Below are 288358 nucleotides of genomic sequence, written 5' to 3'. Positions count from 1 at the left end.
AGTGCTTAGTCGAAGGCAGACCAATTCTGAACCTTCACTTTTGATTCTCTGGCCGGCTTTCTGGGATTTAGGCTTGTATACAGCTAAGAGCCTTAAGGTAGAGACCATGTGTGGCTGTAGAGTGTCATGGACAACCATGGGGTTAAATAAATAATACTCTAGCTCTTGAGTTGTTATCTCTTCAAGAAAAAACTCTTATAACAAAAATGAGGAGTCGTTGTGGCACCTTGGAGACTAACAAATGTATTTGGGCATAAGCTTTTGTGGGCTATAACCCACTTCGTTAGATGTATGGAGTGAAAAATGTGCTGTATATTTATACCTGCCTACTTTTTTTCCACTTCATGCATCTGATGAAGTGGGTTTTAGCCCACTTATGCCCAAATAAATTTGTCAGTCTCTAAGCTGCCACAAGGACTCCTCGTTGTTTTTGCTAATACAGACTATAACGGCTTCCCCTCTGAAACTTCTTAAATAGTTCCTCCCCCCACACCCAACAATAGCAAGAGGCTACCATAATGATTCATCATAATTCTTCCAAATCAGCATAGGTGCTGCTAAGGAATTGAAATTAGAGATGGAAAACGTTAATTAATCGAACCATCTGCCTGGCAGGGCAGGCCTGTTCTCTACAGGACACTTTCACATGTTTTCTCTAATCTAGTTTTAAAAGCCCTAAATAGATGGGCCTATCTCTGCTTCCCTTGGGAGACTGTTTCACAGCACAATAGGGCTCTCTGCCAAGATGGTTTTCCTGAGATTGTTTAAATATTCCCTTTCTTAATCTCACCCCAATAGCAGTAGTTTCTCCATCTTTGGCCACCCCAAACAATTTGTCTCCATCCCCAGCCTTTGTATGCTTGTCACCCACTATCACGTCCCTACTTACTCAAGCTTTTAATACTTCTCTCTTTTAATCTTCTACTACCGTAGTGCTTGAAGGCCCCAACCAAGATCAGAGCCCCATTGTGCTTGGTGCTGTGTGAGTACGCACACCCCCACACAGCCTGCCCAGAGGAGCTTCCCAGACCAGACGAAGGGTGGGAGGGGAAGTGCAGGCATAGAGGGGGAGTAATTTGCCCAAAGCCACACAGCAGGGAAGTAAGTCTCAGTCTGGTGCGTTATCTATTGCACCACACTCTGTCTGCAATCTTTCCTCAGAAACCACTCTCCTAATTGTCATGTTTCTCTTTCCTGAACTCCCTCCACTTTGCCACTACCTTTTCTGTACTGAGGGACTCAGACTTGGGTCCAAGATTCCCACAGCTAATCAAAGATCAAAGTTCTCAAGACTAGACAATTAAGCAATCGTGTTAAAACAATGTTTCAAAAAGAAATTGGGGAAGCAGCACACGTACGGGCTAGTTACACTCAGTCTGATAGTCCGTGTCAATTGCCATGTGCATCTTCAGACTGTCAAGTTTCATCTGCTGCCTCACAGGGGATATGGGGATGAATTCACATGCAGCAGCATCTCTTGTGTTGGCATGGAAGTGCTTGCAGCAAATACCAAGGTGTCTCAGTGTAATAAATGTGCATGGTTTATCTAGGAAAACTGTTACACCTCAAGCTGGAATGTAGAATTTTCTTCTGTGTGTCCATTCATTTTACACCTTTGGATACAGTTCTGGCTTTGCATCTGAGGCTAAATTCTGCCCTCAGTGATACCTGTGCAACTCCATTGACTTGCCTTCAATGAGGATAAACAGCTATAACTGAGGACAGAATTTATTTCTTACCAGTTTAAGCCCTTAGCTTTTGTGAATGGACTCCATAAAGTTCACAATCCACAGATAATCCACAGACCACGGTATGCATCTGATGAAGTGAGCTGTAGCTCACGAAAGCTCATGCTCAAATAAATTGGTTAGTCTCTAAGGTGCCACAAGTACTCCTTTTCTTTTTCCTGAAGACAGTGGTGCTCTGGCTTTCTGATTGTTACCAAAATCAGTAGAGTTCTTCCCACTGATGCCTAGAAGATTCCCTGGAATTTTGGAATGTATTGGACCCAGTCTTCAAAAGTTACCATGTTACAGAAATGGCATGGAGCTGAATGTTAGGCCTCAGTTTGCTCGGCCAATGATAGTTCCTGTCCCAAATTTCTTGCAGCAGATCATGTGACTGATATAGTGTAAGTACAAAATAGACCCACAGCCAGGAGCCCAGAGGATACATTATGAGTCCTGCAAAATGAACAGAAAACTTTTAGGAAGACCAGTAAAGTAGATCAAGATGTCTCCAAAGAGATTTGTGTTCAGACTGTAGCCACAAATTTGTCCTATACTGAGATACCATGTTTAAGTTTCTTGGCCTTTTAGCACAAAGAATCTTCTTATGCCTTTACTGTTTGCTTGAAAACTTCCTGGCTTTAGTGTCGTGGTAATAAAGCAGCTCTTTCAGTTTGTTTGAATAAGAAGGTGTGTAGAATAAACAGAACACTGTTTACTTATCTACCTGTTAGAAGTCTTAAGAATAATGGCTAGCAAGTGATGGCAACACAGACTGTAATACATTTACCCATGTGACCCCTTTAGAAGTGTACCTTGGACAGTATTCCCCAAAGGCAGTGAAGTAGGCACATTCTTTCTGAAAGTTTAGAAGTGAAGGCTGTATGTCATCTAAAGATCATCAGCATCAGCCTTTATATATAACGTACTGTGACTACTGTTTATAGATCAGTTTTTCTCCCTTCCTAAAAAGATGATTGTCAGGGACTATATCTCACTGGCCGCTAGCCATAAAAAAAACTAATCCTCCTATGCTCAGTAAATATTGTCATGACATTTCCTGTTTCAAGAAACTAACACAAAAGATTGTAAATTTTTGACTTGACTGAGCACAATGAATGTTTCTTGTAGGTCAGAAGGTGGCTTATCATACAGAAAAACTGGTGGTAGGAAATGCTAAATTTTCCCCCCTGAAGACTTATCTACACTAGAAGTTTTGTCCGTATAACTGCAGTGATATAGCTATACTGGCAAACCCTACTGGTGTAGACACAGCTTCTGCCGGCAAAAATGTGCTTTTGCTGATGTAATTTACCAGAGTTCCCAAATAAAATAAGCTAGATCAGCAAAGGCACTTTTTTTGCTGGTATAACTGAGTGCACTAAGGCTTTTGCACCTAAAAACACCTAATAGACATTATTATATTGGTAAAAGTTTCTAGTGTCAACGTGGCCTGAGTAACTGGGACACTTCCTGAAGTTTTTGCTTTCCTCATTCCAGTTTCTAAAACTGATTATTAGAGTTGGTCAGAAAATGAATTTTATGGTCCATGGGAAATTCTGATATCTTGACTCCTCCCCCCACACCTCAGCTGAAATAGAAATTCTGAAAAATTTCAATTTGAGACCATTAAATCATCTCATCAAAATGTTCTGATTGTCAAAATGACACATTTTAACTTTATTTCAATTCATTTTGTTTCGACATGTGAATTGAAAAGAGAGTCAAAATGACATGGTTTACCTCGGGTGGCCAACCTGTGGTTCCGGAGCCACGTGCGGCTCTTCAGACGTTAATATTCGGCTCCTTGTCTAGGCACCGACTCTGGGGCTGGAGCTACAGGTGCCAACTTTCCAATGTGCCGGGGGGGGGGTGCTCACTGCTCAACCCCTGCCTCTGCCACAGGCCCTGCCCCCACTCATCCCCCTGCCCCCTCCCCTGAGCCTGCAGTGCCCTCTTCCCATCCACCCCCCAGCCTCCTGCACACCACAAAACCGCCAATCAGCGGGGCTGCTGGTGCATGGGAGGTGCTGGGAGAGGGGGAGCTGATGGGGGGGAGGGGCTCCTTACATATTACTGTGGCTCTTTGGCAATGTACATTGGTAAATTCTGGCTCCTTCTCAGGCTCAGGTTGGCCACCCCTGGTTTACTTTATCAAAATGAAACATTTTTACCTTATTGAAACGAGCGAGCTGAAACTATTCATTTCTACTTTTTGTCATCAAAAGCTTTGTCTAAATCTACACATTACCATGAAACACTTAGATAAAGCTGAAATTTTTGTTGGAACACTGTTCTGTTGAAAACTTGTCATCCAGCTCTCCTGGTAATATGGATGTATTTCTCATAGTCTTCATGTGAATTTATGGGTGGTGCTAAGACTGGCAACCACAAACATTTAGGGCTCAATCCTGTCCTTCAATGAAGACAAACCGTTACCTTAAACAGGCAGTTGAGGATATCTCCAGAATGGCAGAATTCTTCTATGGCATAAAATTGATGTAGACAGTCTACCTCAGTCTCTTCTGCTCTCCCCCTAGTGCTGCGGGTATATGGGGTTCAGCTCTGGGTTCAGCTATCCTGGACTGGTAGAACAGCCCATTTGAAGCTGTTCTTACCAACATAAATTGGAGCAAGGCTGGTCTAATTTATGCCAGGATCAAACGGGGATCCAGCTGGCCCTGTGCCTGGTGCCTGCGCTCCCTGTCTGGACATGGAGGCAGTGGCTCCGCGCCCGGGTGGCGCTCAGCGGAGCTGAAGCTCTGGACTACTGTTTCCCAGGCCGGGCCGGCTGCGGAGTGATGCCCAGCTGCTGGAGGATGCGCTCGGCGGGCTGAGCGGGGCTACTGCGGCCATCATGGCCAACATGCGGCGGATCAGCGGGGGGCTGGAGAGGATTCTGGAGGATAAAGTGACTGTGGAGGAGCTGAACCAAATGCTGATGTGTCAGGGGAGGGGGCCTGGGCTAATAGTTTCTGTGCAACACCAAAAGAGTTTTGAGTCAAAGTAGCTGTGGGATCACCCCACAGAGAACCACGACCACAGCCTTCTGCTTCCAAGAGATGTGTTGGGGCCCTGTATGAGAGAGGGGGACCCAAGCTGCTCAAGGACACGCTGGCTTGTTGCCAGCTGGAGACGCTGACTTCATGAGGACACTAGGAACGCTTTTGGGTGCTGGGTGGCAGTTCTGCCCCATGATGCTTGGAGATTTTCCAGTCACTCTTTGTTCTCACAGATAATAAACATGAGACGTGATCCCTGACCAAAAATCCAAAACAAAACACCACACTATCTCGACTCCACCCCCCTCTTCAGGTTCACTTTGGCTGAGCTCATTGCTCCTGAAAACTGAGCCCTAAATATCCACCGAACAAATGCAGCATGTGAAGCAGTGCAAGCTTCCCTCACACATGAACTTTCCTGATCTAAGGGGATCTTCTTTAGAGGAAAGTCAATAGTTCAGTCTTTATGGCCCTGTCACTCCTTACCCTTTGTGCTGGGGTTGCTAATTGGTGCCAAAGGTGATGAGTTTTTGTGATGTGGGTACCTATCCAAAGGCAATGTAACTGACATTACCAAACTCATTTCATGCAGGCTACCAAACAGTCATGAGATGGTAACAACTTGTAGTCACTATCAAACTAGGCTGGATTTGTACCCATTACATTGAAGTGAAAAGCTCTGTTTGGCACTACCAATCAATCCCTCAGCCATCATCTGGGCCTAACTTTGTTTTTTAGTTCCCATCTTTCTGACATTCTGCATCAGATGAGTTCTTAAAACTTTGCTTGGATGTGTTCTGGAGCTAGCTCCAGTTACCATAATTTTCAAAAAAAAGTTTACACTGAAACACACAAGATGAAGTGGAACACATGCTAGTGCTAACTGTAGCATGCCACAATACTTAGTGGTAAAACTCTGTGCTCCTTCCCTTCGCATATAAATGCCAGAGCTGAAGATTGTTTACTGCTTTAAACGCTCAGTGCTCCCCAAATGCAGCCAACACCCTTCCGAACAAAGTGAAGCAAATTGGAACAGAGGATTAAAACCTCTAAAGAACATACATGCAATGGAGAAAGAGATGATTTTGCCAGCTGTTTTAAAACTGGCTCCTGCATACCTATAAATGTGAAACTTGATCAGTAATTCAGTCTGATGCAAATAGTGCTTTGGTTTGCCATCCCCTGGTATTGCTTGAAAACAGTTTTTTTTTATGGTTTTTGCTTTGTTCTGTTCTGGCTGAGAGATTTGTCCGCGTTGTGATTATATAGCTGTGGTGTTCCCCTCTGGTGTTATCTGGTCTGGTGATCAGCCTTACATATGCTTAGGAAATGCTCTTGAGCAACAAGATCCAACATTCCCTCAAAACTTGCCACCTCCTTACCCCTCACCCATTTTCCTAACAAATCTTTCATTTTGTTTACATATTCCCCATTACTCATACCAATATACCTCTTAGGATTCCTTTAATTCTATATGTTTCAGGGGTAATCTGAAAACTTCACAAAACCATATCTTTAAATTTACAATCGTCTAAAGCACCTTCACTAGGCATTCCGTTGAATACATTTCAAGCTTTATCAGTTAATTTTGCAATCAGGGTAGGAAAATTCTTATCAGGGATTTCATGTATTACACACAGCCTGTCGAAGGTAGTCCGATATTCAGCAATATCATCCTCCTCACTGTATGCAGGACATAAGTGTTCCCACTTGTGGATTTTTGGAGTGATGGGAGTTGGTGGGGTCAGGGGGTTCTGATTCTGCTTCTCTAGCAGGTCCAGTTGGTGTTTTTGCTTTCCCTCTTTTTTCCATGGCCCTTCTGTGTGCAGTTTCCTCTTCTTTGAGCCTCATTTCTGCCTGCCACATTTGGAACTCACGGTCCTTTGCCTTCTCTTCCACTTCCAGTCCAGCCAACTCTAGTTTTGTAGCTGCCTCACTGGTAGTCATTTTTCTGCTTTTCTGTTCCTACTTCCCTTTCCTGAAATAAGCAAACAGAAAATAACAAAACTGTGACCTCCTCCTGTCTGTTCTTAGCCACTGCACTTAACTCACTTAAAATCACAAATATCAGTGCTTACAGGGTGAACTTCACTGGAGTAGCAAGCTGTACATACACCCTTGCTCACAGCGACGTTCCCTTCTGCTGTTATCTGCACCGTGATCTGCTAGGCCTCTCCAATCCTTGACTCTGGGAGACAGTCTTATGCTGCTCTGCTGTGAGAACCCCCACTCCTGGGCCGTTCATGCACAGCCTCTGGCATGTAAGCTGCTTCCAGCTACTTGCAATAGTGAATGACACTAGCCAATATCTCCGGTCCCAGAAATAACCCTAGGAACCTCCGTTTTGCAGCGTCCAGTTATGCCAACTGGATGCTGCAAGCTTATCTAAGTTTGTCAATTTAACAAAGAAATTGATATGTACCAGGCTTGTTCTCCCAAGTGGAGTTTGACACACTGCAAACCAAATGCACTGCTTCAGGTAGAATAAACAAACAGATTTGAGTGGTTATAAGTCAAAGCATAACCAGTCAGATTTGGTCAATTGAAATAAAAGCAAAACGCATTCTAAGCTGATCTTAACACTTTCAACGTCCTTACAAACTTAACAAGGAGTCCGGTGGTACCTTAAAGACTAACAGATTTATTTTGGCATAAGCTTTCATGAGTAAAAACCCACTTCTTCAGATGCATGGAGTGAAAATTACAGATGCAGGCATTATATACTGACACATGAAAAGAAGGGAGTTACCTCACACGTGGAGAACCAGTGCTGACAGGGCCAATTCGCTCAGGGTAGATGTAGTCCACTCCCAACAATAGATGAGGAGGTGTCAATTCCAGGAGAGGCAAAGCTGCTTTTGTAGTGAGCCAGCCACTCCCAGTCCCTATTCAAGCCCAAATTAATGGTGATGGTCACATAAACACCACCATATACCGGAAACCTACTGAACGCTATTCTTACCTACATGCATGCAGCTTCCATCCAGGACACATCACATGATCCATTGTCTACAGCCAAGCCCTAAGATACAACCGAATTTGCTCCAATCCTTCAGACAGAGACAAACACCTACAAGATCTTTATCAAGCATTCTTAAAACTACAGTACCCACCTGGGGAAGTGAGGAAACAGATTGACAGAGCGAGACGGGTACCTAGAAGTCACCTACTACAGGACAGTCCCAACAAGGAAAACAACAGAACACCACTGGCCATCACATACAGCCCCCAGCTAAAACCTCTCCAGCACATTACCAATGATCTACAACCTATCCTGGAAAAGGATCCCTCACTCTCACAGACCTTGGGAGGCAGGCCAGTCCTTGCTTACAGACAGCCCCTCAACCTGAAACAAATACCAGCAACTACACACCACACCACAGAAACACTAACCCAGGAACCAATCCCTGTAGCAAACCTCATTGTCTACTCTGTCCCCATATCTACTCTAGTGACACCATCAGAGGACCCAACCACATCAGCCACACCAGCAGGAGCTCATTCACCTGCACATCTACTAATGTGATATATGCCATCATGTGCCAGCAATGCCCCTCTGCCATGTACCTTGGCCAAACTGGACTGTCCCTACGTAAAAGAATAAATGGACACAAATTGGACAACAGGAATGGTAACATAAAAAAGCCAGTAGGAGAACACTTCGATCTTCCTGGACATTCTATAACAGATTTAAGAGTAGCTGTCGTTGAACAAAAAAACTTCAGAAACAGACTTCAAAGAGAAACTGCAGAACTAAAATTCATTTGCAAAACCATCTCCATTAATTTGGCTTGAATAGGGACTGGGAGTGGCTGGCTCTCTGCAAAAGCAGCTTTGCCTCTCCTGGAATTGACACCGCCTCATCGATTATTGGGAGTGGACTACATCCACCCTGATAGAATTGGCCCTGTCAACACTGGTTCTCCACTTGTGAGATAACTCCCTTCTCTTCATATGTCAGTATATAATGCCTGCATCTTTAATTTTCACTCCATGCATCTGAAGAAGTGGGTTCTTAAACCACGAAACCTTAGGCCCAAATAAATCTGTTAGTCTTTAAGGTGCCACTGGACTCCTTGTTGTTTTTTGTGGATACACACTAACATGGCTACCCCCCTGATACTTACAAACTGAGATGCTTTTCACCACAGGCTGGCTCTTCAGCCAGGATCTCCCCTTTGATCAGTGGGTCAGTTACTTGGTGGTGGTGGTGTCTGTAGATGTAGATGGAAGAGCAAGAGCATGGTAACATGTCTCTCCCTTTTATCATGTCCTTTCTTTCCTCTTGGCTTTGCCCCCTCCCCCCCCACATTCAGAGTCAGGTGAGCATTGCCTTATCACAGTCCCAAACTGCCCAAAGGAAGAGGGTGGCTCCCTCAAGGGTCTAACAGATTCTTTTGTTGCTGCTTAAGCCAGTGTCCATTGTTCCTGTGAGGCTGGGCTGGATTTGTCCCAACCAATTTATTTGAGCATGAGCTTTCGTGAGCTACAGCTCACTTCATCGGATGCATGCCGTGGAAACTGCAGCAGACTTTATATATACACAGAGAATATGAAACAATACCTCCTCCCACCCCACTGTCCTGCTGGTAATAGCTTATCTAAAGTGATCATCAGGTTGGGCCATTTCCAGCACAAATCCAGGTTTTCTCACCCTCCACCCCCGCACACAAATTCACTCTCCTGCTGGTGATAGCCCATCCAAAGTGACAACTCTTTACACAATGTGCATGATAATCAAGTTGGGCCATTTCCTGCACAAATCCAGGTTTTCTCACATCCTCCCCACCCCCATACACACACAAACTCACTCTCCTGCTGGTAATAGCTCATCCAAACTGACCACTCTCCAAGTTTAAATCCAAGTTAAACCAGAACATCAGGGGGGGGGGGGGGTAGGAAAAAACAAGAGGAAATAGGCTACCTTGCATAATGACTTAGCCCACTCCCAGTCTCTATTTAAGCCTAAATTAATAGTATCCAATTTGCAAATGAATTCCAATTCAGCAGTTTCTCGCTGGAGTCTGGATTTGAAGTTTTTTTGTTTTAAGATAGCGACCTTCATGTCTGTGATTGCGTGACCAGAGAGATTGAAGTGTTCTCCAACTGGTTTATGAATGTTATAATTCTTGACATCTGATTTGTGTCCATTTATTCTTTTACATAGAGACTGTCCAGTTTGGCCAGTGTACGTGGCAGAGGGGCATTGCTGGCACATGATGGCATATATCACATTGGTGGATGTGCAGGTGAACAAGCCTCTGATAGCGTGGCTGATGTTATTAGGCCCTGTGATGGTGTCCCCTGAATAGATATGTGGGCACAGTTGGCAACGGGCTTTGTTGCAAGGATAAGTTCCTGGGTTAGTGGTTCTGTTGTGTGGTATGTGGTTGTTGGTGAGTATTTGCTTCAGGTTGCGGGGCTGTCTGTAGGCAAGGACTGGCCTGTCTCCCAAGATTTGTGAGAGTGTTGGGTCATCCTTTAGGATAGGTTGTAGATCCTTAATAATGCGTTGGAGGGGTTTTAGTTGGGGGCTGAAGGTGACCGCTAGTGGCGTTCTGTTATTTTCTTTGTTAGGCCTGTCCTGTAGTAGGTAACTTCTGGGAACTCTTCTGGCTCTATCAATCTGTTTCTTTACTTCTGCAGGTGGGTATTGTAGTTGTAAGAAAGCTTGACAGAGATCTTGTAGGTGTTTGTCTCTGTCTGAGGGGTTGGAGCAAATGCGGTTGTATCGCAGAGCTTGGCTGTAGACGATGGATCGTGTGGTGTGGTCAGGGTGAAAGCTGGAGGCATGCAGGTAGGAATAGCGGTCAGTAGGTTTCCGGTATAGGGTGGTGTTTATGTGACCATTGTTTATTAGCACTGTAGTGTCCAGGAAGTGGATCTCTTGTGTGGACTGGACCAGGCTGAGGTTGGTGGTGGGATGGAAATTGTTGAAATCATGGTGGAATTCCTCAAGGGCTTCTTTTCCATGGGTCCAGATGATGAAGATGTCATCAATATAGCGCAAGTAGAGTAGGGGCTTTAGGGGACGAGAGCTGAGGAAGCGTTGTTCTAAATCAGCCATAAAAATGTTGGCATAGTGTGGGGCCATGCGGGTACCCATAGCAGTGCCGCTGATCTGAAGGTATACATTGTCCCCAAATGTGAAATAGTTATGGGTAAGGACAAAGTCACAAAGTTCAGCCACCAGAGCTGCTGCCAGATTTTCACTTATTTGCCACACTCCTTAATACTGTTGTCTATTAAATATAGCAGGTCAGATTCTCAGCTGGTGTCACTCCCTTGGTTTTGATGGATTGACAGTGATTTATGCCATCTGAGAATATAGGCCATTCGTATGGAGTGTTTCAGATTATGACTACAGGTGTTCAATACTCTTCCAGCTCTGGGAAGTACCGACTCAAAGGGCTTGCTGTTGGTTGAAGCACCTGACTGGTCACAAAGGACACGTCATGCTCCCCTTACTCATCCGAGTAGCTCCAGTGAATTCAATGAGCCGCTCATATGTCAGCTGAGCACAGTTTGGCCCTAATTACTTGCTAAATGCACCAAGAGCGCTCCACCCCTGGTTTTATTAATCAAAAGGGAAAAAAGACAGGATGAGTTGGTGACTGAAGGGGCTGGTAATAATGGAGAACAGAATTTAGGTTACCTGTCCAGACCTAGCTCTGGTCAGTAATGCCAGAAAGTCATGAAGCCGGCTCTGTGGCCTAGGTGAAATGAGTGTGTGTGTCAGTCCAAGTGGCAGTGGAAAAATGGCCACATCACAGCAACCACCATCGCAGTTCGGTTAATTGCCAAAGGGAGAGGAGAAGCAATCTCAGATGAAAGACTAAGAATTTAGTGGCTATGGAGCGGGGATAATTTAGATTGATAGTTACCGGAGGCAAGCAGGTAGTATAGGGCGCTGATCCTTATTGGGGGTTTTAGATACTAGTGGAATATAAATAATGACCTCTAGAGGTGTCATTTCCCCCCACCTGCCATAGGCAGGAATCATGCACGTTGCGGGGGGGGAGGGGGGGGGAGGGGAGATTGCACTGTTGTCCTGTGGATAAATAGAACACTTCAGCTTCCTGATGTCTCAGTCTCTTTCTTTTCACATAAACCATGTATATCCCATTGTTGTATGTGAGAATTTGACATAGTGCAAGGAGAAAGAGAAAAAAAGTCACAAACAATTCTTCAGGTATTTGGACTGATAACTTTAGACAGATGTTATGGCTATGGGTTAAGTGTAAAACAAACAAATATGCTAAGCAGTGAAAACCTGAGGAAATCTACAAACTACCAAGGCTTTCAGAAGTGATAGTAGTAGTGAGATGTAGAAGGGAAAAATAGCATACGATGATATGGGAGAATGTAGCATACATGGATTTTAGGGAAAGCTGGATATACTGCATATTTGTGCAGTCAATATTTGGGAAGGTGTAGCCACATCATGCTTAAGCTCTGATTTGTTAACTAAGCACAGGTGAACCCAGTCCATACATAGAGGACAGACAGCCAAGGCAAATGCATGTTTAGCTTGTGAGCTCTTTGATGAAGGGGTTGCTTCATATATGTATATATAAAATCTGTATTGCACTTAGCAAAGTGGAGACCCAATCCTCCAGGTGGTACTGCACTATGACAAATAAATCATAAATACTAAAAGGTTGTACTCCTACATTCCTTTTCCCTATGAGTCACTACTGAACCAGTGCACTTTGTGGCTTTGGGCTGTTTGCTTTGTGAGTTGCCTTTCAGCTGAGCCATAAACCAAATGGCCCAACCAATGACTATAGCACTGAAGAATGAGATGTGTGGGGAGTGCTGTCTTGGCTGAATTTCAGTGTAGAGGTTACTTTCTTTTTTCATAGAGTTTAAGGCTAGAAGGGCCCACCAGATCGTCTAGTCTGACCTTCTGTATATCACAGGCCACCAGCACTACAGAACAGCTGCACACTAAACCAAACAACCACAGTGACACAACAGTATTAATAGTCTAGTCTCTCCTGTGGACTGTATGTGCCACAGGGAGAGAACTGGAGGGACTGAGGTGCACCAGTGCCAGAGGCCTCTGCAAGGAGAGGGCAATTATTAAGTGAGATATACCCCGATAATTCTGCCAAGGGACCTGTACCCACATGCTGCAGAGGAAAGAGAAACCCCTCCCCTAAGGTCCCTGCCAATCTGACCTAGGGGGAAATTCTTTCCTGACCCCAGGTATGACAATCAGTTAGACCCTGAGTGTGGGAGCAAGAACCAGCCAGCGAAGCCCCTGAGAGTGAGTGTTCAGTGCTACCTTATAGCATCGGCCCACCCTGTCTAGTGTCTCATCTACAGCCATGGTCCTCTGATGCTTCAGAGGAAGGAGACAAACAAAACACACCAAATATATTTTGGGGAGAGGAGTGGGGGAATCCTTCCCTGGTCCCTGCAGCATATATTTTTGGGAACATAAGACATAAAAAGAAGTGAGACCCACGGCTGCTGAGCCCTGACCCCTAGCCTGGGAAGCAACCTCCTCATACAATCTCACTCAAATGTGTTCAGCTCTCTCTCTCAGAACTAATTAAGTTGATTGCCCTGACCTCCTACTGGGAGGCTGTTCCAGAACCTCACCACTCTGATGATTAGAAACCTTCTTCTAATTTCCTTCCTGAATTTGTTCATGGCCAGTTTATACCCATCTGTTCTTGTGCCAACATTGTCCTTTATCTTAAATAGCTCTTCATGCTCCCAAGTGTTTACCCCCTGATGTATTTATAGAGAGCAATCATGTCCTCTCTGTCTTCCTCCTGCTAGGCTACACAAGCAATTCTCTTCCAATCTCCTCTTATAAGATAGGCCCTCCATTCCCCATATCATCTCAGCAGCTCTTCTCTGCGTATATTCAGGTTTCAATTCACCTTCCTCGAACATGGGTGGCCAGAATTGTACACAGTATTCCAGATGAGGTCTCACAAGTGCCTTGTGCAATGACATTAATACTTCTCTATCTCTACTATAAATGCCTCACCTGATACATTCTAGAATCACATTTGCCTTTTTCACAGCTGCCTTGTAGCTTATAGTCATCCTGTGACTGACCCAAGCACCCAGGTCTCTTACCTCCTCTCTTGCTTCCAATTCATGATTTCCCCCACCTGTAGCAGAAATTCTTATTATTAGACTCTAAGTGCATGGCTTTCACTTTGTACTATTGAATTTCATCCCATTTCTGTTGCTCCAGCCTTCAAGGTCACCCAGATCTTTCTGTATAATATTCCAATCGTCCTCCGTATTGACAATGCCTCCTAGCTTTGTATCATTGGCAAATTTCATTAGTGCACACCTACTTTTTGTGCCAAGGTCATTAATAAAAATGTTGAATAAAATTGATCCCAAGACTTATCCTTGAGGAACTCCACAAGTAACTTCCCTCCAGTCTGACAGTTCACCTTTCAGCACAACCCATTTTCTTTTCCCCTTTAGCAAGTTCCTTATCTACCTTATAATTCTTGTACTAAAGCCCACAGTCTTTAATTTAACTCATAATTTCCCAAGTGGTACTGTGTCAAATGCTTTACTGAAGTCCAAGTACATTGGATCTACTGTATTGCATTTTTGCTTATCTAAAAAAAAAACACCCACCAATTATTTTCTCAAAGAAGGGAATCAGATTAGTCTGGCATGATCTACCTCTGGTAAACCTATGTTGCATTATACCCCCCTTACTGTTTACCTCCATGAATTTAATTATTCTTTCCTTCATAATTTGTTCTACAACCTTGTATATTACTGAGGTTGGACTAACAGGTCTGTAATAGCCTGTATCACTTATTTTCCCTTTCTTAAATATAGGTACGCTATTAACTATTCTCCAGTCATATGGTACTATCCCCGAATAGAGAGATTTATTAAAAATCCTTGCTGCCGGACTAACCAGCTCATGTGCCAATTCTTTCAGGATTCTAGAATGACAATTATACAGTCCCTCCAGTCAGAGCTCATTAAGCTCTAAGTTTTTCTTCCACCTCACATGTGGTAATTTCCATTTCTCTACACTAATTTCCATTAGCCTTCCTGCTTTCATGCCCACATTCCATATTATCATCCTTATTGAAAACAGAGGCAAAGTCGTAATTTATTTTCTGGGACATACCTAGTTTATCTTTTAATCTCCTTCCCATCCCTGCTCCATAGAAGCCCAACCTCATCCTTCCTTATTCTCTTTTTATTTATATAACTTTCAAAAACCCTTTTATTATTTACTTTAATTTCTTTGGCAAGAACTTATTCATCTTGGCTTTTAGCAGTTCTCATTTTATTCTGACATTTTCTAATCTCCAGCGTGTAGCTTTCTTTTCTGATCAATCCATTCTTCCATTCCCTGTAGACTGCATACTCCTAACAATCTTTTTGAGGTGCTCATTCATCCAGTTGGGTCTAGAGCCTTTCCCTACAACTTTCCCCCTTTTTGGATGCAAACTGCAGGTAGATTTGATAGAGATGATTTGAAGAAATTCCAAGCCTCCTCCACATTTAAGTCTGTGAGTTCTTCAGTCCAGTCGACTTCTTTAACCAATTCCCTTTATTTTCTAGGCTGCCCTTTTGAAATAAATATAGTTGATGACCTGGTTTTGATTATCCTGCAATTTAATCTAAACTAGATCACAGAATCACAGGGCTGGAAGGGACCACAGGAGGTCATCTAGTCCAACCACCCCCTGCTCAAAGCAGGACCATTCCCCAATTTTTGCCCCAGATCCGTAAATGGCCCCCTCAGGGATTGAACTCACAAGCCTGAGTTTAGCAGGCCAATGCTCAAACCACTGAGCTATCCCTCCTCCCCCAACTCATGATCACTCTACCCAAGGTTATTTCTTATGACCAGCTGTTCTATGATGTCCTCACTATTTATAAAAACAAAATCTAAAATTGCATAATCTCTTGTTGGTTCAGTGACAGTTGGATGAAGAAAACTGTTGTCTATCATATCCAAGAATGACTGGCCCTACCCATATTAGTAGCATTCATTCTCCAATCTATATCTGGGAAGCTAGTCTTCCATTATTGTACAATTCCCAATAATATTTATCTCTCTAATAATAGTAAAGAGATCTCTATCTATAGCCGAGTCTGACTCTTCAGGCCTGTAGCAGACCACTAACACTATCCCAACAGAACCCCTTTTACAATCCTTCCACAAAGTGATTTTGACCCAAACAGATTCTGTACAGTGCTAACCTATCAGCTTTACCATTATTTCTCTCTCTCCTAAACAGTAAATACCTTCAATACCTGTATTTCAAACATGAATGCTATTCCATCATGTTTCTGTAATCCCTATAATGTCTAGTTTGAGCTCCTACACTGGTAGTTCCAGTTCCTCCCTTCTGTGGCCCAGACCAGGCCCGCTGACAGCAATTCTGGGCCCCAGGGCAGAACAGTCAGTGGGTCCCCACGCACACACAAGCCGTGCCCACGCGGACGTGGTCCGCCTAGCATTCGGGCGGTGCTGTGCCTGCACTGGCTGGTGCCCAGCGAGCTGCCAGCTGCGCTGCTGGGTGCCCTCTTCCGGCATGGCCAGGGCTTCCACATGCCCATCCAGTCGGGTTGCCAACTCTCTAATTGGGCAAACCCAGAGACCCTTGCCCTGCCCCCTTCCCTGCCCCTTCCTTGAGGCCATGCCCATATCCCGCCCCTTCTCTGGGGCCCTGCCCCCTGCTCACTCCATCCCCCTCTCTCTGTTGCTCGCTCTCCACCAGCCTCACTCACTTTCACCAGGCTGGGGCAGGGGTTTGGGATGTGTGAGGGGGTGCAGGGTGCAGGCTCTGGGAGGGAGTTTGGGTGCGGGAGGGCGTGCGGGCTCTAGGCTGGGGCAGGGGTGCAGGAGGTCAGGGGGTTGGCGCTTACCTCAGGCGGCTCCTGAAAGCGACCAGCCCCCCTCTGGCAGTGACTCCTAGGCGGGGGTCCCAGGAGGTCTCTGTGCACTGCTGCCTGCAGGCACTGCCCTGCAGCTCCCACTGGCCACAGTTCCCAGCCAATGGGAGCTGTGGAGTCGGTGCTGGGGGCAGGGGCAGTGTGCAGAGATGCCGTTCTGGCTGCTTCCAGGAGCGGCACGGAGTGAGGGCGGGCAGGAAGGCGGCCTTATCTCTGTTGCGCGGCCTGGCTGTGTCCGTCATCTCTTCTGCAGGCACTGCCTTCCCTTTCCCTCCTCACCAGCCCATTTCCTACCTGTTTCTGCTCCTTGTTTCCCACCACAGCCAACCTATCACTCAACTTGATTTCGCCACCACTAGCTGGTCTCTTCCTCTACCTTGTCCTCATGGAGGAGAGACTGTTATGGAGGAGAGGAAATCGAGTGCCTCTAGGAGAGCCAAACTAAATTCTTCCTGTATTTTTTAAATGTTTACATTAATTTTTGAATAACCACAACATTTATGACCCATTGTAAATACTATATTTCAACACTGTACATTTTTGAAAATATATAACAATTTTTCAGGCATTTTGTTATTAAACAGGCAGGAATGACCAAGGCTGTTAATTCAAATTGGTCTTGTTACAGCAACTCTAAGTATTTCCTTAATCCGATTTAGGTGTCTCTCCATGCCAAGAGGCTTCATGTTCCAGAACTGTAGGTAAATAAATTACAAGCCTGCCTTTGAAGCCTGTATCTTAATTATACAAGTCTAGGTGTAATCTTGCATGTAATTGAAGGTGACCATATCTTATCCAAGTCAGTTGATTATACTTTAGTTTTATATAATGATGTGCTGCCAATGTTTTAACAAAGCCTGAGAGAAAAAAATCTCCTTAAATCCATGATAACCCCTCCTGGGGGCATCTCTGACAGGAACAGACTGACAGGGGAATCTGTTTATAGAGTCGTCTAATCGGGGAATCTATGAGATCCGTTTATTTTCTTTCTGATTTAAATATAACTGCTTTCTTATAATCATTACCCAGGAAGGGTGCACCCACTTTGTTCAGCCAGATTTTGCTGAAGAAGTATACTCTGTTCTCAAAAACATATATGGAATCTATTGACAGTACAGCATGGTGATCACCTGGTACAGTCTGAAGAAGGAAGTTAAGGTGAGGGTCTTTATAAAGGGGTTCACAGGCATCCTCTCCTAGGACACTTTAAAATGATTTCATTTGGTGCAATCTGGAGCATTCTTAATGCAAAACATTTGCTCTTCAGAGCTTTGTTTTTGTTTTTTGGTTGTTTTTTTTTTATGTCATCGCTAGCAATATCTGGAGAGGGGGCTGAATGTCATTTAAGAAAGATGGAAATTTCCAGGCCTTCCCCTTAAAATGCAAGCAGAATTTTGAAAAAGCAATCCCTGCAACAACCTAGTGTTCCCTTCTGCAGGTCAGGTACGTTGTATTTATACTGCTGTTTGTATTGTGGTAGCATGCAAAGTCCTAAATCAAGATCAGGGACCCATTGTAGGAAGCTTTGTACAAATGCTTAGGAAGACACAGTTCCTGCCTTGAAACTCTTGGAATGTACGGCTCTGATCCTGCACAGAATTGTGTGAGGGCACCGGGCTATGGCCCTACTGATCAAAATGCTGGATCTGGGTTTAATCAGACAAGATGCATCAAGCGAGCGTAACAAACGCTGTGAGGAGTGAGTGGACGAGGGCACTGCTACTAAAAATACATGACAGCATAATCAGATTATCTGGAACAAAAGATTTGCTCAAGCAGGATAATGCAGTTAACAATAGAACTGTTTTCAAATCTAGTGTGACTCGTGCATTTCAGTTCTTCATACAAACGTAATATGTGTATTTTGGAACTATGAGGGTTTGGAGTTTCTGTCATATTGGATGTTATAGATGTAATTTTCCTTCAGTAGGTGAATAGTTGTAGTTGTAACCCTTCTGCCCGTCAGAGTTGGCAGGAACAAGGGCCGGGTTCAGTATCTAGGGGTTCCATTCCAATAACAAAATGCAAAACCGGCTCGAGCCCCCACCCAGTGACCTGGGACAAATATATACCACCCCTGCTGGGCGCCTCTAAGAGGCAATACTTCCCCTCTCGCAAGCACAGAGTCTGAGTATAGCAAAAGCCTTTTAATAACAGAGAGAAACAAGGTGGCATTATGTTGGGGAAACACCACCAACAGGATTCATGAGACAACCCATCAGCAAAAACCCACCCCAAGCAAATTGGGCCATGTCCTTTCCCTTTGGTTCTTGAGTCCAGCAACCCAAAAGTCACCCAAAGTCCAACAACCCAAAAGTCTCTGTCCCTGGTCAGTGCAGCCCCAGAGTTTGAAAGTTTATCTGCAGAGTTTTACCTCCCAACCTGGGTGGAAATGGGTGTGTGGGGGGGTAAAGGGCACCTTATGTGGTCCGAAGCCAACTGCCCCACCTCTCCGTGGGGCTCCACTCCGCTCTGCTCCACCAGCCGTCCCACGAATCACTCTGCTCTGCCAGCCGCTCCGCTCCACTCCACCAGCCATCCCGTGAGCCTCTCCGCCAGCCGCTCCGCTCTACTCCACCAGCTGTCCCATGAGCTGCTCCAGCCGTCCCACAAACTGCTGCGCTCTGCCAGCTGTCCTGCGAACAGCTCCAGCTGTCCCACAAACTGCTCCGCAATATGTCTTCAGGCCCCCCACTACTTAACACAACACTCAGTGATTTCAGCTCTCAGTAATTTTAGTTCTTTAGTGATTTCAGCTTGTAGTAGGGGAGCCCCAGTGCTGGTACACCATTGACCTAAAGTGAATTCAGCTCAGTCTAGTTGTAACTAGACTCCTAGTGGAATCAAAACCAGCTCTGATATTCCACAGTGGAGAAGAAGGTGCAATTGGCATGTAGTGCCCTCACCAGGAACCCATACCACCAAGCATTAATACCTGCCCACTGCCTCTTTCAATTCACTGGGTTTTGGAACCCATTACCCTTGCCTAACGAGTGCTGCTTAGTTGATGGTGAGTCCCTCCATCATAACAAAAGGCCAAGTACAGTTCCACTGTCCTTGATTCACATAATCAGGATAATAACCGTTTATTCCTCCTGCCCCAATAACAAAGAAACTGGAGCTCCTACAGCAGCCAAAGTGACCACGTAGGCAGGGTGGGTGTGCCTATGCAAATGAGATCAGCCCCTGAAGTTCTTTTCCACAACCCACCACAACTCGCTACCAGATGTCAGGGCAGAGCTCATCCTGACTCTGCTTACATAGTTGACCGCCACCTTTGTAGTGTTTTTATCTGAGCAAAATCTTATGAAGAAAGTGCTCCCAAATCCATAAGATGAATTCCCTTTATAGTCTTGGGTTCACGTAATGACTCACTTTATATTTTGTTACACTTAACTAAAGAAATGATTTCATTAGTAGTTACTTAACATTTATATTACGGAAGCACATAGAGGCCATCAAAATGAGGCCATAAGTGCTAGGTGCTGTACAAATATATAGTAAACAACAATCCCTGTCCCAAATTGCTTACCGTCTAAAAGATGATACATAACAGACGGATGAGCCAAATAAGAAGCTCAGGGTGGGGAAGAGAAGGCAACAATCACCAAAAACAGGATGTGCACAATTCTTAGCCAGTCAGGAGCAATAATCACAACTCATGAGAAATAAGTGTCCCCTTTACATAATTGTTAGGGTCCATATTGACCAATTTCCATCATGGGCCTGTACTTTACTTACATACAGGAGACTGCTCTGGCCATTGAACATGTCATCTCACATATGACTCATGTCATCTTAGGCTGATGACTAAAAACCTGGGGTATCTATACATTGCTGCCTCTAAACCTTACCGGTGGGGTCCCCTTGCTTGCTCCTCACTTCCATTTGTATCTGGTTACATTACCTTGCAACGTTGTGTTTACACTGACTTCCTCACTTCATATATATGAGGTATATTAACTGAAAAATTCTAAAAACACCACAGAAAAGATAAACTCAACTCAAGATTCAGCATAAGATTCAGTAGAAAAAAGCGGGCAAAGAATGAAAGCCTGAATTACTCTAAGAGTGATCTCTGAAAAAAGGCTTTGATGAATAATTCACCTTTGTAGAGGAAAAATTCACTTTGCTCTTCGAGGAACTGGATACCCTACAGAAAAGGGAGATTGTTATTGCTCTGGAATAAATGCGATCATGAGAAAATAGACTGTCACTTCACTTTTCTTAGCCAAATTTTGGCAGTTCCAGGCTTCTTTTGAATACAGAAAAACACAAAGTAGGAAGACAACCATAGGATATTGGGCTGTTGGGGGTATTAATGTAATCGTTGTCTGACTATGGAGAAAATGAAAACGATGATTAAACCATGTGATCCAATCATTTACAAAAACAAGGTCTCTATGCTCAGCCCTGGTATGAGGAGCAAAACCTTAGGAAGATGCCATGATTGCTTAGCACAACATCATGGCCATGTGGTTGGTTGCATTTTGGTTTGGAGTTGGGGATGGTCTTGTGAAGGAATGTGGGAGGCCTCTCTCCTAAGTGCTATGATTCCCCATCCCCTCCCAAAAACCATGGCAGAGCAAAGGGCTTAAAGTTAATGCTGCTTTCCTCCGCTTTATAATTCATGACCCTCTCAACAGAGGAGTTGTTTGGTAGCTCACTTCTGCACCATGCAATCCCTCATAGGAAGGGGATTATACAAAGCAGGAACGATTGCTTTTTGAAGCTCTAGGTAACATGGTAACAGGCATACGGATGTTCTCTGTTCTATGAGGTTAACACACTGCCATGAATGCAATATGTGAACTGGATCACATTTTACAATGTATTATACAAGATTATTATAATACAGGCAGTATATTTAGCTACATAAATGTTACATCTTTGCTTTCTGAATATTACTCTTTTAAATCTCTAAGAACTACTGCATTCAAAGAAAGGTGGCAATTTTGGGCCCGATTCACTGTTGCCCTGCACATTGCAGAGTCGTGTGAACATAACATGCTGCCAAAATCAGAACGGTACCTTTTTGCATCCACTCTGCGCTTATGCAAATGATTGCAGACAAGGTCCAAAGCAAATGATGACTCAGTCCTCTGGGCCAGATCCTTGGCTAGTGTAGATTTAAGTCAATGGAGCCACGTTGAGGATTTTGCCATTAGCATTTAGTTCAGAGAAGACTGTCACAGAGGGGAGACGCACACTGTGTACTCTCTTATGGAGAATTTACTTTTGTTCCTTCTTGTTTTGTTTTTCTTTTAAACCTAAAAGTCATTCAGACTGAAAATATCTGTGTGGTCACTCTTTATATATGGAAAACATAACAGTTTAGCATTTTGAGTAGTGAGGACAAATCTGGAATAATGTTCTTGAACTACCTTGTAATGTGGATTTGAAAGTTAATTTATCAGTGCACGAGGATGTGAGTTGACAGAAGATTAGGTTGTATTTAACATAACACATTCCGTTTGTTCATGCTGACTTCTTATGGAGTGTATGATGTAGAGGTTACTACACAGGATTGAGAGGTAGGTGGGGCCTGGTTTCTACTATGTGTTGATTCGCTGAATTAACTTTGTGACCTTGGGCAAGAAATTTGATTGTAATGTGCTTCAGTCAAAGTTAGTTACAAAACACTGATGTTTTCCAAACACACTTCAGCACTCTAAGCATTTCTTGGGACAGTAAAGCAAAACAGAGAAGGTTGTTTTCTTTATTTAAAAACAGTAATTTGTTGGTTAGCCCATGTTGTAATTGTGGAATCAGGGTGTGGAGCTTGTACCCATGCGTGGGCAGCAGAGCTATTTGAAGCATTAGTAAATTGTTGCATGGGTGAAGGAGGGCTGTTACACAGTGACTGCACACCCTGGTGTTTTTGTGTATTTATCCAGATCTCTCACTGGGTTAATGCACTAACAGACTCTGGTACTTTCACACTTGAGCCCACATTTCTTTATAGCACTGTAATAAATCCACAAATGCTACAAAGACCAAAAAGTGCCATGAAGCATAAAAACAGCTATAAAACTATCAAAATCCCATCAGTGGCCAAGCCTGGGTAGGATTTAGGGAACTTGAAGTACAAGTGTCATGTTGAGCAGGTCAGATTTGAGGGATGTGTCATATGCCCCAGGCAAACAAAATAATGTTGATATTGACCCTCTACGCGGTCTGAGGGAAGGCAGCTGTTCTGCAGCTCTGAGTTATATCTGACAATCTTTCCTATGCCAGATGTTCGTAATATTCAGACTACGTGTATCAGTTTGGATCTTTGCAAGGACAGGGCAATTTAATGGTAGTTAATCCCTCCAGAGGGAGGGTGGTCATAGAAAAACAGATCTTTCCCCCCTGAAATCTAAGCTGATTGGTACTTTTCAGAAACCCAAGGCCACTGGTTGCCTGTTTATTACAAGCATAGATAAGTTAGTGAAACACAACGCTGCATTGATGCTGATGCTCTGTGATGGTAGTGTCATCATGTCTCTCATAATTAAGGCTACGTTTTAGTCACTGGTATTTTTAGTAAAAGTCATGGACAGGTCATGGGCAGTAAACAAAAATTCACGGCCCATGACCTGTCCATGACTTCTACTATATACCCCTATATAATAAATCGGGGGGGAAGGTGCGGCCTGGGGGTGCTGCAGGTGCTCAGGGGTGGGGGGCGGCCCGGGGCCACCACGGTTGATGGGTAGGGGGGCGGCCCAAGGGGTGTCACGGATGCTGGGGGGAGGGGGGTGTGACGGCACGTATCTCAGGATCCCTGCTCGTGCTGCGGGGAGGGTTAGTGTGGCTGGCTGGCAGGCTCCCTACCTGGCTCCGCGCCTCCCCACTTGTCTGGGGTGTCACCCAGAAACATAGCATAAGTTTGAAATACAGACAATATAGAGCCAATACTTATAACTTTAAATTAAAAAATGATATATGCATACAGATAGCATAATCATAACCAGCAAACCATAACCTTGTCTTAGACATCTTATTTGACCCCCTTTATACAAGATTTGGTGCTACTACAGGACTTTGGTTGCAACAATGTTCTATACGGTCCCAGATTATGTCAATAACGTCAAACCCTCAAAGAATTCTAATAGATTGTTGGGGCATGATTTCCCTTTACAAAAGCCATGCTGACTCTTCCCCAACATATTGTGTTCATCTGTATGTCTGATAATTCTGTTCTTTATGATAGTTTCAACCAATTTGCTTGTTACTGAAGTCAAGCTTAGCAGCCTGGATATTGGCAGGTTTGCCTCTGGAGCCTTTAAAAAAAAATCTCTGTTACATTAGTTATACTCCAGTCATCTGGTACTGTGATAGGTTACAGTCTGTATTTAGTAGTTCTTCAATTTCATCTTTGAGTTTTCAGAACCCTTTGGTGAATACCATCTGGTCCTGGTGACTTATTACTCTTTAATTTATCAATTTGTTTCAAAATCTCCTCTATCAACACCTCAATCTGGGACAGTTCCTTCAGTTTTCTCACCTATGATTGATTCGGGTGTTGGAATTTTCTTCACGTTCTCTGCAGTGAAGACCAATGCAAAGAATTCATTTAGCTTCTTCACAATGGTGTTGTCTTCCCTGAATGCTCCTTTAGGACCTTGATCATCCAGTGAGCCTGCTGATTGTTTGGCAAACTTCCTGCTTCTTGCTTTTGTTGTTAGTTTTTGTCTCTTTTGCTAGTTGTTCTTCAGATTCTTTTTTGGCCTGCCTAACTATACTTTTACCCTTGACTTGCCAGAGTTTATGCTTCTTCCTGTTTTCCTACGTATGATTTGATTTCCAATTTTTAAAGGGTGCCTTTTTGCCTCTGTGTTTTGCACTCTGTTATCTAGCCTTTTTCGACCCTCTTACTATTTTTTTATTTGCAGTATCCATTTAATTTGAGCCTCTATTATGGTGTTTTTTAAAAGTTTCCATGCAGCTTGCAGGCATTTCACTCTTGTGATTGTTCCTTTTAATTTCCATGTAACTAGTTTCCTCCAGTTTATTTTATTTTCACAAGGGTTCTTAACTTTTGTTCTGTAGCTCCATACAGAGCCACTTGTAACTGTTTTTCTTCAGATTCAACCCCAAATCCTCTGCACAAGTTCCTATGGGGCTTCATAGGCGGTGACAGTCCCTAAAGAGTTTTATAGAAGACATGATGGAAATTATTAAATATCATGTATATAGTATCATAAATTAACTGGGTGCTTCACAGATTAAAGTATGCAATATAGTTGTAGCTGAGTTGGTCCTAGGATATTAGAGAGACAAGGTGGGTGAGGAAATGTCTTTCATTGCAGCAACTTCTGTTGGTGAGAGACAAGCTTTTGAGCCAAACAGAGTTCTTCTTCAGGTCTGGGAAAACTACTCCCAGCGTCACAGCAAAATGCAAGATGGAACAGATTGTTTAGCATAACACATTAGCACATTCAAAGTTGAGTGGGCCGTTAACACCTCTGCTGTCATGGAACAAAAAGAGGAGGTTAGTGGGCTACAGATTGTTGTAATAATCCATAAATCCAGTGTCTCTGGTCAGTCCATGATTTTGTGTGTCTAGCAGAGTAATGAATTTAAGCTTGGAGGCTCGTCTTTTGAAAGTGTTGTGCAGGTTTTCTTTGAGCATAAGGACTGATAGGCCACACATTGAGTGTGATCGCTTTGTTAAAAGTGTTCACCTACAGGTGATAGGCTGTTTTTGTCTTTTATCATTTTCCTCTGTGTGTTCATTTGAGAGCATAGTGAGTGTCTGGTTTCACCCACATAGTTGTTGTTCTGGCATTTAGTGCACTGGATGAGGTACTCCACATGCTGTAATAAACATGTATAGGAGCCATGAATCTTGAAAGGTGTGTTGTGGGGGGCGTTGATCATTGTAGCAGTGGAGATATGTCTGCAAGTCTTGCATCTGTAGTTGTCACCTGCCGTCCCACACTGGAATCCATACAGGGTATCATCAAACAACTACAAGCCGTACTTCATGGGGACCCCATCCTGAAAGAAATCTTTCCTGAACCCCCATTTCTGGCTTTCAAACAACCCCCCAACCTCTCCAATTTCATCATCAGTAGCAAGATACCCACAGACCAGGACACACCAACTCAAAGTGACACCAACACCCAGCCAGAACAATAGCTTGCTCGGTTGTAAATTTTAAAAGATGTACCCTTCTCCCCTGGAGGGAGTGTCAAAGCCTATTAACAAGAATTCCTCTCTTCTTACAAGTGTGGTGAATTTTCCTCCTCCGCGATCAATCCAGACTAAAGAGTAGGAAACTGGGAACCAGCTCATGCAAGACTTCCAGATGCAGAAATGTCATTAAAGCCAGTGGGAGCTCAACAAGCCAAATGTTTGCAGAACTCCCCAAGGTTTGCTTAGAGATGATCATTCACAGTGGTTAGGTAGAATTGCATTTAGATCCAAAGGGGTTCATAGATTCCAAGGCCAGAAGGGACCATTGTGATCATCTAGTCTGACTTCCTGTGTAACACAGGCCCTAGAATTTCCCCAATATAATGTGTAGAACTTCTCTTTTAGAAAAAACAGCCAATCTTGATTTAAAATGGTCAGTGATGGAGGATCCACTATGACCCTTGGTAAATTGTTTTAATGGTTAATTACTCTCACCATTAAAAATTTCTGCCTTATTTCCAGTCTGAATTTGTCTAGCTTAAACTTTCAGCCACTGGATCATGTAATACCTTTCTGTGCTAGATTGAAGAGCCCATTATTAAATATTAGTTCCCCATGTAGGTACTTATAGACTGAAATCAAGTCACCCCTTAACCTTCTCTTTGTTAAGCTAAATAGATCAAGCTTCTTGAGTCCATCACTATGAGGTATGTTTTCTAAGGTCTGGAGATGCAGTGCTTCAGACAACAAATTTTGCTGCCAAATGAATGAGATTGCAGTATAAACACAGGTTACTTCATACAGCCCAGACGAAATGGCTTCTATTTGGCTGATTGGGGTTTTTTTCAGCTGGAGTAAAGAGTTATTTTCTCTGTAACCTTGCACAGTTCAGAAAGCAAACAAGTCTTAATACACAAGTGTGTATTTCTGTGACCAAGGTGAAGGAAGGAAGCCGTGGTTTTTGGTATCAATTCTAACCCTACACATTGCTGTGAAAAAGCTTGTACCATAACAGGAGGAGAGAGGATGCAGAAGTGAGCAGCATACCAACCAGCCTACACTAGCATGGAAGGATTTTTTTTAAAAAGTCTCTACATTCAGTAAAACAAAAAGCAATGCACTATACATTTCCTGCAGTCCCGAAACACAATATGGGGAAACCTTCAGAGTCCATCTGAAAAGTCTTGTATTATCTAACTAACTAATTAACTAACTAAATATCCAAATCAAGTGTGAGGAAAGCTGAAGCCAAAAAATAATAATTATTTCTTCACATTTATTTTTTTAAAAAGCCTGTCTGTAGGTCTAAATGCTTTTACAAATGTGCAAACCTACACACAACCATGGATAAAACTCCTTTCTATAAGGATAGCCCGCACAGCAGTTCCATTTTACAGCACCCACAAGTGGGATAGGCACTTCACTGGCAATCCTGAGAAGACAGGTCCCAAACCTACAATCAGATCTGACGACAGGAATTCCTGTGCTAGTGTAGAGCCCCACTCACCTCTATGGATAGGAGGGCCTGCCTATGTGGATCCATTTGCAGGTCTGGGCCCTAAACAATGAACATAATAGATGAGAGAGGCTATTCCACATATCAGGGAGGAGAGGGTATGAGGAAGGGAAGGATACCTTGCACAGATATGTGATTACTGTATGTCTAGGTGTTTGTTTGTTTTTTAAATTTATTTTAAATTGTTAAAAAGTGGACTTTTTTTGCAGGCAAAGTGACAGAAGTGAGATTTTAGCAGTGATTTGAAAAAGGTGGGGCTGGAGGTGTGTTAAATAGATTTTGGATGGGCAAATGTAAGAGGCAATATGGAAGAAGGTAAGGAGATTAAAGAGATTTTGGAGGGGGCATCATTAGCAGAGTGGCAAGGGTGAGAGAGGATGTGGAAGGAGATGAAAGCCGGGTCTCTATAGTGTAGGGCCTTGAAAGCAAGGACACATGTTATGCCCAGTACACAAACAGATTAGTAAAGTGATTCAAAGAGGGGAAGGAGGAAGTGACGTGACTCAGATGAGAGCCGTAATTTTGGCAATAGCACTTTGGACATCCTGAAGGAGAACAGGGTTAGCATCACAGAGATCAGAGAAGATGAGACTGCAGTAGTCAATGCAGGTCAGGATTGTCACATGGGTGTGGACCTGTGATTTGGCCATTGGGATAGATAGAAAAGGTGGAAAATATTTATATAATATAGGCACTTCCTCATGAAGTGGTCACCGCTTGAATAGGTGGTTAGGAAGATGGGATCATCCCTGGCTTCTCCCACAAGTTGTATGCTTGAGTGATGAGGACATGTTGTTGGCAGCAGATGAAACTAACAGAAAATGTAATTAACAGATTCAGTTTGGTCATAATCACACACTACCACAAAATTGCCTAACAAAACAACAGTCATATTCATCTGACCATTATATCCCACAACCCACCACTCCCCCAGAACCTGGGACTACAGATCAATCTTGTAACATAGAAACATAAAATTGTAGACTGGAAGAGACCTCAAGAGGTCATCTAGTCCAGTACCCTGCACTCATGACAGGACTAAGTATTATCTAGACCATCCCTGGCTGCTGTTTGTCTAACGTGCTCTTAAAAAACTCCAGTGATGGAGATTCCACAACCTCCCTAGGCAATTTATTCCAGTGCTTAACCACCCTGACTGGAAGTTTTTCCTAATGTCCAACCTAAACCTCCCTGCTGCAGTTTAAGCCCATTGCTTCTTGTCCTATCCTCAGAGATTAACAAGAACAATTTATCTCTCTCCTTGTAACAACCTTTTATGTACTTGTGACATAAATATAAACGGAAGGGTAACAACCTTCCTGTATACAGTACTATAAAATCCCTCCTGGCCAGAGGCACAATATCCTTTTACCTGTAAAGGGTTAAGAAGCTCAGGTAACCTGGCTGGCACCTGACCAAAAGGACCAATAAGGGGACAAGATACTTTCAAATCTAGGGTGGGGGGGAAAGGCTTTGGTCTGTCTGTTCTGTGTACTTGCCGGAGAGAGAGAGCAAGAAAGCAAACAATCCAACTCCATTGGAATTAGTAAGTACTAGCAAGGAAATGTGTTAGTTTACTTTTGTTTTGGCTTGTGATTTTCTCTGTGCTGAGAGGAAGGTTATTCCTGTTTTTTTTTTTATAACTTTACAGTTTTTACCCAGAGGGAAATCCTCTGTGTTTTAAATCTGATTGCCCTGTGAGATTAGCTTCCCTTCTAATTTTACAGAGGTTTTTCTATTACCTTTTTTCTTTCTAATAAAGTTCTGTTTCTTTTAAAAGCCTGACTGATTTCTCTATTGTCCTAAGACCCAGGGGTTTGGGTCTGTGATCACTTTGTAACCAATTGGTTAGGATATTATTCTCTAGCCTCCCCAGGAAAGGGGGTGTAAGGGCTTGGGGGATATTTTGGGGGAATAGGAACTGTAAGTGGTCCTTTCCCTGATTCTTTGTTAAATCACTTGGTGGTGGCAGCGTACCCTCCAAGGGCAAAGAGTTTGTGCCTTGGGAAGTTTTACCTAAGCTGGTAAAAATAAGCTTAGGGGGTCTTTCATACAGGTCCCCACATCTGTACCCTAGAGTTCAGAGTGGGGTGGGAACCCTGACAACTTGAAAACTGTTATCATGTCCCTCTGTCTTCTCTTTTTTCCAGAGTAAACAAACCCAAGTTTTTACAATCTTCCCTCATAGGTCATGTTTTCTAGACCTTTAAATCATTTTTGTTGCTCTTCTCTGGACTTTCTCCAATTTGTCCAACTCTTTCCTGAAATGTGGTGTCCAGAACTGGACACAATACTCCAGCTGAGACCTACTAAGCACAGAGTAGAGCGGAAGAATTACTTCTCGTATCTTGTTTACAACACTCCTGCTAATATAGCCCAGAATGATTTTTGTTTTTTGCAAGAGTATTACACTGTTGACTCATATTTAGCTTGTGATCTGCTATGACCTCCAGATCTCTTTCCACAGTACTCCTTCCTGGGCAGTCATTTCCCATTTGTATGTGTGCAACTGATTGTTCCTTCCTAAGTGGAGTACTTTGCATTTGTCCTTATTGAAATTTCATCCTATTTACTTCAGACCATTTCTTCAGTTTGTCCAGATGATTTTGAATTTTAATCCTATTCTCCAAAGCACTTCCAGCTTGGTATTGTCCACAAACTTTATAAGTGTACTCTTTATGCCATTATCTAAATCACTGATGAAGATACTACACAGAACCAGACCCAGAACTGATCCGTGAGGCCCCACTTGATATGCCCTTCCAGTTTGACTGTGAACCATTAATAACAACTCTCTGGGAATGGTTTTCCAACCAGTTATGCACCTAGCTCCATCTAGGGTGTATTTCTGAGCATGCTGCGATGAACTAGAGAAACTGCCCACCAGCACGGCAGGGTTTAAAGAGAGCCTTTGAGCCTAGCTAGCCTTGCCCCATTATACCTGCAGCCAGTGCTCGGCCGGGAGGGGGAGAAAAGGAGAGAGCCTGGCTTAATTGGGAGTTAACTGGCAGAGGCAGGAGCTCGCTCCCTGTCTACCTGAGGGGAAGTGTCACTAGCCTGACAGCTGAAGCAGCCACCAGGCAGTAAGGACTTTTTCCCTGGGCAAGGGAGGCTGTGGAGGAGACCGAGGAGCCTCTGGCAACTCAGGGAACTGGGTAACTGAAGCCCAGAGATATTGTGGGGTTCAGCCTCACCAAACCTATGGCTGCCCTGGCCGAAGGAGCCTGGGACAATGGCTGGACGCCGCCAAAGGTCCACAAGCAGGTGCTACTGGAGGCAAGGCACCCCAGTTACTTGAACTATAGGAGCCATGCCGCAAACTAAAGGGACAGTGGCAGGAAGTAGCGCAGGGCAGTGGTAGGGCCCTCTGTTCAGGGATTGACTCAGACAGGGCCCTGGGATGGGACCCGGTGGAGAGGGAGGGCCCAGGGCCCCCTACCTCACCGCCTAGAAGAGTGATGCACCTCGACCAGGTAAACAAGGGTCCAGAGGTCAGAAGTGCCCACCATTAGGCTGCCTGGGCCTCCAAGCACCCTGTTACACATGCCTTGAAGGTAAATAAATTCAGGCTTTTATGGATCAGAGAGAAATATGAACACATGGTAAAGACCCTGTTAATTTAGCTAAGGCACCTCTCTTAAACCAGAGGACTGTTAACTCAATCACCTATGCTGATTGCAGTTGTAGCAATTTCCAGTGATGGAGAAATTGTTCAAGTTGTTAATAATCCTCACTTGTAAAAATGTGCATCTTATTTCTAGTTTGCATCGTCTAGCTTCAACTCCAGCCATTGGATCTTGTTATACCTTTAACTGCTAGACTGAAGTTCCCATTATCAAAATTTGTTCCCTAAGAAGGTACTCTAGACTGTGATCAAGTCACCCCTTAACCTTTTCTTTGTTACACTAAATAGATTGAACTCTTTGAGTCTGTCACTATAAGGCTTGTTTTCTAATCCTTTGATCAGTCTTGTGGCTCTTCTCGGAATCTTCTTGAAGTGTGGACACCAGAACTGGACATAGTATTCCAGCATCGGTTGCACCAGTGCCAAATACACAGATAAAATAATGTCTCTAGTCCTACTCCAGATTCCCTTGTTTATGCATCCAAAAATCGCATTAGCCTTTTTGGCCACAGTATTGCACTAGGAGCTCCTGTTCAGCAAATTATCCACCATGATTCCCCAAATCTCTTTGAGTCACTGCTTCCCGGGATAGAGTCCCCCATCCTATAAGTATGACCTACATTGTTTGTTCCCAGATACATACATTTCCATTTGGCTGTATTAAAATGATGTTTGTTTGAAAGAATGTGACTTTCCCCCCTCTCATCTTGGATGACAGGTTACTCTGAAACCTGTCATCTTGGATTGTTATCTGTCAGGTCTGAAGGTGTTAACTTCTTTTCTTTATCAGGAACAAACATCACTTGTGGGTAATTACTGCAAGTCTCTAGACACATTAACAACACCCGGCAGAAGTTGCACCTCCTGGGGACAATTGCATATACTGGTTTTGACTGGGTTCAAGAGGCCCAGCAAACAAAGAACTCAGAATTGTATGAAGTGGCCAACCTGACATGGAGGAGGTATCACTCTCCTTGGATCCAAGAACTGACATGAGGCTGCAACCAAAAGGGACAGACCCTGCAGGAAGGGTTTGAAGGACTTCAAAACCTACAAGGGTCTCCATGTGGAAGACGGATGACACGTTATAGGACAGGCATACGTATAAGCTGTTTGTTGTTTTCAAGGTATGCTTTCTCCGTAATGCTTTTGTTCTAAATAAATACATTGCTTTATGAAAGCTGGCTGGGTACTGGTAAACTCTGTCATAGCCCCTGGAAGATAGCAGGATGGCATTTGCTAAACTAACCTCAGACTTACTAAGGTGATCACAGTGAATTTCAGGAAGAAATTGCAGCCTAAATCCCCAATCTGGAGGGCAAGGAATATGAGTTCCTGCCTTGACTAAGGATGTGTAGCGATACCCTTTGTTAGAAGGGCCCAGGGCATCTAGGAGGGTGTGTGTGTGTCGTAGTTCCTGAGCATGCTCAATAGCTATCTCTGAAGCTGTACCGAGGATTTCCGTTAAGGACAAGCGGTCTCGTAGGTTCCACACTCCCACAATCTGAGAGCTGAGCCAATCAGAGCTCAGGGCAGAAAGGGTTATAAATAGAAGAGTTGGAGACAAGTCTGGCCTGAGGACTCGGGGCTCGTCTTCATTTGAAACGCTGCAGAGGCACAGCTGCGCTGCTGTAGAGCTTCGGAGTAGGCACTGCCTACACCGATGTTGGCGCAGGTAATCTGCTTCCCAAAGAGGTGGTAGCTAGGTCGACGGAAGAATTCGTCTGTCGACCTAGCACTGTCTAAACGGGGGGAGGTTAGGTAAGTGGATTTTTCAGACCTCTGAGCGACACAGCTGAGTTAACCTAACTTTTTAGTGTAGACCAGGCCTCCGTGGCGGAACAATGCAGGACTAAGATATGTTTGCTGTGAGATCTGCATCCCAGAGCCTGTGCCACTTTGGATCTAAGCCACAGACTCCCTATTTTGCTGGAAGCTGAGGAGATGCCAGTTATTGACTCTGGGACTGGAATTACTGCTGACTGGGAGGATCTTTGGATTGCTTTTGCTGAGGACATTATGAGGAATTTGGAGGAGAATCGTGAAGCAGCTGTTCTCCTCTGGCTTCTTGATGCCATGCTGCAGACTGAACTCCTCTCTGGGGAAAAAATGGAGGAGAATGTGTGCATGTGTGAAAAGGTTGGAGGGGAGTATGTGTGTACTAATGCATATCTAAGCCCTTTGTTTTCAGTTTTTATTGAATTTCCCTGAAAATTTCCCAAGTTTTGAAAAACCCAGTATTCAGGTTTTACTGATTTGTTTTTTAACCTGAATTTTGTAATTCCCCAGACCCGTCCCCCTGCTCTGGAAGGACAGATGGTGGCTGCCTTCTGGAGGGTCTCCCACCCTGCAGAGTCCCTGCCGGGTGGCACAGCACACCTGCACAGAAGATAACTGCTGGCTGGACTGGGGAGCTGGGTTTTGGCAGCTGAGACTGCCCAATCGCTGCAGTGACAGGATCTCTTACCCCCTTCCCCCTGCCCCAGGAGTACAGGGCACTCACCCTCCTCCCTCTCCAGCTGGGAGGAGTGAGACAGGTTGGGGAGCCATGTTCTGCAGCCAAGTTCACCCAGCTGCTACAGTGACCGGCCCGCATGAAGCGGAAGGCAACCATCACCACCTCCCTGCCCACTGGCCCCAATGAGTACTGGCACCCCTCACCTCCCCACCTGTTGGCCCCTGTGGGTACTGGGCACCTCACCTCCTGGTCCCAATGAGTACTGGGCACCCCTCACCCCCACCACCTGCTAGCCCTTTGTTTTTTACCCAATTTTCACCCTTTTAAAAACTTTTTAAATAAACGCTGCTTCTGACGCTGTATGGAATCTGGGGGCACTTTAGGATATTATGAATATCAATATTGTGAAATTACAATGAGTTGTGCCAGATACACTGTGTAAGGTAAGGTATCTGCAAAAATGTTATAATTTGCTAAGTATGATAATCTTGTTTATGTGTTTGTATCACCTTTGTATGGTAAATTATAAGTATGGTATGTCTGTAGTTCCAAACTTGTGCTGTGCATCTGGGTGACACCTCTAGACAGATTGGCATTAGCACCGTCTAGCCTGCTTGATGGCCCATCAAGGGACATCAGCTATACAACTGCCCCTTTGAGAGAAGGCAAGGGATACAACTTATGATTCAGCAAGGCATGCAGGGGCATGCCTATGGACAGAACTCTAAGGCTTCCAGGCCATGTGCTGGGCAGCTTATGTTTGGAACAAAGGAAATACAAGCTCCATGGCAAAAGACTATAAAAGGCAGATTCATCTTCTCCATTTTATCTTCAGTCCTGCTTCTTGTCTTCATTCCTGCTTTGCTGTAGCTCACGAAAGCTTATGCTCAAATAAATTGGTTAGTCTCTAAGGTGCCACAAATACTCCTTTTCTTTTATCTCTGTAGTCACCTTTCTACAAATGAAGCTCTGAACAAAGGTCTGAATGACCCATCCAAGCTGTGGATGTATTCCAGAGGGACTCACCCATACTGCTAAGAACCTGATACAGGGACTTTGAATCTTTGTAAGGGTATGTCTTCCCTACCCGCTTGATCGATGGGCAGTGATCGATCCAGTGGGGATCGATTATCGCATCTAGTCTAGACGCGATAAATCGACCCCAAGCGCACTCCCATTGACTCCTGTACTCTAGTGCCATGAGAGGTGCAGGCGGAGTCGACAGGGCAGCAGCAGCAGTCAACTCACCGCGATGAAGACACGACGATAAGTAGATGTAAGTACGTCGACTTCAGCTACGTTATTCACGTAGCTAAAATTGCGTAACTTAGATTGACCCACCCCCCGCCCTCCCGCAGTGTAGACCAGGGCTTTGTATGTATCTGAGTGCTTTACCATTTAACAACTTTCTTCTTGTTCTTTCTTTTTCCTTTATAATAAACCTTTACTTTTAGACATTTAGACATGGCTGGCAACTTGGTATTTTGGGTAAGATCCAAACCTATACTGAGCTGGTAATGTGGCTGACCCTTTGGGGTCAGAAGAACCTTCTGTATATGGGAGCAGAGTGTTTTTTTTTTTTTAAATAACTTCTCACTGAACTGGACCTAGGTGCTGATTGGGAGCCAGAGAACTGGAATGCAATAAAGGGAGTTGTGTGATTTCCTTTTTTGCTTCTTAATAACCAGTGTGGGAGATCAGGAACATAGTTTGTGACTGGTTGGGGAGTTTAATTTCAGTGTTACCCACCAGTCTTGGGAGTATCTTCTCTCCCTTTTGCAGCCTGCCCTGACCTTGGCATTTCCAGTAAGGGCTGCCCTAGGCACCCCAGGTCACGCTGATAAATTTCTGGGAAATTTTAAACAAAACGAACACCAAAAACAAAGGGCCTTACGTATATCTTGCACTGAAACTTATGTAATGGCAACAAAATGGAGACGTCTGTGTAAGAACACCAGCAGAGTTACTGCATAATAGTTGTTTAAGAAAAAGGTTTCATAAGTATTTTAAATTCTCAATCTACTTGCAGATTTTTATGGATTAAATGTAATGCCTTAAGAAATTGTATCTTTATCCGTGTCAGCGGTTTTATTCTGTGTAATACTTTTAAACAATCCTGAAAAGACTGAGCTCTGATCTGTGCTTCAGTGGAAACGTAGGCTGACGTGCAGGAATAAAGGATTATATTAGTTATAACACCTCAGTACCCCCCTAGCCCATTACACATACTTGAAAAGAATATTGAAAAATTGGAAAGGATACAGAAAAAATTACAAGAATCTGAGCTCTACAAAAAAATGTCTTATAGTGAGAGATTTAAGAAGGTCAGTCTGGTTATTTTATCCATCTTCTCTTTGATAAGCTAAATAGGGTAAGTGACTTGATCATGGTCTACAAGTGTCTATGTAGGGATAATAAGATTTTGTATAATAGAGGGCTCTTTAATCGAGCAGACAAAGGCATAACAAAATCAAGTTGCTGGAAGCTGAAACTAGACAAATTCAGACTACAAATGTGGTGCACTTTTTTAACAGTGGCAGTAATTAATCACTGGAACAGATTACCAAGGAAAGTGATGAATTCTCCAACACTTGAAGTCTTTAAATATAGATTGGCTGTCTCTCTAAAAAATATGCTTTAGCTCAACAAGAAACTATGGGGCTGGTGCAGGAATCACTTTGCAATTCCTACAGACTCTGTTATGTAAGAGGTCAGATTATCATTGTAATGCTGGGAGACCAGGTGCCAGCTCATGCAAAGGCCTCAGGCCTCACTGATCATTAACAAATGCATAGCTGAAAAGCAGACTGGCTTACCTGTGGCTTAGTATAGTTAAAAATAGATATTAGTCTTATAAGAATCTGTTCAGTGTTTAGACTTTATGGAATGCTTGTAGGATGCTGCATGTATTAGTCCTACTTATACTATTTGTATCCCATACTACAAGGTAATTTTAAGTGTTGGCTTTATAACTGAAACTCTGTAACTCACCAAACAGGAAAAAAACCTCACCTAATGCAAAACGCTGGATCCCTGTATTAGGTGTCATCTCCTGTCCTTCAGAGGGACTGTTTGATCGAAACAGACCATTGTGGAACAAAGACTTTGTTGATTGGTCCCCACACCCACCCATGGAGAGGTTATGTACAGAAGTGCTTGGACTCTAGGAAGGTGGAGATAAAAATTGCTGACCAGAAGGAATTGTGGGCTTTTTATGATGTTTCGACTCTAAACAGCAAAGATTCCTAAACATAAGCAAGAGTCCCCACAACTAACCTGGGTTTGCCCTAATGGACGTACAGAGTTGGCATATTTCAGGAGCTCTATCACCATCTAATAACTAAAACTGCTTTTGTGCGTGAATGTTCATCTGTTTCAACTTTGTAAATAACTTATTTCTTTTTCCTACTTAACAAACCTTTAGTTAGTTTATTACAGGATTGGCTACAAGCATTGTCTTTGGTGTGAGATTTAAGGTGCGAATTGACCTGGGGTAAGTGACTGGTCCTTTGGGACTGGGAGTAACCTGAATATTTTGCGATCTTTGGTGTAAAGTGACTATTTATCACAGAGTAAAGCTTGCCTGGGTGGCAAGATAGATCAGAATGCTCAAGGGGACTGTCTGTGACTCCAAGTTAAGGCTATATAGTGCCTGAGGAATTTACACACTACTTGGTTGGTGTAATCTAATTATAGAATTTACAACCAGTTTGCAGTTTGTGCCCAGCTTCTTAACAGTCCATCCTGAGGTTGGTATTCTAGCTCATGCGCTACTCCAGTCAGTGTGACAGTCATAATTATCCCTTATGGCTTTAAAATACACTGATATGAATCTATACCCCCTTGCAGAGAGGATCTTATAACTTCCAGGTTTTCAACCATTTCCTTCTTATTATTCTTCCACTATATACAAAAGTTTCACACATTCAACCACTTGTGGCTTCCTCTAACTTTTTTCAAGAAGTTGTACTGCTGAACTAGGCTTTTTTTTAAAATCCAGAATTAAAATCCCATTAGAACAGTGCTTCATAATTCTGATGAACTGTTTATTCCAAAGGTTGCTTGTTTGCTCTTAACCCTGAATTGATAGTGTATAGCATATTCTTGAAAGCTGTGAGCCATCCAGGTCATATCTATATGGGGATTTTTCTGTGATTAAACTATGTATACATGACTCTATTTAAAAGTTGCAAAGTTTGTCTGACCGATGTGAATGGGCCTATCGTGAATGTATTTAATACTGCACCTTTAATTTCCAAGAGACTGCTGCCTGCAGTGTCAGGTGTTATTTTGTGTAATGGAGGAATGCAGCTCCTTCCAGAGGAAACAAACACTGCTCTTCGCTGAGACTTTAGTTTTGTCCTTTCTTGCTGATTTCTTTAAACTAAAATAAATTATTCAGGATGAAAGCATAGGGTTATTCTGTGTGTATTGAAAAGAGAGGCTAAACTTCACTGGAAACTCTCAGCTGGAAAAACCTTTAAATAGTTTCCTAATAAAGTAAAACCTACATATAAAAGCAGGTTGAACAACACACTAGAAAATACATTGTAGAGAATGATCCAGGATTGTGTTTGTGTCTGTTTATTAATTTTTTGCATTTTGTCTAAATGCTAAATTGTGAGCTCTCTGGAATATAGGGTCTCTCTTTGTGGTCTTTATACAATATCTAATATAATTCCTGATCAGGTGCTACCCTAATGGAAATAAATAAGTTTAAAGGGGATAGACTAGATGATCTAATATAAAGGGATGAAGTGTAATAACTTAGAATTAATAAAATCTTGTAAAGGAAAGCATGCAGATCCTATTCTCACAGAAAGAAAAGGAGTACTTGTGGCACCTTAGAGACTAACCAATTTATTTGAGCATGAGCTTTCGTGAGCTACAGCTCACTTCATCGGATGCATACCGTGGAAACTGCAGCAGACTTTATATACACACAGAGAATATGAAACAATACCTCCTCCCACCCCACTGTCCTGCTGGTAATAGCTTATCTAAAGTGATCATCAGGTTGGGCCATTTCCAGCACAAATCCAGGTTTTCTCACCCTCCACCCCCCCCCCCACAAATTCACTCTCCTGCTGGTGATAGCCCATCCAAAGTGACAACTCTTTACACAATGTGCATGATAATCAAGTTGGGCCATTTCCTGCACAAATCCAGGTTCTCTCACCCCCTCACCCCCCTCCCAAAAACCACACACACAAACTCACTATCCTGCTGGTAATAGCTCATCCAAAGTGACCACTCTCCCTACAATGTGCATGATAATCAAGGTAGGCCATTTCCAGCACAAATCCAGGTTTTCTCACACACCCCCCATCCCCATACACACACAAACTCACTCTCCTGCTGGTAATAGCTCATCCAAACATTGTGTAAAGAGTTGTCACTTTGGATGGGCTATCACCAGCAGGAGAGTGAATTTGTGTGGGGGGGTGGAGGGTGAGAAAACCTGGATTTGTGCTGGAAATGGCCCAACCTGATGATCACTTTAGATAAGCTATTACCAGCAGGACAGTGGGGTGGGAGGAGGTATTGTTTCATATTCTCTGTGTGTATATAAAGTCTGCTGCAGTTTCCACGGTATGCATCCGATGAAGTGAGCTGTAGCTCACGAAAGCTCATGCTCAAATAAATTGGTTAGTCTCTAAGGTGCCACAAGTACTTCTTTTCTTTTTGCGAATCCAGACTAACACGGCTGTTACTCTGAAACCTATTCCCACAGAGATTCCTACTGTCTGTGTTTTATAATCATGGGGGGGTGGGGGAAGACAACTCCAAACCTGAAAACAACCTTACTGTTCAGAGTTAGGACCTGACCCTGCACCCCTTACTCTTATTAACAGTCACGTTGTCTTCAGTAGGACAACTTGTGTACATAAGGGCTGCAGGTTCAGTTCTTTGGATCCTTCCTCTGCTGTGTTATTGTGTGTGTGGACTTTGTCAGTGAATCATTACTTTCTGGGAACAGCAGTGCCATGCATTCAGTAACTGGCTCTGCTTCTTGCAACTCGTAAAGTTACTTGGAATTATCCTGTGGCTTATACTAATGGGATGGCTCGCCTAGCTATGGCCTCCCTTAAGAAAGTGTGGAAAAACTGTGGCAGCTTGAAATGTACCAAGGTGCAATTGGTGAAAACTCCAGTTTTCTCCATAGTGATTTATGGATGCGAATCATGGGGAAGTTAATGCTGCTGAGAAGAAGAAACTTGACGCTTTTGAAATGTGGTGCTGGGGAAGACTCTTGCGTATCTCCTGGATGGGAAAAAACGATGAAAGCTTGTGTTAAAAATATTATTGGTGAGATGAAGACTCTGATTTGGAAATCAACAGACGCAAACTTACGTACTTTGGTAACATTAGGTGTAGAGATGGAAATAACCTTGGGAAAGTTATTACGGAAGGAGTGGTGGAAGGTTATTGTAATAGGGGATGACCAGCAAGGATATGGCTGGCTGGTGTGCTGCAGATTACTAGAAGGTCAGCTGCTGAATGGTCAAATTTAGCAGTGGATCATGAAGGCATCAGGAAATCCTGCTATAATGTCACTGCTATCCAGACATGAACAAATGGATTTGCTTATACTAGTAAAGAATACTGTGACATTATACACCCACAGGTACATGCCAAGTAGCACGGAGGGACTCTCCAAACAGAAGCTGAATCATTATGCAATCCGAATAAAACAATAGGATAATATTTTTTTCAAATTATTCAAAAGTACAGGAGCATTCTAAGGATAAAGAGGCCATTTCCCAAGTTGTAAGCCACTTTAGCCACTTAAATCTTTATAGCCACTTTAAACTTCACTTAGAAGCCAGAAGACAGTCACTGTGTCAGGAATAGTCAATAGGCAGACTGCGGGCCAAATCCAGACTGTCAGACATTTTTGAATGGACCCTGAAATCTTTTTATTTACTACTTATTATCATCATCATTATTGTTGTTGTTTTTTAATTATTTTCTCTGGAGTCTAGACCTTGACAAAAAATAACTGTTCTTCCCCTGCGTGTAGATTCTGGAGCATTTGGTGTCACATTCCCACTGAGAAACACATCTTTATGTACCAACTTTAGTTCCAAATGGATTTAAGATGTAGCCTGAATAACTTTGCACCTGTCTAAAGTTTAGATGAAGAAGGTTTGATGGTAGCAGGGTCTACACAGCAGAGAAAAGGTTGTGATATCCTCGCCAGATTTCAACCAATAAAAAACTTCCCAATCGCAGCCGCTGCCTAATCATTTAGCAGCAGCACTGGATGTAACCATACCTACTGACTGGAAATATAGACCTCAAACGTCAGCCACGCACCCTCGGTTAAAAAGACACATATAATCCTCACCATATCTACCTGTTACATTCCCTAATCTGCTGACATTACCTCAGGGTTAGTTGGATTGGGCACCAGCCAAGTTGTCCTTATCCAGGTCCAGATCTCTGCAAGACATTAGGTAAGACATTCAAATACCAAATGAAATGGAAACATAGAGCTGGCTGCTATCACTGTGTTGAAGACACTTCAGTTCAGCTCATTAACTCTTCCACTAGCTCCCATACGTGCACTGACCAGAAGGGGTCTATGAAAACAACATGTGAGCACTCTTGTAAAAGAAGAATAGTTGCCCAGAACCAAACACTTGGGTCTTTTCCGTCCCCTGCTGCAGGAACTGACCCCCATATTTTTTAGGGGTGTGTGTATGTGGAGGAAAGAAATGGGAGGAGAGAAGTGCACATGGGTCTGGCACATGCTAAGGCATCTGGGGTTGGTGGTATCAGTGCTGCTGCTACTCTGGTGGGTTGCTGGCCCGGCACCAAGGCTGTCAAGAAGGGAGTCTTTGCTGCATGGCCAGCCTGGTGCTTTCAAGAGGGGCACACTTCATCCAGGTTAGTTAGCGTGGTGCTGAGGAGGGTGCTTCCTGCCAGGTTGGCTGGCCTGGCCTGGCCCAGAGTTTGTTGAAGGGGCATGGTCTACTCGAGTCAGCTGGCCTGGGGCAGTGTCTGTGAAAAGGGGGGTGCTCTCCAAAGTTGGCTGGCCTGGCACAGGGTCTCTGGATGGGCACAAACACCCCTAGGTCAACCAGCCCATCCTAGAGTTTGTGGAAGGGTGTGCGCTACCCTGGGTCAGGTAGCATGGTACAGTGTCTGCTGGAGGGCAGCGCTCCCTGTGTTGGTCTGCCTGGTGCAGCATCTGTAGGAAGGGGACACGCTCCTGCTGGGTTGGCCAGGGATGGTGTCTGTGAGTAGCGAGTGTGCTCCCACTGGGTCAGGCTGCCAAATATTTCCTGATGAAGACTCAAGGGCTGATAAATGTACATGGGTGCAGGGTGGAATGAGTTAGCTGCACAGGAGAGGTGTTGCGTGGGGGGAACAAGTTAGCTGGAGGAGAGGTGTGTGTGTGTGGCGGGGGGGTTTGAACCAGCTAGGGCGAGGAAAGGGGAAGGTTATGTGTGCTGGGAATGAGCCAGTGGGTAGAGGTGTGTGGGGATCAGCCAGCTGAGGAGAGGGGCATGTGGTTGAAGGAAGGGGGAAATGAGCCAGCTAGGATGATGGGTGTGGGGGGGTACGAGCAAGTTGAGAAGGAAGGGGTCAGTTGGGGGGGAGGGAAGGGGCATGTGTGTGGGGAATGAGTGGAGGGAGGGGTGTGTGTATATGAGTGAGGAATGAGCCAACTGGAGGGGAGGAGAGGGGCATGCATGTGGGGAATATGAGCCAACTGGAGGGGAGGGGAGAGGAGGTGTGTGTGTGGGGGGGAATGGGCCAGCTTGGAGGAGAAAAGGGGAGGGATGTGTGGGGGGAACAAGCCAGCAGGAGGAGGGATGTGTATGGGGGAATGAGCCAATTAGAGGGGAGGGGCATGCATATGGGAAATATGGGGGGGGGGGGGGAATGAGACAGCTGGGGGACAAAAGGGGCGGGCTGTGAGAGGGAATAAGCCAGCAGGAAGAAGGGAGTGTGCCTGGGAACAAACCAGCCGAAAGGAAAGGAAAGGAAAGGAAAGGGTGGTGTGGTGTGGTGTGGTGTGTCTGTGGAGAAGAGCCAGCAGGGGTGTGTTAGGGTGAGACAGTGGGGGAGTGACATGTACGTGGGGAACAAGCCAGCTAAGAGGGGGATGAGCCAGCTGGAGGCAGGGCTGTGGGGGGACGACAAGCCAGCAGCAGAGAGGGGTGTGCATGTGGGGGAATGAACCAGATGGGGGGGCAGGTGTGTGTGTGTGGGAAACAAGCTAGCTGAGGGATGAGCCAGCTGAGGGGAGGGACAGGTCAAGGGGGATAAGCCAGCCCAGGGGAGGGAACTGGTGTGTGTGGGGGGGAGGGGGAATGAGCCAGTGGAGGGGGGGGATGAGCCAGCTGAGGGGAAGGGATGTGTGTATGGGGGGGGGAACGAGCCAGCCAGGAGGAGGGATAGGTGGAGGGGATGAGCCAGCTGCGGGGGGGTAGGTGTGTATGAGTTTGGGCTGGAGCCAGTCAGCTACAGGGAGGTTTGTAATTGTAAGTGTGTGTGTGGGGTGACTGAGTCCGTGGGGGAGGGGGGTGAGCTGGGGGGGGAAGGATGTATGTGGGGGAGGATGAGCGAACTGGGGGGGATGTGTGTATGTGGGGGGCTATGAGCTAGTTGAGAGGAGGGAAGTGTCTCCGTTTGTGAATGAGCCAGCTGGGGGGAGGGATGTGGGGGTGAGCCAGCAGGAGGCAGGGAGGGAGGATGTGTGTGGGAGGATGAGCGAGCTGGGGGGTGGGGGGGAAGGGTGTGTGTGGGGGGGGAACAAGACAGCTGCGGGGGGTGGTGGTGGAGGGGAGATGAGCCAGCTGAGGGGGGTGTGTGTAGGAGTTTGGGAGGGAACCAGCAGAGGGGGGGGGGGTGTGTGTGCGTGTGTGAAGAGAGGGGATGGTGGTGAAGGATATGTGGTAGGGTTGCCAACACTGACTGAAACTATTCCCAGAGATTTTCTCCCCCAACATGAGGTAATGTCATTTTCTTAAGATATCCCGGATGGCTTTCAACCCTAATATGGGGGGTGTGTGTGTGTGTGTGTGTGTGTGAGCAGGGGAACGAGACAGCTGGCGCCAGGGGACGGGCGTGTGTGTAACTGGGTTACTGGTCCCTTTCGGCCCTCCTTGAATCCCCAGTCACGACCCCCCCGCCGTTTGGGGAGGGGGCAGCAGCGGAGCGCCCCTCCCCTCCCGCTCTGTGCGCGCAAGAGTGGCGGGAAGGGCGGTCTGGCTGCCGCGCCTGAGGAAGGAAGGAGCCCCGCGGCCTTAACCTGTGCAGGCGGCTCCGATTGGCTACACGTCCCGCGGGGGCGCGCGGGCAATGGGGCAGACAGCCAATCAGGGGCTGACTGCGCCGTGGAGCCCCCTCCCTCCCTCCTCCCGCCCCCAGGAGCGCGGTCGGGGGGCGCGGCTCGGGAGCAGGTGCCCGACCCCGCCCGGGGGAGGAGGGGAGTGTGAGGGCGGCTGCCGTGCCGGCGCCATGGAGGAGGTGCTGCCCTCAGGCTTGCTGGAGATCTGCGTGCTGGCGGGAGCCCCCAGGGAGAGGGTGGAGGACGCGTACCAGGTAACTCCCGGCCTGGCTTGCCCGCCGGCCCCGCAGAGCGGGCTGGGCTGGGCTGGCAGCGACGGGCTGGGGAACCCTCTCGCCCTGCGCGCCGCCCCAGCCTCGCAGCCGGGCTGCCCCGGGGAAGCCGAGTTGACAGCGCCGGCTGGCCGGGCAGACCGGCGTGTCTAGTCTAGCGGTGCGAACCGGCTTCCTTGGCCACGCAGCGGACGAGAGAAGTCATCGGGCCGCCTGCTTTGCTGACTTCCTCTCCTGCCTCGGTTGAGACCGTGTGACCCCAGAGTGAACCTCCCAAAGCGTCAGCACCATTAATCATGCGTTAGCAAGGGAGAAATCCGACTCTCTTTTCTTGGCGGTTAACGGGGTTTGAGCTATAGCTTGTCCTTGCGAAATACAAGGTTTTACTAGCGTGATGGGTAGGAGAGATGTAGGGAGGGTGCTCTGCCCGAGTTTGGCTGTTACTGACTCGTTGAGGTTGCACTGGTCTGCTTTGGTGCAATGGAGTAACTTCAGCACGCTGCTTCAGAAAGGCTTTGTCCATCAGCGCCCCATCACAACTTGATGGGAGCCTACAAAGTGACGTGGGGAATCCAGACATGCCCCTGTCAGTGTTTGCGATGTAGAATCATAGGACTGGAAGGGACCTTGAGAGGTCCTCTCGTCTAGTTCCCCTGCACTCAAGGCAGGACTAAGTATTAGCTAAACCAGGGGTGGGCAAACTTTTTGGCCCGAGGGCCACATCTGGGAATAGAAATTGTATGGCAGGCCATGAATACTCACAAAATTGGGGTTGGGGTTTGGGAGAGGGTTTGGGCTCTGGTTGGGGGTGTGGGATCCAGGGTGGGGCCAGAAATGAGGAGTTCGGGGGCTCTGGGCTGGGGCCAAGGGGTTCAGAGGGCAGGAGGGGGTCAGGGCTGGAGCAGGTGGTTGGGGTGCAGGAAAGGGTGCTAGAGTACTAGCCCAGATTGGAAGACCCTGGGTTCAATTATTTAAACCCCCCCAGACTTTCCTATATGACCTTGGCAAGTTACTTGGTTGATCTGTGCCTCAGTTTTCCCCATTTGTAAAATGGAGTTTGGGAAGTATTGTGTAATATTTGTTGAGGATAAATACACAAAATTTGAGAGATGCTTCGATACTGTGGTAAAAGGAGTCATGTAAGTGTGACTGATGGCAATATCTTGGACAAACCTGACTGACTTGAGTTTAATATGTTTGGGGTCCAGTGTATTAAAATGCAGTTGCTTATCTGTTGTTGTGAGATTATATGTAATTCCTGTAGGACGATGGGGTATGTTAATGTAATTCCTCTGGTTATCAGCCCTTTGAAGACCCCCCCTGTAGAGGTTTGCATATACTGCTTCAAACTGGATTCTCCAGGGACCATCAGACAAAGAAAAAGATTTTTGAATTTTAAACAGGCTAAGGGCTTTCTGTTCTGATCCAGCAAATGGACAGAACCTCCAGTCCACGGAGGGCCCCAGTCCTTGGGGGAGAGTTGGAAGGACTGACACTGACCAGAACACTTATGATCTCTGGTAAGCTTATTAGCATGCATGGAGGGTTTTTAAATTGTTTTTAATATATTTTTTCTGTAGTGCTTTTTACCTTAAGAATAAAATATGTTTGCTTAGGAAGAACTGTGTGGTAGCTAATAACTAAGGGCAGTTACACTGTGTCTGAGAGGAGAAGCAAGTAGGTCTATTTATGTAGACTAACTTTTTTGCTGAGGATAACACACTGAAGAGAGAGAACTGTTCAGGCTGGAGATACCTGTGTCTCTCTCCCTTCTGACCATGGTCTCCACCCAAGAAAGGCAACAGGTCAGAGCTGGAAGCCTGAGAATGGGTACCAATGCTGACCCAGTAAGGGAAAACGTAGATGCAGTTGCCCTGAACTGTCCTGGTAAGTACTTAAGATAGAAGACATTTGTAGAGCAGTCAGTTACCCTGTGGCTGATACAGGAGCATCTGACTCCAGAGGGCGCTAGATCCAGGTTTCTTCAGTAGTGCGGTTACGGCAACATGAAGCTGGGGTTTGTTGCATGGATTAGATAAAACTTCTAGGATGTTATCAAGTTACTCTATTTATTATATTTTTGAAAAACCCTTGATGGTCTGCCAGAGGGCATCAAATGTCATTGTTGATAGGAGTAGTCACTTTCAAATGGTGGCGCTCACGTTTGGTTGTTAAAGATCTAAGCCTGTTTCTTCTAATGACAAAACATGATCAAAAGGGAAGAGAGAAAAGAATAGCAAAAGATAGGGGAATGTAGTGTCTCTCTCTGATGCTTACAGTTCTGTTGCTGGAAGACAATGTGGCATAACCCGGTTCTTCATTCTTGAGTTGTCACGGAGTCCCTGGGCGATGCTCTGGAACTGCTCCCCATGAAGCCAGTCAGGACTCTGGGGAGTCTCCTCTCTCTGAGCAGCCTGTCTTCAGGACACACAGCTTCCACCTTCCTGGGTCTGACCTCAGAGCATTCAGCCTCCTCTGCCCCTCCGTGCACTTCCCCCAGCGAGTCCGCTCAGGCAGGGCTCCTGGGGAAGCCAGAGGGTCTTGCACCCCAACTCCGCAGTCAGACGTGACTCTCAGCCAGCCAGTAAAACAGAGGTTTATTAGATGACAGGAACATGGTCTAAAACAGAGCTTGCAGATGCAGAGAACAGAACCCCTCAGCTGGGTCCATTTTGGGGGGCAGTGAGCCAGACAACCACGTCTGCCCTTCACTCCATGTCCCAGCCAGCCCCAAACTGAAACTTCCTCCAGCCCCTCCTCCCCTGGGCTTTGTTCCTTTCCCAGGCCAGGAGGTCACCTGATTCCTTTGTTCTCCAATACTTTAGCTCTCACCTTGCAGGGGGGAAGGGCCCAGGCCATCAGTGGCCAGGAAACAGGGTGTCGGCCATTCTCTGTGTCCAGACCCCTGCACACACCTGCCCTCTAGGGCTCTGCAATGATCATACACCCTTACCCCACCACCTAGGTACTTAAGAACTGCATAGGGGAAACTGAGGCACCCCCACAGTATTCAGAGGAAACATTAAGAACAGTCCCACTTCGTCACAGGAGCCTAGTTTTACTCCACTGGCCCTGAAAAATATTGTATTAGATTGTTCTTATTTTCCTTTTGCTTGTCTGTGACTAGAATACCTTTCACTTCAGATCAGGCTGCTAGTTATCACTTTTAGCTTGTGAAAAGGAATGCAGCAAAGTAGTTCAAAGATAGATTTCCCTCGGCTGGCTAAACTGACTCTCTCTAGACAGAAAGAGAAAGATAGATAGAAAAAGGTGGAAGAGGAAATGGACACACTCAGGAGTGAGTAATAGGAAATGTAGCTTCATGTCTTAGAGTTATGCAGGGTACAGCTGTGTAGATAGTATTGTTAACCGATTCCTTTTCCCCATCTGGTCAGGTCAGATCATCTTCTCTAGTTTAAATATGAATTATTTTGGGGATGTTCTATAGCTTGTGTTATGCAGGAGGTCAGACTAGATAGATGATCACAATGATTCTGTCTGACTTTTGTGGTTGGCTAAAAGAGCCCGAACTGTGGGATGGCAAATCCTGATGTCCTGGCATGTTGTGGTGTTGGTGACCACGATGGTTACTGCTTTGTGTTGCATGTAAGCAAGTTGCCAAGTACTCCTCAGAAAAACAGTACGTAAAAGGTGACAATGTTGTCTGATCAAAACTGATCAATCAAAACAACTGTCTAATGATCTTTTGCTAGGCAGGCGTTTAGTAGTGGATGTGTTTTACATAAACAAAAAAAGTCTACTAGAAGCAAGGGGAAGTTAAGGATTTCATAAGCGCAATCCTAGAGATATGATCGTGGAAGTCAAAATGATAGAAGTGTTCCTGGTCTATGTAACCCCTCAAAAGCTGGTTTGGAAAATCCCTTTTGTTTCATAGACATTGTTTACATCATTTCTTCAACTTTATTCTGTGCTTTCTTTCAATAGCAATTTCATGTCACATATTTGTGGGTTCAAATGACCTCTTTGCTGCTACTCACTCACTCTGAATGATATAAGATTTTAGCCAGCAGTAGAGTTCAGTACAAGAGCTTGAAGATTGTAGTAGGGGCCTTTCATTGCATTTTTGTAGATTTGACATGAAGAGCTTTTTTTATGGTTGAAATGGTAAGTGGATGAACCAGTTTTCCTTAGGGCTGATCTACACTACTGTACATAGTTTTACCATATCTGAACACGGTTGTGAAGAATCCATTTATTTCATAGAGTGTATTGACTGTGACTTTGCACAGTCTAGGATAAATTGCATCCAGCATTATATCAGCTAATTGTGATTAAACCTATAGGCCTTTAACTAATTTGAGTCTTCAAATGATATTAAAACATGGAAAAATTTGTAATATTGATTCTTGAGACTTGCCAAATGAATCCATGGACTGCATGGGAGGCTGTTAGAACGCTGGAGCTCATCAGTGATGCTGCTGAGAAATAAAGGACCAGCCCAGTTAAAAACTCAGCTATGACTTTAATTTCTTCCTCTTCAAGCCAGGGGGGGAACCCATTTAAAAAAAAAAAAAAAAGAACTCTGAAGAATTAGGAGAAGCACAGTATTTGCAATAACATGAGAAAGTAAGTCCTGTTACTTGACTTTGTTAAAGATATGACTCTTGACTTTTATATCTGTTTTTTGCTCCCCCCCCCCATGATGACACTGCATCAGTCCTTAAAACTGTGTACAGTTAAACTACAGTAAAACTACTCTAATAATGATTATTTATTAATTATTAGCAATGGTGTCTGGCAACTGAAATGAGGTAAAATGAAAACAATAAGGGAGAAATTCTGGTCCCTGTCACAGTATTATCATCATACAAATTCTGTGGCCAGGCCCCCTGGTTTCTGCAGCACAGTGTTTTGGCAGATTGGAAATTCTGGGTGAGCTCCATGTAAATGTTTAAGAATGGAAGGTTTTACTGAACTAAATACAAAATTACATAATTTATTTTCTGTTCTCTGTTTATTAGTGAGGGGCTGGCTGTGGCTCCATAGTTAAAGCTGAGTTGAGTCTTTTGTACTTAAAGCAGGGATTTAATCTCTGTTGTTTTAGCTATTAGTCTTCCCTCTCCTCTCCGTGTATCTAAATTGTCAGCAATTCTTGCCACTTCTCCCTTTTTGTTTAAAAAACAAACCTTTCCTTTGTCTCAATTTCTACATATTTTGATCTTCTCCTGCCTTGCTTTCTGGCTGCCTGCCTGCATCATTCTCCTGTCCATACAAAGTGAGATGCTAAATTAATATCTCCCTTACTTGTTGATTAGGCTTCTTCATCCCTTACCATTTACCCACCATATAAAGTTTAAATTGCCTGTCTCCCTCAAAACTCCACTCTGCACCAATTTCAGCCTCTGCACATCTGCCTTTACGCCCTTTTCATTTCTTTGTCTCACTCCTATCTTCTTGCCTTCTCTGTGCTGTCTTCTCTGCATGGAAGGACTTCTCTGTCCCAGTTGGCATGTTCTAATCCTCTTCAACTCCTCTTCTCTTCTCTCCCCCCCCCCGCCCCCCCCCCCCCCCGAGGCACTTCTTCCATGGCCTCCACAAATACTCTCCATGAAACATTCTTTATTCTAACGTTAGATGAGAAGAGAATGAGATCCGGAAAACAAAACAAATATATCTAAGATTACACTCTCCTCTGGATCCTCCAGTGCATCTTATCCTGTCTTCTCATTTTCTTCCCCTGGAATGGTAAGATGTTTGGAGCAGGGTCTGTCTTTATGTCTGTCCCCTATACATGACCTAGCACATTACTGGGGGGAGGGGGAGTTGTCATCTTTTCCATCACTGATTTCTAGGATATTATTGGATAACAGTGGAAGAGCATGATAAATATATAGAAGGTGAAAGTTGACATTCCCTCCCAATCACTGAACTGCATGGTTAAACTATATGACTTTGGCTAGAAAACAACGTCAGCTGACTTTGATCCTGACAGTCCGGTCACTGTGTCAGAACTGACCATGCAGTAACGAGAGGTTGGATTTAATGCTGCTGCTGAAGACAGTTACATAAATGAACTGCCACCCCCACAAGATGTCACAGCCCTCAGTACAAGTGAATTATTAGTTGACTGATAAGTGAATTTGGTAATTCTCTTGTAGAGGGTTTAATATAAATTAAGATTGCTGCCACCAAAGTAACTTCTTTTTTTTTCTTATATAACAGTTTCAGGGCTAAGGGATAATTCCTTGATTTCCCTCTAAAACGCTTAGTAGCATGTTTTGATAGTGATCAAATTAGAAATGTCTTGTTTCTCGATTACTTCATTAGACATTAGAAAACTGCCAATTAAGAGAAAAATGAAGCTTCAGACTCTTACCATGTCAGTAATACATCAGTCACCACCCCAATTTATTACATTAATATATTTTTAAGTTAATTGCCATCCTCTGGATCTCCCAGTGGATATGTATCTAGCCTTTGTTTTAGATTGTAAAGTGCTTGTGGCAGAGACCATATCTTTAATTGTTTTGTAGAAGCGTGATTTTTTTCACTCTTAATTTCTTTGACATATACTACTGCAGTACACTTAGCAGAAGATACAGAAAAATTAGAAGGAATATATAATTTCAAAGATATTTTTTGTATGTACACTCCAGTCTGGAGGAACTTGCTGGTTTGACCCAACCATTACACAGAGTTCATAGAGCAGCAGGGTTGGAAGGGACCTCAGGAGGTCATCTAGTCCAACCCCCTGCTCAAAGAGTTAAGTCATTTAAAACTTTTTCTTAATTCCAAAACTTTTGATATAAAAAGGCCTGTTTTTAAATGAAGCAATGATTTATTGTTAAGCTGTTCAGAATAGTGGAAAAATGTACAGGAGAGAAAGGGTAGCATTGTGTCTTTGGGAATATTTTTCGTATACATACTATATTATGTTTGAAGTTGAAAGTAAATAGCCATAGGTCTGATTCATCCTTCCCTTAGCCTTGAAGCAAAAATTTGAAGATTGAGACACACATATTCAGTCACAGTGAGGTCTAGCTTCCCAGTTTCCACATACCCTTAGGACGCACAAAATTTTCTCTTGCAATTTTGAGGCTGTAGAATTAATCTGTTCCTGCAGCCAAAGAGTTAGAGATGGAACTATTCAGATTTGGCCCCACCACTCAGTCACGAGCATGTAAGGGAGCACCCCCTTGCCCATCTTCTGGAATCTTCCAGGGTAAGTTGTTACAGAAAGAGAGAGCAAGAGTTTGTAGAGCTACAAGTTTTTTTTTTTTAACCAAGCTACTTACCAGAAAGCATTGCAATTTGCCGCATAATCTTATAGGGGCTGGCCACGTACCTATATAAGTCAGAGGGAAAACTCTTAGTAAGGTCCGTAGGTACAATATTACACCCTTAGTGCTTAAAATGCCTCTTACCATGTGCGTGTGATAGTGTTGGTAGCATGTAGTTTTTAACCGTGGTATAAAATTAAGTGGTAATGTTAAAGTGTGGGCTCTCTTGAGAGCTAGTATAAAAGAAATGTAATTTTTATGAAACCAAGGATACACTTGAGGGGATGTGGACATATTTTCCTTTCTGTTCTTGTTTATTGCTGAGAAAACTTAGAGACTAACCAATTTAGTCTCTAAGGTGCCACAAGGACTCCTTTTCTTTTTGCGAATACAGACTAACACGGCTGCTACTCTGAAATCTGAGAAAACTGTAAGACAAATAGAATTATTTGGGTCTACTCTTAACACATGAAAGGAGGAAAAAGTATCTTTTTGGTATGTGCTGATGTTAGTTTTGGAAGCGTTGCTTGCCAAAGAGAAATCATTGATATAGTAAGGCTTGAATCATGAATAGGTTAAGATAAGGGACCTAATGCTGTGACTGTTGAAGACAAGTGGAGTCTTTCCATTGACTTCAATGGGCTTAGGATGAGGTTGTGGAAGGGAAAATGAAGAAACTGGAAAGAAGAAAATAATATTCTTGTCACATTTACAATCACTAGGGCAGAATGGAAAATATGGCTAAATACATTAAAAAGAACAATAAATGTCTATTTATTTTGTTTTTAGCTTGCGCAGAAAGAAGAGAAAAACTTTCCTCCACTTGATCCAGAAGTTCTGTCAGTTTTTGTGCCTCCGTTTATCAGCAAAGAGGAGATTCAAGCGACAAATATAAATAGTAGTAACTTCAATAAAACAAAACGACGTTCTTTCCGAAAAAAGAAAGAGAGACCTAAGCTTGAAAATTTGAAAAATCCAAATGGGGAACAGAAAGCATCTGATACTGAGGATATTAGTGTTCCAAAAGATATTGATCTTATTGGCTTGCCACAACTATGCTTTCCAGGTATGATGTGATTTTCATTTAACTGTTAGTTAAGAGATGTTTATAAACACTTTATCTATTTGGTGGCCTATAATAATACCTCTTCCCTTATTGCTGCTGTTTATGGATATTGACAGGTTAACTTTTTTTATTTGTATTATCATAGTACCACGAAACCCCACTCATGGAGTAGGACTCCATTGTGCCAGGGCCTGTACAAGTACAGAACAGAGAGACGCTCCCTGCCCAAGAGAGCTTATAATCAAATTTTTCTACTTTCCTATATATTATGGTATTTTTAAGGCTGTCATCTCGTCTCTCCTCTTCTCTGCCTTTAGGTTGAAGAAAATATCCTTTTAAATATGAATGAATACCCTTTCCCATTCCAATACTATATATATTAGGATGTCCCTAAAATAGAGACCATTTCCCAAAAGGCTCTTTTTTAAAAAAAAAGAAAAAAACAAAACATAGGCAGAAGTCCATCAGCTCGACTTTGTGATATGTTTTTGGCATGTCACAAATACAAAATGAGCTGTGTAGTGTTTTCACTTGTCCAGTGAAATTTGTGTATGGCTTAAGATGTTGTATAACAATTTCAGATCAAGTGAATTATGTATGTAGGTGTGCTGTAATCTCTTTAAAATGAAGCATTACAGTGGAAGTAAAGTAACAAGTCTCATAATACTTGCTGTAACTATAGCAATGCAAGCTGCGTGATTAAAACAAACTATTTTTCAGTAATGTGTTTTGAAAAGTACTTGTCTTATTTGCAGGAGGACTTTACATAACTTCTGAATCAAAAGAGGATCACATTCATTTTCTGGTCTTCACAGATGTCTGTGGTAACAGAACCTATGGTGTTGTTGCACAGTATTACCAACCTATTCAAGTATGTTTTTTAATTTACAGTTTTAATAAAACTTAAATATTAAGTAATACATTTTAATAATACGTACTTAATTGGATGCCTCACATAAGTTATTGGATATTTGTATATTTTGATACCAATCTGGAACAACTCTTTAAGAGTAGTACTCCCCACTTAATACAATATTGTGCCCATATACTCAAGCGCAGTTCCCATAGAATTCAGTGGAAATGGTGCTGGAGTATCTGAGAGCAAAATTTGGCCTTAAGAATATTTTTAGGTACATTAATGTTTGTGAGTAATATACTCAGTGTTTTTGGTAGATGTTCATAGTGCAAATAACTTGCTTTTAGCAGGTGGATCTAATCTTTACAAACTGAGATTTTTTTAAAGGAGTCTAAGGGAGTTAGATGCCCAAATCTCAATGGGAGTTGGGTGTCTAACTTGCTTAGGTTCCCTCAAAAATACCAACCATAATTTCATGAGTAACATCACAATATTAATATGTAGCTTTCTTATAGGATGGTTATATCTCTTCAAATGGGCAAGCCCACAGGGAATCTGTGCGGACTACTAAAGCTTTTGGCTGGTTCGTACCCTTTGCTATTTGTGTCATATCCAGATATCCATATTTTAATGCCCTTAAGGACTGTCTTTCTTGGTAAGTATTACTGTTCTATCATTTATGCCTCTGCTGCAAATACATTTACAGTCAGTCCTTTATGTATGAATTGTCAAATTTTGACCATGTAGTGGGAATGTTTGAGTGACAATAAAACTGGAGTTTGTTAAAAGTGATTATGGCATGAGGCAGGGAAAAAACAAAATTAAAACAAAAGCCCCCTGGACAGTAACAAAATAGAAATGCAGTTTCAAAGAAATTCCAATGTTCTTTGCGATTTTTATTTGGCTATGCAAAATTAATATCTGCAAGGGACTGATTTCTAATACAGATTTATCTAGATTCTCCCTGAAAGATCTCAAACTCTACAGGTCTCTCTATTTGGGGGAAATTTTAAAACACTTCACTGTGAACAGAATAAGTTTCACAAAGAGGATAAGTAAACTTGTCTGTAATTGGTGAGGCACACTGTGGAATAAGGTGACCTAGCCACTCCATGTGAAGGAATACATGATTACTTGGATTCTGATAGTCCAGAGGCAAATTAGGAGGATTTAGTTCGCAAATTACACTGTTTTGAAGGCCTAACAGTGAGACTAATAAGCTACTTTCTAAAACTTCTTAAAATACTTCAACTTTAGCGGCGGGCCAAGAGATGGGGTGTAACTTGGGAAACTGTTTTGTTAACTACTGTAGCCTCAATTTATTGTGTGGGCTACCATCTCAAGTTTTCATATTTTCATCTTCAACCTGTTTAATATGTATATGCTTGTGTCTGAAGTGGATTGTAAGCTCCTTAGGGCAGGTACTCTCTTTACATTTGTACAGTGCTGAATAACTTGCAGTTGTAGGCCTGCTGTAATAATCTAAACGAAAAAACGAGTTTCTGCTGTTTTCAACGAATGCTAAGTCTCAAATTCCAAGAACCTATTCATGAATTTGCTGAATAGTTCTTATCTCTCTTTTCTCTCCCCCCCTCGCCCCCCCCCCAAAAAAAAAGGTTGTGGAGGAATCCCTTACAAGCTTTAGGCTAGTGATTAGAAAACTCACCCAGGTTGTGGGTCACCAGGTTCAGTTAACCCCTCTGCCTTATGTGGAGAATGGGTCTGAACTTGGGTCTTCCACATTGCAAGCCAGTGCCCTAACCACTGGGGTATGTGGGATATTGTGGAACAGGGCTCTCTCAGTCGCTCCTCGTGAAGCTGTTCCATTTATAAATAAATAGTCACTGAAGGGGGGACTTGAACCTGTATCTTCCACACTCTGGGTGAGTACCCTAACCAAACCACCAGGCTAAATAGTCACTCGCTCACTTTCCCTGGCCCAATGATTATTCATTGTCCATCATAATGCTAATTTATAGGTTTCAGAGTAGCAGCTGTTAGTCTATTAGCAAAAAGAAAAGGAGTACTTGTGGCACCTTAGAGACTAACCAATTTGAGCATAAGCTTCCCTGAGCTACAGCTCACTTCATCGGATGCATTCAGTATTTGCCACTGAATGCATCCGATGAAGTGAGCTGTAGCTCAGGGAAGCTTATGCTCAAATAAATTGGTTAGTCTCTAAGGTGCCACAAGTACTCCTTTTCTTTTTGCTAATTTATAGTCATTCATAAAGACCGAACATTAGAATGGCCATACTGGATCAGACCAATAATCCATCCAGCCCAGTATCCTGTCTTCAGAGGAAAGGAACAGATAATCATCAAGTGATCCATCCCTGTCTCCCATTCCCAGCTTCTGAGAGACAGAGGCTAGGGATGCATCAGAGCATGGTTTACTGTTGCTTCAGAATGGACAGAGCAGAGACTGGCTTCTCTAGTGGACAAACGCCCATTATGATAAAACAAAACCTTTCAGAGACCTTGGATACAGTCAACAAAAGGCTATCACCGGCCCATCTGTGCAATGTAGCAGAAGTAAAGAAAGTTTCACCCAGCTCTAAATATGATCATGTCAGTTTCCTCATGAAACACTAGTTAGTAGGTAAGTTTAGATCTTGCATTCTCCTGGCTTTTAGCTCGCTGCATTATCCACAAGGAAAGAGAATATTTTGATGTAGGGAAAGCATTCACCTCTGTCCATTTTATCTGCTTTGAAACTGAAAGCTTAATTCTTTGTGGCAGGTTGAAGCAAAGAGCTGGGGAGCATGCTCAGTGTAGGTGGAATATTAGCAATCTCTAACTTCAGCCTTCAGTTTGATTTTTTTTTTTTTTTTTTTAAGCAGTTGGGTACTCAGATTTGGCTATGTTAAGTCTCATGCAGCAGCCTCTACTACCCGTGATTTCCCTAATTCCTATCGCAGAGCGCGGTTTGGCTGATGGATCCATGTAGCTGCAGATCCATCAGCCAGGCTCTTCCCATTCCCCAAGAATGCTAGACCAGTAAAAATCCCCACAAAGCATCGGTTTCAGTATACAAAGAGTGCAGACTCTCTCTTTTGGGCCTTCTGTTGTTATAGAGCAGTGATACTCAGACTGAGGCTCGGGAGCTGCAAGTGGCTCTTTAATGGGTCCCCTGTGGCTCTTTGCAGCATGTGATATTAAAATACTGTGTGATTTAATTATTAACCAATCAGGATGCTTATTACTATGTTCTTAACCAATTGTAGTTGATAAAAATAATAACACTTGGTCAGTCATTTTGCTGTGAGAATAATATATAAATAAAAATAGTAAATGAAACCATGAAACTCACGCTACGGTGGCTCTTTTGGGCAATGCTGGTCACTAATTTGGTTTCTGAACCACTTAGATCTCAGTATCATTGTTATGGAGGAACAGTATTATCCTCTATCTTAAGTCCGCTAACAATTTTTTCCAACTTATTCATTTTTTTTTTTTTTTAGAATAGCTCTAACACACTGACTTGAACAGGACTTTGAAAGTTGGAATGAAGATAGTTCTGGGGACAGGAAGGTGTCTTTTGCTGCTACTTATTCCGCTCTGCAGCTTCAGGGGGGCAAAAGATTCTAGTTCTCCCAGAACACTCCTGTGCACAGTTCCCATGCTCCAGCACCTCCAGGGAACAGGATTTGGCCCAAAGTGGGATTGATATTTTTATTCATTCATGATACCTCTAAGGTATTTTTATCTTTTTTTGGCATTCAGCTCAAGTTCCTAACATAAGTCAAAGAGAAGCCAGTAGTAGAAATTACAACTTGTTCTTGTCCCAGCTAATTTATTTTAATCTGAGACATGTTCATATTTTGTAATTGGATACATTAAATCCTGGTGTGTACCTTGCGTCACATTACTGATTTGCAAATTTCCATCAGAACAATCAAGATCTTTATATTCTATATGATTAATCTTAATGTTACAAATACTTGTTACATTACAAATGGGCAGTGCTGGTGATTCCAGTGCCAGAACAAACTGAAAGGGAGACTGGGAGTGTGTGATTCTGTCTCCAATGCAAACAATTGAGAGTCTGGACCGTTACAAAACATTGTTGCTGTTGGATTAATCTACAGGAGTATAGCTCTTTTCAAAAAGTTAAGGGTTTCTGGAGTATTGAACAGGTATTTCCATTCCAGTGTGTTTTGTATGCTATCCATGTCCTGACACACATCAGTAATAATACTTTTCATCAGTAGATCTCAAGGGCTTTACAAAGATCAGTATCCTCTCCATTTTACAGTTAATAAAACTGAGGCACAGAGAGATGAAATGACTGGCCTAGGGTCACGTATAAGCAGGAATAGAACCCAGATCTCGTGAGGTCTAGTCTACTACGCTCGTCCCTAGGCCTCAAGTTCTACTACTCTCCAGCTAAACTGAAAAACATCTTTTAGTTGGTGGCAACAACCCATTTCTGGGTGAATCCCCATCTTGGATGGATGAACGTTCTCTCTCTCTCTCACTCAACATGTCTCTAAGTCTGTTCTACAGAAGGTTATGAGCTATTTGTGAGCCAACCCAAAGATGCTGTTAGAAGGCCTTCCTTTCTGAAAAATTTCTAAAGTAAATCATGCTTAGTTAATAGTGTTAGAGAACCTGTACACTCCTTTGTAATCTCTTTGCTTGAAGTATATTTTTTGTTCCCACAGCTCATTTCCGTCGGCCAGGCTTTTTTCCAAGGCATCACTATCAGATACTATAATAGTATATTAATAGGCGCAGTTCTGTTTAAAGTTGTCTGTCCCTTTCCTTTCGTACATTTTCCCTTCTTGATGCAAATGTCAGGATTGAACCAGACTAATTGTGACATACGATTTATTGGACATGGTAAGGTACTGTTTATGCCTCAGACCACTCACCGGCCTTCTCACTGTGCTGGTAATGTCTGTTGCAGATACTAGTGAAAGACGCAAGGAGCTCCGTCTGTTCAGTTTAACAAAGAGATAGTTAAGTGGTGACTTGATCATAGTCTATAAGTAGCTGTATCCTTCTCTTCCCTCATGGATCACCTGGAAGCTGACAAGTGCTCATGTCCTGCTTGTGAGTCTGATATTCTTAAGGATCATGAAAATCCTGGGGAGGTCCTAGCAGCGGTGTTGGGTAGGTGGGAATATTCAGTCCACCTATCTGCAGCAGCTCTCTGCTTATAGAAAGGATGACAGTTGGCTGTGCAAAAAGAAAAGGAGGACTTGTGGCACCTTAGAGACTAACCAATTTATTTGAGCATGAGCTTTCGTGAGCTACAGCTCACTTCATCGGATGCATACTGTGGAGACTGCAGAAAACATTATATACACAGAGACCATGAAACAAAACCTCCTCCCACCCCACTCTCCTGCTGGTAATCAGGATTTGTGCTGGAAATGGCCCAACTTGATGATCACTTTAGATAAGCTATTACCAGCAGGAGAGTGGGGTGGGAGGAGGTTTTGTTTCATGGTCTCTGTGTATATAATGTCTTCTGCAGTCTCCACAGTATGCATCCGATGAAGTGAGCTGTAGCTCACGAAAGCTCATGCTCAAATAATTTGGTTAGTCTCTAAGGTGCCACAAGTACTCCTTTTCTTTTTGCAAATACAGACTAACACAGCTGTTACTCTGAAACCTGTCAGTTGGCTGTGCCTCCATCTGAATAAGCACTATATAACTCTGGTAGGGTACCTTGGTAGCTTCCAGGAACAACTCTCTTGCCTAAACGATGCAATAGGCAAGTTGGATCCGTGAGCAGCTTTACTTAAAAGTAATATAGCAAAATGCAATGACAGTGCAACAGAATAAAATAGGTACCTACCGTAGCAACGGTGTCAAGGTAATAGTAGGTGGCAGCTAATGGTGGCGACTTATAAACGTGAAAGTAAACTTAACCGCTACTCACTGCAACAGACTTATGTTAAAAAAAACTCCAAAACCCATTAAACGTACACAAGAACACTCACCATCAGCACCTTCAGGGTGCGTGCTCCCTTGTAGTTTTAAAACCCCAGACACTTTTTGTGATTGTGGGTGTGATGAACAGGAGTTCAAAGGTGGCACTAGTTATCTCTGAATTAGCAGAGGCAGTCCAGATAATAGGAGTGAGACACTTTTATATAGAGCAGGTTAAAATTGATACAGTGGTAGTTGGTGGTAATCCCAGTTATAAAACGACAGCCATCAACTATAAACGGGCAATTGCATTTTCGTACAAGCTCCCTGGTCGTCTCCTTGATTAGTCTGTGATGAGATGCTGTCTCTAGCATGAGGACTTTCATACCACACCACCCAAACTGACAAGGTCTCCCCAGATACAGAGGATAGTCTCCTGGTTATTCACACAATTCCACAACAGCTCAGGTTCTGCAGTACAGCCAGCAATTCTGGATGCAGCTTTCAGTAGCTGGCTGCTGAGAAAGAGTAAATGAGATAGAGCTCGCTGCTAGCAAGCCTGCGGGTGCAGTGTGTCCTTAATACCAGTCATGTGGTTTCAGCAGGGATTTCTGGGCAACTGAGTCTCCCAAATCTCTTCATCTAAATACAGGCAACTGCTACTAGTTCCTATTCCGCTGGATGCCTAAACCTGATAAGGTAGCACAGCTGGCTCCCCTCCCTTCTCATGAAATTCTGGACACACTTTTTCAGGCCATGATCCTTTAACGTGGCTTGTGTAGTCGTGGCAGAGCGCTGGAAGAGAGCTCTCCCAGTGCTCTCAAATAAAAAAAAAAAAAAAACCACCCCAACAAAAAAACCTCCACGAGGGGTGCAGCTCCCAGCGCTTGTGCACTGTCTACACTGGTGCTTTACAGCGCTGAAACTTGCTGCGCTCAAGGGCGTGTTTTTTCACATCCCTGAGCGAGAAAGTTGCAGCGCTGTGAAGTGCCAGTGTAGACAAGCCCTTAGTCTTTCCTGGCCGAAGGGATGGGGCCAGAAAGTGGGGTTGGAGGTTGAGGTCAGGAGAAGAGATGGGAAAATCATGGGGGAAAAAATTGGATCACTGTTGCTTTGATAGGGAAGAGTTGTCATCATCTGAAAGGAGGGGCCAAACTAGGAGTGAATTTTGAAGCTATTGGCCAGATAATCTATATAGATTTCTGTTCAGGAGAGAACATTGGTCTAACTTTTCAAAAGTGACTAGTAATTTTGGGTAATTTAATTTTTAAGTGGCAGACTTGAGATGCCTTGAAGAGGTATGAGTTTCAGAAAACATTGAACCCCCACCTTCTGGAAGTCAGGCCTCTCTGGTGTTTCAAGTTGGACAACCAAAAATGTACCCAAAATTACTAGTCACTTTTGAAAAATTAGATGGCTGTATGAGACTCCTCAATGGCTGGCTCAGTGCTAAGAAAGGTAAAGTCCGATTATATCTTGTGTTCAGGAAATTTCCTTTGTCCCAATACTGGATCTTTCCTAGGTATCGTACCAAATATTTCAGAGAAATTTTAGACTGTCATTACATAACCTTGTAGTTTGTCAGAAAGGACTTCCAGCACTGAAAGTAGAACCTCTCTGTGATGTGACTCCTTCAGTTATTGGCTGGAATAAACTCTTACCTATTTGTCTATGTCTCCTAGTGGCTGATCAGGATCCACATTCTCTGATTGTGGGGCACAGTTGGTGGTCTCCAGTTCATTATTGTGCTCTGTGGAGCTCTGTCTGTTTCCTAGGCAGTGTGCAAACATAGGGAAAGAAATGATCACTTCCACATGGAGCTTAAATCCCAAGTTAGACACAATCACAACAACTATTGCATTGAAAATATGATAATGTTGTGGTATGAATTGGAGCTGACAACAGTGTCTGAACTTATTTTCACAGGCAAAACACAATAGCATATTTACGTACAAAAAATGAACCAAAGCATTTTTAAAAAAAAATCTGATGTAATTTAAAATTGACAATTTATATGAGCACAAAAGTCAGGAAATTCAAAGTTCTAACTTCTTATAGTTAATGTTTTGCTACAATGCATGCACGTTGAAGCACACATTTTAATGGTCATTTATTGCACTATTGTACATTTGTGCACTGATTTAGGAAATTAAACTTCTGAGTTTGATGTGCATTTAATTGCTCAGTTGTAATGCTGCAGTAGTAACGCTTTTTTTGGATTGTGTATTTTTAATTTATAACTGAATAGTGCGTGTAAGCCTGTAAAAACGGGCTAATTTCCAATAAGCTTCAGCCTTCTCTGGTTTTGAAGTGGCGAAGAAGTTCAACTCCTAAAATAGAAACATTTTGACAGACTTGCACACATGAAGAATAAATAAACTTGTGTGTGAAAGATATGAAGGAGCAGCTTCATACACAGCAACATTGTTAAAATCAGTTAGAGCCTCTAAATTATCTAATAAACCAGAGGTTAAATAGTTGCAATAATACTTTTATCCATCCCAACAATTTTTTTTTTTAGTTTTAAGGTATCAAGGAAGAGTTTATTTTTTAGCCTCTTTACATGTTACATTTTAAAAAAAATATTTGACATACTTTAATTTCAGCTTACTGGTACATCTGACACCTCGCAGGGATTTAGACGTTGATGATCGTATAAAAGAATTTGCAGCAAAATTATCTTTAATACCCAGTCCTCCACCAGGAACACTCCACTTGGTAATTAGTGAAGCTCAATTTCATAATTATTTTAACATTACCTACTATATAATACTAAGTGTGCTGTTTGTGTAAAATGGGGCATATTCTGTAACACCGGTTTTAATGCCAGTGTGATGCCACTGAAGTCAGTACCTGTGCTCCTGGGGCACAGACTGCTCTTACCCTGTTTTCTAATGGACACATGGTACACAGCAGATAGGGTAGTGAGGAGAGGAAGGGTTTTTGAGTGTTTAGAGTGCTAGTCTAGTACTTGGGAGATGTGGCAGAGCAGGGAATTGAAACAACAGATGTTTTGTGTGACCTTGGGCAAATCACTTAGCTTCAATTTCCCCATCTGCAAAATGAGGACAGTACTTCCCTATGTTACAGGGGTGTTGGAAGAATAAATACATTAAAGAGTGTGAGGCTCTCTGATACTACAGTAACGGGGTCCATATATAGATGCACTGTAAAAAGGGGTGTATTCTCACTATGTGCACCTGGGAGCTTCAAGAGGCTGCTTTTGGAATGGTTCAGCTCTCCACAGTTCCTTCTGTGGGTTGTCTAAATGGCATGATTCAGCTCTTAATTATTAACCTTATTTATATCAAATCAATTATTATAAGCTGGTCTACACTTTAAGTTGTAATCAGCAAGCAGTGAAATTACAAATTATGTTTTGGTAAAGTTTCTCAGTTAGAATTGGAGAAAAAATATTAGATAATAAAGCAGGTGGATCCAGACAGATTGCTCTGATAAAGGCAGAGGTAGCCTAGAAAGACAGAATGCATTTAGACTAAACTTACAATAGACATAATTGACAAGAGTCCATTAAAGATGATTATGATTATATCAAAATACTTTTTATAATTTTGTGTAAAAAGGTATTTCATTTCCTCAATTTTAATATCTGTTTCAGTATCTAAAATCTCTTACTAGACTGAAAGGAAACACAAAGTGCTTTATAAATCTTTACGGAGATTGTTATTATTGAGTTTAATACTTCCAGTACTGCAATTATCTTTTGTACATAAAGCAAAATGTTAGGTTCTGTGCTTTTATTTATTTATATAATTTTCTGTCAGATAACCGTAATATTTTATTAGAATTGGGATTTAAAATTTCATGTTCTTTGGGACCATTTCTTCATTTAAAAATTAATTGAAAAACATGTGTTACTACAGATATTTAATATGAAACCACTACAGGTAGTCTTTCCATCACGGGAGGATCCAGACAGCCCAATTATTGACTTGGATCTTCATCTTCCATTACTGTGTTTCAAACCAGAACAGGTGCTACAGGTAAAAACAAAACAAAAAACTTTAAAGAGGATTCTGTAAAGTGTCACCATTTTTTTTTTGCTTGTGTTACCTTGATTCTTTTCTTGTTGTTCCCAGAAAAAAATCTGCAAGATGGAGTTCGGGTTGAGAATACATATCAGTAATTTAGGGTTAAATACATTAGAGATGTAATTATCCCCAAATCGTGCACTTGTAAACACAGGAAATTCAGAGCTAAGGTTAAAGTTAAAATAAATCCGAATACATTAAAATACATGGAAATGCACATTTAGGGCACTCAAACAATTTAACTCTATGTAGTAACACCATGCAATAAATGTTTCTGATTAAGGCATTTTTGTGTTTTGGGGTCCAGATTAGATTAAACTGATTTTAAAGATACATTAGCTTGATTGTTCTTTTTCCTTCATGGTCTAACACCAGGTGCTAAATTTCTTAAAGGACCAATTGTTAAAACTCCTAACTAACAGATTTACTTGTAAACTCTCATAAAATTCATTCCATACTAAAACAGTAAGTGCTATAATTTTGAGGAGTATACACTGTTTTTATCATATATAGCAGAGAATTCAGTCTGTTTTACATGCAAAACTCAGCCAGCCATAACAATGGAGCCGCAACAGGTGCCACCATTATATTTGTCGAATGTAATTAATGAAGAAAGGCAAGACAATGTCCTGCCAGCAGCCCTTCTTATTTTCTTAATACATCACCATTGTCCCCCTCAGCTGATTCCTCTTTTGAACTGAAGGGCTGATTGGATCCTTGTTTCATCTGTGTCTTTGGTTTGTTCCTAGTGTGCATCTCAGTTGTGAAAATAGGTAGTGTTGGCTTATTTTTTTTAGCCGTGCCCACTATGTCGTGTATTTGTCTTCATGCATTTGATGCACAGCCAGCCTTCCCATTTGAAAATGTTGTGCATGATCACCTCCTTCTAGAGCCCATACAAGCTTAACAATTTGTGGCCCTTTACTCTAAAACTTATGTGGTACATTTGTGTGTTTCAACAGTGTCTGGTTTTGCTTCTTATCCCTTTAATTTGAGTGCTATAAAGGCCTCTTACATTGTAGTCTTGTGGCTAGAGCCAGTGGACTGATAGACAGGACTCCTGAGGAGAAATCTTGGTTCCACTGAAGTAATGGCATATAACTTTCATTGACTTCAGTGGAGCCAGTATTTCAGTTTTTATTCCTAGCACTCTGGCTGTGTAAGAATCCTTTAACTTGTCTTTGTCTCAGTTTATCAATGTGTAAAATATATATTACTGTAACACTGATCCCCTGAAGGCGAACCTTAAATTGTAAAGTGCTTGGAGATGCTTTTTATAGAACTTGCTCTATGTAACAAGTGTTATTACTAATATTAATCATTTTCATCATTGTTTCCAGATTATAACTTGCATCTTAACTGAGCAGAGGATTGTTTTCTTCTCTACTGACTGGGCCCTGCTAACACTCATAGCTGAATGCTTCATGTTGTACCTTCATCCTATTCAATGGCAACACACTTTTGTACCTATTCTATCTCGTCAGATGCTGGATTTTGTAATGGCCCCAACATCTTTTCTTATGGGATGTCACATTGATCATTTTGAAGAAGTTAGCCAGGTTTGTCATAGAACATTCCCACTCTTGCTGTTGCTTTTCCCTAGGTCTGTTTAGTAAGTCACCTCCCTTGCCTCAATTCAGTCCCTCTTTAAAACAAATTTTTGCCAGATTTCCTACAAAATTTTTTTTAACTTCAGCAGAACCATCATTTAGTTATTGAGTGGATTAAAAAAAATTTTTTTGTTTGTATTCTTATAACTCTAGTCTGTCTTCTCCTTCCCCAGCATGGTCTATGATCGTTGTTTGTTATGTGATGTCAGATTTGGGTCCCAATCCTGCAAATGTATGCTCAGATGTAATTTAGGCACATGAGTAGTCCCATTGAAGCCAGTGGGAATTTTCCTGTCGATAACGTTTTGCACGTATGTATGTGATTGCAGTATCAGGCCCTCACACTGTCAGTTTTTCAGGGAGGGCACATATCTTTGCTTGTTTCTCTGCAGCACCAAGCACAGCTTTGAAAATGCTTAATATTTTTCTGCAGTACATGGGCCTCAAATTCCTAATTCTTTGTCATGATGGATTTCCAGATTTACATTTTTAACACTTGTGGCACCTTAGAGACTAACCAATTTATTTGAGCATAAGCTTTCGTGAGCTACAGCTCGCTTCATTGGATGCAGCTGTAGCTCACGAAAGCTTATGCTTAAATAAATTGGTTAGTCTCTAAGGTGCCACAAGTCCTCCTTTTCTTTTTGCGAATACAGACTAACACGGCTGTTACTCTGAAACCTGCCATTTTTAACACTTTGACTTTAGCAATATAAAAGTGCGTTTTTAGAATGGGATTTCAGAATTGGATTCATAGTTTTCTTCTTCTCTTTGAATTTTAATACTATTTTAACAAGTGTTTTGTAGGTTGATATATAAAGAGCATTGTCAGTGACAAATCTTCAGTTGCTCAAAGTGACACTGTCAGATAGTTTGGGCCCAAAATTTAGCGTTTTACATTTGTTGGAGGGTGTGTGACTGTCTGTCTGGCCACGCTACGAGGCTTTTAGTGACACACTGCATGCTGTAGCACAGCCATAACTGCTGTTCATTAGCAGGAGAGTGCTCTCCTGCCAACCAAAAACTTCCACCCCCCACAAGTGGCAGTGGCTTTGTTGGCAGGAGAGTGCTCCTGCCGACAAAGCACTGTTCACACCGGCGCTTTTTGTCGGTAAAACTTTTGTCATTTGGGGGTGCGTGGAGTGTGGGGTTTCTTTGTTTTTGTTTTTTTTAACGCCCCTGAATGACACAAGTTTTGCCGATTAAGTGCCAGTGTAGACAAAGCCTGAGAGAGAGTTCCTTTGCAGCGTTGGAAACCCAAACACAACAGCATTGTACTAGTAGATATGAGATTAATGAATATGACTAGAAACCAAATTAATCGGTCTAGTCTTGTCCAGGATCAGTAAAATGCAAAACCAAACATTTTAACCTGTGAAAGTAAATTGTAGTAAAAAATATTTTCAGTCTACATAATGTAGGTTGGTGCAACGAACACAGGTACAATTAAAAAATATTCTTATCTCAGTGTCACTTTGAAGTTTTTTTTTATGTACACTGCATTATAATCTGAATTATGTAGTCCTTGACCTTGCAAATAGATTTATTAATTCAGAACTTTACACACATTCATTTATTTCTCCAGTTATTTTCAGTATGAAAACTGAATAAGGACTATTCTGAGGTGATTTTAAAAAAAAAAAGGTACTTGTATCTTGTCTCACAGATCCTGTTGTGTCCCTTCCTGGCCACCCACTAGGGTTTATTTGAGGGGAGTCCAAAATTCTGCTGCTGTGGATTCCCAGGGGGTGGTAAGCTTCTGGAGTCTGAACAGAATCCAGCCACAGACCCAATCTCAAGATCCCTATGCTCACGCACAGGGCAGAGACTTAGTATTTGTCCCTATATGCCTTCCACATGAGTGGTACGCATGTGCCACAGTCTGGGACTTTTTACATCCTAAAGGCAATGTCCCTCACTAGCTCACCATTCCCTTGGGAGTCCTAGGGGGGGCAGCGGATTATCTGTGTTCCATCAGGCAGGCAAGCAGGGTTTATCACCCCCTTGCCTATCCTGCCCATGCAGTAGCCTCCCTCATCTTATTCTGGTGCAAGATGTCACTTTCCCCTAGTTCCCTACGTGAGTCCCTTTATAGTGTCCTGCTGGGGTCACCTTCTTCTTGTTCTGCCTTTTGGTAATTTTTCATTACTCCCAAATCCCCCTTCCTTCAAGAGAAGTTACATGCAGTCTCACAATAACACATAAACAAATGCATTTTTAATACAATGGACCCCCAAAGGTGTTTAACTTAATTCAGAAAGGTTTGTCCCTGATAGCTGGAAATTTCCTTCATGTTACAGCTTGTACATATATGTTGATGTGTGGAGGATTTATGGACTTATTCATTAATACTACATGGAGAGAATATTAGATCTCCAAATCTGTGTATTTTTTCTTTGAAGTCCTAATAAATTAATGTGAGATTCATTTATATTGAAAATAATTGTGTAGTTGTCTCAGTCCTCCAAAAGACCAAGTTAAAACAGAACCATCCCTTTTTGGTTATAAATTACAATACATTCCTAACAAGTTAAGAGCGATCACTGTGCTGGAGTAACTCATTTTATATTTAAGTGTCTGCAGGCTACATCAAGAGGAAATAAATATTTTATCAACATTATTTATATTTAATCATTAACACGTTTGTTTTTACAAAGGAAGCTGAAGATTTAATTCTAATCAACATTGATAATGGAGACATTACACATTCAAAATCATCTGTAGATGAGGCTGTAATTCCAGATGTCCCTTCACAAGCAGCAGAAACATTTATAAAAAGGTAAAAAGAAACCTGAGTGGTTCATGCCCTAAGTAGGATAAGTCCCATGGAAAACTCTTTATAACAGATTTTGTTTACTTCACATAAATAAGAACACCAGACTGGGCAAGGGCAAATTGGACTTTTTGTACAGGTAGCTTTATACAGTTACAGTGCATATATCATAAACACAACCACAGTATCCTTTCTTTATTATCTGATCAATGTAATGCTCCTTTCCTTACGGTTACTAATGTTGGTATTCCATAATCGTGATCCATCTATACTGGAAGAAGAATAGGAGACACTGGGTATGGTTTAATTAGGCCACAAATTTATCACTACCCAGTACATAAAAGCTCGCAATGTAGGTAACTCCATAATTCTTTAAATATCTACCTGGGGGCTTTCATCAAACCCTTTCTACCCCTCTCCCCCCACCTTTTCCATTTTGGTCCCTAGCCAACCTGCTGCTGGGACCTTAACATCCTCTTCCCCCACACCCCATCAAATGAGGGTTAAGGTGGGCTATAAAGAATGTGGCGGAGGGGGGTTTGGCTCCCTACTGAGCTGGTCATAGGCATCCTGAACCTGTCCTATTCTGTTCCTTTAACAAACACTTCTTCCTGGTGCAGGGAGGGCTTGTCCTTTATCAAGTCCCTGCCCTTCCGGTTCCTGGGGATGAGTCGGTGTTGCCTTGCTGACCTGTTCTGCTTCTGCACCTCTCTATACCCCCCCCCTCCCCCCGGTATGCCCCTTCCCCTGGCAAGCCAGATAATGGCCACCCCACTTAAGGTGTAATGCCATCATTGCTGACTTATTAGAAGTCAAATATTGCCCATACCACACAAGAATGTTTCCAGGGAGTATGTACAGTGGAGATGTCCAAAGTTCCATGTTTTATTACGAGTAGGCTTCACAAGAAATGTTACTGGCTTTATAGCAACACTTGCAATTAAAATCGTGTAATTTATTTAGTTGAAAGTAGGGTAAGATGCAAGTTTCTCTTTATTTTTAAAAAACAAACAACCCCTTGTTTTTAAGGGATAACTCATTAATTTTTTCTTTTCTAGAGTTGAGAGCCTTCAGTTGCATTATGATCTAGAACTCTGTCACCTCAGCTCCAGTACAGACTTCATTGAACTACAAATGCGCAGGAGGGCTTGGCAGCAAAAACTGAATACTAAAGTTCAGCAGATTACTTTGCAGTTAATTGTCAACATCTTCAGGTGGGTGATGATATTGGTTGTATGCCATAAAACCCTAGTACCAGTTAATATCCACACCTACTCTATCTCTGAGAATATTATGTTGCTATTTTTTTTTAAGATACTGTGAAAAATCTCTAGATCTGTTGAAGGACACTGATAAGAATTTTTTTGCTAGCTTAGTACAGTGGCCAGTGGTAAAATTTCAGCAGTTCACATATTTGGGTATAGTTTTGTTGTTATCTATAACTTCAGATAAAGAGTTCATGGTATTTTGTTATATCCTGAGGAAATTAAAATTCTTGTTTTAAACTCCCTGTCACTTCATGTGAAAACACCAGGAAGAGAGATGTAGCCCAAATGCCTCAGATTTGAGAGTAGATTATGGTTCAGTATAAATAGCACTAATAGTCACAGAAGTCACAGTGCCTTCTAGACCTGCAGACTCTGCAAGGGTCGTAAGGAAGAATAAAAATATGCTTAGGGAAAAGGGATTGTATAGACATAGCCAGTGGGCACAATGCAGAACTGATTGTTCTTATTGTTTGTGACCCTTTAGCTCTGTATGTCTCTGCCATTGTGCACGTGAGTTCAGATGCGGTGATTGATCTTTGCAGCCCCTTGACACATAACAGACAATACGAAGTGTCATGAGTCTGCTCTCCCAACCATGTGAAATTTAAAGCGTAAGAACACAAACAGGAAATGAAAGGTTATTAAAGTGCTTTGTAGTGTGGTTACAGATGGCATGAGCCATATTGATGGCAATCAAAGTACTAATACGTTTGTTTCATTTTCTCATAAGCAGATGAAAGAACGTAGTCAACTTGGCTTTGATTTTTCTTGTTGGTTTCAGTCACTTTCATAAATCTTTGCCCCAGAAATCTATTGTAATTTGCCTTTAAATTTCTGGAAAATCTCAAATTTCCCTTTAGTTCTCTCAATCTTACTTTATTAATGCAAGGTTGTGTAGGTTTGAGCAGAAACAGATTGTTTCAGAATTAGTAAAATGTACTTGTCAGGTCCTCTCCCAGATTTTCTGAGAATCTTAATCACTTGGACCAGAGGCACATTCTTCTTTTCCTCTCAGGTATTTGCCCAACTGCTCCAGCTCTACTGGTTCTGAGACCCTAACCCAATACACTAATATTCATATAGTACCTCAGCATGCTCAGAACATTTACTGAACATCCCATTCATGTGGGACGTCCATAGGTTTGTGTGTGTTTGGAGAGGTGTCACTTCTAGTGCCCAGGTCCTACAAGAAAATAGAGGACAGAACGGAGAAAGAACACAGATTCTGTAAATCTAGATTTACCAGTGGGAGAGCTCCATGGTTTACAGGTGGATTTATCATGATATTTTAGCTTAATACAAAGGAATAAAAATACTGAAGGTTTGATGATTCTGGAGGCTCCAGTGAGGGAGTTCGTTAAATTTAAATGATATATTTGTGATGGTTGCTAATGTAGCACATTGCGAGATAAATGGAACAGTACACTAATGAGGGGAGTGTCACCATATAGCTCCGTCCCAGTAATAAATGTAAATTGACGTGTTAAGACTATTTGAGCTCACCCCTACGGCATTTGTTCAATTCCAGGTAGCTGGCTTATTGGTACTTGATTGCCACTTAGTAGATACTGACATAGTCTGGAGAAGGAAAAAATGGTTTTTCTAATGAGTCTGAGGAATCTGATATGCTGCCAGTGTGAGATTTGCTGAGCTTTTACTATTGATTGTTATACACTCAAAATAAATATTAGGTGAAATATACTTTGCTATCTGACAAGTTTAACTCTTAAAATTACATTAAATACTTGGCTACAAAAATGCTTTGTCTCTAAATAGATAACAGATTTTAATTCTAGATCATATTAGCATTCTTCAAATGGGGTTGCCATCTTTCTTCCTTTTTTCCTTCAAACTTTCTCTTTTTTGTTCTTTTTTCCAGCGGTGTCTCTTCTGTCTTCTAATGCTCTATCTACCAGAGTCCAGGAATGAAGGAAAGTAAATCTTTGTTGATGAAATTTCTGTTTCCAGCTCAAACTGTCTGTTTTTATTCTCAATAAAGTGTCTTGTATTTCTGTATGCAGAGGTTTTATCCTTTAAAAAAAAAAACAAAAACCCACACCCCTAAATAATGTAGGTTTATATCCTTTTATTAACCACCATTTTTCTAAATTCATATGAATATTTAAGCTGCAATAATACGGTTAAGATAATACCATCAATCAGTGATTTTATGGCTCAATCGGAGGCAGTATGGTCCATTGGACCATACGCAGAACTGGGCAGTTGAGTCTTGGATTTTAATCGAGCTCTGCCAGTGATTAGGTGTGTGACATCAAGCAAGTCACTTCTTCCATCTGTGAAACGGGCTGATATCATCTACCCATCCCTTAGAAAGTACCTTGAGATCTATGACTGAACAGACCTAGGCATTTTTAGTCCTTATGAAAAATCATAAAGAGCAGCAAACATACTGATAACTCTTGCAAGATTCTGCAAAAACTTCTAGACAAAATTGCCACACACCATTTGCCATGTTTGTCTGCTTCTCCCACAACCACTATGTTTATACATAGTGACAGGTTTCAGAGTAACAGCCGTGTTAGTCTGTCTTTGCAAAAAGAAAAAGAGTACTTGTGGCACCTTAGAGACTAACCAATTTATTTATCGGATGCATCCGATGAAGTGAGCTGTAGCTCACGAAAGCTCATGCTCAAATAAATTGGTTAGTCTCTAAGGTGCCACAAGTACTCCTTTACTTTATACATAGTGAGTGGAATTTACAGTTGTGCAGAGGGCCAAACCAAAATCTAGGCACCATTTTAAACCATATTTTAATCATACTTGAGTCTTGAGACTTGTGGTACATAGGTCTTGTACTGGCTCTCTGCACAGGAGTGAACGTCATCTTTGGGTATGTTGTCCCAAATTTGGTTCACCATACCATTACCATCTTCATTCAAATCCTTCCTGAAAATTCAGTTCATCCTTGATACTCAATATGAATCAGTAATTATTATATAATAACAAAACAGATCCCTTATTTCAGCCACCATGATATGCATATGTCTAGGGTAAGTAACCTCATGTTTTTTACCCATAGCCCTTGGTTCAGAGAGCAGCCTTCTCGCAGTCAATCTCTCCTTCCTGTTTCTAGAGTAACTTGCTTTTTTGGCCTCTTTCTGGAGCACATAAGTTGCTATTAACTCCTGGTTTGCAAGGGAAAGAGAAGAGCCTGTACTTTCTGCCATAATATATATGCTAAAATATAGATGCTTGCTTTTTTTGTTTAACCAGTTCTCCCTTTTTTCCTGTCTCCTCTTTTCTGAATTAAATTTCTTTTGCTTAACATGGTTATCAGTAAAGCTGGTTTTATGGCTAGACTTAGTGGACATTGCAGCTGGGTGTGCACACAAAACATTACAAATGATCAAATACCTTGCAATGTAATGGCACCAAATAAGGCCCTGATCCTGCAGTTAGATCTGCACAGGCAGATCTTTTTGTCAGTATGGTGCCCCAAAGTGGGGTTCTTGATGGCTTCATGGGTCTGTCCACACACACACAGTTGCAGGATTGGGGCCTAAATTATTACATTAATAAGCAGATGGTACTGCATGGTAATTCAGATATTGAAATTGACCCCAATGTGTCTCAATGGATTTGTTGATGGAAAATGTCAGTGATAGTAGATAAGATTCTACATTAATTTTCTTTAATTCAGTGATTAAAAATTGTTCAGAAAACAGAACCTGCCTTCTTGTACTACAGTGCGGTTCTGTTAGTACCAGTGGTTCACTGCAAAAATGCATTTCTTTACAAAGTCTCCAGACTTACAACATGCTCTTTATTAACAGGGAGGTCAAGGACCATCTAAATTATGAACACAGAGTGTTTAATAGTGAAGAGTTTCTGAAAACAAGGGCACATGGGGATCAGCCATTTTACAAAAAGGTAATTACATCCTTGGTTTATTCTAATCACCTGTTAGCTTATTATTTTATTATTATTACAAAACACCCCACATTAAATTATTGAAATTTGGACTATATTGTATAAGCTACTAGTTTTCATAACACATTGACTAGATTTTAATTAAAAATATACAGACAAATATGGTAGCATATTGTTCTCTGAAATTATTTTTGTCTCTCTTCCTCAGGTGCAAATGAAACATTTTTTTCAAAGTGAAATTTTCCTTTTGCAAATGGCCAGCATGAGACTGAAGTCACAGCTAAGGCTTCAAAATAGGACTCAAATGGGCATAGATCTTTTGCTCAAAAGGGGTGAATTTTGCCCTAAGTGAGCCACAGTAATTTATAGTCTGGGAAAATTAATCCTTATATTTTTGAACTGGCTTCAAGGGTTTTACACACAATGATTTATATTGATGGTAAAGTCAATTTTGCAGCTAAACCTCTGGAAGATGCATTTAAAAATTTTAGGGATTAGATTAAAAAACAAACAAAAAAAAGCTTCCCAAAGTTTGGAAGAAATATAAATCCTCATGTTTCACTGTAAAAAGAAAAGGAGTACTTGTGGCACCTTAGAGACTAACCAATTTATTTGAGCATGAGCTTTCGTGAGCTACAGCTCACTTCATCAGATGCATACCGTGGAAACTGATGAAGTGAGCTGTAGCTCACGAAAGCTCATGCTCAAATAAATTGGTTAGTCTCTAAGGTGCCACAAGTACTCCTTTTCTTTTTGCGAATACAGACTAACACGGCTGTTACTCTGAAACCTGTCGAAATGTTTCACTGTGTAAATCAACCTCGAACTACTGAGGGTTGAAAAGATGGTTTCTCGATGGGCAGGTTATTCCATAACTGTCTACTTCAGAATTTTTTGCATGTTCCTCTGAAGGAGCTAGTTCTCACCACTGCTGGAGACAGGATTCTGGATTAGGTGGACCCCTGATCTGACCCACTATGGCAATTCCTATTTAAAATGACAAAAGCAAAGGAATACAGGATTTTTCGTTTATTTTTAATCTACTCCTTTTTTACAGTAATGTCACTTTAAGAAGAGTTGAATGCGTATGGGACCAAGTAGGAGAGTTTGAGGGAGTGGGAGCATCCAAAATCCTATCTACCATTTCAGATTCACTCCTCAGAAGGAGTAAGATCGCAAGTGCACTTACAAAATTTACAAAAGCTTCATTTATTATAATATTGCTACTTAGACAGTTGGTTCTCCAGAAGCTGCACTCTGCATCTTGCGAAGAAATCAGATCACTACCGCTAATAGATCGTAATAATTAGTTTTCACCTCGACTAGATAATGAAGCTTTTTGAGTTCGCTACTCAAAATCACAAGTAGAATATTTTTGAATGTTCTATTTCTAGAAGATGCCCAAGGTTGAAGGAAATGGGTCAAAACACTAACTCATTTTACTTAAATCTGTTCTGTAGACTATACTAATGTTCATGCAGATTTAATAGGACAAACTACCAAATCTATGGTAGGATAATTTTTTTATTTTGGAAAGATTTTTATTGTGCAAAATATGCATAACAAACAGAATAAGGAAAAAATGTACAAATCATGAAACAATCCACTAATATTTCTAATCAGGAATATTTCCTCAAGACAGCTTAAAATGTTTATTTTAAAATGTTTAAAGAAATTTCAAAGCCATAAAAAATGTTGCGTACAATGAATTGTTTTTTAAAAAAAAGTTTGTATAATTTCTAATACTTCATTGTAAATGAAATATTAGTAAGTGAAGAACTAAAATTGACGTGTGTGTGTATGCTTTACATCTTCAGGTTGCTTTGGGGATTTGTGCCATTTAAGTCCTCAATTTACCAAAATAAAATCAAATGACTTTATTTTCTTAAATGCTAAATAGCCTAATGATATCTTCATTAACAACAAAATTAAAATTGGAGCACCGCATTTAATAAAGTGGCCAGTAATACCAAGCATTATATTAAAAGGGCAGTTGGTTCAGTTGCTGCTACCTGTTATCTTAATAAACCCAGTTGTCAATATAGCATGCCATCTAGTGGGAAAATAAAGTTATAAATATATATATAAATAAAATTCCCAGAATTGCTGCTTAGATGCCACTTTGACAAGTGCATTAGAAATACTGTATATAGAGCAATGTATTTTGAATTGGAATCGACCACCTGGTAATTTTAGTCCCGCCCCACTGCACTGTAGGAGAACTTATTATATATGCAGTTTATTTTTTCCTTATTTTTTAAATACATTAATATATTATTTAAATTAACTGAAGACCTGTGAGCATAATTCCCCCTGGCCCTTAGCCTGTGATACCTCTTCCCAGACATGGAGTTTATGCCCCAGGCAAAGTAGTGGAGAATCTGTTTTCCCATTTAAAGAGAGCTTGTTTTCATAACTACAACCAAAGATGTAGATAGCATCTTGCGTTAACCTTAGTAAATTTGTAAGGAGGTCAGGTATCACCGGCATAGGTATGGTATAAAAGCTTAGATGGATAGTAGGGAGACAACATCAATGAGACTTAAACATGTGCTTAAATGAGTAGTTTGGTGCATTGGTGAACAAGATTAAGAGCCCTGTGCTAGAAATGTTTATATTGTGTTTCTAGAAATGATACAAAATTATTGGTTACATATGGTGGTGGTCATTTTCTGTCATTTGAAGTGGTACGGGAAGAAGGGAGACCTTTTGGGAGAGTTTGGATGTGTGTGTTATTTTTGACTTTAATATCTGACTCTTTTTTTTTTTTTTTTTTTTTTGCAGTCTTGTCCATTCTAAAGGGTAAAATTTGGGGCTTTAGATGTGTTTCTGGAAGTCTCAACAATAAATTAAATTACCTTAAGGAGTGATAATTTAATGGCTCTCCCAAGAGGGAATATTCAGTCAACGTCAGGGATATCATTCCAATTTTCTTTTCAGTTTGGCAGTGTAATTTTTTAACATGGAGCTGTGAGGAGCCTTTTTCTTCACATCATGAATGAAGTTTAAAGTTGCATGGTTACAATAAAAAAAATTAGAAAATATAAAATTTAGTTTTTTTTTCTTGTTAAATTTGAAGTTTAATATTTTGCTGTCTATCATTAAAATGTATACCATAAAATTATACAGGGTGTGTAAGGAGGTTGACCTGATGTTGCTGTTGGAATTTTTAAGTTTTTACTTTCCTTGACTTTTGTGATCTTTTTTTTAAATTTGTGCAACGTTAACATTGCATTCCTATGGGCTCTTGCCTTTAATTTTAGTCCAATAAAATGGATGAAGGCTAGTAATAAACGTATACAAGTATACGATCAACAATTAATATCAGTTTGCTGTTGTGTATTGCAGGTGTTAGAGACCCATATATTTCACTCGTTTCTTAAAGCGCGTCTGAACAGAAGGATGGATGCTTTTGCCCAACTTGAGTTGAGCACTCAGTCTGAAGAAGATAGGTAAACTTTTCTCACTACAATTTATCACAGACTTGATTTTCCTTCCACTGAAATCAATGGAAAAATGTCTTACAATGTTAGTGATGTAGGATCATGTCCTATATATATAAGTAAGTTCTTCAAGGAGTGTGTCTGTGGGTGCTCCACTTTAGGTGTGTTGGCGCCCTGCGCTTTTAACTGGAGATTTGTAGTAGCAGTGCCTGCTTGGGCTGCGCACGTGCAGTAGCTATCTCGTGCCACTCTGAGTGGTTACATAGTGGGGCGCAGCCAACCGTCCCCCCAGTTCCTTCTCTACCACCTTTGGCTTGAGTTAGAGTGACAGTAGCACCCTCTCTTACTTTAGATAAAAGTTTAATAGTTCATAGCTGTTCCCAATAGTGTTAGCTAGCCTATCCCCTTGCCCTTTATATTTTATGTTTTACTTTATTTTTCTTCTTAAAAAAATATATATTTATTTTCCCTTCCCTCTTTTATCACTGCCTCCCCAGCAAGTACTCAGCTCTTGCCTTGAAAAAAAGAAAAGAAAGAAAAGCAGGGTTTATCCCTGTTCTTTCTCCAAAGGACTTTCCCTTTCAGGCATGCCTAGCTCACCAGGCTTTAAACGCTGTCCAACTTGCAGACTCTCCATACCAGGATCTGATGGCTACGCACAGTATGTCAACTGCTTTGGCAAGACACACATTACCCAAAAATGTCCACACTGTTGAAAACTGACAGGAGGACAAGGAAGGCCAGGGATCTCCAATTGAAGCTCCTTATGATGGAGAAATCCCTCAGTCCAGGACGCCTCCTGGCCAACGAGTCCAGGACGCCTCCTGGCCAACGAGTCCAGGACGCCTCCTGGCCAACGAGTCCAGGACGCCTCCTGGCCAACGAGTCCAGGACGCCTCCTGGCCAACGGTTGCCAGCGGCAGTGTCTGACGGGATCTGCTTCAATAACAGCTGCTAAGGAGCCTGCTCCTAGAAAGGCTACCAAAAAGTGGCCCCACACATCCCCACACTGAGAATCACCTGAAAGAAAGTGATCTCCAAATGAAAAATCTGCCCCGGTAGCAATGGCACAGACTGCGTCTGACCGCGAGGCACCGGGAACATCTGATACTGAGACTTATCGAGAAGCTAAAGACCCTATGTGGGCAAGCTCTAATGCAGGTGCAAGTAGCAAAGTCAAACCTCCTAGCTCAGCACCTACTGAGCTGAAGAAAACCTCGGCACCGAGCAGTACAATGGCACCATCTGCTGTACCTATGTAGAACAGCTCTAAGTCATCGGCACCAACAGCTAAAACTCTAATTAGTGGTCAGTGCACGATGCCTTCCCGGCACCGAGCTTCATGGTCCCGCAGCAATTCATGAGGCATGTGGACCTGATAGAAGCCTCAACGCCTGAATCTCCTCTACTCAGTACCAACAGTACCCCATCTAGACTGGGACCAAGCTTGGTAACCATTCCCTGTGGATCAGCCCCTCCTATCTCCAGTGATGAGGAAGAAGAGGATAAGGCAGTAATATACACTCCTTGCCTAAACCTGGATCTTCTCATCACCAAACATCTACAGACATGCGGGGCTGGTATGGTCAACCATGGGCACCGCCCCCTATACCATTCCCACCCAGCTGGCCATACTGGGATCCATGGGCAATGTGTAGGGCCCAAAATCTCAGGCCCCCTAACCTGCTTAGGTCCAGAGCAACACTGTCCCCTTCACCAACAGTCCCAGCACCCTCAGAGACACAAGAGGAAGAGATTCAGGAGCCTGAGAACAAAGCTGAAGGTGACACTCTACAGCCCACTCGCATCTCATCTTTGTCACCGGATGAAATGACGATGCCACCTCCCCTACACCCCCCCCCCACACACACACACACACTATGGAGGATGATTTCAAATCTTTTTATGAGCTCTTCAGAAGGGTAGCTGAATCCCTGGACATTTTGCTAGCACAACTACCAGAGATCAACACAAGCTCACAGACATACTCCAGGCATCCCCAGTGGCAAAGATAGGCCTGCCAATTAATGATGCTGTCATGGAGCCTGCAAAAATAATCTTGCAGACACCCAGTACAGTCCCTCTCTCATGTAAGAGGTCTTACAAAAAGTATTATGTGCCAGCAAAAGGAGCTGTATTTTCATTCATCCACCCCACACCAAACTCTGTTGTGGTGGATGCAATCAACCAAAGGGGAGAACACCAGTCCAGAATGACCCCATATGAAAAGGACTGGAAAAGGCTAGTCTTCTTTGGATGGAAAGCCTACTCCTTCACCACACTCCAGTTCCATATAGTCAATTATGTGGCCCTACTGGCAAAATACGCACACAATCCGTTTGTGAAAATGTCAGAATTTGTTGAAAGTTTCCCTGATGACAAAAAAAAGCAATATAAGGCAAAAGTTTCTGAAGGGTGTCTCATCATCAGGACGGCCCTACGGCCTCTCTTGACTCTGCAGACATGGCACCATGGTCCATCGCTACATCCATGATCATGCGCCGTGCATCCTGGCTCCACCTTTCCAGGTTCCCAAGGTAGATTCAAGCAACTGTTGAGGACTTATGCTTTGAAGGGTTAAAATTATTTGCAGACCAAACCGATGTGTCTCTACACACCTTAAAGGACTCAAGGGTGAGCTTAAAAACCCTGGGCATATATGTACCTGCAAATAAAAAGAAACAGAGCAGGTTTTATAACCAGAGATTCTGGTCTACACCATACTTCCAGCCACAAAGACAGTACAACCAACAGAGTAAACAAAAACGGAACAGTCATCGGCAGAACCAAGGTCAGTCTTCAACATCTCAACCATCCACCTCCAGACAATCATTTTTAAAGGTGTGGTCAAGGGCACAAGACATTCACACTCTCTCTGGTCCCGGAACCAGATATGGTCCCCCACCCATTTGGAGACTGTCACTCTACTATCCAGTCTGGAACACCATCACGACAGACAAACGGGTTCTAGAGATTATCCAGAAGGGCTACTCCATCCCCTTTATTTCTATCTCACCTATCCAACCCCCTTCCCTTTCCCCGTCCCTCTTCAGGGACCCGTCTCATGAGCACCTGTTATAACAGGAAAGAAGCCCCCTTGTACAATTAGGTGCCTTGGAACCCGTACTATCCCAACACAGGGGGAGAGGTTTTTATTTCCATTACTTTCTAACTCAGAAAGAGAGTGTGGCGGGTGGAGACCCATTTTGGATTTACAAAAACTCAACAAATCCATGAGAACATGACGTTTCAAAATGGTGAGATTAACCATAATAATTCAGGCATTAGAGAAAGGAGATTTGGTTCTTGGCCCTCAACCTCCAGGATGCTATTTTCATATTGCCATTCATCTGTCACACAGAAGATTCCTGAAATTCACCCTAGGGAATCAGCATTTCCAATACCGAGTACTACCCTTCAGCCTATCCACTGCCCTAAGAGACTTTTCCAAGGTTCTTGCTGTTGTTGCAGTTCACCTCCGCAGACAAGGAGTGATGATATTTCCATACTTAGACGACTGCCTGATAAGGGCAACGATGCAGTAAGGAGCAGTAAATGCCACGCAGACCATGATAACCCTGTTCATGGACTTAGGGTTGCAAATAAATGTACAAAGGTCCACATTAGTTCCTGTCCAAAAGTTGAAATTCATAGGGGCCTACCTCTATTGTCTCACAGCAACGTTACCCTGACAACGATGCTTCACTCTTGTCAACCTAATTTCAGTGGTGATGAACAGCCTGTAAACATCTGCCAGAACATGCTTACAGCTCTTGGTGCACATGTCTACGACAATCTTTGTTCTAAAATATGCCAGACTCCACATGAGGTGCTTACAGGTATGGCTTCGAACAGTGTATATACTGCACAGATACTCTCTCAACACGCCTCACAGTGCCATGCAGGGTAAAAGACTTGCTAACATGGTGGACGCAAACACAAAATGTCTGCTCAGGAGTCCCTTTCCAACAAAAGGCTCCAACCATGACCATCACGACAGACGCTTCCCCATTTGGTTGGGGGGCACGTCTACGTGACAATACAGTCTAACACCGCGGAGTCCAGCCTTCACATAAACTTGTTGGAGCTAAGGGCAGTCCGAAATGCATATGAGCACTTTCTCCCTTTTAATCAAGAACAATACCATCAAGATCCTTACAGAAAATACAGCATGCATGTTCTATATAAATTGCCAAGGGGGAGCACGATCATACTCCCTATGTACGGAGGCAATACACCTTTGGAATTGGTGCATCGCGAACAACATAGAGATCATCATCTTATGTGCCGGGCTGTCAGAATACAACAGCAGATCAACTAAGCAGGGATTTTTCACAAACCCATGAGTGGGTGATGGATCCTGAATTTTCAAAGCCATATTGAAACTATGGGAGTTCCCCACCATAGATCTATTTGCAACAGCTCAAAACGCCAAGTGCCCACAATATTGCTCCCGGGCCAGATTGGGACATCACTCCCTAAGCGACACTATCCTCCTAAACTGGGAAGTGCCACTGATGTATGCTTTCCCCTGACTCCACTCCGAAGCAGTCATTCACAAGATCAGGCAGGACAAATCCAGGATCATTCTCATTGTATCCACATGGCCCAGACAGACATGGTTCCCATACCTGTGTCAGATGGCAGTGAAACCACCTCATATCCTTCCCTTACTGCCTCACCTCCTATCACAAGATTCAGGATGTGTCTGTCACAGTACTCCACTTCAAGACCTGGTTATTCCATGGCTGATGGGGGCGGGTGGGGGGGAGCGTCGATCAAGACTGTTCTGAGCAAGTGAAAGATATACTACTGAGCAGTTGGAGACTAAGCACAAGAAAGACCTATATCCAGAAGTGGAAACAATTCTGCACTTGGTGCCAGGACAAACAGATCTGTCCACTGTCGGCCCCACTATCGAGAATTCTCAACTATACACTGGCCCTTAAAAAATCAGGGCTATCCATAGGCTCCATCAGAGGTACATGTGGCTGCCATCATCTCCTTCCATGACAAAGTGGACGGAGTCACTATATTTGCTCACTTGATGATTAAACGCTTCCTTAAAGGCACAGAAAACGCTTATCCCACACTAAGAAACCCTACACCCATGTGGGACTTCAACTTTGTTCTGTGCAGTCTCACAGGAAAACCTTTTGAGCACCTTGCAACTTGCTCCTTGTTGCACTTATCTATGAAGGTGGCTTTCCTCAGTCTCTCGCCCATCTTGCAGATGTGATGGCAATTAGGCGCACCTAATGGCGCATCCATCTTATACAACATTCTTTAAGGATAAAGTAATCCTACAACTGCACCCTAAATTCATACCCCAGGTCACCTCCCCTTTTCATTTAAATCAGCCCATTTACTTACATGTATTTTTCCCAAAGCCACATGCTGACGGGAGGGAAACCTCACTCCACATGCTAGATGTTCGCAGAGCATTAGCTTTCTACATAGAACAAAAACATTCAGAAAATCACCTGGACTATCTGTTTTCATAACAGAACGCTTGAGGGGCCAAACCATCTCAAAACAGAGATTATCCAAATGGATATCTGGATGTATCCATTTGTGCTACCAAAACAAAAATCTGTAACCCCCACCAGGAGTCCGCACACGCTCCACCAGAGCGTTAGCAGCATCTGTGGCCTTTCTAAATAATGTACCTATCATTGGCTTTTGCAAAGCAGGTACCTGGACATCAGTCCATACTTCCACTAAACATTATGTGTTAGAACAACAATCAGCAGCAGATGCTCAGTTGGGACTTACGGTGTTATCCACCATCAATAAACCAACTCCGAAGCCCTTCCCCTCCACTGAGAACTGCTCAATAGTCACCTAAAGTGGAGCACCCACGGGAACACTCATCGAAGGAGAGGGTTACTTGCCTTGTGCAGGTTTCAGAGTAGCAGCCGTGTTAGTCTGCATCCGCAAAAAGAACAGGAGGACTTGTGGCACCTTAGAGACTAACAAATTTATTTGAGCATAAGCTTTCGTGGGCTAAAACCCACGTCATCTGATGCATGCAGTGGAAAATACAGTAGGAAGATAGATATATACACACACAGAGAACATGAAACAATGGGTGTTATCATACACACTATAACGAGAGTGATCAGTTAAGGTGAGCTATTACCAGCAGGAGAGAGAGAAAACCTTTTGTAGTGATAATCAAGATGGGCCATTTCTAGCAGTTGACAAGAATGTGTGTGAGTAACTGAGGGTTTTTGAGATGGTTGTCCCTCCACTACCCTCCTCCTCCCCTCTACTTTGGAGTTTCTTGCCGATTCTCTGGGGTAGAGAAGGAACTGGGGGCGGTTGGCTGTGCACTGCTATGTAACCGCTCGGAGTGGTGTGAGACTGGTACAGCGGGTGTGCGACCCAACCGGGCACTGCTACTACAGATCTCCAATTTTAAGCGCAGGGTGCCAAGATACCTAAAGTGGAGCACCCACAGGGACAACCATCTCAAAGAACATCAGTTACTGCACAAGGTGAGTAACCTTGTCTTTCTAGGTAATTGATGAGCCATCTTTATGAAATTTACTGCAAAGGATGTGACAAAAATGTCCTGCAGTAAATTGGCCATAGAGTGCTGTGAGTTGGTAGGTGTTACTGTAAGAAAAAAAAGAGTAATAATAAAAAATTACTATTTATCTTCATTTATGCAGATGCATAGTTTAATATGTGTAAAATGTAATTAAAAATTGTTTTTTCTTCAGATTAAATTCAATGCTTGATAGCCCAAGAAGACTGACTGTGGAGAAAATGGCTTCTAAAAGATTTAACCCTCAGTATATGATTAGTAAACGTATGGTAATAAGTATGCCTAATTTACAAGATATTAGGTCTCATGATAGTCCTGCTAGGACTTCATCACTCCGAAGATCAGAGACAGAGCGTGGTAAGGAAAAATGTGTCTATCAAGTACAGTACCTTGTGATATCATGGACCAGGTACTTGGGTGCTCACTGTCACGGTGCTTGGTGTGGCTCACAGTTGAGTGAGCCAATCTCTGGTCAGACTGTCAGAAAACAGGGCAAACACACCCAAACTGGTGGTATATTCTATAATTTAGATTTCACCAAGCCAGCAACGAATGTGGATTCCTGGAGCACTATACTAGTTTTACCATAGAGCCATAGACAGTCACCGTAGAGCAGGAGTGGGCAAACTACGGCCCGGGGGCCACATCCAGCGCTCAAGCCTCACACCGGGGAGCAGGGTCTGGCACTTGCCCTGCTCTGGTGCTCCAGCTTGCCCCACTCCGCATGGCTCCCGGAACCAGCAGCATGTCACTCCTCTGGCTCCTATGCATAGGGGCAGCCAGGGGGCTCCGCACCGCAGATGCCTTAGTTTGCAACTCCTTTGTTATTTCTAAAGAGCTAACCTGTGGGTGTTTCTCAGACCCACAACATGTTTAAGATACAAACACACACATTTCATAACCCCACACACACAGTGTCTTGTACTTAGTACAAGATTTATCACAGTTTTGCAACAGGACCATATTAGTGTAGATGGTCACCTTCTTTTCTATACAGCATCACACTGACCACGTAAACACAGCAGAAGTCAGGAGGTGGTAACCAAACGTTACATGAAGTAGTGACTTGCATTATCCTGAATGTTTGGCTGCACTGTGCTCAGAATTGTGCTATCCTGCAACCACCACAAGGAACACCTACTCTAGTGTTGTCATTGTGGGGCTGCTTCCCGGACCAGTTACTGGACCGATTTATCCTTTCCCACCTAAGGCTCAGTTCAGAAATACGCTTAAGCTCATCTCTGTTCAGCAAAGTCAATGGGATTGAAACATGTACCAGAAGTAAAGCATGTGCTCAAGTGTGTTGCTGAGTAGGGATGGACTACCTAATCAGGGCCTGCTGGTATCCAGGAGTGTGTGGCGAACAATTTTATTTTTCTCACAAGCATAATACTGTATTACTGAAGGCGCAGGTCACAAAATTCCTTGTGTGAAGATACTTGTAGGCTTTCATTCTTCACTTTTATATCTAGCACTTTATTTCTCTTTTTTAGCTGTAAAATTGTCATCTAAATCAATTAGTACGTTCAAGATCCCAGAAATTCACTTTCCTCTGATGAGTCAGTGTGTTCACACCTACTATACAGATTTTATCAATCATCTCACCAGAGCTATAAATATTTTACAACATGATAACTCAGCACTGCTGGCAAGATATTACTACCTTCGTGGACTTATTGGTTTGATGCAAGGAAAACTACTGGATGCGCTTTCAGACTTTCAAAATCTATATAAAACGGACATAAGAATTTTCCCTACTGATCTTGTGAGGAAGGTGGTGGAAAATATGCCTCCTTCTGAACGTTCCCTAGCAGACCGCAAACCCGAGCTGAAGAGGTTGATTAGTCAAGTGATGGAAAAACAAAGAGAAGTCATAAAAGTAGATGACCATGTGAAAAATTTTAAATTACCAAAAACACACATGCAGTTGGACGATTTTGTGAAGCGAATCCAAGAATCTGGGATTATCAAAGATATAGACACAATACATCGGCTATTTGATGCCTTAACAGTAGGTAAGCAGAAAATGTTGTGTTAATGAACATCTATTTTGTTATGTAAATATTTTTATACTTTTATTGATAAGTGATGTAAGTTGCTGTCTAGAGTCTATTTTTTTTTTCCTCTGGCCTTCAGGAAAATATTTTCAGATGTTTCTCAGCACAAGAAGCTTGTGTGTGTGTACTGAATCTGTATGTGTGTCCATGTAGCATAGAACTTTAAAATTCACAGTAAAATGTTCTTGTAATTTTTGTAAACACACAAGCATTGTTACCACAGTCTGTAATTTCCGTTACATTTTATGGGAACACTGATAACTCAGTTATGCATGTAGACCCAAACTCCCCAGAGTAATAAATGGTGTTATTCATGTGCTTAAAGTTAAGCATGTGCTTAGGTATCTCACTGAATTGGGGCCTTCGTGCTATATTCTCATCATTTTGGTTGTGAAATTTAACAGTTCCACAGAAACTGAAACTTCACCTTCTTGGCAATTTTTAATTGGGGCAATTGCAGGAAATCTTATTTAGTGCAGTACGTTTGACTCCTACACCAGGTGCTAAATGGTGTCTGCAAGCCTGTTTGTCATAGTCAGTGGGTGCAGATTTCAGTCTTTTTTTTTCTTTTGTATTAGCATTTAATTGTCCAGTGATATGCCAGCTCTATCTTGATTTAGATTATAGATAAAATATAGTCCTATCCTAATCCCTAGCAGATAATATGTCCGTATGTTAAAACTACTAAACAGTATAGCAAACTAGCAATCTGTTCAATAAAGGTCTGGAATTTGAATAGCAAGGGCTAAATTTTTCCTGAAGCTACCATTAGAGCTTGAATAAGTATCATAGATTGTAAAAGAAAAGTTCCAGATGATGTTTCCAGGATAATTTCTTTACCTTCTAAATCTGAAACATGAATTTTGTGTTCTGGTTCTCTAGGGTAATAAAGGCCACACCATTTGCAATTTGCTGTGCATAATAACTGGAACAGTTGTCATAATATGGTCACTGTATATTAAACATTGACCAAAATAGCAAGAAATTCTACATTTTAAAACAATAGGTGGCATACAATTTATAATTTATCTGTTTGAGTTGGAATATCTGGAGTTCAAAAGCAGCCAGTTTTATAATTCTTGGGATGTATATGGTTTGAGCTTTTGATCTGCAAACTAATTATTATAATCAATTCTATTCTTATCCACTATCGAGTAAATATGATTTAATAATCGAGAATAAAGAGCTAGAAAATCCTAATAAAGAGTATCCCATTTAGCAGAGGAGTAAGAATTCCTTTGTGAGCTGCTTGGGTTTGTGGATGTAAGAGAGGCTGTGCAGCTGTTTACTTCCTCCCTGGAGCGCGTGGTGAGAGAACCAAATGGATGGATGGAGGCCCATGGTATAAGCTAGCAGCAAAGTACTCCTTCCCCCACAGGGACAAAGAAAAAGCAGGGGAGGAATTCTCACTTTGAAATGTCTCCTGGGGTTACTTTTTGCAGCTTATAAACCAACCCTTGCTCAGGGCTTGGACACAATCTAGCCATTAGTATCCTCAAAATATATGAATTTAAAATAAAATATAATGGCTTCAAATAATTAACTTTTAAAAACTTTTAAGGACACCAGAAACAAATTGACCCTGAAACATTCAAAGATTTCTACAACTACTGGAAGGACACAGAAGCAGAGGCTCAAGAGGTTAACCTGCCACACACTGTACTAGAGCATTTAGATACAAATGAATGTGTCTACAAGTTATCCTGCTCAGTTAAAACTAATTTTGGAGTAGGAAAAATAGCAATGACCCAGAAGCGCTTGTTCCTTTTGACTGAAGGAAGGCCTGGCTATGTTGAGATCACAACTTTCAGGAATATAGAGGTGAGCATGAAGTAATTAGTTGTTACGATCTGTTATATGATTGTGAGCAAGAATATGCCCGACTCCATCCTGGTAGCACAGCCCCTCTCTCTCAAGATAAGACATTTCATGAATGTTTTATAAGAGGAAGAACTATGATGGCAGGGAATATATCTTTAAAAAATCACTAATTCTATCCATGGCTACAACCAAAGTTTGAGGTATTTCTCAGTGCCAGTTAGCCTTGCTAATGGATCAGTGCTGAATAGGGTAGGTGCTATACAGACCTGTAGAAAAAAGGCAGTTGCCCAAAGATCTTATAGTCTGGATTTATGAAAAGATACAAGTGTATGAAAAAACAAATTGAGGATAGGGAATGAGAATGGATGGAGGTAACAGTAAAATGAGCACATTTTATACAATCAGAAGTAGTCTTAGATCACCCCCTGTTTAGCAATATACCTAAACATAAATTGTCCTTTGATCAGAGACCCTGCCTGGGTGTTTGTGGATGTGAACGCAAGAGAATTAGTTTTGGCTAGGAATATTGGAAGTTGTCATGCTTAATGAATACTGCACATTGTCTGTGACTGTGCTTTACTGGGTTCTTTGTTTCTCTGCATTTACAGGATGTTAAAAGTACTACTGTAGCTTTCCTTCTTCTGAGAATACCCACGCTGAGGATTAAGTCTGTGTCCAAAAAGGAAGTCTTTGAAGCTAACCTTAAGACAGAGTGTGATCTTTGGCACTTGATGGTGAAAGAGATGTGGGCTGGGAAGAAGATGGCCGATGATCACAAGGTATAAATATTACTTTACTAGTTGAGCTATTTGTAATAATTTATAATTTTTTCCTGTTCCTCGTGTACTTTGGAGTTCACATAAAAACCTGGAAATGTATTTTCCACTTTTCAGCAAAGAGTGAATAAAAGAGCATGGGGAGGTCTCATATGGCAAAAAAAATAAAATAAAGATTTAATAAAACATGATTCTGTTTGTTACTATAGTACAGCTTGAAGTACTATAATTTAAGAAGAAATCATTTAAAATATGGTTGTAAAAATAAATGTGCAAAGTAAGTTTTTGTCATGTCAGCCTTTTGGTTTTTTGTTTGTGACCTTTCTCTTCACACCCCCTTTAAAAAAAAAAAAAAAAAAGTCAGGAAAGTTTGAAATGGAGGCCTTAATAGAAAACTTTTCTCATTTTGCTTGGCACATAATGATGAAAGGTCACATGGCAAGAGGACTTTTACCATGCCTGGACATGTGGTCCTGAATCCTGTGAGTAGATGGGCTAACATGGATTCCTGCACCACAGAGACCCCACGGAGAACGTTTATACAAACAGAATATTCATCCAATCCAAAGACGTTGACAGTGATCCAGGAACAAATAGATCACTGATCTATGTTGGAGAAGTAGAGAACCTGCAGGACCGAGAATGATTACATGGCACATTTAATATTCTTTGTAGTCCCAAAGAAACTGGGCAGCTCAAGAACAGTCCTGTATCTTTATTTCTGAATATCTGTTCAGGGTTTTTATCCAGAATGGAAATCAATGTCAATTCCACAGTAGCTGTAAAGAGAGCTAAAAAGCCGTGCAATGTAATTTCATATTGCACTCTTCTAGAAAGATGTCCATATTCTGGGCAGAAAGAACTTGAATCTGTTATGAAGACACATGAAAAGTGGTCACTTGATCTAAACTGTATGTATTCACCATAGCACTTTGTGGCTTCAGCTGATGCTGCCTTCAGCAGAAGGATGTTGTATACTGTAGTACATGAGCCACACATACTAACATGCCAAAATTCATAAATACTTTTTTCCAAGTATTTACTCTGCCTATTTACTTGCTTTGTCTTACTGCTGACAGGCACAGTCCTGTGCACCATTTAGCATGCTGGGGGCTGAGAATGATAAATGTTTTACCATATCTATTCATTTTCCTTCCTTAGATGTCTTGGACACGGGTCCAATTCATGCCTAAAAAAATGTGATGGGGTGTCATGTACCTCTTGTACATGGTAGGTTGAATGGCTGCCACTAGCAGGTCAGGCTCTTGTACTAGATATGGGCTGGCTGCAGATTTTCCTTTCTTGAAAGAGAGAGGGATGCAGGAAATGTCTTTCATAAGATCCTTTAATGCACTGCTGGCTCTAGCTATTACCAGCTCAGGTAAAGTATGTTACACATGACACCATCTACATTACAATACAATTTAGTATTCCATTAAGTGGGGGATGGCACCAGAAAAGTGGGAAATGGTGTATCTGGCAAGGTTGGGGATTTCAAAGTTGTTTTTATCTAATTTTAACAGTGGAAATCAGTGTCTGTACAGCTCTGGAATTGTGCTTCTGGGATGATTTTATTCAAGACAAAATCGGTTCTTACACTGCACTCATTACTGTAGTATATGAGCACTTTCCAATAGTGCCTAAAGCCACATCTGTGAACAACATCTGTCCTATATGTATGCGTGTGCATGCACACACACCCCTCTCGCCCCCCGTATGTTTGTTAGAGAAGGTTTGTGGGAGTTCATTCCACAATCTTGGCCAGCCCCTGAGAAAGCTCTGCTCTCAAGACAAGTTTGTAGAACATTACATTGTGCCAGAGGAATGAAGTTGTTGACCACGGATTCTGTCTTGGAACTGCAGTCGCTCTTTTAGCTATCCTGGCCCAGGCCACTGAAGCCCTGAGTGCCTTGAACTTAGTCTAGGGGATACCAGTGTAGGGAGCAGAGGATGGGTGTGATGAGCTTGTGGTAGTCAGTGTTGCTGAAGAGATGTGTTGCAGTGTTCTGTACCAGTTAGTTTTCTAAGCTCTGAAGGCTTCAAGACCAGGTATATTGCTTTGCTTGTGGCTCTCCAGCTGAGAGGTGAAAAACTGAAGTATGGTCATTGTTCACCAGGATGGGGTTTCTTAACCAGGTGGAGATAGTAGAAAATGTTAGTTTCAGATGCTGGTACAAGAGCCTAGACTCAGTGAGGAATCCAGGAGTACTCCAAAATTATGGCGTAAACAGACCAATTGCAGGTATGTACCTTCAACCAAATGAGACTGTACGATGGCTGCCAACTCTTCAAAATGCTTTCTTCTGTCCACCAGCAGGAAAGTACCTGTCTTGCTTGGGTACAGCTTCAGACAGCTGTTCTTGATCCATGAGATGATCTTGCCCTAGCACTGGCCTATCATGATGGTAGTGGTTATGATCATATGTGGTGAAGGATTAATAGAGCTGTGTGTCATCTGCATATTGTTGCCACTTGAGTCCATGTCAGCTGACCAGCTCACCTAGTGGCTGCATGGAGATGTTGAATAGAACTGGAGAGAGAATTGATCCTTGTGGGACTGCACAAGTGAGGTGGCTAGTGGTGGAATTGCACTCTCCTGTCACTGCTCTTGGGTGCATCCCTCCAGGAAGGATTCTCAAACCATTTTTGCACGTTGCCTTGGACCCCTGCAACCTCTCTCAGGTGAGACAGTAGTATCTTATGGTCAACAGTGTTGAAAGCTGCAGGGGAGCTCCCAAAGGATGAGAATGGATGTCTGTCCTCTATCCACTGATAGCAGGTCACCATCCATCAGTGCCACTAAAACTGTTCTAGATCCATGTCCTTGCCTGAATCCAGATTGGGCCAGGTATAAAATAACAGCTGCAATTAAGAGTTTGAATTTGGCCTTTTGGGTAGCTTCTCTATGAGCTTGCTCAGGAACAGAATGGTTGACACTGGGCAGTAGTTTGCTAGGACCGATGTGGCTTAGATAGCAGATGCAGCCATAGGTGTAGGGATGCCTCTAATAATATTGAGAGATCCCTGTAGTGAGTATAGAGAATGGGACTGTAAGAGAAATTTACTAGATGAGCTAAGATCAGGTTTTTCATTTTTAGGATCCTCAATATATTCAACAAGCCCTGACCAATGTCCTCCTGATGGATGCTGTAGCTGGTGCACTGCAGTCCTCCAAAACCATTTATGCTGCTTCCAAACTATCTTACTTTGACAAGATGAAAAATGAAGGTCAGTTATATATGCTTCAAGGGTGCACTTGCCATTATAATTAAATCTGCTTCAACTTTTTCTAAATTCTTTGTTCAAAGGGTTGTGTCTAAGAAGCTGAAATCTGATATACTTGCAAGTTGTTGGCCCAAGTGCATTCTTTCATGTCATTTATAGAGTATTTTCTCACAAGGCATTGTTTTAAATTTAATTTTTTTTTCACACTTTAATCTCCTAATCTGAATAAATGGTACAAGTTTATTCTCAAATTCATGAGTTTTATATTATTTGAGGTTTACGTTTTTACACTTTTTTGCAAATTGTACACTATCTTTGTGTTTCAGTGCCCATGATGGTCCCAAAAACTACATCAGAAACACTAAAGCACAAGATTAATCCCTCAGTTGGCGAGACTTTTCCACAAGCAGTAGACGTCTTGCTCTATACACCAGGTACTGTGATATAGTTCATTCTTGAAATTCATCCACTTTCATTTAAAATGCAAAGCATAAAATCACTTGCTGCTATAACTTGTGGAGGGAGTAGCCTGATGTTGCTGCTGTTATGGCATGTTTTGTGTGTCTATAAAATATTGTACACAAAAAACTATGTTAAAAGAATATTATTAAGCTTGGAAGTACTCAAAAGTTAGCAAATGCCAAAATTAAGGTTGCCTGTGAAACCTTAATGTACCCCTGTTTTGCATATGCATAATGATATAGTCTTTAATTACATGATCACATACTTTTTCTATAGCTTTCCTGCCTGACTGAAAGCACAGGGTGGTGCTCACTTAATTAGAGCTATTCAGTATTTTGTTTTATCCTCATTGTTCAGTGTATAACCTTATTTACTGCACTACTTAAAACCTGCTCTGAAGACAGAATTATTAATTTCCTCATTGGGCTTTTCTATGGTGCTCATCACTATACAATATGAATGTTTCATGGATATTAATGATTTTACTTTCACGACATTCCTGTGAGATGAGAGGGTATTATTATCCCCATTTTACAGATGGTGAACTGACAGAGATATTAAGGATAAAAGTTTTCACTAATTTTGGGTGCCCAATTTGAGACACCTATAACCTGATTTTTCAGAGTAGTAACTATTAGTCTAGTTTCAACTTCTAGTCATTGGAGCATGTTATACTGGTCTCTGCTAGATTGAAGAGCCCATTATTAAATATTTTTTAGTCATGCCAGTGTCAAATAGAGGTAAAATAACTTCTCTGCTCCTACTTGAGATCCCCCTGTTTCTGCATCGAAGGATCGCATTAGCCCTTTTGGCCACAGCATTGCTCTCGGAGCTCGTGTTCAGTTAATTCCCACACATTTTTTCAGAGTCACTGCTTCCCAGGATAGTTTCCCTTCCTGTAAATATGACCTACATTCTTCATTCTTAGATGTATATATTTACATTTGGCCATGTTAAAATGTATGTTGTTTGTTTCCGCTCAGTTTACTAAACAAACCAGATCACTCTCTATCAGTGTCCTGTCCTCTTGCTTATTTCGCCCTCCCCCAATTTTTGTATCCTCTGCAAATTTTATTAGTGATGATTTTGTTTTGTTCCAGGTTATTGACAAAAATGTTAAATAGTGTAGGGCCAAGAATTGATCCCTGCAGGACCCCACTGGAACCACACTTAGTCAATAAGGAGTCCCCATTTACAATTACATTTTGAAACCTATCAGTTAACCAGTTTTTAATCCATTTCATGTGTGCCAAGTTAATTATGTCGTTTTAGTTCTTTAATCAAACTGTCATGCAGAACCAAGTAAAATGCCCTACAGAAATCTAAATATATTACATCACCACTATTATTTGTATTATCCAAAACTGTAATCTTAATTTTTAAAAAAAGATATCAGGTTAATTTGACAGGATCTATTTTCCATAAACCCAGGCTGATTGGCATTATTTATATTACTCTCCTTTAATTCTATATTAACTGAGTCCTGTATTGGTTGCTCCAGTGTCTTGCATGTCAGACTGACAAGCTTATAATGACCCAGGTCATCCTATTTAACCTTTTTAAATATTGGCACAACATTTGCTTTTTTCCAGTCTTCTGGAATTTCCCCAGTGTTCCAAGACCCTTAAAATCAATGTTAATGGTTTAACGAGCTTCCCAGCTAGCTCTTTTAAAACTCTGGACCTGCAGATTTAGAAAAGTCTAACTTAACATCCTCCTGAGAGAGAGACTTTTTTAATAGCGAGTTTCACTTTTACTCAAAGCCAGGTCTCTTTTTTTTTTTTTTTTTAAACCAGTAAGACCACCTTCCTCATTTGTGGGACTGGCTTTTTGGGTATCTAGTAAAGTGTTCTTAAACAGTTCCCATGTATTGTGAGACAGCAGGGCCAGAGAGCAGCAGGAAAGTGGTCCTATTGGGTTCTGGGAAGCAGGTGGGCACAAGCCCGCCCATTGCTAAAGGACCCTCTCCCAGGTCCAGGAACTCAACTAATTATGGGGGACAACCAAAAATGTAACAGGGGCAGGTGTGAAGGTCAAAGGGTCAAACAAAGGGAACCCGAATGGGATACCAAGCTGAGAACCCTGGACAGCGCCCGCTGCTCCTCGAAGGTGTCAAGGGAGCCAGCACACACCGCCCAGAGGAACTCCACCTGGATGCATGAATGGAGGGAGGACTGAAAAGAGACCCACAGTCGCAAAGAATCCCCTCAGCCAGCATCCTCTCCCTGGTGTTGTAGATGGCAGGAGAGTGGTAGATGGGAGGTATATAAGCCACAGGATGATCAGGGCCTTGTTCCCTGTGGACTGGGGAGGTTAATTACTAGAGGTTAATTGGAGCACCTGGAGCCAATTGAGGCCCTGCTAGAGACCTAATAAAACTCCCCTACTTTAGTCAGAGGGGGAGGAGGGGAAGGAGAGTTGACTGCAGTTGGAGGAGCACTGCTGTTAACCAGAAGATCACAGTACCAGGGGAAGGGCACAGAGGACTGAGGGAAACGCTACCCAAGGAGAAAGAGGGTAAGCAGCCTGCAAAGCGGAAGGGGCTGGGACCCGGAGTAGGAGGCAGACCTGAGTTGCTTCCCTTCCTCACTCCTCTCCCTCCTACACTGGGGCACGAGCGGAGCCCACAACACCCAAGAATAGGGGCAGTGGGTGGCACCCTGACCCACCACACTAAGGAAGAGCGTGGGACCCACCACTGTAGCGTTGGCCATTTACCACAATATCATTCACTTTTTTTTTTTTCTGATTGTTAAATTTTTTCTCTCTGCTGATTTGGCGCATAATTGTTTTCAATTTTGTGAAATTGGTTCTATTAAAGCTCCAAAAATAAATATATAATATATAATATATATATATATATAGGGTCTGGATTTTATTCTGTTTGCACATTATAAATGTGATCAACTCATGATCACATACCTACATTACCATTGACTTTTTTTTTAGTTCTATATTTAGTTCCTCTTTATCTGCCATGACAAGTTTAATATAGAATTCCTCTGTGTTGGCACACTTTGAGTTAGGAAATTGTCACCTATAATATGTAGGAATTCCTGGGATATTTTCGTACTGGCGGCGTGAGACCTCCAGTGTAAGCCACTCAAATTGGAGTCCACCATGATCATGCAGGTTTTTTTCCCTACACATTCTAGACAGATGTGTACATATGGTATGATCTGGTGGAATGTCGCGGACACCAATTAATATCCCATCAGATCCCAGTGTCTCAAGTCAGGCCTGCAGAAAATGAGGAGAAGACAGTCCGTGACCACCAATGAAAAGTTTGGTTTAACTGACTTGACTAGCATCACACACAACTCTGTGGCTGAGGCAGGGATAGAAACCCATACTCCAGTGCACTATTCAGCTGCCTTAAACATGAGGCCATCCATTCTTTTCCTGCAATCCCCTTAACATTTTTAATGTAGTTCTTTATATATAAATGTTCTAGCTTTTTGTTTAAAAAAAAAAAAAACTGAAATAAATGGAGATTCCATCATATGGTATCATATTGACACCTACATGGGTCATCAGCAGGGTTGGGACCTTTAGCTCCATCACCTAAATTTTTGCCACTTGAGCTAATAGAGTAACTAATAGTAGTAGTAGGTTGTCATATGGACCAGCACTAGGGGGGGATGCAGCAACATTTTGCCAGTGGATTTCACAATTATTGGCTGACAGCAGAGGCATGGTGAGACTCGGGAATCTTGGGGTCCATTCCAGTCTCTGGAGCAGGGCGGTGTGTTTGAGGGCCCAGACTCTTCTGCCCCTTCCCTCTGAAGTGTGAACCCTTCTGCCATGTTTCCTCCAAATTGTCCCACTCCTCTCTCCTACCCCGGCACCTTGTCCCAGTCCCATTCTTCCCATGTAGCCAGTCCCAGTGTCCACTCCTCAGGCTTCCAATCTCCTTCTCCCCCCCAGTTCCCAGCTCCTCTTCCAATTTGTCTCTCTCTCTTCTCTGCTGTGGCCCCCCACTGGCCTTCCTTCCTGGAGTCATAATCCAATCTCAGTATCCCTCACTCACCTCCCCTTTGGCTCACTCTCCTAGTCTCTTTGCACAGCTAGTCCCAAACTCCCCCAGCTCCTCATCCAATCTCAGGGCTTGTTTGCCCTTCCCTGCAGTGTGAATAGCAGTGCAAACCAAAGTTCTGTGCTGTAACTCCTGTGTGGGTCATATGAGTGTGAACTCAGTTTCCTAATTCGTGTTAACATTGTCCTTTTCAAATAGGAATATGTTAACGTGAACTAGGAACCTTTTAGTTTGCATCCACACAGGGAGTTACATCACAACACTTTGGTTTGCATTGCTATTCAGACACCCTTAGTCACATAGCCTCAGCCTTTCTCCCCACCTTCTGGCTCATAGTTCCAGGCTTGGGCACCCCCTCCACTCTCAGTCCCAGTTTACCTCTCCCTACAGGTCTGCCTCTTGTCCTTTCTGTATTCAGATCAGGCATCTTCTTCCTCTAGGCTTCTTTGGCCCAGCAGAGGGGTCAGTGAGAACACAGGGGAGACTATCTTCTTTTCTTAGTTCTGATGCTCAGACCTTCAGACAGCTGTAATTGCAGGAAGAGTCCTGCTCAGCCCCAGGCAGGGGCTTGCCCAGTCAGGACAGCATATTCATGGAATTTAACTGCTAAAATTTTAAGTCTCACTGAGCATATTTTATAACTTGGCCAAACTTGGATGAATTTTTACAGGGAAGCAAAAGGCACATCCTAGACAGAAAGGCCACCCCTTGCCAAATTTCAGGTTCCTGCTCCCAAGCATGGAGGCAGTAGAGCCTTTCAAAGAAAGTCGCCAGAATTTTTAAACATGGATAAAACAGATTTTTCCTTAACGTTGTTCTTGGAACCTGCTGTACCATTTTGGCTGAAATTTTCCAGAAACATTCAGCATGCGGCAGGTACCCAGCATGGCAAATTTCAGCCCAAACAGTTCAGAAAAGTTGTGAGCAACTGAAAGAGGGTCTTGTAATATGAAGGGTCAAGCAACCTTAATAATAGGTGATGCAACCAGCTCTGTGTATAATAAAAAAAGTACCTATCTTTCCCCCCCCCACCTCTAAACACAGTTGCCATAAATTTAAAAATACAGTCCTCCTAAAAGACTAAATCAGCACCTTCTTTAAATCAGTGAAGAAACCCAGAAAATAACCCAAAGACTAATACATACCCAGGTTATACCCCACCTTTCCCACAAACCCTAGCCTTTGTGAAGCCCACAGCCCCTAAAGTCTGGTTAATGGGCCTTGCAGCGTGTCATGAAAGCAAACTCAGGCTATTTGAAACCAGAAGGGAGAATAAGTTCCAAAGTTAAGGGCACACTCTGTTTTATACTGAGGGGGTTCCAGCTGGAGCTGCTTTTGCCTGCAGATGTGGCAGTCCAATGCAGGGAAAGAAACATTCTTGCAAGTAGGTGGCTCCCAGGCCTTTTAGAGGTTTTTAGGTCAAAACATAACCCCTTACATTTTACCCAAAAACCAATAGCCAGCGGGTGTATTATCTTTTAAGTATATTGACTGGGGCATCTAGATGCCCCAGTCAGGGATAGGGGGTTTAGCATGCTAGGCATGTTACAGATATACAGCAAAAAGATGATCAATGCTCTGAAGAGCTTACAAGTATGAGATGCAAAACAGGTGGACTCAATAAACAGACATGGAGGAGCACAAGGTACAGTGGGATGATTATAATTAGCATGATATGAAGTGGTTGCAACTCAGTAGCTACGTAATGTAGGTTCTGGGGCACGGATATCATGTTCCACCAGGAAGATATTCTGCTTAATAACATCTCCAAATGTAGCTGGGAGTACTGTTTGTTCCTCTTTTTTCCCCCCAATACTAGGGCACCTCGATGCAGGAGATAAAATTGAAGATGCCCGTCCAAAGTTATGGTGTGCTTTAAGTGAGGGGAAGGTGATTGTGTTTGATGCATCTACCTGGACTATTCAGCAACACTGTTTTAAAGTGGGCAGCTCTAAACTGGTGAGTGAGACTCGCGTTGCTGTTCTTATTAATTATTTGTATTACCATAGCGCTTAGGAGTCCTAGTCATGGATCAGGGACCCCACTGTGCCAGACATTGTACAGATACAGAGCAAAAATATGGTCCCTGCCCCAAAGAGCTTACAATCAAAGTATAAAACAAGCTACAACAGACAGATGGGGGAGTTCAAGGAAACAATGGGACAGTGATGGAAGCAGATGTTGAGGATAAGCCAGCGCTGGGGTGTTGGCAGGGTGGGAGATGGGAGAGAGGCAAAAGAGTTGAAACTGGAGGAGAGTGAAGCTTGGAGAGAGAGAGTGTAGTCAACTGTATCAACGGAACGAAAGGAAGAGGGCAGGGAGGACAGAGGGCTGAGAGCAGACAAGAAGTCATCAATGCTGATGGACTGCAAGACACAGAAAGGCTGCCTTGCAGGTCACTGTGGGGAGCTGATGGGTGATGTGGAAAGAAACCAGGCAATGGTCTGAGAGGGGGAACTCAACCGAGCGAGGATTGCTTGGTGAAGACCAAGTCAAGTGAACAGCCCTCGTGACTGGGTGAGTTGATCCAGACCTGCAGATCAAAGATAGTGGTGAGGTACAGCTAAGAGGTCATATGAGTCATCAGCATGGGAGTTGAAGTCCCCAAGGATGAGTGGGAGATAGCAAGGAGAGGAAGAGAGAGCATCTGGAGACTAAATCAGAAATGAAGGATGATTCAAGGAGTTGGGTGGATGGTAAAGGACAGCAGCGTGAAGCGGGCAGAGAAGGTGCAGATACGGTGCTGTTCAAAAAAAGGAAAGTCTGGGAAGGGGGAGCTGGGAGGGGCTGAAACCGGCAGGAATGGGAGAGGAGAAGCCCACCACAGTCTGACCAAGAGTGGTGTTTGTGAAAAGAGGAGAGGCCTCCCTCAGAAAGGATAGCTGCAGAGGCAGTGTCTGATGACGGGATCCAGGTATATGAGAGCTAGGAGCTGGAGGGAGCGAGTTACGAAGAGGTGGTGGATGGCTGAGATCTGTTTAGAGATGGAGTGGGCATTAATGTGGGAAATAAGTAGTACATTATTTCAGAAAACCCTGTGTTTAAAATACTGCAGCTGCTATTTCTAGTTCAAAAGTTAAATTTAATGTTTCACTTCTAATTGAAGAGAGAAATACATTTGATACAAATGGAAGAGTATCTGTTATGTAGGAAAGAAATGTGTAATACTTTGAGCTTCTGTAGTGTGTTTCATCTGAAGGTCTCAGAGTTTTACATTATATTTTAAGCCCCAAAACACACCTTTGAGTTAAGTATCAGTAAGTATTATTAAGCCTACTTTTTTGAAGGATAAACTGAACCATAGCGATAACATCGCTTACCTTCAATCATACAGCCTTTTAGTGACAGAGCCAAGAAAGAAGTGAGGAATTTTGATTCTTGCTCTGACTTCAGCCACTAGAAAAACTCTGTCCTTTTGTATAATCCAGTGGTTTTCAACCAGGGGTACGCAGAGGTCTTCCAGGGGGTACATCAACTCATCTAGTATTTGCCTAGTTTTACAACAGGCTACGTAAGAAGCTCTAGCAAAGTCAGTACAAACTAACATTTCATACGGACAATGGATTGTTTATATTGCTCTATATACTATACACTGAAATGTTAAGTACAATATTTATATTTATAATTGTATGGTAAAAATGAGTCAGCAATTTTTCAGTAATAGTGTGCAGAGACACTTCTGTATTTTTATATCTGATTTTTATAAGCAAGTAGCTTTTAAGTGAGGTGAAACTTGGGGGATACACAAGGCACATCAGACTCCTGAAAGGGGTACAGTCGTCTGGAAAGGCTGAGAACCACTGGTATAACATGTTTGTGTGCTTCTTTCAAGAGTGATAGGCTTCTGTGCTGAACTTTTTAAAGAAATCTTGCACTTTTTTTCGTCTCTAGACTTGTATGGTAATGGTAGAGCAGAGCCAAGTATGGATTGGTTCTCAAGATACCATTATTTACATAATCAACACCCATAGTATGTCTTGCAATAAGCAACTAAATGACCACCGCTCTCATGTTATGGACATCATTGCAGAGAACAGGAACAGTGTATCCAGGTAAATTTGATTACAAAGTTCCATTTTTTAAAAAATATACATACCAGCTAACGTGGGAGGCATTCTTGGTACTAGAGCTTCTGAAGTTGGACAAATGTGTAATATTAGAGAGAATTTTAAACAAGATAATTTGTGTTTATTTCCTCTAATCGCTAATCAACATCTTGACTAAATTTAACCTTAAGAGAAAACATTTAATTATATGTAAGGGTCCGTGTAAAACAGTCAACCACAAGACACTATATTTAACCTTCTGCGTAGGTAGCCCAATTGATCTGATGTGATCAGATTCACAATGACACCTTATTTCCAAAATAGTCCTGCTTTCCTGAGACAGAGATGAGACTAAAGAGGAGTTGCAGGCATCCAGTGATAAATTGCACACCGAAGCCTCTTGAAGATCATTCCATTCAATCCTGGCTGTATTTTAAAGAATCCTTATTGAGGTTATAGGGACAAACCATCCCGATGTGCAGAAAGAATAGTAAATATGGCAGACGACCAGCTTGGCTTAACAGTGAAATCCTTGCTGCTCTTAAATACAAAAAAGAAGCTTACAAGAAGTGGAAGATTGGACAAATGATCAGGGATGAGTATAAAAATATATTGCTCGGGCTTGCAGGAGTGAAATCAGAAAGGTCAAATCACACCTGGAGATACAGCTAGCAAGAGATGTTAAGAGTAACAAGAAGGGTTTCTTCAGGTATGTTAGCAACAAGAAGAAAGTCAAGGAAAGTGTGGGCCCCTTACTGAATGAGGGAGGCAACCTCGTGACAGAGGATGTGGAAAAAGCTAATGTACTCAATGCTTTTTTTTTGCCTCTGTCTTCACGAACAAGGCTAGCTCCCAGACTACTGCACTGGGCAGCACAGCATGGGGAGGAGGTGACCAGCCCTCTGTGGAGAAAGAAGTGGTTCGGGACTATTTAGAAAAGCTGGACAAGCACAAGTCCATGGGGCCGAATGCGTTGCATCCGAGAGTGCTAAAGGAGTTGGCGGCTGTGATTGCAGAGCCATTGGCCATTATCTTTGAAAACTCATGGCAATCGGGGGAGGTCCCAGGTGACTGGAAAAAGGCTAATGTAGTGGCCATCTGTAAAAAAGGGAAGAAGGAGGATTCTGGGAACTACAGGCCAGTCAGCCTCACCTCAGTCCCTGGAAAAATGGAGCAGGTCCTCAAGGAATCAATTCTGAAGCACTTAGAGGAGAGGAAAGTGATCAGGAACAGTCAGCACGGATTCACCAAGGGCAAGTCATGCCTGACTAATCTAATTGTCTTCTATGACGAGATAACTGGCTCTGTGGATGAAGGGAAAGCAGTGGACGTGTTGTTCCTTGACTTTAGCAAAGCTTTTGACACTGTCTCCCACAGTATTCTTGCCAGCAAGTTAAAGAAGTATGGGCTAGATGAATGGACTATAAGGTGGATAGAAAGCTGGCTAGATTGTCGGGCTCAACGGGTAGTGATCAATGGCTCCATGTCTAGTTGGCAGCCGGTATCAAGTGGAGTGCCCCAAGGGTCGGTCCTGGGGCCGGTTTTGTTCAATATCTTCATAAATGATCTGGAGGATGGTGTGGATTGCACCCTCAGCAACTTTGCAGATGACACTAAACTGGGAGGAGTGGTAGATACACTGGAGGGCAGGGATAGGATACAGAGGGACCTAGACAAATTGGAGGATTGGGCCAAAAGAAATCTGATGAGGTTCAACAAGGACAAGTGCAGAGTCCTGCACTCAGGACGGAAGAATCCAATGCACCGCTACAGACTAGGGACCGAATGGCTCGGCAGCAGATCTGCAGAACAGGACCTGGGGATTACAGTGGACGAGAAGTTGGATATGAGTCAGCAGTGTGCCCTTGTTGCCAAGAAGGTCAATGGCATTTTGGGATGTATAAGTAGGGGCATTGCCAGCAGATCGAGGGATGTGATCGTTCCCCTCTATTCGACATTGGTGAGGCCTCATCTGGAGTACTGTGTCCAGTTTTGGGCCCCACACTACAAGAAGGATGTGGAAAAATTGGAAAGAGTCCAGTGGAGGGCAACAAAAATGATTAGGGGACTGGAACAAATGACTTAGGAGGAGAGGCTGGGGGAACTGGGGATGTTTAGTCTTCAGAAGAGAAGAATGAGGGGGGATTTGATAGCTGCTTTCAACTACCTGAAAGGGGGTTCCAAAGAGGATGGCTCTAGACTGTTCTCAGTGGTAGCAGATGACAGAACAAGGAGTAATGGTCTCAAGTTGCAGTGGGGGAGATTTAGGTTGGATATTAGGAAAAACTTTTTCACTAGGAGGGTGGTGAAACACTGGAATGTGTTACCTAGGGAGGTGGTGGAATCTTCTTCCCTAGAAGTTTTTAAGGTCAGGCTTGACAAAGCCCTGGCTGGGATGATTTAGTTGGGGATTGGTCCTGCTTTGAGCAGGGGGTTGGACTAGATGACCTCCTGAGGTCCCTTCCAACCCTGATATTCTATGATTTTTGCTTTGTCCACAGAATAGATTCATCATACTTTTACAACCCTGTTCTGGATTTACTTTTCTTTATAAAAAAGTGAAGAACAAGAAAAATAAGTTAAAATACATCGTATGATACTTTTTAAAATGAACAATGCAGAAGTGCGTGTGCCAAACCTAATTTCTGCTGCCAAAGCCACCCTCTCCCTGCCACCTGCTGTGATTCCCTTCCAGCATGCTGCCCTGGCACTTTGGAACTACTCCTGTGCTACTGTCCTATAGACTTTAATGCGCACACTCTGTTGTGGCTCATTGCTGTATTTTAATCTAATATTTCTACTACTATTGGCAGTAAAGATCTCTGCTTTGACTTGGCATTAATGTTTGTTGTGGTGGGAGACCTCTAACAAAAGTCTGTCTTTATATGAGATCTCAGTTCTGGATTTGATTGTACACCATGCTGTTTTTAATTTTGTTTTTTATGTCAACAGTGAAGCATATTCATGCAGTTTAGATGGGACAGTGATTGCTTGGAACATTAGCACTTTGAAAGTAAACCGTAGATTTCAGCTGCCCTGCAAGAATCTTACTGCTATCAAACTCCACAACAACCGTCTTTGGTGCTGTAAGTTCTTCATGCCTCAGATCTTGGAATTTTTTTAAATAAGTTTTTGCATGTTATGTCACTTTAATGTAAAGAAAAGTGCAATTTCATGCCAGTTCTTTTTTTTGTATGATTAACCAGTTCTCTTCATCCACCCATCTCCATTCAGGCTGTTTAAATAGCATAGAGTAGTCCTGTTGAGTTTATTGGGATTATTATTGTGCTTTAAATTAAGCATTTTGCCTGATCAGGGTCTTACAGATATCCTCTTTTGATAGCAAGAAGTCCCACATAGGACAAAATTGCTGGATTACTGCATGGGAGGCTGAGAGTTGCCTCTGTATGGCCATGTCTCATCTGGTTTGAACATCTTTTCAGGGATGTTGCATTGACTGCAGGATATGACATCTAGAAGCATCAGGCTTTGGTCTTGCCTGAAGGTGCCTGTAAATTGGCATGGAAACCCTTAAAAGAGAAGTTCTTTTACGTCTGTGGGGTCTAGAGATAATAGTATTGGCAGTTGTGGATCTGTGTTTGAGCCACCTGTTATGGCACAGGTCCAACTTGATAGTCTCGACTGTCACCTTTAACTACTTCTAAGTATTCTGCCATCCTGTCCGTAGGAGCGGAGTAGGGTATGCTAAGGCTTCAGTGCCAGAGTAAAAGGTCCTTGATAAGCCATCTTTTCCAAGTATAGGTTGGTTCAAGAAACCTAAGGCTTATCCACCCAACATTGCCTTAACACTCAATGCTACCATAGACCTTGGATCCACTGTATATCAAGTATGCACACTGAGTGACAGAAAAGCTACTGAGACTATGGGTGAAATCCTGGCTGGATGTGCTGTCAGTGGTAACGCTCCCATTATTTTCATTGGGGCCAGGAATCCACCCTACAACTTCTGTAGTACAGAATCTCTGTCCTAGATCTATAGCAGCAAATACTTGTGCATGCTGAGAACCAAATAGTGATATGCAAATTTAAGCAAGTTCTCTTTTCGCCTTCTGTTAGCGCCTAGAGTACCAACAGGCATGCCTGTAATTGCAGAATAGACATAAGAACGTACACTGTGAGAAGTCAATTGGAAATAGAGAATAGCATGTATAGTTTTCATTGTGTGTTTTAGAAAAGAGTTCTGCATGTACACATTTACTCCTTCCTAACTTTCCACAGTTTTGTTGGGAAATAAGAAGTCAGTACTTCTACTAACCTCATATTTTTACTATTGAAGGTACAGGAAGTTGTATACTCGTAGCGACAACTAATGGGTCTCCTTGGCAAGAAATGAAAATTGAAGAGAATCTGAAGGATGTGTGTTCGTATTTTCTCTGTTTCCAGCTGTTTCCTGAGGTATTAAATTTACGCTGGTAATTTGTCTTATAGGAAGTCTCTGCTTTATAAACAGTGCTGTACAATTATTTTTTAGGATATGTTTGTGAGTACACTGGTAAGATTGGTCGTATTCTTTCTGTGCTTTAGGGGAACCAAGTATGGACGTCATGTTCAGGAAGTAGTGACCTGTATATTTGGAATGCAACAGATCTCTCCAGAACTCCTCAAAAGATTCATCTTCAAGACTGTTCTGAGATTACCTGTATGATAAAAGTAAAAAATCAGGTAGAATACATTCTGTTAATTTGATATTTTTATTTGTTGCCCATTTCCTAGATGTAATGCAGTTTGTGTTTACAGCACTGTCAAGTTTTCATCAGTTGAGTTCTTTTTCTGGGGGCTTGCCACGCCCATTGTTCTAAGACATGAGTAGCCCTGAGCTAATAGCAGCCCAACATAATTGACCATCTAGTACTCAAACATACAAGCAAGGCCAGAAACCTCATCCATGATTAAATGCATGATGACTTTATTAGCCGCTGATCTTTTCACTGAACATTATGAATCAAACAATATGAATCCCCTGACATTTAATGCCTTATGCTCCAGTGATAAAGCCCAACAAAAGACTAGTGGAAAAATAATAAATGCTGATTAGCTGGCCTGTGTCTGAAGATGGCCTCTTCCTATCTAATCATCATGTGCCCACCATAACAGGGTTAAAGGACCCGAGCAGTTCCCCATGTCACCATGTTCTGGGAGTGTCACTCAGCTCACTGTCCCAATATACCAGTCACTTTCAGAGGTCTGCGGCTGCTGCAAGTGAGTGCACCATTTGGTCAGGGGCAAAGGTCATTTCCATAAATAATACCAAAAATATTCCACAATAAAGTGGTGACAGTAACTCCGGACCCTTCCAGTCAGACTCCCCAGCCCTTCTCCCACAAAATGTACAGTCACTTCATAAAGCACCCTCTGGAGTTGGGAAGCTGCTCTATATATTTAGCTGCTCTGCCACTGGGGCTAGGCTGGTGAGCCAGGACTTAATGGGAAAACCAGAGAAAGGTGCTGTAGAGACAGAACCTCACAAGCTCTGGGATACCCAACCAGCCTGTAAATTAAAGGATTACTCAGAAACCCAGAGCCCTCTTCTGCTCCATCTGCAGTATCATCCCTCTTCCCTTCCACTCATTTCATAGCCCAGTAACACCATACATACATTATTGACTAACTCCCTTATACAAAAAAGGAAAAACCAGCGAACATTCCTGAGCTTTCCACCTCCCCAGTTTGAACATTTAATATTCCTGTCTTTAAGTCTACCAGCGATGCAGCAATTTGGCTCTTTCTTTCCTAGGATAGGACGGAGCCAATGGTAAGAGCTATAAAACCCACATATCCCTGTTGTAAAAACGAAACAGCATTTACTGGAGTTGCCAGGCTGGGTCAGAATGGCTGCCTGGCAATGACAGAAGATTATAGTGTTACAGCTGTCTGTTACAGGCTTGCTTCTAAATTCATTTAATTAAAATTAGACCATTTATTTTAGCAAGGAAGCAAAGACACAGAATTTTGCCCATTTTGTCATTCTTAAATATGCTGCTTTTTAGCTGGCAACCCTTATTAAAAACGTAATAGTGAGTATACATCCTGCACAGAAACATACAAACCATTGGCTCCAACAAATAGCTTTGAGAGACTTTGGGTATTACCGTTTTCAAACCTGACCAGAGTACCACTGACTGTATCTTTGGGGGCACATAAACAACTCCTTTGCTGAAACAGCTTAGGCTGTATCTTCGAACAGAAGTGGAATGTAATGTATTAAAAATTGATTCTGCTTTTCAGATGTGGATTGGCGGCAGAGGACTATCCCAGGGCAAAACCCGGGGAAAGATCTATGTGATAGATGCTGAAAAGAAAACTGTGGAGAAGGAGTTGGTGGGCCATGCTGATACGGTAAAGGCACTGTGCTCCGCAGAGGACAGATACGTTCTCAGTGGTTCTGGAAGGGAAGAAGGGAAGATTGCTATTTGGAAAGTTGAATAGATTTAACTTTTCCAAGTGTGTGTAAATACCACTGTTGGAAAACTTACCGGTTTGGATTTTGTTATCCCAACTTCACCCTTCAAATGTTTTTAACAATGCATCAGTGTTATTTTTAATTTATTAGTATAATTATTTCAGTGGTAACTACATTATTGTAGTATATAGAAACAAAAGGGGATTTCTGTTTGCACCCTGCCATGATCAGCCACGACCTGCACACTCGGTAAGGAACTGGAACACTGAGTAGAGAAATCACTGGATTTTTAAACCTCGGAGATTATATTTTACAAACATTGTCATGAAAGGTCAAGGTTATGGGCCAAGTTCTTTGCTAAAGTAAATTGACTTCAGTGAAGCTGAATCGGCAGAGAGTATGGCCCAATAATTCAGCTTGATCTAGTTCTTAAAGATACATAAGTATCCTCCTACAAAATAATATTATTGATATCTTGACTACTTGACAGCTTGAAATGTTTGGAAAAATATTAAATTTGGGTGATAGAATTTGGGTGATAGAAGTACTGTAAATTCAAAGTATCTTTCTAAGCTGGCAGCCACATTAACACAAGGATGACTTTTTTCCTTCCTGCTGTATCTATATTTATGGTGCATTATTTAAAATGCTGACTTTCCCTAATAGCACTTATAGTCTGCTGGTGTGCCAAGATAGCTGGATATTTCCAGTTACGGCAACTTGAAGAAGTAAGCATCCCTTTAAAAAGCAAGTGCAGAATATCTGGGATCTGCCAGGTTCTTAGGAATGGAATCAGTGCTGTAGTAGCCCTGTCTTTGGCAAATTTAATTTCAATATATTCTTGCTAGTGGCAGCAGCATTTGTTGGAGCTATGCAAATGAACCCCACCCCAGTACCACTCTGTTAACTGGGACTACCCAGCTGCCTTAGCCTGTTTGGGCTTCTTGGCCCAAAAGACTCTCTGTAATTTAGATTGCCTGCACCAGACGTGGAACAAATCTTTGTTTCATGTCCTTGAACCCTAGCCAGTGGGGAAGTGCCTTCCAAATCATTAAAAATTCTACTGTTGATCTACAAGTAAGGCTGATTTGGCAGAAAAAAATTATGTTTTGTCCACTCTTGTTTTCCGGAGCCCTAGTGGCTAACATGTTTTGGGACTGTCCCAGGATACAATTCTTTTGGCTAGAAGAAGGCCGGAGGATTAATATGTTTTGGATACCTCCATAAAAATTACTTCCAAGAGCTGTGTTTTGGGATATAGCTCATTATCTTGGAAACATCCCAGCTTCACAGAATGCTTGGCTCTCCAGAGCACTGCTTGTAGACAAATGACTGATACTGTTTAGCTGGAAGAGCAGACTGCCTCCAGGGGTAGCAGCTTGGCACACAGACTTTGCTGACCTGGCAGCTAAAGAGCGGGTAATGTTTTTTGGAGAGGAGGGACCTCAGTAAACTTTGAAAAGATTGGGTCTGACTTTTTAGAAACCTGATGGAAACTGAGATGTTGCTCTCCTTTCCAATCCCTGCCCCCCTTCCTGCCTTTACTTTCCCTCCCTTTCCACTCCTTTACTCTTTTGTTCTTTGTCTTTTTGCTTTTGTTGCCCCCTTATTTTGGGGGAGGAGGGGTGCACAATGACAATTTCAATGAAATATAAACAGAGAAATAAAACCTAAAAAGACTGCCGCCATTATTTAGCTCAAACATACCTAAGAAAATAATTCAACTTATTTTTAAGTTACATGAAGGCACCATATGCTATCACACAGATAATGCAAAATAATTGAAAGTAAATGCCATTGTACTGTGGTCTGGTGTTCCATTTGGCTTATGCTTCCTAGTCCTTTCCTTTCAGGAAATATGTGTGAGTTGGAGAACTATATATATGTACAGAGTAGTTGTGTCTATATCCATGCAGGATAAAGTGGGATATATAATTTCTATAAAATACTGTAAATAGATGGAAAAATCAGCTGCTACTTTCTTTGTTCATTATATATAACCTATAGTAGTGCAGGGCTAATAGAAATATTGTTATATAAACTACTGATAGTCTCTGCGTTAAGTTTTTCAGTCTGGCTATTTGATGGTGATTGAAATTCTCTCGTCATTTGTTCAGTCACTGAAAAAACTAATATGAGAAACAGAATATTAAACACTATTGCAATTCTAGCCTCTTTGTAACTTGTTTTTATTTCCATGTAATTCAACACACCACAAGGACCTAAATTTAGAGTCGGGGCCAGCATCTGTTGGGTGTAGCAGAGATAAGGCTGCAAAGAAGATGGCTGTGGCTGTCTGATACTAGGACTGTCTCTGTACAAGGTTCTGCTCGGATCTGTTCCAGGCTGAAGGCTGCTTTACTCTATGCTGGCTGGCTATGGTTCACTTTAACTGCTAAGCTTCCCTTATCCCTGACATGCCTCCTATGCCAGGGACTAAAACAGGTTGTGAAGGAGCTGGCTATCCTGGCTTTATCTCATCTGGGGATTCTCCCATCCCATGGAAGTTCTAAGTTGGGGGCTCCCGCGCCCTCTGCTAAGCCTGCTGTGTCCTCATTCCTCCTCCTCCTCCACCCCTCCCCCACCTGCAGTTGATTGGGAGGTGCAGGGAGGCACTGATAGGAGGAGCTGCTGGTGGGTGGGAGGCACTGGGAGCCGGAGGGTGGGGGAGGTGATGGGGGCTGCTGACATATTACTGTGGATCTTTGGCAATGTACATTGGTAAATTCTGGCTCCTTCTCTGGCTGAGATTGGCCACCCCGGCCTATGATGTCAGCAGAGACGTCGGGGCCATTTTCCCTTCTCCTAAAGGAAAGCAGTGGAGCCAACACTCTCTCCTTCTGGAGCTTCTTTTCTCTCTGCAAATATTCCCTAATTCTTGTTCCTTGGTAAATATAACTTTCCCTGCTAATACATCTCAAACCCTGAGAAAGCTGAAAGTATATTATGAGAACGAGTCATTTTCTCCCCCAAAACATGGAAAGGAGCTCCTGGGCTGGTACTGGCAAACGAAATGACTTCTTTACTGCGTGAGTGGTTTCTCTACAGGGAGATATATGTAAGAGCTGGCGATCACAAAGTTAGCTACTGTACAACTCAACCCTGTTACTTCATCTGGTCATCCATTCGTAACTGCCTTCGTTGTCGCTCTCCCAAAGCATTTTATAATTAGCTTGCCTCATCAGTGGGCTGTCAGTGCACCAGGAGTGAGCTCTCATCCTGGCAGCGATGCCCCCTGTGATACTGGGCAAGCGTTTGCCTCTGTTCCCCAAGTACAAAAGGGGTAGAACAATACAGTTCCCTTTCTGACACCAGTGTGGCCCCACTACAGAGCAGCAGCAGATGTTCTGGGCCTTGCAGTTCTGCTTTCCAGGGAGGGAGACATTAGTGACCGAGTCTGGATATACTCTTAAGGGCAACTCGCTTTATTTGCACACGCACGCACACCACAGTCCTGAAATGAAATGGTCAAACGGCAGGCGGGGCAATCCTTCAGCCACAAATCTCAGCTCAGCACCAGTGTGTGGTTTCCTTGGAGCAACCCTGCCTCAAGAACTGACTCTAAGCAGAGCCCTAGGGAGACTGCAGACTCTCCTGCTGCTTGCACAGTGCCCTGTCTCATAAAGCTGCCTCCACACACAACTTGTATAACTCAAAACTAACCACAACACACACAGCATATCTTCCCAAGAGTGGAAACCTGCTCACACATCACAAAAAAGAACTTTAACAGACAATGTAACAGTGCAGCCTAGTGCCACCTGCCATATACTCAGGAATTCCTGGCTCCCAGTCCTGTGCTCAGACATACTCCCTCTATAGTAGTATTAATAAGAGTGTTCTCTAAGCCAGTTAGAACACAGTATGGCAACACGATCACCTGCCCTCCATGACGAATACTGAGTTTATTGATCTAGTCCCCTTTATAAGATCTGTATCTCTGTGTATAGCCATGTCTCCCATCAGTGTCCCTTGATAATGTTAATACCCAGTTCTCTTGATCCTGTTAGGCCTTTTTCCTCCAACCTTTCCTCAGTTTTGCTTGTCTGCCTTTGAGGTTACTCACTACTTTTTCCTCTTTTTAATAACATGGACCCAGATCCTCAGCTGATCTAAATCAAGATAGCACCAAAGGCAATCAGTGGAGAGAGGCTGATTTACATCAGGTGAGGATCTGTCCCATGCTGCTGAAAACTGAGTGCAGTGTTTCAGGGATCGAGAAACTAACCAGAGGCAAATAGAGGTGGATAATTTCCTTGCTCGTTGGAGCACTCATGTTACTCTTAATATGATCTAATATAATATGCCTTTATTTTGTTATAGTATTGACTCTTACTCAGTATTATCATACTAATCCCCCAGGTCCTTCCCTGGGGTGCTGTTGTGCAGCCTATATCGTGTGTCATTTCAGTGCTTCCTGCATAGATGTCATGCTGGATCCACTTCAGAGGTGGGCAAACTACGGCTCGCGGGCCACATCCGGCCCGTGGGACCATCCTGCCCAGCCCTTGAGCTCCTGGCCGGGGAGGCTAGTCCCCGTCCTGTCCCCTGCCGTCCGCGCTCCCCCGCAGCCTCAGCTCACTGTGCCACCAGTGCTCTCTCCTGCTGAGCGGCCCGGCGGCGTGGCTGGCTCCGGACTGCAGGGCTGCGAGCTCCTGCTGCTCTGAGCAGTATGGCGGGAGGGGTTGGGATAAGGGGCAGGGGGTCCCAGGGGACAGAGGTGTGGATAGGGGCTGGGGTAGTCAGGGGACAGGAACCATGGGGGTTGGATGGGGGGGGATCCTGGGGGCGGTTAGGGGCAGGGGTCCTGGGAGGGGTGGTCAGGGGACAAGGAGCAGGGGGAGTTGGATGGGTTGGAGGTTCTGAGGGGGGCAGTCAAGGGGTGGAAAGTCGGAGTGGGTGGATAGGCGGCAGGGGTCAGGCTGTTTGTGGAGGCACTGTCTTCGCTACCCCGTCCTCCATACAGTTTTGCAACCCTGATGTGGCCCTTGGGCCAAGAAGTTTGCCCCCCCGATCTACTTCAACAGATTTCAGCTCTCTTCTGTAACTTACCAGAGTGAATTGTATCTTGATCATGTGTTCTTTAAACCATTTACAATCTCTCTTAACTTCAGGACAGCCACAACCTGCATTATTATAGTTTCCTTTCAGCTTCCAGTGAGGATGAGGAATAGCACTGGTCCCAGGAACCAATCCCCGCTCGATACCTCTACCCAACTTGACACTAATCAGGAGTATTTACTCTAGTCCGGCCTTGTGTTTCCATTCTACCACATACATAGGTTGAGTAAGCAAATCAGAAACTATATCCTGCAATCACCTGCGCTGTCACTGAACATCTAACTGACTTCTGTGGCTACACGTATGGTAGATTCAACCCTGGTAGTATCTACTGATACTGTTTGTGGAATGGTCTCGAATGCTTTCCTGAAGGCAGCTGCATTGCCTCTTCGGTGCTGTGCTATCCCTTTGAAAAAAATAACTTGGTCCAGATCCTCAGCTGATATAAATTGGTGCAGGTCTATTGAGGGAAATACTAATATATGCCAGCGCAGGATCTGGCCCAGGATCTCTAGCTTCTATTGGGTGGTACCACCTTGGTGGTGGTTGCTCATTCTCCCATTGGCCTTCAGGTGCTCACAAGGTCACTGCTTTCTCAGCTCTTGCTTGTTTCCAGGAAAGGAGGTTAGACTGCATTTTAATTGCCCTTGCCCCCTTTTTCTTCCTACTGCCTCAAAAACTGGATGCTGAGAGGAGCCCACTCCTATAGAAGTCAGTGGAGGTTGCAGGCACTCAACCCCCTTTAAGAATCAGGCTGTTTTTTCCTTTTGTAATCTCACCATCCTTCATCAGGTGCTGCCAGCTAGCAAGGCCAGTGGTCTCACTACAGCTAGGTCTTTAGCACTCTAACCTGAATTTCACAGGCTTAGCCTGAATATATTTATCTCAGTATCTGGCCACTTTTCTTTGTTTTCTTGTTCCAGTGACATTCCAGTAGTATCTTGTTTTGTGCACCTTGGGCAATGCAAGCCCAGTACTGCCTCAAGCAGGCTCTGCAATGGGGATCTCTTACATACCTGTAGTTATTTAACGTATGCAGTGTTACTGTGTCGTCTCTGATATTAGTACAACAAGGTGGGGGAGGTAATAGCTTTTACTGGACCAACTTCTCTTGGTGAGAGAAACAAGCTTTTGAGCTTACACAGAGCTGCTCTTCAGGTCTGGGAAACTTAATCAGTGTCACAGCTAAATACAAGGCTCATCTTGGATTCAAAGTGGTGTGGGTCTCAGATGCTTGGGATGAACTTCCTGTGAGCAGAGGATGTATGTAAGTGTTGCTGGATCCCTCTGGGTCTACTCTGCAGATGCCATGAATCTGTTAAAGCCCACAGTGGCAGAGACCTGGTATTTTAGTGCAAGCTGTAACAGCTCATGCTCATAGCTCTGGAGAATCCCCTGTCAGTACCTGGTGTGTAAGCTAACAGGGAGGCCATCCCATAAGAGCATAGAAACACTCTCTGGTGTGCTGGCTTCTGGGGCAGATCCATGCTGGGAATCAGGGAGCTTGTTTGAGCTTCGTGTTCCCATTTCAAAAGTGAGTCTAAAAACCGTTTCATTCGGACATCGAAATGCAAAGGGGAAAATACTGAGCTGCAGCTTAATGCAGCTGTTCTTAAGCAGGGGCTAGTTAAGTGAAGTGCCACAGGCAGGGAAAATGAAATGTCTCATTTGCTCTATTCTACAGGACTGGAGCGGTTTTTGTGTCTAAAAAAAGAACTAAGATTGTTTCTTGACACAGACAGCAGGGGGCACCACTGACTTAACTAAATAAACTTAACTCTTGGAGAGAAAATTCAAAGCTTTTTGCGGGGACCTAATGCTCAATATCAGGTATTCTGCAAGCTATTTGATGGGAATATTTTTGCCTTCATTCTTCCACTGACTTGAACCTTTTGTTGCAGTTATTCTCACATGTGAACAGTAAGTGTAAACTGACTATTCTAATCTGGTAGCATTATTTGCACCATAAAAGATGGATTAATTTAGAGCAACACTCTTTGAGTGTAGGCAGCTGTTTTAGGTAAACAGATGCATCACATACCACATTTTAAAATGATTCACTCCTGGAAGTAGGAGCCAGCAGTAGCAGTTTCTGGCTGGGGAGGTGAATATAGGCCAAAGTAATTCATTTTCATTACTGCGGGACACACTGGGCAAGAAGATGCTCAAGTCAATCTTGAAGGATTGCAGATTCCCAGGCCGGCTATGGGTGAGGGCTTCTGGCATAGCCCAGGAGCAAACCCAATAAGTTGTAGGAGTGTCTGGGCTTTGCTGAAATACCACAGTCCCTGGGGCCTTGCTGCCTGGAGCCCCCCTCCCAGCGCCTTTACCTCTCAGTGCGGTGTCAGCCACTTAGCAGGTCACAAGCTTGCTGGGAAATGCTAATGGGGTGAGGCATTAGAGGCAAATCCTGCCAGCTCTTCCTAGGGGATATGCCAGCATTACCCGCAGAGTGACAGAATTATGTGAGTGTTTTCCAGCCCTGTGTTCCCGAGTCTATGCAGGGAGGCAGCTGATTCATCAGGTTCTGGCCACCTTCCATTCTACAAACCTCATCTGCATTTGTGCGTCTTCCTGCCATTGTCCCTGCTGGGCTCAGTCACTGCTCGGCCACCTTCCACCTCGGCCTAGAACCTTGCCTGTTTCTTGAGAGAGCAGCAGGACGGTGCGTCCCTCTCCCTGTAGCCCTCTCGGTGCCCTGACAGCATCTCCAGCCCCATGCTGGGGCTGTCCCTGTGCCTTCAACAAGCTGGTTTCCCCCTGCTCAGGCTCCAGCTCTGTGCCCCATTCTCCACCTGTCTCGCCAGAGCCAGTGCTGGTGGCAGCCCTTACTGCACTATGTCCCACTATGCTTTTCTGAAGGCCTTTGGCACTAATCTGCTGGCACCCAGCCCACGTGCCCGCGGCCCCTTCCATTCGGTCTTGCAGCTGGGGGACGGCACAGACACCTTGTGTCAGAGTGTGGGGGGCACTGATTGGGATGGTCCCTTTTCCTGCTCATCAGCTCCCTGCCCCCTTTAGCGGCTTTAGGTGAAGAAAAGCAGCTCCCCAGGGCTCTTGGGTTGTGCTGGCCGGCAGCTGCCCGCTGGCCTAAAGCCCTGCACGGTGCGGCGGCCAAACCAGACGGGCTGGGAGTGCACGAGTGGCAGCACTGTGGGGTAGCGTACCTGGGGCCAATCAGCGTGCGCATGAAAGCTGAGCCTGAGGCAATGCTGCCATGATTGCTGGGTGTAAAGCACTTGTGTAACCTACACACCTCCTGCGTGGGGTGTTTTGTCCTAGTCCCTGGCACCGAGACCAGTTAAAGAGAGAGAAAGCAATAACTGAGGCTGCTCTACGCCAGTTGGCGTTTAGCTCGTGCTGTAGAGGGTAGAGGCTCATGCACTAAGCTCCAGAGGGCCTCGCTTTGATCCCGCCTGCCACCGACTGGGGTCTGTGGGCATTACATGCGCTCTGCTAGCTCCCCGCACCCAACTGCCGACCTCATCGGCCCTCCCAGGGCTCGAAAGGGGGCAAGCAGGCGTGCATCACGGCGACCAGGCCCGCCTGGAGACGTGCACAGCTGCTGCCTCCTCGGGTGGTGCCCGCCCTCCCCCCTTAGAGTGTCACGCGGGCCGGCCTGGCCTTTCCTTAGCAGGCAAACAGCTGTGCCTGCTTCGGCCACTCCTGGTGGGCGGGAGCGGGGGCTAACGGCCACTGCTGGGCCTTTTTGGGTGGGGCGGAGCAAGGGGCCTTGCTGCTCTCCAGCCCTGAATTTCCCCAACACGAGGCGCTCGGCCATGCCCACCCCACTCCTGGGCCTTTCAGAGCCATGCTAACGGTTGCTTGTTCCTTTAAAGCTACAAGGCCCAGCAACTACCCACCCACCCTCCCGCTTTGCAGCACCAGGGTGAGCCAGGAGTGTGCTCAGCAGCTCCCCCGCTGGCTGCCTGCTGTATCGCAGGAGAACGAGGCACGTGCTGCTCCATTGCTCACCAGGGTCGGCACTTTGGTAAGGACCGCGAGGGGGCATTGAGCTATGCTGAGGCAAGACCACATCAACCTGGCCCGGCGAGCCCACGGCTGTAACGTGCCCAGCTCTGGCTGGGTGCATGCAGCCATGGCTCCCCCTCCTTTAACCATGCAGGGGTCCCTCCGGTTCTCTGCTCATGGGGCTGGTCTGGCCCCTAGGGCCCATGCACAGGCGAGCCAGCACTCAACCCTAGCCAGCCACTGCTCCACCTTTCCTGACCTTCTCTGACCCAAGCACCTGTAGGGAGGGGGGTGGTGCAGCAGCTTGCTCTGTGTCAGCTGCGGGGCCCCCACTCACGCTGCATTTTACTCCCTTTGGCTGAGCAGAACACAGCAGCTGCCCTAAGGCACCGATTGCTCCTGTGGACCTTTCCAACGTCATACACCTGCCCCAAGGTCAAAGCTGGCCCAGCGTTAGGGTGTTAGCCTCAGGCTCAGCATACATGAGCTGTGACCATGGGCAGATCAGGTACTCTGTGTTCCCAGGTGCACAGGGGCGATTATAGCACAGCCCCAGCTCCCAGGGTGGTGCAAAGATGAAGGTTGTGAGGCTCTCAGCCTGGAGTAGGCCACACAAATGATGGGAGTTGCAGGGCGGGGAGGGGGGGAGAAAGAAAGAAATCAGGCTGCTGGCAGATGAATCAAATCGGTGTTAGCTACTTGCCTGGGCATTGGGGCACCCTAAGGGTAGAGCTAGGTGATGCAAGGCTGCTAGCTGAAGAGCCCTTCTGTTATGGCATCTGAAGTCAGAAACCCCTGCTCCCTCTACCCAACAGGGTGTGAGCAGAGCAGGTGGCAACTGGAGTGAGTGAGGGGTTATTGCAGGAAAGACTCATGCCTTCACCTCGCTAAAGGAGGCAGCCACCCCCCCCGCTGAGTCCTGCAGCCAGTCGGTCCACTGTGCACAGGAGCTGATCAGCTGGGAGCAGGTTCTTCAGTAATAAACCAGGAGGGCTCTTCTGACCAAGACAGCAGCTGGCTTTGCCCTTCCAGAGGACAGATAAGGACAGCAGCTGTTCAGCTTTGCCTCTAGCAGAAAGGATTAAGTCTCTGATTGTGTCTGGTCAGCTAAGGACTTCCACAGTAGCAGAGCCTGCCAAGCCCATTAACTTGATGAAGACCAGCCTAACCTTTCTCTCCAGCTGCCCCACAGACAAAAGTGCATCACATGCAAGCAGATCCAGGGTAATTTTTGCCCTACAAATAGACCCTGACCTCCAGGGATGTTTCTCATCAGTGTCAGAGAATTTCCTGGCAGCATTCGGGCAGGCCTCGCATGCAGAGCTCAGCCCTCCGAGCAGCGTGCCTGCCCAAAGCCTTGCTAGCCTTCCGTCAGTCCCCTCACAGCACACAGGCCATAGCAATAGGGAGGAGCGTACACTTTCAGGCAGTGGTTCTCAGGGACCCGAGGGAACCAGATCATGTTTCAGTGTTTCCAAAACATTTTCAAGTTTTTAGCTTTTCATCTCAGGGTGGGATAATTTTTCTGGCAACTCAGCTATTGGAATCCAATTTTCTGTTCCACCAGCCAGCCCTACTCATAAAATACTACATAGAGCGCAGTGAACAAAGCAGCACACCATGAATTAGCATGCAAAATATTATTGCTCTGTGTTTGTACACCACCTCCCATAATGGCATCTCCTGGGCCATGTCTCCTAAACAAATAAGTAATAATACTATTAAATGAAGTTCACAACCCAAGTCCCTCCCCAGGAGGAGTCAACAAGCCAGTAACAAACCAGAGGCAGAGAAAGACTGAAACCTTCCATAGATGACAGGTTTCAGAGGAACAGCCGTGTTAGTCTGTATTCGCAAAAAGAAAAGGAGGACTTGTAGTACTCCTTTTCTTCTTCCATAGATGGAGATTAAAGCAAACAGTTCAGCTCTTTTCAGACTGAGACACAGTGAATAAGGGGACATGATAAAAAGATATACAAAATAATACATGGTATATACGAAGTAGAATGGGATCCCATCCCACTGTCTTGTACTGAATGTGTGAAAAGGACAATAAATCAATTAAATTAAAAGACAGCTGATTTAAAAAGGAAATACTTACACAATGCAAAATTTGCCAGTGGAACTCATTGCCAAAAGATACCACGGAGAGATCATGAATCGCTGAGCAGGATTCATAAAATGATTAGTTTTCAGAGTAACAGCCGTGTTAGTCTGTATTCGCAAAAAGAAAAGGAGTACTAGTGGCACCTTAGAGACTAACCAATTTATTTGAGCATGAGCTTTCGTGAGCTACAGCTCACTTCATCAGATGTATACCGTGGAAACTGCAGCAGACTTTATATACACACAGAGATCAAGAAACAATACCTCCTCCAACCCCACTGTCCTGCTGGTAATAGCTTATCTAAAGTGATCATCAGGTGGGCCATTTCCAGCACAAATCCAGGTTTTCTCACCCTCCACCCCCCCACACAAATTCACTCTCCTGCTGGTGCTAGCCCATCCAAAGTGACAACTCTTTACATAATCAAGTCGGGCTATTTCCTGCATAAATCCAGGTTTTCTCACATCCCCCCCACCCCCATACACACACAAACTCACTCTCCTGCTGGTAATAGCTCATCTAAACTGACCACTCTCCAAGTTTAAATCCAAGTTAAACCAGAACATCTGGGGGGGGGGGGTAGGAAAAACAAGAGGAAACAGGCTACCTTGCATAATGACTTAGCCACTCCCAGTCTCTATTTAAGCCTAAATTAATAGTATCCAATTTGCAAATGAATTCCAATTCAGCAGTTTCTCGCTGGAGTCTGGATTTGAAGTTTTTTTGTTTTAAGATAGCGACCTTCATGTCTGTGATTGCATGCCCCCAACTAAAACCCCTCCAACGCATTATTAAGGATCTACAACCTATCCTAAAGGATGACCCAACACTCTCACAAGTCTTGGGAGACAGGCCAGTCCTTGCCTACAGACAGCCCCGCAACCTGAAGCAAATACTCACCAACAACCACATACCACACAACAGAACCACTAACCCAGGAACTTATCCTTGCAACAAAGCCCGTTGCCAATTGTGCCCACATATCTATTCAGGGGACACCATCACAGGGCCTAATAACATCAGCCACACCATCAGAGGCTCGTTCACCTGCACATCCACCAATGTGATATATGCCATCATGTGCCAGCAATGCCCCTCTGCCATGTACATTGGTCAAACTGGACAGTCTCTACGTAAAAGAATAAATGGACACAAATCAGATGTCAAGAATTCTAACATTCATAAACCAGTCGGAGAACACTTCAATCTCTCTGGTCACGCAATCACAGACATGAAGGTCGCTATCTTAAAACAAAAAAACTTCAAATCCAGACTCCAGCGAGAAACTGCTGAATTGGAATTCATTTGCAAATTGGATACTATTAATTTAGGCTTAAATAGAGACTGGGAGTGCCTAAGTCATTATGCAAGGTAGCCTGTTTCCTCTTGTTTTTTCCTACCCCCCCCCCCCCCCAGATGTTCTGGTTTAACTTGGATGGGGGGGAGGGATAGCTCAGTGGTTTGAGCATTGGCCTGTTAAACCCAGGGCTGTGAGTTCAACCCTTGAGGGGGCCATTTAGGGATCTGGGGCAAAAATTGGGGATTGGTCCTGCTTTGAGCAGGGGGTTGGACTAGATGACCTCCTGAGGTCCCTTCCAACCCTGATATTCTGTGATTCTGTGATTTAAACTTGGAGAGTGGTCAGTTTAGATGAGCTATTACCAGCAGGAGAGTGAGTTTGTGTGTGTATGGGGGTGGGGGGGATGTAAGAAAACCTGGATTTATGCAGGAAATAGCCCGACTTGATTATGTAAAGAGTTGTCACTTTGGATGGGCTAGCACCAGCAGGAGAGTGAATTTGTGTGGGGGGGTGGAGGGTGAGAAAACCTGGATTTGTGCTGGAAATGGCCCACCTGATGATCACTTTAGATAAGCTATTACCAGCAGGACAGTGGGGTGGGAGGAGGTATTGTTTCTTGATCTCTGTGTGTATATAAAGTCTGCTGCAGTTTCCACGGTATACATCTGATGAAGTGAGCTGTAGCTCACGAAAGCTCATGCTCAAATAAATTGGTTAGTCTCTAAGGTGCTACAAGTCCTCCTTTTCTTTTTATAAAATGACTAGATATTTATTTAGATAAGAACATTCAGAGTTTTAAAAAAAAGTTTGGAAGAGATTGAAACTGTCATGCTTCGGCTCATAGATCAACCTATAATGGATGGGTTTGGAAAGAAACGTTCCCTATTGGCAGGTTATTCCATAACTGCCTTTGCTGAAAGGCTTCTTGCACCATTGTGCAGTGACGGTTGGAGACATACCACCAGACCAGGAGTCATTTAGTTGTTCAGTTCTGTAACCAGACTGTGATAATTTACTTTCAAACTGTTGGACTATATTTATAAGCGCTTAGGGTGACCAGATAGCAAGGGTCAAAAATCAGGACCGGGGCAGGGTAATAGGTGCCTATATAAGAAAAAGCCCCCAAAATGGGGACTGTCCCTATACAATCAGGATATATGGTCACCCTATAAGTGCAGTTACAGTCCGAAGCATAAAGAGCTAAGTCTTATTATTGCCAAGGTAAAAACCAGGTATTTTGTTCAGATCTAGACAGCAGTAAATGCTCATTATCAGCCAAGGAGGAGGAGCAGCAGCAGCATAGCAGTGTGAGACAGTGCGTCTGGCACAAGTAGCAGTGAACATTCACTCCTCTCTGGTTTGAGGGAGCAAGAGCTTGGGTTTGGGCTTGTCACCTCCTGGAACAGATTTTAATCTTGGAGTCAGTGTTGCTATCACTTTAGAATTCTATCAGGGAGGTTTTTAATGTTACGGGGCTAGTCTATGGTTTGGCATCACAACCATTGAATGCAGACAATAGCTGGAGTGATCCAACCCTCCCTTTTCTCACGTCTTCAATGGCACTTTTCCACTGATGCCAAAACCACCCCATCCCTCCCCCGTAACCTCCTTACATCACTAGCTGTTCCCCATCCTCTGGTGAAAAACATTATGTACAAGAACACTGGGTGAGGCTGCTCTCGCAAGAGGAACGGGGCTGATTCATTGGTGCTTTTTAAAATCCCCATTTGGGGAACCCTCTCCTTGGGGGAGATCTGTCATCCAGCACACAGGGCAGAGCCCAACACGTCAGAGAGCCAAGCTGTGAACAGGAGCATTAGTCATTTTTCCTGAGCTAGACAATGGGCATTTTCGCCTCCCTTTGCAATATTCTCACAGGGTACTGGTTGTATCCCCTGATGCAGGGATTAGTAGAAGGGATTGCAATTCTTTCTAGATCCTGGTTAATTCAGGACACTTTCCTCTCTCCTAGGATTTAGTGCACACCGCAGTGTACCCCTCCCCTCTCCTATCATGAGTAAGGCAAGGCCCATCTTTCTTCTCCCCCTCAGAGGAACAACTTTCTGAAGTGGGTTCTCCCCTGCTCAGCCCCTTTCTTTCCAGAGAGAGAATCTCTCCCAGAGTCATTTCAAGCAGGACTCAGCAGCACAAAGGTTGACCAAGATGATCATCTCTACACGCCAGCAGCGTACCAGTGGCCAGCAGAATCTTTGTGGAGTCAGTTGAGATACATGTGTAACAGGGCCTTGTAAGAGGAATTAGAAGCGAAGCAGCTTGTTGGAAGCGAAGCAGCCCCATGGGCTTTGCCTCCCTTCTCTTGAAGCACAGAATGTGGGAAGACACTCCACTGAGGTAAACAGAGCTACTAGGAGCTTGAGTGTCTTTTCTTTAAGCAAGCTGCCTGAGCACTCTGCCATATCAGAGAGGAAGGCTACAATCTGTAGACTATACTCTTAACAGGTACATTCACAGGCACCACAGAGCAGACCAATTGCCGGAGGCTTAAGACTTCTTCTGTGCTAGGTTTTCCTTTTCTTTCACACTCCTTATCCCCTAGCACTTCAGTTTTATAGCTTGGCTGCTCTCAGATCTCGTCACCCTTTTAACATTAAGTCAGGCTGTGGTTTGGCATGGATGATGAAAATCCTATGCGACTGGGACGGGTTACTTCACTCAACTCCTGCGTCATGCAATTGCTCAGGGCAGACCATGAAAGGTCCTGTGAATGCCAACAGGACATTGCGCACTTCTCTTCGTTCCTGAATGATGGGGGAGGGGCGGGGGTTGACAGCGCTATGTTCATGGAAGAATTCTTCCATTGACCTACACATAGCCTCTCAGGGAGCTGGAATAGGTACAGAGATGAACGAACCCCTCCCGTCACTGTAGTGAGCATCTATAATCAAGCACTGCATTGCTACAACGGTGCCACTCTACCATTTAAAGCGTAGACAAAGCTTATTTTAAACCCAACGCTAGGAAACACAGGCTATGTGGGTAGATCGGGATAAGACCAAAATGCATCCAGTCCCCACTAGACAAAGTGAGCTAAACGCTGAGCTGGCGTAACAAGTGCAACTCCATTGACTTCCATGAAATTGCACCTGCTTATACCGGTTGTGAGTTGTCCCCATGAGAAAGGGTTCAGCATAAAAACCTTCGAACAGACAGATAGCGTCGGAGGTTACAAGTGAGAGCGTACTGAGAGAGCTTCATGTTGCAAATTTGCAAATGTCAGCTGGTAGGGCTAGTCTGATTACTGATGTGTCTGCAGAAGCCTTCAAGACTTCCTCAGTCCTGCCAGTTTAGCAATAAAACCGAAACTGATGGTCAATTTGAACTCATTTCTTTGGACAAAGGCAGACAAACACTGGTTTCAAAGCCAAGCTGGGCTTTGTTTCCTCCAGATAAAAAGACAGATAGACTGTGGATTCAAACGTGCCTCCCAGCAACATGGATCCTAAGTAGGTCAGAAATATGGGTAAAGTTATTGCCTAGTGATATTGCCTAGATCACTCTGTGCCATCTTAGGTAACAAACTATGGATGCAGAACCACTGCCCCCTCACTTGAGCAAACCAGTTTCTAGAACATGAAGTCTGTAGAAGTCCTAGGAATCAAAGTCACCAATAGCAATCTCTCCAACATAAGGTACCTCAGCCAGTGCAGAGACTAAATGGGGGTTTGCAGTCAGGCAGAATCTACAAAGTCTGGTATGCAAAGCCAGAAGAGTTCCCGGAAGTTACCTACTACAGGACAGGCCTAACAAAGAAAATAACAGAACGCCACTAGCCGTCACCTTCAGCCCCCAACTAAAACCCCTCCAACGCATTATTAAGGATCTACAACCTATCCTAAAGGATGACCCAACACTCTCACAAATCTTGGGAGACAGGCCAGTCCTTGCCTACAGACAGCCCCCCAACCTGAAACAAATACTCACCAACAACCACATACCACACAACAGAACCACTAACCCAGGAACTTATCCTTGCAACAAAGCCCGTTACCAACTGTGCCCCACATATCTATTCAGGGGACACCATCACAGGGCCTAATAACATCAGCCACACTATCAGAAGCTCGTTCACCTGCACATCCACCAATGTGATATATGCCATCATGTGTCAGCAATGCCCCTCTGCCATTTACATTGGTCAAACTGGACAGTCTCTATGTAAAAGAATAAATGGACACAAATCAGATGTCAAGAATTCTAACATTCATAAACCAGTCGGAGAACACTTCAATCTCTCTGGTCACGCAATCACAGACATGAAGGTCGCTATCTTAAAACAAAAAAACTTCAAATCCAGACTCCAGCGAGAAGTTTGCTGAATTGGAATTCATTTGCAAATTGGATACTATTAATTTAGGCTTAAATAGAGACTGGGAGTGGCTAAGTTATTATGCAAGGTAGCCTATTTCCCCTTGTTTTTTCCTACCCCCCCCCAGACGTTCTGGTTAAACTTGGATTTAAACTTGGAGAGTGGTCAGTTTGGATGAGCTATTGCCAGCAGGAGAGTGAGTTTGTGTGTGTGTGTGTGTGTCCCCGGGGAAAGAAAAAAAAAGGGGGGGGGGGTGAGAAAGCCTGGATTTGTGCTGGACATGGCCCACCTTGATTATCATGCACATTGTAGGGAGAGTGGTCACTTTGGATGATCTATTACCAGCAGGAGAGTGAGTTTGTGTGTGTATGGGGGTGGGGGGGTGAGAAAACCTGGATTTGTGCTGGAAATGGCCCACCTTGATTATCATGCACATTGTAGGGAGAGTGGTCACTTTGGATGAGCTATTACCAGCAGGATAGTGAGTTTGTGTGTGTGTTTTTTGGAGGGGGGTGAGGGGGTGAGAGAACCTGGATTTGTGCAGGAAATGGCCCAACTTGATTATCATGCACATTGTAAAGAGAGTGGTCACTTTGGATGGGCTATTACCAGCAGGAGAGTGAGTTTGTGTGGGGGGGGGGGGGTGGAGGGTGAGAAAACCTGGATTTGTGCTGGAAATGGCCCAACTTGATGATCACTTTAGATAAGCTATTACCAGCAGGAGAGTGGGGTGGGAGGAGGTATTGTTTCATGGTCTCTGTGTATATAATGTCTTCTGCAGTTTCCATGGTATGCATCCGATGAAGTGAGCTGTAGCTCACGAAAGCTCATGCTCAAATAAATTGGTTAGTCTCTAAGGTGCCACAAGTACTCCTTTTCTTTTTGCGAATACAGACTAACACGGCTGTTACTCTGAAAGATATAATAGTACAACCCAAGCCCAGTACTGCTCATGTCAGACGTGGGTTTTATTATTTTATAGACCTGCTATTGAAAAAGATAAACAATCTCAAGTGCCTTTTAATGGTCTAGCTAGCTACAGACGTACATTTTTGATAACTCAGTAAGTGACAGCTTCTCATTACACACAGGAATAGTTCAATCCAAAGGAGATAACCCAAGCCGCTCTGTGCTTATGTAGGTTTACTACATTCCAGGCTGGTATTGGTGTTTGATAGATGGTATGTTCTAATATTTCTAACTGTGTCATGACAATGTCACAAGTGTTAGTCAAATATGTGAAGGGTGTAACATGTTTGGACCACTGTCGAGGCCGAACTGTAACACTTTGCATTTACATTGTGTTGTATAAACATTGAATTAAGATTCTCAAACCTTGAATTTTCCTCCAGGGCAGATTGGAAGAGGCCCTGGAGGTTTTTCACCTTCCTCTGTAGCATGGGGCATGGGTCACTTGCTGGAGGATTCTCTGCTCCTTGAAGTCTTTAAACCACGATTTGAGGACTTCAATAGCGCAGACATAGGTGAGAGGTTTTTCACAGGAGTGGGTGGGTGAAATTCTGTGGCCTGCGTTGTGCAGGAGGTCAGACTAGATGATCATAATGGTCCCTTCTGACCTAAATATCTATGAATCTACGAAAGGTTGAGGATTATTATTTTCATTTGACAGCTGAGGAATGTGAAGAAGAGAGTGGTTAAATGACTTGCCAGAGACTGCACAGAAAGTTAATATTAGAGGGCAAGAGTACTTGGCTCAGTCTTGAAACCAAGTCACGCTCGCAGACTCTCCAGAACACTTGGCTAAGATATGCACCATACGTGCGTTTTCAAGGACAGTACTAGCCCTTGTACTTAGGATTCAGACATCACACACAGGAACACATACGAACTCTTATTTAAATGTTTATTAAGTTTGAATTGTAGAACAACAGACTGGAACACAATGCAATGTGGAGTAGAGTATTTCTAAACCCATTTTTTTCTATGCATAAATGAAAAAATCAAGATTATACAAAAGAGAACAAAGTGCAGAACACAGTAAAAGTTTCTCATGCAATAAAGTTTGACCTTAAAAACAGAAAATAAGCTTAACAGTGTAGAAATAAAAAAAGCATGCTGTCTACTCAAACACATTCATCTGTGACATTGCTTTTCTTTATCCCTTTTTCCTCATAAAACTTATTATGTGTTTAACACACGCTTATAAACATTGCTAAACTCAGCAAGAGCTATTATAGTGCCCCAACTTAATAAGTTGATAAAAAAATAGTTGTCATATGGCCAGTCCACAATGGAACCAAATTTTTTTTCATTAGGAGAAGCCTAGATGCAGCTTTCTATTCATAGGAGGCATTTTAAATAAGCTGGTCATTTGGCTACCAAAATGGTTTAGTGTCTATGTTACATCAGAAAGAAAAATTAGGAACCACCGATTTGTTCAGAGTTAATTCCATCTGGGGTTTGTTCGACTAAATACAACTTGGAAATAATCTGGCACTAGTGGGTATTAAATCAATAATACTAATAATAGTGTTTTAGGGGCACATTCCTAGATCTTTAAATGTGATTTTAAAATTTGAATAAAAGGAGCCAGAGTTCATGGAACGTGAACTTGTGCGGTGGGTTCTCTCTCACGGAAGTTTGCACTGGAGACCTGGTACGTTTATATTCGGGTAAAATATTTGTTGGGGAAAAGATTTGTTAGCAGTTGTGTTACACTGACAGCAGCTACAGCACTGCAAGTCGTCTGTTTACTGCTGGCATCAGAAATGACAGCTCCTTTTGCCATCGGGTTAATCAGGATGCTGTATGATGCAACAGGTTTTCAGTCCCCTCTGCATCAGACAAAGCTATTTGTCCCCCAGAGGGCCATAGCAACAGTTTGCAGACTGGAAAGGCAAGGTTAAAAGCAAGACAAATTTGAAGGTTGTTCAGGTCTAGAAATTCAAATCACTCTTACAGGAAATTATCTTCAATTTAATCAGGGCAAAACCAAGCATCTTAATGGTGGTACCTTTCTGCCCTGACTGGCTGAAGTCATGCATGAGTGAAATCGTGAAAGTCCTGATACAATTTCCCCTTGCTGAAGTGAAAAATCCCTTAAAATAAAAACAGTTCAACATTTGAGTAAGCAGAAGATGCATTTGCAATATGCTTATTCTGAATGCAACATGAGAAATAGGAAATTTAGGTAGCTCATCCTTTGAGAATGACCCTTTTCAATGCAAATTTACAAATTTGCAGTGTGGTGGCTTAAGCTCAAGGACTATCTGTAGCCATAAAAATCACCTTAAGGAAAAATAAAATTTGGTATTTCTTACACAGTCATCAATACCATTCATGTGCAACATCTGGCGTGCATTACATTTATTTGGCCTATCAACAGAAAACAAGGAAAGGACAGCTGCAAATAAAAACAATCGCTCTTCCACAACAGATACTTCAGGTGCTTGGAGTTTCATGCAAGTGTTCTTTAAACAGGATATATATTTTATAGCTTAGTTCATCTTGCAGCAGACTAAGAAGTGGGGAAAACGGGAAGAACTCAAGTGAAAACACAACATTACTTAGTACAATTCAGGAAGAGCGTACAATCACCAAGGATATTTTGACCCAAACTATATAGTTCAGTTCCTAGTTTTATCTCTAGTTTAGTCACTGAACGTTTTAAATTCTATATATAAACTAGAGGTAAAACTAGGTACTGAACCACAGGATGTCACGCAACCAAATCACATTAAATTGCAGTGAGGAAAAATATGGAAATGTTGAACAAAAATAATCTGGACTATCAAAATAGGTTTCAAGGAGGGAGCCTGCCAGCTGTGCTTCTGTTGTCTGCAGCAAAACTATTTAAACTTCCTCCTCCTCCTCCTGCCGTTTGTAAATTTAGTCTTAATCCAGAGAGCTGTTAATGGGTATTAAGGGCCTGATCCAAGGCCCACTGGAGTGAATGAAAGTCCTTGCATTGACTTCCCTGGGCTTTGGAGCAAGTCCTAGATCACTGAAACCCACGAGTAGGTATATGGATTCTAGCGAGACTATTTGCCTTCAACAATGTACTTCCCCATACAGCCACCTCTGACATGTAGTTATTGAACTGCTCTGGGACAAGAGGAATTCCTACGAGAGTGAGACTCCCCTGCTATAGTATCCATGCCCCTTTAAAAAAAAAAAAAAGCTTTCTGGGGAACGTTTGGCATGTTTCACAACTGAATCTGTCAGCCAGAATTTCCATAGTGAAAGTCTCTCATAAACCTGTGGCTAGTGATGGGGAAATTCTGATTCCCAGGAGCAGGAGTCTACGTTCAGAGTGTCCCTGCTGGTCAGACTTCTGAGGTGGGGAATGTTCCATATTTTATACAAAGGCCCATCTATGACAGGCCGAAAAAGGACACAAGATTCAGAGAGTTGTAATTTGCACTGGATTTGTTGTTTCTCCTCCAAATGCTTCTTTGCACCTTGTTGTGAAAGACATATGTTTTTCCTTGCCAACAGTTGTCCTGAACTGACTGTTGACAGAGTGGATCAGAGATAAATCAGCTTAAAATTATTTAAAGGTTATTTAGGTAATAAATCTCCATGCAAATAATTTGAGTAATTGTAAGAAAACATTCCTAAGAAATTATTGCTTCTATTTTTTGAAATCCTTACTGAGCTGCTTGGTTCAAATACGATTAGACTATGATAAATCAATGCAGCCAATTCAATTTTATAATTTCCAAAAATGGTTATGTTTAAGCCTCTCTGACTTTACGCAGCATAATGCTAGACTTGATGCCTACCAACTGGATATCTCATGCAAAGAGATACTTTTAACTAATTTAACCTTTTAAGAACATGAACCTAAAGCTGTTAAGTGTTATCAAGAAACAGATTTTTAATCAGTGGATGTAACATATTATATGGTAAAGAGAAATACAGGAAGAATTAAACAAAACTTAAACCTTACCAAAACTTAAACCTGCTACAGTATGTATCTTATTTGATACCATACACAACGTGAAGTGGACTTAGTAGTAACAGTGGCAAACCTAAACACTATTTAGAGTCACCAAGAAGTTAAACAACTCCCTCAGCTTTTTCCTCCCTTCAATTCCACAATAAGAAATAAGGTGATTACACTTTGATGGGTTTGACTAATGCAACCTTAAAGTAACAATCTCTTTGCAGCTGAAGATAAGGGATACGCTACCTACCCCACGGAAAAGCCTGGGTTACAAAGGGAATCTCTCAAAATCGAAGAGCTCTAGAATTAAAAACCGCCGATAGTCATCACTAAGCAGCAAGCTGTCCACGTTCAAAGCTGAAAAGCATCTTTAATTTCGTCAGGCTCCATAACCTGGCTAGGCAATGGAACTAGCTACTATGGTTGCAAGTCTTTAAAGGCCTAGGCAGGGCTACCCAAACACGAAGTATTGCCAGCGGGACACAAACGTGTTTACACTGAATGATGGTTTCCCTGGGATCTTTACTTTGCTGCAGCGCAGTAAAACGTCGTGCTACAAAGCAGCATAGCAAGTTTACATTTTAATGTGATAATCTAAACAATGCTTTCCCAGCCCAAACTATGCACACTCTAGTCTCCAATTCTTAGGAAAGAGGCTTGGTAAAGGCTGGCCAGCACAAAATTCCATCTGACCTGATTGAAATCCTCTGGATCTGAAACAGAGCTCCACCCCAAAACCAAACCTTCACCTCCCTCTTTTAGAGGTCTGTGTGTGTGGTGGTGGTGGTGGTGGTGGTGGGGGGGGGGCTGAAGTAAGTGTGCCCAATTCCAAAAAGCAAAGTTTTAGGATCCCTCTGTTCGCTATGTAGCAAGAGGCAGCCAACTGCTCTTTCCAAAGCTAAATTGTCACCAGCTGATGATGCCAGTGCACATTTTGGCTCAAGAAAGTGCTATGCTGGGTAATGCTAATTTAAACAATATCCAGTGAAACATTTGTCAAAAGGGAAAAGGACCAGATTGGTATGAAAGATTAAATTGATAGACAAATCTCACACGCAATGGGAACTTTAAAACTCGTTTTATGTGTCACTTACTAAGAACTACTGAGTGTGTCCGTTTAACAAAGAAGCAGAATCCTTAGAGTATTTTAAAATAAAATATTGATGCCAGACTTTAAAACTGTATAATTAGGTTTGTATTTCACAGGAATGCCAGTTTTATGGTGAAACAGCACTGCATTTCGGTTATATGTGAAGCCTACTAGACGATATACACAGAGATGATAAAACTCACTCTAAGAGTTCAGTGAGAAATATTTCTAGCAACTGATTTCTTCAATAAGGTCTTAAATGCTTCAGTAGTATTATTCTCCTGTCTGAACACAAAATTCAGAAGTGTTCTAATAAAAATATTCACAGAGAAAAAAAAACAAAAACAACACAAAAAACCAGATTTCTTTTCCTTAACACACTTCAAACAAGAGTCCTGTGCAATTCTGTATACTTGATGGAATTTCATAGCACTCAAATGTAAAAACAGTATATTCATGCCTGTCAGAGGGAGACATGAGTACTGCCTAAAATCCTTCAGTTAAGAAGAAAACATATGATGCCATCAGTAATTTATCAATGACATTGGCAAGACGGCCAGTTAGCCTCAACTCCACCAGAATATATATTGTCTCTTAAATACACTTACAATTCAAGTAATTAAAACGGCTTTTCATTTTGAAATATATATATATAACTTTGCTTTCGAGTGACTATACTGCAGCATGATTCAGTCGCACATTCTAAAGTACTGCGACTATTTAATGAGTTTGAGGCAGCAGAAATATTACAACAGTGGTCTGGATTTGCTTGACTAAACCTGTGAACTTGCTGAGGTCTCTTCTGTTCCACCTGGAAATGAGTAAATAGAGTTAGGAACACTTCTTATAAGGAAAGGACCGGAAGTTTGTTGGTTTTGTTTATAAAGACATTTTAAAAGGCTGTTGCGTCCGAGTTACAGCTACCCATGGTTTTGGGCATTGCTAAAAATTCAGTTAAGCATTTAAGTTAAAAATAGTGATCTTTCCTATCGCTCTTCACAGGAAGTTTCTTTGCACTGCAGCTATGTCCTGAATCCAGTATTATGCAGGAGGGTAAAGAGGTCAGACTGAAGGAATCAGGACAGAAGCTCAAAAGAGCTCCAGTATACAATTCCTGTGTAGGGACAGGAACAGCATTACATGCTCCTGGATTGGATTTTAAGGACCAAAGCTCTTTATGACACAGATTTTTATATAACCAGACTATGGCATAAAGTTACAGAGGTAGGCCTTCGGTTTACCTTGTTGTACTGACACTGACTATACTATTGTGATTCCCAGCCAGATCATAGAAGGATCATAGAAGTGCAATCAACAACCTCCTTCCTCTCTAAAGAGGATCCTCACATCAATTCCATGAAGCCAACTGAATGAAATTCCCTTCTCCATGGCAGTTTCATCAAAATGAGATGATCAATTTTAAATGCCGAAAGAAAAATCAACCCTAGTAAGTTCAACACACAAAACTCCCTGCTAAAATTGTCACAGCATGTTCCAATGCCACTCATTAAATTCTGCACTCACTGCAAATGCTTGCTGCAAGTGCTGATCACCTTCCCAGCTGCTGTTACTTCCATCAGCAGCTAAACCATACACGCAATACCATCAATTTCTGACAAGCAGCAGTACTTGGGAACAGATTTGTTGAACAGTTCGAATAAAAGAATTGACAGCAGTTCTCTTAAACTGTAGTAATTGCTTTTTTAAAACGTAAGTAATTGCAAAGAAAAATACTTGGTAGTAATTGCACCCACTAAAATAGGATGAAATCCAAACAAATGTTAAAAAATTGTAGCTGTCAAACCAAATATTGTGTCTACAGAAAAAAAAAAAAAAAAGAAAGGCGTCTACGCATCTGATTCACCTATTACATTAGCAAGATCTGAAATGTTCAGACAAAAAAATTAGCGAAGCCTATGTTCAAAATAGCTTTTGTTTTCAATTACAGTCTAAAAATTGCAAGCAACCTTCATTTTTCTAAACTGCTAATTGTATACACTGTGACTCTGTCATGACATTTTAAAAAACATGCAAGAACGAACAATGTACCTGCAGATTTATATATTTGAAATCTAAGTGTGTTCTTAATTTAAAAAGTGTTCAGAAGTGACAATTTCTAAATTGTAGAGAAAGCAATCAGCGTAATAGCTATCTGTTCAAACCTATCCTAGGACTACAAAATTTCATCTACGTTTTTGCAGGAAAGAGCCATTTTTTGCTGCAGTTTAAGCAAAAAGTAACTACTGAAGAGAGTCAGAATTTTTTCCTTAAGAACGTCCTCATTCATGCACCTGCATTCATGCACCTGAACTGCTTGGAATGTGTATAAATAACAATGACCAGTTCAAACTATTGACTCGCTTTCCAATTCTGACGAGGCTGCCCCTTTACGCGAGAGCTTTATAGCAGTTGGTTTCTCTGCAACCACACCATTGCTTTCGGTGGTCTCTGGAGGGCTCAGTCCTTTCTGTTCTTCCTTTGGGTCCTCCGTGACATCAGGATAAATCACCAAGAATGTAGCTGTCAAAAAGCCCAGGAAGGATCCTACTGATGCCACCACTGGAATAACCTGGACTGTGCCTACTACATCCACCACTCCACCAAGTGCTGAGGCCACCAGGATCTGGGAGATGTAAACCTGGCATGACAAGATAGCACAGTCTATGCCAAATCCTCGCTTTGAGTTTCCAGGGCTGTGGTGAATATACTGAAAGACAAGGAATGTACATTAGAAGTCAGGCATCTAAGCATAAGCAATCTTCCCAGACTTCCTGAACCACATCCTCTCCTGGACACACCATCTCTCTACCCGAGACAGAGAGGGGGGAAAACGCTGAATAGTTAAACAGGCAACACTTTCACTTCTGCTTGAAGATTAAATGGTACAAGGAGGCAATAAAAATACTACTATCCACACAGCTCCTATTAAGGTCCATCAGCTAGCTGGAATCCCTTATTCTGGAGTGATAATTCCTGCTCATTTTGCACCAGACAGGCCACTGATCACTCCAGTTTAAGGGCCTTTGCCATCTCAGTTGGCTCCAAATTAAGTTTTTATAAAGGTCATTTTTTAAAATGACTTGACCAGTAGAAACTTCGACGATTTTAAACAACGTAAATGAAAACAGATGTGTCCAAGAAGTATGTTTACAGGTTGGAACCCAAACACAGCAGTGCTAAGAATATTAAAGTGAAGTTGACTGCACTTCTGTTGTCCTGACTGATTTCCAGCAGAATCTTTGCACTTAAGATACCTGTGGTTGTATCTCCAGACTATTATCAGAGCCTCTAACATGTTTATAATACAGCAGATGGTGCTTAAATGGGACAGCTCTGTAGCCAGCCTACTCTCCCAATTAAGGAGACAGGTCCTTTGAACAAAAAGCTTCGCCAAGATTTAAGATATAGTAATGAATATGAGTGCAATGATTGCATTTATAGTGTCACTTTTTCCTTTTAATCATTATTTGACCACTCCTTTTTAATTAAAAGGTCTGCACGTGCATTTCATATGCATTTAACCCCTTTTACACCATCACTTATCAACTTGGCATCAAGCTAGTATGTCCCCACTGAGCAGAATTTATGTTAACTGTGGCCTGATTAAGTAGCAGTCATTACTGTTCGCTATCATAATCTTTTCACTGGGGGATGCCCCAACAAAGCATATATCCCAAGCAAGTGGATGTGGCAAATCTATTTGGAACTGCTGTGATTAAATATTTCACATACCTGTTTAATATCATGGTATTGTCCTAAAAGTGCATAAGGACAGTAGGATATGCTCATAGAGACTATTCCCATAGTGCTGATCATTATCATAGCCACGTACACATTGGGGAACATAGCCATCACTGCAGTTCCAATAGCAAAACCCAGCGTGCCCAGAATGTAGATCACCTTTATGCTAAGGTCATAGTTGTCCAAGTATTTTTGTAGTAAAGCTGCAGAGAATTAAAAACCAAAAATCAAATACACATCATCAGGCTACTGAATTACGTTTTACAATACTCAGTCCTTCAGTCTGACATAACATTTAAGTGCTACATACTTTTTTTGTACAACACTCTGAACATGTACTGATTAATCTTCACCACCTACCTAGGAGGTAGGAACATGTTATACCCGTTTCAAAGAAGGGGGAACAGACACAGGTTAAGTGACTTGCCCAAGGCCACAATTCAAGCCTGTGGCAGAACTGAGACTAGAATTCAGGTGTTGCAGGATTCCAATTCAATGGACCATGATACCACTATATGTGATCAATGGTATTAACTAACATTTTCTGTTAAAGGAAAAAAAAGTGTCCAGCTTTTTTAAGCACAGGATAGATTCAGTTCCTAACTCAGAGATATTTACTAAATTACACACTTTTGATAATTAAATAATTCAGGCCTAGAGCCAAACTTCCTTTTGTATTTTGGAATGAGACATCTGGTTGGACATGCCTGAATAATGAGATGGTCCCAAGGATATTAAATTGTAATTCACATGTGTGGACTGCAAAAGGCAGAATTAAAGTATATCTAAAGTTCTATATTACAGTATATTTCAAGTGCAAATGGTAGCTCTAAAGTTTATAGGGTGCTTATCTGTCAGAGACTTAACACAGATTCATGTCTTAAAATGGTATATTTAAAGAACAGTCTTTATAAATGTTTTACATAAGATTAATATTTTTGATAGTCATAGTTTTAGTTTTCTGATGGCTGGCTGGCTAAAAGACACAAGTGTCCTCAGAAGTGGTTTTAGGTTTCAAACTATTAGAAAAGAGCTGTTCATATTTCTGTATTTGAGGTACTTTACCATACAGACACTTGAGGAGCCAGACTTAAGACTCACATTATAACATGTAAAATGCATTTTCAAGTTCTCATGCCCCTCCCTTAACCTTGCAAGAATTGATTGGAAGGTGCATTCTGGAGTCTAGACAAAATTATATTTTTACTTAGAAAAAAATATTTAACGTACTGTCCCAGCAGCATCCCACCTCACATGATTAGTGAGAAATATTTCATTGCTTGTCTACATAGAGCCTCTTACCTGAGCAAACAGCAGCAGTCGCAGCATAAATGACCAAGCCCCTGCAGCCCATCTGAACTCCGGCATTGTAGGCATGCAGTTCAGTAGAATTAGAAGGACCCTGCATGAAACAAAGATTTACCAGAGTATAATCAAAACAGAATAATTACCAGCAGTTCTGTATTGGCAACACAGGCTATTTGCTCACCTTGGGATCCCCTTTAAAGATGACCTGTCCCATGAAATCCGTATAAAACACTGCTTCAGCAATGATGGAAAACCAGGTTAAGAGGTGACAAAGGCAAAGCCTCAGGAGCTCATTGGGCATTTTTAGCATAGACAGCCACAGAAGTCGGACAGTGGTTTCCGTTTCCCCTTCTTCACTCTCAGTGTCTCCACTAGAATTCGTTGTGCCACTCTGATTCCTGTGTCTGTACCTCTGCCGCTGTCTCTTCTGCATGTCGTAGATGTCATTCATGCTGCGGGAGGACTTGATCAAGACAATGGCATTGGCCCGTCGGAAACGATAGCGGTGAGAACCTATTTTGCCATAGTAGGAGAAGGTGTAAGATGGCTGACGATAGAACATGTGCCTTCGTCTGCGCATGGAGTTTGAAGTACTAGATTGCTTCATGCCAATCCTAGCATGTCCATTGAGGAGATCTTTTGGTAGGGAGCCATTGTCATTTGGGACTTTGGCTTCATTCAAGTGATTATCAAGCAACATCTCCTCTTTTTCATTTTCCCTGAGGAAAGCAGAGAGGCGGTTAAATTTGCACTTCAGAAGTTCCTGGCTGGTGCTGAGGGGAGTATTTGGGTATGAAGGGTCTTGAAAAATGGAGGGCTCAATGTCATGTAGAAAAAGCAGCTCTGATTCGATTTCCAGAGTAGCATCTGGCATGTGCAGAACAGAATCGCTCTTACTCCTTACAATGTCCACCTCAAGGAAATCCATATTGAGGTCCTGCTCTGACTGAACCTCCTCTGGGTACACAGAGGTCCCATAGGGATCTTCCTCGCTAATTACATTCAGTCGATTCAGAGGTGGAAGGCTGCCACTGAGCTTAACACTAGAAAGTGTATCTGCTTCATCTTCAATTCTGTCTTGTTGAGGGTTATACTGCTCTTCTTCAATGCTAAAAAGGTGAAGAGCAACAGAGACAGAGAAAATAATGGCTGCAAAAAAGAAAAGTACTTGTTCTTGAGATTTAAAAAGGTCACCCAAGAAGGTCTGCATCCAGTCCAGCCCTCCTAACATATAGCCAATGGCTCCTCCAAGTCCTAAGGAAGGGGAAAAAAACAAAACAGTTACTATTTTGCTGCATGAAAATAAAGAGGTTACATTTCAGTCTGACCCTCCACAGTCAGATCTCAAACTTAAGTTTCCCTTGAAATACTATCTCATCTAAAGCACCCAAAGGTGATCCAGAAATACACAGAATCAGAAAGTGAGACATGTAGAAGTTTCCACTTTCAAGTTTAAGACATTTCTTGTTTCCTGGGAAGTATGAGTCTCTGATTACAGGCAAAATATTTTTGAGACTGCCATGACTTATTTTAAGTGGTGGTGCACTTTAATTCTGGATTTCCCAGCTTTAATTTAAAATATATTTCCAGGCTGGAGTCAACTCTCAGTCGGACAATGGGAAGAGGTTCAAGAAATAAAAAGCTGTCAGGCAAATTCTCACAAAATGGAAAATTCATTTTTTAAGTCTACGGCTTTAGATAAAACTTTGAGACCATATGTGATCCGTTAGTCCAATGTTATCACGTGATAACAAGCTGATGCAATTGGCCAGAGGACATAATTTCAATATTGCCCTAAACCCACATATTTCTAATGATGTGGTTTCACTTACAATGATGGAAAAACCAGAGTTTTACTATTAATGTCTTTGAGGAAACTGAAACAGATATCCATTTGGTATGTTACCATATATTTTACATATACACAACACCCACTTTTCCTTTTGGTTACACTGGTGTACATCCAGATTACTCCAGATTTATTTTAGTGGAATAACTCACTGACACCACCATAACGGTGAAACTTGGCCCACTTTATTATTGTTTTGTCTGTCTTTTCTATTTAGACTGGAAGTACTTCCGGGAAGAGAATGCCTTACTACATGTTTGCAGAGTACCCAGTGCAACAGGGTCCTAATCTTGACTGGGTCCTCCTCTAAGTACTTTGGTAATACAAATACAGGCTGTCCTCAACTTTACGAAGTTTGACTTACGACAAACGGCACTTATGTTCTGAATTGACACCCTGATGCGACTTACGATCATTGGTTTCGACTTTACGATGCTCAGTCTCACAATGGAGCGCATTGCGGTTCTGAGTTACGATGCAATTTACAGGAACCAATTATGTCGTAAGTCCGAGGATTGCCTGTAATCATATGATGCTTTATCCTAACTCCACTTGCAAGTATTATTTTGCGATAGCCAGGATTCACATAGATGTTCTCTTCATATAAAGTATCAAGACCCTCCAGATTGGGATGACTATGAGGCAGTACCGACACGAGGAGCAAGTTCAGTGAACATCGAGAGCTAATCTTTCAATGAAAGTCAGCTAAGTAATGACTTGTCAACTTCATGTAGATACAAAAACAGCAGGAGATATATAAGTGAACTGCATACCAGCTGAAAACGCATGGATGTTGAGTGCCATGTCTTGTTCTTCGCTGTCCACCACATCCAGTAAATAGGCCCGAATTGGCCCCTCTGTTGCATCAGCACAAAAATCCAATACTACCACTCCAAGCACTGTGAGAACTATGCCAATGGGCTGCTTGTCTGGGACATCTCCAATGGCCAGACCTGTGAAAAAAACGGGGGGGTGGGTGGGGAAATCTTTAAGCATTTTATCCAAAAGGAGCAAACTACTCAAAAGCAAGGTTAATCTCCTTAAGAGAAAGGCAGCCAACGCACTTACTGGAAACATTCCTTTACTCAATAAAATGGCCATTTCAGTTCTTTGGCACAGCTTCTTGCATAGTCTGGGACAGAAGGTATGTTTTTACATTTATGAGAATGACACTTGTTTCTCAAGAGTTTATCTGTTTTAAGCACCTCAGAAAGTATCAGCTACTATTTTTCATTTCTCATACATGTTATCCTCCAAAATCCAAAAGCAGTTTTTGGTGAAAGGCAGCCAGGTTAGAGAGGTCAGCATCCACAAAATTACATAACTGGTCAAAATACTGGTTATAAATGCAGTTATACTAGTTTCAGTTTTCCCCATTCAGTGTTGTAGATTGCACCCTTCAATATAGAGCACTCCTAGATGATCCCGCCGGTGTAAGCTACACTAATGGTACATTCCAAAAGTGGGAATGTGCAGAGCCCACTCAAACAATACTGCTTCTGTGTTTTAAAAAGAATCCTATGGAACATATTGAGCATGATGCTATTACATGCATCTCTGTTCCCTTGGCAATACTGCGACAGCCCCCCCATAGTGACAAAAGGGTAATAATTAGGGCTGTCAAGTGATTAAAAAAATTAATCATGATTAATCGCACTGTTGAATAATAGAATACCATTTATTTAAATATTTTGGGATGTTTTCTACATTTTCAAATATATGGATTTCAAATACAACACAATACAAAGTGTACAGTGCTCACTTTATATTTATTTCTGATTGCAAATACCTGCACTGTAAAAAACAAAAGAAATAGTATTTTTCAAGTACTGTAATGCAATCTCCATCACGAAAGTTGAATTTTCAAATGTAGAATTATGTACAAAAAATAACTGCATTCAAAAATAATACAATGTAAAACTTTAGAGTCTACAAGTCCACTCAGTGCTACTTCTTGTTCAGCCAATCACTAAGACAAACAAGTTTGTTTACATTTGCAGGAGATGCTGCTGCCCGCTTCTTGTTCACAATGTCACCTGAAAGTGAGAACAGGCATTTGCATGGCACTGTTGCAAGATATTTACATGCCAGGTGCGCTAAAGATTCATGTCCCTTCATGCTTCAACCCCCATTCCAGAGGACATGCGTTCATGCTGATGACAGGTTCTGCTCGATAACAACCCAAAGCAATACGGACTGATGCGTGTTGACTTTCATCATCTGAGTCAGATGCCGCCAGCAAATTTTTCACTAAGAGGGTGGTGAAACACTGGAATGCGTTACCTAGGGAGGTGGTAGAATCTCCTTCCTTAGAGGTTTTTAAGGTCAGGCTTGACAAAGCCCTGGCTGGGATGATTTAACTGGGAATTGGTCCTGCTTTGAGCAGGGGGTTGGACTAGATGACCTTCTGGGGTCCCTTCCAACCCTTATATTCTATGATTCTATGAAAAGGTTGATTTTCTTTTTTGGTGGTTTGGGTTCTGTAGTTTCTGTATCGGAGTGTTCCTCTTTTAAGACTTCTGAAAGCATGCTCCACACCTTGTCCCCCTCAAATTTTGGAAGACACTTCAGATTCTTAAACCTTGAGTCAATTGCTGTAGCTATCTTTAGAAATCTCACATTGGTACCTTCTTTGCGTTTTGTCAAATCTGCAGAAGTGTTCTTAAAATGAAGAACATGTGCCGAGTTATCATCCATTACTACTACAACATGAAAGATATGGTAGAATGTGGGTAAAACAGAAGAGGAGACATACAATTCCCCCCCAAGGAGTTCAGTCACAAATTTAATTAACACATTTTTTTTTAAAACGCATGTCATCAGCATGGAAGCATGTCCTCTGGAATGGTGGCCAAAGCATGAAGGGGCATACGAATGTTTAGCACATCTGGCACGTAAATACCTTGCAATGCAGGCTACAAAAGTCCCATGCGAACGCCTGTTCTCACTTTCTGTAAATAAGAAGTGGGCAGCATTATCTCCCATAAATGTAAACAAACTTGTTTGTCTTAGCGATTGGCTGAACAAGAAATAGGACTGAGCGGACTTGTAGGCTCTAAAGTTTTTGCATTGTTTTGTTTTTGAGTGCAGTTATGTAACAAAGCAAAACGACATTTGTAAACTGCACTTTCACGACAAAGATTGCACTTGTATGAGGAGAACAGAAAAATACTATATTATTTTTACAGTGCAAATATTTGTAATAAAAATAATATAAAGTGAACAGTGTATACTTTGTATTCTGTGTTGTAATAAGAAAAGGAGTACTTGTGGCACCTTAGAGACTAGCCAATTTATTTGAGCATAAGCTTTCGTGAGCTACAGCTCTCATGAAAGCTTATGCTCAAATAAATTGGTTAGTCTCTAAGGTGCCACAAGTACTCCTTTTCTTTTTGCGAATATAGACTAACACGGCTGTTACTCTGAAACGTGTTGTAATAGAAATAGATATATCTGAAAATGTAGAAAAACATCCAAAAATATTTAATACATTTCAATTGGTATTCCATTGTTTAACAGTGATTAAAACTGCGATTAATTTTTGTGAGTTAACTGCAATTAAGTAATAATTACTTTAAAAAAAAGTATTCTCAAAGTTTGAGAACACAGACCACTTTGATTGATTTAGTAAAAAATGTAATCACAAGAAGATTGCCAAGAAAAGTTTTAGCTGATGCATTAAGCTATGTTTGCCAATATCAACAGATGCAGACCTAAACTAACATGCAGAGGTATCTTAAATCAGAATGAGCTTCCTCTCTATCTAGATAAATCTATTAGGCGGCCTGCAGTCAGATGGCTATTACAAATTTGCAGGGGGAAAAGGAATAGCAGGAGCAGAGAGAGACAACTAGCGGACAAAGCAACAAGCACATCATATATTACCCATTCCTCCAAGTATTAACATTTTCTTGCAGGGACTAAGTCTAAGAAAACTGGTAGAGCAAAGCAATGGAAGCTGCTGATGTCTAATAAGTAGACATGATTTGTTTATGAACAGGAAGAGTTTTTATCCTGGGCAAGCTGTAGGAAGTTAAAAACATCACATGGTGGGTCAGTCAAGCTTTGGAAAGGTAAAATGCTGACCCACTGTCAAATGCTCAGTTCACTTCCTACAATATTAAGACTTCTGTTAAAAATAGAGCTGCGTCTACCACACAAATAAGAGCAAAAGAGTTATGGCTCGGTTCCTTGCTATTGTATCAATCCAAAGGTGATGTAAATGTTTGCCCAAATTTTACTTGCTGCTGCCAGTCCCATACTAAATTTCACAAAGATTCTCAGATCCTAGATTAAATCTTGTAGTAAACTATGTTCTAAGCAAACAGTTTATTTTTAACAACTTTGATGGGGACTCAGAAAAAATTATTTTCCCACATACAGTTTCTGATAAACAAATATTAACAGTGTTCTGGACATTTTCAATACCAGGACTAAGAAAAGAACAAGAAAAAGTGAAAAGATAATTTTTGAAATAATGCTGGAAACAGGATGTGTTGCCAGATATGCATTAAAGGGAAAATGGATCACAACAGGAAACATTTCCCTGTGAACAGGTTGCTACAGTTTTCCCATGTCAAGAACTGGCTGAATTCATCTCAGCATCTGCAAATAGCTGGCAACCACGATTAATGACTAGGTATTAACAGTTACAGCTAGGCTTGCAACACATCTACTCTAGTATTTAGCACTGTACTGTGATTTTTTAAAGAGAAGAAACAACAAAGTTTGGGATAGTTCACATGTTAGAAATCTCAAGACTATATACTAATTTAGTACTAAACATCATTTAAATCAATCAACTGCATATCATCTCAGTTTCTTATAGAAATGTCTTAGATCCAAGACTGTAGCAAAATAGGAAGGCAAGTGATTTCCCCATTATTTACCTATAACAGAGCCATTAAGGAAAAGTGCAACACCAAAGAGGACACCAATGCAGAGAGCAAGAATAAAAGGCCGCCGGCGGCCCCAGCTCAGCGTGCAGCGGTCACTAGCCGAACCTATGAGTGGAGTGAAGATCAGGCCCAGGATGGGGCTAAGGAACCAAGTGAGGCTGTAGTATTGTTCAGGAAGACCTAAAACAAAGACAAAGAGGGTTCACAGATTACATGCTGGGCAATGAACATTTTAGATCTAACAGGATTTCTAGGTTTATGAAAAGGTATAATACATGAACAATACATCTGTCTCCAGTAATCACTCTCCTGAATGCACAACGGCCATTAGATTCCCTAAAATTATGGAACTTTACCTTTAACTGGCAGAGAACTCACAGGAGTTAAAAGGGTATATTTTCAATGTAAAACCCACATGCAGCATGAAGACTACAGTTAACATATCCGAACTGCTGAAATAAAGGTTATAAAATGAGTAGCATTATTTAGGAGTCAGTGGGAAGATTTAATTAGTCAATGCCATCCAAAAGGCTATTCTGATTTTTGCATACATAGGAAATCTGACCCTGTAGGGAGAGCAAAATAGAGGAGTCCGTGTCAGTTGTGTAGGAGTTTAGCAATAGGATTTTTGGACTTTACTTGTACATGGACATATAAAAACCGCAGTGAGCCTTCTGACATTCTTGAAGAATTACCTGTAGGCCACTGCGTCTGGTATTTCCCCTTCTTGCAGAACTATTAATGCAAAACTATTGTGATAACCAACTGATGCAAGTCTGAGAAAAGCAACATGCAGGGCTACTAAAGCTTTAATGTCTCGAGACCTATAGACAGTTTTACAGCCATATAAGTGTTCCTTTTCCCATAGAACCCTCACCAAGCAGTATATATTCCCTGTGCTCAGTTTTTGAAAACTGGACTTATTTATAAATATCTTAAAGTGTTAAAATGAAACCAGTGCTCTACTCATTGCTGTGCTTATAATTTTGTACCAAATGGTTTATTCGGGATAAAATTGAACAATGGACAAAAAGCAATTATTTGCTAGACTTCAGAATGGATAAATAGGTTGCTCCTCTCTAAAACCAAAAGGGTTTTTTTGTATTGCTTTTTTTTTTTTGGTTTCAGAGTAGCAGCCGTGTTAGTCTGTGTTCGCAAAAAGAAAAGGAGTACTAGTGGAGCCTTAGAGACTAACCAATTTATTTGAGCATGAGCTTTCGTGAGCTACAGCTCACTTCATCGGATGCATTCAGATGAAGTGAGCTGTAGCTCACGAAAGCTTATGCTCAGATAAATTTGTTAGTCTCTAAGGCGCCACTAGTACTCCTTTTCTTTTTTCTTTTTAAATTTTTCAAAAAAATTGAGTTCTGTATTCAGGACTGAGGGGGGGGAAGTGAAATGGGTTTACCTGGGAAAAAGCTGGTGCAAGTGATAAATAACATCTGGAGAAAGACAAGTGAACGGAAGGAAGGAGACAAAAAAAAAAACAACAAAAAAAAAACACCACAGCCCACACACCAAAGGAAAAAAAAGCCTGCTACCCACATTTAGTGTGAGTAATACTGTCCTGCAGCCTATAGATGGCTGGAGTGCTTCAGAGCAGTTGTTACATTCAGTCAGAGTCTGTTCAGAAGTGTTCTCCCTCTTTAATACAGCACTACCTCATATACTCTTTTGACACAATTTATAACAAAGCAATATGGGCAACAGTCCAATGTTTATTGTCTAAGTAGCACGGAGCCTAAAAATACCAATATTCTAATGCTAAAGAAAAATACTCAATTCAAAACCATAGGTAGTGATCACAACTGTTTGATCTTTACCATTGAGATCAAGCTGCACTTCATGTTTTCATCCTGTGGGTATTAGTTATCAAGTGGGATTATGGCAATCATTCAGAAAAACCCACATGGTAGTTCAGGAAAGTCTAATCTCATTGCTATTTAAAGTACCATCGAATCTTGACTAACATGATGACTTGTTCTATGAGAAGTTGGTTTCCCAAGAGAGCAGGAAAGAGTGTAGTGGTACAGTGAATAAGCTATATAGACAGAGAATTTAGTTGTTGCTTACTAAAGAAGGGTATTTCATCCTAAAGGCTCTCAGTGATGATCGGAAGCCAAGAACCTCTGTGATGGGACCAGCTTTTGCCCACTGTAACAAGTTCACAACCACAGCTGCTTGGTCCAATATTGGGCTATTAAGATCATCACTATTAAGATCATGCACTCTTCTGAGCTTTGTCACGACTTCTGCTACTAGTGGAAAGGCACACCGAAGCTTTCTTCCCAGTGGATGGAGCAGGCACTCTTTGATAATAGTATTTTCTTGGTTGGAGCTGAAGACCAGCAGCTTCCTGTTTAAGTGACTGGCAGAGATCCACCTCCAACATCCTCCACTAGAAGAGGATCTAGTCTCTCCTTGATGTAGATACCACTCATATGGCTTAAATTAGCTTGCAGTTGCGTTCACCTTCTGTGCTAGCTATGAGATAGTTGCCTATGGGACAAAGCTCAGAGAGACGTGCCAAGGGAACTACAAATAGAGGGGGCTGAGAGACCAAGTGTTCACACCATGGCTCATGCTGCCACCTGCTGGCTTTTGCTTAGCTTTTCTGACAGGCTGATGAGGTCTTGGATATTGGCCATGGGCAGGAAGGCTTTGAGTTGAGCTACACCTAGAAGGGAGCATCAAGATCTTCTGGGACATGTAAAGTCTACCTCCCAGTTTTCAGGGACAATTAGAAGTTAACAGCTCTGATCTGGACTCTCCCCAATCTCTGCTCGGACTACAGCTCTAGCTTGCATCTACACCCGCCAGCTCCCCTTCTATTACTGGTAGAGCACTGCACAAAGTCAGCCAGCAGGGGTGCACTCACACAGAAGTAGGTCTTAGGATACAGTCCTGCCTGGGGGCCAGCCTCTGCTTGCACACTGGTTTTATACCAGTGTTAATTCCTTTGGCATCAATAGTTTACTCCAGTATGAGAGTAGAATCAGGCCCTGAATGTTTAACATGTACCAAACCAGACCATACAAAATGTTAACACTTATGCATGCCTGATCTATTGCACAGGCTGGGGCTAATTTAATGCAGAAACCAACGCACAGGAGGAGGAAATTTTTCAGCACAAGAATGTACAAAGCTCAAACCCAGACAGGTTTTTAAGTCTCTTATGGTTGGATGACTTTTTGCACCCACTACATACCTGCAAGACATAAGAAGAGAAGGAAACGCCCAGCACTGTTTTACTCACTAGAAATCCTCTTTCGTCAGGTTAGCCCTGCATCAGTGGTTCATGTCATGTAATGCTGCTTGTTATAACAAGTATTACCTTAAAAGACATCCAGTAATTACAGATTCATTAACATAACTGGTCTGTGCAGAAGTCACCATGACACGAAACAAGTCAAATGCCACAAGCCTTTTGAACGTGTGTATGCTGGGAAGAGTTTAAATTTTGAGCTTCAAAACTGGGTAATTTTTGTTTTGGGACATTAAGCCTTTCTGAGTTGGCTCAGAAGTCAATAAATCTATTTAAAGCCAAAGAGAAAGTGTTGCATGCTAACCATAAAACTTCACCAAACAAACGCATCTGAAGACATCCAAAGCTAGCAAAGTTTCAATTTCTTACATTGACAAATATCGACCTATTTGAAGTCAAAGAAATGTACCACATATGTAGGTACAACAGTACATAAAAATTCAGAGACTCTCTTAACTGAAGGATGGAATACCAGAGGAAAGGAACTTGATACGGCATTAACTTGTATACCAATCTTTAATCCGATCTGAACTGATCACCCAGGTACAAAATTAAAACCCACTTTTAAACCTTTTCTGTCAGCTGCAATAGAATTTGCACTTCTCTAAATTTTACAGACAGGGAACTTAATTTGCATGTTTTGAAACAAGGTTAATGAATTGCACAGAAAGGTTACTGAACTGTTGCACAAGTGTCACAAGATCCTCAAAAAACCAAAAACAAAAACAAACTGATTTTATTGCTCGCATTACTGCTTTCTGTTTACTACTTGCGAGGTCAGCTTGTTTCTGTACATTATATAAATGATGTAATAGTCAAAAGTCAGGCTAAGACAAATAGCTGTGATGGAAGTTTACAGTCTTAGTTGCCAAAAGCTAGGCTCCTAAATCCACATATAAGAGGCACTGAAAACCCTCATTTGCAAGAGTTTCAGAAGGGGCTCAGTACTTCTGGGGGGGGAAAAAATAGGCCATTTAGATACCTAAAGTAAATATGGTTTTAGATGTCCAACTTTGAAATTTTTCAGGAAACTACTTTTTAGTAGCCAGAATATTCTTCTTTAGAAATATAAACGCTTGTGCAAAACTTGAGCCACGAACAAGAGAAAAATTAAGAAGTACAACTCCTGTTTTTCTGCAGAGCTGTCAAGGCACCTAAAACTTGAATGGGTCAAAGGTAACTTCGTAGAAATTGCTTCAACAGTGATTTGACCATTGTACATTTATTTAGTGGTCAGAAGAAAGGAAACCTTTGACTGCAGCTGCACCTTATCTTGTCTGACTAATCACATTGCAGTGCCAACACTACCAGGCTCTACCTTTACAGTTCAGCTGCCACATGTGAACCTTGCATCCACCCTGCTGTTTGCAGGTCAGAAGTTTGCAACAGCACTTCTCTTCCCATGCAGATTCACAGTGGACAGAGAAAGGCATGTCTGACTTCCCCAAACATTGAAAGTATGCCTATGCCGGGAGGAAGCCTCTCAGGCTGGCCTGACAGGGTGGTGTTGGCAGGACTCACACTAATGCACTAAAAATAGCAACATGGACTTTGCATGCTTGAGAGCCCAAGCAGCAAAGGGAGGGGATGGGTTTGGGCACCTGAGCTCCAACGTCACAGCAACTTCCAGACTATGATTTTTAGCATGCTAGGGCAAGTCCCACAAACACAAGACTGTTGCCCCAGGCTGTGAGGCTGACTCCCAGATGCAGTCTAGACATAGCTTGCTAATTCAACAGTGCTCCTAATCTTAACAGGCCACAGTGGTAAGACTCCTCAAGACATCCCTCCTAGATGTTCTTCATAAAGTCCAAACTATCTGCATGCCTAAGGGATTTTATTTTTTGAGGAACAGAGAGAGGGCAGCACGGTGGGGGCGGGGGACTTTCAAAAATAGCATCTTGGTCACTCCAGTAGCGCTAGGGTTTGTATAGGAAGGCATTTTATGTTACAGTGAAAAGACTAAAAGACACACTTTTGGAGCAGTTCCTGGCAAGAGTAACTCATATGTTAGGATAGAAGTAGAAACAATCTGTCACAGTATTTTCACGTGCGTGTGCATACACACATATATACCGTTCGGAGAAAATAAACAGAGGGAATTTGAAAGGACAAAGCTGAAGTGCCGCAAAATGTTAGGTGCCTCTTAACAAGTATGGTCCCTGCTCAAGAGATGATATGTCACATTTAGACACTGCAAAGTGAGGATCAAACACACCACAGAGGAGGTAAGAAGGGGGAAAATGATATTACAGATACTTATGAAGGCACATGGGCATCCCGATAGTTCAATTTTTTGCATTCTTCTCTCCCCTTTACAGGCAAGATTTAAATAAGGTGAGTAAGATGGCATGTTGAACATGTCCAGCCGTAAGGAGAGAAGATGAAGGGAGTACCTTCTTAAAGTTTTTGGCACTGAAAAATTCCCTACTGTGTTGTGCTGGAGAATATTCATTACTACCATCTAGTGGTAAAAAAGGCAGCCACGTGGCATTTTAAGTGAATTTCAGATTAGCAGCCCTATAGATTCCAGTTCTCTACAGGTACACAGAGGCAGACATTTTGACTGAACTTGGAATGAGTACCACACTGTACAAGATTAGTTCATCTATTCCTACCCAGTCACTGGTCCTTTCAGCTGAGTCTTGCTAAGTGAAAATTTCTGTCAATTGCTATATTCAGCAGGGAACTGGACTGTAATAAGTTCGTGATTGAGCTTATATGGGCCAAACGAGCTATCAGACAGTAAGCATTTTTAGTCAGATGGGGCTTGAATTGGGGAACCTAGAGGTGAAAGCACCTGCATCCTGTTACCAATCCCATGAGCTGTCTGGTGCTGTTCCTTTATTATAATCCTTTTGCCTGGAATTTTCCACTACTGTGTTTGTCCTGTCAGGGAATAGGATCCAAACTTTATGCTTTGTGACCATTAACAGTCATGCACTGAGCTAGGCAACACTTGTAATTGTTTTTGATTTTTCCGTTGACCTCTTGGGGGGAAAAAAGTAATTCAGGTACTGTTATTTAGCAGTCAGCGAAAACACACAAATACTGAAGAGGAAAAAATACCCTGGATAAACAAGCTCTCGCACTGGCCCCATGAGCTCACAGTGTGGAGAAGGTTAGAAGTCCTACACAACTCAGTGAAAAAAAACAATTGCATTTCTATTAGCAGCTACCACTGCCACTGAGACGCTTGCAACATGGCATTTCCCAGCAAGCTATCAACAAACAGGACACTGGCTCCCAGTAAATAAGTTTTTGTTTTTTCCCCAGACAAAAAAAAAGCCCAACAATAGTGGGACCAGCACTGCTCCTGGTTCACAGGAAATGCTTACTGTGTCACCACTAGTCTGAGGGCTGTATGAGGTCACAAGTTGCATGGAAGAAAGACTAAGTCACATGCAGCAGTTTCTATTCAAAGTCTCTTTCTGATAAAGTTCTATGGGGGAAAAATAGCTCCTTGTAAGTATAAAACAAAAGATCTGACATGGGAATAGGAATTTAGCTTCTATTTTCACCTGTCAAATTATCACCTAGAGATTTGCTTGTATTCTTGGTATAACCAAAAATCAGAACCAAAGAGAAATAAACACCAGACAAGTATATGTGCACATAACATAAAAAGCCATTGTGTTTTGCAAATACTATGCATTCTGCACTACTGTCCCTTAATTAAAATACTGAATTTTGCTCAATATTGGCAATAATCCTTTACCTAGTTAAGTTTTCCAGACCAGTTGTTACAGACCTTGTATTTTGTTACTGTAACAACAAACAGTACTAAGACAAGATCAATAAATATTTGTCAATCTCAACACAAAAATAATTTTCAAAAGCCTGAAAATAAGTGTAAAAAACCCTCAATGTCTGCACATATTCTCATTAGAAGAGAATTTTATAGAGCAGTGTCAGCTTTGTTAATTTCTTCCTCTTTCAGAGGGTTTGTATAAAGAATGGGGCTTCTGAGAGAAGAATGCAATTTTAAATAAAGGTTTTTATATTCCTTCCCTTTGAATTAGGCAAATATTTTTAATGTTAAGCTGTAACTCATTCATTATTTCCCCAAAGACAATGGGAACACGGAGGTTGCCAGAAGATTGCATGCTCACCCTGGTGAGCATTATTTTCACTATGAATCTTTATCAGAAACATTAAACGGACTATGCCCCTCTACTCTTCATACGAAACCTCCTTGTAACATTCCTGCAAATCAGATGGTTCAATCTCAGAAGGTTTAGGGTTCAAAATAGACTCTGAACTACCTAGCAGGTTCCCTTTACCTGGAGTAGTCATCTCCCGTGATCTGCTACTCCTGATATGCTCAGGGGAGGGATGCAGGCCAGATCCCACCTCTCCTGGAAACTTCAGAAGTTGTCTTCCCCATTATTCACCCCAGATTCCTATCCTCCCCATAAATGATTCTTTCCATTCCTCTCTAATTCTCCTATTGATTCTGTTCTCTTAATCCCCCACCCCCAATGACAGTCCCATTTATCTGATTCATTCTGTGTTACTCTACTGGCATGTCCCATAACTGATTCTCCCTTCTCGCCATGAAGGAAGCCGCTCCATGTCTGAAAATCACTTGGGTCTGTGAACTTGACATCACTAGTAGCGGCAAGAGGACTGGCTTGGAGCCAGGCAGAGGGCATAGCATTCTTCAATCAGCCTACCATCCGTTCGACTCTGAGATCACTACTGAGGTGAGGCTGACTGGTCTGGTAGCTCCCTGGATTCTCCTTTTTTTTAAAAAATGGGAACTAGATTTGCCTTTTTCCAATCGCCCTGGACCTTCCCCAAGCACCATGAGTTTTCAAAGATAATGGCCTATGCTCTGCAGTCACATCAGCCAACTCCTCAGCACCCTCTGATGCATTAGATCTGGACCCATGGACTTGTCCATGTCCGGCCCCCCACCCCCCCTCAAAAAACACAAATCAGCAAAGGCTCTGAAATCTGTAGCTCTGACAGTAATAATCAGTTTGCATCCTGGTGCCTAATGAGCTGAAACAAAATAGAAATTAAATTTAATTCAACCCCCTAGCTTGTTAAACCGGCAGTTATTGACAAGTTCCTTTTGACCTTTCAGCAAGAGCAGCATGAGGATCTAAAGAAGAATGTTAACTCCAGATAAAAACACTTTAAACAAGAATCCCTGAAAGCTGACAGACCTCCCAACATCTGAGGGGTGTTGGTTGTATGCTCCATGACCTACAAGTTACACCTAACCAGCCCCTCAAGATTAAGTTCATAACCTAGGTCTAATTGTTCCTAGAAGGCACAGGAGACTGCCGGTTACTGGCAGTTCAGAAAAGCTACAGATACACAAGGACTTAAAGGTCACACACAGCAGTACAACGAGTATGCAGTGCACATTGGTTTATAGCTGCACATATGTTTATGTGAATGCAGCAGTCAGAAAATTAATTTTCTGCACTGTAATCTCTCTCACACACACACACACAGGATGGAATTAAAATGCATAACCTGTGCATGATGCCCCACTTATACTCCACATGCGCCATATGCAAGACTGGAGTATTTAGCACCATTCTGTCTCACTGCAAGATTAGACAATTACCGTGATGTGTGTCGCCTGCAGATATGCAGCATCCCAGTTTACCCAAAGCTCAATTGTGAGTTTTTTGGTCACAATTTCACATTTAGAAACAGGAGCGTTCCAGTTAAGGATATAATTTAATAAGCTAGAGGAACACAAGAAAATCTTATTTATAATTTAAAAGCTTGCAATACTGACCAATAATATAAACTCTTATTTACCGCATTGATTAACATATTATTGTCCCTGAATAGGATTATACACTTTCTCATTGGAGAAACTTTTAAAGCCAAGTCATCTCTGCAATATAGCTACCTTTTTGCATCAAGGACTTTAAACTGTATACAACTAGAAATACTAAATTTACTTGAGAGGTCAAATTAGATCATCAGTGAAGAAGGGAAGCCAATGATTGTTCATCAGGTTAGAAGGTTTAGGAAACTAGTGCAGACCATTGAGGACGCTGCTTGCAGCTTTTAGGTTTGCCAAAGCCTCTCAATTGGATTCCGAATGGTCTTCCTTTAATAGGTGACCAGATGTCCTGTTTTTAAAGGGACAGTCCCATTTTTGTTTTTTTTTCTTATATAGGCACCTATTACCCCAAACCCCCTGTCCCATTTTCCCCCCACAGTTGCTATCTGGTCACCCTATCCTTTAAGGATATGAGTAGGCAATTCCTGGGATCTTCAGTTACATGAAGTGTTCATTTTTCAGTTAGGTATAACAAGATTCTCTCTCACATTTACAGAGTGTTTTCCTTTCCAAAGGATCCCCAAATTTGTAAACTGCACACATAATGGAATAACTTTAACACGAACGCAGCCACTGTTTGAATGGATGGCAACAACTCAACATAGAAAGAAGTGGGGGTAGAGTGAAGGGGATATTTTTGCCAAGGACTTCAGGGGAAAACTAATCCTACGAAGACATCTCACTGCAGGGCAATTATGAGCTTCTCTCCCCCTCCCAAGATCTCATCTGACAGACCCATGCACAGAGACAGGACAAATCTGACTGTTCCGGGAGGGTTAGGACAAACAAGATTCCCATCTCAACATGACATACAAATACTTAGTGCCTGCCAAGCAAGCTACTAGCCTGCACTTAGTCTTGGATACGCTGACCAAACAATACACATTAGCCAAGGCTGAAGAGGCAGAGCAAGCAGATGGAGGGCAGGTCTACACTTAAAAACCTGCAGTAGCACAGCTGCACTGCTTTATTGAAGAGGCTGCTACGCAGACGGGAGAGCTTCTCCCGGCAGCATAGTCAGGTGGTAGCTGTGTTGATGGGAGACACTTTCCTGTCGACATAGGGCTACCTACACCAGGGGGTTAGGTCAGTATAATTACGTCACTCAGGGGTGTGAAAAATCCACACACCCCGAGTGACATAGTTACACTAGTATTTTGTAGCATAGACTCGGCCTGTGTGGAGCCTAAGGCAAGAGTTTAGTAAAGGCACAGGTAGGCATGTTATTTATTCCTTTTGTTACTTGATATTTACAAGGAAACAAAGACCAGTTTTTATTTTCAGTCTCGGGTTGTTTGCATTGGTGAGACTAGGCATCTAGGATACAGAAATGCCAGATCACAGCAGCAGCCAGTCTTTGAAGGAGTGACATACAAATAATGCACCCACACTTTTTTTGGAATTGGAAATTGCCATAAATATAAAGGGAAGGGTAACCACCTTTCTGAATACAGTGCTATAAAATCCCTCCTGGCCAGAGGCAAAATCCTTTCACCTGTAAAGGGTTAAGAAGCTAAGGTAACCCTGCTGGCACCTGACCCAAAATGGCCAACGAGGGGACAAGATTCTTTCAAATCTGGGGGGCGGGAACACAAAGGGTTTGGGCTGTCTGCACAATGCTTTTGCCGGGAACAGATCAGGAATGCAAGCCTTACAACTCCTATAAAGTGAGTAAGTAATCTAGCTAGAAAATGTGTTAGATTTTCTTTTGTTTAATGGCTTGTAAAATAAGCTGTGCTGGAGGGAATGTATATTCCTGTTTGTTTCAGAGGAACAGCCGTGTTAGTCTGTATTCGCAAAAAGAAAAGGAGTACTTGTGGCACCTTAGAGACTAACCAATTTATTTGAGCATGAGCTTTCGTGAGCTACAGCTCACTTCATCAGATGTTTACCGTGGAAACTGCAGCAGACTTTATATACACACAGAGAATATGAAACAATACCTCCTCCCACCCCACTGTCCTGCTGGTAATAGCTTATCTAAAATGATCAACAGGTGGGCCATTTCCAGCACAAATCCAGGTTTTCTCACCCTCCACCCCCCCACCCTGTTTGTGTGTCTTTTTCTAACTTATGGTTTTGCCTAGCGGGATTCTCTATGTTTTGAATCTGATTACCCTGTAAGGTGTTTACCATCCTGATTTTACAGAGGCGATTCTTTTACCTTTTCTTTAAATTCTTTTAAGAACCTGATTGATTTTTCATTGTTCTTAAGAACAAAGGGTTTGGGTCTGTGTTCACCTGTACCAACTGGTGAGGGTTATTATCAAGCCTTCCCCATTAAAGGGGGTATAGGGCTTGGGGGATATTTTGGGGAAAGACGTCTCCAAGTGGTCTCTTTCCCTGTTCTTTGTTTAAAACGATTGGTGGTGACAGCATACTGATCAAAGACAAGGCAAAGTTTGTACCTTGGGGAAGTTTTTTAACCTAAGCTGGTAAGAATAAGCTTAGGGGGTCTTTCATGCAGGTCCCCACCTCTGTACCCTAGAGTTCAGAGTGGGGAAGGAACCTTGACAGAAATCATATTTAGAATCCTGGTTGAATAATTGTAAAATGCCACTTTTTTACTGAATGTAATGTTGTAGCCATGTTGGTCCCAGGATATTAGAGAGAGACAAGGTGCGTGAGGTAATCTCTCTGGTTCTGTATAAACTCAAAAGCTTCTCTCTCTCATATATACAAACAGCAGTTGGTCCAATAAAAGATATTACCTCACCCAACTTTTCTCTGACCTTTTTACCTAGTATCGTTTTCCTCTGTGTATTTAGAGTACTATTTATTTTAGAGCCAACATAGCTAAGAGGGAGAGAGATGGGGTTTTTTCTTCTTAGGTAGCACCAGAATTGTTTACTAAATTCAAATTGGTCACACTTGTGCAATCTCACTGAAGGCCATGGCACTACAAAGGTATTATTAAAGCCATTATGAGTTTCACAGGCATAGCTAAGGGCTTAATTTAGCATTTTTGTTATTGGTGAAGACACATGAGAAGGAAGAACCCAGCTGGAGACTCGTCCCAGAACAAATCTGAAAGGCTGGCAGCCAGAAAACATTTTCATCTGCAAGATGAGCAAGTTTGATATGGAATCAGAAATTCATGGGGAACTTGAGTGTCACAGTTCAGGGTTAGCTGCACCTTTGACCTGGTTTCCAGTTTCACCAAATAAACCCTTTCAGATGTCAGGTCCCTCATCTGCTCCTGTCTTGGAGTGATGAAGTGAGCTGTAGCTCACGAAAGCTCATGCTCAAATAAATGTGTTAGTCTCTAAGGTGCCACAAGTACTCCTTTTCTTTTTGCGAATACAGACTAACACGGATGCTACTCTGAAACGTGTCTTGGAGTGGGATCCCACAATTCTCCTACTCAAATCAAGTAGCCCCTGAGATTATGTAGCAGCTGTGTTGCTCAGCAGGCCCAACTGAAAAAAATCTCTTTTGGGAACTGTGACCAGTAGGTGAACAGAATGAACCAAACCAGCCTTTTAAAACCAAGTACACTACACTTTCTATAGGAGGAACAAAGCAGAACAAAAGAAAAAAGTATTTTTTTTAAAAAAAGAGTCTACACACGTCTTTACCTAAAGTTTAGATAAGTCTAGCTTCTCCTAGGCACCCCCACTTCTGAGAACTGGGGTTCAGTCTGCTCTCCAAGCAGTCCCTGTCTCTTCCCCCTTGTACTTCAAGGGCATCATTTTTAATCCATTCCAGAGACCTTAGACTAGAATCACCCCATCTTTTTTCCTAGCTTGAGGCAAAGAATGACCTTAGAAGGATTAAAGGCGGAGCTGATTCTGCGTGGATTCAAACCCTATCAAACAGCCATTGCTACTGTAATATACATTTATGAGGATTTTATTGTGAATTGTCATCATGCTGCAGCAACAACCTCCTGTCTTTTCTAAAGGCTTTAGGACTGACGTTTGGGTTGTTTATAATAGGGATAAACACACTGCCATTGGCCCAATTATTTTCTGTCCCAGTTGTGCTATCGGGATGCTCTACTGACAAACAAAAAACTCATTCCTAAATTTATTTAATTTAAATTTTTTTTGGCTGATTTAGACATTCCAGATGCATCAATCCTTTTAGCTCACTATTCAATGTGGATTTTTTTTTTTAAAAAAAGAGGAAATTCTAAAATAATGTATACTAAGCTCCTAAAAAAAGAAGTACCTCTTTCTATGCCATTGCCTTTATTGCAGTTAACACCCCATATAGCCACATCAAGAGATGCACAAATCCTATTATTGCCTGTCCTATTATCTTAGACAAATGAACTGTGAGTTTTAGTTTGGATGCACGGTTTAATACTTAGACAATCGCTCCAGGAAAGTAGTACGGTACATTGGTTGTTAATTGAAATGTCATATGAATGGATGGCTATATACACTAATGGTGGTAAAAGCGCCATCATGTGTCGCATTTAAATTCAACAGATAAATAGCTTTTGTTTTGTCTGTCTTTTGCAAACAGTTCTCCCTCTCTAAAGCTACCAAGCATATTCAGCAACAGTCCCTTAGCTGCCTTCCTGCCCTTGGGAGGTAGAATCCATGTTAAAGCAAAGGAAGGAGGCTAATTAAAGAGGCAGAGTTCAAACTAAAAAAATTAATGTCTTGTAAGGCGGAAAGTTGTATGGAAACTTGTATGGAAAGTTTGAAGGAGGATGTGACAGGCTATTAGAGAGCAACACTAAGCTAGCTGTGGCTCACGAAAGCTCATGCTCAAATAAATTGGTTAGTCTCTAAGGTGCCACAAGTACTCCTTTTCTTTTTGCGAATACAGACTAACACGGCTGTTCCTCTGAAACCATTCCAAGAATAGTCTTTCCGGAGAAGTTTAAATGGTTTAATAGTTTTTATAATAAATCACTACTTAATACAATCTAGAATATTAAAAGGAACTTCAACTACATATATTTTGAACCGAACGTTCTTTTAAAAAAAACAACAAAACACACCAAAAACAAAACACACAACCAAAAAAACAAACAAACAAAAAAAACACCCACATTTCAGTAGTAGTACAATTTACTGGAAAAAAAGTCAATTTTCCCATTAACCTGTTTTTGGTGGTCAGTGGAGAAAGTTAAGCAATATTTTGTGTTAGTTAACGTGTATATTTCTTCACTAAGAGAACATCCATCTTGAAAGTAATCTTTTTGGCCACATTCTGTCAATAATTAAGATCTACAATTTGGCAAAAGGCATAAATGTGGCAAAATGCCCAATTCTGCAACCCTTAAAGGAGTAATCCTTATATGCATGAGTCCCATCTTAGTCACTAAACCTACTCACCTAAGTAAGGAAATCAAGAGGGTAGCTAGTTTCCTAAACTTAGAAATGCATTAAAAAGTACTGCAGTTTTAAAAGTGTATTAAAACTCAGGACAGTCCCAGCCGAACTGGGGCTGTTAGCAGGTATGTTTATTGTACGCTATATGTCATTGAACAAATTTTTTTTGCATTGATGTTTTAAACTGAACAGTAGCAGGGCACATAATCTGAAATTAGAGAGATTGACAGTAATGTTACCATCTGTTCCTAATTTTTGAAAGTCAGTATAAATCAAGCAAGCTATGCATACACTTCATACTGGGAAGGCCTCAACACTAAGCCATCTATTCTCTGCTTTGTGGCAACAGAATTGCAGAAAACTTTGTTCAAACTGTTTTTTACTAAGTGTGCTTATTCTGATAAGCAAAAAAGGAAAGAACAGCCAACACTTGGGAGAATAAACTGACTCTGCAACTGAACTTTAGTGACCAAAGAAATCTTAAATGTTCAGCTACTGGATGGAGTAAAAGAAAAATAAGTACTGCAGTAATCAAGACAACTAAATGGTCTACCGGACCTAGTACAGTTCTGTTATGTACCGAAGTTCAATGCAAAACAAAAGGAAATATGTATTTGAGACTCAGATTGAGGCACTTTAAATGTAGTATTCTTAAATTTTGTCTAATCTGCAGAGTGCAATAGAATTGTAATTATATTTTAGTCACACCATGAGACCTATGTAAGACACAGCAGGTAGGCTTGTCATTACTATTGATTGCCCAAAAATGTCTGGCTATGCATGACTGCTATGCATGACTTTCCAAATGAGGAACTGCTATGCATAACTTTCCAAATGAGGAAACAAAACAGCGAACTCCACAATCTATCCAGTGCAGCTAACTTTTGCCCATCATAAACTCTCTGATATCTGAATAGCAAAGGCATTTTGTACTGTTCATCTTAAAGCCTAGAGCAGTGTTATAAATAGAACTAGAACTCTAACGTAACAAAAAATGGGGGAAACTTTTCTGCACCTCCAATTAGTTAAGTGGAAGTACAATTTTCTATTGTATTACATTTTACTGGCTCAGAAAAGGCTCAAACTGAAAAACACAGGAGCCAGTTAAGGGACACAGAAGAGAGAGGGTAAAAGGATATGCAGGTGAAAGTAACCTTGACAATTCTTCTCTAAATGAGCTTTTAAACATTAAAACAAATGAATAGTGCGGATCTGGTGTTTTGAAACCAGCCATGTTGCTGGTTTCAGAAACTGGATCACTGGGTTGCAGTCCCCAACCATATCAATCATCTGCAAGAAGATAGCCCTCAGGGAGCCTGAGACCTGTTCATTAAAGTGACCCCAAACCAGTTTCTTCAAAACAAACATTGTTTAGGATTCCAAAAGGTACATATGAAGCAGAAGAAAGGATTAACGCAATAGAAGTTTATATGCAGCTGGTCGCACCTAAACTTTACCCTTTCCTTGGAAGTTTTGGTAAGCTCCGCTTAGCCCAGCTTTCTCCATCTCTGGGCTGCAACAGAGACCACCCTCCTGCAGTTCTCTGTCCCACATGTCCAACCAGCTGCTGCCCTCTCACCCCATCCCTGCAGGCAGGGGTTAAAGATTTAGTGTTTTTTTGATATTTGGCTCTCGCCTTGGAAAAATAAGCCTGTTAAACTGAGTGGAGACAGGCAGGTAGGCATGTTCCAGTTAATAGCTCACTCATTGTTCTCTTAAAGACCCGTGGTATTGCTCCTGGAGATATCTTCTCTTTGTCAGTGTTTCCTTTCCCGTTTGCTTCTCCCTACCAGCCTCCTTTGTTTTAACTCCAAGCAGTGGAGCAGAATATTTCATGCAAACAAAAAAAAACAATCCCCCCAAACATATCCTGGTATTTTTTCCACCTTCTAGTAACAAAGCATTACACAAAAGCTCACATGAGACACAGAGCAAATAGGTGCAACTCCAGAGTTCATCTGCAGCTTTCACGTGATAGGTGTGCACACTACTGTGGCATTGCACTGTGACATGGGCAGCTCTCTGTCTGGGTGGGCCAGGACCCAGGATTGCGCCAAACATTTCCCTTTTCTTAGCTTCTGAAGCAAGGGAGGCCTAACAGGTGAGACTAGAAGTTAATAGTCTTCCTCTGGATAGAGTCTGGGGTCTCCATCTCTCTGTGCTGGACGCTGCTTGTGGCTGGTAATTGCACGAGCCAGTGACTGGCTTCTCTCCCTGCCCAGTGTTTTCAATGCCCCCCACCGCCTGAGAGCTAGGCATTTTTGATTGGCTCAGCCATGTGACAGAGGCAAAACGGAGTTTTCTCCTCTACCCCGCAGAGATTAACCCAGAAGCTGTTCCTCTTTCTCCTGCTCCAAGCTCATACCCAGTAGCCAAACATCTCCCACAAACACACCATATCTGTCCAAGACCAATGCATATTTGGGCATGGGCATTACGGTTACCAACCTTGCAGGATTGTCCTGGAGTCTCCAGGAATTAAAGATGTCATGTAGTGAAACCTCCAGGAATATGTCCAACCAAACCTGGCAACCCTAAATTGGGCAGGCTGTCCAGGCCTGCAGTGAGTCTCCCTAGCATGTCTATGTCTACTTCTGAAAACTACACCTCTCTCTAACCCAGCCCCCACTGCTGGTCTAGGTTTCAAACACAGACTAGGCAAGCATTTTCCATTTCTCAGCCTCTACCTCTGTGCTGCTGGTTATGGGAGCTACAGTTCTGAAGTTCCCAAAATGGCTGAGGTGCTACATATGAGATTGGGTGGGGGATAAAAAGAAAAAAAAAAAAAAGACTCTAGTAAGGAATTCTAAAGTCTGAACATATGGTTTCATACTACCACTGACAGAAGAACAGAAATCACCACCAAACAAAATGAAACTTGCTTGAAAGTCTTCCTCTTCATCCATAAAAGAGATGAAGAAACAGTGGTTGGGCAATAATTTTTCTTAAGTCAGCATAACTGCTAACTAATTGCATTTGGCATAGACTCATAGATATTAAAGGTCAGAAGGGACCATTAGGATCATCTAGTCTGACCTTCTGCACAACGTAGGCCACAGAATCTCACCCACCCACTCCTGCAATAAACCTCTCACCTATGTTTGAGTTATTGAAGTCCTCAAAGTTTAAAGACTTCAAGGTGCAGAGAATCTTCCAGCAAGTGACCCGTGCCCCATGCTTCAGAGGAAAGCGAAAAACCCCCAAGGCATAGAAGTGTGCCTGGAATAGACACGCTTTAGCTGTTCGCTCTTAAGATCTTGTGTACAAGTAAAAGGTCATGTCATATACATGTCCTAGATCTTTCCAGGCTTCTTGTATAGCCCATGAGATTTAGCTCTCCAACTAGATTCTTCAACTCTCATTAGAGAGCAAGAGTGCATTCTCATGTGCAACCATACTGAAAAAATTAGAACAAGGGAAATAATTCATCTGTTTCCTGATTGAGATTTTCAAATCCATCTAGGAGATTCAGATAAGTTTCATTAATCACAGTGGAAAATATGCCTATACCCCTGCACTGCTTCAAATTCAGCCTCCATTTTAAAAATATTTTAAAAGATTAATTCGAGGCTCATACAGGCTTCAAGAACATGACGCCAGCTCAAGTCCTCATACTACCTTGAGCTGAACATCTGGCTACTTATCGCTGGTGTCTCTGAAGCCCAGGCTCAAAGTTGTTTATGAAAAAGCAGCATTTTATGCCGCCTGTGCAGCTATTTTCCTGTAAGTGATGTGGTTATCCCACAGCTGTCAACCTAAAGGCTTCCAAAGGGAGTGGCACTAGCATTTTGCTTAGTATGAGGTAAAGTATGTGCTCTATTTCTTACAGGCACCTGTAGGATCAGAAATCCCATAGAATTATATTTTGTGACAAAGCTCTGTCCTTGTCTCCATGGGTCCCATGTTTCCTGGTGGATTTCGCTAGCCTCAGAGACTCCCTGTGACCCTGCATGTAGCCCTTCTCTCTCTATAGAGGCAAGGGTCACAGCTTACTGAGCCATTTTCATCATAAGCCAGCAAGGCAGGTGAGGAGAAGCAACCCTCCCTCACACAGTCTCTGTTGTCTCCCAGTCTCAGTGATTAATTGGGAAGAGAGGGGGGAGCCCGGGCCTGCCCTCTACTCTGGGCTGCAGCCCAGGGACCCTAATAGTAGCAGCTATGGTAGCTGACTTTTTTGGAAATAGGACATGTACAATTCCCTGGGCCACTCCCCCACAACAGCCCCTACTCAATATCTCCTTCACCATTATCTCAGGGCCTCCTTCCTTACACCGGATATGGATTTGTATTACTTAGTTCCTCCAACAACATGGTTTCCTCCTACAGCTCCTGACACGCGCACCTCACTAACTAACTGGGAGGCTTTTAACTAGTTCCAGCCAGCCCTTGATTGGCTTCAGGTGTTCCAATCAACCTAGCTATCTCCACTGTTTTCTAGAAAGATCTTAATTGGCCCCATGTGTCTTGATTAACCTAAAGCAACTGCCATTTGGTTACCATGGTACCAGGGATTTGTTTAAACATACCTGTTCCTCACTACTTTACTATAGCCATGTGGCCTTGCCCTGTCACAATTTGCATACCACTTCAGGATCCTTGGATGAAAAGGTGCTTTCAGAGAGTTAATCTGATGCTTATAATGTTACATAGACCCCTCTCTAAGAAAATAAGACAAATCACAGATCATGTCCCAGGTACTGATTTTATGTCACAGTAAGTTATTTAATAATAAAAATTAGATTCACAGTACGAACACAACTAATTTGATCCTTGGCAGTATGCACAGCAACATCTATTAATTTTGAGACACCCCTCAGGGGCATAAATTACCAGTCGTCTATTTTTAAAAAAAAGAAAAGTGATGGGTGGGGATGTTTCAAGATGTTTTTAATATTTGCCTCAGGTGCACTGTTCACAGCATTATACGTTCACCACCTGAGACATGTATTAATGGAATAAAACATCATATTCTTTAGGGTCTTGGGCTATAGATAAAGTTAATGGCTATATGCCTAAAATCTATTTTAGAGGTTTTATTCAGTTAGTAGTAGTCTTTCCATTCTGGACTCCCTGCCCCACATAGTGGAAGAAATAGAGAAGGAAACTGAAGAGCTTAAATTTTTTTCCTTGAGTTTCAAATACAAATATTTTTTTCCCCTAGCTCCCAAATCTCTATTTTGCATGAAGAATTTTTACTCAGGACAATAATCAGAGCCTAATTCACCAGCTGTATTTGAAAAAAAAGGTAAGGAGCCCAGGTTACCATGAGCAACTTATAGACTGGGGAGGTGGGAAGCAGGCCATAGCCATAACTTGAAAACATCTTTCTGAAGTTTGTACACTTACTATCCAAAGCACACTAAAGGCAATAGAGAGATGCCCATTGATTTCAGTGGGCTTTGGCTTAGGCCTAAGAACTTCAAATGGCTCTTGGTTTTCCCTTCATCCTTCCTTACCACTTTGTCATTATCATTTTGATTGTTTCAAAATTAGATGTGGGACAGGGATGGTCTTTTCATGCACGACGACTGCACGACTTCTCCAACCACAAGCTTGTAATATTGCCCAACGCATCATTTTCATTTGAACAGTTTTGCCTGCACCTGGGCTATAAGATCTTTTGAGCAGGGATCACAGATCCTTAGGTTTGTGAAGTACCCAGCATGCTATTAGCACGTCTCATTGTGCCTAAGTTGACAAAGGCAGACCAGAGGACAAAAAGGCTATTCTACATGTAAATCAGTGAAAAGTGAAGTGCTTTCTTGATTCTACAGTATATGAGAAAATTTTCAGACAAAAATAACCCATTGTATTCTGCTTGAGTTCGTTCCACCTCTTTATTAGAGCCTATTAATTAGAATCAAAGTATTTGTTTCCTGAAATACTATTGCTTAGCATCACTGACTAAACATTATATTCAGAGGTAAGCCTGAAACAAAACGTGAATATTTAATGTGCAAATGGCGAAAGTTTACAATAAGTGGCCATTTATTCCCACATTACAATGTGATATCAGACATCCACTTGAATATGAAATGATACATAAAAAAGTTAGAGGTACTGTTGTACTAAAGCATGAATTTCAAAACATGAAATATATCAAAGACCCATTGGGCAGCATCACCTGAAATGGGTACCCCTTATTCATCACCTTAGAGAAGGAGGGATTAGAGTTTGTCTCTCTTTTAGGGAAACTTTCTTACATTTCTAAGTCACACAAAGGGTAGATGGGATAGTGTTAAAAATGTTCACTTGAACCTTAAGTAAGAGTTCACTTATTTCCCTTTTCTAAAAGAAAGAGTAATACATTTAATAATTTATGCTGCTTTAGAAAGAGGGAGAGTGGAACATTTCTGTTGCTGACAATCGGTTCTGTGCTTATTAACTATTCATAGAATACTCAATGGCATGGGGAAAAGCCTTTGAAATACAATAAAAGCTTAGTGAGTCACTTACCATATTAACTATAAAAACTGTTACAGTGACTATTATAAACTTCAAATTTTATAGACACTGCTGAAACACTATCACTCAATTGCAATGTTATAAACTTCACATTAAAAATATGATACATTAACAGTTACAAGATAGATTTCTTACACTGGAAGGCCTTAAGAATCTTCCTGATTTCATGGGCATACAAATTTTACCTTTTAAGAAAATGGTGAATAGATTTACATGAATTAACAAACCCAGCAAGCATTTGTCTGTTGGCCACATTATGCATACATTTTCCTATTTTCTAAGGATGTGAAAAGTGTTGGTAACAAAGGCCATGCACAAACAGTCTAACAAATTATCATTTTCTCTGGTATTATGAACCAAATCACTTTCTAGTTAAAAAAAAAAAAAATCAAACTTAGTAAGTTTAGCAAAGCAGCATCAAAACTGCTCACCCGGTTTTGTTCTTTTCAAATAATTTCAGTGGTGTGGTAGACAGATCCACTGTAGGAACTGTTTTGACTGAAGGAAAATTTATACCATATAGGGTTAAATTTTAGAAGAGCGTTAATAATGAAACGACATCATTTGTCTGGACGGAGCATTTTGTCTGGACCAACTCATAGTTAGTATAGTTTGAAAATACTTGTGTACACACACACAAAATTCATGGAAATCCACCAACTGTGCATTTATTGCGATTTCTGCAGTCTTTTGAAGTGTGCTAAATTCAATGCTAGTTTAGTTAGTGCGGTCTAATATTCTCATATATGCAATGCTGCCACGTGCTACTTTGGGATAGCAGTTGAAGGACTACCAAACTGCCTCGGGGGGCCTCTGTGGCCAAACTATCCGTTGACCTTTGTGCCCACCACTACTTGGAGTCAAGCTGGTCGTCTCCCCACTGTAAAATCTGGCACAGTGCCAGGATCAGCCCATTTGCTCCTGGATTCCAATATAATGGCATTACAGTGATATTACTCCAAAAGCCTTTACAACTTGCCTTGAGCAGCTATTTGGCACCACGTTAAGACCCAAGATCTCCTTGCCATATGGACAGAAGCATCAGTGCAGCAAGCTCTTGGGGCCAGCCACCATGATAAAGGGGTGTTTGTGGACATCACTATTCAGATTCCCATGATGGGGGTCACAACTGGAATACTGCCCAGTAATGGATAAAGAAAAAACTGCTTAGGAGAACTTGCATTAAAGCCAGGGAACAATCCAGCTGTGGAAATGTAACCTGTAAATTTTCTGAGGCACTGACAGGTTTAAGCATTTATACCACCACCACCCCTAAGCAAGTTGGGGACCCTGGGCACTCTACACAAGGACAAGCAGCAAAAACCATCACAGGAGGAACATGGAGAGCAGTGAAACGCTTTTCCCAGAAAGCCAGAATTGCTTCAGAAACCAACTGGGTAGGAAGCCCGCCCAACTGCTGGCCAGACACTCAGGAGGCAGATCCTAGGCATGTAAGTATCTATCTTTACAGTTTATTATTTTACCATACTACCATTCTAACTTCTGCTCCGGATGCTCCAGGGCTGCAACCAGTTCTGGTGGATGTGAACTAGGACCCTTTGTCTCTAGCCCCTGCCTCCCTCAGCCCACACAGCATGATGCAGCCACAACCTATACTCCACCTCCCCTTGCGCAACATTTGAATAATTCAATCATTTAGTTTTGCAAAATTCAACAATTTAAGACCGTCATTATGAGAAAAAAAAGGTTGGTTAGTATTCTCAGTTGACACGAGGCGGACAAGGTACTAAGACTACAGCTCCCTGCTGAGGTGTGTATGCCCTGATGTACACATTCACACAGGAAAAGTTTACCTTGGGATAAAGGTTGGGGAGGGGGGGGGACCATCTTGGTGAATAACTTCACAGAGCATTCCGTCCACCCTTTGCCTTTTTGAATAAGGCTATTCTCTACCTCCTAGTCCCCCACCTCACTGTAATGTCATCAAGAGTCAGGAAAGCCTAAAGCAGGGGTCTCAAACTCAATTTACCTTCGGGCCAGTGCCAGACCTCAAATCCTCCCCGCGGGCCAATAAGGTCACTGAAGATGGTGCTCAGAAAAGAAAACGTTTATATTGTATTTTTTATTTTGAATTTCTTAGAAATAATAAAAAGGTCATACAACTTGATACAATTCTTCGCCTGCCGGAGAGTTTTCAGTGTTTGCCAGACACCTGGCAATGCTTCAATTCTGTTAGTTTGTAGATGTTTGGCCTCAGTGACTGAGCAGTTGAAACCTTCAGGATTGCAGCAAGGTGGGCATCAGATAGTGGTGTTCGGTATTTTGACTTGTTTATATTCATTGTGGAAAAAAGTGATACTGCCTCCATGGCTGACTCTGCCTGGCAACTAGTGATGATACCTCTGTCCCTCTGCCCCAGCCAATGGGAGCTGGGGGGGGGGGTGCAGGGGCGGCACCTGCAGCAGATATTGCTGGCAGCATAGGTCTCTCCTCTGCGGGCCTCAGCGGGGAGGTTCTCAGGCCGCAGATGGCCTGCGGCCAGGACTTGGAGACCCCTGGCCTAAAGGAAATGGGAATTGCTATCCAGTTCACCTCCAGAAACTCCTGCTAATCCCTCTAACATCACAGAAGTGCCTCCAAGACACAGCATAGACTGCAGTGTTGAAGGGGGAACAATGCTATCCCTCTCCTCTCCCCTGCCCCCGCTCCTCCCCCCCCAGCCTCCCAGGCATAACTGCAAACCCAAATGGAATAGACTGAACATCCAAAAATCCCCATCTAGCCCTCCTCATGCACCCCACTTACCAACTGATGTTCCCCTCAAGAATGGGAAGAATCTCAGAGAGGGGTAAATACATATTTAAAAAAAAAGATTGACAAAAATCCACAAGTGATTCCTACTTCCCCAACCACAGCACTTGCAGCTGCCTGACCCTCAAGGACAGGGCCTTTATCAATGGCTGGCTAACCTGAGAGGGGAGAAATGAAAAACTGGAGATGAAGTGTTAGAACTCACTGCAAATGCTCCAAAAAATTGAAAAATAAGGGAGAGCTAGTTGTTTGAGATCAGAGAGGAAAGCTATCAAGAATGCGAGCGAGAGATGAAGTGGCCAGAGACCGCACTGTCATGGCAAGAGACACTGTAGTGAGAGACAGGGACATGCAGAGGCAACGCATTGAGGCAATACAGAAGCAGAATGCTTTGCTACAGCATTTGCTGCTAGAGGATGTACATACAATTCAGTGTCCTCAACCAGGACATAGCCATGTTCTCCTGCCACTGGACACAGGGTACTAGGAACACTGGCATATGTTACCTGCTATGCCCCTACAGCAGTGCTTCCAAATACTATTCCCTTCTGGGCCAAGGTCAGGGCAGGGAGAACAATTGTACCTGGGAGCCCAGCTCTTTCAAGTCATCATCCGAGAGTGCTAAAGGAGTTGGCGGATGTGATTGCAGAGCCATTGGCCATTATCTTTGAAAACTCATGGTGATCGGGGGAGGTCCCGGATGTCTGGAAAAAGGCTAACGTAGTGCCCATCTTTAAAAATGGGAAGGAGGATCTGGGGAACTACAGGCCAGTCAGCCTCACCTCAGTCCCTGGAAAAATCATGGAGCAGGTCCTCAAGGAATCAATTCTGAAGCACTTAGAGGAGAGGAAAGTGATCAGGAACAGTCAGCATGGATTCACCAAGGGCAAGTCATGCCTGACTAATCTAATTGCCTTCTATGACGAGATAACTGGTTTTGTGGATGAGGGGAAAGCAGTGGATGTGTTATTCCTTGACTTTAGCAAAGCTTTTGACACGGTCTCCCACAGTATTCTTGCCAGCAAGTTAAAGAAATATGGGCTGGATGGACTATAAGGTGGATAGAAAGCTGGCTAGTTCGTCGGGCTCAACGGGTAGTGATCAATAGCTCCATGTCTAGTTGGCAGCCGGTATCAAGTGGAGTGCCCCAAGGGTTGGTCCTGGGGTCGGTTTTGTTCAATATCTTCATTAATGATCTGGAGGATGGCGTGGACTGCACCCTCAGCAAGTTTGCAGATGACACTAAACTGAGAAGAGAGGCAGATACGCTGGAGGGTAGGGATAGGATACAGAGGGCCCTAGACAAATTAGAGGATTGGGCCAAAAGAAATCTGATGAGGTTCAATAAGGACAAGTGCAAAGTCCTGCACTTAGGATGGAAGACTCCCATGCACTGCTACAGACTAGGGACCGAATGGCTAGGCAGCAGTTCTGCAGAAAAGGACCTAGGGGTTACAGGGGACGAGAAGCTGGATAGGAGTCAACAGTGTGCCCTTGTTGCCAAGAAGGCTAACAGCATTTTGGGCTGTATAAGTAGGGGCATTGCTAGCAGATCGAGGGACTTGATTGTTCCCCTCTGTTCGATATTGGTGAGGCCTCATCTGGAGTACTGTGTCCAGTTTTGGGCCCCACACTACAAGAAGGATATGGAAAAATTGGAAAGCGTCCAGGGGAGGGCAACAAAAATGATTAGGGACTGTAAAACATGACTTATGAGGAGAGGCTGAGGGAACTGGGATGGTTTAGTCTGCAGAAGAGAAGAATGAGGGGGGATTTGATAGCTCCTTTCAACTATCTGAAAGGGGGTTCCAAAGAGGATGGATCTAGACTGTTCTGTCATCTGCTACCACTGAGAACAAGGAGTAATGGTCTCAAGTTGTAGTGGGGGAGGTTTGGGTTGGATATTAGGAAAAACTTTTTCACTAGGAGGGTGGTGAAGCACTGGAATGCGTTACCTAGGGAGGTGGTGGAATCTCCTATATTTGAGGTTTTAAAGGTCAGGCTTGACAAAACCCTGGCTGGGATGATTAGTTGGGGATTGGTCCTGCTTTGAGCAGGGGGTTGGACTAGATGACCTCCTGAGGTCCCTTCCAACCCTGATATTCTAGGATTATCTAACATCCCCGATAACTTTGAGCCCTGACATTACCCACAGGAAGACAGAAGAAGAGGCAGCAGAGGAAACAGATGTACAGCTGTACATTTTCAGGCCTGAAATTCAATGTAACAGCAATACATATCCCTGACAGTACTAACCTGGCTCTTGCCATTTTCTAGTGGGTGCCTGGCTGGCTGCTCAAACTGCTGAGCAAGTCTCTGTACCTCAGCTTCCCACCCACTGGCAAGGCTCTCTCTCCCCCTTGCTCTCATATTATTGTGCAAAATACAACATGCAGGTATAATCTCAGGCTTTTTTCCCCCTGCAGCTTCCAACCTAGCCCATTAACAGTGCCATCTTCCTTTCAGATAGCCAAACGCACACTCCGCTGTCATTCTACAACTAGTGATGTGACAGTTAAATAATTCCTTCCTTCCATCCAAGCAGTCTGTGAATGAAGCAGAGGATAAGCCAGGTCTCCTGGGATAATCTGAGCAATCTCCACACTGTTAAAGCCCATAGCGATCCTGGGGGCAAACGGTCCTTTATCCCTTAACGTAAATAGGCCTGAGTTCCAAAAGATCCTAGCATCATGGCCTTTCCAGACCATCCTCCATTTGTGTATGTTAATCTACCATGGGTAATCAACCAAATCATATAGCACCATGGAGAAATACCCCTTTGTTTAGAAGCCGACCTCGTGCAGGGGGCAGACTGTAGGCACATGGGTTCCATCAGTTGCCCCAGTGCAGTTTGGAATCCCATGTGTGCAAGCCATCAACAATCTCCTGAGCATTACCAAGCTTTATAACCGACTGCAGCAGTACCTTATGGATGTCAAGTGCCTGCATGACAATAGCCCCAGCAGTTGATCTCCCTTCTACTGAATTAGTTGGCTATGGACTGGTATCATTTAGAGGTGGCTAGCGGTGAGTGGGGCACTGTGCTGGTATGCTGCTATTGCAGCTCTGGAGCTACTTCAGCACAGATATCCAAAAAAGGTTGTTTTCACCACCCTGAAATTCTCTCACCACTTACTTGGTCATCCCAGGTGAATAGAACAATACTTTCCCATCAACAGATGCTGGCTTCCCAAGCCCTGAAACGGCACCGCATGAAGCTGTTCCAGGAACAGCTTTGTTGTCGTCATTTTCTTCCTCATCCCCCTTCCCGTCACTGCTGGAGGAGCTGCTACGGCTACGCCATCTGCTCGGTGGTGCAGCAGGCAAAGTCCAAACTAAAGCTACTCAGCTTAAAGAGGTCAAATAAAGCCCAAGCAGCCTCTGTATATTTGTGGTTCCAAGCATAGCAATGCAGCCAACAATTAAAAAAACGTTACTAGCCTGCCCAGAAAAAGAGGAAGCATGGGATGGAGAGAATGGAATCACAGATTTTTTTTTTTGGTTTGGCCTCAAGTCCCAGAATTCCACAGGTTTCTGCTATGCATCTGACAATGTTTGAAGAAAAAAACCCAGAGTATACAATGCTCAGCAGTGACGCAAAGGATTGTGGAATACCTTCCCAGATAGTCATGCGCTTAGTATGCTGCATGTACATGATACAAATTGAAAGAGGGCAGAGCTGTCCTGTGTGCATGCTATTGGTATGGCTTCTGTATAGTGCAGCAAATAGCAAGTGTCAACTGAAGACAAGCTACACCCTACTCCTCCCCTGCCCATTTAGACAAGGCCATGGTTCTCCTTCAGCAACGATTGTTTACTTTTGATATAACAGTCACTCAGTTTCAGCATGTGCACATACCTTAATAGTTCAGTTGTATCTTTTAATCATAAAATGCTGAAATATATAAAGTTAATAACACATGAAAAAACACACAGTGTTACTGACTCACATCTTCTATTACTGTACAACCATTCAGCACTGTCAAGTTACCATATAGATTACCTGTTGGGGCAAGCCTAGGGGAAAAAAAATGGTTTGAAGTTGTGAGGAAGGGGGAATTAAACATCTAATAAATTCATGCAGGACTGGAAAAACAACAACAACTAATGTGCCAATATTTAAAGAGGGTATATTGTACGATCCACAAAATTATAGCCTCATTAACCACTGATTCCACAAACCAATCTTCAGGTTTCCAAATCACATAGGAAGGTCAAAGTAGGACTTGATCAAATGTGGCAGTGTCAGGTAATGAAGCAATACTGTTTTAAGCTGTATTTTAAAGCATATCGATATTACATACAAATAATTCACAGGCACCACTAAGCCTGCTCAAATTCTGTCCTCTTCCCATTCACCACTTGCTACAGCAAGGGATACTGAAGTGTTTATTAATCTAAAACACTTAATACCTGGCCTTCATCTTTGGTTAGAAAGTCTGGAGACTCATGTCTTTTAATGAGACCAGCAATTATTTGTGAAACTGGCACAAACACTTCCTTAATATGCAAGAAGCAGAACCGTCTACACTCATTTTAATCCTCATTTTATTTCTATTACACAATGCACTGTGGACTGCAGCAAGGATGGCCAAAGTTGCTCTGTCCATTAATGGACTTCTTGTTGGCCCTCTTGGCTGGTAACAGGAAATCCTACCGACCTCCTGAACCAACAACACTGACCTAATTAAGGGACCGAGTTGTTGGCAGCTAAATTGCAATCTAGTTTTAAAACATGCTAATAGTTTAAATCAGCAACTTTATTTGAGCAAACAAAAACTGTTAGATGTTTAGTTAACATTAGCCATGGCATATTACTTCAGAGCTACACAACTTAATGACAGGTTTCAGAGTAGCAGCCGTGTTAGTCTGTATTTGCAAAAAGAAAAGGAGTACTTGTGGCACCTTAGAAGCTAACAAATTTATTTGAGCATAAGCTTTCGTGAGCTACAGCTCACTTCATCGGATGCATTCACAACTTAATGTTGACCATGGATCCATTCTATCTTCATTTTGAGATTTTTCAGACACAAGCATAAAAAGTTGAAATATAGTTTAACATTCGGAATGATATACAATGTAAGTGAGAGGTTGAACTTGGTATAAGTACTCTCTCCTTTTCCTCATGTGCCAGTTGCCTATTGCATAATATGAGCAAGTTCTTGGCACAATATTGCTTTGTATCTTTAAACATAAAAAAAAAGAAAGATACCAAGCAAGAGCTTCACTGAATTACAGGTAAGATAAAAGGTTCACTAGAAGCTCAATATAGAACATACAATATTATATAGCTCAATAGTTACTGTCAAAGCCAATCCACACAATAGTCTCAGCATTTTCTTGGGCAAAGTAACCTGATTAAATTTCCCAGTTCTTGTGTCAAGACTACTGAAAACAAGTTTGTACCTAAAGTCCACTGGACTCAATATTTGTCCAATACGTTAAAATGGATATCTGGATATAATCTGACACGATTTGTTCTTAGTGTATTTTTAAAAACTTTACACATTTGAAAATACATAGGTTTTATATATTTGTACTGACAACTTACAATATTAGCAAAAAATACTTGGTACTTTTCCCTCAAATCTCCTATAAGATTAACCCTAAGTTAACCCTAAGAAATAACAAGAAAAACAATTATACAAATGGTATATGCAAGTTCAAAGTGTTTAACATTTTGTTAAAGGTTACAATTAGTCAGTAGCAGAGCCAAGAATGGAACTCAGATGTTCCAATTTACAGCCGATTGCTCTAGCTGTAACAAAACCACTTCTTCCTATGGCATTAACCAAAAAACATTAAGAACAAGCAATGACTTTGTTTAAAACAGTAGATTAGACATGAAAAGAATGTACTTACCAATTTGCAACAATACCGGGGTTACCAATGCTGTCTCCATGGCATAACAGAATTCCCTGCCAAACATCACTGCGCCATGCATCACCCACAGGCGTATTGGTATCCGGTTTATGGATCCTTCGCTAATAGTCTCCTCCTTACTCTCATTCTCTTTGTTTGCTGGTTTCTGAAGATCTGTCACAGGTAGCTCTTGAACTTGCATAGATTCTGAGTCAGCATTCTGGGGAGCCATTTTCATTACCATAAAAATATATATTTATTATAACTCTATAAATAATACTATCATATCTAAGATGTCTTCTCTTTCCACTTCTGTTGTGTTCCTGATGCAAGTAATGCTTATATTCCTCTTGTACAGATAGGTACTTCACAACTTCTCAGGTAGGTATGAAACAAAGAACAGGAAGCTACTTAGTAGGAATTTCAACATATGGCTTGCTAGTTTACTGTGAATTAGAGTTAAAAATCCATAATTGCCATTCAGTTAATACCAGTTTCATAATTATTATTGACAAAGTGCTGAAGTTGTTATTCTTGCTACGCAGAGGTGGAAAGGCGACACAAAAAGGTGCTCCACTGTTAATCCCCATCGAGTGGCTGATTAATCTGCAACAAAAGTGAAGTGCAGACCATTAGATATCTAAGCAATAGGTGTCAAGATGCCACCACCCTTTGGAATGTATACACTAAACAAACGTTTTCTTCACTATCAGCACCCCCGTCCAATATAGGGCCTTTTATCCCAAAGCACTTTAAAAACAGCTAACAAGCTTCACATCACACATCATTAAAATGCAGCTGCTGTTTAACGGCACTGAAACATTACTCTACAGTTTCGGGCATGAGTTGAAGGTTATTTAAATTTGCTTAGATTACTTGCAGGAGAAAAATCTAAGTGTAATTACTATATTTAGGCTTTGGCCAGAATACTAGGTATAAGACTCAGTACACTAACTTCTCACTTAACGTCCTCCCACTTAACGTTGCTTCAAAGTTAAGTCGCTGCTCAATTAGAGAACATGCTTGTTTAAAGTTGTGCAATGCTCCCTAGGAGTGGGGAAGCGCCGTGTCTCCGCTCCTCCCCCGCCTCCCAGAAAGTCCTAAGCGCTGCCAAACAGCTGTTTGGTGGCGCTTAGGACTTTCCGGAGGGTGTGTGTGTGGGGGGGAGGAGCGGGGATGAGGCATGCTCAGGAGAGGAGGTGGAATGTGGGTGAGGGTGGGAAGAGGTGGGCCTGGAGTGGAGTGGAGACGGGAAGAGGCGGGCCTGGAGCATCTCCCGGCAAAGTTGGCACCTGTTCTTCTCCGGGTAAGCTGCCACTGCTGCTGCAAAGGTGCTTTCTAGTGTCCTTGCCTGCAGCGGGCTGTGCCTGTATGGGGTAAACTAGGGGCACTTCCCAACCACAGTACCATACAGTACTGCACAGTATATAATGACTTTTGTCTGCTCCAAAAAAATTTCCTTGGAACCTAACACTCCACATTTACATTAAATCTTATGGGAAAACTGGATTCGTTTTACAGTTTCACTAAAGTTGCATTTTTCAGGAACATAACTACAACTTTAAGTGAGGAGTTACTGTAATTCACAAGTTCTTTTGTCAAGTCAGCTTTAGGTTCCATTTAAGAGATGTCACAGCATACTCCAACATCACTCTCCAGGACACAGGTTCAATGCTGACAGGTGGGACCAGCACGTACTGACTCACCAAATACCACTTCCTGAAACACCTACAATGGCCCTCCCAGATCTCAATGGAAGAAAGTACTATGCTTTAAATATTTGAGATCCACAATTGTCATTTACACTAAGCACACAGTAATATCCATTATCCCACAGTTTCCTCCCCAAATCTCCATAATACTTCAAATACATGATCTATTGTACAGGTTAGTAGACGTTGACTTCCATGGTTTACTTAACAAATCTGAATACCCAAGAGTTTAAAAAAAAAAAAAAAAAAAAAGAAAAGTTTTTCGGTTAGGAAAAACTTGATAGTCTTTCCTGTAACAAATTTAAGCAGAAATGTAAAAAAAGTCACTCAGCTGGAAGAAACTTTTGAAGTTCAATATTTCAATATTGAACTTTGAATTTGTCATGTCCCTAATGCTTACCTCTTCCCCCCATAACACCAAGACATTCAATCACAGCTCTGTCCTGGCACCATAGACCACGCTGCGCCCCAGAAGCTGCCAGCAGGTCCGGCTTCTAGGTGCGGGGGCTTCCTATGTGGCTCCATGCGCTGCCCTCAGCCCGAGTACTGGCTCTGCACTCCCACTGGCCAGGAACTGTGGCCAATGGGAGCTGGGGGGCACGCGTGCCTGCAAGTGAGAGCAGCACAGCACTGCCTGCCACACCTCTGCCTAGGACCTGAACCTGCTGGATGCTGCTGGGGCACAGCGTGGTCCACAGTGCCAGAACAGGCAGGAAGCCTGTCTTAGCCCCCCGGCTGTGCCGCTGACTGGGAGCTGCCGCAAGCCAGCCTGTGCCCTTGCCCCCGCCCAGAGCCCCCTCCTGCACCCCAAACCCCTCAGCCCCAGCCCAGAGCCCCCTCCCACACCCCTGCCCTTGGGGCTCCAAGATGCTCCCCCTCACTGGGTTTCAAAGCCCAGGCTCCAGTCCAAGACCAGATGTCAACACTGCTCTTTTTAGCCCAAGCCCCATGAGTGCAAATCAATTGCTCTGGGTTCAGTCTCTGCACCATGGGTTTTTCTTTGCAGCAGAGACACACCTTTATAATATTCATGGAATTCTCTCTGAAGTAGAAGATATTTGGAAGGCATCTGAAGGAAGCCCGAGTGGTACTTAGTTTATCAGATTAGAATGTTTTTCCATGCATAGGGGCAGGATCAACATGCAAGTGGAAGAAGGATGAGGGTGGGGGCTGGTATCATTGGCAGAGTGAAAGGGATAAGGAGATGATGAGATCAGAGAGTTAGGCCAGGATCCATTTGAGCAAGACCCTGAAGGTGAGACTAAGATGATTAAACTTGATATGGATGGCAAGGGGGAGTCAGATTCAAAGAGTGGAGTGACAGGCTGTGATTGACAAGGGATCCTGGTTTTCTGTGATAATCCTGCTCCCCCCTCCAAAATTATCCAATAAACCCCCCCATAAAAATCCATGTTTTTCTGTGATTAAAATGAAATGCTGAACTTGAGTTTCCCTCGCACATGTGCTCTCTATATATCATCACTGGAACACAATGTTTTATTGAGATTGTTACAATTTTTAAGCAAGCTCAAAGCCTACCAGTGCCATCAATCATAGTAAAATAAAATTAATGGAATTGCAATTTGTATTTCTTACATATACCAAATACTTCTATATATTGGGCTCAGGCTGTCAGCACTGGGTCAGTTAATATGGAGAGCTGGATGAAAAACACAGTATAATGCAGTTTATTTTTTCACAAAACATAAAAACTAAATGGTTTTCTGTTAAAATGTAAATTCCATGTTTTTCCACAGCAAATAGATTTCTAGGATCTCTGTTGAACAAAGAAGAAAATGTTAACAGCTGCATTTTTCTTGTCTCTTTCCAGTATAATCTGTGTATCAGAGAAAGCAGTAACGATAATCAAGACAAGCGACCACGGCATGGTCAGGTTTTATCCACTGAGACAAGACAGGATGACTAAAAACCCAACACCACCTGCTTGATGGTTAAGGATTACAATGGGTTTCCCTCACTGCTGCAATTCAATTCCAAATGCAAATCTAGCACAAAAATACTATCTTGGAAGGGACTATCACATCTTCATAGTGAGGTCTTTTGCAAGACTTAAGTATAAACACAACTAGTTTATTTTAGAATAATCCTGCTTCCTCCTCTCCCCAAAAGTTATCTTTGCAGTGACATGAAGATTAATACAAGAATAAAGTTTGCCAGGACAAGAGGTTAATGCTCATTTACAGAGCCATGGGGGTTCTTCCTTACAAAGATTCCAGGTTATAACAGGTCACTGGTTTAGCGATCACTGGTTTCATTTTACTGGATTTGAAGGCTGTAGGGAGAGATTAATTCCTCTGAATCACGCTCTGCTCTTCTCCCCGCCCCATGGCATGTGGAAATCAGAAAACAGGAATACCAAGTACATTAATTTCTTGCCTTTGGGGCTAGCTAGGGTTGCCAACTTTCTAATCAAAACAAAACTGAATACCCTTGCCACACACCCTGCCCTGAGGCCCCGCCCTTCACGCCCTCCCTCCCCACTCGCTCTCCCCCACCGTCACTCACTTTCGGGTTGGGGCAGTGGATTGAGGTGCAGGAGGGAGTAAGGGCTCTGGCTGGGGCCAGCAATGAGGGATTCAGGGTGTGGCAGGGGGCGAGGGCTCCGGCTGGGCGTGTGGACTGGGTGCAGGAGGGGACTCAGGGCTGGGGCCAAGGGAATTGGGGTGTGGGCTCCAGTGGGGCCAGAGAAGAGGGGTTTGGGGTGCAGGAGGGGGTTCCGACCGAGGGCAGGGGTGTGGGAGGGGGTTCAGGGTGCGTGCTCTGGCCAGGCAGCACTTACCTCAGGCAGCTCCCAGTCAGCAGCACAGCGGGGCTAAGGCAGGCTCCCAGAAGTGGATGGCACAGCCAGCTCATCGGTGTGGGGGCCAAAGGACTCTGCATGCTGCCCGTGGTGGCAGGCACCGTCCCGCAGCTCCCACTGGCCGCGGTTTCTGGACAATGGGAGCTGCAGAGACAGCACTTGGGATGGGGGCACTGCACAGAGGCTCCCTAGCCCCTGCGCCTAGGAGCCGGACATGCCGGACGCTTCTGGGAACTGCGGGGAACCAGGGCAGCCAGGGAGCCTGCCTTAAAAGTCCAGTTGGCAGCGCAAAGGGGTTAACGGCCTGGTCAGCGTTGCTGATGGGAGCCACCATAGTCCCTTTCTGACTGGGCATTCCCATAGAAAACTGGATGCCTGGCAACTCTAGGGCCAGCAAACAATGGGGAAAGTCGCAAGTTTTCTAGAAACATCATAAAACTTAATAGCTGAGAAGAGTTACTATAGTGGTATCACTTCAGAAGTAATTATTTGAAAGACAGTGTTTGTGCCCATTTTTCAATACAGTAAAACCTCAGTTACACAATCCACCACACACACACACACACACACACACACCCTTCTTCCCTTATTTGGGACCGGACGTATGCAATCAGGCAGCAGATACAAAAAAAAAAAAAAGAAAATACAGTACTGTGTTTAATGTAAACTACTAAAAAAAAGGGAAAGTTTAAAAAAAGATCTGACAAGATAAGTAAACTGTTTGTGCTTGTTTCATTTAAATTAAGATAGTTAAAGGTGGCATTTTCCTTCTGCATAGTAAAGTTTCAAAGCTATAGTAAGTCAGTGTTCAGTTGTAAACTTTTGAGACAACCATAACATTTTGTTCAGAGTTATGAATAACTTCCATTCCCGAGGTGTTCGTAACTGAGCTTCTACTGGATTATGAAAATCCTTTTACTAGTGTCTAGGGCTCAAAAAAAAAAAAAAATCTTACATTTCATGCAGCTTCCATTTAACAAAGCAGTCTATTCATTTTATTTTAAATATACCAATAAGTAGCACAGGCCAAATTTCAATGTTAGAATTACTTTGTTCCAGTTCTGTTCAATAATATTAAATCTCAGTTATACTTTTAGAAGCGATGAGTTTGGTTTACATTTTACCTGGCATTCCAGCAGTTTAGGCATTAAAACAGCTGGCTTCCCTTCCTTGAGCAGTGCAAGCAGAGAGGCATAGTAAATTGATGGCAGTGAAGGTCCCTGTGTAAAACTAGAATGTTATGAACAAGCCACATGGCATCTTAAATGTAAAGGAGGACAGAGTCAGCATATTATGCTAACTTTGTAAAACATTTGACTCAGGAAAACTAAACTATTCCTCCACCCTGCCATCTGAGTTCACCAAGCTTTTTATCATTGTTTTTGTATCATACCCAGCATCGTAGTATCTCTGCTTGTCCAATACAGCAAGAGAAAACAGTATGAACGATTCTACTACATCTATCTACTGCCTACCTAGAGGTAATCTTAATAAGCACTGTATAAAAGGTTGGGTAAAAAGCCACCAGACGCTTTAGATACGAACAATTCTAAAGGGGTAAGGTGTGTACTGGGGAGGATGGACTGCTAATATAATAGTTCTTTTCCAATTCTGATTTCTAGGCATACTAGTATTTTACCTTGACCTTTAGCCAAATAAAGACAGTAACAACTATAAGTTTAGTTAATATTTCAACAGGAATATTAAGTGAGCATTATTTTGTAATCTATATATATCTTCTAGTGCAAGTTCATCTGTGCTAAGTTTTTTCACAAATATCATGAGAAACATGAGACTTCTAGAAGGGTGGTAATCTTATAATTTCGTGTCAAGGTTTTGGGTAGACTAAAAAAAGAGAACAGTTTTTTTCTATCTTTCACAGCTTTCTGGTCAAGCATCTACCACATCATCTGTTGTGTTGGGGGTGATGCTGCCCAATGAAGGATTATGGAGATGGTGAATGTCTGTCCACCCCTGGTTTATAATCTGTGGCTCTTCAGAAGTTAATATGCAGCTCCTTGTATAGGTACTGACTCTGGGCCTGGAGCTACAGGTACCAACTTTCCAATATGCCAGGGGGTGCTCACTGCTCAACCCCTGGCTCTGCCACAGGCCCTGCCCCCACTCTACCGGAGTACTGTGTCCAGTTTTGGGCCCCACACTTCAAGAAGGATGTGGATAAATTGGAGAGAGTCCAGCGAAGGGCAACAAAAATGATTAGGGGGCTGGAACACATGAGTTATGAGGAGAGGCTGAGGGAGCTGGGATTGTTTAGCCTGCAGAAGAGAAGAATGAGGGGGGATTTGATAGCTGCTTTCAACTACCTGAAAGGGGGTTCCAAAGAGGATGGCTCTAGACTGTTCTCAATGGTAGCAGATGACAGAACGAGGAGCAATGGTCTCAAGTTGCAGTGGGGGAGGTTTAGATTGGATATTAGGAAAAACTTTTTCACTAAGAGGGTGGTGAAACACTGGAATGCGTTACCTAGGGAGGTGGTAGAATCTCCTTCCTTAGAGGTTTTTAAGGTCAGGCTTGACAAAGCCCTGGCTGGGATGATTTAACTGGGAATTGGTCCTGCTTTGAGCAGGGGGTTGGACTAGATGACCTTCTGGGGTCCCTTCCAACCCTGATATTCTATGATTCTATGATTCTACCCCTTCCCACCCCCTCCCCTGAGCCTCCTATGCCCTCGCTTCGCCCCCAGAACCTTCTGCACGCCACGAAACAGCTGATTGGGAGGTGCGGGGAGGGAGGGAGAGGCGCTGATGGGTGGGGCTGCCAATGGCCAGGATGCACTGGGAGCAGGGGGGGCTGCTGACATATTACTACGGCTCTTTGGCAATGTATAGTGGTAAATTCTGGCTCCTTCTCCGGCTCAAGTTGGCCACCCCTGCTATAAGCAGTAGGAAAAATAACTGGAAGTTGAGGGAGGTGGCAAGGAAAAGGACTAGTTACACTGGATCAAACTCAAGGTCCATCCAATCCAGTGGATTTTCTCCAATGGCTAGTAGTAGATGCTAGAGAAGTGTAAAATGCTCAAACAATTACACAGTAATATGTATCAGGCAATTGCCTATGAACCCTCATGCTTCACAGCATGTATTATGCTTTCTAAGAGAGGTAGGCAAATATTACACTTCTGCATCTGTGAAGCTCTCATTAACGAGATCAGAGTGCAACACATCAATCCCAAATTGGTGGATTCAGGGGAGCATAAATAGTTACCACTGTTTTCCTCCAGAAAATTCTAATATTGAACATATTTTAAACGTTTGTTCAAAGTAAGCAAAATAACACTGATGGGATGCAGAAAATGGATCGTTCTACGAACAGTCTCAGAGAATACTAACAATGATCCCCGTGGTTAGGACTAATATTCATCCCCTGGAGTTGGAGATTCCAACTTTTTTCTTTTTCTTTCTTTTTTTTTTTTAAATAAAGTAACCGGGCTTTGCAGATCCAGCTACAATCTGCTGAAGAACTGTCCTTTCCTTGTAATGCAGGACACTTTCTCCATTGATGCTTTGTATGTGTATGGCTTTCAAAAAAAGAGGCTAGACTTTAGCCTAGTCTAAAAATTTAGACTGCATTCTTTAATAAGCAGTTTTACAAAAACCTAATAAAAATGTACTTTCAAATTTTTCCAATGGAATTAAATATTTGCTTGGTGTGTTTACAGTCCAAACATTGCTGCAAGAGTGAAACCGCTAGTATATTTTCATTAGCCGAATTAAGTAAGAGGCTAAGTAAACTATTCAAACTGAGTATTTTAAAGATAAACTAACTTTGTAGATTATCACAAGTAAGGACATTTGATAGCCTTACAAGTGCCCCTTTGTAAAAGGAAGTCACAGAATATCTATTGCTTCACTCCATTTAAGGGGTGGGTGGGTGGGAATGGGAGATAATCTGGACTTCCTTCCACAATTCTGAGTATTTAAACTTCCAGACTATTTAATGAAGTACACAAGAGAACTGGTAAATGGTCTATCTGACTTAAAGTTCATTGCTTAAATACAATGCAGAAATTCTGTAGAAGTTTAATAAAAGGTTTAAAATAACCCCTCGTCCAATGGTACCCAAAATAACTTATTTTATAAAGTGACATTTTGCTAAACTGCATGTCTGAACTCCTTAGCCAGAGAGGTGTGCTTTTGGGATATATTGCTGGGTGTTTCTGAACATTCAGGGACAATATTGTTATGATTTGCAAACACAAGGGGAGAAGCGAAATACAATTGTTGAAGTCAACAACTTCCTCTATTGTCCTGTTTGAAATTTAAGGGTAAGGGATGCCAAAACATGTGACTTTGCTAACTCAGTAAACCCCAGCTAATGAAAACATGTTTACCATATATTTGCTAAGCTCGAATTGTACTACAGATCAATGCTGTGGATACAATTATGAGGACTATCCAGGTGCTAATTCCTTCCTCTATTAGAGATTTGTTATTCTATATTTTAAAAGCAATACTTAAAGTTAAAAATATGGAAACTCACAAAAAGAATAGTAACAGATACCAGAGAATATAAACAAGTATACATAGTTGCAAGCAAGAGGCTCTCTGAAAGATACAAGTTCTAGCCATTGGAAAAATGGGATCACCCAAAAATATTCCTTGTGTTCTAGTTTGATGCTATAGTTAGCCCAACAACTTTCCTAAAAAGCCTTTAAGCCCACTGGTCTGCTTGTGAGTTTCTCACCCACCCTGATTTCCAAAACCGAATATTAAATATAAACAGAAAAACAGGGCCATTATAATACAAGTGGAACAGCAGCATGACCGTTCTACAGTTGTGTTAGGGAGGGAAGATGGACAATGACTCCTCTGCAGCAATCATGATATTAAGAACTTCCTCGACTTCTCTCAAGTAGGCCTGTTACTCTTGACCAGTTTAATTCTTTGGGTGGAGGGAAGAGATGAACTTCTGCTGGGATGGGGGGCGGGAACAGGGGGAGTTATCCTGCCCTTTTCCATCAATCAATATTCTCCGTAGCCCAGAAAGGCAGATTTGAGCATTCTGGATTCATAGATAAGGCCAGAAGGAACCATTGTGACCATCAAGCCTGACCTCCTGTATAACACAGGACATAGGACTTCCTTGAATTATTTGAACTAAAGCATCTTTTCTTTTTTTTTTTTTTTTTTTGGGGGGGGGGGTTTGGCGGCAGCGGGGAGAAGAATAAATAGTCTGGATTTAAAAAAAAAAAAGTTTCCAGTGATGGATTACCAATCACAGCTGTTGGTAAATTGTTCCAATGGTTCATTATCCTCACCTGTTAAAAATTCACACCTTATTTCCCATCTGAATTTGTCTAGCTTCAGTTCTAGCCATTGGGTCTTGTTATACCTTTGTCACTGTAGAGCCCTGTTATCCAATTTCTATTCCCTGTGTAGGTATTCATGAACTGTGATCAAGTCACCCCTCAACCTTTTCTTTGATAAACTAAATAGATAAACTCAAGGAGCTCAAATCACTATAAGGCAGGTTTTCCAACCCTATAATCATTTGTGTAGCTCTTCTTTGAACATTCTCCAATTTAGCAACATCCTTCTTTAATTCTTGACAGCAGAACCGGACACAGTATTCCAGCAGCGGTGGTACCAGCAACAAATACAGAGGTAATATAGCCTACTTACTTTGACTGAAAATTCCTCTCATTATACATCCAAGAACAGCTTCATGCTGGGAGTTCATATTCAGCTGATTATCTGCCACGACCCTATGTCCCTTTCAGTCACCGATTTCCATCCTGTAAGCATGGCCTGCATTTTTAGTTTCTAGATGCATACTTTAGATTTGGTCATATTAAAGAACATTGTTTGTTTGCACCCAGTTTACCAAGCAATCCAGATCACTGTGCACCACTGACCTGTCCTCTTCATTATTTATCACTCTCTGATCGTTGAGTCATCTGCAAATATTAGCAGTGATGATTTTAGGATTTCTTACAGGTCATTAACATTTTTATCAAATAGGAACTGATTCTTGGCCCTATGCTACAGGGACCACACTGGAAAACACCTGCTTGATGATGGTTCCCTGTTCAGTTACCTATAAAATGGCTTAAAAACTGGCTGACTGATACCAAGTCACAGGAGTCAGCAAACAGAGCTGTAAACAGGGGAGTTTGAGTGGGAGTTTGTATTGTGGTGCTTGTTTGGGGTTTGTTTTTGCTGTGGATGGTGGTGTTTTGGTGTGGTTTGTGTTTCCCAGATTAACAGGATTTAGGTGGGAAGGCTGTGACAGATACAGAGGCAGCAGTGGGAGTGACTCATGTCGTGGAAGACACAATGAAGATGACTGGATGTGGAAGCTGCGGTATGTACATGATCCTGGAGGGGGTACCTGGTAAGAGTTTTGTCTGAATGAAATGCCATCTGATAGAGCTGATGGAGGAAAAGATCCGAGGTTTGGAGATGCAGGTGGAAAGTCTGGTTGAGTTTAGGAAGGAGTTCAAGCAGATTATGGAGCAAAGACATGAGGTATCTGAAGGGAAAAGCTCAGACTTGCAGATGGAAGCAGGACTGGGGAATTCTGAGGGGAGACTGGGTGAGGAAAGTGGTCAGTGGAAGCATGTGACTAAAAGAACTAGGCAGAGGAGAAGACGGGCTAGTGAAGGAGAAACAGAGCTCAAGAACAGGTTTTCAGAGTTGGAAAATGAAGAAGTGTCTCAGCAGGTAGTCACTGAAGGTGGAAGGGCAAGGAAGAAGAGAAGATCAGCAGGTCCTATAGGAAAAGGGGAAGAGTCAATGGAGACTACACCAAATATGAGCCCCAGGAGGATACAGGATGGGCTGAAGAGGATTACAAGGGAGAATAGGAATGGAAAGAACTTGCAGCCAGAAGGAACAGGCTGGAGAATAGCACCGTCACCAGGAAAAGGCAGGTCTATGTGATCGGGTACTCTTTACTGAGAAGAATAGACAGGCCTGTAACCAGAGCTGATCCAGAGAATAGAAGGGTGTGCTGTCTTCCCGGTGCTAAGATACGGGATGTAGACCTGAGGTTGAAAAGGATCCTAAAGGGAGCGGGAAAGAATCCCCTAATTCTCCTTCATGTGGGAACAAATGATATTGCTAGATTCTCCCTAGAAAGTATTAAGGGAGACTACGCTAGGCTGGGGAAGACGCTTAAGGAAATCGAGACTCAGGTGATCTTTAGTGGGATTCTGCCTGTTCCTAGAGAAGAGCAACAAAGGTGTGACAAGATTATGACTATCAACAGATGGCTTAGGCAGTAGTGCTATAAGGAGGACTTTGGGATGTATGGCCACTGGGAAGCATTCATGGCCAGAGGACAGTTCTCTCGGGATGGACTTCATCTGAGTAGGGAAGGAAATAGACTTCTAGGAGGAGGGCTGGCACAACTGATTAAGAGAGCTTTAAACTAGGAATTTGGGGGAGATGTCCAAGTAATCTCCACGCCAGATTTTAGCATTGAGAGGGAAGAAAACAAAGTAAGAAAGGATACAGCCGTGCGTAGGAGAATGTATATAAGGAGGAAGGGCAGTGTGGATACCAGTCTAACAGGTTATACTGGCTGTAGAATGACCGTGCCTAATTGGGTAAAGAATGTGAGCGAGGCCAAACAGCAAAAATTAAGATGTTTGTACACCAGTGCAAGGAGCCTAGGTAACAAAATGGAGGAACTAGAGCTACTGTGCAGGAAGTGAAACCAGATATTATAGGGATAACAGAAACATGGTGGAATAGTAGACATGACTGGACTACAGGTATTGAATGGTATGTGCTGTTTAGGAAAGACAGAAATAAAGGTAAAGGTGGTGGAGTAGCACTGTATATCAGTGAGGAGGTAGAATGTAAAGAAATAAGAAGTGATGGAATGGATAAGACAGAGTCCGTCTGGGCAAAAATCACATTGGGGAAGAAAACTTCTAGAGCTTCCCCTGGGATAGTGCTTGGGGAGTGCTATAGACCACCGGGATCTAATTTGGATATGGATAGAGCCCTTTTTAATGTTTTTAATAAAGTAAATACTAATGGAAACTGCGTCATCATGGGAGACTTTATCTTCCCAGATATAGACTGGAGGACGAGTGCTAGTAATAATAATAGGGCTCAGATTTTCCTAGATGCGATAGCTGATGGATTCCTTGATCAAGTAGTTGCTGAACCGACTAGAGGGGATGCCATTTTAGCTTTGGTTTTGGTGAGTAGTGAGGACCTCATAGAAGAAATGGTTGTAGGGGATAATCTTGATTCAAGTGATCATGAGCTAATTCAGTTCAAACTGAACGGAAGGATTAACAAAAATAAATCTGCAACTAGGGTTTTTGATTTCAAAAGGGCTGACTTTCAAAAATTAAGGAAATTAGTTAGGGAAGTGGATTGGACGGAAGAACTTATGGATCTAAAGGTAGAGGAGGCCTGGGATTACTTTAAATCAAAGCTGCAGAAGCTATCGGAAGCCTGTATCCCAAGAAAGGGGAAAAAATTCATAGGCAGGAGTTGTAGACCAAACTGGATGAGCAAGCATCTCAGAGAGGTGATTAAGAAAAAGCAGAAAGCATGCAGGGAGTGGAAGATGGGAGGGATCAGCAAGGAAAGCTACCTTATTGAGGTCAGAACATGTAGGGATAAAGTGAGACAGGCTAAAAGTCAAGTAGAGTTGGACCTTGCAAAGGGAATTAAAACCAATAGTAAAAGGTTCTATAGTCATATAAATAAGAAGGAAACAAAGAAAGAAGAAGTGGGACCGCTAAACACTGAGGATGGAGTGGAGGTCAAGGATAATCTAGGCATGGCCCAATATCTAAACAGGTACTTTGCCTCAGTCTTTAATAAGGCTAAAGAGGATCTTAGGGATAATGGCAGGATGACAAATGGGAATGAGGATATGGAGGTAGATATTACTATATCTGAGGTAGAAGCGAAATTCGAACAGCTTAATGGGACTAAATTGGGGGGCCCAGATAATCTTCATCCAAGAATATTAAAGGAATTGGCACCCGAAATTGCAAGCCCATTAGCAAGAATTTTTAATGAATCTGTAAACTCAGAGGTTGTACCATATGATTGGAGAATTGCTAATATAGTTCCTATTTTTAAGAAAGGGGAAAAAAAGTGATCCGGGTAACTACAGGCCTGTTAGTTTGACATCTGTAGTATGCAAGATCTTGGAAAAAAATTTGAAGGAGAAAGTAGTTAAGGACATTGAGGTCAATGGTAAATGGGACAAAATACAACATGGTTTTACAAAAGGTAGATCCTGCCAAACCGACCTGATCTCCTTCTTTGAGAAAGTAACAGATTTTCTAGACAAAGGAAACGCAGTGGATCTAATTTACCTAGATTTTAGTAAGGCATTTGTTACGGTACCACATGGGGAATTATTAGTTAAATTGGAAAAGATGGGGATCAATATGAAGATTGAAAGGTGGATAAGGAACTGGTTAAAGGGGAGACTACAACGGGTCCTACTGAAAGGTGAACTGTCAGGCTGGAGGGAGGTTACCAGTGGATTTCCTCAGGAATCAGTTTTGGGACCAATCTTTTTATTACTGACCTCGACACAAAAAGTGGGAGTGTGCTAATAAAGTTTGCGGATGATACAAAGATGGGAGGTATTGCCAATTTAGAGAAGGACCAGGATATCATACAGGAGGATCTGGATGACCTTGTAAACTGGAGTAATAGGATGAAATTTAATAGTGAGAAGTGTAAGGTTATGCATTTAGGGATTAATAACAAGAATTTTAGTTATAAGCTGGGGACGCATCAATTAGAAGTAACGGAGAAGGAGAAGGATCTTGGAGTATTGGTTGATCATAGGATGACTATGAGCTGCCAATGTGATATGGCTGTGAAAAAAGCTAATGCTGTCTTGGGATGCATCAGGCGAGGTATTTCCAGTAGAGATAAGGAGGTTTTAGTACCGTTATACAAGGCACTGGTGAGACCTCACCTGGAATACTGTGTGCAGTTCTGGTCTCCCATGTTTAAGAAGGATGAATTCAAACTGGAACAGGTACAGAGAAGGGCTACTAGGATGATCCGAGGAATGGAAAACTTGTCTTATGAAAGGAGACTCAAGGAGCTTGGCTTGTTTAACCTAACTAAAAGAAGGTTGAGGGGAGATATGATTGCTCTCTATAAATATATCAGAGGGATAAATACCAGAGAGGGAGAGGAATTATTTAAGCTCAGTACCAATGTGGACACAAGAACAAATGGATATAAACTGGCCATCGGGAACTTTAGACTTGAAATTAGATGAAGGTTTCTAACCATCAGAAGAGTGAAGTTTTGGAATAGCCTTCCAAGGGAAGCAGTGCGGGCAAAAGATCTAAGATGAAACTCGATAAGTTTATGGAGGAGATGGTATGATGGGATAACATGATTTTGGTAATTAAATATTCACGGTAAATAGGCCTCATGGCCTGTGATGGGATGTTAGATGGGGTGGGATGCGAGTTACCCAGTGTGGAAGTATAACATTGTATAAGTATAGCGTTGTATAAGGGGACATGCTGGATACATTGTATATGAGAGGGCATGCCAAAACATGTTACAAAGTATCTGAGGGAGCACATGTAGGGACAGGTTTCAGAGGAACAGCCGTGTTAGTCTGTATTCGCAAAAAGAAAAGGAGTACTTGTGGCACCTTAGAGACTAACGAATTTATTTGAGCATGAGCTTTCGTGAGCTACAGCTCACTTCATCAGGGACAGTTAGCTTTTGAATGGAGAAGCAATTAAGATAGAGCCAGCACGTCTAAGAAGCAGGCATCAGAATGGAAGGTGTGAAGGGCAATTAGTTAAGTTAACTGGAAGCTGTTAAAGGAGATTGTTAAGGGTGGCAGGTAATTGAAGATACGTGACTGGTCTCAGGGATCTCGAAGGGTGGTGACTAAAATCTTTTTTCTTCTTTTGTCTGTAACTTCTCTGTAACTTGTTCTCCAAAACCTGTATAAATTAAGAGACACAAGCCCCACTCGGTGGGCTCACTTCTAAATGTATTAGCAGAGCAGCTTTGCTAATAAAACAGAGTGGTCTGATAAATTGTGAGTCTGAGACAAACTTTGACAATTTGGAGGTCCCACCAAGATGGCAAGTGGCTTCACTGAGGCTGTGTGATCCCTGACTGCCTTGCAGGACGATCGTGGCAGCCGGCGCCTGGACGCTTAGTCCAAGCGATCCTCCACAAGACAGAAAGGTACACAGCAGCAGCGCAGTCTACGCCATTGAACTTGCTGGTTCCCACTCTGTTCGGGTAGGGGTCCTTGGATCCAGCTTCTGGAATCAGACATCTCAGGTAATTATTATTTTTGTGCTTTAACCGGTTTGAGGACTGTCTTGTCTTTGTGTCTATCCGTCTTCCCCGTGGTGTGTGTGTGAATCTGGGAGCCATCTCTATCCGGAGACTGGCTGACCAAGGGATCCCCATCCCCACGGTCTGAATAAGTGGAATCTGCACAGCTGCAGCCACACCACGTCTTGGGTATAACCCCTGGTGTGAAAGCAAGGGCAGTTGAGGCAGTAGCCTGTGGGCTCCTTTCTGTGTGTTGCACCAGGTACCGCTCTGCTGAGCCCGAATTTCCTTCTTGTGTGAGTGCTGTGTGAAGTCCTCCTGGATGGGTAATCAGAAGCCTAAGGTAGAACAGTTCCCTAAGGGAACTCCAGCTTATTTTATGTATTTTAGGAGGGGTCCGGACTCTTGTAGGTTTCTTGAAAAATGATCCAAATTAGCTCTAGAGAACCCCAAATTACAGTGGCCACTGTTAGGTTCTTGGGACAAGGATCGAGTGGGTGCTTTAAAAAGCAAACTCGTCCTCCCAAAAACCAAATTGGAGAGAGGAGAAGTAGACTGCTTCATGCAGTGGTGGGAAGAGGCAAATCGTAGATGGACTGAGTCAAAACTCACCTCTCTTAAAAATTCTATCAAAAAACTAACAGTTCAATTGGATGCAGTCTCTCCCACCACTAGTCCGAGCGCTCCCCTTTGCCCAGTCCTGTGCAATGATCCGGATCAAACCCGACCCCCACCATACTCCTGCGCAAATAAGAAATCCAAAAAGGAAAAATCTTCAGTGACTACAGATAATGAAAGTGAAGAAGATACCCTCATTGGCCTCGCAGCTCTGCAAAATATTATGAAGAAGAAATCCAAAGCAGACTGCAAAGATTCTCTTGACGTCTCTTCTTGGAAAAGAGAACCTGATGGGAGGTTAATGAGAGACTCTGACCAAAGTGTTGTGGCACCCTTACGAGCCCTTAAGATGGGAGAAAGTGAGTCCATATGGGATTATAAGCCCTGGACTCGTACGGAACTTTTATCTATAGTTAAAAGTTTTCCCAAACCACAGGAAAACTCTGTCAAATTTGCTGAGGAGTTTCTGTTAATCTGTGAAACCTATGAACTCTCTGAGACAGATCTCCTCCAACTGTGTAAATTGTTAGCTCCTGCCAGTTATTATGAAAAATAGTTGGCTGCCGCAGACTGGCCAGCTGAGGCACGCCACTCAGCCATAAAAAGTACTGGCCCAGATTCGGCATACAGAGACCGGTGTATGGCTCTTTGGAAGCGCCTGCATCAAGCCATTCCCAAAGTGTGGTCTCCTAAAACAAACTGGACAGCAATACGTTGCTGTAAGCAAGGGCAAGGAGAAAGCCCAGGCGACTATAGGTCCCGGCTAACTGATATTTTCCTACAACATTCAGGAATACAAGAGCCTGATGTAAATGGGCAGGGGGCCTTGGCACATGCATTTGTTGATGGTCTTCTCCCTGCCACAGGCAGCATGTTAAAACGAATAAGTGTGGGATGGGAGACTGAAACCATGGACAAATTGCTGGCAGTAGCAGAGCATTGCCACCGCACTTTAAAAGGAAAGGAGGAACAGTCCTCCCAAAAGTTAATGGCTCTGCAGATACAGCATTATTCAGGACTAAGCAGACCACACCGGGGACAGGGACGGGGTTGCGCAAGGGGGCGGGGGGCTGGATTAACTGGGGTTTGTAACTACTGTAAACAGCCTGGAAAAAAAGAGTGTCCAAGACGACCTAATAATTGTATGGGAAATCAAGTGAACCCCCCGCTGGTTCCTCCAGCTGATCCCCAACCCTATTTTTCACCCCAACAATGACGGGATGCTGGGGAACCTCACAAAGTTTTAGCTCCCTTATTACCTCTGTCCCCTACTGGAGAATGTGTCCTGACTGTAAATGATCTCTCTCTCTCCCTTTCCTTGTTGATACTGGAGCTTCTCTTTCTACAATCCGCACCACTAACTTGCCTGAGGTTCCCTGATCTGGAAAATCTGTGTCCGCTGTTGGCATTACAGGGATCCCTACCTCTTTTCCCCTCCCAAACCTTTGTCTGTTCAGGTTGGTCCCCTCTCTGAGGAGCATGCATTCCTCTTCTCTGATTCCACCCCTGCAAACCTTCTGGGACAGGACTTGCTATGCAAACTTGGCTGTTCTATTTACTGCTCACCTCTCCTCTGCTCGCCTCACTAGGTATGAACTTTTGCTGCTTTCAGCCTCACATATCACTATTAAATGCTGCTCCTGGTTAAACCCTGCTACCCTCCTTCCTTTACCTAGTGATGGTGAACCCCATGACTGCCTTGCAACTGTCTCCGCTATCACTGTCCCGCGCCCCGACCTTTCAGATGTACCTCTCCCTAACTCTGACCTGGTATTATTCACTGATGGTTCCTGTTATAGAAATGACCAAGGCCACCTTCTTGCAGGGTACGCTGTGGTCTCTCTCTCTGAGACCATAGAAGCTGCGCCCTTACCCTCTGTGACCTCTGCCCAGGTGGCTGAACTGATTGCTCTAACCTGTGCCTGCTTTCTAGCCGAGGGGCTCTCTGCTACTATTTTTACTGATTCTCGGTATGCCTTTGGGGTTGTGCATGACTTTGGCACCCACTGGCAGGCTCGAGGTTTTCTTACCTCTACTGGTACCCCTATCAAGAATGGCCCCTACATTGCCGCCCTCCTGTATGCAGTTTTACTACCGTCTGCCTTGGCAATTGTTAAGTGTACTGGCCACTCAGCGGCAGACACCGAGGTGGCAAAAGGTAATGCACTTGCTGATGCTACTGCAAAACATGCCGCCACTATAAAACCTTCACCAGAAGCGTTTCTTGGTCCCCTCTCTGTCTCTGTAACGCCACCATCCCTGTCTCATCTCGCTCAGCTCCAGGATTCTGCCCCAGAAACAGAGAAAGACTCTTGGAGTGCTTTGGGTTGCTCTTTGCATTCTGATTCCCTTTGGCGATCGCCCACCGGTACCTTTGTAGCCCCCCTCTCACTCTACCCGTCTCTAGCCGCCCTGCTACATGGTGTTTCGCATGTCGGCAAGGAGGGGATGGTCTCTGCTATGAGTAAGGCGGGGTGGTGGGCTCCCCATTTCAGCTCCTTTGCAACCCGCCACTGTGCCGCTTGTGTTACTTGTCAAAGCCACAAAGTAGGCAAATCTGTAAAAGTAACACAAGGGTTCCGGGGTTTACCTCAAGCACCTTTCCTACACTGGCAACTTGATTTTGTACAAATGCCAAAGTGTCAGAAATATGAATTCATTTTAGTTATGTCTGTTTTCGGGTTGGATTGAAGCCTTTCCCTGTCACAAAGCTGATTCATTGTCCGTTGCAAAATGTCTGTTAAACCACATTATCCCTACCAAGGGAATTCCTGCCACTTTGTCTAGTGACCGGGGAACACATTTTACTGGAAAAATAGTTCAACATCTAAACCAGGTATTACATGTCACCCACCTGTTGCACTGCCCTTACCATCCACAGAGTGCAGGGGCAGCTGAAAGGCGAAATGGTGTGCTTAAAAATAAGCTGGCAAAAATCTGTAGTTCCACAGGGTTAAACTGGCCAGCTGCTTTACCACTGGCCCTTATGGAAATTCGGTCATCCCCATCCCAGAGACACAAATTGAGTCCATTTGAAATCATCATGGGACGCCCTATGCGAACAATGGCTACTATTACCCCAGCCCCAGACCTAAACCTAACTCACAGCACGCTCCTCCAGTACTGCAAAGGGTTAATGCAAGCTGTGAGCTCCTTCCATTCGCAGGTGCGAGCAGCTTGGCCGACCTGTTGCCTGTCACACTCTTGAGCCTGGTGATTGGGTCTACCTGCGGCCTTGGAACCCCGGTGGAAGGGTCCATACCAGGTACTGCTCACCACCCAGACAGCAGTGAAATTATCCGGCATTGCTGCATGGATCCACGCCTCACAGTGTAAGCCAGCGCCACCTCAAGGGGACCAAGCACCTCTGCAAGACCACGCAGAACCAGATTCAACCCCAGAAGACAAAGAGGAACAGCCTGCAATACCTTACAATCTGCGCTCTCGTAAGGGTTGCCAGAAGCAGAGGGTAAGCAGACAGCAGGACCCAACAAACAAGAAGCAGTAGTGAGCCTAGCGCCTGCTGCCTGGTGGACGTAAAACCGTGACTGCGGTTCCCTCGAAAGGGGTTGTCGGAACCAGAAAGGGTCCTGCTTCCAACATGTGTCCTTTTACAAGCTTAATCCTCAGCTACTGTGTCCTGAGGGTCTGGGGAATCCAGAGTGCTAATCTAATGTTGTTAAATGTCACCAGTGAAAGTAATGAAAAAGAACGATTGATGTATGGAATCCAGTAAGTCATTGGTCATGGGCGTAGCCTTGACCAAAAGGGGGGACTGTGGAAGTATAACATTGTATAAGTATAGCCTCGTATAAGGGGACATGCTGGATACATTGTATATGAGAGGGCATGCCAAAACATGTTACAAAGTATCTGAGGGAGCACATGTAGGGACAGTTAGCTTTTGAATGGAGAAGCAATTAAGATAGAGCCAGCACGTCTAAGAAGCAGGCATCAGAATGGAAGGTGTGAAGGGCAATTAGTTAACTGGAAGCTGTTAAAGGAGATTGTTAAGGGTGGCAGGTAACTGAAGATACGTGACTGGTCTCAGGGATCTCGAAGGGTGGTGACTAAAATCTTTTTTCTTCTTTTGTCTGTAACTTCTCTGTAACTTGTTCTCCAAAACCTATATAAATTAAGAGACAAGCCCCACTCGGGGGGCTCACTTCTAAATGTATTAGCAGAGCAGCTTTGCTAATAAAACAGAGTGGTCTGATAAATTGTGAGTCTGAGTCAAACTCTGACACCAGGAAAGAATTTTCTGTAGTATCTCGCAGGTGAATCTTGCCCATATGCTCAGGGTTCAGCTGATCGCCATATTTGGGGTCGGGAAGGAATTTTCCTCCAGGGCAGACTGGAAGAGGCCCTGGAGGTTTTTCGCCTTCCTCTGTACCATGGGGCACAGGTCACTTGCTGGAGGATTCTCTGCTCCTTGAAGTCTTTAAACCACAATTTGAGGACTTTCATAGCTCAGACATAGGTGAGAGGTTTTTCGCAGGAGTGGGTGGGTGAAATTCTGTGGCCTGCATTGTGCAGGAGGTCAGACTACATGATCATAATGGTCCCTTCTGACCTTCGTATCTATGAATCTATGAAAAAAAAAAAACATGGTACACTGAGACCATTCTAGTTTTTTGTTTTTAAATCAAAAAATCGTGTTGTACTAAGTCAAATGCCTTAAAGGTAAACCACCTATATTACCTTCATCAGGCCTGTAATCTCAAAAAAAAAAAAAAAAAAAAAAAAAGATAATTGCTAACCAATATAGGTTTATGGAAACTAGATCTTGTCAACTAACTTGATATATTACTCCCCTTTAATTCTATATTTGAGTACCATATCAATTGTTAGTCTTTTGCCCAGGACTGATGGGAGGTTCATAGTACCTAGGTTGTCCCATTTACCATTTTAAATACTGGCACAACATTAGCTTTCTTCCAGTGTTCCAAGTCCTGCTAAAAATCCCAACATTACTGGCCCCAGCAAGCACCTCTTCCATCTTTTAAAAAACTCTAGGAATGCAAGTTATCCAGACTTGCTGCTTTAATAATGTCTAGCTTTTGTAGCTACTGTTCAACATCCTCCTAAGTTATTATGGATAGAAAGTGTTTAATCAACATAGGATATAAATACCTCATCCAGCTTTTTCTCCCAAATATAGAACAAAGTATTTATTAAACACATCTGCCTTATTGCTTATCTTATTTTCATTCAGTAATGGACTAATGTTTTTTTAGGATTCCTTTTGCTCCTTAGAGTTAAAATACTCATTGTCCTTAGCGCTGATTAAATCATGCCTGTAGCTTGCAAACGAGGTTGGTCCTTGAATATTAGGCAGAGGTGTGCTGTCTAAAAGTGAAGGAAGGTAGCCAACCTGGGAGTAGGAACGTAGAAATATCCTACAATGTGAAGCATGATAGCTAGGACGAACAGACAGCCTCGAAAAGGAGGAGCTTGGATGTTCCCCATAAGGTAGATGAGGCAGCTTGAAGATTCTTGGCATGCACACATGGCGAGCTGGATCATTATGCTCTTCCTTCCTTCCTTCAACACCAGCAGACCTCTACTTTGATGTTCTGAGGCCACAATGTAAACACATCAGCTGCAGGGAGTCAGGTTTCAGAGTAGCAGCCCTGTTAGTCTGTATTCGCAAAAAGAAAAGGAGGACTTGTGGCACCTTAGAGACTAACCAATTTATTTGAGCATAAGCTTTCGTGAGCTACAGCTACAGCATCTGATGAAGTGAGCTGTAGCTCACAAAAGCTCATGCTCAAATAAATTGGTTAGCCTCTAAGGTGCCACAAGTACTCCTTTTCTTTTTGCAGGGAGTCAGGATCTCAGAAACTTCTCAACTAATCTCATCCTCAGTACTCTAGATTATACCATAACACGACTAGTCTGTGAGCATGGGAAGCACTCTTGGGATCAAAGCTTTGCTCAGAGATCAGATCAGTAGACTTCTCAAGAGCCACAGAAGGAGGCCACCAGAAAACTATTACTGCATATAAAGCACTATTTGAAAGGACCTCCTCTTTCATGGCCTTTAATAAGGCCAAGAAGATACTTTTTTCAGAGCAGCCACTTCACTGTTCCTTATAATAAAAGGAAGGGAGAGGAGGTAGTGTTCTGTTCTTAACTCAGTCAAGGCCAAACTCATAAAAGGATTTTAAAAAGAACTAGCTAAATTAATGGAGGATTGGTCCATCAATGGCTATGAGGCAGGATGGTCAGGGGTGCAACACCATGCTTTAAGTGTCCCTGGTCCCTGTTTGCCAGAAGCTAAGAGTGGATGACAGGGGATGGACTGATGATTGCCTGTTGGTGTTTGGCCAATGCTAGGTGCTTCAGAGGGAACAATGTCAGAAGATAGGATACTGGGCTAGATGGACCATTGGTCTGACCCAGTATGGCTGTCTTATGTTAACTCCATCAAAAACTCAAAGTTCTTTCTTAGGCAGTGGTTCTCTAGGTATTTCATTGGGAAGACCACTTTATAAGAGAAAAATTTCACCAAGACTCCAGCACGTGATTCTCAAAAGTAAATTCAAGATACACATTAAACTGGAATTAATGGTGAGCACATATCAATAATCTAAAAAGGTAGGAATATTTTACACAGCCAGGTCATCCCAAAGCCTAGCACTACAAATTCAGGAAATTCAGAGCTAAGTTTGAATCCGAAAAACTCAAAACATGTTAAGATATGGAAACACAGTTAGGCACCCAAACAACCTTAATTCTGCACTGTAGCAATGTCATGCAATAAACCATAGAAAGAGCACATTAGAATTTGTGTTCAAAATTACTGAAAACTGACTTTGAATGGTTCCCCCTGCCCCACACACATTCTCATTCTCCCCCCGTGAGAACACTAGGTCAGAATTAAGGTGATTTCCGGGCCTTTCAAATACTTTCCCTAACATGCTGGTGGTTTGGGTGGCAGGGATCAGCGTGGACCTCAGAATCTGCATACCCAAGGTGACTGCTACCAGCAGCATTAAGGGAAGGGGTGGGCTTCCTGTGTTCTTTCATGGCCCCAACATCACTCTCCCCACCGAACTGCCAAAGACTGCAATCTGGCAGGCTTAATGCTGGTCTCTGGATGCTGCTTTGAGACCATGTTGCAGGGAGGTGAGGGGGGGCCCCATTGTCCACCTGCTCACTTGTGCTCCTGATGCAGGTTTCCCACAAGTTGCAGCACAGGGCCCGTTGCCCATGCCTCTAGGCGATACTCACCATGGCTGGAACAGCAAACCAGTTTATTGAATAGCTAGGGATTCTGATTATGTTCTGGCTTGCACTTTAGTGTTAAATAGCAACCTTGCACTAGACCCAGGGTTTGTGCTTTGCATGTCTTACTGTGGAAAGCTTGGCCTTCAGCACATCCTCCACACCAGCAGAGAGGCTACAGCAGATTAGAAGGCAGAAATAGAACACATGACGACATGTTCAGTGAGATAATGAATGCCTCTGGGACAGATGGCACTGAGCTCAGAGCCTGGAGGATTTCATGGTCAGAAAAACTGACCATGGGGATGCTCTCCTGCTCTCAGGAGCTTGAGCATGCCACACAGGATGAGATGCTGTGGATTATGACAGACCAGACACGCTGAAGCATCTGGCTGAACTTCAAGAAAAACAGCTTGAGACTAGACTCCCTCTGCAGTCCCTACACAATGGCCTGCAAGCATCACCCTGTTCCCAATCCCCCTTCCCCAAATGTTCCAGGAGGTGGGTACCAAGAACAAAAGGCAGCCATTCAAAAACCTTTGATGGGCAAGACTTTTACGCTTTCATAGACAAGCTGACTTTGTTTCTCCCTTCCCAGTTCTCTCACACTGTTTGCCCAAGGTTAAATTAAATTTTTTTATTACACAAACAAAGAACAGGAAAAGTCAACATTGCGAGAATGAAATACTCTATTCCAAGCATGAGGGCTTGGGGGAAGGGGAGATACAGGGAAACCGAGGCAATGGTGTTGGATCATATTAAAGAAGTTCTGTATTAAAATCACAAATCAGTTTGATTCCCCATAGTTTAAATTCCAGGGTATTACTAATTAAGAGGTCTCTTGGTTTTTGGTACTGTTTCTCTCCCTCTGTGTGTGAAACTTGCAAGCTGCTAATTGTGTTAGTACATTCTAAGACAGAGTCTGTTCTCAAAGCAATTCTTTGTAATAACAACTACTCACACAGAGAGAGACTCAAAGCAATACTCTGTAACAACAGAAACAGCACCCAGAGACTCCCTGCCCTTTTGTTGTATTCATCTCACTTTGTTAACAATTGTGATTAAAATAGAGAGATAGAGGATGTACGTGGATGCATGCTTGGTGTGGATAGGTTTCAGAGTAGCAGCTGTGTTAGTCTGTATTTGCAAAAAGAAAAGGAGTACTTGTGGCACCTTAGAGACTAACCAATTTATTTGAACATGAGCTTTCGTGAGCTACAGCTCACTTCATTGGATGCATTCAGTGGAAAATACAGTGGGGAGATTTATATACACAGAGAACATGAAACAATGGGTGTTACCATACACACTGTAACCAGAGTGATCACTTAAGGTAAGCTATTACCAGCAGGAGAGCTGGGGGAGGGGGGGCGGACCTTTTATAATGCTAATCAAGGTGGTCTATTTCCAGCAGTTGACAAGAACATCTGAGGAACAGTGGGGGGGGGGTAGTATACACATGGGGAAATAGTTTTAACTTTGTGTAATGACCCATCCACTCTCAGTCTCTATTCAAGCCTAAATCAGACGTCAAGAATTATAACATTCAAAAACCAGTTCAATCTCTCTGGTCACTCGATTACAAACCTAAAAGTGGCAATACTTCAACAAAAAAACCTTCAAAAACAGACTCCAACGAGAGACTGCTGAATTGGAATTAATTTGCAAACTGGATACAATTAACGTAGGCTTGAATAGAGACTGGGAGTGGATGGGTCATTACACAAAGTAAAACTATTTCCTCATGTGTATCCTCCCCACCCCCCACTGTTCCTCAGACATTCTTGTCAACTGCTGGAAATGGCCCACCTTGATTATCACTACAAAAGGTCCGTTCCCCCCCCACCCCCCCGCTCTCCTGCTGGTAATAGCTCACCTTAAGTGATCACTCTGGTTACAGTGTGTATGGTAACACCCATTGTTTCATGTTCTCTGTGTATATAAATCTCCCCACTGTATTTTCCACTGAATGTATCCGATGAAGTGAGCTGTAGCTCATGAAAGCTTATGCTCAAATAAATTGGTTAGTCTCTAAGGTGCCACAAATACTTTCTTTTGGTGTGGATAATAACTGAATGATCAGGGAGGTGACAGCCTAAGAATCCAGTGTCCATTGGCTGAAGAAGGTGTCAAGTGAAAATAACCAGAGGCCCCCAGGAGGGCAGACTGGAATCCACCCAACAGCCTCAAGAATGGGAGAACCAAAGAACAAGATAACATCTGGCAGCACGGAGCCGTCAGGAATGTGCCATCTGCTGATTGATTCAGCAACAGCATGATGAAGCAATTCCCATAGACTGGCACAGGAAGAAATTCCTATAAAAATGGACTCTAGAAAGTGAGAACTTTGGGGTCTGATTCTGAAAACCAACTTCCAGGAGCATCAGATGAACATCTGACAAGGCCCTGCTCCCTCCTCATGTCCAGGCCACCTGGCCAGTGGCTTGGCATGAGCAACTCTAAGGCTGGTAACTATGATAACAATCTTGCAGAATGTGTGTGTGTGTATAAATATGAAATTGAATGGAATGTTATAGCTATAACTAACTGCTTACTAGGATTCTTTCTGTATTCGCAATAAATGTGGCATTTTGCTTTTTCCCCTTTAATAAGATCCTGCTGGTTTTTATTTTATTGGTATAACAATGGAAGGGATGGTACGGGAAGGCACAATGCAGATAAGTGGCACACATTACTGTAGCTCACTACTGAAGCCTCCTGGAAATGCAGAGCTCCTTGCTGGGCTGCGCTTATTGCTCTGGTATCTGGCTGCTCAAAAAACTAACTGCCAAGCTATCTGCTTCCTTGCCCCACCACTGCAGAAACTTCTCTCCCTTTGTCTCGGATATTATGGTGCATGCAGGAGGCAACGAGAACAATGGGGATATTGCTTTCACTGAGGTCTAACCTAGTAAGCAACATGCACCAGCGACCCTTTAAATATCCAAAGGCACATTCCATCATCATTCTGCGCTTGCTCAGCCTATTGTTGAACTGCTCCTTACTGCTGTCCAGGTGGCTGGTGTACAGCTTCATGAGCCATGAGAGCCAAGGATTGGCTGGGTCTCCCAGGATCACTACTGGCATATCATCAATGGTTATTTTACAACCTGGAAAGAAAGGCCCCGATTCAGCTTTCTGAATAGACCTGTGTTCCTAAAGATGTGCGCGTCATGCACCTGTCTTGACCATCCCACGTTGATGCCCTGTGATCTACCAGCTCTTGCAACACCACTGAAAAGTATCCACCACTGTTTATGTACTCTTTGGTTAGGAGGTCTGGTACCAAGATAGGGATATGCATGCCATCTATCACTCCGTGGCAGTTAGTGGATGATTCTGTCGCGCTGCGGTTCCCAACGTCCTGCATGTTGCCTGGAGTCACTACCCTTCTTAGGGGAAGTTGATTAATGGCCCTGCATACTTGGATCACAACAGCTCCTACAGTGTATTTACAAACTCCAAATTGATTCCCCACAGACCAGTAGCAGTCTGGCAGTGCAAGCTTCCACAGCGAGATTGCCACTTGCTTCTCCACTATCAGAGCAGGGCTCATTTTAGTGTTGCTGCACTTCAGGCCTGGGGAAAGTGCTGTGCAAAGTTCCTGGAAATTGGCCTTCCACATGCAGAAGTTCTGCAGCCACTGCTTGTCATCCCATAGTTGCATAATTATGCGATCCTACCAGTCACTGCTGGTTTCCCAGGACCAGAAACAGGGCTTCACCATATTCAGCTGCTGCACAATTGCCAGCAGCAACTGGGAATGGTTTCATTCCATGGCTTGCAGTAGGACTGCTTGAATGACATTGCAATGTTCTGTATGGAGGCTCCTGTCTGGAGTCTGGAAATACAAACACCTCATGCCTTATCCTGCAGTAATAAGAACATAACAGCCATATTGGGTCAGACCAAAGGTCCATCTAGCCCAGTATCCTGCCCAACAGCGGCCAATGCCAGGTGCCCCAGAGGAAATGAACAGAACAGGTAATCAAGTGAACCATCCTCTGTCACCCATTCCCAGCTTCTGGCAAACAGAGGTTAGCAATGACATCCCTGCCCATCCCAGCCCACCAGGGTGGAACAGTTGAGCGGGGTCCATGCTTCTCAGGCTATGGCATATGCGTGGCTAAGCTAGGCTTTCAAAAAAAGCGCAAAAAGGGTTGTTTGCCATTGATAGAGGGAGGGAGGGATCTGCATCATTGGCAGTCGAAGCCATGCTCCCATCCCCTCTGCGACAATGCTTTGGTCCCATGAGGCATTGCAAGCCCATCTCAAAAGCCCCTGCAGCTAGCTGCACTGTAGGCTAGCTACCCAGAGTGCACTTTTCTGTGTATCCATGCAAGCATTGTAATCAGATCACACTCGCGCACTTAATCAATGCGGTGTCTGGATTTCAACTTAAATTGACAACTTTGCAACGTAGACATGCCCTCAGTGTACAAAGGAGGCAAGACAGTCGTGCCACAGAGCCTGTGAAGCATTGATGCCCAGACTGTGACCATGGGACCTCTGAAAGGTAGTATGAGCTGTGGCAAGAGGTCTCCTAGGGCACATTACTACCAACAGAATCGTTGCATGGAAATTAGCTTTAAAAGGATGGTGATCCCTTGAGTTATTTTTGAAGTAGCAATGACCCCACTCAAGAGTAATCTGAGCTGTTTACTTGAGCCTGTCAGGAATGTTTAATCCTCAATTAGCTAAAACAGGTTATCTGCTACCTAATTTATTCAAATATAGCCAAAACAAGATTTCAGTTAATGTTCTTTATAAGGAAAGTTTGAAGAGAGATTATTCTGCAACTAAAATCATTTGGTGCAAGGCTGACATGCTAAATTTATAAAAGGGATGCAGTTTTTAATTTTAGTTCTAATTAATGGATTTACTTGTAAATTCTCAGAAAAGTCACTCAGTACTCAAAGTGTTGTAAATTTAAATACAGAGGTGGGGTCTAAAGAAGGATGAGGTAGGAAGTACAGAAGCAGGATTACATACTATAATCCTATAGTATGTAATCCTTCTATAGTATGTAATTATATTCAAGTCCTCTCCCTCACTATAAGTGATGATAGCAACTGTGTCCAGGCCTCCATTTCTTCCTATACCTCACCTGATAATTTTGAGTTAGGTAGGTAAAGTCATTTTGTAGGAAACTTTTTAAAAATACACAGCCAACAATACAGCACCATGTGCCGTTATGCCAACCTAATTTAAAAAGTGTACTTCAAAGTAATGCTGTTATATTAGATATTTGCATTTTCAAGTTATGTACTTTAGCCTCCTAGTTCATCCAGGCTTGTGGGTTTTATTGGGTTATAACCATCAGAGTCAGGAGACTACACTGCAGAAGGATGGGTTTCCTCTTCCATTTAAGAGGCCCAGTCAGCTAAATATCTGATATTACAGGTCATTTTAGCTAAAGTAACTTGCAGTAATGAACAAAATGGACATGTATTGCTTCTCTGCCCCCCGCCCCCCCAGCAGATGGCTGCATGCATTAGAGCAGCAATTCTCAAACTTTAGCAAGCTGAGGATTTAAAGGTTTCAGAGTAACAGCCGTGTTAGTCTATATTCGCAAAAAGAAAAGGAGTACTTGTGGCACCTTAGAGACTAACCAATTTATTTGAGCATGAGCTTTCGTGAGCTACAGCTCACTTCATCGGATGCATACCGTGGATGCATACCGTGGATGCATACTGCAGCAGACATTATATACACACAGAGATCATGAAACAATACCTCCTCCCACCCCACTGTCCTGCTGGTAATAGCTTATCTAAAGTGATCATCAAGTTGGGCCATTTCCACCAGCAGGACAGTGGGGTGGGAGGAGGTATTGTTTCATGATCTCTGTGTGTATATAATGTCTGCTGCAGTTTCCACAGTATGCATCCGATGAAGTGAGCTGTAGCTCATGAAAGCTCATGCTCAAATAAATTGGTTAGTCTCTAAGGTGCCACAAGTACTCCTTTTCTTTTTGAGGATTTAAAAACTTTCATGGGCCCCCAAGACCTCTGCTCAGCCCCCACTCCACCCCTCCTCTTTTTGCCCCCTCCCTGCTCTTCCCCCCGCCCCCCACCAGCTGTTCCCCGGCATGCAGGAAGTGCTAAGAAGTTGATCAGTGGGTCCCAGAGACCCGCATTTGAGAAACACTGCATTAGAGGACAGAACTTTATAAGTAACAGTACAGAAGTCTCCATTGTAAGTAATTTTCATAGCCTAAGGGACATGTTAAACCCTTCAAGTTCTCGCAGAATTCACTGCGCCAAAACTTTCTAAAACAATCTATTAGAGCTGCTGAATGTTCATCTCCAGGATTTTCTGACTGCAGCACAATTTACCCCCTATCCACACAAATACTCCTAGCTGCATCCGCATAAGTACCAAAACCACTTACCCTCTCAGCCTCTAGACTGAATTCAAAGTCAGTCTTACAGGTGCGAAGAGAAATTTATAGCTAGGGCCCTACCAAATTGATGGTCCATTTTGGTCAATTTCGCTGCCACAGGATTTTTTAAAATCGTAAATTTGATGATTTCAGCTATTTAGATCTGAAATTTCATGGTGGTGTAACTGTAGGTGTTCTGACCCAAAGAGAAGCTGGGGGGTCTGCAAGGTTATTGTAGGAGGGGGTATCGTGGTACTGCTACCCTTACTTCTGTGCTGCTGGTAGCAGCGCTGCCTTGGGAGCAGGGCAGCTGGGGAGTGGCAGCTGCTGGCTGGGAGCCCATCTCTGAAGGCAGAGCTGCTGCCAGGAGCAGCACAGAAGTATTCCGCACTGCTGCTGGCAGAGCACTGCGTTCAGAGCTGGGTAGCCAGCCAACAGTCACTGCTCTCCAGCCCCCCCAACTCTGAGGGCAGTGCAGAAGTAAGGGTGACAATACCATGACCCCCCTTCTGTGACCTCCTGCAACTCCCTTTTGGGTCAGGACCCCCAATTTGGGAAACACTGGTCTCCCCCATGAAATTTGCATAGTGTAAGGTAAAAGCACACAGGAGACCAGATTTCACGGTCCGTGACGTGTTTTTCATGGCAGTGAATTTGGTAGGGCCCTATTCATAGCCCAGGCACAAGTACTGCCTACTGTTTACTACAGTGATGAAATCAGCTTAAAAAAACAAACAAAAAAACCCCCATCCTTCATCTTTTACAAAACTAAAGCCCATGTCCCCATCCCCAGCCCATATTGCTCCAGTAGTATGAATAGAGAGTTTTGAAAAAATCAGAGCAAACTAAAAGCTATCTCCCCGAACACAAACACACCATATGAAGGGGAAAGCTATTGCTGGCCCAGAGTTTCTTAAGATGAGAGCTCATTCCCTCCTACCACCACTTAGTGAGGGTCTCAGATGCGTGGCACTGTTCCATATAATCTCAGAGAAAAGGAAATGGGAATATTTAGTTAGTGGTCCAGCTCTGCAATTTTTTTAATTTATTTTTTCAAAAAATCCAGTTACATTTAATCTGACTGCAGATAAAAAACAGGTTAAAATGCTGTCCCACTTATTTGTTAATGAGGCATATAAAGACATCACTGGTAAAAGGGTACAAGAAGAACTGTATTTAATAAGCTTCCATAACAAGACTACGTACTAAAACGTCAGGTCCTAACATTTAATCTGTAGTCCTCAAGTGATCAAAAATCAAAAATGTTTTGTTCTGAGTATAAGATGGCGTGAGGATCTGAAACCTTTGACACTAAGTCATAAATAACATTTCTACACAAGATGGTTTGTAGCCAATAGTTGATATTTCTTTAAAGAAAAAAAAAAAAAAGTGTTCCAGCATCAATTTGATTTCACTGACAGTGTTTTTACGCACTGCAGTACCATGTAACTGACCCAATTTTAAAATAGCAGTCGATATACAATGTCTAAGTAATGGAGTCCAAAGAAATAAGTGTAAAAGAACAAAATGCATAATTTTACAGTGCATTCAGAAGCTAGTTTTAAGCCTTTATGAAAATAGTTCTTCATCCACACACAAGACACTCACTTTTGCCAGGATGACTTATGTACTCATGTCAGTTTGTACAATGTTTAGTTGTTTCCTTCCTTTCCACGACCAAACAAATTGAAGACATCTGTCTCCAGGAGTCTTCATCCACTGATCTATGGGTGGCTTGTTATATTCTCTGCATCACATGCCCAATTCTTGTGGTCAGCAAGGTCTCTTGTAAAAGTCAGTCATCCACAATACTCCTTAAGGTCAGAGGAGTAGCTGTTAAATAACCCAAAGTCATGTTCTCCTACTACAGGAGGCAGGCATGCTGTTTCTGCAACTTTCCAGACAGTGCAGGCTTGAAGTGAAAAATATGGAAAACCAGGATCCCTTCCAAAACAAAGTGGAGCACTACCACCAGATGACCAGGCTGGCCCAAAGTTTGGGTCATGTTCTCCTGAGGGTTTACCCCAGCAATAGCAGAAAGTTATGACAGAAACTCAGTGTGTCACCTTGAGGAATCTGCTCCAAACTCCATAGGAAAAGATATTAATTCAGCACAAGGTTTTAACTACATGAAATATAGGCTACTTAGTGGTGACTATCAGATCCTCCATGAGGTTTCCTGGCTGTGCTGTTGTGGGAAAGTAGTAGCCTCCCCATGAGCCATGCTGCCACTGTTCTCTCCCTCACCTTATTCTACTAGGCCCTGGTCTACACTAGGAGTTTAGGTCGAATTTAGCAGTGTTAAATCAATGTAAACCTGCATCCGTCGACATGATGAAGTCCTTTTTTTCGACTTAAAGGGCTTTTAAAATCAATTTCCTTAATCCACCTCTGACAAGCAGATTAGTGTTTAAATCGGCCTTGCCGGGTTGAATATGGGGTACTGTGGACGCAATTAGACGGTATTGGCCTCCGGGACCTATCCCAGAGTGCTCGGTTGTGACTGCTCTGGACAGCACTCTCAACTCAGATGCACTGGCCAGGTAGACAGGAAAAGGCCCACAAACTTTTGAATTTCAATTTCCTGTTTGCATCGTCACCTGGAAATTGCCACGCTGGCCAGAGCTCATCAGCAGAGGTGACCATGATGGAGTCCCAGAATCACAAAAGAGCTCCAGCATGGACCGAACGGGAGGTACGGGATCTGATCGCTGTACGGGGAGAGGAATCCGTGCTATCAGAACTCTGTTCCAGTTTTCAAAATGCCAAAACATTTGTCAAAATCTCCCAGGACATGAAGGACAGAGGCCATAACAGGGACCTGAAGCAATGCTGCGTGAAACTTAAGGAAACTTAAGGAGTTCCTACCAGAAAACCAGAGGGGCAAACGGCCGCTCCGGGTCAGAGCCCCAAACATGCCGCTTCTATGATGACCTGCATGCCATTTTAGGGGGTTCAGCCACCACTACCCCAGCTGTGTTGTTTGACTCCTTCAATGGAGATGGAGGCAACACAGAAGCAGGTTTTGGGGACGGGGAAGATGATGAAGTTGTAGATAGCTCACAGCAAGCAAGTGGAGAAACCAGTTTTCCCGACAGCCAGGAACTGTTTCTCACCCTGGATCTGGAGACAGTCCCCCCCCGGACCCACCCAAGGCTGCCTCCCGGACCTGCCAGGCAGAGAAGGGACCTCTGGTGAGTGTACCTTTTAAAATACTATACATGGTTTAAAAGCAAGCTTGTTTAATGATTAATTTGCCCTGGCATTTGCGGCTCTCCTGGATGTACTCCCAAAGCCTTTGCAAAAGGTTTCTGGGGAGGACAGCCTTATTCCACCCACCATGGTAGGACACTTTACCACACCAGGCCAGTAGCACGTACTCAGGAATCACTGAAGAACAAAACATTGCAGTGTACGTTTTCTGGCATTCAAACAACATCTGTTCTTTATCTCTCTGTGTTATTCTCAGGAGAGTGATATCATTCATGGTCACCTGGTTGAAATGGGGTGCTTTTCTTAAGGGGACATTCAGAGGTGCCCGTTCCTGCTGGGCTGTTTGCCTGTGGCTGAACAGAAATGTTCCCCGCTGTTAGCCATGTGGTGGGGGGAGGCAAAATGCGACCTTGAAACGAAAGCACATGTGCTGTGTATGTAATGTTGACAGCAAAGTTTACCAAGAAAGAGTGTAGTCGTTGTTCTAGAAAATGTGTCTTTTTAAATACCACTGTCCCTTTTTTTTTCCTCCACCAGCTGGATGTGTTTCAATGATCACAGGATCTTCTCCTTCCCAGAGGCTAGTGAAGATTAGAAGGCAAAAAAACACACTCTTGATGAAATGTTCTGAGCTCATGCTGTCCTCCCACACTGACAGAGCACAGATGAATGCGTGGAGGCAGACAATGTCACAGTGCAGGAAAGCACAATATGACCGGGAGGAAAGGTGGTGGGCTGAAGAGAGTAAGTGGCAGGCTGAAGAGAGGGCAGAAGCTCATATGTGGTGGCAGCGTGATGAGAGGAGGGAGGATTCAATGCTGAGGTTGCTGAAGGATCAAACCAATATGCTCCAGTGTATGGTTGAGCTGCAGGAAAGGCAGCATGAGCACAGACCGCCGCTACAGCCCCTGTGTAACCAACCGCCCTCCTCCCCAAGTTCCATAGCCTCCTCACCCAGACTCCCAAGAACGCGGTGGGGGGGCCCTCCGGCCACTCCACCCCAGAGGATTGCCCAAGCAACAAAAGGCTGGCATTCAATAAGTTTTAAACTTTTAAAGTGCTGTGTGGCCTTGTCCTTCCCTCCTCCACCACCCCTCCTGGGCTACCTTGGTAGTTATCCCCCTATTTGTGTGATGAATTAATAAAGAATGCATGAATGTGAAGCAACAATGACTTTATTGCTTCTGCAATCAGTGATCGAAGGGAGGAGGGGAGGGTGGTTAGCTTACAGGGAAGTAGAGTGAACCAAGGGGCGGTGGGTTTCATCATGGAGAAACAAACAGAACTTTCACACCATAGCCTGGCCAGTCATGAAACTGGTTTTCAAAGCTTCTCTGATGCGTACCGTGCCCTCCTGTGCTCTTCTAACCGCCCTGGTGTCTGGCTGTGCGAAACCAGCAGCCAGGCGATTTGACTCAACCTCCCACCCCACCATAAACATCTCCCCCTTACTCTCACAGACATTGTGGAGCACACAGCAAGCAGTAATAACAGTGGGAATATTGGTTTCGCTGAGGTCTAACCGAGTCAGTAAACTGCACCAGCGCGCTTTTAAATGCCCAAATGCACATTCTACCACCATTCTGCACTTGCTCATCCTGTAGTTGAACAGCTCCTGACTACTTTCCAGGCTGCCTGTGTATGGCTTCATGAGCCATGGCATGAAGGGGTAGGCTGGGTCCCCAAGGATACATATAGGCATTTCAATGTCCCCAACGGTTATTTTCTGGTCTGGGAATAAAGTTCCTTCTTGCAGCTTTTGAAACAGACCAGAGTTCCTGAAGATGCGAGAGTCATGTACCTTTCCCGGCCATCCCCCGTTGATGTTGGTGAAACGTCCCTTGTGATCCACCAGTGCTTGTAGCACTATTGAAAAGTACCCCTTGTGGTTTATGTACCCACCACCGTTCGGGAATCCCATTGCAGCAAAGCCATCCACTATGACCTGCACATTTCCCAGGGTCACTACCCTTGATATCAGCAGATCTTTGATTGCGTTGGCTACTTGCATCACAGCAGCCCCCACAATAGATTTGCCCACTCCAAATTGATTCCCGACTGACCAGTAGCTGTCTAGCATTGCAAGCTTCTACAGGGCTACTGCCACGTGCTTCTCAACTGTGACAGCTGCTCTCATCTTGGTATTCTTGCGCCTCAGGGCAGGGGAAAGCAAGTCACAAAGTTCCATGGAAGTGCCCTTAACCACCACTGGGAATCATCCCAGACCTGCAACACTATGCGGTCCCATCAGTCTGTGTTTGTTTCCCGAGCCCAGAGTCGGCGTTCCACCGCATGAGCCTGCCACATTAGCACCATGATGCCCACATTGCCAGGGCCCCTGCTTTGAGAGAAGTCTGTGTCCATGTCCTCATCACTCACGTCACTGCGCTGACATTGTCTACTCCCCGGTATCGCTTTGCCAGGTTCTGGTGCTGCATATACTGCTGGATAATGCGCGTGGTGTTTAATGTGCTCCTAATTGCCAAAGTGATCTGAGCGGGCTCCATGCTTGCCATGGTATGGCGTCTACACAGAAAAAAGGCGCCGAATTATCGTCTGCCATTGCCCTGACGAAGGGAGGGGCAACTGATGACATGGCTTACAGGGTTGGCTTACAGGGAATTAAAATCAACAAAGGGGGTGGCTTTGCGAGAAACTGAATGGCTCCCTCAAGGATAGAACTCAAAACTGGGTTTAGCAGGCCAGATTTCACAGAGGGAAGGAGAAAATGAATACAAAACAAATCTGGTCTATTTCTTGTTTTGAGCCACTTCATCTATCTTTATACATCTTGCTGGCAGCAGATTGTGCAGTACAACCGCTAGCCATCATCATCCCCTGGGTGCTCGGCAGAAGACGGTGCAGTATGATGACTAGCCATCATCTTCTGCTGGCTGGAGGTTAAAAGACACTGCCAGTAGGACTGAATCGCCGCACACTGCCTGTAGGACTGAATCGGCGTGAGACGAAACAAGGGAAATGACCTGGCTGAGTCACTCCCATGTTTGCCCAGGTGCCCGATTAAAAGAGCACCCGGGACTATGTCGATGACGGCTACCAGTCATACTGCACTGTCTGCTGCCAAAAGGCCATAAACTGCTGCTGTGTATCAATGCAGTACCACGTCTGCCAGCACCCAGGAGACATAGGGTGACGGATAGCTGAGCGGGCTCCATGCTTGCCGTGGTATGGCGTCTGCACAGGTAACTCAAGAAAAAAGGTGCAAAACAATTGTCTGCCCTTGCTTTCACGGAGGGAGGGAACGGGGGCCTGACGATATGTACCCAGAACCACCCGTGAAAATGTTTTAGCCCCATCAGGCACTAGGATTTCTACCCAGGCGGCGGAGACTGTGGGATAGCCACCCACAGTGCAACGCTCCGGCAGTCGATGGTTGCCTCGGTACTGTGGACAAACTCCGCCGACTACATGCACTTAGAGCACTTGTGTGGGGGGACACACAATCAACTGTATAAAACTGCTTTCTACAAAACTGACTTCTATAAATTCGACCTAATTTCGTAGTGTAGACATACCCTAGGAGAGGCAGGGAAGGACAGTTAATTAACTTACAATTGCTGATGCAAACAGTATTAATTATGCAGATTTACCAAAGGGAATCCTGCCGGTAACTGACAGTAGCTGCCATGTACAGCAACTGTTTCCCTGGTTGGCCCATTTTCTGGGCATGCATATATATTTCTTTATCTCCTAAAGATAGAGCTCTAACTGTACACAACAGGCATGGAAGGCTTCCATGGTGTCACTGTACAGAAGTGTCATTTAAGGAGCACTACTTCCTCACTCTCTTCTGCACGGCAGCCCATTAGGAGTGAATGGGTAGGGAAGTGGGTTCCTTTATCATCCTTACAGGTTTCAGAGTAGCAGCCGTGTTAGTCTGTATTTGCAAAAAGAAAAGGAGTACTTGTGGCACCTTCGAGACTAACAAATTTATTTGAGCACAAGCTTTCGTGAGCTACAGCTCACTTCATCGGATGTTCCACTGAATGCACCCGATGAAGTGAGCTGTAGCTCACGAAAACTTGTGCTCAAATAAATGTTAGTCTCTAAGGTGCCACAAGTACTCCCTTTCTTTTTATTATCTTTGATAGAGTTCTGAAACACTGCTGGGAAGACTTTAAAAAAAAAAAAAAAGATTCTACAATGTAAAAGACTCTTTGCAATGGCTGTTACTAACATTAGATTCGATCCTGCTGTTAAATCACTGCTGAAATCTTCCCCCCCTTACTTCTTTTTTTAAAAAAGACTGGAGATCACAAACCCTGATTAAACTACTTTGGTTTATTGCTAAACAAATAAAACTTCACAATCTGCTTTTAAGAAATGAGCTAAATATGCATAAGTACCAGATATATGGCCACATAGTTTGAGGCACAATGACTGCTTTGGAAATAAGTAATGTAAAAATTTGGCTGACCGATTAGCTACTTCCACCCACAGTGGCCTTCATTTTGACTACACTCCACAACACAATACTAGTTTGCACTGTATTAATCTTAATTAACAAAGTCCCCAAAGATAATGTACAAATACAACTTTAAATGTACCTCATTGATTGGGGGGCCGGAATGGGGAAGAGAAAAGGAGATTACAATAGAAATGACCACTGCTGGTCATAGTTAGACCAGTCCTTTGGAATAAAAAGTTTTTTTAAAAAGTATGAAGTGGAGAGGTATGAACATTCAGAGGGGAAAAAATTAATTCTCTCTGATAAACCAACAGAAAGGCATAAGCTTCTGTTGACTTATGGCACTGGGGTCCCCAAAGAGTAGGTGCTGTCCAATATCAGGATGAGGCTCAAGAGTGTCATTTTGCATAGCCAGGTATAAACTGTTAAAGGATTTAAAAACAAAAAATTCCCTGTTAGGATATAGATATTCAGGTCTGTCTGTAAAGGCCGATACTCTAAGAATTTAGGTGTATTCTTATCACTTAGCTAGTTATAGAGGTATAAAAGAAAGAAAAAATCAAAATCACTGTCTGCCGGCGTAAGGTCCTTCTCCTACTGTGACAGTCTGAGGCCCTGTGCTTAGGCTAAAGTCTTTGGCTAAGCAGCAGAGGCAGCCATAAGCTGGGAATCGAATGGTCACAGCCTCACATTCCAACCTAGCCACATTGAAATAAGGTGCTATTGGGCTGTTAGGAATACAATCCTGTCCTGATAATACCTATCGCCTCCAGAGAAAGGGAAGTGCCTAGAAGATGTAAAAGGAAACTTAGTTTGATAGCATCCTGTCTGGCAAGAACTCACTTATCAATAGCTGGGATGTGAAATCCTCATTTCTGTTTCAGAGTAACAGCTGTGTTAGTCTGTATTCGCAAAAAGAAAAGGAGTACTTGTGGCACCTTAGAGACTAACCAATTTATTTGAGCATAAGCTTTCATGAGCTACAGCTCACTTCATCGGATGTTCTAGCACTGTAGTCCCCATTTCCCTATTGTTTTTCTGTATAATCTCTGTCTGGTTCTGTGATTGTTTCTCTCTGCTGTATAATTAATTTTGCTGGGTGTAAACTAATTAAGGTGGTGGGATATAATTGGTTACATAATCATGTTACAATACGTTAGGATTGGTTAGTTAAATTTCAGAAAAATGATTGGTTAAGCTATAGCTAAGCAGAACTCAAGTTTTACTATACAGTCTGCAGTCAATCAGGAAGGAAGCGTGTGGGGGAAATGGGAACAGGGAATGGGGGTGGGGAAACTGGAATCATGTTTTGCTATGGAGGGGAGGGAATAGGGACACAGGTAAGGCTCTGTGGTGTCAGAGCTGGGAAGGGGGACACTAAGGAAGGAAACTGGAATCATGCTTGCTGGAAGTTCACCCCAATAAACATTGAATTGTTTGCACCTTTGGACTTTGGATATTGTTGCTCTCTGTTCATGTGAGAAGGACCAGGGAAGGAATAAGCCCCCTAACACCCTGTAACAGTTTAAAACCCATCCACCACTTACAGGCAGCAACCTGAAAATTTAGAAAGTAATAGGACTGAGGATTGCCAAGTCAGTGAGGAAAACGGTACTGCTGCATTGTGAGTAAACTGCAAGTGACAAGATGTCTGCTAAAACGGAGTTCATCCAATCTAGGCACGGGTGTTCCTGGGAGTTCAGCATGTGGTAAAGACACAGAACAGGTAAACCATATTCCTTAAAAACTCGCAGTCTCCGAATGGGATCCTTCAATAAACAGGGACACAAAAGAAGAGAACCTTCATGATCACTTAAGGATATTGCCAGCTGGATGCACTGGAGCAACCTCCTTGTCCTTGCTACTGGGAAGAGGCAAAGAATAAGCCACCAAGGTCAATGGGCAAGAGCTATTGTACTGCAGCCATATAATCTGTGCTACTCTGGCTCCATATTTGCTAAGTATTTCACTAAGAGCTTTCAAGGGGTTGCACAGTATGGGAGAGGCGTTTATACCAACATTGCAATAGTTGGTAAATTGCTCTCCAGTATGAGCTATGCTTTCGAGTCATGGAGAATTTTATGTTTTGCATATATTAAAATACATACCATAAAAAAAGGTTTATCAAGTCAAAGATTGACTAGTCAAGGATGCATAGCCTTAGTTGTTCCCTTGCATATAACACTTTAATGAATACATGCTATTTCTTAAATTGGATACTAATTTGCTCTTCAACTTTACATACAGCTATTTAAAAAGGTACTGTAATCAGTCTTACAAATAGTGATCTCTGCTTGTATAATTAAAGTAGATTAAGTCAGTTTCTCTTTGAGGCTGTTAGTATTGCCAAATTTTAAAGATTACTTATGTAAAATTTTCCCATAACAATGCATCTCATCATAGTTTAAAACCTTGTAGGAAGCTATGGGGAACAGAATTATTTACAGTAGATGCAGATTTAAAAAAGTTAAAGGTTTATAACTGTCAAAACATTGAGTCAACATCACATGTCAAAATATACAGACATTAAGGTCAGAAGGGACCACAATCATCTAGTCTGACCTCCTGCACAGATATCCTTAAATCAAACTGGCAACTTCTCAAGCAGCCTCTTATTTTATCTGTAACTTATACATTACTGCAAATATTTGACTGTGTGCGTGCACACACCCTCACCATGAAATTGGTGTTTTACTGATACTATAATTAGGCTTTGAAGATTGATTTAATGAAAACTTTGCAAAGATTCTTACAATTTAATCCTAACTGTCTAACCTCAGCTATCCAAAACCAGATCAAGTCCATATTCTGCATAAATTTGGCTAAAGGGGATTTTCAGTCATTGTGACATTTGGATAGAGCTTGAACTGTTCCTAACTTCCTAATATAAAATGGAAATAAAGTTCTCTGGCTTGCCTTCCATAACAAAACAAACAAAAAAAAAAGGTACATCAAGCTGCCATTATTATTCTCCACTGTCAAATAATTATGGACACACCTAGAGGTTTATGGATGTGCAGAGAAATTTTAGGTTTCAGAGTAGCAGCTGTGTTAGTCTGTATTCGCAAAAAGAAAAGGAGTACTAGTGGCACCTTAGAGACTAACCAATTTATTTCAGCATAAGCTTTCGTGAGCTACAGCTCACTTCATCGGATGCAGTGAAGTGATTTGTTAGTCTCTAAGGTGCCACTCGTACTCCTTTTCTTTTTTAGAGAAATTTTAGTCTCTTCTGTGGTGCAGTCATTTGTTATCAGTGACCCTAGCATGCCATGTGCAGTACTGTACGTAGTACAAATGCCAACATTCATTTAAACTGCTTCAAGCTCAAGGTTTATCATTCCTAGCTTATATTTAGCTGCTTCTAGCCTGATGTATGATCTCTCAGACAACAGAAGAATGCTGACAGGTAAATCAGGTTTAGTCTCTTGTAAAGATTCTACATCTATACAAGCCTTAACTTTTTTTAAACTAACCACCCAGTGAACCAGAGTTTTAAATATGCTAAGGCTAAAGTGTCATATTGTTATTATAAGGTATTCAGTTTGCCATTCACATTGCAGGCACAATTGCTTCAGTGTTTTGCTCTGTAGTTAAGCTTCACAGGAAATCAGAATTCCTCTAGGAGTAACTACTGAACCTATGCCAGCATAGCCCACAGTGTAGATCCAGCATAAACTGACAGAAGGCAGAGTCCTGCTGCATAGGAACCTCACCTTCCCTGAGCTATGTTAGCTATGATACCATATGGCTCTTCTGATCCCATCATAGTTCTATCTTCCAACATCATTTTCAAAGTTTAAGAGTTCCTATTCTTTTCCTCTTCTGTGAGAGCAGACCCACAGGACTAGTGTCTCATTTTCATCAGTCTCCAGATAACATCCTCAGCTCCAATAGCTTCTATAGTGTTTATGCTGCCTCATTACAGGTGTCTGTTCACTCCTGCCCCATCCCCTTTATGCAGTCTCAGGTTTTGAAATCTCTTGCTTCTTTGAAATCAACACAGCCAGGACAGGACTATTTATTTACTCCCTCCCCCTCCTGTAGTGTCCTATTACCTCTTGTTTTTGAGAGCTCTCCCATTCTATTAATCTCTTAGGCTTGCAAGATCAATGTTATTTTACTACTGAATGCACATCCAGGCTGCTTGTAGGTTCTTGGTGTTTCTTTCACCACAAGATTAAAATAAAAAAAATTAGATAACCTGATGGCTAGATTACTTGTCCATACTCTTGTTGCCTCTTGCCTTGGCTTACTGCAACTTCTCATTTAGTCTCACAACACCAATCCCTTCTAATCTAACCAAATCACCACAACCAAAGTGATTTTCTTTGCCTGCTCAGGCCACATCAGTCCCATATTTGAATTGTTCTGCTGGCTGCCACTTGTCTGCAGTATTGCCTTTGGTGCCCTGCACAATTTAGTGCCCTGCACAATTTAGTGCAGACCTGAGCTCCTGCTACCTGTTATTCTCTATACCTTATTTGCATCATTTGCAATCAGCCTTACCACCCACTTTGTCCTTTCTCACACTCATTTCTTCCATTTTGCCCCTTATGCACCGAAATTTTCCTAGTTTGTCAGAACGTTAAGATCTTGCGATTAGTAGGCACTTGAATGAATAAGTTGAAAGTCTAAGGCAACTCCTTCCTCTCCCTACAATGCATCTTCCGAATTGTGAAATCCCTACGGTAGGGCTGCCTTGCTATACTGTCTTGTACAATACTCAGATACATATGTAAGCACCAGCAATGAATGCCTAAAGATGCTTGTAGCTTTACACTTTACTTTGTACCCATATAATTGAAAACATTGCTGAGGATATGGATTATAAAAGTGTTTCACTCTTTAGGAATTCAGTCTTAACTGTTAAAAAGTTTACAGTGGAAAAATGTTTGCAAGATTCCTTAACCCCAGATGAAATGTAAAAACTATGAATACTATAGCCACTGGGGAAGAGAAATGTGCATAAGAATTATGCATATTATAAACTTCAGTTTTGTTGTCATAAGCCAGAGAAAGAATGGGAGGAAACACTTATGAGACACGTTTTGACAGATGATGGAAAAGCTCATTTTTAAATTTAAAAAATGAGTCTATCCTTCTGGACTAAGTTTTATTTTGGCAAGTCTGTTCAGGAAGACCAGTCATCCTCACATTCATTTCAGTGACAGCGCTACTTTACTGTGATAAACATGTTATAGGACTTGCATAGCAACCACCAAAATAGGTGACAAATGTAATCTGAACGGAGCGTGCATTCAAACATAACCATACGTGATGCAATATATGCTTACTTGTATACATTACACAGGCAGGAAGCCGGTGTAACACATGTACACAGGCACAAAATGTGTAAATATTGCTGTAGCTATATTTTAACCATTATTCCTTTTCTTTTGTCATAAGCTCAAGTGGGGAGCACCAGGTCACTTTTTATTTTCTTCCACCACCCTCTCAATTTGTCTATTGAAGTAAGAGCTAAACAATGTTATTTCTCCCTCTTCATATCTTGTCGTAAATCATGTCATTGTTTTGCACCTGTTCACTTTCACCACAGATGTCTGAATTTCACTGGTGGCTGAAGCATTTCCTATATGTAATGTGTTTTGGCATAAATAGCTACTACTTGATAAATATGCAAAGGTCATGCTGGAAGGCAATACTTTGACACACCAAATCTTTTCTGGAAGGAGGGGTAGGAAGGTTAATGAAGCAGGGAAATAAGTGGGAAGGACTCACTTAGGGCAGGAACCATCTTTTTATTATTTGTTTGTACAGAACTGAGCACAACAAGATCCTGGCCCATGATTATCTGCATTATGTAGCACCTCACAGTTCAACCAATAAATGATAAAAAACTTGTAAAATATTAAGGCATAAGAAATCACATTAACAATGATCTTGGCTCTTTAAGTAGAGACAGGAAAACTAAGAGCAAAAATTTCAACTAGGCCATTCTGTACTTAAATATAAATAAACTACAATACCTGATCTGAACTGATTCTAGATCTTCCCTGACAACAGGCAAGGAAAAGTCAATCTTTGTCCTTGATGTTTTCCCTAATAGTAGTTATTAGTAGGATTAGGGAGTAGTGTATTTTTACATAGTGAAATGGTTGCAAGATGGATAATTAGCATAACTTAAGTCAGAATGAAGGTGACACTACCATGGAAACACCAAGTCTCTAATTACATTCTCCAAAATAGAAGCAAAGTGAGGCTAGATTTACTGGCTCACATCTTCTAGTGAAGAAGTTGCCTTTTGCAGCCACTGCAAAAAGGTGAGGTAGACGCTCCTACAGTTGAGGGACAGGCCACAGTGGGTTTTAACAAGAGATGGATAAATTCATGGATTAAGCAAAAATCTGTTCACCAGGAACTTGAACCAGCTTAAAAAAAAAGAAATCTATTTTAATATCCTTCCCCTTCCTCCACCTCCAATTTTATGTAGTATAAATAGTCTAGCTTTTATTTAAAAATTCAAGTTAGTCACTCAACTAATAAGCTGACTATTTTAGCTGGGTTTTAATGTCAGAGTACTTTGCTAATGTGTTCATACATCTACATCTGCTAACCAAGTAGATTACGCTGTAGGTATTTAATGAGCTACATATACAACATCTGCCTGGTCACCAGGACTCATTCTCACTCCACTTTAAGATCCTGCCAACAAAACATGTGGATAAAATCTTTAGAAGGACCCAAACAATTGATCTGCTGACAAAAAAAGCTGAATGAAAGGTTGGAAGTTCAGAACACAATGCAACTATTGCTGTAAATAATATCCCGGTTTATCAGTGTAACAATGACTTTCATTCAAAAGATTAATAAACTGTTTGAATTAAGCCAGGACTGTAGATTTTAAGATATTTTACAAGATAAACATTTGTTTGGCAGTATAACTAGTCAGGAAGTGAAGATTGCTAAAGCTGCAGTTTTTAAGTGGGAAATTAAGCGAATGGTGCAGTTGTCTCGATAACATACAAACCCTTCCAGACTATTCTGATAATTAAATATACATATTTCAAGATTTGCAATTTTGTATGACTGGTTTCATACCAAGAACAAACAAGTATTAAGAACACATGTGAACTGCATTATATAGCAACCCTGTGCCCTCTGCTCCAACTCTATTATAGTTAGCTTCAATAGCTGTGAAATAGCATATGCTGAGAACGTGGGACATTTCCATATTTATGAAAATATGCATGACCCCCACCCCCAATCACTTCTGTATTGTTATTTCTGTCCAGCGACAGGGGACTAATATTGGGGTGGTCTTGGGAAGCAGAATATGCCAGAGAATGGTGCCTAGAGCCTGAAAACAGAACTTAGGTGTCAGGACATTGGTATAATAATAAAAACCCTCTGCTGCCCTGTGCCAGTGGAAAAGATGGCATCTTGACTGTTTTGGACAGAGGAAGGTTATGCTGCTGGAATGGACATATAAGCTTCGCTTTTCCATTCTAAGCAAAGAACCCTAAAATACTGTATGCCAGTTGACTAATAAATGCTGGTTTGTTTAAAAAAAGGCTGTCCTGTGTTGCTACTAATATATGCCGGTTGCATAGACCCTAAAGGGGTAAAGTGTCCAGTGAGTCCAAAAGAACTTGCATGCCTGTTGAAGGAGCAACAGCTAGAGACAGCAGTGAAGCACTTCCCTCGCCTTGCAAGAAGTCTAGCACTAGAAGACTTACTTTCTCTGGGAAATTGTACAAAATTTGGTGACAGCATAGGATGGAAACCAAAATGTATGGATTATTTTAATATATTGAAAACTGGTGTATTAGAATCCTATTATATAATGGAAGTTCTAAAACATCCAGCCCTGCATTTTAAACAGAATGTCCATTTTATAAAGTCATAAGTTTAACACCTTACATAAGTGCTGTTGGAATAAGTGCATGTGTAGAACTAATACTGCTTTCCCAAGTAGGTGAACAGCAACATATATGTGATGCTCACACCACTTTCACAGTAGAAGTGCCTCTTAACACATCACTGTGTTACTGTCTGTCAATATCTGAACTACTTTCTCTTGGATGAGGCAAGTGTGCCTTGAAGGCATCTTCAGAAAGACAGGCCAGTATTGCCATGTTTACACTGGATTGTCAGACAAACAGTTGCCTTTCTCCCCAATGCCTTTTACTTCAGAGGAGGCTGTAAGAAGGGGAGTGGATTTAGTTTGATTTTACATTTTAATCAAAGAAAGGGAATCTTTCCTTGTTTTTGATTAGAGCCTTGCTCCTTCAATCAATTCTTAAGAGAAAGGAGTACTGAAAGAGAGGTAGACTCTTACCTGGGCTTTTGTTCTGCAGATTGAAAGCATCCAAGTAGCAAAGACCTTTCCATAAATTCACAGACTTTAAGTAGTGACTCAGACCACACCCTCTCATCCCTTTAAGCTACTGAAAAGGGATTAACATTTTATTCTATTCACAGGTTGGTTGTCCCTATTTCATCATGTTTCCATTATGCCTCTGGCATTTAAGGCAGCAACTAAAATCCTCCACTACTGTCTATTTCTGGCAAGTCTTTCAATGGTTCCCCAGCTGTGCCCCAGCTCTTTGCCATGTTGTTTTCGGATGGCCTTGTTTTCGCTTGCCTTCAGGTTCCCCTACTTACTACCCTCAAAATTACATCTGTCCTCCCCTATCAAAAAGGGAGCATACTGTTAAGACATTTGCAATGCTACCAAACAGTCACACCTGGAGTCTAGAAGAAATACTTAGCCATTCTTGCATTATGCTGAAAGCCAAGGCTTGGTCTACACCAGCTGTTCTCAAACTGTGAGTCACAACCCCAAAGTGGGTCACAATCCCATTTTAACGGGGTCACCAGGGTTGGCTTAGACTTGCAGGGGCCCAGGGCCAAAGCCTGGGCTTCACTACCTGGGGCCAAAGTACTGAATGCTACAGTTATATGACTTAACGCCTACATTTAGACAGTACTATGTTGACAGGAAAAGCCCTCCTGTCAACATAGCTACCGCCTTGTGGAGGTGGAGTACCTACACCGATGGGAGAGGTCTCCCATCGGTGTAGGTAGCTTCTTCACTAAGCATTGCATTGGTGCAGCACTGTGTGGACAAACACTGAGTCACCTGAAATCACTGAAAACACCTGAGATGTAGTCAAAAGCATAAAAGTATAAACAGTTCTCTAAAATATATCTGTCACTGGTGGGGGGAGCTGGGCATTACTCTCAGATTATTAATCTGAGATTAGTGACCACTATTCCCACCTCAATTGTCCTGCATTTTCCAGGACATGTGTGATAGGATGTGCACTAGATAAGAGTGCATGCTCTTCAATATGATGTGAGCACTGAGGGTTTTCTATTTTTTGAACTCTTGGGAGTCAAAGCAGCAACAGTTCAGACTGCTGAATCATTCCTCTGGGACAATACTAGATTATCTGCACAGACAGATATATTTGCACAGAGCATCTTCTTCCCCCCCCGGGGGAGCAATATTACACTAGAATTATATTTCCACAGGCTGTCTGAAAGAACATTCTGCAAAGGACAGGCAGACAACAGGACAGTGTGCTGCCTTCCTGGAGCCAAGGCATTTGAAGTCCAAGGGAAATGATCCACTGGTGATGGTTCATATCAGCATTAATGACACTGCATTGTGGGATATCATGTTGATAGATTTCAGGGAAACTCAGAAGCATGCTGAAGAGCATCCAAGCAATCTCCTAAAACAGAAGGCAGGCTATTCTGGAATAGAACTGCTACCTAGCTAAATTGGGTAGGTTGGAAAGTTTTGTGGAACACTGGTTCACCTTCTATTAAAGCAGAGTCCATCCAAATTATACAGCCCCATCTCCCCATAGAAGGTGGGCCAATCTTCTGAGGGACAGGTTGGCTACAGTAGTCAAGGTGTTAATAAAAGCAGAGGGTAAAGAGGGGGAAGATATGAATCCAGCACAAGACTGAGATGTTGAGAACAAGATTAGTCAAGGAACCAAAGGCCATGAAGAGAAGAAATTTTATAACTGCCTATATATCAATGCTAGAAGCCTGGGTAACAAACATGAGGAGTTGGCATAAATTTGATCTAGCTGGTACTACTGAAGCCTGGTGGGATGACTCCCATGGTTGGAGAGTTAAAAGTCAATGTATTACGAAGGATCAAGTGGGCAAAAAGGGAAAAGAGTAGCATTGTCAAGGTGGCACTACCTGTTTCCAAGTCACTGATCTCAGATGAAAATGATCTTGAAGGCTTATGGATCAATGTTCTGACATATGAAGCACAAGATGGTGTCTGCTATGCAAACTAAGACAAGCCAGCATATCACACTAGGGAGCAGGATAACCAGCTCCTTACATACCAATCTATAATGCACAGGAAAAGAGCTGCAGGATCGTGGGGGACTACAGTTTGGGTGACATATGCTGTGGGTCTCATGCTACCAGTACTAACATATCCTTGCAACTTCTAAATATTCTAGAAGACAGCTTACTAACTCAAAAAAAAAAAAAAGTGTTGCATTCAACAACACAGGGAAATTATATTAAAACTCATAAGACAATGGCCTTAAGACAATTTTTTTCAAGCTTTGAAATTTGGAGTCAAATCTTCAAGAGGAAGAATTTAAAAAAAAAAAAAATCAGAAAGTGAATGATAAATGGGAACTGTTTAAGAACACTTTACCTGATGCCCAAAAAGTCTCACTCAGAGTTGTGGAAGAAGGCCATGTTGGTTAAAATAGCCACCTTCACTTCCCCCCAAACCTGGTTATCTATATTAATGGAAAAAAGGGAAAGTTGATAGTAATGAATATGAAGCAGAAGCTAGAAATTGTAGAAAATTGATAAGGGATACAATGGCCAGAGTCCATTAGGATCTAAAGAATCCTAACAATGGTACTGGGCCATTATTAGATGGAAATGGTACACTTAATGCAGAAAAGTTCAATAAGTTTGTTCTGCATTTGGAAAGAGATACATCATATGATAACTCTTTCCATTATCAGCCACTATCCGCCTGACATCAATCCAAGGCAAGATAGAGTGGCTAACATGATATTTTAGATTAATAAAGAATTAAAGGAAGATAATATAATTAATGCCAATCAACATGGGCTTATGGAAAATAGATCCTGTATAACCTGATATCTTCTTTTGCAGAAGTTATTGCCTTCATCAGCTAAGTGTTGAGACTTAGACTTCTGTAAGTTTAAAAAACACTAGAAAGATAAAATTAATCAGACTGGTGAACTGATAGGTCTCAAAATGTAATTGTAAATGGGGAATCATCATCATCAGAAGGGTGGGTTTCCAGCATAATCATGCAGGGATCAGTTCTTGGCCTTATGCCATTTCACATTTTCAATAATGATTTGTAGACTTCACTAACTCAGCCAGAGATTAGGGGGTCTATTTCAGGAGTGGGTGAGGTTCTGTGGCCTGCAACGCCCAGGAGGTCAGACTAGAGGACCACAACGGTCCCTTCTGATCTTAAAATCAATTTTTTTTGTCTTTCATATTTGCAGAGGACATGAACCGGAGGAATAGTAAATAATGAAGAGGACAAGTCACTAGTACAGAATAATCTGGATCACTTGATAAACTGGGCAGAAGCAAACAATGTGTTTTAATATGGCTAAATGCATACATCTAGGAACAAAGAATGCAGGCCTTACAGACAGTATAGAGGATTCTATACTGGGAAGCAGTGACTGAAAAAGATCTGGGGGTTGTGGTGATAGTAGGTTGAACCTGAGCGACCAGCGAGACATTGTGGCCAAAAGAGCTATACAATTCTTGGATACATAAAGAGGAGAATCTAGATAAGGAGTAGGGATTACTTTACCTTTGTATTTAGCACTAGTGCGATAGCTGCTGGAATACTGTCTCCAGTTCTGGTGTCCATAATTCAAGAACGATGTTGATATAAATGATTAAAGGTCTAGAAAACATGAACTATGAGGAAAGACTGAAAAAATTGTGTTTGTTTAGTCTGGAGAAGACATGACTGAAGGGGGATATGATAAGAGTTTTAAAGCACATAAAAGGTCGTTACAAGGAGGAAGGAAAAAAAATTGTTCTCAACCTCCGAGAAGATTAGCAGCAATGGGCTTTAATTGCAGCAATGGAGGTTTAGGTTGGACATTATTAATAAAGAGAAGGTTAAGGGTTGATTTGATTAGTCTATGAGTACTACATGGGGAAAAATATTTCATAAAGGGCACAACTTGACAAAGGTGGTTGTTGATTCTCCATCACGGATTATTTTAATGTCAAGATTGGATGGGTTTCCTAAGAGATGCTCTAGGAATTATTTTGGGGAAGTTGTATGACACAAGCCATACAAGAGGTCAGACTAGATCAGAATGGTTCCTTCTGGCCTGAGAATCTACGAAGTCCATTATGGTCTGAAAATAAAGATCCAGTACTTTGAGACTATAAATTCCTTCTGTAAGTCACCAAGAAAAAAAAGGAGTTGTTACACAGTCTTTAAGATGAAGTATTTTTTCACAATAATGCTGCTTGTGTATAAAAATATTAGAAGGAATAGGAAGTTAACTGGCACAGAAGTCTGTTTTACTGTTCTGTAATAAGACATCAAGTGACCCAACCACTGCTTTCTGGATATGGTCCAGACAATCTGATCACCTATTCAAGGACAAAGAACAAGAAAAATAACTCAAGTGTGAGTATAGCAGTAATGTTTTGTAAAACAAAACAAAAAAAAACCCAGCACACTGGGTTCAGTCCCCAGCTAGGTCATTTATTTGGCACTCAAGGGTGATAATGGATTTGTTTTTGAGCTTCTCAAAATAAATGAGCTAGTACTGCATGCAGAAGTAACCCAGGCTGGCTAACGGAGGAGAAAGAAAAAGCAGGGTCAGCAAAACACTGGTTTCATATTCAGCTACAAAAACAGAGCCCTTATTTAAAGCAAAATGAAGAAACTGAGTTAAGGAAGAAAACCCAGCTAAGGACTCCAGTCAATCTCCCAGCAACATTAGTTTATTAACTAAGCTTTTAAGTTTTTGCTATTGATAAATCTTAACACAATTAGCATTTATATACTTTTTTATAGTTCTGCTTAAAAAAAAAAGTATTACTACCAATCCTTATTTGATCAGATGATCTTTCATTCTGTTTCTTCTTGGCTAAGAACTGCCCAAATCCCATTTTTGTTACCTGTTCTCCCCCCTTACCTCCCCATTCCACCCTAATGCGCGTTTGTCTCATCTACCTGTTTTGTCTTTTAGATTGCAAGCTCTTCAGAGCAGGGACTATCATTTTCCTATGTTTGTACAGCACCTAGCATAATGGGACTCCAACCTGGTTGGCCTCTAGGCTCTACCACAATATAAAGTGTTAGTGTGCAGTGAAGGCTAGTAAATGTCAATGCAGCTATTTAACTTAATTCATACCACTTATGCAATTGACACTGCTGTGTTTAATGGCCAGTGCCCATTGACTAGACAAGGGCATAAGATCCAGGAAAGTGAACCTACCCATCTTTACTTTAAGTGGTATTTAATTTTACATCACCTATCACAAGTGCACATAATAAAACAACATTTTAAGGGGCTTAAGTTATTTATGTCACCCTAAATAAGTTAATAGTCTTAGTGCCACTATCATAAGAGAGCATCATTCCCTCGCATGGCATGTTAATACAAAAAGTCAACCCACAAACCAAAACAAATAAATTGGAACTTCACATTAAGCTAAACCAGTTAAAACTAAAAAAGAGCCTTAAGTTATGCCCTAAAGCTCGACAAACTGGCAATATGCCAATACAACCTGTTTCAGATGCAGAGATCCTCTGACAACAAATCTCTGCAGCTGGTCCTGGAAGTGTTGTACACATATATCGTAATGTACATTGAAAGTTAGTTCCTCCCCAAGTCCCAGACGATTCATGATTTCAGAGACTCACCAACACCAGGAAAGAGTGCAACTGCAAAGACTTGAGTACTAGCATTAGTACTCAGAAGCTCATGCTATATAGGAAGTAGGAAGCCATATCCTTTATCTCCTGAAGTTTCTGGGTGGTCCTTGTGCACACTCCTAACCACAGCACAATTCTAGCAGTACAACTTGAACCTACAGATGTGTGGTTAACTATTACAAGCTCTAAAGTGAAGAGGAGCAGCTTCAGCAGCTGTCCAGGGTTGATTTTAAAATCTAATTAGATCGCATAGTGCAAAGACACTGCTTAGAGCAAAGTTTTATAATAGACAGAATGCACAGCAATATGAGTTTAAGTTATTTCAGTGTTTTCACCCTAGGAGGGTCAACTTTAGCAAACTTAGCTTTCAGAATAAAATTTGGCATGTTTGTCAGTGTGACTTGGAAGCGTTTGAGCAGAAGTGGGTGGGAGAGGAGGGGGGAGAAAAATCACAAAGCTCTTTCCAAATTGACACAAATATGGTACCTCAGCATGATGTGTCAAATTGGAAGGTATATAGTTACTTAGAGATGTAACTCACTGGCCCAGTAAAGAATTTGATTTGACAGGGGGTCCCAAAAAAAACCCCACAAACAAAACCAGATACTTCACACATGAAGTTATACCAAGAAATGAAACACTGGCAGATGCTTTGATGACACTGTCACTCAACTTACATGTGCACAACTTTTCAGCTTGGAAAAAGAGAGCTAAGGAGAGATAATTGAGGTCTATAAAATCATGACTGGTGTAGCGAAAGTAGATGAGGAAGTGTTATTTACTACATCTCATAACACAAGAACTAGGGGGTCACCAAATGAAATTAATAGGCAGCAGGTTTAATACAAATAAAAGGAAGTATTTCTTCACACACACAGTCAATCTGTGGAACTCCTTGCCAGAGGACGTTGTGAAGTCCAAGACCATAACAGGGTTCAAAAAAGAACTACATAAATTCATGGAGGATAGGTCCATCAATGGTTATTAACCAGGATGGGCAGGAATGGTGTCCCTAGCCTGAAATTGGGAATGAGTGACAGGGGATGGATCACTTGATGATTACCTGTTCTGTTCATTCCCTCTGGGGCACCTGGTACTGGCCACTGTCGGAGGACAGGATACTGGGCTAGATGGACCTTTGGGGTCTGACCCAGTAGGGCCATTCTTATGTTATGTTTATGTTCACAATCTCCACTAAATAAATTTAAGTATTCGCCTGAATTACACTTTCATGCTTGAGCGTGGAGTGGAATTTCAGTTGCAATATGTAAGGACTTGCAGAATATGCTAGTTATTGAAGGATGGAGAACCCCACAGGAATGTTGTCAAGTCAGTTCAGATTTGTTTGATCTTGTCTGCAAAATAAATGACAGTTTCACACAGCCAGGCACACTGGACTAAGACAAAGTAGTATGGATTAATCAAACTGCCTATCATTTGGAATAGTTTTTACAGGCCTGGATTTTAAAGGTGTTATGACCAAGAGGAAAAGTTCCATTCAGCAAGGCCACAAGCACAACACAGGCATGCAAAAATTCTTTGATGCAAACAAGCATTCTCAGATTAATTCCTCCTTGACCATTTAAACTCTTAGTCTCTACATCTAAACCAACTGTTCTCAAACTTTGAAATGGGTCACCAGTATCATATAGCAAACCTCTGAATGCAACCCCCATATACATTAAAAAACACCATTATAAATGCTGGAGGCAAAGCGGGCTTTGGAGTGGAGGCGGATAGCCCGTGACCCCCCCATGTATTAACCTTGAGACCCCCTAAGGGGTCCCATCCCCCAGTTTGAGAACCCCTGCTCCAAACCATTGTTTGCAAGCATATTGCAGGGGGATGACTTCTAATTGCCTCGGCCTCAGTGATCATGGAAGACAAATGGTTGTGAAGTTTGCAACCATTTGGAGTAGTTGTTTACATCAATGTGACTGTTAAGATGCTTGCTAATACAGAATCAGGTACCATCATCTCTAAACTAAGATCTTAATTGCCTTTTTGGAACATGGAACAAAATCTTCTTCTTGTACTGGCCACAGGCATTTATTCATACCGCAGATAATTGCCATTTAATTCAGAGAGTGATGCAAGTTTGTGAATGGCAGTGTTGAGTACAATACAGATGTTCCAAGTTGAAACAGAGCAAGTGGCTAAACAAATATTAAAAAGCCCATACTAAGCCAGTAAGTCTCTTTAGAGTTATGGGAACTTGGACACTGAGGAAGTGGAAACTTGAGAAGTTTCCATCTTTTACTTTCTTAAAAAAAAAAAAAAAGTGTAGATTTGCATTAACCTTCAATGCACAATTCCGTATCAGAACTTTTTTGAAACATCTATTTATAGTCAATATTCAGAAGTACTCTGGCATCAAGGTTATGTAAATTTTTACCTTTTGTAGTGTCTGCTGATCCATATGCATTTTCAGTAATAAATATTGAAGTTTATATTTAATGACACGGGAAAGATTCAACTTACAATAGTGTTGGCAAGTTTAAGATTGTTAAGTCTACCCAAAAAGTAATTTTACATCTTTCAAGGTCACAACCAGTAAGTTAATAATTATGGCAATGTCATCAAGTCCAAGTCCATGTTCAAGCTTTTTTTAGTCTAATCTCTTACAGAGGTCGTGTAATTCCAATTATCCGGGGGCAAGCACCCGAAGAAAAAGTACAGACTGATTTATTTTTAAAGAGAGTCACAGCTACCATGTACTCAATAGCAACCCTACAACAAAACGATTCCCACTCCAGCACTTGGGTATGTGATATTTGCCTTTTGGAATAAGGGTATAAACAAAACACAAAAGGGCAAGCAAAACATGGAGATCAAAAGTGTTAAAGAAAATTGTAAAATATGTAAGCCAATAAGCTTTCATATTTTTTTCCTAGCCACACAAAAAGCCTCAAAATCAATAATGTCACCATAATTTACATAAATTCTAATGGGAAGCCAGTGTTCTTTCCCCACTATTAGTAACCCAAGTGTTGCATCATTGTGTTTATACATGAGAACTAGGAAGTGGAAGTGAAACTGAGTGGTTTATTTTCATTAATTAAGGTAAGACAAATAAACCAAGGATCAGAAGCTACATAGACTTGGATTAAACATTTCTGTTTCAATCATTTATGGTGCTATAACAAGGAAAACGGTCTTTAAAATATGCTATATATTTATCCTTAAAGCCAGTTTCATGTGTGAAATTTTCTATCAAGCTAAAGCAATGCACAACAAAAAGAAGGTATATACAAGATAATCTAATTCAGTTATAAATCAGCCAACTGCTAATGAAAACAAATTTCAGCTTCAAAAGGCAAGCCATTAAGTTATTTTAATTATGATCAGTGTGACAATTGAAGACTCATTTACCAAATAAACAAGAACAATTTGCAGACATAGCTCATATCACCAGAGTTCAGTGTTTAAATAAATGTGAGCACCTGCAAACATATGAAGTGTCCTCTGCCCTTCAGGAGTTCAATAGAAAACTGGAGAGTGCACACGTCACACAACTCAGAAAGAGGCTGTACACAAAACAGGAAACTCTTTTGCCTGACTTAAGGCCCCTCAGTTGTCTACATTCTGTCTCCCACCTATATGGAGACAAGAAAATTACAGCCTCTTCTTTATTCAAGGACACCTGAACTGACTTGAATGTAGATTCGCCTCCAATAATCTAAGTACCTAACTAAGAAATATAAATTACTAAATTAATGCAACTATCTATTAGGTCATGCAATTGCTCATTACTGTAATGAAGTCTCTCTTGAATACTTAAGTTAAAAAACAAACAACTTACTAAAACCTATACACCACAGATTAAAGCTATGGATGTGAGGTTCCAGTGTATTATTTCTAAGACAACAGCTGACAGTACCATTATAGTCATTTTCATATCTATTCCCTCATGTGCCTTTTGGCAGCCTACTTAATGTAAAGATCCCTGGATTTGCTTTAAGCCTGAACAAGGCAGGTTCCTTTGTTGTGAAGACTGATGAGTCAATCTTAAGATTATAAGCCAACAGTATATTTTTTCTGTAAAAGAAAACATTTGTTAAAAATTGTCTGTTATTAAAATATAAACATATTTAAACAAGTCGTTTCAAAACTTTCCATTTGTACTTTACTAGTGCAATTTAAAACAGATCCCAGGAGATAGTGTATTCATTGATTTCTAGTACAATAATTAAACCAAAACAAGCAGACCTTGTCTTTTGTAGGTACTGCTTCCCTGCAAACACTGCAGTATGCAGTACTACCTTAAGATCCACTGCAGATGCTAGAGAATACATACCACAGCTTAAAGTGATTCTTTCCCTCACATTTCAATCACGTATGTTTGCTTAAGAAATCTTGCAGGTTGCAAAGCAAAAAATAGGTAAATAATCCACCAACTCACACTTTAAATGAAGCAATCACTAAATTGTTTTAGTGGACTAACTTCTGTTGTAATAGACAAGCTTTTGAGCTACACAGAGGTGACCTGAAGCGCTCTGTGTAGCTCAAAAGCTTGTCTCTTTCACCAAGAGAAGTTGGTCCAATAGAAGATATTACCTAACTCACCTTGTCTCTCATATACCAGGATCAATATGGCTACAACACTGCAAACATTAAATATTTTAGCAGCACTGTCTGAGCCAGGCAGTGAATGTGGAGCAGATAACATTTAGACAAGTTAATATAAGAACAGCATGTTATGCAAGTTACTGTGACCATACACACTTGTAACAGTGAGCTCTCTTCAGCCACTACACTCCTAATGGATATTTGAAATTCTAGATCGTTTTTCTACCCTACTCCCTATAATCCACTTCATTTCAGGTCCACTTCTGAGCTGGGCACACCTCTCCTTCTTTGTGGCCAGAATCAGAACTATTCAATATTGCCTCACCTAGCATGACAGACAACTTGAAATATTTTTATTAAGCTTCTTTCCTGACCCCTCCTACTAGTCACTATCAGCAACATTAGACTTCCCCCCTCTGCCTCCAAACTTGAGTCACAGCCAAGTCTTCATTCTCTCTACCCACTAATTAAAGACACCAGCTGAGACACTCTCCCAACAGATAACATAGAAAGTGACAGGACTTATTGCGTTGTTTCTATTGCAACAAAGAGCGCACACTGCCTCTTCTGGGGCAATCTCAAGGTCAGCAGCACGTTTTTCACCTTCCATAAAGAAGTTTCTCCAACAGCACCACGTCCATCGTTAGCCACCTTAAGAACTTTTTATAATAGGTAGTTGTGTATTAACTTTTTCTTCAAGAGTTTAAATTGATGCAACTCAGTTCAAGTTTCAACCTATCAAAGATCATCAGGTTCTGGAAGTGAAGAGAAGTATTCTATTACTGTAACCTCTTACTGGATTCAGCAACTAGCATTTCCCTTTTCTCTCCACCAGGATGGTGATAAATTAAGCAGAAATCTGCTCTCATGAAAATAAAAGGATTAAATCTGGTTACAGTTAAAGCATGCAAACATTTAACAGGAAAAAAAGACCAACTCCAGGTTTCTGATAGCCTGGCTGCTCAAGGACAAATTCACACCCTTAGAACCCTGCAAAACAACTCATCTCCCACACCAACCAAAACCAGCACTGGGGCCTCCTATCTACAGTACCTGTCTCTTCTGGCTTCTGTTCATCTTCCCCTTTCCATTCACCCACTCACTTTATTTTATCTGTCTTACCCCAGTAACAACCACTTGTTTCCTACTCCTCACCCACACTGTCATCCAGCCCAACTCGCTGTTCTGTTATCTTCCTCCTCTTAGCCCCATCTCCTGCACCGTCTCACCACTCAGCCCCATGTCCATTTACCTCACCTTCCACCTCCCCATTTTACCCTTTACCATCCCCAAAACTATGTGCCTTACCCCCACAGGGGCCTAGTATGAGGCAAGACCTCCCCTTCCACCTGTCATTCCTCAGCCCTTTCCCCCTCCCTTGTTGTTCCTCTACCAAAAGCCCCCATTCGCTTTTACATGTCCCATGCCCCAGAGCCCCCCAGCACCTCACTCCCCATTTATCCCCTCCACCCAGCACCTCACTTGCTTGGCTGTCCTAATCCAGCAAAACAACTCCTTCACTTTCCTCCTAAGCCCCTCATCCAGCCACACCCCCCACCTGTCAGCCACCCCCCTCACCTCATCACCCACCTATTTACCTCCCCTCCCCTCCACCTGTTCTGTCCACACTTCCTCAGCCACCTTCCCATCACCCTCCATCGCCCCTCCTGTCTATTTACACCCAGTCCTAACCCAGTCCCTCAATCAGTTGCTCCCCCCCCACCTGTCCCAGTCCCATGCCCTCACCCAGCCACCCCTCCATCTCACCCAGTCCCATTCCGTTCCCCCCTCACCTGTCACAGTCCGTCACTAAGTCACCTGTCCCAATGCCCCGGGTGCCTCACCCGGTCTCATCCCAGCCAAATGCACTCAGTCTCATCCCCCATTCCAATCTCCCCTGGTCCCAGCCCCCCACCTGTCCCAATGCCCCTGGCCCCTCTCCCACCTGTCCAGGTCCCTCACCCAGCCATCTGTCCCAATGCCTCTGGTGCCTCACCCAGTCCCATCCCAGCCCAATCCCCCCCAGCGCCTCACTCGGTCCCATCCCCCACACCTCTCCCAGTCCTTCACCCAGCCACCCCCCTCCCCACCTGTCCTGGTCCCTCACCCAGCCACCTGTCCCAATGCCCCTGGTCCCTCACCTGTCCCGGTCCCTCACCCAGTCCCATCCCAGCCCCAGCCCCGCTTCCAATCCCCACCAGCGCCTCATCTGGTCCCTCATCGAGCCACCTGTCCCGGTCCCTCACCCAGCCACCTGTCCCAATGCCTCTGGTGCCTCACCCAGTCCCATCCCAGCCCAATCCCCCCCAGCGCCTCACTCGGTCCCATCCCCCACACCTCTCCCAGTCCTTCACCCAGCCACCCCCCTCCCCACCTGTCCTGGTCCCTCACCCAGCCACCTGTCCCAATGCCCCTGGTCCCTCACCCCCCCCCACCTGTCCCTCACCCAGTCCCATCCCAGCCCAATGCCCCCAGCCCCATCCCCGCTTCCAATCCCCACCAGCGCCTCACCTGGTCCCATCCCCCCACCTGTCCCAGTCCTTCACCCTGCCACCCCCCTCCCCACCTGTCCTGGTCCCTCACCCAGCCACCTGTCCCAACACCCCCGGCCCCTCACCCAGTCCCATCCCAGCCCAGTGCCCCCTCACCCGGTCCCTCACCCAGCCACCTGCCCCATCCCCCCCAGAGCCCCCTCACCCAGTCCCATCCCCCCCACCTGTCCCAGCCCCTCACCCAGCCACCTGTCCCAACACCCCCAGCCCCTCACCTGGTCCCATCCCCCCCACCTGTCCCAGCCCCTCGTCCCAATGCCCCCAGCCCCTCACCCGGTCCCATCCCCACCACCTGTCCCAATGCCCCCGGCCCCTCACCCGGTCCCATCCCCACCACCTGTCCCAATGCCTCACCCAGCCACCTGTCCCAATGCCCCCCAGAGTCCCCCCACCTAGCCACCTGTCCCGGCCCCCCCAGAGCCCCCTCACCCAGTCCCATCGCCTCCACCCCTCACCCAGCCACCTGTCCCAATGCCCCCCAGAGCCCCCTCACCCGGTCCCATCGCCCCCACCCCTCACCCAGCCACCTGTCCCAATGCCCCCCAGAGCCCCCTCACCCGGTCCCATCGCCCCCACCCCTCACCCAACCACCTGTCCCAATGCCCCCCAGAGCCCCCTCACCCGGTCCCATCGCCCCCACCCCTCACCCAGCCACCTGTCCCAATGCCCCCCAGAACCCCCTCACCCGGTCCCATCGCCCCCACCCCTCACCCAACCACCTGTCCCAATGCCCCCCAGAGCCCCCTCACCCGGTCCCATCGCCCCCACCCCTCACCCAACCACCTGTCCCAATGCCCCCCAGAGCCCCCTCACCCGGTCCCATCGCCCCCACCCCTCACCCAACCACCTGTCCCAATGCCCCCCAGAGCCCCCTCACCCGGTCCCATCGCCCCCACCCCTCACCCAGCCACCTGTCCCAATGCCCCCCAGAGCCCCCTCACCCGGTCCCATCGCCCCCACCCCTCACCCAACCACCTGTCCCAATGCCCCCCAGAGCCCCCTCACCCGGTCCCATCGCCCCCACCCAGCCACCTGTCCCAATGCCCCCCAGAGTCCCCCCACCTAGCCACCTGTCCCGGCCCCCCCAGAGCCCCCTCACCCGGTCCCATCGCCCCCACCCCTCACCCAGCCACCTGTCCCAATGCCCCATCCCCCCCTTGCAATACTCCCTAGCGCCTCACCCAGCCACCCCCCCCAACACCTGTCCCGGTCCCTCACCCAGCCCCCCCCCCCACCTGTCCCATGCCCCCGGCCCCGGCGCCTCACCCCGCCACCTGTCCCATGCCCCCGGCCCCGGCGCCTCACCCCGCCACCTGTCCCATGCCCCCGGCGCCTCACCCGGCCCCAGCCCAGCTCCCCTGGTGCCTCCTTTACCTGCCGCCGGGTCTCCCCCTCTGCCCGGTACCTGGCCCCTGTGGCCGCGGAGGGGGTGGCTGGCTGGCTCCGGCAGGTGGGTCGGTCAGGACGGGGCGGCTGGGTCCCGGCTGCTCCCCGGGGGCGAGTCGGGTCGGGCCGGCGCGGACGGGTGCGGGCAGCAGCGTCCGCTTTATACCGGGCTCCTCGGAAACCGTCTCCCTGCAACGCTTCCGCTTCCGCCCCCTCCTCGGGGCTCATGAATATGCAGACAGGGGCGGGGCTTGAGGGCAGGCGCGCAGCCAATGCGGGAGGGGGCGCCCTGCGGGAGACCGCTCGCCCCGCGGGCGACCCCGCCGGCCGCTGAGGCGGGGGCGCGCGCGCCAGCCAGGGCCCCCCTGAGGGACGCGAGGGAGGCCCGAGGCTGGGATGCTGGGAGGGGGCACCTGGGTACACCTAGCGAGTGGGGGGGGGGGGCCCAGCTTGGCAAGCAGGAAGGGGCGGGAGGCGCTGCCATAGGGGGTGGCACAAAATGGAAGCGGGGTAGGGGTTGGAGGGGGTGTCCCAGCCCGGGTATCACTCCAGGGCGGAGGAGGAGGAAGAAGGGGAAAGGAGGAGGCCTCACAATAAAGGGGAGATAAAGCAAGAGGGAGGGGCACCAAGAAGGAGAAGGGGGTCCCATGGCGGGTCACGTGAATGGGCATGAGGACTGGTGGGAGAGTCAGATTAAACACTAGATGACATGGGATCCTAGCCTGGGTATTTGGGGGAAAGAGGATGTCCCAGACTGACTAGGGGCGAATGGTGGCCCAGGGCCCGCATGCCAGCTGTGCCTCTGTAACAAAAACACAACTGCAAAGCCTAAAGGAACCAAATACTTTGTCATATAGCTCTCTCAAAACTGTGTACAATATTTTTAATACCTCACGCTAATTCATACAAGGGTATCAATAAGGGCACAGTTTAGTAATGATAGGAGCTATTCATAACAAGATCATCCCTAGAGTCCATTGAAAAACAAGGGCTGAGAAGCCAGAGTCAGATTTAGTGGCAGCGTTGCCATCTCTTGGTGAACAAACTCATCTGTCTCACACTGCAGCATCAGCACAGGGCAGTGCTGCCACTGAAGGTATTGCCTTAACAGAGATAACAAAAAGCAATACGGATACGACCATGGAGACTGCTGCCTTTGGGACAGCAGGGCTTAGTTTTTCAGTTTTCAAACCCTGGGATGATCAGGAGAATCCCACAGAACTTGGGAAAAAGAACGAGGAGTCCCTGTGGCACCTTAGAGACTAACAAATTTATTTGAGCATAAGCTTTCATGGGCTAAAACCCACTTCATCTGATGCATGCAGTGGAAAATACAGTAGGAAGACGTGTGTGTGTGTGTATATATACACACATACACACAGAACATGAAAAAATGGGTGTTGCCATACACACTATAACGAGAGTGATCAGTTAAAGTGAGCTATTACCAGCAGGAGAAAAAAATACCTTCCGTAGTTATAATCAGGATGGCCCATTTCCAGCAGTTGACAAGAAGGTGTGAGTAACAGTAGGGGGGAAAATAAGCATGGGGAAATAGTTTTACTTTATGTAATGACCCATCCACTCCTCTGTAGCTCGTGACCCTGTTCCATGTGGTCCATAGTACATTGATCTGTGCAACAGCAAATGCACTGATTCCACTGCTTACCTGTCTCACCCCAAAAGAGTTTCTGTACAGCGAGCTGCAATGGAGTTGCATTCCTAATTGCACACTCCCTGTGCAGCCTCCTGAAATCCCTCTCCTCTCCCCATCAAGCAATGGAATGAGTTTAGGAGGGCTCCTCCACATGCCCATGCAAGAAGGAAATAGGGAAATAGGCAAAATTTGTTCCTAGCAGCACCGTGCAAGTTAAAGTAAATTGTAATCTAATTGGTCAAATCACCTCTTGCTCAGTAATTACCATCTTGAAATCAAACTAAGTGTAAACAAGTTCAAAGAGCTGCAGTCATGGAAAGCGCAGGAGACATATTAAACTCTGACCAAAAAAAGCCACTGTGGTTTTATGCATTTCATTGATCACACAGTGTGGGAAAATGGCAAGTCTGTATGCACATCAGAAACCAGGAGATCTCTAGCCTGGTCCAGGACATTGTCAGCTTTCTATGGGACACCCTCCATCTAGAGACACAAAATGGAACTGCTGTCTCTTCCTTGTTCAGGGATGCTTTAATTAAGCTGAATGTAGGTTCGTTGTCAAACAGCCATCAGTTACCATGCTCCACTACTTGGGTATTTTCACTGTAATTTGTAAAACTGTTATGAAAATTTACCAGCCACGACCCAACATCTACTTGCCTACCCTTTCCCACGATTATTAGGAGGAAAAACAAAAAGCATAATACAATTTTACTTGCACATCAAAAGAAATAACTTGCCTCAGGCTAGTGGGTGACCGGGGTTTACAAGGCTGCTTATGAACCTCACCCCCAAACAGTTAAATAAATGTTGTACGAGGAAAGGGACAGAAAAGAGGAGACAGTTGGTTAGTAATTAATTAAAAGTTTTAACATTATCATGAGATAATGGATTATTTAGAGGATTATTCTCCAGTGTTCAGATCTGGGGTGAATAGCTTGCATGAGATGCTGGCATGCCTAGATTATTTTAACCTTACTTGCCTCTACTGCTCAGTCCTTTAAAAGCCCTGGTTTTTAAAAGACTAATTAATCAACAGAATGGGCTAAATCGCATGGATTGTTTTGTCTGCAAACTCTGGGGAGGAAAGTATCATGGCAGTTTTTTAAAGTATTGTCTGACACAGATCACTTTTCAAAGCGGCTTGTAATTTAGATGACTCCATTTTTAAAACAACTGGAGCTTGATATTAAGAAGTTTAAGAGCTGAGCATCCACAACTCCAATTCAGGTGTCTCAGGTTAGGCACCCAGAAAATGGGAACATGCACAGTTAGTGGCCACTTTTGAAAATGTGGCCCTTCTTCCACAGGAATATCTTGTAAAAAGCTTCAGATTCTTGTTATTGGAGGGAACACAATGTCCTGGGCTGGAGACTGAAAATGGTTATTTTAATCTAGTGTTTTTGCTGCCAATATGCAGTCATTAGGTTAGCACTTTAATTACTGAACCTAAGGGTTACTGGTGTAAAAAGTCTTTATCTTGCAGTATTTTTCCTAAAGAGCATTTGGGAAAATTCTAGATTTTTCTTATTTGAGATACAGGATATAGTCTCAGGGTAAACCAACAAAAGGTGTTTTGTTTAGACACAGAAAAGTCGTAACAGGACCTAGTATAGCAGGAGAGAGCGAGAGTGAATGTGTGGGCCTCTCTCTGTGTTTCTTACTTAGGGGCCAAATTATGAGATGGAATTTATAAAGGATTCCCTCAAGAATCATCAAAGGCCAAGGGGCAAAATCCTTAGCTCCAACTGGCCAGGTCTGCCAGCTGCTGATATCAACCATGAGGCAATGTAATGGACTTATGCTGCTGTCACTACCACCTATGAGTTGTCTAGATCAGTTTATGCCCTGAAGAATGAGATTTGCCTATAATTATTTTTCCTGGTTTGCACTGTTAAAAATTATGTTTGTCATCATAAAATTATCCTGCCCTTTTAAATTACAGCCTCAGTATATGATTAACTTCACTATAAAACATCAAGGAATTAAGTTAATATGCAGTTTACAGTTAATATGCAGTTTACAGTATGATTTGATAGGCCTCCAAGTAACATAATGAATAGCTATGTGCTAAGAGCAATTAAAATACTAACACACACACTATGAGAACTGCAGTCAGTGTTTAATATAGTCATTCTTCTCTTCAAAGAACACTGTCAGGAGAGATCCGAATTTCTAAAAATTTACTTTCCCCTCCATTTATGCTGTTTGTTTACTTCTATTTCTCTCAGCCTGTACAATGCAACTAGATTAGCTGGTTTCACTTCCTGGTTGTCACATAGTTGCTCTTGGCTACTGTTTTTGCATTTGCAGTATTGAACAGGAGTATTTAAACTCTGATCTTTAAAGTTTATTGAAAGCAAAATAAAAATATTCTATTCATAGTGGATTTTGCAAAACACTGAAAAAAAAAATCTTTACATTTTAAGCCTAAACTACTACCCAGTGTCTAAGTACAACGATGCTAGCACTGATCTCATGCATTGAAGTTTTAAACTGGAATTACACCTGATTTACACTTGTGAAAGAGAGAAGACAATCAGGCCCCAGAACTTCTGAATATTAATTCTGTTCCCCCATGAAATCCTGAGTAGAGCTCAGTGAAATTTTTTTGATTAATTTATTTTTTCATTGAAAAATGCATTTTTCAGGACCTAAAATTACAGTATTTATTGAATTCAGATCAAATTAGACAAATAGTTCCAGCTGAAATTTTTTTCAAAATAATTAAAGCATTTTGTTTCAACAGTTTGATTCAAAATGCCATTTCAATTTCAAATTTGTCCAATTAAAAAAAAAGGGTGAAAAACACCCAAAACTGCCAAACTGAAATGAAACACTTGGAAATTTTTTTTTGCTTTCAGTCAACTACTCAGAATGAAGCATTTCTGAGTTTTCAATTCAATGAAAAAGTCACAAAAATGTATTTGTTTGAATTGAAACAGAATTTTTAAATTTTTTGGTTTGGCCCCCCAAACCTAAAACTCCATTATTCACTCAGCCCTGCCCTGAATAGCAGTCGTAAATGTATCCTCCTGGGTGTGGTGTTCTGTCCCATCTAGTGGCACTGAGCTCACTTAGAGAGAGAGATTAATGAGTGTGCTCTACTACGTTAGCTAACAGCCACATAACCTTTAGCTCATGCAGTAGAGGCTCATGCATTTAGCTCCAGAGGTACCAGGTTCAATTCCGCCCGCCAATGATCTGTCGGTGTTACATAAGCACGCCCGAAAACTAGAGTTTTCATAAGAGTTTACTGAACTCCCAATTGTGTGCTGACTTGGATCCTTCTATGCTATCAGAAGGAAACAACTCTGCTTAAGCATGGATTACACTCTTCTGTAGCCAAACTAGGTCATAGAGCAGGTTTGGCTGGCCCAGCATGCATGGAAAGAAAAATGTATTTTTACCGGGATAAAACAAAAATCTGCTTTAGCCTATCTGATTAGAAATCAAAACATGTTTTTCCACTGGGTGATAGCAACACAGTATTTGGTCCTGCTCACACTAGCTGGTTATCTTGTAACCTGATCAGCCACAAGAGTTTAAACAACACTTAGTATTATTAGACATAGATGTTTTGATAATTTAGATAATTCTAATGTCTTTCTTGGAGGAAGTACTTTATTCTTTTTTCTGACGTTGTGTTACTACCATGCATCAAGCCTTATCTGATCTGTACCCCTTGACTGAACAGTGCCAAGTCTACAGTGTCCATAGATGTCTACAGTAGAAAATGGTCTGATTACTAGTAACATTATAGGAGCTAAGACAGACAGGGCATTTTTAGCATGGTCATGAAATCTTGCAGCTGGAAAACAGATGTAATATTCTCTACTTTAGACAAGGCCTGGAAAACTGCTTGGCGTGTAGAGTTTGAAGCTGCATCTCAGCTAGTGGTCGTAGCTGTAATTCACCACCAGCGCTGCTCCACTGGTGATCGTGTACCGGGGAGGGGTAAAAGGAAGAGGGGAGGAATTGGGGGTGGGGATCTCAGGCAATATGCTGTATAACTACTACTCAATCCCCGTCCTTTTGCACCTCGCCATAACTCTTTGCGAAAGCACAGGCCAGAGTTCTGTCTTTTCAGGATGTTTCAGAAAACACTACACAGGGTTAAACATCAGGGCAATTGTATGTAAAACCCTCATAAAATGGATGGTAATAGTCCACAGTAAATTTTAAAGAGTGAGCACCTTTCACTTTCTGAGTAAAACAAACATTTAATGCAGGCAGAGCACATTGTAAGTAGTATAAATATTGTGAACAGTCTTTGGAATACTATGAATAACTTTTCAACAAAAGCTATTTGTGGCCCAGAGTCCTTTTGATGCCGACAAGCAGAAGGTACAAGGATGCATAGGAGTTACTAGGTCTACATACTGCTTTGCCAAAGGGTGTAATAATGTAACATCTTTACTGAAAGTCTGTGTCATGCTGGTCTTCATAATCATTGCAAGATGTATGTACAGCTAATACATAGGGAGTTATGTACGTAACTCATGCCTGCTTGATGTAGAGCTCTGTCCCCCTCTAATGGCACTTAGCCCAGCTAGAGATTGATGAGTCTGCTACAGCCTTGGCTAAGAGCCACCTGTAGGGCCCTACCAAATTCAGTCCATTTTGGTCAATTTCACGGTCACAGGATTTTAAAAATTGTAAATTTCATGATTTCAGCTATTTAAATCTGAAATTTATGGTGTTGTAATTTTAGGGGTCCTGACCCAGAAAGGAGTTGGGGGGGGGGTTCGCAAGGTTATTATAGGGGAGGTTGTGGTACTGCAACCCTTACTTCTGTGCTGCTGCTGGGGGTGGCTCTGCTGTCAGAGCTGGGCAGCTGGAACGTGGCAGCTGCTGGCCGGGAGCCCAGCTCTGAAGGCAGAGCCGCCCCCAGCAGCAGTGCAGAAGTAAGGATGGCCTGGTATGGTATCGCCACCCTTACTTCTGCACTGCTGCTGGCAGAGCACTGCCTTCAGAGCTGGGTGCCTGGCTAACAGCCACCGCTCTCCAGCCACCCAGATCTGAAGGCAGTACGGAAGTAAGGGTGGCAATACTGCGACCTCCCCCTTAAAATAACCTTGTGACTCCCCTGCAACTCCCTTTGGGATTAGGACCCCCAATTTGAGAAACACTAGTTTCCCCTGTAAAATCTTTACAGTATAGGGGGTTCCAAAGAGGATGGATCTAGATTGTTCTCAGTGGTAGCTGATGACAGAACAAGGAGTAATGGTCTCAAGTTGCAGTGGGGAAGGTTTAGGTTGGATATTAGGAAAAACTTTTTCACTAGGAGGGTGGTGAAGCACTGGAATGGGTTACCTAGGGAGGTGGTAGAATCTCCTTCCTTAGATATTTTTAAGGTCAGGCTTGACAAAGCCCTGGCTGGGATGATTTAGTTGGGGATTGGTCCTGCTTTGAGCAGGGGGTTGGACTAGATGACCTCCTGAGATCCCTTCCAACCCTGATAGTCTATGATTCTATAAAAGCACACAAAAGACCAGTTTTTCATCGCCGTGAATTAGGTAGGGCCTTAACCATGTGGCATTTAGCTCATGCAGTAGAGGCTCATACACTAAGCTTCAGAGGTCTCAAATTTGCTCTTACCTGCCGACATCCGGGATCTGTTGGTGCTACAAGTGGGGGCTCATTCAGGATATCAACTGGAAAGTCTCTGAAGCTTGGGACATGCTTCCTCAACTAGGGGAAGTATATAACCCATGCCTGCTTGGCATGGTGCTCTGTCCTCCTCGAGTGGCACCCAGTCAAACTACAGATTGCTGAGTCTGCTACAGCCTTGACTAAGAGCCATGTGGCCGTTAACTAATATACTAAGCTTCAGAAATCCCAGGTTCAATCCTGCCTGCTAACAACTGGAGTCTTTTGGCATTACACGTACACATACATTGCGTTCTTAAGGTCTGTGAGTTGGGACTAGTCACCAGAAGGTGATGGAAATCTCTTTCAGGCAAGATTTCAGAGTAACAGCCATGTTAGTCTGTATTCGCAAAAAGAAAAGGAGTACTTGTGGCACCTTAGAGACTAACCAATTTATTTGAGCATGAGCTTTCGTGAGCTACAGCTCACTTCATCGGATGCATACCGTGGAAACTGCAGCCCCAGAGCACCCACGGAGTCGGCGCCGCTGCTACTATCTACTTGCTATTACCTGAATCTCTGTTCTTTCTTAAATAAACTTATTCTTGTTTTCACTATAAACAAATCGTAAGTGCTGTGTATTAAGCTCTCTCTGTGTTCAAAGGAGTAGCTGGTAAGCGGAGGTGTACTGTTCCTTTGGGAACAGCTTATCTGTGAATACTGTGTGTGTCCAGCAGACCAGGGGCTGAACACTGAGAGAGCTTGGGGGTAGATGTGTTCACATCACTAACATGCAGACAGACAGGGGAGTCTGCATAAGGCTGAGAGGGGAGGGCTTGTGTTGCCTATGGTTGGTGGAGCCAGGGAACTGACTACTGGAAGGCACACCCAGGGACAGGTGGTAGTGAGGTGCCTCACAAACCTGGGTACCCCCAGGAAACATCACACTATTAGACAGTAAAGCTAGTAGTGTGCCTTATACAGCCTTTCCCCCCTTTTGTTTCTGTTACAGACCTTCGGATAGAAGGTTTCAGCATAACAGTACCTATACTTTAGTACACATACATGTAAAACAGGGGCAGGCAAACTTTTTGGCCTAGTGCCACACTGGGTTTCCAAAATTGTATGGAGGGCCGGTTAGGAGAGGCTATGTCTCCCCAAACAGCCGGGCATGGCCCAGCCCCCGCCTCCTATCCGACCCCACGGCTTCTCGCCACCTGACGGCTCCCTGGGGACTCCTGCCCTGTCCAAGCCCCCCGTCTCCTGACGGCCCCCCCCCCCCGGACTCCTACACCATCCACCACCCCTTGCTCTGTCCCCTGACCACCCCTGACTGTCCTGCACCACCCCATCCAACCCCTCCTCTAATTCCTCACTGCCCCCATCCAACTCCCCATCCTCTGACCACCCTAACCCCTATCCACACCCCTCACCCCCAACCCCCCCGGCTCCCTGCCCCCTTACCGCGCTGCCTGGAGCGCCGGTGGCATTACAGACATGCCGGCCAGAGCACCAGGTCAGGCCGTGGCTCTGCAACTGCCCTGCGCTGCCCTGCCACCCAGAGTGTTGGGCCAGCGGCGCGGCACGCTGAGGCCGTGTGGGAGGGGGAACAACAGGGGAGGGGCCGGGGACTAGCCTCCCGGGCCAGGAACTCAGGGGTCGGGCAGGAGGGGCCCACAGGCCGTAGTTTGCCCACCTCTGATCTAAACACATTGCCTCTGATCTTCTCTCCGAGATGATTTCTCACTCTTTATAGGGTGACCATAGGCTGCAACGTGGGTCATCTGGAGCTTGAGAAATGGCAGCACCTCAGTCCTTTCAAACACTTCAGAACCTGGTCAGCAAACTGTCCAGAGATCTCCACAGCTAGCTGCATTCCAGCCCTTTGGTTAATAGCGGACTGGTCCTCTCAGTTGCTGGTGATACAGGTCTGGAGCCTGTACAGAGTGGTAGAGGGACTGGGATCAGCATACAAAATATTCATTTTCCAGCTCTCTCCAAGGTTCTTGCTCTATCAGGCACCATCTTCTCTCCATACACTCAGTGAAGTCAGGCAAGAATCCACAAATCCTTACCTCACTAAATGCTGCCCCATTTGCTCTCTTTAACTGAACCAGAATCCCATCTAAAGCAGTTAGCTGATACCTCAATGTAAATTACAGAGCCCCTGTAGCCTCCAGGGGTAACAAAAGCTCCCCTGGGTCTCCCTATAGGTCCATAAAACACACTGTGGTGGACCAAACATCCTAATGGTAAAACATCCCTGGTAAAAGTGGAATAGCACTGACCTGTATCCAAAGTAATACAGGGATTGGGACCTAGCACAAACATCTCTTGGCCTGGGCAGATCAGCCACTGAATCCACAAATCTTTCTGTCATTCCTGTAATTATAACCTTTTCCCCTTGTGCTCTGATTGGCTCATTTCTCAGAGGGTGACTAGCGTCTGACCAGCCAGGTGGGTTGCTCACATAATGAAAACTTCTTATACAGCCTCAAACAGCTTCTGAGCATATGAGGTTACTGCCACACCCTGTTCTGGAAATTTCTGGGTCTTTCTAGCTGAGGTGCATTGCTTTCTGCATGTGTGCAGAAACACAGAATATCCAACTAACATCCCTATCTCCTCTTCACTGTTCTCTCCCCAGCCCAGGGAAATGCAAAGTCAAATGCTGCTATAGAAAGCATGTGGGTTTACCATAACAATGGTGGAAGTTGTTGTGTTGACAAGTTTCAGGTGTTTTTTATACTCCCCTGAGTAGATGAGGAACCCTCATCTGAGTAACTGAAAAGCAAGCTGGATTGACATTTATTGGCAAGAGAATGAAAAAATAGTATTTAAAGAATCCAGGGATTAAGATAATATAGTGATGTTAGAGGCATAAATTTGGCCAAGTTTTGCAGCCCTGGAGCTTCCAGTTATGAAATTCTTGGCTCCTGTCTCATCTCTGAAACTTAAATATATCTAACAACTTTGGTAACTCAAGACTCCAGAAAGCTCAGCCCTGCCAGTGTGTAGTTGTGATTTTGATCAAACCACTGAGTCCTGGGTTTCTATTAACAGCTGTGCAGTCCCAATGGTTCAATTAGCTAGGGTACAGTTTTCTAGTGCATACAGACCTTTCATGCCTGCCTGTCAAAGCTGCGTGTGCATGCAATTGTTTGTGCAGTTATTGCAATTGCATATGCAAATTAAGTACTGCCATATACACACAGGCAGGCCAGTGACTCATTTAGATATGCAATTAACATGCACAATAGCACCAACTGCACGTGCACAGTTTTGAAAATCAGGCCCTTCGTGGCCCAATACTCCCTTTATAATACCAAAATTCTTCATAATTCTGATTTTGTTGCTGATAGTTAATGAACCAGAAATTAAAGCTAAAAGGATTGCATTCAGGGGCACTTCCTACTGGAAATTAAGGCCCCTTTCCCTGGTTGGCTTTCAGGCCATTATTTTCAGGCTTTTATATTATTTTCTTTGGATGTAGCTTGCTGCTTATGAAAACAAGAAGCTTCTAGCACTACCCTGAATCATAGCACAGACAGACTATGAAAGCTCCCACAGATGCAGCTGACTTCTCTCCCAGCTCCAGAGAGAAAATTTTGGGAGTAGCAATGCGGGAGGGACAGCAGAAGATGAAAAGGTAACAAATTTTAATGCAGGAAGGGAATTATTCACAGTCTCAGAAACTTGTAAGACACTAATGGCCTCGAAACAGGAAGGGAAAGCTTAGGCTAGAGAAGGTTCTTATCAATAAGATTCTTTGGGAAATTTAATAAGTTCCTTGGGGAGGTGTTGGAAACACCGTCACTGTAAAGAGTCAACAACAGATTAGATTAATTGTTTTTAAGAGGTTTAAGGCTTTTTCTCCCTGATAATTACATAGTGTGTTGCAGGGGTGCAAAAACTGGGCCCATTCATGCAGGAATTTACCTGACAGAACACTCAATCTTTGTTTTTTTATGGTTGAAGAAAGTTTCATGCATTTTCCTCCCTCTTTTTCAGTTATTGGTTTTGGTCAGACCAGAAAAAGAGGTCACAAAAGCCTGCCAGAAACGTTATTTTCTCAATAGATATTTTCCTCAAGTGCTCTTGAAAATTTTCCAGTTGACAACTTTTATGTAGCAACTACGGTTCTCAATTAATCTCAGTTAAGTCATGTGATTAACTCAAAAAAATTAATCGCAATTAAAAAGCTTATCACGATTAATAGCACTGTTCAACAATAGAATACCAATTGAAATTTATTAAATATTTTTGCATGTTTTTCTACATTTTCAAATATATCAATAAAAATTACAACACAGAAGACAAAGTGCACAGTGCTCATGTTATATTATTTTTAATACAAATATTTGCCCTGTAAAAATGATAAAAGAAATAGTATTTTTCAAGTCACCTCATACAAGTACTGTAGTGCAATCTCTTTATCATGAAAGTACAAGTTACAAATGTAGATTTTTTTGTTACATAACTGCATGCAAAAACAAAACAAATGTAAAACTTTAGAGCCTACAAGTCCACTCAGTCTTACTTCTTGTTCAGCCAATTGCTCAGAGAAACAAGTTTGTTTACATTTACGGGAGATAATGCTGCCCACTTCTTATTTACAGTGTCACCAGCAAGTAAGAACAGGCGTTTGTTTGGCACAGTTGTAGCTGGTGTCACGAGATATTTATGTGCCAGATGCACTAAAGATTCATATGCCTCTTCATGCTTTGGCCACCATTCCAGAGGACATGCTTCCATGCTGAAGACGCACGTTAAAAAAATAATGCATTAATTAAATTTGCGACTGAACTCCTTGGGGGAGAATTTTATGTCACCTGCTGTGTTTTACCCACATTCTGACAAATATTTCGTGTTATAGCAGTCTCGGATGATGATCCAGCAAATGTTCGTTTTAAGAACACTTTCACTGCAGATTTGACAAAATGCAAAGAAGATACCAATGTGAAATTTCTAAAGATAGCTATAGCACTCAACCCAAGATTTAAGAATCTGAAGTGCCTTCCAAAATCTTAGAGGGATGAAGTGTTGAGCATGCTTTCAGAAGTCTTAAAAGAGCAACACTTTGCTGTGGAAACTATAGAACCAAAACCACCAAAAAAGAAAATCAACCTTCTGCTGGCAGCATCTGACTCAGATGATGAAAATGAACATGCGTCGGTCCACTCTGCTTTGGATCGTTATCAATCAGAACCCGTCATCAGCATGGACGCATGTCCTCTGGAATGGTGGTTGAAGCCTCAAGCAACATATGAATCTTTAGTGCATCTGGCACGTAAATATCTTGCAACGCTGGCTACAACAGTGCCATGGAAACGCCTGTTCTCACTTTCAGGTGACATTGTAAAGAAGCAGCAGGCAGCATTATCTTCTGAAAATGTAAACAACCTTGTTTGTCTGAGTGATTGGCTGAACAAGAAGTAGGACTGATTGGACTTGTAGGCTCTAAAGTTTTACATTGTTTTATTTTTGAATGCAAGGGTTTTTTTGTACATAATTCTACATTTGTAAGTTGCACTCTCATGACAAAGAGATTGCACTGCAGTACTTGTATGAGGTGACTTGAAAAATAATATTTCATTTGTTTATCATTTTTGCAGTGCAAATATTTGTAAGTATAAAGTGAACACTGCACACTTTGTATTCCATGCTGTAATTGAAACCAATATATTTGAAAATGTAGAAAACATCCAAAAATATTTAAATAAATGGTATTCTATTATGGTTTAACAGCTCAATTAATCATGATTAATTATTTTAATCGTGCGATTAACCACAATTAATTTTTTTAATCACTTTATAGCCCTAGTAAAAACGTAACAGGTACATCATAGGCAATGACTACAGCAGTTTCCCCTTAGGCTCTCCCCTCATGATTCAGACCCGAACTGGAGAAAGGGTAGTTCAGTCTCCGTAGCTCATTTAGCCCTTGGGTACACTGCCAAGACTCCTAACAAGGGTGCAAATGTACAAGGTTGGCATTTGTGAATTTTTGTGGTATTGTCCATCTGATAAGAGAGCCTGTTCCTCACAAGATTCCCAGTTTGGAGTAGTTCAGAGGAGTAGTAAGCTTTGGGGTACTTATCCGAGTTAAAGCTTTTAGGTTTTGTTTCACTGGTGGATAGTCCTGAGAATTATCAGAGTCAGACTGGCTAGCCCCAGGAGCTCTGTGACCAGTGTTTCTGTGAGTTGGAATGATCACCCTGGTGTTCATCTCCTGGGTCTTCTGACAGGGGTGACTGCATTTTGTGTTGGATGTGTGCTCTGTGCAGAAGTGGGAACAAGGAGAAGATCAAACCCGTGTTCACTTTTGTCCTAAGTTGGTGTTTGAACTTCACTCTCCAGCACTAAGAAGCTAGTGTGCAAATCCATACCACTAAAAATAGAGATGGGTTCAATCTGGAGAATTTGGATATAGACTCCAATCATCCCCAAAGTTTGAGGGTGGGGGGGGGGGGAAGTGTTTAGATTGTAGGTTTTGGTCTGCTCAAAGCCATTTGTGAATTCCAGATGACCCAGGTTCCGGAAAGTTTACAGTTGCTCAGATCTCTGGCTTTGCCTTAGATTTAGCTCTAATAAAAAGCTTACAATGGACACTAGTCTGATAGATCCTTGACAACTGATGGTGCTGTTAATGAGAGGAAGTGCTCTTTAGTGGCTGGAGCATAAGGCAGTCAGGTGAGCCATACCTATTTCCAACTCTGCCACTGACTTACTGTGTGAACTTTGTCAAGTCACTTAACCTATGTGTGTCTCACTTTCCTAAATAAATATATCAGCACCTTCCTCAGAGGGGCTTTATGGGATTTAATCTTTCTAGAAAGTATGGACATCTTGGGAAGAAAGGTGCTATGTAAATACAGAGTATTATTATGATCAGAATTGGGAGCCTTGCTTTATTTTTGGACTAGAACTAGGTGAGTTTTTTCACATTTCATTCATTAGCTTTGCTTACTCTTTAATGACCTATGTGTGTCTCTCTTGTCTCTTGGAATTGAGTGTTTGTGCTTGTTCACAGTTTCCTTTCCTTCCGCTATCCAGCGAGAAAGTCAGCTGAAGTGGTTTTTATGAACTCTTTCAAGATCCCTAGAAGGATGATACAGGAAATAGCAAGTTTCCTTTCAGTTAACTTTCTATACAAAATCCTAGGGTACTCCGAGACTATTACAATTTCTCTGCATTCAGCTGATTGCAGTTAAAAAAAAAAAAAAGAGGGATTTTTATTGCATTTGCAAGGGATAATACCAAATACAAGTAAAAACAACGAGGAGTCTGGTGGCACCAAATATGAGTAACATTTCAGAAAGGATAGCTCTCTTCATAAAATAATCTGACATTTGTACAGCACCTTTGGTCCCAAAGCATTATACTGAGCTTGCCAAACACTGTCCCTTTATATCGTCATATTTCCAAGTGCTTACAGTTTGGCCAAATGTTAACCATTCAGGCTGTAATTTTCCATAATTGCTGTCTGGCGCAGGTTGAGTGACTACTTGTTTTGGAAAGTTACAGCAAAAACAGTGCAGCCATTTTTCAGAAGGAAAGAGAAGCAGGTTTGCCAATGTTAAAATTGTCTGACCACTTTCACTGGAAGAGCTCTAGAATCTCAGGAGTTTGGAACAGAAATGTGACACTTCACAGAAGGATAGACCTGGGCCAGGGAGGTGCATTTTGCTGTCCTGGTGAAAATCCATTTGGACCGGTCCAAATTATAAACCACTGCAAAACCACTCTGATTTTTTTTAGATGGTTACGCCTTAAGTTTTTGCACATGCCCACTGTGGTGTGCATGCTCTCCAGCCCCAGCAAAGCAGCCACACAGACCAGAATATCTGGACAGGACAGAGACAAGAAGGATCCTTTTCCTCCCACTGTGACAATGCATCGCTTGTGACATCTGATAGAATCACAGTAGCAAGCAGGATGTCAGTACCTGTGCATAAAGCGTACAGGGTTGATCATTAAAAGGCAAAATCCAAACTAAATAAACCAGTTACTTGTGCATTAGCCCTCCCCCCCAAAATCTATTTTGGACGGCTTATTCTGACACTCCATGAGTCAGAGAGTCTCCCACGAGATGAGACCACACTTCACCAGAAATAAACATAGATAAAGGTATTAGTGCTCAGCTAAATACAGTCTAAGAGAACACGCTCTCCTCTCGTTGGATACGGAATCTGCTTTCAAACATTTATTATCCTGCCCATCCCCTTGCCTTTCAAGTGGTCAGATCTGGGCAGGCTTTAAAACATTTAATATACTGTGGTTAACACGTCATTTCTTTAGGGAACAGGAAATTTTCTTGCCACCTCTTCTGGAGAGAGAGAGCACGAGAGTGTGTGTGACATCCCCTACCCCCAGTATTAACCCAGCAATAAAAATCGATGCGATACTGCTCCTTCTAACACGCCTGTTAGCATTTCCACAGTGGTCCAGTTACAGAAGTCAAAGGACTACAAAGGGATAATGTAATATCGAGAACAAGGAGTCTGCCTCAAAGATTCAACTATCAGCTTTGCCTTATCCAATCTCTCCACTTTGTAAGGCCTGTTCTATTTTCTCAAGCAGTCTGTAGCAAAGAACAGCTTTTCTCTGAGAGAATAATTTGTATTTTAATAATATTTAGCAGTTAAACACTGCTTCTCATGTTCCTAAAGTTATACAAGTATCTATTTTATCTTCAACAGCCCTGCAACATAAGTTTGTGTGTATATGCATGCACACATACATATACCTTAGAGGTGTTTGAAAAATAAATTTGAGAGAAATTTTGAATTTTTAAAAAATTTCCTGTGAAAATGTCAGGTTTTTTTAAATGAGAAATTGCAATTTCATTAAAAAAAACTCCAAAAATTTGTATTGAACAATTATGGATTTATGATGTCAGAGAAAAGTTGGAATATTTTGACCAAAATGAATTTTTTTGTTTTGGTTGAAAAGCCATTTTTCCATCAAAAATGTTTCAGCAAAACATTCCAACCATATTTAGTATATACCCATGTTACAGGTGGAGGGAATAAGGCAGAGAAGTTAAGTGTCTTGCTCAAGATCTCAGAGGAGAGTGTGTGTATATAGATACAGCTATGGTGAAATTACTACTGGAATAAGATCCAGTTCTGGTGTCCATGCTTTGTGTGAAGAATACTGAAACGCTGGAGGAGGTTCAAAGAAGAGCTATAAGAATGATTCATGTTCTGGAAAATGCACCTTACAATGAGAGATGTAATGAGCTAAATACGTTTAACTTACTGAAGAGAAAGTTAAGAGGTGAGATGTTCATGGTGTATAAATACCTACACAGAGAGAAGATATTTGATACTAGAGCACTCTTTAACCTAGCAGGCAAAGCATAGCAAGGTTCAGTGGCTAGAAGCTGAAGATAGAGAAGTTCATACTGGAAATAAGGGGCAGAAGGTAATTAATCAGTGGAACAACTTATTCAAGGAGTCATCACTTGAAATTTTTTATTCAAGATTTGGTGTCTTTTTCAGAGCTATGCACTAGTGGGTTTTTTCTCTCCATAGAATTTAAGGCCAGAAGGGATGACCAGATACTCTAGTTTGACCTCCTATGTCTCACAGGCCACCAACACCACTCAGCACCCACACTTAACCCAAAGTATTGCAGCCTACAGGAGGCTAAACTATTGTGTGCCACACATAGAGAATAGGAGGGACCAAAGTGCACCAATGCCTGTGGCCCCACAATGGCAGGGAAATGATTAAATAAGATACAGCAGATAACCCTGGCAAGTGACCCACACCCCATGCTGCAGAGGAAAGCAACCTCCCCCAACGTCACTGCTAATCTGACCTGACAGGAAACTCCTTTGACCCCACATATGAAGATCAGGTAGACCCTGAGCAGCATGTGAGCAGAAACCAGCCAACTAAGCATATGAGAGAGAGAATGGTCAGTGCCACCGTAGAGCACCAGTCCACCCACCTAGTGTCCAACCTCCAGTCATGGCCACCCCTGATGCTTCAAAGAAAGGAGACTAAAAACCAACCAACCCACCCAAACAAATAAACAAAACTATCCCTTCCTGACCCCTGCAGGTGACAGGCTGAAGCCCTGAAGCATGAACTTTCAGGAACATAAGACTTAAACTGGAAGGGACCCTCATGGAGGCTGAGCCCTGCCCCCACCATCACAAGCAACATGTCATCCAATCTAATAAATTTGTCCAGCTCTCTTTTAAAACTAACTACATTGTTTGCCCCCACAACTCCTATTGAGAGGCTGTTCTAGAACATCACACCTCTGGTGGTTAGAAACCTTCTAGTTTCCAGCCTGAATTTATTCGTGGCCAGTTTACACCCATTGGCTCTTGTGCAACCATGGTCTTTTAGCTTAAATAGCTCTTCCCTCTCTTTGCTGTTTACCCCCCAATGTATTTACAGAGACCAATCCCATCCCCTCTCAGCCTTTTTTCTGCTAGGCTAAGCAAGCCGAGCTCTTCCAGTCTCCTCTCATAAGAGGGTCCCTCCATTCCCCTTACCCTCCTAGTAGCTCTTTTTGGCACCATTTAAAGTTTGAATGAAACTTGCTTGAATATGGGTGACTAGAACTGTCCACAGTATTCCAAATAAGGTTTTGTCAGTGCTTTGTACAATGGCATTAATACTTCTCTATGTCTATTGGAGATGCCTCACTTGATACATCCTAGGATTGCATTTGCTTGGCTCACCGTCATCCTGTGAATGACCCCCACACTCAAGTCTATGCCCCCTCTGTCTCTTCCACCTTTTACAGCCCCCAGCTTGTAGCAGAAATTCTTATTAGACTTTAAGTGAATGACCTGATATTTTGTCCTATTGAATTTCATCCCATTTCTGTCACTCCCATCTTCAAGGTCATCCAGATCTTCCTGGATAATATTCTGATCCTCCTCTGTAGTGACAATGCCTCCTAGCTTTGTATCATCAGCAAATTTCATTAGCACACTCCTAGTTTTTATGCCAAGGTCATTAATAAAAATACTGAATAAGAGTGTTCATGTTGTGATAATTGGGTCTACAAATTTACTCTAATATTGAGGTCAATTGTAAAAAGTTAATAAGATGCTACAATAATCTATAATCAAAAATGCTGATGGAAAATAGGTCAAGTTGCTTTCAATAATGAATGTTATAGACAGGTGTAAGAGAACCAGACAAAGAGACTAAATTAGTCCAGTTAAAAAAAAAAAAAGCCACATTGCTATAATTCAAGGACAATGTTGAAATCACGCTTAGTGGTAAAAACGGAAGCTGTGGAACTGGCAATTAATAAACCAAAATTGGGGGTGGTGGGTCAGATATTAGGCCTAATTGATGGCCAGATAAGAAGGGGATGGGCTATTCGACTCATCGCTCCCTTTGTGGGTCCTTAAACAAAGAGACTTTTGGGGGAGAATATAGAAGAAGGGATGGAGGCTACTGAAGCAAGCTTCACCATCATAGCGACCCCCCAGAGTCTCCTGGGACCTTCTTTGCCCTAATCGTAAGAGATGTCCTGACCAGATTCCGACCAAGATGGGGGCCCAGATAACATCGCTATCTCTGCTGGGTTCAGCTGAATCCCAAACACACCTGGGATGAAATGGGTTTGGATTTTTAACAACGACAACAATAAGAGCTCCAGTCCATTTCAACTAACTTCTTTTCTTTTCCCTAAAAGAACCATTACCACCATCTTTGATCCAGCTAAGAGAGGGGTTTTTCCTTCTAAAAGCTCTCTCCAGCTAAAGGGAAAGGGAACAAGGGACGCTGTTAAAGTAGAAGCCTTACTTAATACTTTACATTTCAAATGCTGTAACTGTTTTCCTTTTTTCCCCCCCTGCATCTTTAATAAAAGGTTAAAATGATCAGCCATGGTGCTAAGCAGGCAGAGGTCTCTGTAAACCAAAACCTGAATCTTTAAGACTATTTAATGTTGGATAGTGACTGGGTCATGTGGGCCATTTATTCCATCTAAATTAATGCAACAGTCCCAGCACAGATCCTTGAGAAACTGCACTAGTAACCTTTCTCTAGTCTGATAGTTCACCTTTCAGTACAATCTATGGCTCTCCCCCATTTAGCTAGTTGCTTATCCACTTTCAGTTCTTGTACTGATCCCCAACTTCCATAATTTAACTAATAATTTCCCGTGTGATGCTGTGTCACATACTTTACTGAAGTCCAAGTATATTAGAACTACAGATTTCCCTTATCTAAAATAAGAGTTATTTTCTCAGAGGGAAATCAGGAGAGTCTGACACAACCTACCTTTGTAGTTGCATTACATCCCCTTTTCTACTTTCCTTCATGAATTTAATTTCTTTTTTCTTCACAATTGGTGCGAAAACCCTGCATACTACGGAGATCAGACTAGCAGTAAGTCTGTAATTGCCCAGATAACTTTTTTCCCTTTCTTAAATATTGGTACAATATTAACTATTCTCTAGTCATATAGTATTGCCCCCAAATAGATTGCTAGTCTGGTAGCAAGGATTTTTAATAAACTATCTCATGTGACAGTTCTTTCAGCATTCTAGGATGGAAATTATCTGATCCCACAGATTTGAGTGCATAAAATTTTTGTTCCATCTCAGATGTGGAAACTTCCATTTCTATACACTAATTTCCCTCCGCTGGCCTGCCTTCATGCTGATGGTCCACATTATCATCCTCACTGAAAACCAAGGCAAATTATTCATTTAGTTTTGGGGCAATACCTATAGTATCTTTAATCTCCTCCCTATCCACACTGTTCAACCTCATCCATCCTTATTCTCTTTTTATTTATATAAACTAAGACATCTTATCCTTGCTGAGAGCTAATTCAGCATGCATTTTAGCTATTCTCAGTTTATTTCTACATTTCCTAACCTGTAAGATGCAGTGTTCTTTGCTTATCAGTCCCCTTTTCCATTCCTCGGAGGCTCTCTTTACTCCTAAGAACATTTCTGAGGTGATTCTTCATCCATTTGGGTCTAGAGCCTTTCCCTATGAATTTTTTCCTCTTGCTTGGGATGCAAATTGCAGATAGTTTTTGTGTAGTTGTTTTAAAGAAATTCCAAGCCTCCTCCACATTTAAGTCTGTGAGCTCTTCAGTCCAGTTGATTTCTTTAACTAATATCTTTAATTTCCCAAAGACTGCCCTTTTACAATAAACCATAGCTGATGACCTCATTTTGATTATCCTTTCATTTAATTTGAACTGAATCAACTCATGAATGATCACTCGATCCAAGGTAATTTCCTATGACCACTTCTTCTATAATGTCCCCACAACTTAACACACAAAAAAAGTCTAAACATTGCATCACCTCTTGTTGGTTTGGTGATGATTTGATGAAGAAAACGGTCATCTGGCACACATGGGAATAACTGGGCCCTACCAGTATTACTAGCATTCATTCTCCAGTCTGTATCTGAGAAGTTAGGACACAGTTCCCAGTAGGATTTATCGGAGCTGGCCCGGGGGACTCTATAAATGTACCCCTAACACTATTCCAATAGAACCTCTTTTACAATCCTTCCCCAAAGTGATTTTGACCTGAACAGATTCTGTTTTGACAATACTATCACTCCATATTTCTCTACAGTTTACCGCATCATGGATGTACAATGCTACCCCACCACCTTTGGCCTTTATTTCTCTCTCTCTCAAACAGCATATACCCTTCGATACTTGTATTCCAGCCATGAATGCTATTCCATCATGTTTCTGTAGTCCCTAAAATGTCTGCTTTGACTTCCTGCACCAGTAGTTCTAGTTTCTCCCTTTTATTGCCCAGACTCCTTGCTTTTGTGTTCAAGTATCTCAGTTGTTTCCCTCAGACTCACCCAGTTTTCTAGCCAGATTGGGGATAGTCCTTTCACTAACTATAACATGCTACTCCAATCAGTATTTGTACAGTACTTTCTTGCATCCAATGAAGTGATCTGTATCTCATGAAAGCTTATGCTCTAATAAATTTGTTAGTCTCTAGGGTGCCACAAGTACTCCTTTTCTTTTTGCGGATACAGACTAACATGGCTGCTACTCTGAAACCCGATTCTTGTACTTTGTACCTCTGCCCCTTACTACATCTTCATTTAGCTGATTTCCCTCCTCCTCTGTATTGAATCCAGGCGTGGAAATTTCGTGAGTCTCTTCCAACCCAACATTTCCCAGCATCCCCTAGTTTAAAGCCCTTATAAATCATGCCAGCTTTAATCCGAGAAGGTTAATACCCCAGGTACTCAAGTGGAGTCCACCAGTCATGATGTCTCTACTTTCTGCGAATGCCTCCCAATGGTCAATCATCCCTAAACCTTCCTTGTAACACCAATCCTTGAGCCACCTGTGGATCTTCATTATCTTGTCACACCTTCACCCTCCTTCTCTAGGGCCTGGGAGTATTCTGCTGAAGATCACCTGAGCTTCCACTTTAAGCATCTTACTCATCCACGTGTAGTTGCCTTTGCTCCATTCCAGTGGGAATCCAGCAGTGTCATTTATCCTGATAGGCAGCACACTCAGTGGGTTTTTCCCTGTTCCATTCAAAATCCTTCTCAGCCCCACATCCACATCTCATATCCTTGCTTTTGGCAGATAGCACACTGTTCTGTTCAGATGACAGGCCTGTTGATTCTTGCAAGCATGGAGTCCCTGATCACATAAACCTCTCTTTCTGGTATTGACATGAATCGATCTTATGTTCTGTCATAGTCCCCTGTTTGCTAGCCTCATGTTTACTTGGGCTCCGGTGCCTGGCTATCTCCATTGTCCTCTTCCCTTCTGCATGGGCTATCACTCCATCTTACATGTTTCTTTTCCTCATTCCCCAGTGTAGCAAACCTGTTACTCAACTCAATTTTACCACCACTAGCTAGTCTCTGCCTCTGCCTTGTCCTCATGGTCATGTTCTTCCACGGATCACCTTCCCCTTCTGGCAGTCTGCCCTCCAGGTCCTTTTGTTCAGCAGGTGTCTGCAAATCTTGAGTTGTCTGTACCACCTCCTCTTTTATCTCCTCAATTATACCCTGAAATCCCCATCTGAATGCTAGCATCATCTCCAATCCTTGGATCCTCTCTGCCATGATCTCTATCAGGCAACATTTCATGCATAAGTAGCTTCCATCAGATACCCTCTCAAGGATGATGTACATCCCACAATCTTCTTGTCTCCTCTCCTCCTTGGGTCACTTCTTGTGTTGCCTCAGTAAATATCATTGTCTCCTCTTCCTAGTCCCTATTGCTAGAGAAAAAGAAAGTTCAACCAGAAGCTTTTGGACTTGATGTAGGAATTATTGCATTAAGTTCTGCAGGCTGGTTATGCAGGTGGTCAAACTAGATGATCACATTGATACCTTCTGCCTTAAAATGCATGGCCCAGCATAGAATAGTCCATGCAAAAAAAAAAAAAAGTTTAACAGTATGGCCTATTTGTGGGCAGTGGGTATTCAGTGTTTTGAGACTCACAGCATATTTATATGTCAGCATTGACTATCCACTTTCATGTGTCACCAGACTCCACAGTATAGGAGCATGCCACAGTTGAGGGGTGTCCTTGATGTTCCAAACACAGCACTGACTGTTACACAGGCTTTTCATCATCACAGATTCAAGTTAATGCTGAGTGGTCTGTTAAAAGGCTCTTAATTGTTGATTCAGCCCTGTTCAGACTATTCTAATGCAAAAATATGAAATTATTTGTGCACAAAAATTGAAATTGAATGTGGTGGGATGTGGGCAGGCAGTACATTTAGTTCTGTCCCTAGGCAACTCAGTCTGACTAGCCAGAAAGTTACATGGATTTTCACATCCTTATGTAACTGCTCGATCAACATGTTACCATGACAATATTTGAATCTCACAATACAGGTGTAATTCCACACATTTGCATCAAAAGGAATATGTAAAGGGCAAATCAGTCTTTCCTAACAAGCATTTTCCCTGTTTAGTCACCTTTCTGATCAGATATTTGTAGCCAGGCCCAACTATTATTGTATTCATTAGGAAAAGGAAAGAGTGGGTCTCAGTAAGGGAACATCTGCACTGCGTTTTGAAACCCTCGGCAGCGAGTCTCAGAGTCCGGGCTGACGGAATCGGGCTTGCACTACAGTGCTAAAACCAGCTCTGTAGATGTTCCCTCCTACACAGTTGGTTTTAGTGCTGAAACATGAGTGCCACAACCCCGAGTCTGTCAGCCTGGGATCTGAGACTCACTGCCATGCATAGGTGCCAACTTCTCCTGGCGCCAGTGGATGCTCACCCCCCCCCCCCCACCCTGACTCTAACCCTGCCCCACCCCCTCCCATTCCAATCCCTTCCCCAAAGTCCCCACCCCAACTCTGTCCCCTCACTGCCCCATTGGACCCCTTCCCCAAATCCTTGCCCCGGCCCCACCTCTTCCCCGCCTCCTCCCCTGAGCACACTGCGTTCCTGCTCCTCCCCCCTCCCTCTGACAGCTTGTTACGCCATGAAACAGCTGTTTTGCGGTGGTAAGCCTGGGAGGAGAAGCGGGGACGTGGCGTGCTCAGGGGAGGAGGCGGAGGCGAGCTGGGATGGTGGGGCGGGGTGCTTTGCTGCCGGTGGGTGCAGAGCACCTACCAAGTTTTCCCTGTGGGTGCTCCAGCCCCGGAGCACCCACAGATTCGGCGCCTATGCTGCCATGGGTTTTAAAATGTAATGTAGACGTACCTTAAGCGTGTCTGCGGTCATAATACGTCAGAGAACGATTGGCCAGGTTGCACAACATGAGGGTAAAAATGCCTGAGCTCAGCGGAGGCCTTGCCTACACTTCAGCTTCCACCAATACAGCAGCACCCTCTGGGAATTGGGGAGAGGTTTTCAAAAAGGCTCAATATGAAACAGCTCTTTGTCTCAATAGAGGCTGCGGAGCTCTTTTGAAAATAGTTGTCCAAGAGATCCTAGTGCAAACAAGGTTTTAACAACAGGAAGAACAGTGCAGGGAGAACATCGCCTCATATCGCTGTGAGGGTTACAGAATATCAGTGGTCTAGCAAAGGCCTGAATGCCCAATTCCTCACTCGTCTGACCCCTTTTGCCTTTGTCCCTCTTCCCAGCTAGTCTCTGTCCCAGTCCTGTCTCTTCCTCTTCTCTGGTTCCTTGTCCCTGTCTTCCAGATTCCCTCCCCCTTTACTACTTCCAGTCCCATGGGCTTTTTGTTCCAGTCTCCTTTTCCAGTCAGTCATAGTCTCCTTCATCTACCCACCAGTTCCCAGTCCCAGGTTCTCCCACCCATAGTAACCTTGTCCCAGTGTGCCCCTTCTGCTACCCCCATCTCAGGTGCTTGCCCCTGCATCCTAGTCAGGCTGCCTTCTCCTCTATGCTGCCTGGATGCCAGCAGAGAGACACTGAGAGCACAGGAGAGAGAGCTTCCTGATGCCCCGTGCCACACCAGCCCACAGTCGGGAAAGCCCTGCAGCCTGCGGCTGGAGCATGCTCAGTGTGGATGGAATCTTTGGAGAATTTAGCTTCCAAACTCTACACAAGTTTCTACTGAACATGTGTGAACTGAGATTTTTCCAAGGCTCATAATTTGGGTGTCCCCCCTGGCCCCCCACAGGGAACAGCAGTAGGGACATCTCTGACACTGGGACTCAGTGGTTTCCCCAGGAATTGAAATTACGGGGGGGGGGGGTGGGTGTTTGAATTTACGGGAGGAGGGGGTGTCCGGGCTGATGAGGGGTGAGACTGAGGGTGAAGGTAAGCTGTATGGTACCATAGTAAAAACTGAAAAATGTTTCATGACCATTTTATTCGATTTAACTATGTTTTAAAATCATCACACAGTAAAGTTCGCTACTCAAGCCTTCTATGAAGCACTAAGTCTACATCCTTCTTGGTTTGTTATACTTTTGCACAACTCTGTTAATGAACTTCTTGAATGCAATGCATTCATCTTTGGTGGCTTCTCATGTGTCCGGTACTTCCATTCCTTCAATTGATATGCTCATTAATCCATTCACATGATCAGGCAGAAGGTGACTTCAGAACACTAAATTCTATTCAATGATGAAAAAGAACGCTCAGCTGTAGCTGTTATGAATTCCTTCTTCTTTCATCCCAGGAAACATAGCACAGAGATTGGGTCGAGCCACTAGTGATGATAAAAAAGTTGAAGTCAAATCTTCATTCGTCGTATGGTATTCCACTCTGTGTTCAAATTCTCTATTCTATCCTGTGCACATGGCAGCCCCATTGCTGGTAGTGCCTCACTCCACTCAACTGTCGGTGTTTTATAGGACCGGCATCTGTAAGAGCTACGTAGAGGTTGAGTAGACTCTAGAAGTCACTGTTTTAGATTTAAGAATCAAATCTCTGTACTTTTTCAGTTGTCTGAAACACTTCTTGTCCTCTTCACTTAAGGATTCAGTATAAACGCCTTCATTAGTCAACTTCTGGACTGAAGTCTTTGCTTCTTCTAGTACTTTTTCAATGGATAGCTAGCTCTCTGATTGATCCAAATGTAGCTTCTATTGCTGGACAAAGATCTACTACTGTTGTAGCAGACGCCTGGATAGCATTGTTTAATGACCTACGTGGTTTCAACAGTAGATTTACGAGAGAGAGAGAGAATGGCAATAGTCTTCTCTGACTGTAGTAGCAAAAGTTATCCAACAGCCTCACTACTTAGATCCATCCCATCTTTGTAGAACTTTCCAAAGCCAGTAATAACGGCTGGAGTAATTTTAAGACAACAGCCAAGGATCGCTCATGAGAAAGCTAGACGGTTTTCCCAGGTTGGACTAATATGAACTTCAGTCCCAGTGTATCTTCTATATTTTCCAAGATATTCAGTCTTTTCGGACTCTTGCTGAAAAAAGAACATAAATGAAGACATTAAATATATAGCTTTTTAAATGTATTTTGAAGAGTCTACAGCTCGTACTAGCGCTAGGTGGAGTAGATGGCCTCTGCAGTGTGTATAGGCAAGATTAGGGTTACACTTTTCTCTGAGCCAAGCTTGTACTCCACCATGTCTTCCTGAGAAGTTTGCAGCCCCATCAAATGCACAAGCAGCCATCTGTCTGGGGTCCAATTGACAAGCATTTAAGATGTGGGTTATCACAGATGCAGCCAATGTTTCTTCTATAACTTGAACATCTAGAAATGCATCTACTGGCCTACCACTGAGATCAAGATAAGACTTAATACTTGATGTCCATTTGCATCAGTGCAGTCCATGTATGCAAATTTTTTGCATGTGGTGAGAGTTCTTAACTTTTTCAGCTGTTGAGTCTTTCACTGTTGCACCGCATGCTTCTAGCCAGCCAGTTGAGTTTCTTGCAGAAAGATAATGAGCATTTGCTGGTCTTGTTCAGAACCAGTGTTCAGCTACAGCATGAACAAATGACAATGCACTTAACATTGGCCTCCAGGTTGTAGTGTGTGGTATCTCTTGCTTAAATAGAAAGTATGATGCCACAGCCATGTTTGTTCACATGAACCGTGTTGTGTCTCCAGTATTCTTAACAGCCTCATTAAGTACTTCTAAAATTGGCTTTGAAAGGAGCTTATAAAGCTTTCTGAATGTTGATGCAGCCCAGAGGCCTGGTGTTTTCCTGCCTTTTCACATAGTTTGTCAGCATTGGCTTTGCTGATCGATTTGACAAACCAAGCTCCTCCACTTTTACCAGTTATAGCATTGGGGAGCTTTTTTACCAATGATTTTTGTAATTAACTTTTGAAATCCAAAAGGATTATGCCTTCTTTTTTAAGAGCCAAACAAACTTGTCTGAGAGCTTGCAAACTCATTGATGTAACAGAAGCTGCCCTAGATTAGTTCACTGTTTGAAGGTATCCATGATTACTAATGCTTTTTCGAGATGTGCCACGTGAAATGAGCTGTGCTTGCTAGAAGGAGACACAAACCTACCACACAAAGGCATGGTGTTCCATTATTTGTTTCAATCGATCAGTCATGTAGAAACAAGAGAGATGAAATTTCTGGTCTCTCAGACGAGGCAGAGAGAATCAGGTTGTCTGGAGGAGGACAGTCCCTTTTGGCTGATCCAGAACTGCAGATTCTCTCTCTCAGTGAAAGGTCTTTATGAAATAGCCATCTGGCTTTCAAACAAAGGAAGAGGCTGCTGGGAAGAAATGACTATCAAGCAGTTTTCCCTCTTTTTTAAAGTATGTGGTACGGAATGGCCTAAAAATGACTTGGGAGAGAGCAAGGAAGTGGGGCACATTCGGCCCAGCTGCGGAGTTTTGGAAAAAGGGGAAACTCAAGGAGACATGGTTTCTTTTGTTTTAGTAAAAAGTTAGTCAAAGTAAGAGACAAATCCCACCTCTGTTAGCACACTAATACCCAGCAACAGCTATTCAAGCTTTGAGTGTAGGGTTCTATGGTAGGACCGTGGACATACATAGCTGGCTATGAGTGAAGCGTATTATCGCTCTCCTGGCTGGTCTGAGCACTCCTGAGCTCCTCTCTGTTTCTGTTTGTCCAAGGGGAAGGGGAAGAGCAGGCAGCAGGGTGGGGAAGTGCAGCTCCCTCTCTTCTGCTAAAAGCAGAGGGGAGCTCCCACTCTTCTCTCCCTGGCATGGGTAAACAATGCACACACACACACCCCCTCCAATCCTGTTTCAATCTACTTCAACCACTGCCCAGAACTATCCTGCTGGTCTCCACAGCTGCTGAGGAGCGGGACACCGGAGCACTAAAAGTAAGAAAAGGAGTACTTGTTGCACCTTAGAGACTAACCAATTTATCTGAGCATATGCTTTTGTGGGCTACAGCCCACTTCATCGGATGCACAGAATGGAACATATAGTAAGATGATTATACACACACATATATACACATACAGAGAATATGAAAAATAAGGGCAGTTATAGGATAGGCCCCAAGCAGGGTTTCAGTCTGCACTGTCTCAGTATTTGACAGCACTGCTCTTTGCCAATGACTGAGAAGATAACCTCTGCAGAGACTTGGCTTCCACACTCACTCTGGAGTCAGAGTTACTTGTGGCCAGGTCCGAAGCACGCACCGGGTTGCAGGGGAGAGTTGCTGTCATAGCAGTAAGAAGAAAAGGAGGACTTGTGGCACCTTAGAGACTAACCAATTTATTTGAGCATAAGCTTTCGTGAGCTACAGCTCACTTCATCGGATGCATTCAGATGAAGGGAGCTGTAGCTCACGAAAGCTTATGCTCAAATAAATGTGTTAGTCTCTAAGGTGCCACAAGTACTCCTTTTCTTTTTGCAGATACAGACTAACACGGCTGCTACTCTGAAACCTGTCATAGTAGTAAGAGTTGCTTCTGAATAAAGGCAGCTTTCGACTGGTGAACTGAAGAAAAAATAAATGCAGGCACCTGAATGTAGGCAGCATTAGCTAATCTGGATTTGTTTTCACAGACTTTATTCTGCCCTGGGTTGTGTGGGACAACATGCCCTGTCACTCCCTGTCCTTGCCACCTTTCTCTGCACCGCAGGGACTGATGCAGTTACACTGGGTGGGTTCCTGGAGTGGGGAGAACCACATTTCTCTTTTGCACAGCCCCAGTTAAGGGCATTGCCTGCTCAGCTATCCTCAGCTGGGCTGGAGGTAGCACAGGACCCTATGAAGGACTACAGAATTATCCGCATGCTAAACCTGTCTAATGCCAGCAGCAGCCTGGCATTCAAAAGTGACTGCTTTCTAGAAACTATTAGGCTGGACACAGGGGAAAAGTCTGTAGAATAGTCTCCTATCAGGAGGATGTATTAGGCTTCTTAAGGGAAAAGACGGAAACTCCATTGCTTGAGACATTTAAAACAAGACTGGATAAAATGCTAGCAATGCACTGCAGGGACCAATCCTGCCTGGCAAGGCAAAGACTATGCATTCCCCTAGAAGTTAGAGATGGAAAGTGACCATGAAACCTGTTCAGGTTGTGATTGTAAAATTAGGTATTTATGTTCATGTAAATCCCCAGGAGATCCTCAAATAACTGAGGCTCCAATCTCAGCAATAGGTGTACTGTGCTTAAAGTTAAGCACGTGCTTAAATCCCTTACTGAACCAAGGCCTGAAATAAGAGATGACAAAGACCTATTAGGCTACCTAGTCTGTCCCCAGCATTGAAGAATTGTTTTCCATACTATTGTATTGGAGAGATATTGTCCAGGCCAGCTTTGCATGAACCACCATTTCTCTTCGAAGACTATACTCAATAATCTAGGAAGGCCTCACTATTAGGACATTTTTCCTATTGGTTTAAGTTTTCCCTTCTCATAGTTTCTACCTTAAATTACACTTCTGAGCATTATCTAGTGTTGCACATTGTAAATAAAATTACATCTTCAGATACATTTTAGAATTACTCTCTGGCTTTTAGATTAATTGGGACTGGCCAAAAGCCAAAGACTTAGTCATGGCCAAAGAAACTGAAGATCTAATACAGATAGTAAAGGACTCCCAGGCAAAGTAAGCTTCAAACAAAACAGCCCCTTTGGTCAGTTCGAAATTAAAGGAATCTTCAGAGCTATTGAATTAGATCCAAGGATAATTTGAATGTCACATTTCTAGCGAGTAAGACAACTCAAGGGAAGTTTCCTTGAGCTCCCATGTAAATAAGTCACCCCAAATACCGGTCCTCTGTACTGCAGATCAGAACAATCTGCCAGTGATGGGAACAATGGAAGTGACATGGATTGCAGCCATCATATCCATAAGTATCAGGCCTCCTTAATCATAAGCATTTAAAAAAAAAAGAGAAAGACATTGGCAAAGGTGGGCAGCTGAAAATCTGACTTCTTTGTTTAGGTGTGTTTCCAATTTCCACACAATCTTTATGTGGGTTTCTTGTCCGAGCTCAAATGTTTCCATCCAGTTAAAGATATTTTGCATAGGAGTGAGGCTGCTATGCAGGTCCTGGGAGGGGACATCATGGGCAGGAGTCTTCCCCTTCTTTGCAGCCTCCACAGCTTTGATCGTGGGTTTGCTACCCCTCCAGCAGACAGGAGAACCTGGGCCCACATGATTTCAAACTGCACTCAAAGTGAAATGACTGCCTTGCTCGGGATACGTTACTGTTGAAATCTAGCCAGCACTTTCCTCTTATGAAATGTGAAGAAAAAGAATTAAACCATTACATTTACTTAATTAGCCACAACTGACGTGTCCATCACTGACAGTTAATCACAAATCACTGTATGCATTTAGGGGTCCGAATAGCTTTCCATGCTTAATACATCTTTGTAAAACAGTACCTGCCATGTGCTCAGACATCTGGCATGGCTTGAGTGACTTTGTTTTCATAATAGGTTCTTAGTTCTATTCTTCAAAGCACTCCAGACATTTATCCTTTCAACCCTCCTATGAGGTAGGCACATGTTCCCATTTTACAGACAGGAAAACTAAGACAGCAGGAACTACCAACCTCCCTTTCTTTCAACAACTACTACAGCCATAGGTTGCCCTCAGTTTGCACATGCAGTTCCCGCTGACAAGAACAGAAGTCACATGCACGGCTTGTGGGCACTGTATGACCCTTAGCTTCATATTAACATTTTAGTACCCTCTGCGGATCGCTATTGATCGGGAAGAAACCTAGCCATGAAGGATGTTTCTACAGTGCTGGCTCCTGTATGAAGGCTGATGGTCACTCCTGCCAAAGGGCCAGCGTAATGCCCTGCCTGGTTGGAGTGGCCCTTGCAGAAAGGAGAGCGATGAAAAAGGAAGAACAAGTCGTGCCTGCAAGATTCAAGATCTGGGGCTGGACTGTGATTTCCCTTTGACTAGTGGGAGCTCTGTGGACTTCATTTGAATCACTCATGTTAAACATGGTCAGAATCAGGCCATGGATCCCACACTGCTCGGGCTCTGGATTTCGGGCCCAGAACAGCCCATGCTTTAGGAAATGAGTCACAGAGTCATAGCCAAGCAGGAGTTGCATTAGACTGTGATGAGGAAGCCACACCATAGATTAAAGCCCTCCCACCTCCCCCTTAAATATAAAATCAAATTGAATAAAACAAATAACTCAAACATCTGGCATAAGATGGCAAGCATTCCTGGTGTGGTGTTCAAGGGAAGCCTGTTTGTGTGGGAAGTACTGGAGAAATTGCTCAAGAACAGTTCATTCTCATAACAGTCTCTGGCTGGAATTCAGGTCACTGTTTTCATATTTTAGCTGTTGCGTACATGGCTGCTTTGATGTATATGTACAACCAGTGGGAACTTGTTTGTTTCATATGCAATACATGCCCCAGCTACCGCAGTGTCCTAGAGCTTATGAGATTCTTCCTTTATAGTCAGTCTCTGTCCCCTTTTGGAGTGGAGTGCTCACCCTACCTCAGTCCAGCATTGCACCATCCCCTCCATTTGAGTTGTACATGGAGAGTGTCCTACTGGCAACCAGGTAATTCATATCATCTTGGTGGCCTGTGGTCTAAGTGCCATATTTTGAATGCCTGGACACTCAGAAAACCAGAGTTTCAAATTCTGGTAGCAACTCTTATGAAGAAGTTAAATGGAGTATCATGCACACTGCTTGTGAGTGGTGTGGAGAAAGGATGGTCTTGAGACAAAGGTGCTGGGGTGGGAGTCAGGAGACCTGGGCTCTGTTCTCAGCTTTGCTGCAGATTTGCAGTGTGACCTTAGGCAGGTCACTGATGAGTCCCATGTTCTCAAAGGTATTAAGGGTCCTAACTCTCAGGAGTTAGGTGGCTAAATACTTTTGGGGATCTTAGCCTGAACCTTCATGGCTCAGTTTTTCATGGGGACAATGATCCTTCCCCCCCGACCCTTTGACTGTCTTATCTCATTAGATTGCAAACTCTCCAGGGCAGGGACTGTCTCCTGCTATGTGTCTGCAGAGGACAATGGGACCCTGGTCTAGGCCTCAGCTGAGGCTGCATGAATAGTGGTGGTGGGGAGGTTTTCCCAGTGTTCAGGGCTAACGTGTCCCACCAGCCTCAGTGCCATGCAGCATGCTGCACATTGGTTCCTTCCTCCCACCCCCGGAAGTGGCTACATTTTAGTGGTGCGTGAAATGATTCCTGTGAATCTAATCTGTGAATCCGTTAAGTGCTCCAGGAACCTCCTTGATGAAAGGAAATGTAGGAATGTAAGATTGTTATCTAGCAGCCTCCCACTGCATCCAGGGCTTTCCAAACCACCACAAAGTTTGATGATTCCACATGCCCCATGTATTATTTTCAAGCCCTGAATTTTTTTAAAGTGCCTCCATCCATTTCAAACGAAGCCCCAAGGTAAAAGCTAACGCCCCCTTTCAACAAAATAAAACAAAAAAATCCAGAACAAGTTAATAGCAAGCTTGTTGTCTGTAATTGTCTTCTGGCATGTGAAGTTCTTGTTCTCCTCCCATCAAAGCTCAAAAGTTTTTGACAATAACAGCCTTGCCCTACATTGTATTCCTATAATCTTAAAGATTAGAAATATCAGAATCACTACTATGAAAAGCCTATAGTGTTCATTCTCCTAGGTTTTGCGGTGTTAGGTTTAATAACTATATTAAAGTGTAAACTCAGTACACAGGGTCCTTTGTCCAGCACAGTAATGAAAAATAATCCAGCCCATAAATTTAGCAAGAAAAATCAAATGAAAAGGAATCTAAGTAAGAATATGGAGGAATAGTGTTACTGTTTCACTGGAGATGCAGTTAGAATGCTAGAGTAATGTTAGGATACAATTTGTTAGTCTCTAAGGTGCCACAAGTACTCCTGTGCTTTTCACAATAGTTGACTAATCAGTCACCGGGAATTTGGAGGAGATTAAAATTCCTCAGGAGATCCAACAATGGAAAACTTGCTTTAAGTTTCTTGTGCTACTGTATTTACAGTAAGTTTGTTACAAGTTTTCCCTCCTAGAAGATAGACATGACAGAAAAGGCAGTTCTTGGGTTTTAAATAGACAAATAAGAACTATGCGAGGATCACGATTTGTGAATATATACTACACTAGGACATGCACTGGTCTGCAAGTATTTACTTAGCATTTCCAAGCACAAATTGACGAGATAACATGGGGAACAATTACCCAATAGGCACATGCATAGGAGTGTCAGCATGCATCGTGTCCCCCTCATCCCCACACATCCCAGACATGGCCAAATCCTCTTATTCCTTTGTCCACAACAGTAAAACAAAAATCTGCCTCTTCCTTTCCAGTCCAGATGGTCAAGTTGCTCCTGTACTCCCTAATCATCTTCTCTGGAGTCTCGCTGATCATAACCTGCCTTTCCCTTCTCCAAGCCACCCAAAAATGCCGTTCCCAAAATCATTTTCCTGTCTGGTCCCTCCACCAGGTCACCTTATTCCAAGCCACTTGCCTGGCTTCCCATTGCCCTGTGCATCAGCTTCAAATGTCTTGTCCTTACCTACATGGCTGTAGCGAGCTGATGACTCACCAGTGCGGCACCTCCTGTCAGTCATCCTGGGAATGAGCTCTGCTGCCCCGGAGCGCCCTCTGCAGGCCGGTGTCTCGCCTGCCACTGGCCCCCGTGTCCCTCCCAGGCCCCAGTGCCCCTCTACAGCAGGGTTCTGCCCCCTGCAGTAACCCCACAGCTCTGGGTCTCCCCTCCCTGGGGAACCCCCAGCCCTCTATCCCCACCTCACCTCAGTCTGTGGCTACTGTCAGTCACCATCTAGCCCCCACTCACTGGGGCAGACTGCAGTGTACAAGCCATTCATCATTGGCAAAGGGGGGTTTGGATCTGCTGCCTTTGCCTAACCCCTGGGCTGCAGCCTCTGCAATCCCAGTAGCTGGTTTGACCTTCAACAAGGCCTGCAGCCTGGGGACTTGCCAGGTGGGAGCTCCCCTGCTCCTCTCTTCTTTCCCCAGCCCTGCTCTGTTGCCTGCACCCTCAGCTCCCAGGCAGCTAGGTCCTTCTCCCACTGAAACTAGAGGAAGAGTCCTGATCCAGCTCCTCCCTGAGCCCTTATAACAGGGCTAGGTGTGGCCTGACCCAGCTGTGGCTGCTTCCCCCAGTCAGCTTAGCCTTTGCTCCCAGCCCCAGCCCTCTCCCAGGGCTGGCTTTAACCTTTTCAGGGCTGGAGCGGGTGACCACCCCGCTACAATGGCCCTATATCATCCAGCACCTGCCTTCTTCTCTGACTTGCCCTCCTTTCACATCCTTCCTCCCTTCCAGCACTATCTCGGACACCAGTCTCAATATTCCCTTTGTCTCCTGTTCTCACAGGCATCTCTATATCTTCTTCCATGCCACACCTTGGGCGTGGGATAACCATACACAATCTATTTGGCAAGGCCTCTCCTTCACCTCATTCAGGCCAAACCTGAAAACTTTCCCCTGCAGCCTCACTTACCAAAACAGGGGATGTTTGCATGCAAGCAAAGAGAACCTGGACCACCAAGACATAAAAACATACGAACTGAGACAATATGCTCATGTATCCCTAACTGGAGCACGCCCTTGGCTTCCCCTTCCTGTTAGAAGTAATAACCTCACTTGTCATGTCCATTGGGTTAGGCTTCTCTGCACAACTGTGTAAGGGTATTGGGCCCTTTGACTGTAAGCTCTTTGGACACAGACCAGTCACTTTTATGAAGGGCGTAAAACACTGATGGTGCTAGAAAAAATCAGAAATCCGAATTAAAACCAGACGGAGCTGTGTTTTCAAAATACGGCCCTCTACGTTATCTGGATATCTTTACTGAAGACATAATGAATAATGCTTTGATAGACTGGCTACAGACTGAGACTCAATATCTTCATAGAATCATAGAATATCAGGGTTGGAAGGGACCTCTGGAGGTCATCTAGTCTAACCCCCTGCTCAAAGCAGGACCAACAGCAATTAAACCTTCTGTCCACATTTTGCCCCCCCCCCCCATCCACACATGCACATGCGTAGAGCAAGAAAATTCCAATGAATACACATTTTCTCCAAGAGGAAGCAGACTTGCATGGATGAGATCTTCCATCTATGCATGCTGTTCCATCCTGTCCCTAAATATTTCAGAAGCACCCATCACTGTAGTATCTAGGCTTTACATAGAAGGGTTTATGTAAGTCTTTGTTTAAAAAAACAAGACTAGCCCTTTAAAAAGAGGTCTCCGTCCTCCTAAGTATTTTACAAAGTAAGTCATGCAGATATATGCTCCCCTGCTTTGGGAGAATTATATAATTTAAGGGCACCATTCAGCATCATCTAGTATTTTGCATCTCCTCTCCCTCCAAGACTTAGCTAATCACAGCAAATATCCTAACCCTAATTCAACCTGACCAAAATGAGATACAACTGCATCCACCCAATTGTTGTTTCCATTCAAAACAACAGACATTTAAAAAACTGGACAGCTTCTGCTGTACCAAAATCTGCAATATTCATGATACTTAGCCTGGGAAATGCTGTAACATCTTTAGCCCCGGAGGATGGGAGATGTGCAGATTTTAATAGCATCCACTGTATACAGGAGAGCGACAAAATGCCTTATTTACATTCCAGCCCATGCAAGCAATACAGGATAGTCCTGGCAGACAAGGGGTGTTTATCATCAGTTACCATCAGTTATCATCAGAGGGAATATCATCAGCTGGGGTGCTTTCTCCCCTTGAGGCATACATGCAACTTCCACTAGCATTAAAAGGAGCAGAGCACTCACTCTGGCAGCAGAATGCATCCCTTAGAATGGCTTAACTATGATGGGGTTTTAACCTCTTGCAAGAGGATCAGAGAATTTTTCCACCTTGCTGAAATTGACATACATCATGTGTGGCAGAGGGTCTTCAGAGCCTGGCTTGCCAGCTGACATATCAAAGCTGCCTTTTATTTAGTAAGTAAATTGGGGGGGCAAAAGGCAAACAAACCTACACATCAGTGTAAACAGTCTTTCCCGCTGTGTGTGTGTGTGTGTAGGATCTCCGGAATATATGTAAGCAGATGATGCATCTCTCATTGCTATGTTTTATGCAGACAAATCACATGCTCCCTCATCTAATTCATTTCACTGTTGCTAGCCAGCGTTTTCTGTAGGTGTTATAAAAATATAATCAAGAATGTTCTCTGTTGATTTACCGAACAGTGCCAGCCAGGCAGAATAGCTGGATTTCCTGTAACCTGACTTGCTACGGTGTGTTAAAAGCATTTGCCTGCTTTCTCCTTACACATTTTTTTTTCTGGGAAAGAAAAAAAAGGGGGCCCATGCAGATGTTTCCATCTCAGCTAAAAGCAGACTCAGAACTGAGCTAGTTCTGCTCTGCCCATGGCTGAAAGTCGAGAATGTTTACAACACATGAAGCTGATTTGCTGACTTACCTTTCATCTCTCTCAAGAATTCCAGGGGGAAAAGCCAGTCTCTTTCCTGTGAAATAAACCACAAAACCCAGACAGCAGCCACTGCAGAGCTCGCTCAGAAGTTCTCTCCGACTGTCACATTGTATGCAGCTTGTCAGGTATGAGCATGGATGAGAACACCCTGTGCTTTTCCCCAGATGAATGAGATCAGCACATATTAGGATAAAAATGGCCTGGAAATATATGCAATGGTTTAGGACCAAAATGCAACGTATTAAACCACAGGTTATTCTGTTTTACAATCCTGTATTTTCTGTGGTCTTAATTAACACAGATTTCAAAGAGGAGATGATGCCTGTATCTCTCTGCTTTCCATGGTGTCGTGAATCATAGAATATCAGGGTTGGAAGGGACCTCAGGAGTTCATCTAGTCCAACCCCCTGCTCAAAAGCAGGACCAATCCCCAACTAAATCAACCCAGCCAGGACTTTGTCAAGCCTGACCTTAAAAACCTCTAAGGAAGGAGATTCCACCACCTCCCTAGGTAACCCATTCCAGTGCTTCACCACCCTCCTAGTGAAAAAGTTTTTTCTAATATCCAACCTAAAACTCCCCTACTGCAACTTGAAACCATTGCTCCTTGTTCTGTCATCTGCTACCACTGAGAACAGTCTAGATCCATCCTCTTTGGAACCCCCTTTCAGGTAGTTGAAAGCAGCTATCAAATCCCCCCTCATTTTTCTCTTCTGCAGACTAAATAATCCCAGTTCCCTCAGCCTCTCCTCATAAGTCATGTGCTCCAGCCCCCTAATCATTTTTGTTACCCTCGGCTGGATGTTTTCCAATTTTTCCACATCCTTCTTGTCGTGTGGGGCCCAAAACTGGACACAGTACTCCAGATGAGGCCTCACCAATGCCGAATAGAGGGGAATGATCACGTCCCTCGATCTGCTGGCAATGCTCCTACTTATACAGCCCAAAATGCCATTAGCCTTCTTGGCAAAAAGGGCACACTGTTGACTCATATCCAGCTTCTCGTCCAGATTGTGAAGATATTGAACAGAACCGCCCCCCAGGACCAATCCTTAGGGCACTCCGCTTGATACCAGCTGCCAGCTAGACATGGAGCCATTGATCACTACCCGTTGAGCCCAACGATCTAGCCAGCGATCTCCTGGTGTGTATGTTAAGAAGTAAAGCTAATGGTATATGCCCGAGAGGAAGCAGGAGCCCTGTCCTCAGGCGTATTAGAATAGAGGACAAGTGAAGGGCACCATAAGAGGTGACTGATATGTTTTTACAACTCGTAAACTGATGTCTGGCACTGGAAGTGTGTGCCGGTGACTCAAACCAGTGCTTAGCTGCTGTTGACCCTGCATGGTTTACATGGAGGTGCTAGGACTTCGCTTTCCTGTGCGGGACGTTGCTCTGATTCGTTCTCTTGGACGGGATCCCTTTGCTGAGCCCTTGGGCTTGTGAGATACCCTTCTTTTGACTGCCACCTCCTTTCTGTAAAGTGCTCACAAGGCCATGTTGCCTGACTTTGCTCAGTCCTCCAGGATAAACATTACACCTAGGAGTAGTGAAGCACTGGGTGACTAGTAAGCAGAGGAAGCATTACCTGCCCTAGGGGTCCTAATTTTGGCACCCAGATGTGGCAGCTGCATCCCTTTGATGACCAGTATATTTAAAGCCCAAAGATTGCCTTATCTGTCTTCTAGCGGGGGAAATTGTAAAAAACTTACTGTAAATACAGTAGCTCAGGGTAGCTAAGGGATCAAACAATATTGCTGCATTCTGTGAGGAACATCACAGAGGGCTGGGTCTCTCTGTCCCTGGTCACAGGCAAGCGGAGAAAAAGCAAGGAGGAATATGCCGTCACATACTAGTTGGTGCAACACCGACAAACTAAGGTTGCAAAGTTTAATCTCTTCCTTGGGCTTCATCTTGTAGCAATTCTCAGGAGTGCACAGTGGCTGGGAACAAGGATCTGTTTTTTCTTCATGCTGTACAGTGCAAGGTCAGTGGCTAGTAAAGTTAATCCCCTCCATGACTTGAAAATAAAAGAGCAAACCCCTTTATGAAGTTTATGAAGAGAGATTCGTCAATCAGAATCATAGGACTGGAAGGGACCTTGAGAGGTCTTCTAGTCCAGTCCTCTGCACTCAAGGCAGGATTAAGTATTATTTAGATCATCCCTGATAGGTGTTTGTCTAACCTGCTCTTAAAAATCCGCAATGACGGAGATTCCACAACCTCCCTAGGCAATTTGTTCCAGCGCTTAACCACCCTGACAGTGAGGAAGTTGTTCCTCGTGGCCAACCTAAACCTCCCTTGCTGCAATTTAAGCCCATTGCTTCTTGTCCTGTCTTCAGTGGCCCACAATGGCAAAAGGTTGAGAACCACTGGACTAGGCTTGTCAAACAGATACACGAGCCTTTCTACAGGGCTATAGGTCTTATCAGGCCTGCCAGCAGTCTCTATTCTATCCCCAGAACTATGCAGCTTCCTAGTTTATCCTGGCCAATGATTTTGGTGCAGATTCCCCCTCTTGTGGAAATATCTGTAGGAGGGGACACTGGGGGATCCCTCACAGAGCATTCCCCAAATTGTTCCCTTTAGAGAGATCAGGTGGGGTTGCTCCTCTGTGAAATGGGCCAGGGTTCTGTCTCTAAACTCCATATGACACCAAAGCCACCAGCACACAGAGTCCCCCCATGCCAGATCTAGGGTCCTCTGCTCCTGCCTTCTTGAGAGTAGAGCTCCCTTAGATTTGTAGCTAGGGCTTCATTAAATTCCTGTCAGCATTTGCCCTGGTATCTGAGTGGACAATGCAACTCACCCTCATCCCAACCTACACCCCAGTTCTCCCTTCCTGCTCTGGACCAGCCCTTCCAAACCCATGCTCTGTGCATCTCACATGCGGGTTCTCTGCAGGTCCACTTGTGGGGAGGGATGGTGCCATACAGGTCCTCCATGCCGTGGGTCCCACATGGGCTCCTACAACTACTGTAAGGGGGAACAATCAGTCTATTTAGAATTCTGGCTTTAGTCCCTTCTCTGGCACGGACTTGCAGTGTGGCCCTGGGTGAGTCTCTTAACCATTTGCAAGATGGAGATAACGCTTACCTACCTCAGAGAGGTGTTGCATGGATTAATAAACTAATGTTTGTAAAGTGCTTTGAAGATTGAAGATGCTGTGTAATTGCTAAGTTATATGACTCTCAGTTCACCAGCAGGCTGGGTGGGTTGTCTGGAGGCACACTAAGATGAATCAGCCTCTTACTGGCAGGTAGACAGATGAGAACGTAGGGCAGCAGATGGAGGGAAATTCCTGAGTTTGTGTGGAAAAAGGGATTGGTTTATTAGGAAACACTAGCGATTATTCAGATCCACCACGTTACCTTATCTGAAGGGTTTGAACTATCTCACATAAGCCACTCTGAATAACTGAATAGGATTTCCGTGCTCTTGGGAGACCTGCTGCACACATCATAAGAGGAGGACCCATTTAACTGGTCCAGGAAAGCACGATTGGGGGTGGGTAGAAAGTAAGCTTTCAAATAAATAGTCAGAAGCCCACGGGGTATTAATCTGGGATTTCCAAGAATGCTGGCAGGTTACCTGATTAATACCACTCTCTCATCTGGATTGTTGATCTTGGAACTAGCTCTGAGACTGAGAGCAAAACACCCCACAGCCCCTTGGGAAATGGGAGTCTTGTTGAGACTGGTGGTGTCTAGGGCTAGTTGCACTGGCGGCCTTTTACGTGGTGATACACGCTGTGGGTTGCACACAATTCAAGGCAGGGACCGTCTCTTTGTTATATGTTTGTACAGTGCCCACCACAATGGAGCCCTGATCCATGACTGGGGCCTCGAGGCAGCGCTGCAATGCAAATAAATTATAACCACCATGAATAGGACTCAAGTCAGATCTCCCGGACGTGGGTTTTCCCATTCTTGGAACCCCGCTGATGGTGGTGGAGCTACTCTGGGATGACCGTGAGGTCAGTGGGCTGAGGATCAGGGTCCTTAGCATTTAAAGCCATAAATACCGGCCCTCTTCCCATCATGGCAATCGATTGCAACTCAGTCCAAAGGACTGAATGCCCCGTTTTAGTCCTAAGAGAGTGGGGCAGTGTCTTCTCCTATGCAGCCTGTGACGGTATAATCCTCTTTCCCACCACACACACCACATTAGGTCAGCAGTGGCATCCCTGGCAGCCAGGCACACGACTTTGTTTCTTTTGCAGTTGGTGCCAGTTGTTTTGTGGTTCTATAATTCAGAGGTTTTGTTTCCCCCTTTCCCTCCATCTCAACATCGTGCTCCGGGTGAGGTTTATCCAGGCACGTTGCCTATTCACTCTAAATCATGGGTGTTGTTTGTTTAGGCTCCCGGAGACCCTTGGGCAGGGACACCTGGAACTTAAAAGGCGTGGCTCTGCTCTGAAGAGTGACTGTATAGAAATGGCACTTTCTTAGCCACCCGATCTGCTCTCTGTGCATATGCAGAATCAGATCTGTTCACTTAGGGTGAGATTCTTCCTGTTAGGAGGATGTAAGTAGGACTCGAGGGTGCATTAGGCTGGTGTTGGCATTCTGCACAGGGGTGAATTTCCCCCTTTTCTGACTACAGTTAGTTTTTACACCTCTTTTCCTTGCAGAGCCAACCACGGCTCTGGTGGAACAAGCTGGGAACTCAGCTACCTCGTGCATCACCAACAGACTAGTTACCAGAATTCCACTGCCAGATCTGCATGGTTAGAGGCGCATAAGCCAGAAAGAACACAGCTTAAGTTTCAGATTCCAGGCTGAGTCGGCAAGGCTGGCAATTGCACAAAACCCTCTCTTTCTGCTGGTACACGTACGCAGGAGAGTTGAGATAAGGCTGGAACCCCACATTGCTATTGCAATAGAATTGCTCTGCAAGAAAGAACCTCACTTAAAAGACTGTGGTAATTACATCGGGAAAAAAATACACCTGCTTCTGTTCTGCCCTCTACTCATTCAGACCTTTCTCAGGGGTCCTCAAACTTCATTGCACTGCGACCCCCTTCTGACAACAAAAAATAATACGCGACCCCAGGAGAGGGGACCGAAGCCTGAGTCTGCCCGAGCCCCACCGCCCCAGGTGTGTGTGTGTGTGGGGGGGGGGGCGGGGCGGAAGCAAAGCCAAAGCCTGAGCCCCACCACCCTGGGTGAGGAGGTCAAAGCTGAAGCCCAAGGGCTTCAGCCCCAGGCAGGGGGCCCATAACCTGAACCTCGTTGCCCAGGGCTGAAGCCCTCAAGCTTCGGCTTTCGCCCTGGGCAGCAGCAAGTCTAAGCCAGCCTTGGCGATCCCATTGGGTCCCGACCCACAGTTTGAGAACCACTGCTTTAGATTAATTCTTCCAGGCAAGGAACAGCTACTTGTTTTACACATATCCATATGCATTATTGTCATGAACTGGCTGTTTATACATAGGACCACCATCTAGTGGATGGAATCAGAACTGCTCAACTGCATCATACACCCCATGCTGCTAACAATGAATGAAGATTTTCTCTCAGCTCAAGTGGGAGGGCCTGTGCTTTTGGACAACAGGATCTGTGTTCTAGCCTTGCTGTCCACAGGAAGTTCCATGTACCTATCACGTGGAGCGTAGAAGCAATGGAGAGATACTCAGACAGCCAGATTTGTTACCAGCGTTGTGATGATAAAACTACCTAGCACTGCCCTGTTTAAATACCTTTCCTGGGCTCCTAAGCCTGCCATGGGTTATCCTTTTTCTGCAGTGTTTAACAAAGAGGAGCACTGCAATGGTAAAAGCAGATGAAAGTGTTTTCTAGGTCACAGATTATGCCTGCCATAGTGTTAGCAAATTTAGCACTACAAGCAAATGACCGATTGCTACTTAGCACCACCTACAGGACACAGCACAGATTATTAAAGCACCTCCTGACCTCAGCCATAACTAATCATGTCACTACCATGCTGCCCTAATCCTTTTAAAATGAAAACACAGGGCAGTGTAAGGGTATCGTGAGGACGGGGGCACCTCTAGGTATTTCTTTAGGGTTGATGTATGTGCCAGCCAGCTAGCGTATTTACAGTGCTTCACTATAGAACTGGAGCACACCGAATGGCATGTTCACGAACAGTCGGTCAGTTAGCCAATCACTTAGTCTTTTTCAATGCTGCCTCCTGTGCATGGAATGTCCTCCCAGTTCCAGTTTGCCAAGTTGTCTCTCTCTGTCTGCAGTCAAGTCTCTCCCACAGACTCATCTTCCAGGATGCCGACAAGAAAGGCATTTAAAAAAAAAAAAGCAGCAATAACTGACATTTTCAAAGTCAATTTCTCGATCTGGATTTCCCACTGTGCCTCAGCCTCATTAAGTCTCTTAGGGGAGGGTTTTCAAAAGTGCCCAAAGGAGTTTGGCACCCAACTCCAATGGAAAGGCTTAAACGGTAAGTTCTCCGCGGGTAGGACTGCCTTTGTTTTGTGACATGTGCAGTGCTAACTGCAGTGTTGACAAATAATAAAACAGGTTAGCATGTTTCATTGGGTGAAAGTAAAGGCAGGGCACTGTTACGTTCGAAAAATGACATTACGAGAATGTAATTAAGACTGCAAAGTCAAGCGAATCAGAAGATAATCTTAAATTCTAATATTTCCTACCCAGTGTAACCTTAATTCGGACGCTGTGTGTGTACACATTGTGAGACACTCTTTAATTACATGATCACACATTATTTCCCCCCTACAGAATGGATGGTGCTCAGAGAATTAACCAAGGTTATGTAATAAAGGAGGCTGCTGTCTATAGGAAGATGCATAAATTGGAAGATGTGTAATGAGCGAGGCAGGGGATGGTTTTGTGGCAGATGACTATGAGCCCAGGGAACTGGGCTCTATCTGATGTGTTCTGACACAGACCTTCCCATGCAATGATGGGCAAGCTAAGTTCAACACCTCTTTCCAAGATGATTACAATTTGCACACAGACTGGTCCATCACTGAGCAAACACCTTATAATTACATTGTAACTAAATCAGGAGACGACAGGATTCTTACCAGGTCCCTTGAATTGGCTGGAGTTTAGTGCCTTCTTCAATACAGAGTGAGTACGCTAATGCCCCAGATTATTGGAGTGTCTTCAGTAGAGACCCCCGGCTGGGGAAATATGCCAATGTTTGCAGTACTCCCACATGGGAGAGTCACACCGGCAATCAAGCCCTAGTCTCTTAAAATTCTCTTCAGTCCACAGATAAAGAGTTTAGGCAAATACGAAGGGTCTGTATGAAACTGAACCAAGCACATTGCCAAAGAGGAGGGTGAACTTCTGCTCCTGCCAAGTATTTAACATGGTGGCAAACTGCCTCCTGTATATTATAGTGCAAGCCGTTTGCTGCTGCTACTGCTCTTCTTCTCAACTTGCCCTGACTGAGGGGCCCAAGAGCAGGCAAAGGGCCAAACACCCTATACCTGGTGATCCCAATATATGAGAAAGATCTAATGGCACTAACCCTGCTGCAAAAGGCTAATGTTACCATCTTCCCAGTCCACCCCGAGTCCAGTGATCTTTGTTATCTCCACCATGCAGTACATACAATTCCCCGGTGACGTGCTATACCGAGTGTCAGAGCAGGTGTCTGTATTCCTTGGATTCTCTAGAAATACTGTGACGAGAGCCGCTCAACAGTTTGACAACCGAGGTTTCACTGAAAATGACACCGTGAAAAGGTTTCGTGTTGATGCAAATATTCAGGTTTCCACTGGAAAATAGAAAAGTGCTCAGGGTTTTGGATGCCAGAAAAAATTGGTTACTCACATTTTTTTTTCCCCTTCAATGAAAACAAAAATGTTGGTTTGAACACTAATCACTTTCCCATGAAATGCCCAAATGCTTCACTCAGAAAATATTGAGACGCTATTTTGACACGGTCAACTTTTTTTTTTTTTTGAGGTTTTTTTTGGGTGGAAACTATTTGCCAAATTCAATCTGAATTCGTGAATAGTTTTGGTGTGCCCAAAATGCTTTTGGGGGGCCCAATTTACCATTCACCATAAAAATTTCACCCAGCTCTATTACACCAAAGTGAAAGAGCAGAATTACTCTCAATAAGGCCAGTATATCGGGAAATACAAAATACAGTGACAAAGATGGCTGTTCCCTGCAACTATCATTAGCTAGGAAACACAAAAGAGGGTTGAGGAGTGACTAGATTGTGGTCTACAAGTACCTTACATGGAGAAGAGATTTCTGGTAGAATATGGCTCTTTAAACTAGCAGAAAAAGGCATAACAAGATATAATGATTAGGAACAGAAGCCAGACAAATTCAGACTAGAAATCAAGCACAATATTTTAACAGTGAGAGTATTTAACCGTTGGAACAATTTCTCTCGGGGTCTGGTGGATTCTCCACCACCTGAAGTCTTTAAATCAAGACTAGATATCTAAAAGATATGCTACAGCTCAAACAGAAGTTATAAGTTTAATGCAGGAGTTACAGGGGGAGGTTTTCCGGCCTGTTTTATACAGGAGGTCAGATGAGACAATCACAGTGGTTCCTTCTGGCCTTAAAAATATATGACTCCGTGAAACTGCAGCTGGTTCTCTGCTTATCTGAGAGTCACTTGAGACGTCAGTACCGATAATTCCATTATGATCCGGGTGCTGCCATATATCACTTACAGAATCTGTGTTTCTAGCTTGAATAAATGTGCAGTGAATTTAAAACTGAAGATGACAGAGCTGTCCTTACCTCTGCAGAAAGCTGGCTTTGAGTCGCCCACAGACTGCTGAGTTAGTGAAGTGCGAGAATATTAGTTGGAGCAGGCATGGCTGCTTACATAACATACACACAGGGTCCTTCCTCCTCCCCCAACAAAAAGCTGTGTGTTTGGCCTGAAAGTGCAGTTCTGCTTGGAAACCTGACTGCAACGATGAAATTGTGGGATCTTATGTTTATTCTTCCTCTGTGTTTTCCAGATCAAATATGCTTAGTTTTACATTGCAAGCTGCTGGCCCTGCAAACTCAAGCAGTGATCCCAGAGAGAGTTAGACTGGATTATTTCCTTCTCACATCACTCTCACCAGCAATTCAGACTGCCAGCCACAGGTTCTCAGGAACACCTGTACAACCTCACAGTCAGAGTCAGAGTTTAGGAGCAGAAAGGACCACCTGATTATTTAGTCTGACCTCCTGTGTATCACAGGCCACCAGCACCACCCGACACCCACACACTAAACCCAACACTCAAAAGGAGACCAAAGTGTTACAGCCCACAGGAGACTAGATTATGATGTGCTACAGGCAGAAATTAGGAGGGATTTAGGTGCCAGAAGCCCCTGCAATGATTAAGTGAGATATACGCAGATAATCCTGGCAAGTGACTGACACCCACATGCTGCAGAGGAGAGTGAAAACCCCCCTCCCCACAAAGTAACTGCCAATCTGACCTAGGTGGGGGAAGTTCCTTCCCGACCCCACATATGGTAATCGGTTAGACCCTGAGCAGCATGTGAGCAAGAACCAGCCAGTCAAGTCCCTGAGAGAAAGTCATCAGATGATGCCCTCTGGGACATCCATGCACCCACCTTGCCTTCCGTGAGTTTGCAGAGGTGTAACTGGAATTTAGTAGACAGTTCTGTTCATGAATACACAAAAAGGAATAGAATCCCCCAATTTTTTGCCCGAATACAAACAAAACAAACAAATGCTGATTTGGAGATGCCACTGCAGTGCCTCATGGGAGTTGCAGTTCAGGGGCCTAGGGCCCCTCAGCATTCACCTCTGCCCCAACACTGCATTTACACAGGGAGAGATTTTGCACTGAACAGCACAGACCTCTGACAATTTGCAGGCTAGAACTAAATACACATGAGCTCAGACTGAGCAGATGGGAACCCTCAGAGACCTACAGAAAAAAATACCATCAGGGCATTCAGTGAGGTGAAGATCTATGGCTCTGGGGTGTACTCCTGTAGCCTCTGCATAACACAGAGGCCAGCAAAAATTCAAAGATTCCAAGGCCAGAGGGGACCATCATGATCATCTAGACTGGATTCCTGTATCACACAGGCCATAGAACTTCCCCAAAATAATTCCTAAATCAGATCTTTTAGCAAAAGATCCAGTCTTTATTTAAAAATTGTCAGTGATGGAGAATCCACCACGCTCTTTGGTAGCTCTTTGAAGAGCCAAGTATCAAATATTTGTTCCTCACGTAGATTTTCACAGACTGTAATCAAGTCACGCTGAACCTTCTCTTTGTTAAGCTAAATAGATTGAGCTCTTTGAGTCTGTCACTATAAGGCAGGTTTTCTAACCCTTTAATAGTTCTTGTGGCTCTTCTCTGAAACCTCTCCAACTTATCAACATCCTTCTTGAATTGTGGACACCAGAACTGGACACAGGATTGCTGCAGTGGTTGCACCAGTGCCAAATACAGAGATAAAATAATCTCTCTACTCCTTCTCAAGATTCCCCTATTTAGGCATCCCAGGATCACTTGAGCTATTTTGGCCACAGCATTACAGTGGGAGCTCATGTTCAGCTGATTATGCCCCACTACTCCCAAATCTTTGGCAGAGTCACTTCTCTGGCAGGGTCCTTCTCGCCTTAAAAACTGGTGAATCTATAAGGTAAGGGGGGAGAGAGAGAGAGAGAGAGAAAAGAAAAAAAAAAAGCGGCCAGGACATGATCCACCTTGCCAAAAGTGCCAGGTAAATAGGGAGGATGATAGAACAGGCCATTTTATTTGTCCAGGTGGAGATCACTAGTGATATAAGTGGGACTGGTTTCTAGAATGTCCTAAACACTAATAACTTCTGCCTATTTTTCTCTGGGTTTCCTGTCTATTTCTCCTTGAGAGGCTCATCAGCAATGGCTGCCACTTTCAGTACTTGATACAGCAGCCATGCCCTGACCATTTCCTTTCTCCACTTCTCCAGAGAGCTCCCTGCCTGCTGCACAAGCCCAGTCAGTGCAGATGGTGCCAGGAAGCACAAATGAGTTACTCTTTAGGAAACAATGTTTAATCCTAATCATCTGGGGAATGTTCATACTTTGTGCCACCATGGCAACCGCTTTCCAGCAAACAGCTCCAAACGCTGATTAACAATACTCATCTGTACACTGTGCTGCATTTCTAAAATTCTTTTCCTCCTAAAACCAGAACGTGAGCCGTAGCGAGTTTTTCTGAAGTGTCAATGTCACGCTGTTGTGAGTGGGGAATCATCTGAAACAATGAGCAGGGACTCTTCTTCACGGCGGTTTCAAAGGAAAAAGGGAAGTGTGTTAGTAACATGGGCAAGATTTGGAGGCATTTGGCCTGTTGCGTATATCCTCCTTGGAGTCCATCGCTAAAGTCCTTACTCACCGCCTGGCTCCCGCTGGTATCAGTAGTAACCTTGCCTGAGCAAAGAGTGCAGGGTCCAGCTTTTCACCACACAGATTGTTTTATGAACCGCACGCTGGGTAACAACATGAGAGGAATCCATGCTTGTAGAGCGAACATGGTTCTTCATTCAGAGATGAAGGGTAGCTGAAGTAGCAGTAAGCCATGTGCATATTGACGGGCCTCCTTGTGCCTTCTTCAAACTCTTCCCTCCTGCAACCTGTGCTCATCCCTCCAAGTTCCATGCAGATTGCTACACAGATCGTTTGCCCAGGACAGTAGAATCTCAATTTTTATGAACACCAATCTTATAAACAACCAATTACACAAACCATTTTTGTTGACAGGGAAAGAAGCCAAAAAGCATAATGGAAGTGATGTCGATGAAGAACAAGTCAACATCCCTTCACAGTCTGATGCCTTCAGTGCACTGGAAATCACTTCACAGTGATTTGAAGGACAAGAAGAAACTAATGCTATGCATCATACTGCAGCTTAAACACCGTACCCACTGTCGTTTTTAAAGGGTCAATGTTATGAATTTTTTCCTGTTATTCATTTCTTAATTCCCAATAGTTCATGAAATAGGGATTCTAGTGAGATCTAATGCCTGAGAGTGGTTATGAACATTAGTCCCACTACCTTATGTTAGTTCTTTTCTTAACAAGGGAATGGAGTTCTTTTATACAGCTATAGGGTCCATATTAGCGGAATACTTTTGTTTTTCTTTTTTTAAAAGAATAAAATTTAAAAATGCTAAATGATTTGGGCCACCTGCTTGTGAAATTTCTCTAAGTGTAAACAGAGGGATTCTTTTTAAAGGTGTATGTATTTTAAGACTAGCATTAAACCAAATATTGTGGATAGTGGTTACCTGTCTGAGCTAGAAACAGGAGGGAACTTTTGACAGCTAGTACCTGACTTATTTTGGAGGTCTGCATTGTTGTGCTTCACATTCTCTTCCCCCCCCCCCCCCACACACTGTGGGTCTCATTAAAGACTCAGCATTTGCCATTCCAGCGATTGTGGAAAGGCAGAAAGATGTCACTGTTATTGTGGCTTTCTGGCATAACGAATGTCGAGTTTAATGGTGTGTAGTCTAACTAGGCAATGTGCTACAAAAAGAGTTTTAACAAGGAGAAATGCAGAAGTGGTTTACTTGGGGAGAAGAATCCACTCTATAAAATGTAAGCAGTGTCAGGATGAGCTCCACCCTGACATCTGGTGGTGAGGTGTGGCAAGTTGTGGAAAAGAACTTCAGGGGCCGATCTCATTTGCATAGGCACACCCACCCCGCCTAGAATGAGACCATAGCTGCCCAAATGGTCACTTTGGCTGCTGTGGGATCCCCAGTGTCTCTGTTATTGGGGCAGGAAGAATACATTGTTATTACCCTGATTATGGGAACTGTGCTTGGAACTGTACGTGGCCTTTTGTTATGATGGAGGGATTCACCATCAACTAAGTAGCACTCGCTAGGCAAGGGTCATGGGTTCCAAAACTGTGTGAATGGAGAGAGGCTGGGGACAAGTATTAATACTTGGTGGCATGGGCCCCTTGGTGAGGGCCTTACATGCTAATTGCACTTCCTCCTCTCTCCACTGTGGAATATCAGAGCTAATTTTGATTTCATTAGAAGTCTAGTTATAGGCTGCTGAGCTCACTTTGGGCTGACAGTGCACCAGCACTGGGGCTCCCCTACTACAAGCTGAATTCACCTAAGAGCTGAAATCACTGAGTGTTGTGTTAAGTAGTGGGGGAGCCTGAAGATATATTGTGGAGCAGTTTGCGGGACGGCTGGTGAAGCAGTTTGACGCGGAGCAGTGTGTGGATGGCAGGAGCTGCTTGTGGGCCGTGGAGCCGAGCGAAGGAGTTTGTGGGGCGGCTGGCGGAGCGGAGCGCAGCCGAGCGAAGGAGTTTGTGGGGCGGCTGGCGGAGCGGAGTGCAGTGTATACTGATTGCACTGATTGCAATGTATACAGAGAGGCAATACATGTAGGCATGAATTTAGAATATTAGGAAATGAAGCACACTCATTTGTGGGGTTTGCATGGTGACAGCTATGTTTTATTGTCATGACCTTTGCTTTTGCAAGACATTCCCTAGGCCCCAAACCAAAAGAAGCACTGTCCTCCCTGCTTTAACCCATGAGTGTAGCACCCGGGAAGTAATTCTTAGAGTTGCAGGAAACTTTCTTTACAGATCCAAATTCCAGGGCTGAGAATCAACTCAGGCCAGGGACAAGTTGGAAGCAAGGTAGATTTTCAGTTTCTTTGAACTTAATCTGAAAGGTAAACTCCATGGGTGTGAACGCAAGGGGGCCAGGAATGGTAAGAGCCCACGTGAATCAAAATGATCTGTTTCCACCCAGCTTCCCCTCTCTGCTGGGAAAGAGAAACCATATTTGATGGGTAGGCCTCAATTTCTCAGAAGTTGTATGGAATAAATCTGAGCGAATTCAAAGGAGAACAATGGAAATGCTAGAAGGGCTTGAAAACAAGTCTATGGAGAGAAGTGAATTTGTACAGGAAAGAAGATAGGCTAGTATTAGGATTTTGCACGTCTTTAGCATCTGTCCTCTCAGGACCACTTCACACTGAGCAAACATCAGCTAATCTGCATGGCGTGTCGATAAAGCAAGTAAGCATTATACTGCCATAGTGACAAGCGCTCTATAAAGCACTGCCACTGGGACAAGCAAGGCAGAAACCAGTCAGTCATACGAACTTGGCTGCCCAAGTCCAGGGATGCTAAAGGCAAAATGCACTTTGCAGGATCAGGGCCAAAGTGAGTTGTCCAGAGTCCCTGAGAAAAGTCAGTGGCAGACTTAGGAATAGAAGCCAGGAGTCCTGGCTCACAGCCTCCTGTTCTTGCTGCTAGATAAATAAGAGGAAACCCTTTTCGCAGTGCGTTCAAACAGACAATGGACCCACTTGCCAAAGGAGGTTGTGGGAGCAAGGAAGTAATTAAAAATTGACACTGACAGCTGCTAGGGGGCAAGAAAAAAAAAAGATTTGCTTAATGACTTAATGGTTAATTTATCCCCCAAACCGCAGTACATCACTTGTTGTTTATTTCCCCAAGTTTTGCTGCTAACCAGTTTTGCTTGGCAGATGTAGGAGAGAGACAAGGGAATCTATTCATCTGGGCACAGGTAAGTAACCAATGAAATCAGAGTGGAACGGTGAACTTTTAGTTCACACCACAAATCCAAATGTCTGTGACTGATTAAAACCACCAAACAAAACAAAACAGAGAGTTGTTGCCATTCGTGCAGCGAGACATCTGGCGGCCAGTGAAAGGAATTAGAAGGCCTTGTCTCAGAATAGATCTTGCTAGCAGAGAAGGATGGATGGACAGCAGGCTACCTATCACCACCAGCACCGGGGCTCTTCTCTGAGATCCCTTAGAATCCTGCATCACGGGAATGAATGGGAAATAGTGCTGCGCTGAAGACTGGCACAAACATCTCCCAGAGCATCCCCATGACCGCGCCTTTTATGGTGTATTCTGAATTCAGGAGACATCAGTGAGAAGTGACAGACATTGGATGGGCTGGGGATCTGAGTGGCCAGGAGCATCACCTCAGGAGTTCTGCTTTCTAGACTGTGATGACCAATACAATGCCTTTTGATAGCACCTCCCCTCTGAGGAGAGGAGAGGGCTTTACAAAGATGGTTAAGTAGCCTCCTTTCACAATGGGGACACAAGCACATATATCTACACAGTGTTCTGGAGCAAGCCTCTCAGCTTGGGTCCACAGACTCGGGCTAGTAGGACTTGTGCCAGTGTTCTAAAAATAGCGGAAGAGCTATGAAGTTGCAGTTCAGGCCCTGAAGTGTAGGGAAGAGGGTGGGCTTCAGAGCCCAAGCTTCAACTTCAAAGTGCTGCCCTGGACAGCTATTTTTAGAGAGCTAGCACAAGCAAGAGGAAGACCAAGGGCAGGGTAGGCCTGTTACTCAGTTTGTGGGGGGGAAACATTAACAGAAAATGTGGAAATTGCAGAAGTGCTAAATGCCTTTTTTTGCTTCAGGTTTTCACCACAAAGTTTAGTAGCAATTGGATGTCTAACAGTGAATGCTACTGAAAAGGAGGTAGGATCAGAGGCTAAAACAGGGAAAGAACAAGTTAAAAATTACTTAGACAAGTTAGATGTTTCCAAGTCACTGGGGCCTGATGAAATACAGCCTAGAATCAGAGCGTCCCATCCATAGGATGGACCGGGGCAACCGCCCCTGACCCTGTGCTTTGGGGAGCCCCACACTTCGGGATGTGGGGTCCAGGGCAGCCTGGGGGGGGGTCAGTGCGGGTTCCTTCCACTTAGGAAGGAACAATCGGTTGCACACGTACAAATGGGAAATGACTGCATAGGAAGGAGTACTGTGGAAAGAAATCTGCGGGTCATAGTGGATCACAAGCTAAATATGAATCAACAGTGTAACGCTGTTGCAAAAAAAAAAAAAAAAAACAAACGCAAAACATTCTGGGAAGTATTTGTAGTAATTCTTCCTCTCTACTCCACATTGATTGAGCCTCAGTTAGAGTATTGTGTCCAGTTCTGGGTGCTACCTTTCAGGAAAGATGTGGACAAATTGGAGAAAGTCTGGAGAAGAGCAACAAAAATGATTAAAGGTCTAGAAAACATGACCTCTGAGAGAAGACTGAAAAAATTGGGTTTGTTTAGTCTGGAGAAGAGAAGACTGACAGGGGACATGATAACAGTTTTCAAGTACATAAAAGATTGTTACAAGGAGGAGGGAGAAAAATTGTTCTTGTTAACCTCTGAGGATGGGACAAGAAGCAATGGGCTTAAACTGCAGCAAGGGCAGGTTAGGCTGGACATTAGGAAAAACTTCCTAATTGTCAGGGTGGTTAAGCAGTGGAATAAATTGCCTAGGTAGGTTGTAGAATCTCCATCATTTTTAAGAGCAGGTTAGACAAATACCTGCCAGGGCTGGTCTAGATAATACATAGGCCTGGTCTACACTCTGAGTTGAGGTCGAATTTAGCAGCGTTATCTCGATTTAACCCTGCACCCATCCACACGACAAAGCCCTTTTTTTCGACTTAAAGGGCTCTTAAAATCGATTTCTTTACTCCACCCCTGATGAGGAGATTAGTGCTGATATCGGCCTTGCCGGGTCGAATTTGGGGTATTGTGGATGCAATTCGATGGTATTGGCCTCTGGGAGCTATCCCAGAGTGCTCAGTTGTGACCACTCTGGACAGCACTTTCAACTCAGATGCAGTGGCCAGGTAGACAGGAAAAGGCCCGCGAACTTTTGAATCTCATTTCCTGTTTGGCCAGCATGGCAAGCTGCAGGTGAGTGCAGAGCTCATCAGAGGTGACCATGCAGTCTCAGAATTGCCGAAGAACTCCAGCATGGACCAAATGGGAGGTATGGAATCTGATCGCTGTATGGGGAGATGAATATGTGCTGGCAGAACTCTGTTCGAAAAGATGAAATGCCAAAATATTTGAAAAAAATCTCCAGTGGCATGAAGGACAGAGGCTATAACTTCCGCACCAGTGCCGTGTGAAAATTAAGGAGCTCAGGCAAGCCTACCAAAAAGCCAGCGAGGCAAATGGCCGCTCCAGTTCAGAGCCCCAGACATGCTGCTTCTATGATGAGTTGCATGCCATTCTAGGGGGTGCAGCCACCACTACCCCAACCCCATGCTTTGACTCCGTCCAAGGAGTGGGAGGCAACACGGAAGCAGGTTTAGGGGGCGAAGAAGATGATGAGGAGGAGTAGGAAGTTGTAGATAGCTCACAGCAAGGAAACAGAGAAACTGGTTTCCCCAACAGCCAGGATCTGTTTCTCACCCTGGACCTGGACCCAGTACCCCCAGAACCCACCGAAGGCAGGCTCCTGGACCCTGAAGGCAGAGAAGGGACCTCTGATGAGTGTACCTTTGTAAATATTATACATGGTTTAAAAGCAAGCATGTTGAATGATTAATTTGTCCTGGCATTTGCGGCCAGTACAGCTACTGGAAAAGTCTGTTAACGTGTCTGGGGATGAAGTGGAAATCCTCCAGTGACATCTCCATAAAGCTCTCCTAGACATACTCCCAAAGCCTTTGCAAAAGGTTTCTGGGGAGGGCAGCCTTATTCCGTCCTCCATGGTTGGACACTTTACCACGCCAGGCCAGTCGCACGTAGTCAGGAATCATTGCAGAACAAAGCATTGCAGCGTACGGTCCCGGTGTTTGCTGGCATTCAAACAACATCCATTCTTTATCTCTGTGTTACCCTCAGGAGAGTGATATCCTTCATCGTCACCTGGTTGAAATAGGGTGGTTTTAGTAAGCGGACATTCAGAGGTGTCTGTTCCTGCTGGGCTGTTTGCCTGTGGCTGAACCGAAATCTTCCCCGCTGTTAGCCATGCAGTGGGGGGAGGGGTGAAGTGATCAGCCCAGAGAATTGGGTGTGTGTGTGTGGTGGTGGTGGGGGGGGGGAGGAGGTGGGTGTTAGTTGGGTTTCTGCTGCACGTGAACTCGGAAACCGCAGCCCTTCCTTTTAAATTGCCAACCCATTGTTAATGGCCAACCCAATGGCTACTTTGTATGGGAAATGAGGGCGCTGCTGTTTGAAGCCATTCCCACATGTTATGAAGGTTAAAGAAGCCAAAAGACTGTTGCTTACCATGGCACTTGCAAGCCGAATTCTGCTGCCCGGCCTGAGCGAGTGATCTCTCATGCCAAACCGGCAGACCCTCAGTAAGAGGCAAAATGCGACCTTGGAATGAAAGCACATATGCTATGGAATGTTAACAGCAAGGTTTACAGTGAAAGAGTGTACCCATTGTTCTATAAAATGTGTCTTTAACTACCACTCTCCCTTTTTTTTCTCCTCCACCAGCTGCATATGTTTTTCCTTCCCAGAGGCTAGCAAAGATTAGAAGGCGAAAAAAACGCACTCGTGATGAAATGTTCTCTGACCTCATGCTGTCCTCCCACACTGACAGAGCACAGCCAAATACATGGAGGCAGACAATCTCAGAGTGCAGGAAAACACAATATGACCTTGAGGAGAGGTGGCGGGCTGAAGATGGTAGGTGGTGTCAGCTTGCTGAAAGAAGGCAGGAGTCAATGCTCAGTCTGCTGGAGCGTATGATTGAGCTGCAGGAAAGGCAGCAGGAGCACAGACGACCACTACAGCCCCTGTGTAACCAACCACCCTCCTCTCCAAGTTCCATAGCCTCCTCACCCAGATGCCCAAGAATGCAGTGTGGGGGGGCCCCTCCGGTCACCCAGCCACTCCACCCCAGAGGATTGCCCAAGCAACAGAAGGCTGGCATTCAATAAGTTTTAAAGTGCTGTGTGGCCTTGTCCTTCCCTCCTCCACCACCTTTCCCAGGCTACCTTGGCAGTTATCCCCCTATTTGTGTGATGAATAAATAAAGAATGCATGAATGTGAAGCAACAATGACTTTATTTCCTCTGCAAGCGGTGATCGAAGGGGGGAGGGGAGGGTGCTTAGCTTACAGGAAAGTAGAGTGAAACTGGGGGGCGGGGTGGTTTTCCATCAAGGAGAAACATCAGAACTTTCACACCATAGCCTGGCCAGTCATGAAACTGGTTTTCAAAGCTTCTCTGATGCGCACCACGCCCTCCTGTACTCTTCTAACAGCCCTGGTGTCTGGCTGCATGTAATCAGTGGCCAGGCGATTTGCCCCAACCTCCCACCCCACCGTAAGCGTCTCCCCCTTACTCTCACAGATATTGTGGAACGCACAGCAAGCAGTAATAACAGTGGGAATATTGGTTTCACTGAGGTCTAATTGAGTCAGTAAACTGCACCAGCGCGCTTTTAAATGCCCAAATGCACATTCTACCACCATTCTGCACTTCCTCAGCCTATAGTTGAACAGCTCCTGACTACTGTCCAGGGTGCCTGTGTAAGGCTTCATGAGCCATGGCATTAAGGGGTAGGCTGGGTCCCCAAGGATAACTACAGGCATTTCAACATCCCCAATGGTTATTTTCTGGTCTGGAAAGTAATTCCCTTGCTGCAGCTGTTGAAACAGACCAGAGTTCCTGAAGATGCAAGCGTCATGTACCTTTCCCGGCCATCCCCTGTTGATGTTGGTGAAATGTCACTTGTGATCCACCAGTGCTTGCAGCCCCACTGAAAAGTACCCCTTTTGGTTTATGTACTCACTGCCTTGGTGCTCCGGTGCCAATATAGACAGAACCCATATCCCTATCACCCCACCACAGTTCGGGAATCCCATTACAGCAAAGCCATCCACTATGACCTGCACATCTCCCAGGGTCACTACCCTTGATATCAGTAGATCTTTGATTGAGTTGGCTACTTGCATCACAGCAGCCCCCACAGTAGATTTGCCCACTCCAAATTGATTCCCGACTGACCAGTAGCTGTCTGGCGTTGCAAGCTTCCACAGGGCTATCACCACTCGCTTCTCAACTGTGAGGGCTGCTCTCATCTTGGTATTCTTGCGCTTCAGGGCAGGGGAAAGCAAGTCAAAGTTCCATGAAAGTGCCCTTAATCATGTGAAAGTTTCGCAGCCACTGGGAATCAGACTTTCCAGACTTGCAACACTATACGCTCCCACCACTCTGTGCTTGTTTCCCGGGCCCAGAATCGGCGTTCCATGCCATGAACCTGCCCAGTTGACACCATGATGTGCACATTGCAGGGGTCTGTACTTTGTGAGAAGTCTATGTCCATGTCCTCATCACTCTCATCACCATGCTGCAGTCACCTCCTCCTCACCTGGTTTCGCTTTTCTTTCAGGTTATGATTCTGCATATCCTGCTGGATAATGCGCACGGTGTTTATAGTGCTCATAATTGCCATGGTGATCTGAGCAGGCTCCATGTTCCCAATGCTATGGCATCTGCGCTGAAAAAAGGCACGAAACGATTGTCTGCCATTGCTCTGATGGAGAGAGGGATGACTGACAACATGGCTTACAGGGTTGGCTTACAGGGAATTAAAATCAATAAAGGGGGTGGCTCTGCATCAAGGAGAAACTGAATGGCCCCCTCAAGGATAGAACTCAAAACACTGGGTTTAGCAGGCTGTTGATTTCACAGAGGGAGGGGGGAAGAAGAAAATGAATACAAAACAAATCCGGTCTATTTCTTGTTTTCATCCACTTCATCTATCTTTATACATCTGGCTGGCAGCAGACAGTGCAGTACGACCGCTAGCCATAGTCATCTCCTGGGTGTTCGGCAGAAGGCGGTGCAGTATGACTGCTGGCCATCGTTGTCTCCTGGCTGCTCATTAGAAGATGGTGCAGTAGAACTGCCGGCAGGACTGAATCGCCAGGAGACGAAACTTAAAAGGGAAATGACCTGGCTGAGTCACTCCCATGCCTGCCCCTGACCAACCTCACCAAGGTCGGCTAAAAGAGCACCCAGGAGTACAGCGACGACGACTACCAGTCATACTGCACTGTCTGCTGCCAAAACGCAATGAGCTGCTGCTGTGTAGCAATGCAGTACCGCGTCTGCCAGCACCCAGGAGACATACGGCAACGGTGAGCTGAGCGGGCTCCATGCTTGCCGTAGTATGGCGTCTGCATGGAAAAAAGGCACGAAACGATTGTCTGCTTTCACGGAGGGAGGGAGGGAAGGGGGGCCTGACGATTTGTACCCAGAATCATCTGCAACAATGTTTTAGCCTCATCAGGCATTGGGATTTCTACCCAGAATTCAAATGGGCGGCAGAGACCGCAGGAACTGTGGGATAGCTACCCACAGTGCAATGCTCTGGAAGTCAACGGTTGCCTCGATATTGTGGATGCACTCCACCGACTAAATGCACTTAGAGCATTTGTGTGGGGACACACACAATCGACTATATAAAAACGCTTTTTACAAAACCGACTTCTATAAATTTGACCTAATTTTGTAGTGTAGACATAGCCTTAGTCCTGCCATGAGTGCAGGGGACTGGACTAGATGACCTTTCGAGGTTTCTTCCTAAGGTTGATTCTTCGAGGTTGATTCTAAGTCCTACTAGCCCTACTCTTGTGACCTGGGCTAGGAAGCTTGCTCCTGCTTGGTCCAAAATGCTGTGTAAATGTACCCAGAGAGGTCAAGCAATTTGGGCCAAACTCACAGCTCATTGACACAACTGCAGCTAAGTCCTGCTTCCCAGTGCTATTTTCTAATCACTGAGCAATGCTCCCTCTTTGGATATTTCTCCTCCAGGACTGCCTGCTAAAGAGTAAGATGGGGAGGCTAGAAGCATAACAGTTAGAAAGATCTCGGGACACCTAGTCTACCGCTTACTAACGTGAGATTCTTTTCTACAGGATGTTCACCCATGGTTTGTCCAGGGCTCCCAGAATCCCTTCTGGCATTGACTGTGCTCACGTGCATAGTGGGCAAGTGGGTTGCTCCCTAAAGGAGACTATTGCTCATCTCTTGATGATTTCTCCCACTCACTAGGCTCATTTTAGGGCACTGATCCTCCGCCTTGTCCGTATTGGACCATCCCTGCAATTCAGCAATATGAGAAAGGCAGTGCGGTCGTGAATCCCTGCTACCTCTTCATGACCCTGCAGGTCAAGAATCCATCTTAGGACATTTGTCATGATTCACCTTCTGCTTTCTCCGGAGCGAATGGGAAGCAGCTTCTCCAATGAGGTGGAAGAATTAATAGAACTGTAACAGGGACTCTGTCCTCCCGTCACAAATACACAGGGACCCTGCACGAAGCCCTCACGGCCCTCTGCTGTGTACTCGAGTCATCATCCTGCAGCAGAAGCTGCTGAGAATACTCTATAGGACGAGTTCACAAGGCTTCTAGCTCAGATTCTAACGTGTTTGAAGCACATATTTGTTTTCAATGAACAATAATCCATGTGACTTTGAAATGTGCTTTCAGTGAGCTTATTCTCCTGCATTTGTATGAACGGTCAAAAAGAAATTAACATTTCAGCTAATCACAAGTGTATTTTCTT

The 288358-nt window shown here is 43.3% G+C and overlaps 2 protein-coding genes and 1 long non-coding RNA gene across 12 annotated transcripts; 2 read left to right on the top strand and 1 right to left on the bottom strand.

Annotated features, from left to right (window-relative positions):
• Nucleotides 1–43755: 43755 nt before the first annotated feature.
• On the top strand, nt 43756–107594 carry DENND3 (DENN domain containing 3). Of its 8 annotated transcripts, none has more exons than XM_048841728.2 (24): nt 43811–43927; nt 49541–49651; nt 51976–52252; nt 53008–53123; nt 53624–53763; nt 61597–61708; nt 62875–62994; nt 64383–64601; nt 67310–67431; nt 68484–68639; nt 72488–72584; nt 75933–76036; nt 82756–82937; nt 84074–84595; nt 86199–86458; nt 87067–87237; nt 90333–90462; nt 90786–90893; nt 96777–96916; nt 98849–99009; nt 101956–102089; nt 103301–103419; nt 103549–103686; nt 105250–107594. In XM_048841728.2, exons 2-24 carry the CDS (start codon nt 49649–49651, stop codon nt 105448–105450), a joined length of 3732 nt encoding a protein of 1243 aa, XP_048697685.1. In that variant the 5' UTR covers nt 43811–43927; nt 49541–49648; the 3' UTR covers nt 105451–107594. The 8 variants fall into 8 exon arrangements, 7 of the variants coding, with proteins under 7 accessions (XP_048697683.1, XP_048697681.1, XP_048697686.1 ...); XM_048841727.2 differs by having other exon boundaries at nt 43839–43927; nt 49481–49651; XM_048841726.2 differs by lacking the exon at nt 49541–49651 and having other exon boundaries at nt 43760–43927; nt 62899–62994.
• A 16444-nt stretch (nt 107595–124038) lies between these two features.
• SLC45A4 (solute carrier family 45 member 4) lies at nt 124039–266399 on the bottom strand. 3 transcript variants are annotated; one of them, XM_048841758.2, is made up of 8 exons: nt 266043–266399; nt 169457–170062; nt 139978–140166; nt 135862–136041; nt 133421–134493; nt 133234–133333; nt 131923–132134; nt 124039–130897 (listed from the first exon to the last, which is right to left on the bottom strand). In XM_048841758.2, the coding sequence occupies exons 2-8, from the start codon at nt 169698–169700 to the stop codon at nt 130535–130537; spliced, it is 2361 nt and encodes a 786-aa protein (XP_048697715.1). In that variant the 5' UTR covers nt 169701–170062; nt 266043–266399; the 3' UTR covers nt 124039–130534. The 3 variants fall into 3 exon arrangements, with proteins under 3 accessions (XP_048697715.1, XP_048697714.1, XP_048697716.1); XM_048841757.2 differs by lacking the exon at nt 266043–266399 and adding an exon at nt 229554–229771; XM_048841759.2 differs by lacking the exon at nt 266043–266399 and adding an exon at nt 179632–179913.
• On the top strand, nt 265385–284787 carry LOC125632888 (uncharacterized). Its single transcript, XR_007355441.2, has 3 exons — nt 265385–265560; nt 266060–266179; nt 284275–284787. It is a non-coding gene; the product is annotated as an uncharacterized LOC125632888 (long non-coding RNA).
• Nucleotides 284788–288358: the final 3571 nt, after the last annotated feature.

Source organism: Caretta caretta, chromosome 2, assembly GCF_965140235.1.
Source record: "Caretta caretta isolate rCarCar2 chromosome 2, rCarCar1.hap1, whole genome shotgun sequence".
Lineage (NCBI taxonomy): Eukaryota > Metazoa > Chordata > Testudines > Cheloniidae > Caretta > Caretta caretta.
This window is presented reverse-complemented; position numbering and strand designations above follow the sequence as displayed.

Bases quoted from the DNA above. Each gene is read 5' to 3' on its own strand.
- DENND3 (XM_048841724.2), top strand. From the start codon at position 43,844: ATGGAGGAGGTGCTGCCCTCAGGCTTGCTGGAGATCTGCGTGCTGGCG. The intron at 68,640-72,487 runs GTGGGTGATGAT...CTTTATTAACAG, and splicing joins TTAATTGTCAACATCTTCAG to GGAGGTCAAGGACCATCTAA. The intron at 86,459-87,066 runs GTGAGCATGAAG...CTGCATTTACAG, and splicing joins CAACTTTCAGGAATATAGAG to GATGTTAAAAGTACTACTGT.
- SLC45A4 (XM_048841758.2), bottom strand. From the start codon at position 169,700: ATGGTAATGAAAATGGCTCCCCAGAATGCTGACTCAGAATCTATGCAA. The intron at 134,494-135,861 runs GTATGCAGTTCA...CCCCTTCCTTAG, and splicing joins CATCCATGCGTTTTCAGCTG to GACTTGGAGGAGCCATTGGC. The intron at 132,135-133,233 runs GTAAGAGGCTCT...AATTCTCTGCAG, and splicing joins GACTGCTGCTGTTTGCTCAG to CTTTACTACAAAAATACTTG.